The 288358-nt window shown below is 31.0% G+C and overlaps 7 protein-coding genes and 3 long non-coding RNA genes across 23 annotated transcripts in view; 6 read left to right on the top strand and 4 right to left on the bottom strand.

Annotated features, from left to right (window-relative positions):
* The window catches only part of LOC142242560 (uncharacterized), a 122494-nt gene extending 26257 nt beyond the window's left edge, over window positions 1-96237 (top strand). For 4 of the 7 annotated variants that reach the window (XM_075314148.1, XM_075314202.1, XM_075314295.1 and 1 more), the window contains 9 exons: window positions 41693-41950; window positions 55266-55372; window positions 69436-69545; window positions 76105-76183; window positions 76253-76350; window positions 76416-76619; window positions 76692-76834; window positions 76925-77070; window positions 95550-96237. In XM_075314148.1, the coding sequence (XP_075170263.1) occupies window positions 41693-41950; window positions 55266-55372; window positions 69436-69545; window positions 76105-76183; window positions 76253-76350; window positions 76416-76619; window positions 76692-76834; window positions 76925-77070; window positions 95550-95673 (1269 nt within the window). In that variant the 3' untranslated portion in view covers window positions 95674-96237. Of the gene's footprint in view, window positions 1-41692; window positions 41951-55265; window positions 55373-69435; window positions 69546-76104; window positions 76184-76252; window positions 76351-76415; window positions 76620-76691; window positions 76835-76924; window positions 77533-95549 lie in introns of all 7 variants that reach the window. The other 3 variants (XR_012724223.1, XR_012724218.1, XM_075314341.1) reach the window with 3 other exon arrangements.
* A 15122-nt stretch (window positions 96238-111359) lies between these two features.
* Best1 (bestrophin 1) lies at window positions 111360-209635 on the top strand. Of its 6 annotated transcripts, none has more exons than XM_075313983.1 (8): window positions 111360-111657; window positions 138680-139215; window positions 176869-176979; window positions 177039-177795; window positions 180848-181090; window positions 186671-187289; window positions 187499-187558; window positions 208871-209635. In XM_075313983.1, exons 2-8 carry the CDS (start codon window positions 139145-139147, stop codon window positions 209251-209253), a joined length of 2244 nt encoding a protein of 747 aa, XP_075170098.1. In that variant the 5' UTR covers window positions 111360-111657; window positions 138680-139144; the 3' UTR covers window positions 209254-209635. The 6 variants fall into 6 exon arrangements, with proteins under 6 accessions (XP_075170098.1, XP_075170086.1, XP_075170023.1 ...); XM_075313971.1 differs by lacking the exon at window positions 187499-187558 and adding an exon at window positions 196026-196070 and having other exon boundaries at window positions 180848-181171; XM_075313908.1 differs by having other exon boundaries at window positions 180848-181171.
* LOC142242488 (regulator of telomere elongation helicase 1 homolog) lies at window positions 200239-201260 on the bottom strand. Its single transcript, XM_075314096.1, has 2 exons — window positions 200970-201260; window positions 200239-200914 (listed from the first exon to the last, which is right to left on the bottom strand). Exons 1-2 carry the CDS (start codon window positions 201028-201030, stop codon window positions 200778-200780), a joined length of 198 nt encoding a protein of 65 aa, XP_075170211.1. The 5' UTR covers window positions 201031-201260; the 3' UTR covers window positions 200239-200777.
* Window positions 209636-221836: 12201 nt separating the features above from the next.
* LOC142241928 (uncharacterized) lies at window positions 221837-222213 on the bottom strand. Its single transcript, XR_012723884.1, has 2 exons — window positions 222060-222213; window positions 221837-221994 (listed from the first exon to the last, which is right to left on the bottom strand). It is a non-coding gene; the product is annotated as an uncharacterized LOC142241928 (long non-coding RNA).
* Window positions 222214-222679: 466 nt separating this feature from the next.
* On the top strand, window positions 222680-224403 carry Vps16B (Vacuolar protein sorting 16B). Its single transcript, XM_075313728.1, has one exon. The coding sequence runs from the start codon at window positions 222799-222801 to the stop codon at window positions 224146-224148; it is 1350 nt and encodes a 449-aa protein (XP_075169843.1). The 5' UTR covers window positions 222680-222798; the 3' UTR covers window positions 224149-224403.
* Window positions 224404-237673: 13270 nt separating this feature from the next.
* Window positions 237674-256286, bottom strand: ca (RCC1 and BTB domain containing protein claret). Its single transcript, XM_075313625.1, has 17 exons — window positions 256029-256286; window positions 255251-255723; window positions 254419-255182; window positions 253680-254346; window positions 250598-251220; window positions 250213-250520; window positions 245491-246051; window positions 245248-245405; window positions 245029-245174; window positions 244606-244966; window positions 244428-244543; window positions 244180-244349; window positions 244030-244111; window positions 241035-241310; window positions 239816-240472; window positions 239522-239758; window positions 237674-239462 (listed from the first exon to the last, which is right to left on the bottom strand). Exons 2-17 carry the CDS (start codon window positions 255510-255512, stop codon window positions 238251-238253), a joined length of 6600 nt encoding a protein of 2199 aa, XP_075169740.1. The 5' UTR covers window positions 255513-255723; window positions 256029-256286; the 3' UTR covers window positions 237674-238250.
* Window positions 256287-274538: 18252 nt separating this feature from the next.
* Window positions 274539-274949, top strand: LOC142235670 (uncharacterized). Its single transcript, XM_075306931.1, has 2 exons — window positions 274539-274627; window positions 274701-274949. Exons 1-2 carry the CDS (start codon window positions 274550-274552, stop codon window positions 274947-274949), a joined length of 327 nt encoding a protein of 108 aa, XP_075163046.1. The 5' UTR covers window positions 274539-274549.
* Window positions 274950-280871: 5922 nt separating this feature from the next.
* Window positions 280872-283259, top strand: LOC142219602 (uncharacterized). The gene is made up of 3 exons (XR_012717658.1): window positions 280872-281106; window positions 282728-283054; window positions 283156-283259. It is a non-coding gene; the product is annotated as an uncharacterized LOC142219602 (long non-coding RNA).
* Window positions 283260-283282: 23 nt separating this feature from the next.
* On the top strand, window positions 283283-283732 carry LOC142235659 (uncharacterized). The gene is made up of 2 exons (XM_075306920.1): window positions 283283-283410; window positions 283484-283732. The coding sequence occupies exons 1-2, from the start codon at window positions 283333-283335 to the stop codon at window positions 283730-283732; spliced, it is 327 nt and encodes a 108-aa protein (XP_075163035.1). The 5' UTR covers window positions 283283-283332.
* Window positions 283733-286035: 2303 nt separating this feature from the next.
* On the bottom strand, window positions 286036-287716 carry LOC142219601 (uncharacterized). 3 transcript variants are annotated; one of them, XR_012717656.1, is made up of 4 exons: window positions 287255-287716; window positions 286541-286617; window positions 286381-286473; window positions 286036-286310 (listed from the first exon to the last, which is right to left on the bottom strand). It is a non-coding gene; the product is annotated as an uncharacterized LOC142219601 (long non-coding RNA). The 3 variants fall into 3 exon arrangements; XR_012717655.1 differs by having other exon boundaries at window positions 286541-286614; XR_012717657.1 differs by having other exon boundaries at window positions 286541-286614; window positions 287401-287716.
* Between the last annotated feature and the right edge of the window lie 642 nt (window positions 287717-288358).

The following is a 288358-nucleotide window of genomic DNA, read 5'->3' as shown; positions in this document are numbered from 1 at the left end:
AAATTTTGTTAAAATTTTATTTCTATAGAAAATTTTTGCAAAATTTTATTTCTATAAAAATTTTTATTTCTATAAAAAACTTTTGAAAATTTTATATATCTAGAAAATGTTTACAAAATTTTATTTCTATAGAAAATTTTTGCAAAATATACAAAAATTTCATGTATATAGGAAATTTTGTCATAATTTTTTTTTACGAAATTTTGTCAAAATATTATTTTATTGGAAATGCTGTCAGAATTGTATTGCCACAGAAAACTTTTGCAAAATTGTATTTCTATAGACAATTTTTTGCAATTTTTTTTTTTCGATAGAAAATGTTTAATAGTTTTTATTTCTATAGAACAATTTTGCAAAATTGTATTTCTATAGAAAATTTTGTCAAGATTTTATTTCTATAGAAATCTTTTGAAATTTTTTGCAAAATATATCTATAGGAAATTTTGTCAAAATTTTATTTCTATAGAAAATTTTGTCAAAATTTTATTTCTATAGAAAATTTTGTCAAAATTTTATTTCTATAGAAAATTTTTTGCACAATGTTATATTTATAGAAATCGTTTATAAAATTTTATTTCCATAGAAAATGTTTAAAAAATTTTATTCTATAGAAAAATTTTGCAAAATTTTACTTCTATAGAAAATTTTTGCAAAAGATTTTTTCTATAGAAAGTTTTTGCAAAAGATTTTTTCTATAGAAAGTTTTTGCAAATTTTTTTTTCTATAGAAAATTTTTGCAAAATATGTCAAAATTTTATTTCTATGGGAAATTTTGTCAATTTTTTTTTTCTATAGGAAATTTTGTCAAAATTTTTTTTTCTATACGAAATTTTGTCAAAATTTTATTTCTATAAAATATTTTGTCAAAATTTTCTTGCTACAGAAAATATTTGCAAAATTCTATTTCTACAGAAAATATTTGCAAAATTCCATCAAAATTTTATTTCTATAGAAAATATTTGCAAAATTTTATTTCTATAGAAAATTTGTGCAAAATTTTATTTCTATAAAAAAATTATTGTCAAAATTTTATTTCTATAGAAAATTTAGGCAAACTATTTAGCAAAATCTGCCAGGACATTAATAATTCTAACAATCTACCACACATTAAAAAAGCTAAAATATGACAAAATTTTATTTCTATAGAAAATTTTTGCAAAATATGTCAAAATTTTATTTCTATGGGAAATTTTGTCAAATTTTTTTTCTATACGAAATTTTGTCTAAATTTTGTTTCTATTGGAAATTTTGTCAAAATTTTATTTCTATAGAAATTTTTCGCAAAATTTTGTTTCTTTAGAACATTTTTGCAAAATTTTATTTCTATAGAAAATTTTTGCAAAATATGCCAAAATTTTATTTCCATAGGAAATTTTGTGAAATTTTTATTTGTAAAGAAAAATTTTGCAAAATTTTATTTCTCTAGAAAATTTTGCCAAAATTTTATTTCTATAGCAAATTTTTGCAAAATTTTATTTTTATAGAAAAATATGTCAACATTTTATTTATATTGGAAATTTTGTCAAAATTTTATTTCTATTGGAAATTTTTGCAAAATTTTATTTCTATAGAAAATTTTCGCAAAATTTTCTTTCTTTAGAACATTTTTACAAAATTTTATTTCAAAGAAAATTGTTGCAAATTTTTTTTCTACAGAAAATTTTTGCAAAATGTGTCAAAATTTGATTTATATAAGAAATTTTGTCAAATTTTTTTCTATACGAAATGTTGTCAATTTTTTTCTCTACGAAATTTTGTCAAAATTTTATTTCCATTGGAAATTTTGTCAAAATTTTATTTCTATTGGAAATTTTTGCAAAATTTTATTTCTACAGAAAATTTTCGCAAGATTTTCTTTCTTTAGAAAATTTTTACAAAATTTTATTTCAAAGAAAATTTTTGCAAATTTTTTTTCTATAGAAAACATTTTGCAAAATATGTCAAAATTTTATTTATATAAGAAATTTTGTCAAATTTTTTTTCTATACGAAATTTTGTCAAAAAATTTTTTCTCTACGAAATTTTGTCAAAACGTTATTTCTATTAGAAATTTTTGCAAAATTTTGTTTCTATAAAAAATTGTTTGCAAAATTTTATTTCTATCAAAAATTGTTGCAAAATTTTGTTTCTATAGAAAATTTTTGCAAAATTTTATTTCCATAGAAAATTTTAACAATTTTTTATTTCCATAGAAAATTTTAACAATTTTTTATTTCCATAGAAAATTTTTGCTTTTTTTCTTTTTGGAAATTTTTGCAAAATGTGTCAACATTTTATTTCTATAAGAAATTTTGTCAATTTTCTATACGAAATGTTGTCAAAATTTTATTTCTATTGGCAATATTTTCAAAATTTTTTTCTTTTGGAAATTTTGTCAAAATCTTATTTCTATAGAAAATTTTTGCAAAATTGTATATCTCTAGAAAATGTTTACAAAATTTCATATCTATAGAAAATATTCATACAATTTTATTCTATAGAATTTTTTTACAAAATTGTATTTCTATATAAATTTTTTGCAAAATTTTATTTCTGTAGAAAATTTTCGCAAAATGTTATTTCTATAGAAAATTTTTGCAAAATTTTATTTTTATAGAAAATTTTTGCAAAATATATCAAAATTTTATTTCTATAGGAAATTTTGTCAATTTTTTTTTTCTGTACGAAATTTTGTCAAAATTTTATTTCTATACTAAATTTTGTCAAATTTAGTTTCTATACTAAATTTTGTCAAAATTTTATTTCCATTGGAAATTTTGTCAAAATTTTATTTCTATAGAAAATTTTTTCAAAATTGTATATCTCTAGAAAATGTTTACAAAATTTCAAATCTATAGAAATTGTTCATAAAATTTTATTTCTATAGAAATTTTTTGCAAAACTTTATTTCTATAGATTGTTTTTGCAAAATTTTATTTCTGTAGAAAATTTTCGCAAAAAGTTATTTTTATTTGTTTCAAAACGTTGTTAAAGTTAATATTGTAAAATATTTAAATTATTACAATTTATAGATAATATCTCGCTGAAGATGATCACCGATGGTGTATCGAAATATCCGAGAACAGCAATATTTCAATAAAAAGTAATGAAAAACATTAACACCAGCATTTTTCATTAGTCCATGACTTCAAGCCAAACAAATAATCCCAAAATTGTAAAATTCCAAAGGTCAACTAACAAAACTAAACAAATGTTATTTCTATAGAATTTTTTTGCAAAATTATATTTTTATAGAAAATTTTTGCAAAATTTTATTTTTTTAGAAAATTTTTGCAAAATACGTCAACATTTTATTTCTATAGGAAATTTTGTCATTTTTTTTCTATACGAAATGTTGTCAAAATTTTATTTTTATTGGAAATTTTGTCAAAATTTTATTCCTATTGGAAATTTTGTCAAAATTTTGTTTCTTCGGAAATTTTGTAAAAATTTTAGTTCTACAGAAAATATTTGCAAAATTTTATTTCTATAGAAAATTTGTGCAAAATTTTATTTCTATAAAAAATTATTGTCAAAATTTTATTTCTATAGAAAATTTAGTCAAAATATTTTGCAATATCTGCAAGAACATCAATAATTCCAACAATCTATCACACAGTAAAAAATCTACTATTTTTGTTAGAATTCTACCAACTGTGGTAATCGTGTTTCTATCACAAAGGCGTGGATTTCGATCAAATTTGTCCTTTATTTCAACAAATTATTTCTGTTTTTGTTATCGTTTTTTGCGTCCGCTTTTTGGATACGATGCAATACTGCCAGTATCACGTTAACGAGCAATGGGACGTGAAACAAAAACTTTATTCACATTTAAATGCTGGAGGACTGTAACGATAGTCACTTGTAGTTTTGCAGGCAAATAAAAGCATTCACACTATCACGCTTGAATTCCATCACGTAAAACTTTATTTCTGAATGAAATAGATCAAAATGCAATTGCTGGCTTGTAAAAACATAAAATGAACTGTCATTGAAATAAATCTACTCAAAAAAAAAAAGTTCGTTGTTAAACTTTCATTTTCCAGATCAATGACATTTTCTTTATTTCAAGGGTGTTTGAAAATATTAATAAACTAAATTTGGGTATATGTACTTTTCTACGACCGTACAAATAAGTCAATGCTAACTAATGCTTAAGAAATTTTTTCTACACTTCTCAGAAAAGTAAGTATATAAGGTGCGATTAATGTGCGCGAATGATTAGTTTCCTTACTTTTATTTAATTTTTGCTTTAATGAGAAGGTTGGATTTCTAAAATGTTAGTTAAAATTAAAAAATCTTCAAATTTCAGGAAATTCTCGTTATTTTTTAATTTTTTTATGGAAACCTCAAAAAACGGGGAAATATTTAGTTCAATTTTGGCACGAGGTAGTTCATTCTTCTTCACAGAAAACAGTTCACTTTTTTCTGTGCAAGAATAACTTTATTTCTCAATGCAATCAAAATGCTTTTATAAGTCTGTAAACAATACAATGTCCGATCACTGAAATAAATCAGACTAGGGGTTTAGAAATTATAACAACCTGAAGGTTAAGTTGTTCTTCATTATATTTGAGAATTGTTCGAAGAAATTATTCTGCTTTTATTGGCATTGAATTTAGTTGTATGGAATTCAGGAAATTTATGGTATACCCACGTTTAGCTCTTTTGAGATATACTTGGAATAAAGAATATATCAAATATTTTTTTTTTTTTTTTTTAATAAACTTAAGTCACTTTTAGCATCATTTTAACAAAGGATATATGCTGTTTAGAGAACATTTTGAGGCTTATAGCATTTTAAAAACTACAAACTATATTTTTGTTTTACGAATATAATAATTTGAAAAAAAAAAACTTAAGTCATAATATTTTCTAAATTACTTTTTTTCAAAACCCTTACCAAATCTCCAGGCTAAACAAAAAAAAAAAGCTTGCAAACATTGTCTTAAATTATAGCTTTTTAATGCACTCAAAAAAAATCGTGTTAATATGCCCATATAATATGCCCATATATACGCCAAAAACATCTCAAGAATATTAATGATGCTCAACACCTCCATGATTATCTTTTCGAATTCTTAGTGAGTTTTCATTTTGCTATTTCAGCAGTTGATGGAGTTCATACCAACTGATACCATAGATTAGCAACATTTTCCATTACCAGGTATTCGTGTCTAGATATGTTTGTACACCTATCTATTGTATATCGGTGTGTTGTATTAAATTAAAGAAACACTGAGAATGAGGTGTTGGCACCTTGTTGTTGGGTTGTTAAAAAATTTATGGGTGAATAAAGACCAAATTTGTACGATAATAAACAAAAAAAAAATTTCAATGTCACTCATGACATTATATCACTTGGTTTACCTACACCACAAATATGGTCATGTCCCATTGCTGAATGTGTGTGTGCGTGCTAATTGTGGGGGCATATATGAAATTAATGTTTTTTTTTTGTATTATTACGTCAATTTCCATTTGCGGGGTTATTATAATGCAGTTGTCCAATAAGACTGAAATGCAATCAAAGTTCGTTAATCGCAAAAAAAAAAATAAAAAACAAAATTGTCAAATTGATTAAAAATTACTTTTTTTAAGTTACAATGTTTATGGGATGCATAAATTGTCTATATGTCTACGTTTATACACAGAGAAATATAACATCTATATTTTGTAAATTTTTAAATAATTGTGAAATTATAAAATTTTGAAATTATAAATAAATTAAAAAGTTATTGATAGAATTAAAATATTAATCAACAAACAAATGTCGAGCATATAAATTAATTGAATCAATTAAATATTTAATTAGATTAATTGAATTTGAAGTGCGACATTTACTCTTCCAATCAGGTGTTATTATCGGTTTTTTCATCCACTTTTTATGGAAATTCCACACCAAATCCCCATGTCCCCAACTCTGAAATTTTGTCCTCATTCACCAAAAAAAATCCCCAATTTGGATAAAAATCCCCATAAAGGGTGATACGGTCAAAGTTTGGTCAATATAAACTTGACGTATTTCAATTTTGCATTTAAAAAACCTGAACACCCCTCATTTTGAAGGTGTGTGTGTGTGTAGAATGTTGCTCCTATTTTGATTTTGGAATTCACTCTTCAGTTGTCAAAATGCCGTCAAAGCAAGAAGAGCAGCGTATCAAAATTTTGCTCGCGCATCGCGAAAATCCGAGCTACTCGCACGCAAAGCTGGCAAAATCGCTAAAAGTTGTCAAATCAACCGTTACAAATGTAAATAAAGTGTTTGGGGAACGTTTGGCGACAGCCAGGAAGTCTGGATCGGTGGGAAATCGAAAACCGGAAGCCGCTGAGACGACAAAGAGAGTTGCCGGTAGTTTCAAACGAAACCCTATCCTCTCTCTCCGAGATGCCGCAAATAAGCTGGGTGTATCGTCTGCAACCGTGCATCGAGCCTAAAAACGAGCCGGACTATCGACTTACAAGAAGGTAGTGACTCCAAATCGCGATGATAAACAAAACGACGGCCAAAGCGCGATCCTGGAGGCTGTACACGACGGTGCTGACGAAGTTTGATTGCGTGGTAATGGACGACGAAACCTACGTCAAAGCCGACTACAAGCAGCTTCCGGGACAGGAGTTTTATACGGCACATAAAACTGTCAAAGTTCGCAAAGAAATATCTGGTTTGGCAAGCCATCTATACCTGTGGCTGTGGAAAAGCAGCATTTTCATAGCTTCCGGGACTGTCAACCAAGAAATTTACGTGAAAGAGTGTTTGAATAAACGTCTGCTGCCTTTCCTGAAGAAACACAGTTCTTCCGTACTGTTTTGGCCGGATTTGGCATCTTGCCATTTCGGTAAAAAGGCCATGGAGTGGTACGCCGCCAACAACGTGCAGGTGGTTCCCAAGGACAAGAACCCTCCCAACACGCCAGAGCTCCGTCCAATTGAGAAATACTGGGCTATTGTCAAGCGGAATCTAAGGAAGACCAAAAAAACTGCTAAGGACGAGCAGCAGTTCAAGGCAAACTGGCTTTCTGCGGCGAAGAAGGTGGACAAGGTGGCTGTACAAAATCTGATAGCAGGTGTCAAACGTGAGGCCCGGCAATTCGGATTTGGAAAAGCGAAAGCCTAACTGAATATATTTCCTGAATTTTATACTAATTGAACTTGAAAAAGAAATTTAATTTGATTTTTTAAATAAACGATTTCACCGATTTACACGCGTTTTCCCTTGACCAAATTTTGACCGTATCATCCTTTACTGGTAACACTTTTTTCGATGATTTATTTTTGTTTTTGTTCTCTAATCTCGAAATATAAAAAGCAACCCTCGTACACTATTACCGATGTATGAATAATTCATTTCTGCTTGTGCATAAATACAGCTATCACTGTAGAAATACATGAAATCAGAAAACTTAAGGAACAAACTTGAAAACAAAAAAATCAAAAATACTGTTAGAAGTACTTTCAAGCAAAAGACTTAAGCAATAAACTTCAATAACTATTACTGTAAGAAAGAAATTATGTGGAACAAAGTCGAATCAAGTCCATTTCAGTCAACATCAAAAATCGATTAAACGAATTTCAAAAACATCAACAAAAAGTATACACCGAAAAAAATAAACTGTTTTATGGGAACAATAAACAAACACGGAAAAAAATATATCACCAAAATATTTCCAATTAAAAAGTTGCTTGAAGTTGAAAATTTTTTCAATTAATAAATTAATTGATGTTTTTGAATGATGTTTTTTTTTTTAATTTCTAACTAAAATTGATTTCAAAACACTAAGTCAGCTTAGAAAGTAATTGAAAATAGTTACGTTTTTATTTAAAACAAGTATATACAGCAGTAAGTTCGGCCGGGCCGAATCTTAAACACCCACCACCATGAATCAAATATTAGGGTTTCCTTTGAAATTTCAGAGGGTTTGAGAACAGATCAGGCAGAGCAGTTCAACCAGTACACTTCACGAAGATAAATTTAAAGAGTTTACCTATGAAGACTATATCAGATTCTGGATTTATAAGAACAATTTTTGTTTGAGTTTTAGAGGAATCATTAACATATCTTGTAAGTGTGCAAGAAAATTATAAAATAACGTCTTGATTTGAAATCTTAAATCTGTAGATTTTCACCTGAGAAATAAAATCTGGAAATTTTAAAGTGAGTTTCAAGCAATTTTCATGATCAGTTCGCCTTCTATTATCTCAAGAAGTGAAATCGGTCTATATGGAGGCATTACCAAATGGACCGATAAAAACTTAATCCAATACACGTTTTTGTGAGCCTTAAATACCAGAATATTTACAAATCGGATAAAAAGTACGGTTTATAGAAACCTAAGGAGTTAAATCGGGAAATCGTTCTTGTGGGGGCTATACTAAAATACGGACCAATACTCACCGTTTTCGGCACACCTCTTTATGACCCGAAAATACCTCTAGATTTCCAATTTCAGGCAAATAGGATAAAAACTTCGAATTCTAGAAGCCCAAAAATAAAATCGGGAAATCGGGAAATCGTTCTATATGGGGGCTATACCAAAATATGTACCGATACTCACCATTTTCGACACACGTATTTGTGGTCCTAAAATACCTCTAGATTTCCAATTTCAGGTAAATTGAATAAAAACTGCGGTTTCTATAAGCCCAAGAAGTAAAATCGGGAGATCGGTCTATATGGGGGGCTATACCAAAATATGGACCGATACTCACAATTTTTGGCACACGTATTTGTGGTCCTGTAATACCTCTATATTTCCAATTTCAGGTAAATTGAAACTGCGGTTTCTATAAGCCCAAGAAGTAAAATCGGGAGATCGGTCTATATGGGGGCTATACCAAAATATGGACCGATACTCACAATTTTTGGCACACGTATTTGTGGTCCTGTAATACCTCTATATTTCCAATTTCAGGTAATTTGAAACTGCGGTTTCTATAAGCCCAAGAAGTAAAATCGGGAGATCGGTTTATATGGGGGCTATACCAAAATATGGACCGATACTCACAATTTTTGGCACACGTATTTGTGGTCCTACAATACCTCTAGATTTAAAATTGGATAAAAACTACGATTTCTATAAGCCCAAGACCCCAAATCGGGAGGCCGGTTTATATGGGGACTATATCAAAACCTTGACCGATATAGCCCATCTTCGAACTTGACCTTCAAGCAAACAAAAGACGAATCTGTGCCAAATTTCAGCACGATTGCTTCATTATTGAAGACTATAGCGTGATTATAACAGACAGAGGCAGACAGACAGACGGACAGACGGACATGGTCATATCGTCTTAGAATTTCTCCCTGATCAAGAATATATATACTTTATATAGTCGGAAATCGATATTTCGATGTGTTACAAACGGAATGACAAACTTATTATACCCCCGTCCCCATTTTATGGTGGTGGGTATAAAAATAATTGAGTTTTGCAATCAACATTAATTAAAATTTTTATTGAAAAAAAGGGTGATACGGTCAAAATTTGGTCAAGGGAAAACGCGTGTTAATCGGTGAAATCGTTTTTTAAAAAAATCAAATTAAATTTCTTTTTCAAGTTCAATTAGTATAAAATTCAGAAAAAATATTCAGTTAGGCTTTCGCTTTTCCAAATCCGAATTGCCGGGCCTCACGCTTGACACCTGCCATCAGATTTTGCACAGCCACCTTGTCTACCTTCGTCGCCGCAGAAAGCCAGTTTGCCTTGAACTGCTGCTCGTCCTTAGCAGTTTTTTTGGTCTTCTTTAGGTTCCGCTTGACAATAGCCCAGTATTTCTCAATTTGGCGGAGCTCTGGCGTGTTGGGAGGGTTCTTGTCCTTGGGAACCACCTGCACGTTGTTGGCGGCGTACCACTCCGTAATTGCAAGATGCCAAATCCAGCCAAAACAGTACGGAACAACCGTGTTTCTTCAGGAAAGGCAGCAGACGTTTATTCAAACACTCTTTCACGTAAATTTCTTGGTTGACAGTACCGGAAGCTGTGAAAATGCTGCTTTTCAAGCCACAGGTACAGATGGCTTGCCAAACCAGATATTTCTTTGCGAACTTTGACAGTTTTATGTGCTTGAAAATATCTGCTACATTTCCCCTTCCTTTTGCCGTATAAAACTCCTGTCCCGGAAGCTGCTTGTAGTCGGCTTTGACGTAGGTTTCGTCGTCCATTACCACGCAGTCAAACTTCGTCAGCATCGTCGTGTACAGCCTCCGGGATCGCGATTTGGCCGTCGTATTTTGTTTATCATCGTGATTTGGAGTCACTACCTTCTTGTAAGTCGATAGTCCGGCTCGTTTTTTGGCTCGATGCACGGTTGTACACGATTCACCCAGCTTATTTGCGGCATCTCGGAGAGAGAGGTTAGGATTTCGCTTGAAACTACCGGCAAGTCTCTTTGTCGTCTCAGCGGCTTCCGGTTTTCGATCTCCCCCCGATCCAGACTTCCTGGCTGTCGACAAACGTTCCCCAAACACTTTAATTACATTTGTAACGGTTGATTTGGCAACTTTTAGCGATTTTGCCAGCTTTACGTGCAAGTAGCTCGGATTTTCGCGATGCGCGAGCAAAATTTTGATACGCTGCTCTTCTTGCTTGGACGGCATTTTGACAACTGTAAAGTGAATTCCAAAATCAAAATAGGATCAACATTCTACACACACACACACCTTCAAAATGTGGGGTGATCAGGTTTTTTAAATGCAAAATTGAAAGAAATACGTCAAGTTTATATTGACCAAATTTTGACCGTATCACCCTTTAAATTAAAAAATTAATTGCAATTTACTAATGAAATAAATTAATTTTTTAATCAAGTATTTTCTTTTAATGTCCAATTAAAAGTTTGATTGATACTATCATTTTCGTGATTGTGCATGCTCATTAAACTTTAAACCCCCGTTTAGTTCATAAAATGTTTGAGATATAAGTCAAAAAAGTAAGATATTATTGTGATGTGGAAATTAAAATAATAATAATAATAAAATTTAACTACAAACAAATAATTTTTGGCAATAAAAATAAACTAAATTTAGAGTTCCACTTCGATTTTTTTTTTTGCAAAAAAAAATATTTTCGACAACCCAAAAATCAAACCTGCAGAAACCCGCAGAAGTAACAAATATATAGTATGGATTAGTAGAAAGACATTCATATGAATTTCGGTTAGAATCCAAATAAATATATTCATTCCCCTTCATTGGGAACATAATTTTTCAGCTGGCATTTAGAATTAACATTTTTTTAATGGTCCAGAGAAAATTATTTCATTAATACAAATAAAAAAGGACCAAATAAAAAAAGACAAGAACAAATTTGTAGACTTTTTCACAAAAAAATTCTTTCTTTCCACAAACAAATTTCAAGACTTTTTCACAAAAAAAATTCTTTCTTTCCATTAAATCAAATTAAAAACTATCTACTATTTCTTTCCCAAAGCCATTTTGTCATTTTAGGCCTAATTGCGGCTAACGATCTCAAAAAGAAAGACAATCGCCAACTGTCATTTACCACAAAATTAAGCATAAAGCTCTAAGCTTAGTGTGACGCTCTAATTAGCAGCAGAAAGTGTTAGGGTCATTAGATGCTTGTGTCTTTTTTTGTTGAAGCTCATTGTGCCTTATGATGAATTTCACCTACTATTGTTCTTGTGTGGTGCCATTGAAACCCAGAGCAACGCTCAAACAAAGACATTCTTCTTGAAACATTCTTTGCAAATTATTTTCGCGATCATAGCAATGAAATTGGTTTCAAGTTACTTTGAGTCTAATGCGCCAGTTATCTTGCTTTCAGCACTTTGGTGGCTACAAAAAAAAACGTCTAATGGAAAAACTAATCAACATCATTTCATAGCACATTTTTTATTTTTGTGCTTTATAGAAGAAAACATAAAATATTGCAACAATTTTTCCATTAAGTTATCTCTGGAGTTTAAGTTTCTAATTTTTCATACAAAAAAAAATCTTGGAACATTTCATGTCATCACCGTCTTTAATTTGTATAGAAAATATAAAAAAGCGAATACTTTAGATAGTTTTATAAGAATTTTTTAATGAATATATAACATTATTTCGTATTTTTCACAATTAAATTAAATATTACAACTAAATTTAAAACAAAAAAAAAAACAAAAAATTTACAAAAACCTGTTTTTGCATAAATTTTAATGAGTGTTGAACTGTATAATTTCTAAACCAACGATACTAACAATTTTCATATTCAAGTGTATGCATGTATAAATATAAGAGAGTTAAATTAAATGAAATGTTAATATATTTTCGTAAAAAACTTAACTGTACTTATACAGATACATTAATAATAGCAATATCACAACATGGTAGAGTTGAATGATGTTACATTTAATGTGCACAACATGTACTGGGTCGCACAATGGGCTGATAACTACTAATGTTAAGAGGACTTAATTATAAATAGCATACACTGAAAAAATTATGTACGCGATATTAAAGAATATGCAATCTAAATTTTAGGGTGCGCAATTTACATAAATTGCTGTAATATAATGTAATTTTAACTAAAACAAAGTTTATAACCTTTGTTTAAAAAAAAAATATTACATTTGGGACCAAAGTTGCCACAGTTGGTAGAATTCTACCAAAAATGGTACATTTTCTACGCTTTGGTAAATTGGTGGAATTCTTGATATTTTGGAAGATTTTGCAAAATATTCCTCTCCAACTAGGATAACATTTTTTACAAAATTTTCTAGAGAAGTAAAATTTTGACAAAATTTTCTAGAGAACTAAAATTTTGAAAAAAATTTCTAAAAAAATAAAATTTTTAGACAAATTTTTATAGAAATAAAATTTTGACAAAATTTTCTAAAGAAATAAAATTTTGACAAAATTGTCTATAGAAATAAAATTTTGACAAAATTGTCTATAGAAATAAAATTTTGACAAAATTTTCTATAGAAAACAAATTGACAAAATTGTCTATAAAAATAAAATTGTGACAAAATTTTCTATAGAAAAAAATTTAAAACATTTTCTATAGAAATGAAGATTTGACTAAATTTTCTATAGAAATAAAATTTTGACAACATTTTCCATAGAAATAAAATTTTGACAAATTATAGAAGAAAACATAAAATATTGCAACAATTTTTCCATTAAGTTATCTCTGGAGTTTAAGTTTCTAATTTTTCATACAAAAAAAAATCTTGGAACATTTCATGTCATCACCGTCTTTAATTTGTATAGAAAATATAAAAAAGCGAATACTTTAGATAGTTTTATAAGAATTTTTCAATTTTTTAATGAATATATAACATTATTTCGTATTTTTCACAATTAAATTAAATATTACAACTAAATTTAAAACAAAAAAAAAAAAAACAAAAAATTTACAAAAACCTGTTTTTGCATAAATTTTAATGAGTGTTGAACTGTATAATTTCTAAATCAACGATACTAACAATTTTCATATTCAAGTGTATGCATGTATAAATATAAGAGAGTTAAATTAAATGAAATGTTAATATATTTTCGTAAAAAACTTGACTGTACTTATACAGATACATTAATAATAGCAATATCACAACATGGTAGAGTTGAATGATGTTACATTTAATGTGCACAACATGTACTGGGTCGCACAATGGGCTGATAACTACTAATGTTAAGAGGACTTAATTATAAATAGCATACACTGAAAAAATTATGTACGCGATATTAAAGAATATGCAATCTAAATTTTAGGGTGCGCAATTTACATAAATTTCTGTAATATAATGAAATTTTAACTAAAACAAAGTTTATAACCTTTGTTTAAAAAAAAAATATTACATTTGGGACCAAAGTTGCCACAGTTGGTAGAATTCTACCAAAAATGGTACATTTTCTACGCTTTGGTAAATTGGTGGAATTCTTGATATTTTGGAAGATTTTGCAAAATATTCCTCTCCAACTAGGATAACATTTTTTACAAAATTTTCTAGAGAAGTAAAATTTTGACAAAATTTTCTAGAGAACTAAAATTTTGAAAAAAATTTCAAAAAAAATAAAATTTTTAGACAAATTTTTATAGAAATAAAATTTTGACAAAATTTTCTAAAGAAATAAAATTTTGACAAAATTGTCTATAGAAATAAAATTTTGACAAAATTGTCTATAGAAATAAAATTTTGACAAAATTTTCTATAGAAAACAAATTGACACGATTGTCTATAAAAATAAAATTGTGACAAAATTTTCTATAGAAAAAAAATTTAAAACATTTTCTATAGAAATGAAGTTTTGACTAAATTTTCTATAGAAATAAAATTTTGACAACATTTTCCATAGAAATAAAATTTTGACAAAATTTTCAATAAAAATAACATATTCACAAAATTTTGTGTGTAAATAAAATTTTGACAAAAGTTTCTATAGAAATAAGATTTTGACAAAATTTTCTATAGAAATAAAAGTTTGACAAAATTTTCTATAAAAATAAAAATTTGCCAACATTTTCTATAGAACTAAATTTTTGACAAAATTTTTTAAGTTAATAAAATTTTGACAACATTTTCTAAAGAAATTAAATTTTGACAAAATTTTCTATAGAACTAAAATTTTGACAAAATTGTCTATAGAAATTAAATTTTGACAAAATTTTCTGTAGAAATAAAATTTTGACAAAATTTTCTATAGAAATAAAATTTTGACAAAATTTTCTAAAGAAATAAAATTTTGACAAAAATTTCGCAAAATTTTCTAAAGTAAAATTTTTACAAAAAAAATATTAGATTTTCTACTGTTTGGTAGATTGGTAGAATACTTGGTGTTTTGGTAGATTTTGCAAACTATTCCTCCAACTAGGAGGTACTACACATATTTCCTTTAGGTATAAAAATTTAGTAAAAATTATCTATAGAAATAAAATTTTGAAAAAATTTCCTAAAGTAATGAAATTTTGACAAAATTTTCTAAAGAAATAAAATTTTGACAAAATTTTCTATAAAAATAAAATTTTGACAAAACTTTCTATGGAAATAAAATTTTGACAAAATTTTCTATAGAAATAAAAGTTTGACAACATTTTCTATAAAAATAAAAATTTGCCAAAATTTTCTATAAAACTAAAATTTTGCCAATATTTTCGATAGAAAAAAAATTTGACAAAATTTTCTAAAGAAATAAAATTTTTACAAAATTTTCTATAGAAATACAATTTTTACACAATTTTCTATAGAAATACAATTTGCGCACAATTTTCTATGGAAATAAAAATTTTACTAAATTTCCTAAAGAAATAAAATTTTGACAAAATTTTCTATAGAAATAACATTTTGACAATATTTTCTATAGAAATGAAATTTTGACAAAATTTTCTAAAAAAAAAATTAAAACTTTCTAAAGAAATAAAATATTGACAAAATTTTCTATAGAAATAAAATTTTCGCAAAATTTTTTATAGAAATTTTTACAAAATTTTCTTTAGCAATAACATTTTGACAAAATTTTCTATAGAAATAAAAGTTTGATAAAATTTTGCCAACATTTTCTATAGAAATAAAATTTTGACAAAATTTTCTAAAGAAATAAAATTTTTCTGATTATTAAAAACACGAAATAAAATTTTTACAAAATTTTCTATAGAAATAAAATGTTGACAAAATTTTCTACAAAAATAAAATAAAATTTTGACAAAATTTTTATAGAAATACAAATTTTGACAAAATTTTCTATAGAAATAAAATTTTGACTAAATTTTCTATAGAAATAAAGTTTTGACAAAATTTTCTATAGAAATAAAATTTTGACAAAATATTCTATTGAAATAAAGTTCTGACAACATTTTTTAAAGAAACAAAATTTTCTATACAAATAAAATTTGAAAAAAATTTTCTATAGAAATAAAATTTTGACAAAATTTTCTATAGAAATAAAAGTTTGACAAAATTTTTTATAGAAATAAAATAGAAATATAATTCTGCCAACATTTTCCATAGGAATAAAATTTTGACAAAATTTTCTATAGAAATAAAATTTTAACCAAATTTTCTAAATTAATAAAATTATGACAAAATTTTCTAACGAAATAAAATTATGACAAAATTTTCTAAAGAAATAAAATTTTTATAAAATTTTCACAAAATTTTTTATAGAAATAAAATTTTGAAAATATTTTCTAAAGAAATAAAAGTTTGACAACATTTTCTAAGGAAATAAAATGTTCATAAAATTTTGACACATTTTCTATAGAAATAAAATTTTGACAAAAATGTCTATAGAAATGAAAGTTTTATATAGAAATAATGTTCTGACATAATTTTCTATAGAAATAAAATCTTGACAAAAATTTCTATAGAAATGAAACTTTGACATAATTTTCTAAAGAAAAAAAATGTTGACAAAATTTTCTAAAGAAATAAAATTTTGACAAAATTTTGTAGAAATAAAATTTTCTATAGAAATAAAATTTTGACAAAATTTTCTATAGAAATAAAATTGTGACAAAATTTTCTATAGAAATAAAATTTTGCCAACATTTTCTAAATTAATAAAATTTTGACAAAATTTTCTTAAGAAATAAAATTTTACACAATTTTCTATAGAAATGAAATTTTGACAAAATTTTCTAAAGAAAAAAAATTTGACAAAATTTTCTAAAGAAATAAAATTGTTACAAAATTTTCTATAGAAATAAAATTTTCGCAAAAATTTTGTCAAAAAATTATTTCTATGGAAAATGTTGGCAAAATTTTATTTTTATAGAAAATTTTGTCAAACTTTTATTTCTATATAAAATGTTTTCAAAATTTTATTTCTATAGAAAATTTTGTCACAATTTTATTTCTTTAGAAAATTTTGACAAAATATTCTAAAGATTTTCTATATAAATAAAATTTTTAAAACATTTTCTATTGAAATAAAAGTTTGACAAAACTTTCTATAAAAATAAAATTTTGCTAACATTTTCTATAGAAATAAAATTTTAACAAAATTTTCTATAGAAATAAAATGTTGACAAAATTTTCTATAGAGATAACATTTTGACAAAATTTTCTATAGAAATGAAATTGTGGCAAAATTTTCTACAAAAAAAAAGTTTTGACAAGATTTTCTAAAGAAATAAAATTGTGACAAAATTTTCTATAGAAATAAAATTTTCGCAAACATTTTTATAGAAATAAAATTTTGACAAAATATTCAAAAGAAGTAAAATTTGTACAAAATTTTCTATATAAATAAAATTTTGGAAACATTTGCTATAGAAATAAAAGTTTGACAACATTTTCTATAAAAATAAAATTTTGCCAACATTTTCTATAGAAATAAAATTTTGACAAAATTTTCTAAATTAATAAAATGTTGACAAAATTTTCTAAAGGAATAAAATTTTAACAACATTTTCTATAGAAATAAAATGTTGAAAAAATTTTCTATAGAAATAAAATTTTGACAAAATTTTCTATAGAAATGACATGTTGACTAATTTTTCTAAAAAAAAAAAAATTTTGACAAAATTTTCTAAAGAAATAACATTTTTAGACAATTGTTTATAGTAATAAAAATGTTTCAATATATCCTATAGAAATTAATTTTTGACGAAATTTTCTTAAAAAAAATAAAATTTCGTTTTGTTTGTTATTGTTGGTTTCCCTTCAATCATTATTGTTGTTTTTGATTTCAGCTTAAAACCATGCATTGACTAAACTACAAGTGTAGCTTAACCAACAGAGGAAAAGTATGCTTGTCAAATTTATTTGGGCAAAGCCCCATTACCACAATCCTCATCAGCATCATCTACTTGCAGCAAAACTAACAACCAATTATCATAATAAATTCGGGTAATTCACTCATCCCAAAGTGAACTACACTTGAACCTTCCGAAAAAAGGTTTGATAGTCGGCTATTTTTCCTCTGTTGGTTAAGCTACACTTGTAGTTTAGTCAATGCATGGTTTTAAGCTGATATCAGAAACAACAAAATAAAATTTTGACACAATTTTCTATAGAAATAAAATGTTGGCAAAGTTTTCTATAGAAATACAATTTTGACCAAATTTTCTATAGAACTAAAATTGTGACAAAATTTTCTGTAGAAATAAAAATTTTGACAAAATTTTCTATAAAAATAATTTTTTGACAAAATTTTTTGAAGAACTAATAAATTTTGAGAAAATTGTCTAAAGAAATAAAATTATTAGACAATTCTTATAGAAATAAAATTTTTACAAAATTTCCTTTAGAAATAAAATTTTGGCAAAATTTTTTAAGGAAATTCATTTTTGACAAAATTTTCTAAAGAAATAAAATTTTGACATAATTTTCTATAGAAATAAAATGTTGACAAAATCTTCTATAGAAATAAAATTTTAACAAAATTTTTTATAGAAATAAAATTTTGACAAAATATTCTAAAGTAGTGAAATTTTTACGAAATTTTCTATATAAATAAAATTTTGAAAACATTTTCTATAGAAATAAAAGTTTGACAAAATTTTCTATAAAAATAAAATTTTGCCAACATTTTTTATGGAAATAAAATTTTGACAACATTTTCTAAAAAAATAACATTTTGACAAAATTTTCTATAGAAATAAAATTTTAAAAAAATTTTCTGTATAAATAAAATATTGGCAAAATTATCTACAGAAATACAATTTTGACAAAATTTTCTATAGAAATAAAATTTAAAAAAAAATTTCTATGGAAATAAAATTTTGAAAAAAATTTCTATAGAAATAAAATTTTGAAAAAATTTTCTATAATTCAATATTTGAGTTAATCTAAGGACGATTTTTTACGTATACAAAAATTATTTATTTTATGAATAGTGATCACAAAAATGTTTCCAATGATGGAATTCTTAAATTGTATGAAGAACTTTAGAAAGTTCTTTAGCGGTGACTTGTCTCCCTCCAGTCACGCTGCAATTCACTACCCCCATAGCGTACTACAACCAAATACATCCATTGTGCACCACAACCATTAAGTATTCCTGAAAAAAAAAAAAAAACATAACGAAAAGAAATTCAAATGCCAACAACTCTTCAGATAGATCGGCATGCGCTAAACCCCCTATGGGTTTCCTTCCAGGCATAATGGGCAAGAGTGAATGTCTGGCTGGATGATGATGATGATGCATCAGTAAGATGATTTACTCTCTCCCTTGGAGCATGTGAATTGCTGAAGATGAACTTAGAAGGCCAGGTTAATGACTTACATGTCAGCCATGGGTTCTAGGCATAATTTAGTGAGACTGTTGGCATTCAGTTTAGACCATGACTGAAGGCAGTTCAAATTAAGCTTAGACAACAACGAAAAAAAATTGTTTCACTCGCTTTTTTTTGTTTGTTTGTTACTAGGAAGCTACGACAATCAAAGGTGATGTGCAAAGGAAGTGCAATGCGCAAAAGACCAATTGGCAAGTCAGTCTATTCAGTCAGATATCCATCAATCTAAAAAAAAAGCAAGAGCATTGTGAGCTGTCTACACACATTTGATGACTACGTACTAGTGCCGGTGATGGTGGTAATGACGATGATTAGATTTATTTCAATTTTAAAATCTAATGCTCCTTTGTTTGGTGATTTCATTTGGCGGCGTGCTTGTTTTCCCCACCCGTGAACATTCTCGATATGCTGCGAAATATACGTGAAAATATTTTTATTGTTCTATGGAATTTAGTATTCTGTTTTCCCTTATGCTAGCGCTGATACAATTTCAATGTGGTTTTTCAGTGCAAGAGAAAGTTAACAGTTTCGGTTTTTTCCCTGTTTTTTTTTTTTTTATTTTAATTTTCCTATTGAAGTTGTTTTTTTTTGTTAATTTAAAATTTCCATTCTTTGTTCTGGGTTCCCAATATCATGTATTTGGATTGGCAGACTGTTGGCATTTCTGTTGCGTTTGTTTTTGTTTGAGGGGCCTTTGTTGAATGAATTCCAATTCAATTTTGAATTGCCAAGAATTAAAGGCATGTGCCAATCACACCAAAACTAGCCTAGAAGATTCAATGCATTCGCAATATCAAAATGGGATTTTAACTGACAGATATGCAATGGATAGTAAGAAGAAATTTCTAGACCAACGGAATGAAGGGAATTGTTCCAGATTTTGTTTTACTCAAGTTGTAAATTGCCAAGCGTGAGGATACAATTTATTACACCCAGAAAAAAATATTTTTGTTAAAATAATTTTAACTAAAATATTTTATTTATTTATTTATTTATTAAATTTAACTTAGCTTATATAAATATACGGCAAGTATAAAGAAAAAAAGAAATAGCATTAGCTACAAAGGCTATCAGCTAACAAAAAATATTTTATTAAATGCAACATAATACAAAAAAGTTTAAATTTTTTTTTCAAATTGAAGAAATTTTATTGAAAATAATAATTTTTTGCAAACACAAGCAAACACAAAAAAACCCAAATTTAAAAGAGAATTTTGTCTTAAAAGTGTCCTTATTTGTATTCTCCGCTTCTTTGGCTCGGAATCAATACCAAAATTTTTAAAGACAACATTTTTGGAACCGGGCATGTTTTTTTTCAGTGTTCTGAGATTGAGGTATGTACTCAATCTCAATTAATTTCTATACCATATTCATTGAAATTAATTATTCTATACAAAAAAATACAAAAGAATTAGAATTCATTAAGATCATCTATTGCTCTATCTCTGTTTCTTTTTCTAAGAATATTTTCCGCCGTTAAAATTTATAGATTCTGATTCATTTATTTTGAATTTTTTGTCGTGACCTAAAAATCAAAATAACTGAAAATAAATCAAAAATCTTAGCTTTCTTTCCAAAAAATTAATTTTCCCGTTTTTTACCTTATTTTTCATACCTCAATCTCAATTAAATTCTATATCATAATCATAATTTATTTACCGTTTTATAAGCTTATTTTCCATACCTCAATCTCAATTAATTTCTATATCATAATCATTGAAATTAATTATTAAAAAAAAAAATACTAAACAAGTATGTACGGCCGTAAGTTCGGCCAGGTCGAAGCTTATGTACCCTCTACCATGGATTGCGTAGAAACTTCTTCTAAACACTGCCATCCACAATCGAATTACTTAAGTTGCGGTAACGCTTGCCGATGGCAAGGTATCTGAAAACCTCCTAACACCGTCTTCTAAATTGTATGTAAGTCCATACGTGGTTATATTAAATCGAAAAAGATCGATCAAATACGTATATAATTGAGTTTGACAAAGTTTTCTATAGACATAAAAAAATTTTAACAAAATTTTCTATAGAAATAAAATTTTCACAAAATTTTCTATAGAAAGAAAATTTTGACAAAATTTTCTACAGAAATAAAATTTTAACAAACTTTTTTATAGAAATAAAATTTTAACAAAATTTTCTATAGAAATAAAATTTTGACTAAATTTTCTATAGAAATAAAATTTTGACAAAATTTTCTATAGAAATAAAATTTTGACTAAATTTTCTATAGAAATGAAATTTTGACAAGATTTTCTATAGAAATAAAATTTTAACAAAAAGTTTCTATAGAAATAAAATTTTAACAAAATTTTCTATAGAAATAAAATTTTGGTAGATTATTTTTGGCTCGAGTGGCAACCATGATTATGAACAGATATCATATGCTGACACCACGTACCAAATTTCAACCGGATCAGATGAAATTTGCTTCTCTTAGAGGCTCCGCAAGCCAAATCTGGGGATCGATTTATATGGGGGCTGTATATAATTATGGACCGATATGGACCAATTCCTGCATGGTTGTTGGATACCATATATTAACATCACGTACCAAATTTTAACCGGATCGGATGAATTTTGCTCCTCTAAGAGGCTCCGGAGGTCAAATCTGGGGATCGGTTTATATGGGGGCTATATATAATTATGGGCCGATGTGGACCAATTTTTGCATGGTTTTTAGAGACAATATACTAATACCACGTACCAAATTTCAACCAGATCGGATGAAATTTGCTTCTCTTAGAGGCTCAGCAAGCCAAATCTGGGGATCGATTTATATGGGGGCTATATATAATTATGGACCGATATGGACCAATTCCTGCATGGTTGTTGGATACCATATACTAACACCATGTACCAAATTTCAACCGGATCGGATGAATTTTGCTCCTCTAAGAGGCTCCGGAGGCCAAATCGGGGGATCGGTTTATATGGAGGCTATATATAATTATGGACCGATGTGGACCAATTTTTGCATGGTTATTAGAGACTATCTACTAACACCATGTGCCAAATTTCAGCCGGATCTGATGAAATTTGGTTTTCTTAGAGGCTCCGCAAGCCAAATCGGGGGATCGGTTTATATGGGGGCTATATGTAATTATGGACCGATATGGACCAATTTCTGCATGGTTGTTAAAGACCATATAGTAACACCATGTACCAAATTTTAACCGAATCGGATGAAATTTGGTTCTCTTAGAGCAATCGCAAACCAAATTTGGGGGTCTGTTTATATGGGGGCTATACGTAAAAGTGGACCGATATAGACCAATTTTTGCATGGTTGTTAGAGACCATATACCAACACCATGTAGCAAATTTCAGCCGGATCGGATGAAATTTGCTTCTCTTACAGCAATCGCAATCCAAATTTGAGGGTCCGTTTATATGGGGGCTATACGTAGAAGTGGACCGATATGGCCCATTTGCAATACCATCCGACCTACATCAATAACAACTACTTGTGCCAAATTTCAAGTCGATAGCTTGTTTCGTTCGGAAGTTAGCGTGATTTCAACAGACGGACGGACGGACGGGCGGACGGACATGCTCAGATCGACTCAAAATTTCACCACGACCCAGAATATATATACTTTATGGGGTCTTAGAGCAATATTTCGATGTGTACAAACGGAATGACAAAGTTAATATACCCCCATCCTATGGTGGAGGGTATAAAAATTCTGAGGAATAAAATTTTGACAAAATTTTCTATCGGAATAAACTTTTAACAAAATTTTCTATAGAAATGAAACTTTGACAAAATTTTCTATAGGAAGAAAATTTTAACAAAATTTTCTATAGGAATAAAATTAAAAAAAAAAAATCTATTTTTTATAGAAATAAAATTTGCGCAAAATTTTTCTATACAAATAAAATTTGCGAAAAATTTTCTACTGTTCTCTCTTTGCTATGTTTTTTATAATAAACTTTTTACATAAATTTAAAGTCGGGTTTTTAACTGTAGCTGATTAAAAATCAAAATCTTCAAATAATTTTTTACCGTTTATTAAGCTTATTGAGATTGAGGTATGTACTCAATCTCAATAATTTTCTATGATTATGATAATCATTGAAATTATTTATTCCATAAAAAAATTACTAAAGCAGTAGAATTGATTAAGAACATCTGCTGCGCCATTTTTCTTTCTTACTTTCTTTTAAAATTTATGTCAGTATTTTAATTGATGCTGATTATATAATTTATTTTGAATTTTTCATCGTGACCTAAAAATCAATATAACTGAAAATAAATCAAAAATTTTAGCTTTCCTTTTTTCCAAATTTTGTTTTTCCCCTTTTAAGCTCTTTTTCATACCTCAATCTCAATTAACTTTCTTACCATAATCATTGAAATTCTTTATTCCATAAAAAAATTAGTAAAGAATTAGAATCCATTAAGAACATCTTTCTCTCTTGCTATATATTTTTTTTTTTTTGAGTATACACCCCATTAAAATTTATGGATAAAATTAATGTCAGTATTTGAACTGATGCTGATACATTTATTTTGAATTTTTCATCGTGACCTAATAATCAAAATAACTGAAAATAAATTAAAAATCTTAGATTTTTTTGAAATATTTTTTTATCGTAGTTTAAAATTATTTTCCATACCTCAATCTCAATTAATTTCTATATCATAATCATAATTTATTTACCGTTTTTAAGCTTATTTTCCATACCTCAATCTCAATTCAATTCTATTATTGAAATTAATTATTCCATCAAAAAATTACTAAAGAACTAGAATTCATTAAAGGCATATACGACTCTATCTCTCTTTCTTACTATGTTTCTTGGAGTATTTAACCCCATTAAAATTTATCGTTAAAATTAATGTCAGTATTTTAACTGATGCTTCATTAATTTATTTTTTGAATTTTTCATCATGACCCAAAAAATCAAAATAACTGAAATCAAAATCAAAATTCTTTCGATGGGAATTCATGATTTCATGTTTTTCTTTCCAATTAAAATTCCTTCATAGTTTGGTAAATGAATCAGAACAAATTATGATCGGTTGAAATTCAAATTTGATTGTAACCCAAAAGCTTTTACTCATCAAATTGAGTACGCACAGAAGATTCAAACTTTATTGCTTGCGCATCAATTTAATGTATTTTTCGTGGCGATTTCGTTACCATTTGGAAGTTTGAAGTTTTGTTTTGTCAGAGGCTATTGCCATCGTTTTACCAAACAATCAATTTTTTTTCTGAATTTGCCATAACAATAAAAGAATAGCCTCAGAGAAGAAAATCAACCCGAATAAGATAAATATCAATTATTTTAGTTTTAAAGCTTCTTTTTCATTTTGTGTTGAACAAATATCCAATTCGTGGGTTTTGAAGTGATTCCGAAAGAAAAGCAAAAAATATAAAACATAAAAATAAAAAAAGAATTCTATGAAACTATAATTGCTAGAAATTGAATGAATCATTTATTGAACACCATGGGTATTTTGCCTCTTTCACGTGTATCAAATGGGGATGCTTTTGTTATAATCTAAATATAGGTAAATGTATTTCTATTAGGTATTTTTAAGAGAATCAAAAAGGCGGGCGGTCAAATTTGCACAAGTCAACTTTTCGATCAATTCAAAGCCGACTGTGAATTTTTGCAATTATTTAAAAGTTGGCTTTGATACTGCAATCACTTTTTGAAGAACGAAATTTTATATAAACGATAAAATAGTTTATTTTTTTCTGTGAAACACAATTTTATTTGCCAATCGAAAATATGTATGGATAAAATATAAAAGACTAAACTATCCCGAAATGTCTTTAAGAATTGTTCAACTAGAGTTTTTGGCATTTTATTCTAGTCTGGGATTGATCATTCGAGTCTCTGTATGCTATCTACTGAAATACAATGCTTTCATATTTGTTAGTTAATTTTTGTTTGTACATAAATACATCTATCACTGTAGATGTACTTGAAATCAGAAAACTTAAGAAACAAACTTGAAATAAATCACAATTACCGTTTAGAGGTACTTTGAAACAAAAGACTTAAGCAATAAACTTCACTAACTATTACAGTTAGTAATTATGAAGCCCAAAGCGAATTAATTTGAACTTTTTTTAAATAAATAAAACTAAATCAGGAAATAAATTTGCTTCAAGAACAATAAGTCAAATGGGGCCTACTATATCGATACCCCCAAATAAGCTCTACTAAATCGGAGGTATTTGGCAAAATCAAGTTATAACAGGTTGGCTGATAAGTCCCCGGTCTAACAAAGAAAAACACATTTTTTTTGTCAAAATTCGTTTTTATTATTCAACATATGTAGTTCCCCTCAAGAGCGATACAGTGATTATAACGACCTTCCAATTTTTAGATACCATTTTGGTAGTACTCCTTCGGTTTTGCCTCAAAATAGGCCTCAGATTCGGCGATCACCGCTTCATTGCAGCCAATTTTTTTTCCCTGCGAGCATCCTTTGAGAACAAGAAAAAGTCTCTGGGGGCCAGATCTGGAGAATACGGTGGGTGGGGAAGCAATTCGAAGTCCAATTCATGAATTTTTGCCATCGTTCTCAATGACTTGTGGCACGGTGCGTTGCCTTGGTGGAACAACACTTTTTTCTTCTTCATATGGGCCTTTTTGCCGCGATTTCGACCTTCAAACGCTCTAATTACGCCATAAATTAGTCATTGTTGATGGTTTTTCCCTTCTCAAGATAATCGATAAAAATTATTCCATGCGCATCCCAAAAAACAGAGGCCATTAATTTGCCAGCGGACCTTTGAGTCTTTCCACGCTTCGGAGACGGTTCACGGGTCGCTGTCCACTCAGCCGACTGTCGATTGGGCTCAGGTGTGTAGGTTAGGTTAGGTGGCAGCCCGATGTATCAGGCTCACTTAGACTATTCAGTACATTGTGATACCACATTGGTGAACTTCTCTCTTATCACTGAGTGCTGCCCGATTCCATGTTAAGCTCAATGACAAGGGACCTCCTTTTTATAGCCGAGTCCGAACGGCGTTCCACATTGCAGTGAAACCATTTAGAGAAGCTTTGAAACCCCTCAGAAATGTCACCAGCATTAATGAGGTGGGATAATCCACCGCTGAAAAACTTTTTGGTGTTCGGTCGAAGCAGGAATCGAACCCACGACCTTGTGTATGCAAGGCGGGCATGCTAACCATTGCACCACGGTGGCTCCCTCAGGAGTGTAGTGATGGAGCCATGTTTCATCCATTGTCACATATCGACGGAAAAACTCGGGTGTATTACGAGTTAACAGCTGCAAACACCGCTCAGAATCATCAACACGTTGTTGTTTTTGGTCAAATGTTAGCTCGCGCGGCACCCATTTTGCTTCCGTATATCCAAATATTGATGATTAATATGACCAACACGTTCCATTGATATCTTTAAGGCCTCTGCTATCTCGATCAACTTCATTTTACGGTCATTCAAAATCATTTTGTGGATTTTGTTTGATGTTTTCGTCGGTAACCACCTCTTTCGGGAGTCCACTGCGTTCACCGTCCTCCGTGCTCATTTCACCATGCTTGAATTTTGCATACCAATCAATTATTGTTGATTTCCCTGGGGCAGAGTCCGGAAACTCATTATCAAGCCAAGTTTTTGCTTCCACCGTATTTTTCCCTTCAGAAAACTGTATTTTATCAAAACACGAAATTCCTTTTTTTTCATTTTTCTCATAATAACAAAAGTTGCTTCACAAACGACGCTCTATCTCACAAACTAATTGACTTACAGACGTCAAATTTTGACACGAATCATTTGAAGGTTGGTACTATATAAAAATAATATGCATTTAATACTAGCGACGCCATCTATGTGTCAGACCGGGGACTTATCAGCCAACCTTTTATATTAAAAAGGAAACTTTGAATAAAGATTCGACGAATTCTTACCTGCCTCAGAGAAGACTTTTGAACTCAGAAGGATTATACTTCCTAAGTACATTTACCAAATTTTATGAAAATTGGGCCCAATTTCCATATTTATTGATATGATTTACTTGAAAATGGCCCATTAGGCATCAAGCCGTTTTAGATTTTATTCCTTCAACTTTTTGTTTAGCATCTGGAAAAACCAACTTTTGCAAAAGTTGGAAAAGTTGACTCTTCGAGTTTTAAACTTTTTTATTTTTTTTTATTTTTATGAAAAAATATCGATTTTTGAATGCTTAGGCCCAACGATGCCTGACCTTTTTTAGCCACTTACAAAAATAAGTTTACTCGAGACCCGTACACTGCAAGCTTGCCCGGTTCCAAGGATGTTGTCTTTATTCCAAGCCAACAAAGCAGAAAATAGAAATAAAGATACATTTAAAACATAATTCTCTTTAAAATTTGAGTTTTCGTTTTTGACAATAGACTCGACTTGAGACTCGACGTGAGACTCGACTTCATCTAGAAATTATGCTATGTTTCTACACGGACGATAAAGACTGCTTTTCATATGTTTGGGTCTAAAAATTATATGTTTGGAACACAAATTTTTTTAACACAATATTTTTAAGTGCAACCATATAATGTTCATAAACTAGCATAACATGTTTGGGACATACATATATGTTAATATGTTAGAACATATTATGTTTGGGTCATAAAGTGTGTGTAAATATAATATGCTTAGATGCAAACATATATTAATTTGGAAATAGCCTATAAACATACAAGTATATATGTGTAGAAACAGAGACCTAGGGAATATGCTGCAAGTAAAATAATGGAAGTAAACAATTGGCGTCTTAAAAATATATCCGCGCAAAGAAAATTTCATTAAAATTTTTTACTACCAGTGTATGCCCTAAGGTGAAACATAATATGTTTGGACAATACACACAATATTTTGTTTGGACCAATCCTGAAAATATATATGGTTGAAGCAAACTGTGTTTGGGGTATATGTTACAGAAGCGATTTTTTTTGGAGGGTGTAGGCCGATATCCTCTAATTGCTAATAAGTTTAATATAATTAGTAATTACAAAATAAACAAATAAATAAATATATATAATAATTACAAGTATATACGGCCGCAAGTTCGGCCAGGCCGAATCTTAACATATGTACCCACCACCATGGATTGCGTAAAAACTCCTACTAAAGACGGTCATCCACAATTAAAGTACTTGGGTTGCGGCCGATGGCAAGGCATCTTAAAGCTTCTTAACATCATCTTCTAAATTGTAAGTTAGTCCATGCGAGATATATAGTAGACAAAAAACAAGGTCAATTAAATACGTATATATTCAATTCTCGACCAGTATATATATATATATAGGAAAGAAATAATTACAAAAGTTGGAAAAGTGAACTTTTATGCGGTAATTATAGAGCCAGAATTGAAATATGGGAGTCGCTTTATATGGGGGCTATATTCGTATATATCACGCATGGACTAACTTACAATTTAGTAGATGATGTTAAGAAGTCTACCAAAAAAAAGACATTTTGATGAATCGATTGAAGACATTTTAATTAAAAAATTAATTTGGATCAATTAATTTCGTGTTTGAATCTGATTTTTTTAATTGATTCAATCAATTATTCAGTTAAACTTTTTAATTAAATCAGCTGCAACAATTAATTGAGCTTTGTAATGGACATCGATCGTTTAAATTAAATTGTTAATTGGAACAATTAATTGTTTAATAAAAACCGTGAAAATTTTCACTAATTTTCTTAAACTGTTATTAGTTTGATTAAAAAAGTGATTGTACCAATTAATTTTTTAATTTAAGACCGAAGCTTATGTATGGATTGCGTAGAAACTTCTTCTAAAGACTGTCTTCCACAATCGAATTACTTGGGTTGCGGTAACACTTGCCGATGGCAAGGTAACTTAAAACCTCCTAACATCGTCTTCTAAATTGTAAGTTAATCCATACGTCATATATATTCAACTAAAAAAAGGCCGATTAAATACGTATATAAATCAGTTTGGCAAAATTTTCAATAGAAATAAAATTTTTACAAAATTTTTTATAGAAATAAAATTTTAACAAAATTTTTTATAGAAATAAAATTTTAACAAAATTTTCTATAGAAATAAAATTTGTACACAATTTTCAATAGAAATAAAGTTTTGACAATACTTTCAATAGAAATAAAATTTTGACAAAATTTTCAATAGAAATAAAATTTTGACAAAATTTTCTATAGAAATAAAATTTTTACAAAATTTTCAATAGAAATAAATTTTTTACAAAATTTTCAATAGAAATAAAATTTTGACAACATTTTCTATAGAAATAAAATTTTGACAAAATTTTCTATAGAAATAAAATTTTGACAAAATTTTCTATAAAATCAAAATATTGACAAAATTTTCTATAGAAATAAAATTTTGACAAAATTTTCTATAGAAATAAAATGTTGATATAGAATAAAATTTGGACAAAATTTTGTATAGAAATAAAATTTGGACAAAATTTTCTATAGAAATAACATTTTGACAAAATTTTATATAGAAATTAAAATATTGATAACATTTGCTATAGAAATAAAATTTTGCCACAATTTTCTATAGAAATAAAATTTTGGTAAAAATTTTTATAGAAATAAAATTTTGACAAAATTTTCTATAGAAATAAAAATTTTGACAAAATTTTCTATAGAAAAAAAATTTTGACAAAATTTTCTATAGAAATAAAATTTTGACAACATTTTCAATATAAATAAAATTTTGACAACATTTTCAATATAAATAAAATTTTGACAAAATTTTCAATAGAAATTTTCAATAGAAATAAATTTTTGACAACATTTTCAATAGTAATAAAATTTTGACAAATTTTTCTATAGAATTAAAATTTTAACATTTTCTATAGAAATAAAATTTTTAAAAAAATTTTTATAGAAATAAAATATTTGACAAAATTTTTATAGAAATAAAATATTTGACAAAATTTTCTATAGAAATAAAATGTTGACAAAATTTTTTATAAAAATAAAATTTTGACAAAATTTTTTACAGAAATAAAATTTTGCCAAAATTTTTATAGAAATAAAATTTTGACAAAATTTTCTATAGAAATAAAATTGTGACAACATTTTCTATAGAAATACAATTTTTAAAAAAAAATTTTATAGAAATAAAATATTTGACAAAATTTTCTATAGAAATAAAATTTTGGTAGAATTTTTTTGGCTCGAGTGGCAACCATGATTATGAACCGATATGGACCAACAATATTTCGATGTGTTACAAAATTTTTTATAGAAATAAAATTTTTACAAAACTTTCTTTAAAATTAAAATATTGACAAAATTTTCAATAGAAATAAAATTTTGACAACATTTTCAATAGTAATAAAATTTTGACAAATTTTTCTATAGAATTAAAATTTTAACATTTTCTATAGAAATAAAATTTTTAAAAAAATTTTTATAGAAATAAAATATTTGACAAAATTTTCTATAGAAATAAAATATTTGACAAAATTTTCTATAGAAATAAAATGTTGACAAAATTTTCTATAGAAATAAAATTGTGACAACATTTTCTATAGAAATAAAATTTTGACAAAATTTTCTATAGAAATACAATTTAAAAAAAAAAATAAAATATTTGACAAAATTTTCTATAGAAATAAAATTTGGTAGATTATTTTTGGCTCGAGTGGCAACCATGATTATGAACCGATATGGACCAACAATATTTCGATGTGTTACAAAATTTTTTATAGAAATAAAATTTTTACAAAACTTTCTATAAAATTAAAATATTGACAAAATTTTCTATAGAAATAAAATTTTGACAAAATTTCTATAGAAATAAAATTTTGACAAAATTTTCTATAGAAATAACATTTTGACAAAATTTTCTATAAAATCAAAATATTGACAAAATTTTCTATAGAAATAAAATTTTGACAAAATTTTCAATAGAAATAAAATTTTGACAAAATTTTCTATAGAAATAAAATGTTGATATAGAAATAAAATTTCGACAAAATTTTGTATAGAAATAAAATTTGGACAAAATTTTCTATAGAAATAACATTTTGACAAAATTTTATATAGAAATTAAAATATTGATAACATTTTCTATAGAAATAAAATTTTGCCAAAATTTTCTATAGAAATAAAATTTTGGTAAAAATTTTTATAGAAATAAAATTTTGACAAAATTTTCTATAGAAATAAAATTTTGGTAAAAATTTTTATAGAAATAAAATTTTGACAAAATTTTCTATAGAAATAAAATTTTGACAACATTTTCAATATAAATAAAATTTTGACAAAATTTTCAATAGAAATAAAATTTTGACAACATTTTCAATAGTAATAAAATTTTGACAAATTTTTCTATAGAATTAAAATTATAACATTTTCTATAGAAATAAAATTTTTAAAAAAATTTTTATAGAAATAAAATATTTGAAAAAATTTTCTATAGAAATAAAATATTTGACAAAATTGTCTATAGAAATAAAACGTTGACAAAATTTTTTATAAAAATAAAATTTTGACAAAATTTTTTACAGAAATAAAATTTTGCCAAAATTTTTATAGAAATAAAATTTTGACAAAATTTTCTATAGAAATAAAATTGTGACAACATTTTCTATAGAAATAAAATTTTGACAAAATTTTCTATAGAAATACAATTAAAAAAAAATAAAATATTTGACAACATTTTCTATAGAAATAAAATTTGGTAGATTATTTTTGGCTCGAGTGGCAACCATGATTATGAACCGATATGGACCAACAATATTTCGATGTGTTACAAAACTTTTTATAGAAATAAAATTTTTACAAAACTTTCTATAAAATTAAAATATTGACAAAATTTTCTATAGAAATAAAATTTTGACAAAATTTCTATAGAAATAAAATTTTGACAAAATTTCTATAGAAATAAAATTTTGACAAAATTTCTATAGAAATAAAATTTTGACAAAATTTCTATAGAAATTAAATTTTGGTAGATTATTTTTGGCTCGAGTGGCAACCATGATTATGAACCGATATGGACCAACAATATTTCGATGTGTTACAAACGGCAAAGTTTATATACTCCCATCCTTTGATGGAGGGTATAATAATTATTGATTTTGTTTATAAAAAAATAATTGATAAATTGGTTGTATCAAAAAATTAAAAAGCTAAAAAAATCAATAATTTTTTTAAATTGACTTAGTCTTCCGAGTTTGATTAATAAATTAATCATATCAATTAATTTTTAATTGAAAAAAGTTTTCAACTTCAATATTTGGCAATATTTTTTCTGTACGAAGGGATTATGGATGAACGAGTTTCTTGTTAATTGCGTGTGTACGCAACACATTTGCGTTTTATGTTAATTTTATGAGGTTCAAGTTTTCGATTTTATTTTATGTTTATTATCAAATATCATCTACAAAAATAATATTCTGTAAATGTTAGAAATTAACGTTATTTGTTGAAATGTGTTCTTAAATTTTAATACATTTGCTTGTAATAAAAAAATTATATCTCTGATTTTTTTTAAATTGTTTTGTATCTCTAATTTCCACCTCCCCAAGCTTTAAAAAATTCGAGTTGATCTTAAACTCATATTTCGACAGTACACAGAAAAGAATTCACCAAAATTTTTCTAATTAAATTTTTTAAATATTCAATTAAAAATCTAATTGGTTGAATAGATTTTTTATATAGATAGATTTTTTATTTGAGATAAAATTCAATTACAAAAATTAATTGTGTCAATTTAATTTTTAATTGGACTAATTATTTTTTTATTTGACATTTGTGATTTATATTTGTAATTTCTGTGATTAAATAAATTTCAAATAAAATTAATTGGATCGATTAATTTCCTGACAAACCGATGACAAGATTGTAGAACAAAATAAATTTCCCTTTTTTTAAGGGGAATTTTGGACCACCCATATTTTAACAATAGAAAATATCATGACCCTTGTCTTTACTTTCATAAAGCATCACAAATTACCTGTATAGGTAAAAAATATAGTTTTCAAAATTATTTCCTATACAAAATAAAAAATGCATTCATATTTCCTTGAAATACCTGCCTTATATTTTACAAAAAATATTTCTTTTAAATCTACATTTCCGGTTGTTTTGTCTTAAATAGAAAACTAAAAAACGAAAATAAAATTCACCTTCCATAATTCCAATATTCATCCAATTCATTTTTACCACAATTTTTATCATGAGAAAAACACTAATGTCCGGTTATTTCAATACGAAACTCTACGGCTATGGCTATGGGAAAATTACCAATTTAACAAGAATCTACATTAGGCAAGAAATTGATAATTGCATTTTGCCCCAAAGCCTCAATGGGCTGGACTATTAATTAAAGAAGGCCAGTGAAAACACAATGTTTTTCGGCTTTGTTTTTTTTCTTTAATAACCCACAAATAAAACCCGAGGAATATCATCCACCATCTTAAGTAGTAATATTCGTAAAGAATGTCTATGCCATACATCAAGAAATGATATCGTGGCTCGAACGAATACCAAAACAAAAAATTCAAACATAATTGTAAAACATGACTTAATGGATTAATGGCTGATCGCCAACTGTTTTTCAACTGTTGAAACAATTTAGAACATTAAAATGAAAAAAAAAAAAAATTAATGTTCGTAAAGGTATGAGCAAACTGAAAATGTCTATAACTATTCATGAATATTTTTATCTAAGACCAAATGCTAAAGTATTTGTAAGGCAATGAAAAATGTATGCTATGCAGAGTTATAGTGAATTTTAAAGAAATTAAAAAAATCCACAAATACCTTAATAAGAAATCAAAAAAAAAAAAAAATCATCAACGTGTATAAGAAGTTAACTTTACTTTGTAATCTATATATATATAAAATTCAATCTATGTTTTTTGTTTGTTTGTTTGTATGTTCCGAGTTGGCTCCGAAACGGCTGAACCGATTTACTTGAAACTTTCAGAGATCGTAGGGGGCGTTAATGTGGTGAAAATATGGTACCTCATTTTTTGACACCTGGTCGCGCAGGGGGGCCTCCCCTTTGTCGGACTTTTTGAAAATTGGACCAAAGTTGACCGATTTGCTTGAAATTTTCATTGAAGGTTGGGTTTGGTATCTAGACAAAGATCCGCTACTTTATATTTCGATATTTGGTGGGCCTCTCCTTTGTTCGACTTTTTTTAATTTACAGAGGATTGGGGATTTTTACAGAGGATTTTTGAAATTTACAGAGGATTGGGGAGAGGTTACGATATAAATAGTTCATACCTGATTTTGTGATATTTGGACGGAAGAGAGGCCGCCCCTTTAGGCTTATAATTTGCTTGCCATTTTCTGGGACGTTTACAAAAGATACGCTACATCACATTTCGATATTTGGGGAGGAGGTCCTCATCTAAAACTGGAAGAAAACAATTCTTAAGTTTTCTTGAAATTTATAAAGGCAGTGGGGGAAGGTTATGAACGAAGAGGTAACCTTCCTTGCCCCACACTTGAAAGAAAGTTTCAAGAATTTTCAGGGAAGGTTACGGGTGCTATTCACCACGGTGTTTGTCGATATTGTATCGGGGAATGTGACGTCCCTTTAAAACAATAGAGGAAAATTTAAACATCTACGATCTACTTGAAATTTACAGGGAACGTGGGAGGAGGTGATTAAATTTATACATGATTTTTAAATTAGTACATGATTTTTCGATATCTGGTTGGGGAAGGGGAAAATTTGAATAAACTTTGTCGATTTACTACCCTTTTGTCCGTTTTTTTCCTTAAATTGAAAGTAGAGGGTTGTCCGTAAATGGGAACTCGGTACATACACACAAAAAAATATTATAATTTTTGAGCTAACAATAAATTGTTGTTACATAAAATTTTGAAGTTCAACTAAATTTTTGTTGATATAACAAAATTAGTTGCTAAAGTGACTAAAATCGTAATTGTATTTACAAAATACGTTGTTAGCTCAAATTTAAACATAATTTTAATTGTATTGACAATCAAATTAATTGATATTTTTGTGTGTGTAATTTTATGATTTTTTGCCAGACTTCTTTTTAGTAAAGAACTTAAATTTACATGAAATTGGCAGCCAACGTAGAGGGTGCATCATTTTCCAACATTTTAGCAAATGTTAATGTGGTAAAATTTTTTACTACTTTTGCTTTTTCCGATTTATTGGATGGGAAACAGTAATTCTTTGTATGTTATGTTATTATAATATAGTGCTTAATTTTCAGATATGTTGAGGAGAAGGATACATTTCCACACTTAAAATTCACAAGAAATATAGAAGATTGTCCAACTACTTGAATACAGAACATTATTTAAAAAATTTGGAGGAAAGGGTAAACCCTCTCCCCGACATTTTTTAAGACGAACCGTTTTACATATGCATATCCGCCGTATTTGTACCTATAAACGAAAAAGCAAGCAGTCCGATTTGTTTGAAAGAATTCAAATCTTTTCGAATTTGTTTTCAGCACGAAGGATATGGTTGACTAAGTTAACGCAAAATGTTCCTACAAAAACACTTCGGAAGGCGCAGCGAAGCGGGCCGGGTTACGCTAGTGTTTTATATACCCCACCTTATAGAATGGAACGCATCGAAATGTTTATTTAATATCGCATTAAATAATGGCATTGTTAACACGCCACACGAGCCATAAATAATCTACCAAAATTTGGAGAAAATATTACCAAAAAACTACCAAACAAATAAATGTTACTTTTTAAAAAATTTTATTTCTATAGAAAATTTTATCAAAATTTTATTTCTATAGAAAATATTGTCAAAATTTGATTTCTATAGAAAATTTTGTCAAAATTTTATTTCTATAGAAAATTTTATCAAAATTTTATTTCTATAGAAAATATTGTCAACATTTTATTTCTATAGAAAATTTTGTCAAAATTTTATTTCTATAGAAAATTTTATCCAAATTTTATTTCTAAAGAAAGTTTTGCCCAAATTTTATTTCTGTAGAAAATTTTGTCAAAATTTTATTTCTATAGGAAATTTTGTCAAAATTTTATTTCTATAGAAAATGTTGTCAAAATTTTATTTCTATAGAAAATTTTGTCCAAATTCTATTTCTATAGAAAATTTTGTCAAAATTTTATTTCTATAGGAAATTTTGTCAAAATTTTATGGAAAATTTTGTCAAAATTATTTCTATAGAAAATCTTGTCAAAATGTTATTTCTATACAAAAATTTGTCAAAGTTTATTTCTATAGAAAATGTTCTCAAAATTTTATTTCTATAGAAAATTTTGTCCAAATACTATTTCTATAGAAAATTTTGTCAAAATTTTATTTCTATAGAAAATTTTGTCAAAATTTTATTTCTATAGAAAATTTTGTCAAAATTTTGTCAAACTTTGAGTTCTATAGAACATTTAGTCAAAATTTGAGTTTTATAGAAAATTTTGTCAAAATTCTATTTCTATAGAAAATTTTGTCAAAGTTTTATTTCTATTAAAAATTTGGCAAAATTTTATTTCTACAAAAAATTTTGGCAAAATTTTATTTCTGTAAAAAATTTTGTCAAAATTTTATTTCTGTAAAAAATTTTGTCAAAATTTTAATTCTATAGAAAATTTTATCAAAATTTTTTTTCTTACCAAATTTTGTCAAAATTTTCTTTCTATAAAAAATTTAGTCAAAATTTTGTTTCTATAGAAAATTTTGTCAAATTTTATTTCCATAGAAAATGTTCTCAAAATTTTATTTCTATAGAAAATTTTGTCCAAATTTTATTTCCATAGAAAATTTTGTCAAAATGTTATTTCTATAGAAAATTTTGTCAAAATTTTATTTCTATAGAAAATTTTGTCAGATTTTTTTTTATAGAAAATTTTGTAATAATTTTTTTATATAGAAAATTTTATCAAAATTTTATTTCTATAGAAAATATTGTCAAAATTCTATTTCTATAGAAAATTTTGTCGAAAATTTATTTCTAGAGAAAATTTTATCAAAATTTTATTTCTATATTTGTCAAAATGTTATTTCTATAGAAAATTTTGTAATAATTTTATTTATATAGACAATTTTATCAAAATTTTATTTCTATAGAAAATATTGTTAAAAATCTATGTCTATAGAAAATTTTGTCAAAAATTTATTTCTCGAGAAAATTTGATCAACATTTTATTTCTATAGAAAATTTTGTCAAATGTTATTTCTATAGAAAATTTTGTCAAAATTTTATTTGTGTCGAAAATTTTGTCAAAAATTTATTTCTATAGAAAATTTTGTCAAAATTTTATTTCTATAGAAAATTTTGTCAAAATTTTTCTATAGAAAATTTTGTCAAATTTTTTTTTCTATAGAAAATTTTTTCAACATTTTATTTTTATAGAAAATTTTGCTAATATTTTATTCTTATAGAAAACTTTGTATTTCTATAGAAAATTTTGTCAAAATGTTATTTCTATAGGAAGTTTTGTCAAAATTTTATTTCTATACCAAATTTTTTCAAATTTTAATTTTAATTAAATTTAGTAGAAAATTTTGTCAACATTATTTCTATAGAAAACTTTGTCATAATTTTATTTTTATAGAAAATTTTGTCAAAATTCTATTTCTATAGAAAATTTTGTCAAATTTGATCAACATTTTATTTCTATAGAAAATTTTGTCAAATGTTATTTCTATAGAAAATTTTATCAAAATTTTATTTGTGTTGAAAATTTTGTCAAAAATTTATTTCTATAGAAAATTTTGTCAAAATTTTATTTCTATAGAAAATTTTATCAAAATTTTATTTATATAGAACATTTTGTTAAAATTTTTATTTCTATAGAAAATTTTCTCAAAATTTTATTTCTATAGAAAATTTTGTCAAAATTTTTCTATAGAAAATTTTGTCAAATTTTTTTTTCTATAGAAAATTTTTTCAACATTTTATTTTTATAGAAAATTTTTCTAATATTTTATCCTTATAGAAAACTTTGTATTTCTATAGAAAATTTTGTCAAAATGTTATTTCTATAGGAAGTTTTGTCAAAATTTTATTTCTATACCAAATTTTTTCAAATTTTAATTTTAATTAAATTTAGTAGAAAATTTTGTCAACATTATTTCTATAGAAAATTTTCTATAGAAAACTTTGTCATAATTTTATTTTTATAGAAAATTTTGTCAAAATTCTATTTCTATAGAAAATGTTGTCAAATTTGATCAACATTTTATTTCTATAGAAAATTTTGTCAAATTTTATTTCTATAGAAAATTTTGTCAAAATTTTATTTGTGTCGAAAATTTTGTCAAAAATTTATTTCTATAGAAAATTTTGTCAAAATTTTATTTCTATAGAAAATTTTATCAAAATTTTATTTATATAGAACATTTTGTTAAAATTTTTATTTCTATAGGCCATTTTGTCAAAATTTTATTTCTATAGAACATTTTGTCATAATTTTATTTATATAGAAAATTTTGTCAAAATTTTATTTCTATAAAACAATTTGTCAAAATTTTATTTCTATAGAACATTTTGTTAAAAATTTTTATTTCTATAGAAAGTTTTGTCAAAATGTTATTTCTATAGGAAATTTTGTCAACATTTTATTTCTATGCCAAATTTTGTCAAAATTTTAATTTTGTAGAAAATTTTGTCAAAATTCTATTTCTATAGAAAATTTTATCAAAATTTTATTTCTATTGAAAATTTGGCCAAAATTTTATTTCTATAGAAAACTTTGTCATAATTTTATTTTTATACAAAATTTTGTCAAAATTCTATTTCTATAGAAAATTTTGTCAAAATTCTATTTCTATAGAAAATTTTGTCAAAATTTTATTTCTGTAGAAAATTTGTGAAGTAGCTCTTGATTGGAGAGGAATATTTGGTTAAATATACCAACACATCTAGAATTCTTCCAATCTACCAAACAGTGAAAAAGCTACCATTTTTTGTAGAATTCTACCAATTGTGGCAAACGTGATTGTTAATGGTTGGTTGTCCATTTAGTTATATTCATCTGTCTGCCTATAGGCATAGGTCGAAATGGGATATTGTGGTGAAAATGCTGGTCATATCAATATTAAGCTCTTATAGACTTTAACTCTTACAAAAAAAAAAATATTTTCACACTTAATTAAAATTTTAATTTTTTTGTGTAAGTACAACTCCAATAAAGTCAACGATAATTTTTATATCCGATTTAATTTTAATATATGAAAATTTATTTTTTGTTTTTCTTTAAACACAGAAAAAAAAATCACAAAATTTTTTACAATTAAAGTCTTAATTGAGTTTTAGGTTAGTTGGCAGCCCGATGTATCAGGCTCACTTAGACTACTCAGCCCATTGTGATACCACAGTGGTGAACTTCTCTCTTATCACAGAGTGCTGCCCGAATCCATGTTAAGCTCAAAGACAAGGGTCCTCCTTTTTATAGCCGAGTCCGAACGGCGTTCCACATTACAGTGAAACCACTTAGAGAAGCTTTAAAACCCTCAGAAATGTAACCAGCATTACTGAGGTAGGAAAATCCACCGCTCAAAAACTTTTTGGTGTTCGCTCGAAGCAGGAATCGAACCCACGACCTTGTGTAGACAATGCGGGCATGCTATCCATTACACCACGGTGGCTAATTGAGTTTTATAAACTATTCAATTAAAAATTTAATTGAATAATTTAATTGAAAAAATAATTGAAAGTCAATGATAGAATTAATTGATCCAATTAAAAAAACAATTGATACCATTAATTTTTGTGATTGATTTTTGTTTCAATTAAAAATTTGTTGAATCAATTAAGTTTTTGATTGAATATTTTTATAAACTCAATTAAGAATTTAATTTGCAATTTTTTCGTGAAATTTTTTTCTGTGTACGATTTCCCAAAATAGTAAGAACGACCTACATTATGGTTAAAATTGTCATAAATTGGCGCTAATGATTTTATTCTTTTCCAGCAAAAAAATTTGGAAGTTCTTCCAAAGGCACAACTTTAAAAGCACTTCCATAAGATGCACTCCCAATTATGTTTTTAATTTTAACTACCCAGGAAGTTCTTTTAATTAAATTTTTTATAACTTGGTTTTTTCATACTTTTAATGGGTAATGTTAACTTTTTTTGTTTCAAATTGGTTAAAAACAGAGTAAGAATTCATAAAATGGTACATATCATTTAAATTTTGTCGAAAAAAATGCTAAATACAATCTGAAAAAATTGTGCATTTTTGAATATATTTGAGGTCAAACGTTTCCGACAAGCGTTTTTAGCATCCATTAAAAATTATAAAAAATTATAAAAAATATTTATTTGACAAAATATCACAGAATTTTTTAATTTACATCCAAATATCAAATTCGGATCACACCTAAAGAAGTGATGCAAAGTCAGTGCACCGGCTGTTGAAATGGATGACTTCCGTCCTATGACAAGCCTATGTTAAATTCATCGCTTCTGCGTCAATTTTGCACCACCTCAGAATCCAAAAAGAACATCTTCATTACTTTTTAGGCGACGCTTTTTTTTTTGCTGGGCTATGGTTAAAATTGTCATAATTTGGAGCCAATGATTTTATTCTTTAGTTTTAGTTTATTTTTCCTTTTCTGTGAGCGGTGTAATTTCATGATTTGCACTTAAAAAGTTTACCAGGGATTTAAATGTTTCTGGTTGCTTTGTGCAAATCTCAAAATGTGGGGTATAATTTATTTAAATTTTCACAAGATGTATTTCAATCTTGCTATTAAACAGTTGACTTTTCTGTGTAGTTGCATCTTAACCGATTTCTAAAATTGTCTTGCAAGACATCAACGTTTTTGCCCAGTATATTTTATGGCTTCGTAATTTTTCTATGGAATTATTACGACTTGGATACAAGAGTTTTTTGATGTATATTTCAAAAAAATTTTTACTTTTTTTATTGCTATCATCAAAATTTTCTTCAGATTAACTTGCTAAGATAAATAGGGATGATAATTTATCTTTTTTTTTTTGGTTGAAATGAATGAAATGAAAACGTTGTTGGCTATTAAAATTTAGGAGTGGCAGATCTTAAATAAACTTAAAGTGGGAAGAAACGTTTCAAAGAAAATAAAAAATATTTAATGGTTTTCCAAAAAACAGATAATGCTATGAATCACACGGTATTTCGGTAGTTGTCATTTTTAAAGCTTTTCTTGATATTTGACAAGAAGAAAGTACCACATTACTAGAAATGTAACGAAATAGGCTTTAACAAAGCATTGAAATTGTTATTAAAGTTTATTGCCAAAATAGTGGCAATCTTGCCATCACCACATAGTCAAAATGTTAACATATGAGGCCTATTTCCACACTGATTTGGGAGGCCCAAATGCTAATTTTCTTTTTAGTCGGCTTGTTGTCTGAATGCTGCTGCCTCATCTGCGCACTGATTTGGGGGCCCAAATTCAAATTTTCTTTTTACTCAGCTTGATAACAAATAAATATAGAATTGACGAAGATGGCTCACGTTCATATTGATCGACCCAATTTTAATTATTAACTATGCAAAAATCCATTACAATTATAAGATATATTCGAAAAAATTGTCCAAGTCTCAATTACCTCTAATCAATCACCTTTTCTCTTTATTTTCGAATTTTTCAGATATCTGCTCAGGACTCCACACCACCCACAGAATTTGCACCACGTGTATCAGCCACATGCAAAGCGGGAACAATGAATATAAAAGTAAAACTTGATGGTCCCTATGGTGGAGCAGTACATGCTCGAGATTTCCGAACACCAGCCTGTATGGCAATGGGAGATGGTTCAGATGCGGTGGCTTTCAGTCTGAATTTATTGGCCAAACAGGGGGCATCCGATTATTGTGGGGTGCTGGTGAGCAACGTGAGTGGAAACAATGTAAGCTAACAATAATCTAATACAATACTAAATCGAATAATATTTATTAAACATTATTATTATTATTATTCATTTTATCTAAGGTTTTAGAAAATATTTTAGCATATAAGTAAAGAAAAGTTTGTTCTTATACGCATTGGATCAAAAAGTATTTTCTATAAAATCAATAGCTCGAAAATGGTTATTTTTGTCAAAAAAAAATGATTACTTTATATATTAAATAAGAATTATATATAATTTTAATTTTTGTTTAGATTGGCTCAAGGTCATTAGGAATAAACAAAAGAGATTGATTTTTGTGAATTGTAATTTATTCAATATTTCGAGACATCGCAGATTACTTTTTATTTCTTTAAAAGAAAAGATTTGTTTGTTCATAAAACAAATTTTTTAAAGACAATTCTTCATATATTGAAAAATCCAGCTGATGCATGGATTATATTTTTCTGAGTGTTATAGAAGTGATTGTATGATATTTAGCATTTATTGATATTTAGCATTTATGATGGATTTTTTAAGTGTGTAGGCATATAGACGATTGCCTGAACCATTTAGAAACAAAAGACTTAAGTAACAAACTTCAATGACTGCTAAATGTAGAAGTGTGAAACTTCATATCAATTTAATTCAAATATTTCTACGCTAATTATGTTAATACTGAAAAATTGTTTCGTAAATTTTCATCAAAACTGAAAAAAAGACATAAAAAAATCATAAAACTACGTGACGATATTTTTTGTTCTAAAAATTATACACCAAAAAATCTTATATTTTTTTCCAAATTTTTACATATTCATAAAATAAAAAAAAAAATGTATGTGAGGAAAATAGCAGACATTTCCGTTTTTATACCCACCACCATAGGATGGGGGGTATATTAACTTTGTCATTCCGTTTGTAACACATCGAAATATTGCTCTAAGACCCCATAAAGTATATATATTCTGGGTCGTGGTGAAATTCTGAGTCGATCTGAGCATGTCCGTCCGTCCGTCCGTCCGTCTGTTGAAATCACGCTAACTTCCGAACGAAACAAGCTATCGACTTGAAACTTGGCACAAGTAGTTGTTATTGATGTAGGTCGGATGGTATTGCAAATGGGCCATATCGGTCCACTTTTACGTATAGCCCCCATATAAACGGACCCCAAAATTTGGCTTGCGAGGCCTCTAAGAGAAGCAAATTTCATCCGATCCGGCTGAAATTTGGTATATGGTGTTAGTATATGGTCTCTAACAACCATGCAAAAATTGGTCCACATCGGTCCATAATTATATATAGCCCCCATATAAACCGATCCCCCGATATGGCTTGCGAGGCCCCTAAGAGAAGCAAATTTCATCCGATCCGGCTGAAATTTGGTACATGGTGTTAGTATATGGTCTCTAACAACCATGCAAAAATTGGTCCACATCGGTCCATAATTATATATAGCCCCCATATAAACATATCCCCCGATTTGGCTTGCGAGGCCTCTAAGAGAAGCAAATTTCATCCGATCCGGCTGAAATTTGGTACATGGTGTTAGTATATGGTCTCGAACAACCATGCAAAAATTGGTCCACATCGGTCCATAATTATATATAGCCCCCATATAAACCGATCCCCCGACTTGGCTTGCGAGGCCTCTAAGAGAAGCAAATTTCATCCGATCCGGCTGAAATTTGGTACGTGATGTTAGTATATGGTCTCTAACAACCATGCAAAAATTGGTCCACATCGGTTCATAATTATATATAGCCCCCATATAAACCGATCACCAGATTTGACCTCCAGAACCTCTTGGAAGACCAAAATTCATCTGATTCAGTTGAAATTTGGTACGTGGTGTTAATATATGGCCTCAAACTCCCATGCAAAAATTGGTCGATATCGGTCCATAATTATATATAGGCCCCATATAAACCGATCCCCAGATTTGACCTCCAAAGCCCCTTGGAAGAGCAAAATTCTTCCCATTCGGTTGAAATTTGGTACGTGATGTTAGTATATGGTATCCAACAACCATGCAGGAATAAGAAGTTTTAAGATACCACAACCCAAGTAATTCGATTGTGGATGACAGTCTTTCGTAGAAGTTTCTACGCAATCCATGGTGGTGGGTACATAAGATTCGGCCTGGCCGAACTTGCGGCCGTATATACTTGTTTTATTATAATATTACACTAGACTAGAGTAAAAAACATCAAAATTACACTGAAAAAACTACAACTACATCGTTTCAAATGTTACTATAACTGTCTATGTTATTCCCATCGTAGCAGACTCGATTTTACCAAAAAGAGTTTTGTTTTTTTTTTTTAGCAAATTTTGTTATTTTACTTTAATTATTTTCTCTGAGTGTTCGAAAATACTGCACAGTGTGTAGGCATTGAATTGCAAAACCACTCCTAAACAAAAGACTTAAGCAATCAATTTGAAAAGCATTTAAATTGCTTCAAGTGCTTTAAATCAAAACAAGTTCCATTTAATCTTTTGGTGGTGAAAAAAGTAAACAATTTCAGCGAAATTAATTCCTTAATGATATTTACAAATGCATATTTCAGACACAAATCTAGTAAATGTAAGAAAAAAGGAAAGAAGGTAGAGTCTAAGTAAAAGAAGTTATATATTCAATTTTGATAATGTCTTCATAGCCTTCAACAAGTAGTGAAGTTTTCTGTTATCAACGAGTTATAAACGATTCCATATTTATCTCAATAGCATTTTATACAAATCTTTTTCTGAGGAACGAAATTTTCGACAAGTAAAATTTTCTTTTGATGCTAAATATTTTCTTTAAAAGGAATTAAAAAAGATTCGAGACAATCGTTGCTTGTCAAAAATTATTCGTAAAAAAAATTCTTGTATAAAATTTCGTTCCGGAGAAAAGTATTTTTTCTTTGCGCTAACCATTGAATTACGACGGTTCATAACTCAGTGTCCAATTGGATCACAGCTTACAACATTTTTTTGAAAAATAAAATTTTGACAAAATTATGTATAGAAAAAAAATCGTGACAAAATCTTCTATACAAATAAAATTTTGACAAAAGTTTCTAAACAAATAAAATTTTGACAAAATTTCCATAGAAATAAAATTTTGACGTTTTCTATAGAAATAAACTTTTGACAAAATTTGCTATAGAAAAAAATGATGACAAAATTTTCTATTGAAATAAAATATTGACAAAATTTTCTATAGAAATAAAAGTTACAAAAAATTTTCTATAGAAATAAAATTTTGACAAAATTTTCTATAGAGGTACTTCACAACTTTTCGATAGAAATAAAATTATTAAAAAAATTTCCATATAAATAAAATGTTGACAAAATTTTCTGCAGAAAAAAACTTTGGCAGAATTTTCTATACAAATCAAATTTTGACAAAATTTTCTATATAAATAAAATTTTGACAAAATTTTCTGTAGAAATAAAATGTTGACAAAATTTTTATAGTAATAAAATTTTGACAAAATCTATATATAAAATTCAAAGTATGTTCCGGGTAGACTCGGAAACGACTGAACCGATGTACTTGAAACTTTCAGACATCGTAGGGTACCTAATTTTTTGACACCTGGTCGCGGAGGGGGACCTCCTCTTTGTCGCACTTTTTGAAAATTTTACCAAAGTTGACAGATTTGCTTGAAATTTTTATTGAAGGTTGGGGTTGGCATCTAGACAAAGAACCGATACTTTATATTTCGATATTTGATGGTGGAGGGGGACCTCTCCTTTGTTCGGCTTTTTTTAAAGTACAGTGAAAAAACTAAAATTCTCTAAATTATCTGAGATTTACAGAGAACATGCGGTGAGGTTATGAAATTAATATGAGGTACCTGATAGGTTCATATGTGAACGGGGAGGGGGACCTCCCCCTTGCTCTACTTTTTGAAACTTGGAACAAAATTATGCGATTTGCTTTAAATTTTCATTGAAGGTTGGGGTTGGCATCTAGACAAAGATCCGCTACAGTATTTTTCGATATTTGGTTACAAGATACGATACATCACTTTTCGATATTTGGTCGGAGGGGCCTCCTCTAAAACTGAAAAAAACTAAAATTATCAAGTTTTATTGAAATTTACAAAGGCAGTGGGGAAGGTTTTGAAATCAATGTGGTGTACCTGTTGTTTGGGTATTTGGACGCGGAGGGAACCTTCCCTGCCCCACGCTTGAAGGAAGGTTTCTAGATTTTCTTGGAATTTTCAGGGAAGGTTAAGGGTGCTATAGGGGTAACATTATCCGATCAACTTGAAACTTACAGGGAACGTGCGAGGAGGTGATTAAATGAATATATGATTTTTAAACTAGTACATGATTTTTCGATATGTGGTTGAGGAAGAGGAATAGTGACATAAACGTTGTCGATTTACTTCGATAGAATTCATAGGGACCGTTGGGTAGCTTCTGAAATTAATATAAGGTACATGATATTCCGATATCAGGTAGGAATTTTTCGACTTCAGTATTATTATTTATTAAATCCTTAAAATTTTTAGTTATTAAATTTAATGAAATATGAACCCAATCAAAATATTATACATTGGTGAAAGTTCATACAAGTTTTTGGAAATTTGTCCTTTTCATCAATACAAAAGACTCAAGAAACAATCACGAATTTCAATGAATTCACTTTTTTTTACTTGTCTACATATCTTACATGTAGTTTTTATAAATTAATTGCATCCAATCCAAATGTCACTTGTTGATATAAGTTCATGTGTTTTTTGGAAATTAGTTGTAGCGCCTTCTCCAACTGGAACACAAAAGACTTAAGGCACAAACACGAAAAGTATTGAAATTCTACTGGTGTACATTTTTCGTTTTGTGAATTTGTTTTTAAATCCTAAAATTCCTTAGTTATTTGCTTCATATGAGTTTATATAAATTTTAGAAATTGGTTACAAGGTTCCCTATTTGTAATACAAACAAATCAAGTCGCTAAACAGAAATTCTATTAATTATACGAAGTCAAATTATTTTTTTCTTTAATACATAAATTTCTCCATTATTAAATTTAATGAAATTATGCACCCAATAAAAATGAGATGCAGTAGTAAAAGTTCATATGAGTTTTGAAAATTGGTTATGGTTATGTTTAAAAGACTCAAGACACGAACATGAACATCATTGAATTTCCCTTTGCCAATTATGTGTTTATCCTTAAATTATTTATAAAAATTTTTCATCAATCCAAATGACATTTAATGCCAAAAGTTAATGTCAATTGTGGAAATTGGTCCCAGGAACCCTACCTCCAACTGGAATGCAAAAGACTTAAGGCACAAACTTGAGAAAATTTGAAATTCTCCTGGTACATATTTTTTTTTGTTTTTTGAATTTGTTTTAATATCCTAAAATTTCTTAGTTATTTACTTGGTATACTATTTATCTACAATACAAAAGACTCAAGGCACAAACATAAAATCATTATCTCATCTCAACAAAAGACTCAAGACAAAAACATGAGCTTCATTGAATTTCCCTTTGCCAATATTTTTTTTTTTTAATTCTAAAACTATTTACAAATATTTCTTATAACGAATATGCATTCAATCCAAATGACATTTAATGCTAAAAGTTCATGTCAATTTTGGAAATTGGTTCCAGGACCTCCCTCCCAACTTGAATACAAAAGACTTAAGGCACAAACATGAAACATTGAAATTTTCCTGGTACAAATTTTTCGTATTTTAATTTATTTTAATATCCTAAAATTTCTTAGTTATTTACTTGGTATAGGTCCCCCCTATCTACAATACAAAAGACTCAAGGCACAAACAAAAAATTCATTTAATTTTTCCTTGACAATATTTTTCTTTGAATTTGTTTTGATTTCTTCTTTCGCATTGTGAAAGTTGCCCTTAGTGATTTCATTTGAAACACACATACAAGCAGAGGAAAATCTTGTCCTAATTTATTTTAAAATCACAGTCACGGATATAATAAATATTCAAATACATACCCAGAATATTGAGGAGAATAGGACACATGTAATAGCTAAAAGAAAAACCAAACCTTTTCTTTTTTTACAGTGGAGAAAACTAACGCCGTAATATGCTGGTAGTGGTGACCACTTGTGGCATGCGCAAGACATATTGATACGGGACTGAAACGAACTGGTAAAACAACAACGTGCGTCAACATTTCGCACGTCCAAAGAATTTAGGTGGTGTTGGGATGGATCGGGAGCTGGCGCAATAACGACATTTTTCAAGCCAAAAACGTAAAATACAAGCAGAGGAAAAGTGGGAGATCAGTGGGAAATGTTTTTAGCATAAATACATAAAGTGTAGCCAACTCCTTGGATCATTGCAAGCAGCCACACAGTTCAATGGCTAGTGGCTAAAATGCAAAATGGTCATTTTGTCTGGTATAGTTTAAGGTATGCACAACTTACCAGCGTATGTATGTATGTCTGGGAGTGTAGTATGTATTTGTGTTGCATGTTCGTTGCACCCAGAAATCCCGTAGATTTTTTACTTTTCGATTTTCAACTGAACCTCAGGGGCTTTTTAAACCAAGAAACTATAGGAAAAACGTTTTTGAACCCACAAATTGTCTCCATATACCACACTTATATATTGTCTCATGTTACTTTTGCTGCACTCCATCGCCACAAGGGAGTGTCATTTTAGTGGCACTACTGAAGTTAAGAGTTCTGTTATCCAGCCAATACCAAGAAATAAACAAACAAAAAAAAACATGTTTTCTTTTTCTGTTTCTGTTTGTGATAGAGGACGGACAACAATTTTTATTTTGCTGTTTAATATTCAGGTCGATTTGGTGAATTGTGTCTTCGATCATTCAGTGACTCCAAGTCGCAAGTGGTGAATGTGTTCCAGTTGCACTCTGGGGCAATGGCATGGCATGTTATGCTAGACATAGCCAACCAACCCATTAAACAAATATACTTCAAACATAAGACGAACGAACGAACGAACTGTATAGTAGACAGTAATCAATGGACCAAGCTACTATAACCAGCTAGCGAATTTGTTCCATTTGTGACTAGTGGTCACAAATGGCCAAACAACCAGCTCCTGCATGAGGAATGTAAATTTGTACCATTGTTTGCTATGAATTAAATAGCAACTTTATTTTTAGTACTATAGCACAGTGGGAAAACAATTGAAAGGATATAGAAAAAATATAAGAAATTTTTATATACTGATAAATCTAAGCCAATAGCTTTAGGTGCTCGTGTTTTTTATACCCTCCATCATAGGATGGGGGTATATTAACTTTGTCATTCCGTTTGTAACACATCGAAATATTGCTCTAAGACCCCATAAAGTATATATATTCTGGGTCGTGGTGAAATTCTGAGTCGATCTAAGCATGTCCGTCCGTCCGTCTGTTGAAATCACGCTAACTTCCGAACGAAACAAGCTATCGACTTGAAACTTGGCACAAGTAGTTGTTATCGATGTAGGTCGGACGGTATTGAAAATGGGCCATATCGGTCCACTTTTACGTATAGCCCCCATATAAAGGGACCCTCAGATTTGGCTTGTGGAGCCTCTAACAGAAGCATATTTCATCCGATCCGGCTGAAATTTGGTATATGATGTTGGTATATGGTCTCTAATAACCATGCAAAAATTGGTCCACATCGGTCCATAATTATATATAGCCCCCATATAAACCGATCTCCAGATTTGGCTTGCGGAGCCTAAAGGAGAAGCAAATTTCATCCGATCCGGCTGAAATTTGGTACATGATGTTGGTATATGGTCTCTAACAACCATGCAAAAATTGGTCCATATCGGTCCATAATTATATATAGCTCCTATATAAACCGATCACCAGATTTGGCTTGCGGAGCCTCAAAGAGAAGCAAATTTCATCCGATGAGGCTGAAATTTTGTACATAATGTTGGTATATAGTGTCTAATAGCCGTGCAAAAATTGGTTCACATCGGTCCTTAATTATATATAGCCACCATATAAACCGATCCCCAGATTTGGCTTGCGGATCCTCTTAGAGGAGCAAGTTTTATCCGATCCGGCTGAAATTTGGTACATAGTGTTGGAATATGGTGTCCAACAACTATGCCGGAATTGGTTTATATCGGTCCATAATTATATATAGCCCCCATATAAACCGATCGTCAGATATGGGTGGCGTATCCTATAAGAGAAGCAAATGTCACCCGATCCGGTTGAAATTTGGTACGTGGTGTTAGTATATGGTCCCTGACAACCATGCAAAAATTGGTCCATATCGGTTCATAGTTATATATATAGCCACCATATAAACCGATCTCCAGATTTGACCTCCGGAGCCTCTTGAAGGAGCAAAATTCATCCGATCCGGTTGAAATCTGGTACATTTTGCTAGTGTATAGTCGATAACCACCATCCACATCTACCACCATATCAAAATTGATTCGTATCGATCTATATTATATATATTATATAGCCCTAGGCTTGCCAGATCCAATTTGTCAAAAAGATTGACATTGACCAAAAAAAAAACTTGACAAATAACCACACTCATATTTTTTATTTTATTTTATTTTTTTTTTCATACAAATTTTTAGTATAAAAACAAGTAAGGAAAGTCTATAGTCGGGCGGGGCCGACTACATTATATCCTGCACCACTTTGTAGATCAAAATTTCCGATACCATATCACATCCGTCAAATGTGTTGGGTGCTATATATAAAGGTTTGTCCCAAATACATACATTTAAATATCACTCGATTTGGACAGAATTTGATAGACTTTTACAAAATCTATAGACTCAAAATTTAAGTTGACTAATGCACTAGGGTGGAACACAATTTTATGGGAAACATTTAAATCTGAAGCAATTTTAAGGAAACTTCGCAAAAGTTTATACATGATTTATCGCTCGATATATATGTATTAGAAGTTTAGGAAAATTAGAGTCATTTTTACAACTTTTCGACTAAGCAGTGGCGATTTAACACATGACTATGGCACACATGACTATATTATGGCACACTATACTATGGCACACATGACTATATTACTAATTGTACTCCTAGTGCAAAATTTCAACCAAATTGGGCCAAAACTCTGACTTCTGGGGCCATATAAGTCCATATCGGGCGAAAAATATATATGGAAGCTATATCTAAATCTGAACCGATTTCAATCAAATTTGGCACACATGACTATACAATGCTAAATCTACTCCTTGTGCAAAATTTCAACCAAATTCGGCCAAAAATCTAGCTTCTGGGGCCATATAAGTCCATATCGGACGAAAGATATATATGGGAGCTATATCTAAATCTGAACCGATTTCAATCAAAATTTGCACACTTGACTATACGACTAAGTGCTATGTTTGTACAAAATTTCAAGCAAATCGCGATAAAACTCTGGCTTCTGGGTCCATATAAGTGCATATCGGGCGAAAGATATATATGGGAGCTATATCTAAATCTGAATCGACCAAACCAAATTTGGTACGCATAGCTACAATGCTAAATCTACTCCCTGTGCAAAATTTCAACCAAATTGGGCCAAAACTCTGGCTTTTAGGACCATATTAGTCCATATCGGGCGAAAGATATATATGGGAGCTATATCTAAATCTGAACCGATTTCAATCAACACACTTTGCACACTTGACTATACGACTAAGTGTTATGTTTGTACAAAATTTCAAGCAAATCGGTATAAAACTCTGGCTGCTGGGTCCATATTAGTGCATATCGGGCGAAAGATATATATGGGAGCTATATCTAAATCTGAACCGATTTCTTCCAAAATCAATAGGTTTCTATTCTGACCCAAATTAGGAACATGTGCCAAATTTGAAGGCGATTGGACTTAAACTATGACCTAGACTTTGATCACAAAAATGTGTTCACAGACAGACGGACGGACGGACAGACGGGCATGGCTTTACCGACTCAAGGACCCATCCTGAGCAATACTACCAAAGACACCTTATGTCTATCTCGCCTCCTTCTGGGTGTTGCAAACATATGCACTAACTTATAATACCCTGTTCCACAGCGTGGCGCAGAGTAAAAAAATCAGTCTTTATATAGCATTTTCACTTCAAATGAGACCTTTTACATTTCAAATGAACCAGTTACAAATTAAATGAAACCTTTTTCATTTCAATTGAAACTTTTTTCAAATCAAATGTAGGTTAGGTTAGATTAGGTGGCAGCCCGATGTATCAGGCTCACTTAGACTATTCAGTCCATTGTGATACCACATTAGTGAACTTCTCTCTTATCACTAAGTGCTGCCCGATTCCATGTTAAGCTCAATGACAAGGGACCTCCATTTTATAGCCGAGTCCGAACGGCGTTCCACATTGCAGTGAAACCACTTAGAGAAGCTTTGAAACCTTCAGAAATGTCACCAGCATTACTGAGGTGGGATAATCCACCGCTGACAAACTTTTTGGTGTTCGGTCGAAGCAGGAATCGAACCCACGACCTTGTGTATGCAAGGCAGGCATGCTAACCATTGCACCAAGGTGGCTCCTGTGGCAAATGTATCTTTGTAGTTTTTTTTTTAATTTTGAACCAATTTTTAATTCAATTTTAATTAAAAAACTTCTCAGATTTTGGAATACACAAACAATTGATATTAGTCCTTATAAATACAATTATATTTTTATTGATAGTACAAATATGCTATTTCGATGTGTTTTTTTAGAAATATAAAATGTTGTCAAAATTTTATTTCTATAGAAAATTTTGTCAGAATTTTATTTCTGTAGAAAATTTTGTCAACATGTTATTTCTATAGAAAATTTATGAAGCAATTTATAGTTGGAGAGGAGTATTTTGCAAAATCTTCCAAAACATCAAGAATTCTACCAATCTACCAAACAGTAAAAAATCTGCCATTTTTGGTACACTGGTGTTCATAATTGTATATAGCTCCCATATAAAACGACCCCCATATTTCAATTCTGGCTTTATAATTATCGCACAAAAGTTCATATCGGTTCGTAATTATTTCTTCCCTATGCATTAGTATTTGACAGATCACGTGGGATTTCAGACATGGTGTCAAAGAGAAAGATGCTCAGTATGCTTTGACATTTCATCATGAATAGACTTACGATCTGCCACAACGTCGAATTTTCAGTGAATGGGCCCTAGAAAAGTTGGCAGAAAATCCGCTTTTTTATCGACAAATTTTGTTCAGCGATGAGGCTCATTTCTGGTTGAATGGCTACGTAAATAAGCAAAATTGCCGCATTTGGAGTGAAGAGCAACCAGAAGCCGTTCAAGAACTGCCCATGCATCCCGAAAAATGCACTGTTTGGTGTGGTTTGTACGCTGGTGGAATCATTGGACCGTATTTTTTCAAAGATGCTGTTGGACGCAACGTTACGGTGAATGGCGATCGCTATCGTTCGATGCTAACAAACTTTTTGTTGCCAAAAATGGGAGAACTGAACTTGGTTTACATGTGGTTTCAACAAGATGGCGCTACATGCCACACAGCTCGCGATTCTATGGCCATTTTGAGGGAAAACTTCGGAGAACAATTCATCTCAAGAAATGGACCGGTAAGTTGGCCACCAAGATCATGCGATTTGACGCCTTTAGACTATTTTTTGTGGGGCTACGTCAAGTCTAAAGTCTACAGAAATAAGCCAGCAACTATTCCAGCTTTGGAAGACAACATTTCCGAAGAAATTCGGGCTATTCCGGCCGAAATGCTCGAAAAAGTTGCCCAAAATTGGACTTTCCGAATGGACCACCTAAGACGCAGCCGCGGTCAACATTTAAATGAAATTATCTTCAAAAAGTAAATGTCATGGACCAATCTAACGTTTCAAGTAAAGAACCGATGAGATTTTGCAAATTTTATGCGTTTTTTTAAAAAAAAAAGTTATCAAGCTCTTAACAAATCACCCTTTATAACGGTCAAGAACTGAATATATACGTATTTAATCGACCTTTCTTTTGTCTACTATATATGCCGCATGGACTAACTTACAATTTAGAAGATGATGTTAAGAAGTTTTAAGATGCCTTGCCAACCCAAGTAATTTAATTGTGGATGACCGTCTTTAATAGAAGTTTCTAAGCTATCCATGTTGGAGGGTACATAAGATTGGGCCAGGCCGAACTTACGGCCGTATACATTTTCATTACGTTAGCTAACGAACTTTTAAACCGAACTATGGACATATCTGCCATTTTGCCTATGTATTCCATATGTCAGTTAGGAACTTAACTTCTAAAAAAAATTTTCCGTTAAACTTAACCAGAGGGAAAGTATTTCTATTTTACTTTCTGTTAACTGGAAGTTAAAGTCTAACTAAGCTACATGAAAATGGCCGTTAAATTAAAACAGAAATCCTAACTGTTGGTTAAGCCACACTTGTAGTTTAGTCAGTGCATGGTTTTAAGCTGAAATCAAAAACAACAACAATGATTAAAGAACAAAAACCAAAAATAACAAAACAAAACGGACTAAAAAAAACTTTAAACCAAATTTGCAAAAAATCTAAAAAAATATCTTATAATACCTGAAATGACCAAATGAATATACCCACATCTTTTAATAGATCTGGCATAAAATTCGCTACAAATTCCTTTAGAGAATTACTGTACAAAAACACAATTATAATAAAAATGAAGATAAGAAACAAAATTCTTAAAACTTTATATGAAGTTATTTTTATGGCTGTTTTCGATAAGGATCATAACATTCTCACTGTGCAATGAAATGTTCCAGTTAAGTTTGTTGCTTAAGTCTTTTGTTTTTAAAATTGGTGAACGTAAGACCATTGCCTTGAACGCGCGCACAAACACACACACACACAAACGTATCCATAGAGAGACAATTGTTTCATACCAATACATAATTATATAACTGATTAAAGTTGTTATAATCGCGCACACAAAAAAATATTACAGTTTAATAAAAAAAAACAAAATTAGTGCAATGTCTTTGACTTGCACATGGTGTTTGGCCAAAGCTGTTGTCGGCAACAATGATAGCTGCAATCTAATGTTTGGTTCGAGTATGTATGAAAATGAATGCGATAAACCTTTCGCCACAATAAAAGCATAACTTTGATTTAATTTGGGTAATTTCAGCAGTTGCAACACTTTTAATTAATCGATGACAATTATTAATCAATCACATCATTAAACAATAGAAACTAAAATCGATTAAATTTATTTTAATTAAACAAATAAAAAAACATACATCTAATTCCTTGGCAGTAGCTATAACATTAAGCTAAATAATTTTGCATTACACATTTACTATTTAATTATTAAAAAAATAATAATATTTTTATTTTAATTCCCATAGTAATAATAATCCTTGTCTTATTTTCATTTCATTGACTCTATTCAGCGTACCGAGGAAAGGTCCATTCAACTGGCCGTACGTGTCCATAAGACTTTGGAATTGGCTGATGATAAATTTTATGTGATAACTTGTGGCAAAGCTGGTTTTGGAAGGTAAGATCATTGGTTTGGAGAAAATCCCATTTTCATTAGCGTTTTTTTGGCCAGCGTTATACCCTTATTCATAGAGATGTGAAGAAACTTGCTTTACGATGTCATCGCAACCAACTAGTGGCTAGTTCAAAGTAGATGATAAGGTCACACAAAACTGAAAAGATGCAGTAGGTAGGTAGGTTGTGTGAAAGAAGTTTGATTGCTGGGAAATATTTTGCCGAAAAACAAAGTAGTAAAGGTTTTTAAAGTCATCATTTATGAGTTTCGCAAAACCAGAAGCGAAAGTGCTTAAATTAAGAGCTTATTATATATTTAAGTTTTTTTCCAATGGTGTGAAGATAAATGAGGAAAAAGATTTTAAATGAAATTTATGTGTAGACTTTCAAGTTTGAGAAGGTAAAGATTTTCTAAGTGATCTGAAAAATTTTATGAGCAGCGAGATGATACTTGTATACATCTACATCGAACAAAATTTCGTAGTTAAACTAGCGATATTTTTTATTTTATTTTTAGAGAAAATTTTGTCAAAAATTTATTTTTATGAAAATTTTATCAAAGTTATATTTCTATAGAAAATTTTGTCAAAATTATATTTCTATAGAAAATTTTGTCAAAAATTTATTTCTATAGAAAATTTTGTCAAAATTTTATTTCTTTCGTTTTGTTTGTTATTGTTGGTTTCTCTTCAATCATTATTGTTGTTTTTGATTTCAGCTTAAAACCATGCATTGACTAAACTACAAGTGTAGCTTAATCTTAAGTTGCACTTGTAGTTTAGTCAATGCATGGTTTAAAGCTGAAATCAAAAACAACAATAGAATTTTATTTCTATAGAATTTTTTTTTTTTTAAATTTTATTTCTATAGAAAATTTTGTCAAAATTTTAATTCCAAAGAAAAATTTTGTCGAAAATGTATTTCTATGGAACATTTTGTCAAATATTTTATTCCTTTAGGAAATTTTGACTAAACTACAAGTGTAGCTTAATCTTAAGTTGCACTTGTAGTTTAGTCAATGCATGGTTTAAAGCTGAAATCAAAAACAACAATAGAATTTTATTTCTATAGAAATTTTTTTTAAATTTTATTTCTATAGAAATTTTTTTTAAATTTTATTTCTATAGAAAATTTTGTCAAAATTTTAATTCCAAAGAAAATTTTGTCGAAAATGTATTTCTATGGAACATTTTGTCATATATTTTATTCCTTTAGGAAATTTTAGTCACTTTGTTTTTTCTTTGGGAAATTTTGTCAAAATTGTATTTCTATAGAAAATTTGGTAAAAATTGTATTTTTATAGAAAATTTTGTCAAAATTTTTATTCCTTTAGGAAATGTTGTCAATTTTTTTGTCTTTAGGAAATTTTGTCACAATTGTATTTCTATAGAACATTTTTATACCCTCCACCATAGGATGGGGGTATATTAACTTTGTCATTCCGTTTGTAACACATCGAAATATTGATCTAAGACCCCATAAGGTATATATATTCTGGGTCGTGGTAAAATTCTGAGTCGATCTGAGCATGTCCGTCCGACCGTACGTCTGTTGAAATCACGCTAACTTCCGAACGAAACAAGCTATCGACTTGAAACTTAGCACAAGTAGTTGTTATTGATGTATGTTGGATGGTATTGCCAATGGGCCATATCGGTCCACTTTTACGTATAGCCCCCATATAAACGGAACCCAAAATTTGGCTTGCGAGGCCTCTAAGAGAAGCAAATTTCATCCGATCCGGCTGAAATTTGGTACATGGTGTTAGTATATGATCTCTAACAATCATGCAAAAATTGGACCACATCGGTCCATAATTATATATAGCCCCCATATAAACCGATCACCAGATTTGACCGCCGCAGCCTCTTGGAAGACCAAAATTCATCTGATTCGATTGAAATTTGGTACGTGATGTTAATATATGGCCTCAAACTCCCATGCAAAAAGTGGTCCATATCAGTCCATAATCATTTATAGCCCCCATATAAACCGATCCCGAGATTTGGTTTTGGAGCCTCTTGGAGGAGCAAATTTCATCCGAGTGAGTTGAATTTTGTGGATGGCAGTCTTTCGTAGAAGTTTCTACGCAATCCATGGTGGAGGGTACATAAGATTCGGCCTGGCCGAACTTACGGCCGTATATACTTGTTTTTTGTTAATTTATTTCTATAGAATTTTTTTTTGTTAATTTTATTTCCATAGAAAATTTATTTCTATAGAACATTTTGTCAAAATTTTTTTTCTTTAGGAAATTTTGTCAATATTGTATTTCTATAGAAAATTTTGTCAAAATTTTATTCCTATAGAAAATTTCGTTAAAATTTTATTCCTATAGAAAATTTCGTCAAAATTTTATTTCTATATAAAATTTTGTCAACATTTTATTTCTATATAAAATTTTGTCAAAATTTTATTCCTATAGAAATTTTTTTCAAAATTTTATTTCTATAGAAAATGTTATCAATATTTTTTTTTTTTTAGGAAATTTTGTCAATTTTAGGAAGTTTTGTCAAAATTGTATTTCTATAGAAAATTTCGTCAAAATTTTATTTCTGTATAAAATTTTGACAAAATTTTGTTTCTATATAAAATTTTATCAACATTTTTATTTCTTTAGGACATTTTGTCAAAATTGTATTTCTACAAAAAATTTCGTCAAAATTTTATTTCTATATTTCTATTTATTTCTATTTAAAATTTTGTCAAAATTTTATTATTTTATTAATAAAAATTTTCTCATAATTTTATTTTTTTAGGAAATTTTGTCAATTTTAGGAAATTTTGTCAAAATTGTATTTCTATAGAAAATTTCGTCAAAATTGTATTTCTGTATAAAATTTTGTTTCTATATAAAATTTTATCAACATATTATTTCTTTAGGACATTTTGTCAAAATTGTATTTCTACAAAAAATTTCTTCAAAATTTTATTTCTATTGAAAATTTCTTCAAAATTTTATTCCTATAGAAAATTTCGTCAAAATTTTATTCCTATAGATTTTTTTTTTTTTCAAAATTTTATTTCTATTTAAAATTTTGTCAAAATTTTATTCCTATAGAAAATTTTGTCAAAATTTTATTTCTATAGAAAATTTTGTCAAAATTTTATTTCTGTAGAAAATTTTTTGCAAATTTTATTCTATAGAAAATTTTGTCAAAATTTTATTTCTATAGAAAATTTTGTCAAAATTTTATTTGTATAGAATTTTTTATCGAAATCTTATTTTAATAGATAATTTTGTCAAAATTTTATTTCTATAGAAAAATTTGTCAAAATTTTATTTCTGTAGAAAATTTTGTCAAAATTTTATTTATATAGAGAATTTTGTCGAAATTTTATTTCTTTAAAAACTTTTGTCAAAATTTTATTTCTGTTTTGATCTCAGATTTAAAACCATTGCGTTGACTAAACTACAAGAGTAGCTTAACCAACAGAAGAAAATAATGTTTGTCAAATTTATTTGGTAAAAGCCCTATAGACTGCAAGATGGTTGGATGGACTCACGTTTCGGAATTACAACATTCCTCATCAGCATTCTCTACTTTCATCAAAACTATCAACCAATTATCAGAATAAATTCGGGTAATTCACTCAACCCAAAGTGAACTACACTTGAACCTTCCGAAAAAAGGTTTGATAGTCGGCTACTGCCTAAACAAATTTGCAAGCATATCTCTTTTCCTTTGCCAAACTCAAATCATCGATTTGAATGTAGTTGGCTGGGTTTGTTTTTGAGCGTGCTTCCTCTATCTTCATTCGTTTTGTTTGTTATTGTTGGTTTCTCTTCAATCATTATTGTTGATATCAGCTTAAAACCATGCATTGACTAAACTACAAGTGTAGCTTAACCAACAGCGGAAAAGTTGGTTAAGTTACACTTGTAGTTTAGTCAATGCATGGTTTTAAGCTGAGATCAAAAACAACAATAAAATTTTATTTCTATAGAAAATTTTGTCAATTTTAGGAAATTTTGTCAAAATTGCATTTCTATGAAAAATTTTGTCAAAATTTTATGTCTGTTGTTTTTGATTTCAGCTTAAAACCATGCATTGACTAAACTAAAATTGTAGCTTAACCAACAGAGGAAAAGAATATTTTTCAAATTTATTTGGAGAAAGCACTATAGACTGCAAGATGGTTGGATGTACAGCTGTTTCGGAATTACCAAATTCCTCATCAGCATCCTCTACTTGCAGCAAAACTGTCAACCAATTATCAGAATAAATTCGGGTAGTTCATTAAACCCAAAGTGAACCACACTTGAACCCTCCGAAAAAAGGTTTATGATAGCCGGCTTATGCCGAAATAAATTCATACAAATATCTCTCCTTTCCTTTGCCACCATCAAATCATCGATTTGAGTGCAGTTGGCTGAGTTTAGTTTGAGCGTGCTTCCTCTTACTTCATTCGTGTTTTGAAGGAAAAGTGTTTTGAAGGAAAAGAGAGATGTTTGTATGAATTTATTTCGGCATAAGCCGGCTATCATAAACCTTTTTTCGGAGGGTTCAAGTGTGGTTCACTTTGGGTTTAATGAACTACCCGAATTTATTCTGATAATTGGTTGACAGTTTTGCTGCAAGTAGAGGATGCTGATGAGGAATGTGGTAATTCCGAAACGTGAAGTCCACCCAACCATCTTGCAGTCTATAGGGCTTTGCCCAAATAAATTTGACAAACCTTAATTTTCTCTGTTGGTTAAACTTCTCTGGTAGTTTAGTCAACACAATGATTTTAAAGCTGAGATCAAAACAACAAATATGAATGAAGTACAAACCAACAATATGAAACAAAAACGAATTTTATTTCTATAGAAAATTTTGTCAATTTTTTTTTCTATTGAAAATTGTATTTCTGTAGAAAATTTTGTGAAAATTTTGTTTCTATAGAAAATTGTATTGCTATAGAAAATTTTGTCAAAAAGTTATTTCTATAGAAAATTTTGTCAAAATTTTATTTCTATTGAAAATTTTGTCAAAATATTATATCTATAGAAAATTGTGTGCATCTATAGAAATTTTTGTCAAAACTTTATCTTTATCAAAAATATTTTTCAACATTTTATTTCTATAGAAACTTTTCTCATAATTCTATTTCTATAGAAAATTTTGTCAAAATGTTATTCCCATAGAATTTTTTGTCAAAATCTTATTTTAATAGAAAATTTTATCAAAATTTTATTTTAATAGAAAATTTTTTCAAAATTTTATTGCTATAAACAATTTTGTCAAAATTTTATTTCTATAGACATTTTTGTCAAAATTTCATTTCTATAGAACATTTTTTCAAAATTTAATTTCTAGATCATATAAAAATTTACACCTTCAATTGGGCAGCAGAAAACAAGCGCCACCGATGGTAATGATAATGGAATTCATTGACCGTGGGGTCATAATAAATGCCGAATATTTTTGGAAAAACGACCAAAAGACAGTGTGTATGCCATAGCCAGACAAACATTTTGACCGCAGGACATTCCAACAGGACTTCAAAATCTCCGGATCTCAATCCGCTGGAATTTTGGCCAGGGAAATTTTAGAGAGAAAATTTAGCATTAAACAAATTCCAAAGTATCGATCATCTCACGATGGTATGGGACAGAATCGCTGAGTCACTTTCGTGCAACTTATGACTGCTTTATCGTCCGTTTGAAGTCCATAATTCATGGCAAATATATCAAATTCGAAAAAATCTAAACTGATTCTAAAATTTCATGTTATTTGCAACATTTTTTGCTTTGAATAATAAAATTCAAAATTCAAATATAGTGCATTACCTTGTTGTATATAATGCCACTTTAGTTCTTGATCGATTTATATAAAATTATGAATCGATATGAAGCAATTTGTGCATGCTAGTTGGAGGGCATATACTAATATTGGACTCCAAATTTCAACACATCGGACTCGAAAAATCACATCTGGGGACCAGGTTAGATGGGGGCTACCAAAGTTATGGGTCAATGTGCATCCGATAAATTTTGACCTTCTAAGAGGCACCAGAATTCAAATCCTGCGACCGGTTTATATGGGATATCTGAAACTGTTCCTATATGGCCCAATACTATTCGACTGATATGCTATTTCCCTAGTAATTTTTTTTCTCAAATCTCTTTTTTTTTTGTTTAAAGCTTATATGAGTTTAACTATCTAGTTCATACTTTTTATGGGATATTTCCGACAGCTACCACAGTTTACAATGTGAAGAGCTCATTGTCCAAAAAATAGCAAAACTTGAAGCTCATGATTGATATTTAACATCCTCCACCTCTTCCGCCAATATCTATCGGTTATTAAAAAAGATCAATTGAATTTCGGCAGATGCTTGAAACACAAGAGATCTGACTTAATGTTAATATGTCAATTTATTTTGAAATATATAAATTAGTTTTTGAATAGTTTTTTTTTTTGGTAGTTTGCTCACTCTAGAGATTGCGTTATTTTTTTGCAACAAAGCAAAACCGCTGTTTTAAACTTTTATTGTTAATTTATCACGCTTATTGTTTTTGTATAGCCTCAACTATTTCAGACAAAGTTCAGTGACAACCCCACACATAAAACACAATATCGCTAAAAAGAAAACAAAAAAATATAGTCATAGCTCAACAAAATGGCTTTAAGTCAAAATCTCTATCTCACCAACTAAAAAAAAAATGTCGTGGGCTTATACTCTTGAAGCTGTCTACCACCACCTAAAGCCATTGGAATGATTGTTGAAAGAACATTTGCACTGAAGTGAAATGGAATGATGTGTAGGTGGGTGTAGTTTCATTTTTTTTTTTTCTTTAATTCTTAAGGAAATAACCAGAATCCAAACATAATTACATATAGAGAATAGGAACCCCTAAAAAGGCGGAGGCGAACAGCTGTTTTTTAAAACCAACTAAGTTGTTTTTGGTTTTTGCTATGGATAACAAAAACTGCCAACCCAGTTGGCGGGTATGGGTGAACACGAAACAAATTCAAAAGCTGTCATTATAATCTGAATTATTACGAATGCTGTACCACCACTGAAGCGCTATCATCACTAAACCAAAGCGAAATGCAAACGGGCAAATAGTAATGGGATTTTATTCTAGATTTATCAACATATATGTGTATTACGGTGGGTTAAGGGATTTTTGGAATTCTTTTGACATAATGTAGCCGTTATTGTTTATAGAATATAGACTTTATTTCTATAAAAAAACATTGTATTTATATAGAAAGTTTTGTCAAAACTTTATTTCCATAAAAAATTTTGTCAACATTTTATTTCCGTAGCAAATTTTGTTCAATTTATATTTCTTCATTCGTTTTGTTTTATTATTGTTGTGGTCAAAATTTTATCCCTATAGTAAATTTTGTCAAAATTTCATTTCCATACAAAATTTTGTCAAATTTTTATTTCCATAGAAAAAGTTGTCCAAATTTTATTTCTATGGAAAATTTTGTCAAAATTTTATTTCTATAGAAAATTTTTTCCAAGATTTGATTTCTATAGGGAATTTTATCATAATCTTATTTCTATTGAAAATTTTGTTAAAATTGTATTTCTATAGAAAATTTTGTCAAAATTTTATTTCTATAGAAAATTTGTCAAAATTTTATTTCCGTAGAAAATTTTGTTAAAATTTTATTTCCATGGAAAAATTTGGCAACATTTTATTTCTATAGAAAATTTTGTCAAAAATTTATTTCTATAGAAAATTTTATCAAAATTTTATTTCTATAGAAAATGTTGTCAAATTTTCTATAGAAATATTTTTTTGTTATTGTTATTGTTGTTTTTTTCTTTAATCATTGTTGTTGTTTTTGATTTCAACTTAAAACCATGCATTGACTAAACTACAAGTGTAGCTTAACCAACAGAAGAAAAGAAAATGTTGACAAAATGTATAGGAAATTTCGTCAAAATTTTATTTCTGTAAAAATTTTATTTCTATTGAAAATTTTGTCAAACTTTCATTTCTATAGGAAATTTTGTCAAAATTTCATTTCTATTGAGAGTTTTATAATTTTTTTTTTTACTACAGAAAATTATTTTTTCGAAAATTTGACTTATTTCTATAGAAAATGTGTCAAAATTTTATTCCTATAGAAAATTTTGTCAACATTTTATGTCCATAGAAAATTTGTCAACATTCTATTTCCATAAAATATTTTGTCAAAATTTTATTTCCATAGGAAATTTTGTCAAAATTTCATTTCTATAGAAAATTTTTCAAAACTTTATTTCTATAGAAAATTCTGTCACAATTTTATTTCTATAGAAAATTTTGTCAGACTTTCATTTCTATAGGAAATTTTGTCAAAATTTAATTTCTATTGAGAGTTTTTTCAACTTTTTTTTACTATAGAAAATTATTTCTTTAGAAAATTTGATTTATTTTAGTGGAAAATTTTTAAATTTTTATTTCCATAGAAAATTTTTCAAATTTTTATTTCCATAGAAAATGTTGTCCAAATAAATATTTCTATGGAAAATTTTGTCCAAATTTTATTTCTATGGAAAATTTTGTCAAAATTTTATTTCTTAGAAAATTTTGTCAAGACTTGGTTTCTATAGGGAATTTTATCAAAATTTTATTTCTATAAAAATTTTGTCAAGATTTGATTTCTATAGGAAATTTTTATTTCCATAGAAAATTTTGTCAAAATTGTATTTCCATGGAAAAATTTGTCAAAATTTTATTTCTATAGAAAATTTTGTCAAAATTTTATTTCCATACAAAATTTTGTCAAATTTTTATTTCCATAGAAAATGTTGTCCAAATTTTATTTCTATGGAAAATGCTGTCCAAATTTTATTTCTATGGAAAATTTTGTCAAGATTTGGTTTCTATAGGGAATTTTATCAAAATTTTATTTCTATAGAAAATTTTGTCAAGATTTGATTTCTATAGGGAATTTTATCAAAATTTTATTTCTATAGCAAATTTTGTCAATTTTTTATTTCTATAGGAAATTTTGTCCAAGTTTTTAATTCTATAGAAAATTTTGACAAAATTTTATTTCTATAGAAAATTTTGTCAAAATTTTATTTCTATAAAAAATTTTGTCAAACTTTCATTTCTATAGGAAATTTTGTCAAAATTTCATTTCCATAGAAAATTTTGTCAAAATTTTATTTCCATGGAAAAATTTGCAACATTTTATTTCTATAGAAAATTTTGTCAAAATTTTATTTCTATAAAAAATTTTGTCGAGATTTGGTTTTAATAGGGAATTTTATCAAAATTTTATTTCTTTAGAAAATCTTGTGAAAATTTTATTTCCATAAAAAATTGTGTAAAATTTTTATTTCATTAGAAAATATTGTCCAAATTTTATTTCTATGGAAAATTTTGTCCAAATTTTTAATTCTATAGAAAATTTTGTCAAAAATTTTTTCTATAGAAAATTTTGCCAAAATCTTATTTCTATGGAAAATTTTGTTAAAATTTTATTTCTATAGAAAATTTTGTCAAAATGTTATTTCTATCGAAAATTTTGTCAAACTTCCATTTCTATAGGAAATTTTGTTAAAATTTCATTTCTATTGAGAGTTTTATCAAAACTTTTTTACTACAGAAAATTATTTCTTTAGAAAATTTGATTTATTTCTATAGAAAATTTGTCAAAATTTTATTTTTTGTTGTTTTGATCTCAGCTTTAACCTTCCATAGACTGCAAGATGGTTGGATGGACGCAAGTTTCGGAATTACCACATTTCCCATCAGCAACCTCTACTTGCAGCATATTTTATTTCCATAGAAAATTTTGTCAAAATTTTATTTCTATAGATAATTTTACCAACATCTTATCTCTATGGAAAATTTTATTTCCATAGGAAATTTTTTCTAAATTTTATTTCTGTAGAAAAAAATGTATGAAAATTTCTAAAGAGAATTGTGTCAAAATTTTATTTCTGTCGAAAATTTAGAAAAAAATTTAGTTTTATAGAAAATTTTGCCAAAATTTTATTTCTATTGAAACAAAAAAACAAATTATGAACATTTTATTTTTATAGAAAATTTTATCAAAATTTTATTTTTGTCGAAAAATTTGTCAACATTTTATTTCTATAGAAAATTTTGTCAAAATTTTATTTCTATAGAAAATTTTGTCAAAATTTTATTTCTATAGAAAATTTTGTCAAAATTTTATTTCTATAGAAACTCTTGTCAACATTTTATTTCTATAGAAAATTTTGTGAAAATTTTATGTTTGTAGAAATTTTGTCAAAATTTTATTTATATAGAAAATTTTTTCAACATGTTATTTCTATAGAAATTTTTGTCAACATTTTATTTCTACAGAAACTCTTGTCAATATTTTAATTCTATAGAAAATTTTGTGAAAATTTTATGTATGTAGAAATTTTGTCAAAATTGTATTTATATAGAATATTTTGTCAACAATTTATTTCTATGAGAGAGTTGGTCAAAATTTTATTTCTACAGAAAATTTTTCAAAATTTTATTTCTGTAGAAAATTTTGTTAAAATTTTATTTCTATAGAAAATTTTGTCAAACTTTCATTTCTATAGGAAATTTTGTCAAAATTTTATTTCCATAGAAAATTTTGTCAAAATTTTATTTCCATGGAAAAATTTGGCAACATTTTATTTCTATAGAAAATTGTATCAAAATTTTATTTCTATAGAAAATTTTGTCAAAATTTTATTTACATACAAAATTTTGTCAAAATTTTATTTCTATAGAACATTTTGTCAAAATTTTATTTCTATAGAAAATTTTGTCAACATTTTATTTATATAGAAAATTTTGTCACAATTTTATTTCTATAGACAATTTTGTCAAAATTTTATTTCTGTAGAAAATTTTGTCAAAATTTTATTTATATAGAGAATTTTGTCAAAATATTATTTCTATAGAGAATTTATTTCTTTAGAAAATTTGATTTATTTCTATAGAAAATTTGTCAAAATTTTATTTTTTGTTGTTTTGATCTCAGCTTTAAAACCATAGCTACTCTTGTAGTTTAGTCGACGCTAAACTACAAGAGTAGCTAAACCAACAAAGAATGTTTGTCAAATTTATTTCGGCAAAGCCCTATAGACTGCAAGATGGTTGGATGGTTTGGATGGTTTCGGAATTACCACGTGCCTCATCAGCATCCTCTACTTGCAGCAAATTTTATTTCCATAGAAAATTTTGTCAAAATTTTATTTCCATAGAAAATTTTGTCAAAATTTTATTTCTATAGAACATTTTGTCAAAATTTTATTTCTATAGAAAATTTTGCCAACATCTTATTTCTATGGAAAATTTTATTTCCGTAAAAAACTTTGTCTAAATTTTATTTCTATAGAAAATTTTGTCAAAATTTTATTTCTATAGAAACAATTTTATGAAAATTTTATTTCTATAGAGAATTTTGTTAAAATGTTATTTCGATCGAAAATTTAAAAAAAAAATTATTTTTATAGAACATTTTGCCGACATTTTATTTGTATTGACAAAAAAAAATTATGAACTGAACAATTTCGGGAATATTTTCTAAAATAGACTGTATGTTTATTTTTGTTAACTCCCAGAAGTGTTTATACAGAAGCCAAGACCAGTGATCGAAAAATAAAGAAACAAAAAACCAAGTTTGAAGATTCAGTATATGACAGATTTATTGCTATTGCTCTGAATGACACTCTTTGCCGTCTTCGATGAAGACGTACAAGTAGGGTTCGCGCTTAGGCGTTATTGTAAATTGAGTGAAAAGCTACTTAAACATTGGAATATTTATTCAAATATGATGACAATATATATCTTTTGAGTAAGAGCAGTTATCGATATTTGGTAAGAATAAATGGTTGTCATATGGAAACAATTCAAATTCAAAGGATATTCAAGTTATTCTAAGGCATATTGATAATAGATAATAGAAAAAGGAAATTCATAATATTTTAATTCATAATTCATTAATTAATTCATTGAATATTTTAAGGTTAAATATTTGTTTGTGGAACGGAGTTCAACAAGAACATTTTATTTCTATAGAAAATTTTTCAAAATTTTATTTTTATAGAAAATTTTGTCAAAATTTTATTTCTATAGAAAATTTTGTAAACATTTTATTTCTATAGAAAATTTTGTCAAAATTTTATTTCTATAGAAAATTTTGTGAAAATTTTATTTTTGTAGAAAATTTTGTCAAAATTTTATTTCCGTAGAAAATTTTGTCAAAATTTTATTTATATAGCAAATTTTGTCAAAATTTTATTTCTATAGCAAATTTTGTAAAAATTTTATTTCTATAAAAGGTTTTGTAAAAATTTTATTTCTATAGAAAATTTTGTCAAAATTTTATTTCTATAGAAAATTTTGTAAAAATTTTATTTATATAGAAAATTTTGTCAACAATATATTTATATAAGAGAGTTGGTCAAAATTTTATTTATATAGAAAATTTTGACAACATTTTATTTCTATAGAAAAATTGTATAAATATTTTATTTCTATAGAAAATTTTGTCAAAATTTTATTTTTGTAGAAAATTTTGTGAAAATTGTATTTTTGTAGAAAATTTTGTCAAAATTTTATTTATATAGAAAATTTTGTCAAACTTTTATTTCTATAGAAAATTTTGTCAAACTTGTATATCTATATAGAAAATTTTATTTCTATAGAAAATTTTGTATAAATTTTATTTCTATAGAAAATTCTGTTAAAATTTTAATTTCAATAGAAAATTTTGTATAAATTTTATTTCTATAGAACATTTTGTCAAAATTATATTTCTATAGAATATTTTTGTCAAAATTTTATTACTATAGAAAGCTTTGTCAACATTTTATTTCCGTAGAAAATTTTATAAAAATTTTATTTCTATAGAAAATTCTGTCAAAATTTTATTTCTCTAGAAAATTTTGTAAAAATTTTATTTCTATAGAAAATTTTGTCAACATTTTTTTTGTCAAAATTTTATTTCTATAGAAAATTTTGTCAACATTTTATTTCCGTAGAAAATTTTGTCAAAATTTTATTTCTGTAGTAAATTTTATCAAAATTTTATATCTATAGAATATTTTGTCAAAATTTTATTTCCATAGAAAATTTTGTCAAAATTTTATTTCTATAGAAAATTTTGTCAAAATTTTATTTCTATAGAAAATTCTATCAAAATTTTATTTCTATAGAAAATGTTGTCAAAATTTTATTTCTGTCAACTATTTCACAATTTACCCACATTTATACACATTGTTGTATAAACGTAGATATATATCGGTTTATTATTCATTGTACCTATCTATATTTGCTTTAGATAGAGCTTAGTTTTACTATTTCCATTTTTCATAATACAAAGTTTTTAGTTTTTTTTTGTCCTCAGCATGTGGGGACAAATGGAGTATTATGATGTTAAACTAAACTATCAATGTGCGGTGTATTGTAGCATAGGAAGACAATAACAAGAGCAAAAAAAACACGTTGTTCGCGAACGTGGAAATTAAATAATAATTTACGCTCTGTTAAATTCGCGTTTGTAATTCATTCATGCAAACGCCGCCCCTCCCCTCCCCTCCCCCTTTGTAAGCACCTCCATTAAAAATTATTAGCAATTTAAAAACAAATTTGTTTCAGTAGTATTTTGTGTCTTTTTTTATTTTTGAAATGCTTGATTATTTTTCCCAATGATTTTGCGAAACCGGTATTGGTTTTGAGACGGTAAAGGCAAATGTTTGTGGGCTAGCCTTAAGATAGCCGCGTTTGTACTTCCAAGCATGTTGCATATTACAAATAACAAAAAAGCAAACATAAAGATACTTAGCTCCAACCTCCACCCTGTAATGCAGTCAATATCGTTACTTTGTATATCTTTTTTTTTTGTGATGCAACCAATCCAGCTGCAACAGAGCCATGACCAATTCATATAACAAGGAAAATGTTAGCCTAAGAGCCTTAGTGGTGCATGCGCAAATTGAATTTCTTTTTGTTTTCTATGATCGACAACTACCAATTTTTCTATTTCATTACTAAATAGTAGTTTTTTTTTTAATTACATATTATTAGTTTTGTAGTAGGGAATAGCCCACTGCATCATTTGGATTAATAGCTAACTATTTGTCTATGTCTATTGTCTTTTTTTTCAGAGATGACAACGCCCATGTGGCCCTAAAATTCTTGCAAAATGATCGTCGCATACGTGAGACAGTCTATGGTCGAGAATATAAAATTCGTGCTGAATTCACAAAACCAAATGGTGAGTAGTTTCCTTTAAATATAGAACGTTGATGGAATATAACATTCAACGAATCCTTTTGTTTGTGTTTAAATTTTAATTGGAAAGGAAAATAATTCTATTAATTAAACTGATTTTATTTCAAATGAAATGAGTGAAAAACGATTTCTATTATATTTGCATTTTTTCCAAATTTTTATTCTCATAAATTATTAATTATTTGAAAAAAAGTTGGCCTCATTACAATATTACTTTTAGTGTAGTTTGAATTCAGAAATACCCCTTTAATAATGAAATTTTTGGCAATTTTCTGTACAAGATGTTGTAAATATGAATAATGATAGGTAAATATTATTCATAAACAAAGATTAGTTCAATGATTAACGATGTGTATTAGATGACCCAATAGATGAACTAAATTCATAAAGTTAATGGGTGCACGTGTGTGGCAAGAATTTCGCAAGCCCAAGGCATTCAACAAGACGGAAAGTAAAATTAATTTCACAAAATTATGTTGCTTTCTCCTTGTGAGCCAAACAAAAAAAAACTAAAACAAAATAAAAACATTTTTTTTAGATTGTGCCATAAAATGGGGAAAATAATGAAAATGTTGGTTATCGATTAATTTTAATTTGATTTATGGAACATTTTTTTAAACTCTTATTTTATGGAAAATTTTGTTAAAATTTTATTTTATAGAAAACTATGTCAAAATTGTATTTCTATAGAAAATTTTATTTTTAAAGAAAAAAGTTTCAAAATTTTATTTCTAAAGAAAATTTTGTCAAAGTTTTATTTCTAGAGAAAATTTTGTCAAACTAGTATTTCTATAGAAAAACTTGGCAACATTTTATTTCTACAGAAAATTTTGCCAAAATTTTATTTCTATAAAAATTTTATATAAATTTATTTCTATTTAAAATTTTTTCAAAATTTTATTTCTATAGAAAAATTTATCAAAAGTTTTATTTTTAAAGAAAAAAATTTCCAAATTTTATTTCTTAAGAAAATTTTCTCAACATTTTATTTCTATAGAAAATTTTGTCAACATTTTATTTCTATAGACAATTTTGTCAAAATTTTATTTCTATAGAAAATTTTGTTAAAATTTTATTTCTATAGAAAATTTTGTCAACATTTTATTTTTATAGAAAATTTTGTCAAAATTTTATTTCTATAGAAAATTTTGTAAAACTGTCTATAGACAATTTTATAAAAATTTTATTTAAAAAAAATTTCAAAATTTTATTTCTTAAGAAAATTTTGTCAACGTTTTATTTCTATAGAAAATTTTGTCAAAATGTTATTTCTGTAGAAAATTTTATCAAAATTTAATTTCTATATAAAGTTTTATATAAATTTATTTCTATATAAAATTTGGTCAAAATTTTATTTCTATAGAAAATGTTGTCAACATTTTATTTCTATAGAAAAATTTGGCAAAATTATATTTCTATAGAAAATTTTGTCACAGTTTTATTTCTATGTAAAGTTTTATATAAATTTATTTCTATATAAAGTTTTGTCAAAATTTTATTTCTATAGAAAATTTTATCAAAATTTTATTTTTAAAGAAAAAAACTTCAAAATTTTATTTCTTAAGAAAATTTTGTCAAAATTTTATTTCTATAGGAAATTTTGTCAAAATTTTATTTCTATAGAAAATTCTGTCAAAATTTTATTTCTATAGAAAATTTTGTTAAAATTTTATTTCTATAGAAAATTTTGTCAAAAATTTTTTTATATAGAAAATTTTGTCAAAATTTTATTTTTATAAATTTTTTTTCTACAGAAAATTTTGTTAATATTTTATTTCTATGTAAAGTTTTATATACATTTATTTCTATATAAAATTTTGTCCAAATTTTATTTCTATAGAAAATTTTATCAAAATTTTATAAAAAAAATTGTGTCAAATTTATTTCAATATAAAGTTTTATCAAAACTTAAGTTCATATTTCTACACAGAAAAAAATATTTACGTAATATTAAAGATTACGATGTGCAATTTACAAAATGTTAAGGACAAATTTCTTTAAAATAATAAAATTTTAATTCAAATATTATATATAACCGTTGCTTCAAAAATTTGTTTCATTAAATTTAGGACACAGATTTAGCAAATTTGCGTCCCACCGTTGAAGACGCATGTATTTGAACTAAGGCAAATTTTCTTAAAATAAAAAAGAAGCATTTCTGCCACTCTGTAAATTATGCTCTGCTATATATTTCTGTCTTGCTTGTCGCAAATTCCCGAATAAATCCATATTTGTATATTTAAAACTTCTTTTGCGCATATATCTCCCAAACTATGCACCCACCCTAGAACTATAAGGAGGACAATTGTGATCCCACCCACAAATCGAAAAATATTCTACCAATTCCCGAAAAAATCCATATTTGTCTATTTAAAACTTCTTTTGCACATATATCTCCTAAAATATGCACCCACCCTAGAACTATAAGGAGGACAATTGTGATCCCACCCACAAATCCAAAAATATTCTACCTATTGTGGCAACAGTTCCTCACTTCATTTCCATTTTACATTGGTTTTGTCAAAATTTTATTTCTATAGAAAAATTTTTTTATTTCTGAAAAATTGTCTCGAAATTTTATTTCAATAGAAAATTCAATTTTCTTCTATAGAAATTTTTGTCAAAAATTGATTTCTATTGAATAAATTGTGCAACAATTTATTTCTATTGAAAATTTTGTCAAAATTTTATTTCTAAAGAAAATTTTGTCAAAATTTTATTTCTATAGAAAATTTTGTCAAAATTTTATTTTTAAAGAAAATTTTGTTAAAATTTTATTTCTATCGAAAATTTTGTTAAAATTTCATTTCTATATAAAATGTTGTCAAATTTGTTTTCTATAGAAAATTTTGTCAAAATTTTATTTCTATAAAAATTTTTGAAAAAAATTGAATCCTATAGAAAACATTGTGTCAAACTTTATTTCAATAAAAAGTATTATCAAAGTTTTATTGCCGTAGATTTTTTTTTTCAAAATTTTAGTTTATAAAAAATTTTGTCAACATTTTATTTCTATAAAATGTTGTAAATATTTTATTTCTATAGAAAATTTTGTCAAAATTTTATTTCTATAGAAAATTTTGTCAAAATTTTATTTCCATAGAAAATGTCAAAATTTTATTTCTATACAAAATTTAGTCAAAATTTTATTTCTATAGAAAATTTTATCAAAGTTTTATTTCTATATAAAGTTTTATATACATTTATTTCTATATAAAATTTGGTCAAAATTTTATTTCTATAGAAAATTTTGTCAAAATTTTATTTTTAAAGCAAAAAAATTCAAAATTTTATTTCATAAGAAAATTTTGTCAAAGTTTTATTTCTATAGAAAATTTTGTCAAAAATTGTATTTCTATCCCAGCAAAAACTCTCATTACCCGGTAATCTAGTAGGTAAGCCTGTTTTAAAATTAATAACCACTTATTAATTGACATCGCTCCGCATTACATTTACATGCGCATGTCCTAGGAGGCAAGTACTTCTCCCCAAACATGCACTTTTGCCGTCAAAATCTCAGGACTTCATTCCGTTGGATTTTTGCGCCTGGAACATTTTAGAGAGTGAGATTGGTACTTGAAAATAACAAAGTGTCAAAGAGAGCCAATACAAACAAATAATATAGCGGTTTGCTTTGTTGCATTCCATTTCAGCTACCATGTAAATTATGCTCTGCTATATAACATATTTCTGCCTTCCTTCTCGCGAATTCCTGAAAAATCAAAATTTGGATATTTACAACTTCTTTTACGCATATATTTCCAAAACTATGCACCCTAGAACGAAAAGAAAAAAAATGTTCAACATTTTATTTCTATAGAAATTTTTGTTATTGTATTTCTATGGAAAATTTTGTCAAAATTTTATTTCTATAGAAAATTTTGTCAAAATTTTATTTCTATAGAAAATTTTTTCAAAATTTCATTTCAAGAGAAAATATAGAAACATTTGTCAAAATTTTATTTCTATAGAAAATTTTGTCAAAATTTTATTTCTATAGAAAATTTTGTCAAAATTTTGTTTCTTTGGAAATTTTATTTCTAGGGACATTTTCTCAAAATTTTAATTCTATAGAAAATTTTGTCAAACTTTAATTTCTATTGAAAATTTTGTCAAAATTCTATTTCTAAAGAAAATTTTGTCAATATTTTATTTCTAAAGAAAATTTTGTCAAAATTTTATTTCTAAAGAAAGTTTTGTCAAAATTTTACTTCTAGAAAATTTTGCCACAATTGTATTTCTAGCAAATGTTGTCAAAATTTTATTCCTATAAACAGTTTTGTCAAAATTTTATTCCTATAGAAAAGTTGTTAAAATTTTATTTCTATAGAAAAATTTGTCAACATTTTATTTCTATAGAAAATTTTATCAAAATATTATTTTTAAAGAAAAAAATTTCAAAATTTTATTTCTTAAGAAAATGTTGTCAAAGTTTTATTTCTATGAAAAATTTTGTCAAAATTTTATTCCTATATAAAGTTGTATATAAATTTATTTCTATATAAAATTTTGTCAAAATTTCAGTTCTATAGAAAATTTTGTCAAAATTTTATTTCTATAGAAAAATTTGTCAAAATTTTATTTCTTTAGAAAATTTTGTCAAAATTTTATTTCTTTAGAAAATTTTGTCAAAATTTTATTTCTTTGTAGAAAATTTTGTCAACATTTTATTTCTATAGAAATTTTTGTAAAAATTTATTTCTATGGAAAATTTTGTCAAAATTTTATTTCTATGCAAAATTTTTTCAAAATTTTATTTCTATGGAAATTTTTTTCAAAATTTTATTTCTATGGAAAATGTTTCTCAAAATGTTATTTCTGTAGAAAATTTTATCAAAATGTTACTTCTATAGAAAATTTTGTCAAAATTTTATTTCCACACAAAATTTTGTGAATGTTATTTATATAGAAAATTTTGTCAAAATTTTATGTCTATAGAAAATTTTGTCAAAATTTTATTTCTATGGAAAATTTTGTCAAAATTTTATTTCTGTAGAAAATTTTGTCAAAATTTTATTTCTATATAAAGTTTTATATAAATTTATTTCTGTATGAAATTTTGTCAAAATTTTATTTCTTAAGCAAATTTTGTCAAAGTTTTATTTCTATAGAAAAGTTTGCCAAATTTTATTTCTATAGAAAATTTTGTCAAAGTTTTATTTCTTTGTAAAGTTTTATATAAATTTATTTCTATATAAAATTTCTCAAAATTTTATCAAATTTTTATTTTTAAAGAAATAAATTTCAAAATTTTATTTTTTAAGAAAATTTTGTCAATTTTTTTTTCTATGAAAAATTTTGTCGAAATTTTATTTCGGTGCAAAATTTTGTCAAAATTTTATTTCTATATAAAGTTTTATATAAATTTATCTCCATATACAATTTGGTCAAAATTTTATTGCTATAGAAAATTTTGTCAAAATTTTAGTTCTATAGAAAATTTTGTCAAAATTATAGTTCTATAGAAAATTTTGTCAAAAAATATTTTTTTCAGAAAATTTTGTTAACATTTTATTCCTATATAAAGTTTTATATAAATTTATTTCTATATAAAATTTTGTCAAAATTTTATTTTTATAGAAAATTTTATCAAAATATTATTTTTAGAGAAAAAAATTTCAAAATTTTATTTCTTAAGAAAATTTTGTCAAAGTTTTATTTCTATGAAAAATTTTGTCAAAAATTTATTCCTATATAAAGTTTTATATAAATTTATTTCTATATAAAATTTGGTCAAAATGTTAGTTCTATAGAAAATTTTGTCAAAATGTTTTTTTAAAGAAAAAATTTTATTTCTTAAGACAATTTTGTCAAAGTTTTATTTCTATATAAAATTTTGTCAAAATTTTATTTCTATAGAAAATTTTATCAAAATTTTATTTTTGAAGAAAAAATTTCAAAACTTTATTACTTAAGCAAATTTTGTCAAAGTTTTATTTCTATAGAAAATTTTGTCAAAATTTTATTTCTATAGAAAATTTTGTCAAAGTTTTATTTCTATGAAAACTTTTGTCAAAATTTTATTTCTGTAGAAAATGTTGTCAAAATTTTATTTCTATATAAAGTTTTATATAAATTTATTTCTATATAAAATTTGGTCAAAATTTTATTTGTATAGAAAATTTTGTCAACATTTTATTTATATATAAAGTTTTGTCAAAATTTTATTTCCATAGACAATTTTGTCAAAATTTTATTTCCATAGAAAATTTTGTCAAAATTTTATTTCTTGATTTCAGCTTAAAACCTGAAAGCTGAAATCAAAAAACAACAACAATGCTTTAAGAACAAAAACCAACAATAACAAAACGAAATTTTATTTCTATAGAAAATTTTGTCAAAATTTTATTTCTATAGAAAATTTTGTCAAAATTTTATTTATATGGAAAATTTTGGCACAATTTTATTTCAATAGAAAATTTTGTCAAAATTTTATTTCTACAGAAAATTTCGTCAAAATTTTATTTCTATAGGAAATTTTGTCAAATTTTTATTTCTAGATAATCAAAATACTAATGCTAAATTTTTCATTTCATTTTCAGGTACTCATGGTATTAAAGTGGGTAATTGTTTTGCTTTCGATAAAAAGAATTTCAATTTGACTTTGATCGATGAAAGAGGGTAAGTCCATCGACCTATACAATTCCAAGACCATTTTCTATAATTCTCCTTATACCATTTTAAAATCAGCTGTCCCATTGATAAAGAACTCATTACACGTTTTGTGCCAAATCCTGAAGGCAATTATGCCGAAGCTACCATGTTTTCTATGTTTAAATTTCCCGAAGGTATGTACAACCACACTCCCTCTTCAGAAGAGAAATTAATTTCATATCTTTTTGTGGTTTTCCAGGTTCCGAAGTCCATTTACAATGTGATGTCATCCAATGCTATGGCATGTGTATTGATGATGAAGATTGCAGTCAAGTGGCTATTGCTGGAGCAGCAGGTGGTTATACCAAAGGTTCGAATGGGCCTCGTAAAGTACATCCAAATGAGGAAGGTTCTAGTATTGCGGGTACCACAGTCTATGTTTTAGATCCAGCAGATGCACGTTGTATGTTTTCGCCAAAGAGCATTGCAAACAAAAAAGTGTGAGATAATTTTTGGTTTCTTTGTGTGATTTCAGATACCGCTGTTAGTTGTGAAGATGGTATACGACCAACATGGCTCCTATGGTTGGCCATTACATTGGGTGTTTTATTCCTCATTATGTTGTTGATGAATATTTTCCTTTGTACGGCCATGAGTTGCAGTTGTGCTAATACAGAGGTGAGCCACAACACAAAAGGGCATGCACACATTATGCTTCAATTCTAATTATTTTCTAATAACTTTTTTGTTTGTTATTTTTTTGCACAGATAATTGAAAAAGAGCCCTCCATTATTGAGGAATATGATCCATATAGAAGTTGGCATGGTAGCCAATATGGTTCAAGATATTCTTTGCATGGACGTGATGCCCATAAAGGTTATACCAGTGGAGGTTCAACCATACATTCCAATAGGTCTGATCGATATTAGAAATCTAATGGTCAATCAAACAACAACAAACAGCAACAATTACAATTACAACAACAAACCGAACTTTTACTGAATGAACAAAAACCACACAAATACTACACTCACAAAAAACAAGAACCAATCACTTATACATACAGAATTTCAATATCTTAGAAAAAATCTATACCCTACTTAAGTATATTGTGATTTAGTATACTGCTAAGTATGTATGTGTTGGGCACCCTACACTACGGCCGTTTGGGATTGATTTGTTTTTTTTCTATACCACCACCAACACCAACAAGATTATCATCGCCTCATCAACAGATATTGCTACCAAAACAAAAAAAAAAAGATATTTTTGAATACAATCCAAAGCCACCACAGCAACATCAGCATGCCTATCGTTCGTCTATAACCAAACAAAAAAAAACAAATTTTGGCATTTGATCCTTCTAATATTTTGTGTACGTATGATTGATTGTTCATGTATTTTTTTTAACCCTATCCCAGTAGTAAAATACAAAATTTTAAATCCTTCATTCCCTAACATTATTACCATTATCATGCCATTAGAGATATTGTAGAATATGTCATTTTCACATCTTTTGCTAGCTTTTATGTAGGCTTAGAATAATAGTTTGTAATACACATTCTTATGATAAATTATCGTTATTATCATTATAAAATATTTTATGTAACAAAATTTATATTAATTTAATCACTAATCACGGCCATTTTCATGTAGATCAGTTGGAGTTTGACTTTCTATAGAAAATCTACATTAAATCCATTGGAATTTAACTGCCAGTTAACAAAGAGTAAATTGGAGACATTTTTGTTGTTGGTTAATTTTATAGAAAATTTTGTTTAAATTTTATTTCTATAAAATTTTTTTCAAAATTGTATGTCTATAGAAAATTTTTCAAAATTTTATATCTATAAAAAAAATTACATTAAATCCATTGGAATTTAACTGCCAGTTAACAAAGAGTAAATTGGTAAATATTTTTGTTGTTGTTTTTTTTTATAGAAAATTTTCTGAAAACTTTATTTATATAGAATTTTTTTTTTTCAAAATTTTATGTCTAGAAAAATTTTCAAAATTTTATGTCTATAGACATTTTTTCAAAATTTTATATCTATAGAAAATCTACATTAAATCCATTGGAATTTAACTGCCAGTTAACAAAGAGTAAATTGGAGATATTTTTGTTGTTGATTAATTTTATAGAAAATTTTGTTTAAATTTTATTTCTATACCTTTTTTTTCAAAATTTTATGTCTATAGAAAAATTTTCAAAATTTCATATCTATAGAAAATTTTTTCAAAATTTTATATCTATAGAAAATCTACATTAAATCGATTGGAATTTAACTGCCAGTTAACAAAGAGTAAATTGGAGATATTTTTGTTGTTGGTTAATTTTATAGAAAATTTTGACTAAATTTTATTTCTATACATTTTTATATTTATATCTATAAAAATTTTTTTCAAAATTTTATATCTATAGAAAATCTACATTAAATCCATTGGAATTTAACTGCCAGTTAACAAAAAGTAAATTGGAGATATTTTTGTTGTTGTTTTTTTTTATAGAAAATTCTCTGAAAATTTTATTTATATAGAATTTTTTTTTCAAAATTTTATGTCTAGAAAAATTTTCAAAATTTTATATCTATAGAAAATTTTTCAAAATTTTATATCTATAGAAAATCTACATTAAATCCATTGGAATTTAACTGCCAGTTAACAAAGAGTTAATTGGAGATATTTTTGTTGTTGGTTAATTTTATAGAAAATTTTGACTAAATTTTATTTCTAAACATTTTTATATTTATATCTATAAAATTTTTTTTCAAAATTTTATATCTATAGAAAATCTACATTAAATCCATTGGAATTTAACTGCCAGTTAACAAAGAGTACATTGGAGATTTTTTTGTTGTTGATTAATTTTATAGAAAATTTTGTTTAAATTTTTTGTCTATACATTTTTTTCAAAATTTTATAAGTATAGAAAATTTTTCAAAATTTTATATCTATAGAAATTTTTTTACAAATTTTATATCTATAGAAAATTTTTTCAAATTTTTTTTCTATAGAAAATCTACATTAAATCAGTTGGAATTTAACTGCCAGTTAACAAAGAGTAAATTGGAGATATTTTTGTTGTTGGCTATTTTTATACAAAATTTTCTGAAAATTTTATTTCTATAGAATTGTTTTTCAAAAATTTTATGCCTAGAGAAATTTTTTTCAAAATTTTATATCTATAGAAAATTGTGTATCTATAAAAAATCTACATTAAATCCATTGGAATTTAACTGCCAGTTAACAAAGAGTAAATTGGAGATATTTTTGTTGTTGGTTAATTTTATAGAAAATTTTGACTAAATTTTATTTCTAAACATTTTTATATTTATATCTATAAAAATTTTTTTCAAAATTTTATGTCTATAGAAAATCTACATTAAATCAGTTGGAATTTAACTGCCAGTTAACAAAGAGTAAATTGGAGATATTTTTGTTGTTGGCTATTTTTATACAAAATTTTCTGAAAATTTTATTTCTATAGAATTGTTTTTCAAAAATTTTATGTCTAGAGAAATTTTTTTCAAAATTTTATATCTATAGAAAATTGTGTATCTATAAAAAATCTACATTAAATCCATTGGAATTTAACTGCCAGTTAAAAAGTGTAAATTGGAGATATTTTTGTTGTTGATTAATTTTATAGAAAATTTTGTTTAAATTTTATTTCTATACAATTTTTTTCAAAATTTTATGTCTATAGAAAATTTTTCAAAATTTTATATCTATAGAAATTTTTTTCAAAATTTTATATCTATAGAAAATCTACATTAAATCCGTTGAAATTTAACTGCCAGTTAACAAAGAGTAAATTGGAGATATTTTTGTTGTTGGTTATTTTTATAGAAAATTTTCTGAAAATTTTATTTCTGTAGATTTTTTTTTTTTCAAAATTGTATGTCTATAGAAATTTTTTTTCAAAATTGTATATCAAAAATAGTTTGTAATATACATTCATATGATAAATTATCATTATTATCATTATAAAAATTTTTTGTAACAAAATTTATATTAATTTATTCACTAATCACGGCCATTTTCATGTAGATCAGTTGGAATTTGACTGCCAGTTAACAAAGAGTAAATTGGAGATATTTTTGTTGTTGGTTAATTTTGTAGAAAATTTTGTCGAAATTTTATTTCTATACATTTTTTGTATTTTATGTCTATTGAAAAATTTTTTAAAATTGTATATCTATAGAATTTTTTTTTCAAAATTTTATATCTATAGAATTTTTTTTCTCAAAATTTTATATCTATAGAAAATCTACATTAAATCCGTTGGAATTTAACTGCCAGTTAACAAAGAGTAAATTTAAGATATTTTTGTTGTTGTTTATATTTATCGAAAATTTTCTGAAAATTTTATTTCTATAGATTTTTTTTTTTAAATTTTATGTCTATACAAAATTTTTCAAAATTTTATACCTATAGAAAATCTACATTAAATCCGTTGGAATTTAACTGCCAGTGAACAAAATTGGAGATATTTTTGTTGTTGATTAAGTTTATAGAAATTGTTTTTTTTTTAAATTTAATTTCTATACAATTTCTTTCAAAATTGTATATCTATAGAAAATTTTTCAAAATGTTATATCTATAGAAATATTGCTCTAACCCCATAAAGTATATATATTCTGGGTCGTGGTGAAATTGGTCCACATCGGTTCATAATTATATATAGCCCCCATATAAACCGATCCCAAAATTTGGTTTGTGGAGCCTCTAAGAGAAGCAAATTTCATCCGATCCGGTTGAAATTTGGTACGTGGTATCAGTATATAGTCTCTGACAACCATGCCAGATTTGGTCCATATCGGTCCATAATTATATATAGCCCCCATATAAACCGATCCCAGATTTCACCTCCGGAGCCTCTTGGAGGAGCAAAATTCATCCGATTCGATTGAAACTTAGTACGTGGTGTTAGTATATGATCTCTAACAACCATGCAAAAATGGGTCCATATCGGTTCATAATTATATATAGCCTCCATATAAACCGATCCCCAGGTTTGACCTCCGGAGCCTCTTGAAGGAGCAAAATTCATCCGATCCGGTTGAAATTTGGTACATTTCGCTAGTGTATGGCCGATAACAACCATGCCAAAATTGGTCCGTATCGATCTGTATTATATATAGCCCCCAAATAAACCGATTCCCAATCACAGAAAAATCACGATTGCCACTCGAGCTAAAAATAATGTACCAAAATTTTATTGCCATAGAAAATTTTGTCAAAATTTTATTTCTATAGAAAATTTTGTCAACATTTTATGTCTTTAGGAAATTTTGTCAAAATATAATTTCTATACAAAATTTTGTCAAAAATTTATTTCAATAGAAAATTTTGTCACAATTTTATTTCAATAGAAAATTTTGTCACAATTTTATTTCTGTAGAAAATTTTGTCATTTCATAGTTGGAGAGGAATATTTTGCAAAATCTACCAAACAGTAAAAAATCTGCCATTTTTGGTAGACTCGTGTTGATAATTGTATATAGCCCCCATATAAATTCTGGCTCTGTTATTACCGCACAAAATTTCATATCGGTTCGGAATTATTTCTTCCCTATATATGTCGGTCAAGAACTGAATATATACGTATTTAATCGACCTTTCTTTTGTATACTATCCGCATGGACTAACTTACAATTTAGAAGTTTTAAGATGCCTTGCCATCGGCCGCAACCCAAGTAATTTAATTGTGGATGCCCGTCCTTAGTAGAAGTTTCTACGCAATCCATGGTGCCTCCACATAAGATTCGGCCTGGCCGAACTTACAGCCGTATATACTTGTCAAAACTCAATTAGAAGTTTAATTCGTAAAATGTAGGCGATTTGGTTTATCTACTATATATAAATAAGTCGGGTTTTCCATCCTGACGCAATAACTGCAGAACGCACGAACCGATTTTCACGGGTTTGAAGGACCTCGGGCTCCGTAAGGTTTATAGCAAAGAAAACTCGAGAAAAGTTTCAACGGAAAAGCGGGAATTTTTTTTTTATTTATACAGTGCTATCTTTGATGCAAATCCAAAGGAAAGGTCTCGGGCTCCGTAAGGAAAACCTGGAAAATCTTTTTTTTTACATACAACGCATATTACAAAAATAATTGTATTTATACCCTGCGCCACACTGTGGAACAGGGTATTATAAGTTAGTGCATATGTTTGCAACACCCAGAAGGAGACGAAATAGACACATGGTGTCTTTGGCAAAAATGCTCAGGGTGGGCTCCTGAGTCGATATAGCCATGTCCGTCTGTCCGTGAACACATTTTTGTAATCAAAGTCTAGGTCGCAGTTTTAGTCCAATCGACCTCAAATTTGGCACAAGTATGTGTTTTGGCTCAGAATAGATCCCTATTGATTTTGGAAGAAATCGGTTCAGATTTAGATATACCTCCCATATATATCTTTCGCCCGATATGGACTAATACGGTCCCAGAAGCCAGAGTTTTACCCCAATTTGGATAAAATTTTACACTAGGAGTACAATTAGTACTATAGTCTAGTGTGCCAAATTTTATTGAAATCGGTTCAGATTTAGATATAGCTCCCATATATATCGTTCGCCCAATTTACACTCATATGACCCCAGTGGCCAATCTTTTACTCCGATTTAATTGAAATTTTGCACAGTGAGTAGAATTGGCATTGTAGGTATGCGTGCCAAATTTGGTTGAAATCGGTTCAGAGTTAGATATAGCTCCCATATATAGCTTTCGCCCGATTTACACTCACATGACCACAGAGGCCAATTTTTTGCTCCGATTTAGTTGAAATTTTGCACAGGGAGTAGAATTAGCATTGTAGCTATGCGTGCCAAATTTGATTGAAATCGGTTCAGATTTAGATATATCTCCCATATATAGCTTTCGCCCGATTTACACTAATATGACCACAGAGGCCAATTTTTAACTCCGATTTAGTTGAAATTTTGCACAGGGAGTAGAAGTAGCATTGTAGCTATGCGTGCCAAATTTGGTTGAAATCGGCTCAGATTTAGTTATAGCTCCCATATATATGTTTTTCTGATTTCGACAAAAATGGTCAAAATACCAACATTTTCCTTGTAAAATCGCCACTGCTTAGTCATAAAGTTATAAAAATGGCTCTAATTTCCCTAAACTTCTAATACATATATGTCGAGCGATAAATCATAAATAAACATTTGTGAAGTTTCCTTATATTTAATTGCTTCAGATTTAAATGTTTCCCATATTTTTTACTAACATTGTGTTCCACCCTAGTGCATTAGCCGACTTAAATTTTGAGTCAATAGATTTTGTAGAAGTCTATCAAATTCTGTCCAGATCGATTGATATTTAAATGTATGTATTTGGGACAAACATTTATATATAGCCCCCAACACATTTGACGGATGTGATATGGTACCAAAAATTTAGATCTACAAAGTGGTGCTGGGTATAATATAGTCGGCCCCGCCCGACTTTAGACTTTCCTTACTTGTTGTTTACTAACATTGTGTTCCACCCTAGTGTACTAGCCAACTTAAATTTTCAGTCTATAGATTTTGTAAAAGTCTATCAAATTCTGTCCAAATCGAGTGATATGTAAATGTATGTCTTTGGGACAAACCTTTATATATAGCCCCCAACAAATTTGACGGATGTGATATGGTATCGAAAATTTAGATCTACAAAGTGGTGCAGGGTATAATATAGTCGGCCCCATCCGACTTTAGACTTTTCTTACTTGTTTTCACATGAAAAATGTTCGGATAATGTAGAGGGTAATCATGTGGTGAAAAAAGGGACCTCATTTGTTGATATCTGTTGGGGGACGTGGACATCCCCTTGGGCCAAAGTTCTCCGATTTGGATGAAATTTCCAAGGAAGGTTAGGGTCTGGACAAAGACCCACTACTTCATTTTTCGATATTTGGTCTCAGAGGTGGACCACCCCTTTATACGATTTTTGTTTAAAGTGCAGTGAAACAACAAAAAATCTCTGAATTACTTGAGATTCACAGAGAACACGCCGTGAGGTTATGAATTTATTATGGTTTATCTGATTTTTTAATATTTGGACGGGAAGGGGGACATCTCCTTTGGCCGACTTTTTGAAAATTGGAACAAAATTATCCGATTTGCTTGAAATTTTCAGGGAAGGTTGAAGGGGGCATCTAGGGAAAGAACATCTACTTTATTTTTCCATATTTGGTCAATGAGGAGGGCCTTCCCTTTATCCGACTTTTTTAAAGTACAGTGAAAAAAAAAATAAAATTTGTCGACTTTCTGAAATTTTACGGAGAACTAAGTACATACTGTGAAGCAATTACACTTTTTCAATTTACTTGAAATTTACAGAGGATGTTGGGTAGGTTATATTGTTCTAATGGATATCTGATTTTGTAATATTCGGAAGGGAAGAGGGCCTCCCCTTGCCCTGCTGTTTAAAAATTTGACTTATAATTTGCTTGAGATTTTCTGGGACGTCTACACAATATACGCTATATCATTTTTCGATATTGGGACGTCCTCTCCTCCTCTAAAACTGAAAAAAATATAATTCTCAAGTTTTGTTGAAATTTACGAAGGCTGTACGGGTTGGTTATGAAATCACTATGGTGTACTTGAGTTTTGGGTATTTGGACGGGAACATTGCCCCCACACTATGAAACTTGAAGGAAAGTTTACAGATATTCTTGCAATTTGCAGAGAAAATGACGTCCCTTTAGAAAAAAATAGAGGAAAATCTAACCTCTTTTTACTTAACTGATTTACCGTAAATTGGGAGAAGATGATTAAATTTATACAGGGTATAGGATTTTTCGATGTCTGGTTGGGGAAGGGAAACAGTAAAGTTGGATAGTTTGTGAAATGAATATAGGGTACATGCATTTACGATATCTGATCGGGGAGAAGCAAAGGAGGGGAGTTGCCTTTTGCCCAATTTTTTGAAAATAGAAAGTAGAGGATTGTCGATATATGGGAACTCGGTACATAATTTTATAATTTTTCCACAGTCTTCTGCCAGACTTTTTTAAGTAAAAAACTTAAATTTACATGAAGTTGACAGGCAACGTAGATGGTGCTTCATTTTCCGGTATATGTTTGGGAAACGCATGTTCTCCGTGTCCAAAACCTTAACAAATGTTAATATGGTAAATTTTTCAAGTACTTTTACTTTTTCCGATTTATTGGACAGTATGTTTAGGAGAAGTATACCTCCCCTTGACAAACCACGCTTGAAATTCACAGAAAATGTAGAAGATAGTCCAACGATTTGAATGCATAACAATTAAAAAACAAACAAGTATATACGGCCGTAAGTTCGGCCAGGCCGAATCTTATGTACCCTCCACCATGGATTGCGTAGAAACTTCTACGAAAGATTGTCATCCACAATCGAAATACTTGGGTTGTGGTATCTTAAAACTTCTTAACATCGTTTTCTAAATTGTGAGTTAGTCCATACGTGGTATATATTAGACAAAAAAGTTATGTATAGTTAATTCTATAAATAATTACGAATCGATATGGACTCTTTGTACGGTACGTAGAGAGCCAGAATTGAAATATGGGGGTCACTTATATGGGAACTATATACAATTATGAACTTGATATGGACCAATTTTTGTGTGATTGGAAATCGATTTATCTGAGGGATATATATATATATAACAATAGACCGATATGGACCTAGTTAGGCATGGTTGTTAACGACCATATACTAGCTCAATGTACCAAATTTCAACTCACTCGGATGAAATTTGCTCCTCCAAGAGGCTCCAAAACCAAATCTTGGGATCGGTTTATATGGGGGCTATATGTGATTATGGACTGATATGGACCACTTTTGGCATGGTTGTTAAATATCATATACGATCACCACGTACCAAATTTCAAGCAGATCGGATGAAGCTTGCTTCTCTAAAAGGCACCGGTGGTCAAATCTGGGGATCGGTTTATATGGGAGATATATATATAATTATGGGCTGATAGGAACCAATTCCTGCATGGTTGTTGGCTAAAATCACGTACCAAATTTCAACCGAATGGGAAGAATTTTGCTCTTCCAAGGGGTTCTGGAGGTCAAATCTGGGGATCGGTTTATATGGGGCCTATATATAATTATGGACCGATTTCGACCAATTTTTGCATGGGAGTTTGAGGCCATATATTAACATCACGAACCAAATTTCAACTGAATCAGATGAATTTTGGTCTTCCAAGAGGCTCCGGAGGTCAAACCTGGTGATCGGTTTATATGGGGGCTATATATAATTATGAATCGATGTGGACCAATTTTTGCATGGTTGTTGGAGATGTATGGTTGTTGGTGCATGGTATTAGTATATACCATGCACCAAATTTCAGCCGGATCGGATGAAATTTGTTTCTCTTAGAGGCCTCGCAAGCCAAATCGGGGGATCGGTTTATATGGGAGCTACATATAATTACGGACCAATGTGGACCAATTTTTGCATGGTTATTAGAGACCATATACTAACACCATGTACCAAATTTCAGCCGGATCGGATGAAATTTGCTTCTCTTAGAGGCCTCGCAAGCCAAATTTGGGGGTCCGTTTATATGGGGGCTATACGTAAAAGTGGACCAATGTGGCCCATTTGCAATACCATCCGACCTACATCAATAACAACTACTCGTGCCAAGTTTCAAGTCGATAGCTTGTTTCGTTCGGAAGTTAGCGTGATTTCAACAGACGGACGGACGGACGGACGGACGGACATGCTCAGATCGACTCAGAATTTCACCACGACCCAGAATATATATACTTTATGGGGTCTTAGAGCAATATTTCGATGTGTTACAAACGGAATGACAAAGTTAATATACCCCCCATCCTATGGTGGAGGGTATAAAAATTGGTTGAAAGGGATCACCCCCTATCCGACGTTTGTTAAGCCGGTCCATTTACCGCCCTTTTTCTGTATATAAACGAAAAGGCAAGTAGTCCGATTTTTTTTAAATGTACGGGACACGTGTGTGGAAACCATGGAGTGATTAATCAGTACTTCAGTTTTTGTGCCAGACTTCCCCTGATCCTACTTTTTATAAGAGTTCAAATCATTTCGAATTTGTTTTCAGATCGAAGGATATGGTTGACTAAGTTAACGAAAATATGCTTCAGGAGGCTCAGCGAAGCGGGCCGGGTTACTCTAGTTTATTTATAATTATTTTCCCTTCACCCAAACAAAAGTGAACCCTCTATTTCACTAAAGCCAATTTAACTTTATTTTAATTCATGCAATTATTATGTTTGGGGGAAGTTTCCTTCACTCTAATAATTTTTTGCGTACATTAGTTAAATGAACTAACAACATACACAATTGAAGCATAAAGATTTACTAAATTCGTACTTCTTCCAAAATAGTTTATTATCTCTTTAAATTTGTAAATTTTACTATAAATGCGCCCATGTTGAACTTTCTATGGCACTGAAGACATTCTTGCAATTTTGAACTCCATTAGTTTCCTTCAAACTACAAAAGTTTCTCGAACAGGTGAAAAAAAAAATTAATTATGTCCAATAAACTTTCTTGCATTTATCGAAAAATATTTATTTATTTTTGTGATATTTGCGTGATGTCAGTGTGTATAACACTGTTTAGTTAAAATTTTCCTAAAATAATCAAAAATTTCTAAAATTAACCAAAATTTTTCTTCATGGTGGGTTCACTGTTTTTTTTTCAGTGTTAAAATTAAATAAAATTCTTGAAATCTCATAAGAGTTTATAGAGAGTTATCAATTTAAATTCATTTCCTACTTAAACTGAATTCAAAATCTTTGAATGGGAATACTTTTTTTTTCAATATACATATGTTCGCTTTGTAGTGAAAGAGTTTTTCAAATAAATAAAAAATCAAAATAATATATGTTCACATAGAATATTCTTATAGAATAAGTTACATTAATATAGTTGTCGAATGTAAGCGTTTACACGCTCATCTAAAATTATATATAACATAAATAACTGATTTCTATAAAACATCCCCTTCATTACTTCAAGTCATATCAGTAGCAGATATGCCATGTTAGGCCGCAATTTTGTTTTTAATTCAGCTGTCATTGCAATCTCTAAATTACAAAATCTCTATTTGACTAAATATCGCTCAAATTGTTTATCTAACAAGACCATCATATGACAATTTTTCCACTCTTTGTTTAACTAAAGTACAAAAATTTTGTTATTAATATCTCTGCAATATTGTTTACATCAGTAATCTTATCGCATATAATATAAAAAAAAAAACAAAACAAAATACAACAATGAGGGTCAATATCTCAATGACATGTTACTCTGTATATATCATTTGAATACCTACCAACACCCTAGAGTAGGAACTGATGTTCAATTAAAATGTGAAGTTTATCGAAATGAGGAACAAATATTTTTTTGTTCACAAATTTTTTGTACAATTAATTTTTAATTGAATATCGTCAATCGCCAAAGTCAAATAATAAAATAATTAATACAACAGGATATTGTAATTTTTGATTTTTTTTAATTTAAAAAAAAATTGAATCAATTACATTTTTAACGGAATATATATTTTTTAAATTGAATTAAAATTTTGATTGGCATACAGAAAAAAAATTTACGAAAATTGAGTTAAAAAAAAATTCAATTCAAAAAATTTAATTGATTTAACAAATTTCTTAATTGAAACAAAAATCAATCACAAAAACTAATAGTATCAATTAATTTTTTAATTGGATCAAATAATTTTTTAATTGACTTTCAATTACTTTTTATACCCTCCACCATAGGATGGGGGGTATATTAACTATGTCATTCCGTTTGTAACACAGCGAAATATTGCTTTCAGACCCCATAAAGTATATATATATATATATATATATATATATATATATATATATATATATATATATATATATATATATATATATATATATATATATATATATATATATATATATATATATATATATATATATATATATATATATATATATATATATATATATATATATATTCTGGGTTGTGGTGAAATTCCGAGTCGATATAAGCATGTCCGTCCATCCGTCTGTTGAAATCACGCTAACTTCCGAACGAAACAAGCTATCGACTTGAAACTTGGCACAAGTAGTTGTTATTAATGTAGGTCGTCGTATGGTATTGCAAATGGACCATATCGGTCCACTTTTACGTATAGCCCCCATAAAAACCGACCCTCAGATTTGGCTTGCGAAGCCTTTAACAGAAGCATATTTCATCCGATCCGGCTGGAATTTGGTACAGGGTGTTGGTATATGGTCTCTAACAACCATGCAAAAAATTATTCCACATCGATCCATAATTATATATAGCCCCCATATATACCGATCCCCAGATTTGGCTTGCGAAGCCTCAAAGAGGAGCAAATTTCATCCGATCCGGCTGAAATTTGGTACATGGAGTTGGTATATGGTCTGTAAAAACCATGCGAAAATTGGTTCACATCGGTACATAATTATATGTAGCCCCCATATAAACCGATCCCCAGATTTGGCTTGCGGAGACTCAAAGAAAAACAAATTTCAACTGATCTTGCTGAAATTTGGTACATGGTGTTTGTATATGATCTCTAACCACCTTGCAAAAATTGGTCCACATCGGTCCATAATTATATATAGGTCCCATCCCCGATCCCCAGATTTGGCTTGCGGAGCCTCAAAGAGAAGCAAATTTCATCCGATCTTGCTAAAATTTGGTACATGGTGTTGGTATATGGTCTCTAAAAACCATGCAAAATTGGTTCACATCGGTACATAATTATATGTAGCCCCCATATAAACCGATCCCCAGATTTGGCTTGCGGAGACTCAAAGAAAAACAAATTTCAACTGATCTTGCTGAAATTTGGTACATGGTGTTTGTATATGATCTCTAACCACCTTGCAAAAATTGGTCCACATCGGTCCATAATTATATATAGGTCCCATCCCCGATCCCCAGATTTGGCTTGCGGAGCCTCAAAGAGAAGCAAATTTCATCCGATCTTGCTAAAATTTGGTACATGGTGTTGGTATATGGTCTCTAAAAACCATGCAAAATTGGTTCACATCGGTACATAATTATATGTAGCCCCCATATAAACCGATCCCCAGATTTGGCTTGCGGAGACTCAAAGAAAAACAAATTTCAACTGATCTTGCTGAAATTTGGTACATGGTGTTTGTATATGATCTCTAACCACCTTGCAAAAATTGGTCCACATCGGTCCATAATTATATATAGGTCCCATCCCCGATCCCCAGATTTGGCTTGCGGAGCCTCAAAGAGAAGCAAATTTCATCCGATCTTGCTAAAATTTGGTACATGGTGTTGGTACATGGTCTCTAAAAATCATGCAAAAATTGCTCCACATCGGTCCATAATTATATATAGCCCCCATATACACCGATCCCCAGATTTGGCTTGCGGAGCCTCAAAGAGAAGCAAATTTCATCCGATCTTGCTAAAATTTGGTACATGGTGTTGGTACATGGTCTCTAAAAATCATGCAAAAATTGCTCCACATCGGTCCATAATTATATATAGCCCCCATATACACCGATCCCCAGATTTGGCTTGCGGAGCCTCAAAGAGAAGCATACTTCATCCGATCCGGCTAAAATTTGGTACATGGTGTTGGTATATGGTCTCTAAAAACCATGCTAAAATTGGTCCATATCGGTTCACAATTATATATAGCTCCCATATAAACCGATCACCAGATTTGGTTTGCGGAGCCTCTAAGAGAAGCATATTTCATCCGATCCGGTTGAAATTTGGAACATGGTGTTAGTATATGGTCTCTAACAACCGTGCCAGAATTGGTCCATATCGGTCCATAATTATATATAGCTCCCATATAAACCGATCACCAGATTTATTTCATCCGATCGGGTTGAAATTTGGAACATGGTGTTAGTATATGGTCTCTAACAACCGTGCCAGAATTGGTCCATATCGGTCCATAATTATATATAGCCCCCATATAAACCGTTCTCCAGATTTGACGTCCGGAGCCTCTTGGAGGAGCAAAATTCGTCCGATCCAGTTGAAATTTGGAACGTGGTGTTAGAATATGGCCGCTAACAACCATACCAAAATTGGTCCATATCGGTCTATAGTTATATATAGCCGATCTCCAATCACACAAAAATTGGTCTATATCGGTTCATAATCATGGTTGCCACTCAAACCAAAAATAATCTGCCAAATTGTGATTTCTATAGAAAATTTTGTCAAAATTTTATTTCTATAGAAAATTTTGTTAAAATTTCATTTCTATAGAAAATTTTGTTAAAATTTCATTTCTACACACAGAAAACAAATTTGTTGTACCAACCAATTTTTTTGCCAACCGAATTATTTGGTCCCATCTACTATAACAAAATTTGTTAGAGCAACCAATTCTTGTCCGGCACAACTATACAGAAAATTGTTTGGATGACTAAATTTTTGGGTACAATAACAGTCTAGTTGGAAATCACAACCAATAAGGTTTCATTCGTTTGTTAAAGCAATTATCAGTTTTTTGGAAAACCAATTATTATACAATTAAAGAAAACATCCGTTGAATGATTTCTGATTTCTGATTTCATTTTATTTAATTGTATTACAAATTAATATTTCTCATACTGATCATTTATCTAATGAAAAATTGGAATGTAGCCCAAATTCGGCGTTTGTGGTTCTTGGTGTACGGTTCTCAAAATATCTTCTTCAGTCATTATTTGATACTCACTCTCACAATCGCGATCGATTTCAGGTGGACTCAGGCATAACCAGGCGAAATGTTCTCGTTTGCTGATTGATTGTGAGTCTGATGACGAGGCAAAAAATCTATATATACAACTCTCATAACCCCGGAAGTCGTCATATTTTGATTGATATATTTTATGAAATTGTAAGAAAATTAGGGAAAAGGTTAAAATCAGAGTGATATTAATGTCGTTTTATGTTTAACTTACTTACCACTTAACAATGCAGCTACCGGTTTAAAAGATGGTTCTTGGTGAACTCACGTCATCAAATATTTAAATTTTAGAGTTTCATATATTAACTGAAATAAACAACTTATTTGTTGTCATATATATATATATATATATATATATATATATATATATATATATATATATATATATATATATATATATATATATATATATATATATATATATATATATATATATATATATATATATATATATATATATATATATATATATATGTAGTCCATAGCAACAAATTCTCTTTATAACTACAAAATTTGTTAACACAACCAACTTATATCAGTTATCACAACAGGGTGGAATAAATTGAAATGGTTAGATACTTTAATGTATAAATAACGACCAATATTTGGTCGTGTGTACCACCTTTTGGTCACACCGCCGTTATATTGATTATATAAACTACCAAACAAGAGATATAACTAATAATTATTCCACACAATTAAAAATTGTGGGTTTCCACTATCGAACTGTTGTCGTAATCGAATTCCAACCAATCATTTCTCTGGGTGTATAGAAAATTTTGTTAAAATTTCATTTCTATAGAAAATTTTCTCAAAATTTTATTTCTATAGAAAATTTTGTAAAATTTTTTTTTTTGGAAATTGAATTAACAGGTTGGCTGATAAGTCCCCGCTCTAACAAAGAAAAACACATTTTTTTTGTCAAAATTCATTTTTATTATTCAACATAGTTCCCTTCAAGAACGATACAACGATTATAACGACCTTCCAAGTTTTTGATACCATTTTGGTAGTACTCCTTCGGTTTTGCCTCAAAATAGGCCTCAGTTTCGGCGATCACCTCTTCATTGCAGCCAAATTTTTTCCCTGCGAGCATCCTTTTTAGGTCTGAGAACAAGAAAAAGTCGCTGGGGGCCAGATCTGGAGAATACGGTGGGTGGTGAAGCAATTCGAAGCCCAATTCATGAATTTTTGCCATCGTTCTCAATGACTTGTGGCACGGTGCGTTGTCTTGGTGGAACAACACTTTTTTCTTCTTCATATGGGGCCGTTTTGCCGCTATTTCGACCTTCAAATGCTCCAATAACGCCATATAATAGTCACAGTTGATGGTTTTTCCCTTCTCAAGATAAAAAATTATTCCATGCTCATCCCAAAAAACAGAGGCAATTACTTTGCCAGCGCACTTTTGAGTTTTTCTACGCTTCGGAGACGGTCGCTGTCCACTCAGCCGACTGTTGATTGGACTCAGGAGTGTAGTGATGGAGCCATGTTTCATCCATTGTCACATATCGATGGAAAAACTCGGGGTGTATTACGAGTTAACAGCTGCAAACACCGCTCAGAATCATCAACACGTTGTTGTTTTTGGTCAAACGTGAGCTCGCGCGGCACCCATTTTGCACAGAGCTTCCGCATATCCAAATATTGATGAATGATATGACCAACACGTTCCTTTGATATCTTGAAGGCCTCTGCTATCTCGATCAACTTCATTTTACGGTCATTCAAAATCATTTTGTGGATTTTTTTGATGTTTTCGTCGGTAACCATCTCTTTCGGGCGTCCACTGCGTTCACCGTCCTCCGTGCTCATTTCACCACGCTTGAATTTTGCATACCAATCAATTATTGTTGATTTCCCTGGGGCAGAGTCCGGAAACTCATTATCAAGCCAAGTTTTTGCTTCCGCCGTATTTTTTCCCTTCAGACAACAGTATTTTATCAAAACACGAAATTCATTTTTTCCATTTTTTTGACAATAGCAAAAGTTGCTTCACAAAAGACGCTCTATCTCACAAACTAATTGACTTACAGACGTCAAATTTTGACACGATTCATTTGAAGGTTGGTAATATATAAAAATAATATGCACTTAATACTAGCGACGCCATCTGTGTGTTAGACCGGGGGCCAACAATTTAGAAGACGGTGTTAGGAGGTTTTAAGATACCTTGTTATCGGCAAGCGTTACCGCAACTTAAGTAATTCGATTGTGGATGGCAGTGTTTAGAAGAAGTTTCTACGCAATCCATGGTGGAGCGTACATAAGCTTCGGCCTGGCCGAAATTACGGCCGTATATACTTGTTTTAATTGATGCTATCATTTCTGTGATTGAAGACATTTCAATTAAAAAATTATTTGGATCAATTAATTTCGTGATTGAATCAGAAAAAAAACTTTTTTGTGTGCAATGTTGTGCTATATTTTTTTTGTGCTCTTATCAGTAGTTAGTTGTCGACATTTCTCTAGCCAATGCTTTGATAATCATTATTTTTTAATCATTTATCCATAGCTAAATAAACATATTGTAATTAACAAATAGCTGCTATAAAAATTTTACTTTCTTTAAAATATAAAGGGTGATTTGTTAAGAGCTTGATAACTTTTTAAAAAAAAAAAACGCATAAAATTTGCAAAATCTCATCGGTTCTTTATTTGAAACGTTAGATTGGTCCATGACATTTACTTTTTGAAGATAATTTCATTTAAATGTTGACCGCGGCTGCGTCTTAGGTGGTCCATTCGGAAAGTCCAATTTTGGGCAACTTTTTCGAGCATTTCGGCCGGAATAGCCCGAATTTCTTCGGAAATGTTGTCTTCCAAAGCTGGAATAGTTGCTGGCTTATTTCTGTAGACTTTAGACTTGACGTAGCCCCACAAAAAATAGTCTAAAGGCGTCAAATCGCATGATCTTGGTGGCCAACTTACCGGTCCATTTCTTGAGATGAATTGTTCTCCGAAGTTTTCCCTCAAAATGGCCATAGAATCGCGAGCTGTGTGGCATGTAGCGCCATCTTGTTGAAACCACATGTCAACCAAGTTCAGTTCTTCCATTTTTGGCAACAAAAAGTTTGTTAGCATCGAACGATAGCGATCGCCATTCACCGTAACGTTGCGTCCAACAGCATCTTTGAAAAAATACGGTCCAATGATTCCACCAGCGTACAAACCACACCAAACAGTGCATTTTTCGGGATGCATGGGCAGTTCTTGAACGGCTTCTGGTTGCTCTTCACTCCAAATGCGGCAATTTTGCTTATTTACGTAGCCATTCAACCAGAAATGAGCCTCATCGCTGAACAAAATTTGTCGATAAACACATTTCGAACCGAACACTGATTTTGGTAATAAAATTCAATGATTTGCAAGCGTTGCTCGTTAGTAAGTCTATTCATGATGAAATGTCAAAGCATACTGAGCATCTTTCTCTTTGACACCATGTCTGAAATCCCACGTGATCTGTCAAATACTAATGCATGAAAATCCTAACCTCAAAAGAATCACCCTTTATTATTACTTAGACCTGATTTACACAATATTTCCCACTATCGATGATATGTTTGGATATCAAATATCAAAAACTTTTACTAAAAAAAAAAATAATATTTTCTTTTGGTTGCCTTAATATTTTATTTTTAATAGGTCAATGCCTATGGAAACCGATCATTATGCTATAGTACATCATCGTCCTGGATCTAGAAATGGAGGTCAGCCGGGTCCTATACAACCAAATCGTTCACGGGGACCATCAAACCATCACAGTTAAAGAGGAAAACAAACAAAGGATAACAGCAGACTGGCCATATCCAGTGTCATTTCCAATATTTGAAATTTTTGTATATACATTTACACAAACGGCTATCCGGAAAACAATAGATTGTAGAATTAAAATTATTATTTAATTTTAAGTATTTGAGTGTGTTCAAAACCCAGCAATAGAAAAATCGATTACGGCAAACAATATGTCTAAAAGAACCATACTGCCCTGAGGATATTTTCCAGATGTCGATAAAATTACCGACAATTATAAAAGTCGTATATTTAATTGTTTTTTTTTTTTTTAATAGCATCAGTATTTTGTTCCAATATTGTTGATTATCAACTTGATTATTGTATCAATATTGTTGCTGTAAAACTTAATCCGTCCATTAACTTTTGTAACAATCACATCACATTAGATTCTAATAAACCAAAAACTATTAAAACAAAAGTTATTTTCTGAACCACTACTGTATAATAATATTTCTTAAGTAAAACTATATGAATATAAATTAAAACTTAATCTTTCTTATAATTTTTTTTATTATTAAAGAACATATTTTTTTTTTATTATAAACAAAACTGAAATCTTAGATTTGTAAGTAAAATGTACGAGTAATAGTTTATAAAACAAAAAAAACTTGTTTAAAAAGAATATATAATTCGTATACATATAAATAATACATTTCTTAGTCGTTAAGTTGCTTGTATTGTATTAATTGTATTAAGATAAAAAAACGTCACTAAGTATACAAAAACACAAAATTTTGTAGTCGTAAAACTTTTTTACATTAACTTTTTTATTTAAAATTATTGCTATAAAATGTTGAGCAAAGATATTTAACTTTTATTTTTTTTTTTGTTTCTTCTTTAAAAATTTACTGTATAAAATAAATGAAATATAAAAAAAAACTTACAAAAACTGAAAATAACTTTCATTAATACCCAGAAAAGAGACCCAGTAATAAAGAATTGCTAGTAGTTTCCAGAGGCTAGAGTGATCAAAAACAAAAAAACAGAATTTTTTATCTTGGTTTTAAGATGCCGGACTTTTTTCCAGAACAGTCATTGCGAGTTTCTTGAATCTAATAACCGGTGTAAACGGTTCAACTGGTTTTCATAAAAACATGTAATTTGAAAAGAAAATCTAATACCCTTCCTTGGTATTAGATTTTCGATCATTTATTAAAGTTGCAAAATACCCAATGTATTCACCTTGATTGATTGATTAAAATTAAATTATTTAATTTTAATTTGATTAAATTAATTTAATTTAGTTAAATTAAATTAATTAATTAAATTAAATTAACAATTTTACAATGAAAATATAAAAACCAAAAGCGGATTTTTGAGGCCAAAAATATATAGCCGATCACCAATCACACAAAAATTGGTCCATATCGGTTCTAATCATGGTTGCCACTCGAGCCAAAAATAATCTATCAAAATTTTAATTCTATTGACAATTTTGCCAAAATTTTATTTCTATAGAAAATTTTGTCAAAATTTTATTGCTATAGAAAATTTTGACAAAATTTTATTTCTATAGAAAATTTTGACAAAATTTTATTTCTTTAGAAAATTTTGACAAAATTTTATTTTGTCAAAATTTTATTTCTATAGAAACTTTATCAAAATATTATTTCTATAGAAAATTTTGTCAAACTTAATTATATACGTATTTAATCGGCCTTTTTATACCCTCCACCATAGGATGGGGGGTATATTAACTTTGTCATTCCGTTTGCAACACATCGAAATATTGCTCTAAGACCCCATCAAGTATATATATTCTGGGTCGTGATGAAATTCTGAGTGGATCTAAGCATGTCCGTTCGTCTGTTGAAATCACGCTAACTTCCGAACGAAACAAGCTAATTATATATATAGCCCCCTAATAAACCGATCCCCAGATTTGGCTTGCGGAGCCTCTAAGAGAAGCAAATTTCATCCGATCCGGTTGAAATTAGGTACATGGTGTCAGCATATGATCTCTAACAACAATGCAAAAACTGGTCCACATCGATCCATACTTATATATAGCCCCCATATAAACCGATCCCCCGATTTGGCTTGCGGAGCCTCTAAGAGAAGCAAATTTCATTCGATCCGGCTGAAATTTGGTACATGGTGTTGGTATATGGTCTCTAACAACCATGCAAAAATTGGTCCACATCGGTCCATAATTATATATAGCCCCCATATAAACAGATCCCCAGATTTGGCTTGCGGACCCTCAAAGAGAAACAAATTTCATCCGATCCGGCTGAAATTTGGTACATGACGTTTGTATATGGTTTCTAATAACCATGCAAAAATTGGTTCACATCGGTACATAATTATATGTAGCCCCCATATAAACCGATCCCCAGATTTGGCTTGCGGAGACTCAAAGAAAGACAAATTTCAACCGATCTTCCTGAAATTGGGTACATGGTGTTTGTATATGATCTCTAACCACCATGCAAAAATTGGTCCACAACGGTCCATAATTATATATAGGTCCCATATACACCGATCCCCAGATTTGGCTTGCGGAGCCTCAAAAAGAAGCAAATTTCATCCGATCTTGCTAAATTTTGGTACATGGTGTTGGTATATGGTCTCTAAAAACCATGCAAAATTGGTCCACATCGGTTCATAATTATATATAGCCGCCATATAGACCGATACCCAGATTTCGCTTGCGGAGCCTCAAAGAGAAACAAATTTCATCCGATCTTGCTGAAATTTGGTACATGGTGTTTGTATATAGTCCGTAACAACCATGCATAAATTGTTTCACATCGGTCCATAATTATATATAGCGTCCATATAAACCGATCCCCAGATTTAACCTCCGGAGCCTCTTGGAGGAGCAAAATTCATCCGATGCGTCTGAACTTTCGTACATGTTGTTAGTATATGGTCTCTAACACCCATGCAAAAATTGGTCCATATCGGTCCATAATTATATATAGCCCCCATATAAACCGATCCCCAGATTTGGCTTGCGGAGCCTCTAAGAGAAGCAAATTTCATCCGATCCGGCTGAAATTTGGTACATGGTATATGGTATCTAACAACCGTGCAAAAATTGGTCCACATCGATCCATAATTATATATAGCCCCCATATAAACCGATCCCCAGATTTGGCTTGCGGAGCCAGCAAATTTCATCCGATCCGGCTGAAATTTGGTACATGGTGTAAGTATATGGTCCCTAACAACTATGCAGGAATTGGTCCATATCGGTCCATAATTATATGTAGCCACCATATAAACCGATCCCCAGAATTAACCTCCGGAGCCCCTTGGAAGAGCAAAATTCATCCGATCTGATTGAAATTTAGTACGTGGTGTTAGTATATGGTCTCTAATAACCATGCAGGTATTGATCCATATCAGTCCATAATTATATATATCCCCCATATAAACCGATCCAGAGATTTGGTTTTGGAGCCTCTTGGAGGAGCAAATTTCATCCGAGTCAGTTGAAATTTGGTACATTGTGCTAGTATATGGCTGTTAACAACCATGTCTAACTAGATCCATATCGGTCTATAGTTATATATAGCCCACAGATATATCGATCCCCAATCACATAAAAATTGATCCATATCAAGTTCATAATTGTAATTGTAATTGATAAGGTCTAACAAAGAAAAACACATGTTTTTGTCAAAATTAGTTTTTATTATTCAACATAAAGGGTGATTTGTTAAGAGCTTGATAACTTTTTAAAAAAAAAAAACGCATAAAATTTGCAAAATCTCATCGGTTCTTTATTTGAAACGTTAGATTGGTCCATGACATTTACTTTTTGAAGATAATTTCATTTAAATGTTGACCGCGGCTGCGTCTTAGGTGGTCCATTCGGAATGTCCAATTTTGGGCAACTTTTTTCGAGCATTTCGGCCGGAATAGCCCGAATTTCTTCGGAAATGTTGTCTTCCAAAGCTGGAATAGTTGCTGGCTTATTTCTGTAGACTTTAGACTTGACGTAGCCCCACAAAAAATAGTCTAAAAGGCGTCAAATCGCATGATCTTGGTGGCCAACTTACCGGTCCATTTCTTGAGATGAATTGTTCTCCGAAGTTTTCCCTCAAAATGGCCATAGAATCGCGAGCTGTGTGGCATGTAGCGCCATCTTGTTGAAACCACATGTCAACCAAGTTCAGTTCTTCCATTTTTGGCAACAAAAAGTTTGTTAGCATCGAACGATAGCGATCGCCATTCACCGTAACGTTGCGTCCAACAGCATCTTTGAAAAAATACGGTCCAATGATTCCACCAGCGTACAAACCACACCAAACAGTGCATTTTTCGGGATGCATGGGCAGTTCTTGAACGGCTTCTGGTTGCTCTTCACTCCAAATGCGGCAATTTTGCTTATTTACGTAGCCATTCAACCAGAAATGAGCCTCATCGCTGAACAAAATTTGTCGATAAAAAAGCGGATTTTCTGCCAACTTTTCTAGGGCCCATTCACTGAAAATTCGATGTTGTGGCAGATCGTAAGTCTATTCATGATGAAATGTCAAAGCATACTGAGCATCTTTCTCTTTGACACCATGTCTGAAATCCCACGTGATCTGTCAAATACTAATGCATGAAAATCCTAACCTCAAAAGAATCACCCTTTAGTTCCCTTCAAGAGCGATTATAACGAGTTCAGATTTAGATATATCTCCCATATATAGCTTTCGCCCGATTTACCCTCATATGACCACAGAGACCAATTATAAACTCCGATTTAGTTGAAATTTTGCACAGGGAGTAGAATTAGCATTGTTGCTATGCGTGCCGAGTTTGGTTGAAATCGGTTCAGATTTAGATATAGCTCCCATATATATATTTTTCTGATTTCGACAAAAATGGTCAAAATACCAAAATTTTCCTTGTAAAATCGCCACTGCTTAGTCGAAAAGTTGTAAAAATGACTCTAATTTTCCTACACTTCTAATACATATATAGCGAGCGATAAATCATAAATAAACTTTTGCGAAGTTTCCTTAAATTGCTTCAGATTTAAATATTTTCCCATATTATTGTACTAACATTCTGTTCCACCCTAGTGCATTAGCCGACTTAAATGTTGAGTCTGAAGATTTTGTAGAAGTCTATCAAATTCTGTCCAGATCGAGTGATATTTAAATGCATGTATTTGGAACAAACCTTTATATATAGCCCCAACACATTTGACGGATGTGATATGGTATCGAAAATTTAGATCTACAAAGTGGTGCAGGGTATAATATAGTCGGCCCTGCCCGACTTTAGACTTTCCTTACTTGTTTAGTTTAATATGTACCACATATGGACTACCTTGCAATTTAGAAGACGGTGTTAGGAAGTTTTAAGATACCTTGCCATCGGCAAGTGATACCGCAATCCAAGTAATTCGATTGTGGATGACAGTCTTCAGTAGAAGTTTCTACGAAATCCATGGTGGAGGCCGAACTTACGGCCGTATATACTTGTTTTTTTTTTTTTCATTTTTTCATGATTCCTTATCAGAGAATGAAGCCGCCGAGTCGCGCCGCCAATTTTAGCCGCCGCCGACTAGTTTTTACCAGTCGAAGCCGTCGCCGAATTAGTCGACTCAAAGTTAGCCGCCAATTAATCAATAATATTGATTTCAATCAGAAAAAATTATTAATAATGGTTGCATTTTTTGTAAAAATGTTTAACTGTCCACCCAAAATCCGTCAGTATCAAGTTGCTATAATATTTGGCTCAGAACATTTGAATTATGTGTAAATGTGATTGTAAGATAAGTTGTACAACTAATCTCATTACCATTCGGATAACATCAAATTGTTTTTATTATGGATAATTATCCGCCGTCGATAAGACAAATTTATATCGGCTTAGCCGTCAAGCCGCCGCCGCCGGAAGCAAAAAATTAGTATTCGCCGCCGCCGACAAAAATGGGTCGGCTTCATTCTCTGTTCCTTATCCAACGGCCAAGTGTGCCACCATCCCTATACCATGAAGCTTCCCCCTCTATGTTTTAGGGTGTGTGTGTGTGAAGTGGTGTTTTTGTAGATATTTTTATTACCAGCTCATTACCAGTAATGTTCGGAGGTCGTTACCAGTAATGTTTCATTGCATCAGATTGAAAACGATTTATTTGTGTGTCATCTGACCATTTAACTTATTTCCAGTCATCAACGACACAATCTTTGTGGGTCTTACTAGACACTTTCTATTTAATAAAGATTGCAAACAGTGAAAAAATGCACTCGGTTTTGCTCCCCACTGTATATTCTTGATCAGGCAGGAATTCTAAGACGATATAACGATGTCCGTCTTTTTGTCTGTCTGCCTGCCTTTTTGTGGTAATCACGCTACATCCTACAATAATGAACAAGTTGTACTGATCTTTGGTCTACAAGCAGGTCATCTTTTGTCTACATTCAGGTCAAGTTCGAAGGTGGGCTATATTGGTAAAGGTTTGATATAGCCCTATATAAACCGATACCAGATTCGGGGTCTTGAGCATCCATTTGGGCTTCTAGAAATTTAAATTTTTATCACATTAGCATGAAATTCGAAATGTAGAGATATTTTAGGCCCACAAATAGCCGAATGATGTGTATCGGTCCATGTTGTGGTATAGTCCCCATATAGACCTATCTTCCTATTTGACTCCTTGGGCTTCTAGAAATTGCAATTTCTATCCCATTTGCATGCAATTCAAAATCTAGAGGTATTTTAGATCCCCAAATAAGCCGTACCGAATATGATGTGTAGGTTAGGTTAGGTGGCAGCCCGATGTATCAGGCTCACTTAGACTATTCAGTCCATTGTGATACCACATTGGTGAACTTCTCTCTTATCACTGAGTGCTGCCCGATTCCATGTTAAGCTCAATGACAAGGGACCTCCTTTTTATAGCCGAGTCCGAACGGCGTTCCACATTCCAGTGAAACCACTTAGAGAAGCTTTGAAACCCTCAGAAATGTCACCAGCATTACTGAGGTGGGATAATCCACCGCTGAAAAACTTTTTGGTGTTCGGTCGAAGCAGGAATCGAACGCACGACCTTGTATATGCAAGGCGGGCATGCTAACCATTGCATCACGGTGGCTCCCAATATGATGTGTATCGGTCCATGTTTTGGAAATCACAATTTTGAAATTGGAAATCGAATATGTATCGCCAAATAGATGTACCGAATATAGCGTTTTTCCGTCCACGTTTTAGTATAGCTCCCATATAGACCGATCAAGGCCGTAGCCAGGATTTTAATTCGGGGGGGGGGGGGGGGTTCAACTTAATAAAAAATATTCATATAATCTCATGTGTAGAAAATTTTATTTAGGCATAGGTATGTATACAATATTTATACCCTTCACCACTACTGTGGTACAGGGTATAATAAGTTTGTGCATTTGTATGTAACGCCAAGAAATAGTGGTCATAGACCCATCTTTTAGTATACCCATCGGCTTAGAATTAAATTCTGAGTCGATTTAGCGATGTCTGTCTGTCTGTCTGTCCGTCCGTCCGTCTGTCTGTATATGTAATTTTGTGCACAAAGTACAGCTCGCAATTTAAGTCCGATCGTCCTCAAATTTGGCATAGGGCTGTTTTTTGGGACAGAGACAATCGCTATTGGTTTTGGAAAAAATCGGTTCAGATTTAGATATAGCTCACATATATATCTTTCGTCCGATTTGAACTTATATGGCCTCAAAATCCAGGGTTTTGCCGTGATTTGCTTCAAATTTCGCACAAGATGTACGTTTAGTTGTATCGGTAATTGTGCCAAATTTGGTTGAAATCGGTTCAGATTAAGACATGGCTCCCATATATATCTTCCGTCCGATTTGCACTCATATGACCAGGGGGGCCAAAGTTATACTCCCATTTACGTGAAATTTCGCATAGATAGCATAAAAGACGCATTTCTGTAATATAAAGTTTTTTTCTTTGTCCAAAAGTCGATAAACTTTTCAAAGAAGTCGTATTGTCCTTATAATTAAGTGATTTGACGTAAAAATGGGTATCATAACATGAAAGAAAAATTTTTTGGGGTAAGGTCAACTTGACTTTAAAAATTCAGAAAAAGTCTTTAAAATTAATGAAATTGTCTTTAAATTTGTTGTCTTTTTGCATCTTGACTACAAAGCAAAAATCGTTCAAAAATAGGATATGTTTTCAACACTTTATTTTATAGGTGTTTTCTACTTGAAACATAGCATAATTTCTACTGGAAGTCGATTCTGAATTTAGAAAATAAAGTTGTCGTTAATTCGTTTTTAAAGGACTTTGATATCATATGAAGAAATAAAGGTGAAAAAACGAAAAATTAAAATTTGTTTCCTAGAAGCAAGAACACAAAACCTAAATTTCAAAGAGAATTGTGTCTTAAAAGTATCCTTACTTTTATTCTCCGCTTCTTTGGCTCAGAATCAATACCAAAATTTTTAAAGTAAAGACAAAATCTTTGGTAACGGGCATGCTTTTTTTCAGTGTAGACTGTTACATATTTTAGACCCATTTTCAATAGAAGTTTCCTCCTATTAACTGGATAGCGTTAGCCGATTTAAATTTTAATTCTAGAGATTTTGTAGAAGTAAAAAAATTGTCTCCTTTTATAGCTTCCAGCAAATGTGAAGTAGTTGAAATGGTAACACAAATTTTGGCCTACATAGGGGTGAAGGGTATAATATAGTCGGCCCCGCCCGACTTTAGACTTTACTTACTTTTTTTATAATATTAAATTGACCCGACGGGCTTTTTGGGCAGCAAATAAATCAATTACTTCTTCAGTCGGCACATTTATTCGGCGATGAACCGACATTAATGCCAATCCATTGAGTCTACTCTCGCTAGTCGAATTTCTAAGATACGTCTTTAATCTCTTCATTGTTGAAAATGAAAGTTCGGATGAGTACGTAGTAACTGCAGGGATGGAAAATGCAGTACTATAGTACTTTTTTCAATACTTTTTCACCCCGGTCAGTACCGTAGTACCCCAAACAGACATGTTCATGTGGGAAGAAAATCTCGATTTTGTAAAAGACATAGTCAGAAACAGGATTTTATTGAACTTCAAGAATGTTTTAGTCGAAAAAAGAATGCGATTCTATATTATCGATTTTTTATTTCGGTAGAAAATGTTGTCAAAATTTTATTTCTATATAGAATTTTTGCAAAATTTTATTTTTATAGAAAATTTTGTCAAAATTTTATTTCAATTGAAAATTTTGTACAAATTTTATTTCTTTAGGAAATTTTTGCAAAATTTTATTTCTATAGAAAAAATGTTGCAAAATTTTTTTTCTACAGATTTTTTTTGCAAAATTTTATTTCTAGAGAAAATTTTTGCAAAATTTTATTTATATAGAAAATTTTGTCAAAATTGTATTTTCTTTAAAATTTAGTCTCTTGACAATAATTTTCCAGTGAAATTTTTGTTGAAATTTAGTAAAAAGTACCTTTCCGCTCAAAAAATACCTTTTTGTACTTTCTTAAAAATTGTATTTTCCATCCCTGAGTAACTGGCAAAGTGACCAAAATTTTTAAAAGAATATTCATAAGAATATACGTTTGGAAATATCTCTTTATTGCACTCTCCAAGTGCTTCCATCGCTGAATTAGGCAGGTTATTTTCGCAGGTTTTGCGCCATTTCATTTAAACATGTGTGTTTGGCTGTTTCGTTGTTGTTGCTATGGCCAAACAAAGCAAGTCATGTTCACAAAAAGAACAACAAACACAAATAAAAAGCAGAAAGACATTTTCCAAAAATGAAATTTGTGGTGCGAGAACAAAAACAATTTGTTTTTTGACGGGCTTTTCAACTAGTATTCTATGATTTGTGCAGGTTTTATAGGTAACCGTTTTTCAAAATAAAACCTCCAGCTTTTCTTCAACATCTTCGATACGATTTTTCTATGCAGCTAAAAATATATATTTATTTATATAAAAATATTCATTCATTTCGGGGGGGGGGGGGTTTGATCCCCCACATCCCCCCCCTGAATACGGCCTTGAGACCGATCTTCCGATTAGACTTCTTGAGTTTCTAGAAATCGCAATTTTTTAACAGAGTTGTCACGCTCATTCGAGTAATCCGGGTAAAAATCTACAAAATCTTGATTTCAAATCAAGATTCTGTAGATTAATAGTATTTTCTTGGGCGCTTAGACTAGAAATTAAAGATTCCTCTAAAACTCAAATAAAATGGTTCGTATTAGTCCCAAATCAGATGTGGTCTCCATATGTAAATACTATAAATTTAACTCCGGAAAGCATAAAAGGTGAACCGATCCGATTGTCAGAGTATCTGTCATGTGAACAATAAACTGAACTGTCACTGCAATAAATCTGTTAGCTGTTTGTTGCAATATATATCATCCACCCTGTACTTGTTTCTTTTAAGATTCTGAGTAATTTGCTAAATAATAGTTAAAAAGCTTTTAATACATTCCAATTTAGTTCTATTTTCGCATTAAACAATTTCTGTATTTTCCACTGTACAAATGGCCTATTTTTATGGCCACAGCAATATCGCGAGCTTAGAATGACAAGGTTCTAAGTGAATAGGGATTTAGTGTACACTTAGAACCTTGTCATTCTAAGGTCGCGATATGCTTTCGTTCATCAAGCACTGCAAATTTGAATTTACAACCCAAAATCCATGTAATTTTCCCATTTCACTTAAACGAAGAAAGCTTTCATTTCAAACAGCGTTGCCACAATGAATTTTTCTTTTGGACCAACATTTTTCCAAAATTGCACCAAAATTCGTACCAGCGAACGATTTTTCCAAATTAAATTAATATCATTTAAAAGTTAACATTTTTTCCAAAATTTTACTTCGATAGAAAATTTTATTAAATTTTCCCATTTCACTTAAACAAAGAAAGCTTTCATTTCAAACATCGTTGCCACAATCAATTTTTCTTCTGGAGCAAATTTTTTCCAAAATGAGAACAAAATTCGTACCAGCGGACTATTTTTCCAAATTAAATTAATATCATTTAAAAGTTAAAATTTTTCGAAAATTTTACTTCGATAGAAAATTTTGTTAAATTTTTATTTTTAGTCATAATTTTTATACCCTCCACCATAAGACGGGGGGTATATTAACTTTGTCATTCCGTTTGTAACAAATCGAAATATTGCTCTAAGACCCCATAAAGTATATATATTCTGGGTCGTGGTGAAATTCTGAGTTGATCTAAGCATGTCCGTCCGTCCGTCTGTTGAAATCACGCTAACTTCCGAACGAAACAAGCTATCGACTTGAAACTTGGCACAAGTAGTTGTTATTGATGTAGGTCGGATGGTATTGCAAATGGGCCATATCGGTCCACTTTTACGGATAGCCCCCATATAAAAGGACCCTCAGATTTGGCTTGCTGAGCCTCTAAGAAAAGCATATTTCATCCGATCCGGCTGAAATTTGGTATATGGTGTTGGTATATGGTCTCTAAAAACCATGCAAAAATTGGTCTACATCGGTCCATAATTATATATAGCCCCCATATAAACCTATCCCCAGATTTGCTTGCGGAGCCTCAAAGAGAAGCAAATTTCATCCGATCTTGCTGAAATTTGGTACATGGTGTTGGTATATGGTCTCTAAAAACCATGCAAAAATTGGTCCATATCGATCCATAATTATATATAGCCCCCATATAAACCGATCCCCAGATTTGGCTTGCGGAGCCTCAAAGAGAAGCAAATTTCATCCGATCCGCTTGAAATTTGGTACATGGTGTTGGTATATGGTCTCTAAAAACCATGCAAAAATTGGTCCACATCGGTCCATAATTATATATAGCCCCCATATAAACCGATCCCCAGATTTGGCTTGCTGAGCCTCTAAGAAAAGCATATTTCATCCGATTCGGCTGAAATTTGGTATATGGTGTTGGTATATGGTCTCTAAAAACCATGCAAAAATTGTTCCACATCGGTCCATAATTATATATAGCCCCCATATAAACCTATCCCCAGATTTGGCTTGCGGAGCCTCAAAGAGAAGCAAATTTCATCCGATCTTGCTGAAATTTGGTACATGGTGTTGGTATATGATCTCTAACAACCATGCAAAAATTGGTCCACATCGGTCCATAATTATATATAGCCCCCATATAAACCGATCCCCAGATTTGGCTTGCGGAGCCTCAAAGAAAAGCAAATTTCATCCGATCCGGCTGAAATTTGGTACATGACGTTGCTATATGGTCTCTAAAAACCATGCAAAAATTGGTCCACATCGGTCCATAATTATATATAGCCCCCATATAAACCGATCCCCAGATTTGACCTCCGGAGCCTCTTGGAGGAGCAAAATTCATCCGATCCGGCTGAAATTTGGTACCTGGTGTTGGTATATGGCCTCTAACAACCATGCAAAAATTGGTCCATATCGATCCATAATTATATAAAGCCCCCATATAAACCGTTCCCCAGATTTGGCTTGCGGAGCCTCAAAGAGAAGCAAATTTCATCCGATCCGGCTGAAATTTGGTACCTGGTGTTGGTATATGGTCTCTAACAACCATGCAAAAATTGGTCCACATCGGTCCATAATTATATATAGCCCCCATATAAACCGATCCCCAGATTTGACCTCCGGAGCCTCTTGGAGGAGCAACATTCGTCCAATCCGGTTCAAATTTGGAACGTGGTGTTAGTATATGGTCTCTAACATCCATGCAAAAATTGGTCCACATCGGTCCCTAATTATATATAGCCCCCATATAAACCGATCCCCAGATTTCGCTTGCGGAGCCTCAAAGAGAAGCAAATTTCATCCGATCCGTCTGAAATTTGGTACATGGTTTTGGTATATGGTCTCTAACAACCATGCAAAAATTGGTCCACATCGGTTTATAATTATATATAGCCGATCCCCAGATTTGACCTCCGGAACCTCTTGGAGAAGCAAAATTCATCCGATCTGGCTGAAATGTGGTACCTGGTTTTGGTATATGGCCTCTAACAACCGTGCAAAAATTGGTCCACATCGGTCCATAATTATATATAGCCCCCATATAAACAGACCCCAGATTTGACCTCCGGAGCCTCTTGGAGGAGCAAAACTCATCCGATCCGGTTCAAATGTAGAACGTGGTGTTAGTATATGGTCTCTAACATCCACGCAAAAATTGGTCCACATCGGTCAATAATAATTGTATGTAGCCCCCATATAAAGGGTGATACGGTCAAAATTTGGTCAAGGGAAAACGCGTGTAAATCGGTGAAATCGTTTATTTAAAAAATCAAATTAAATTTCTTTTTCAAGTTCAATTAGTATAAATTCAGGAAAAATATTCAGTTAGGCTTTCGCTTTTCCAAATCCGAATTTCCGGGCCTCACGCTTGACACCTGCCATCAGATTTTGTACATCCACCTTGTCCACCTTCTTCGCCGCAGAAAGCCAGTTTGCCTTGAACTGCTGCTCGTCCTTAGCAGTTTTGTTGGTCTTCTTTAGGTTCCGCTTGCAATAGCCCAGTATTTCTCAATTGGGGGGAGCTCTGGCGTGTTGGGAGGGTTCTTGTCCTTGAGAACCACCTGCACGTTGTTGGCGGCGTACCACTCCATGGCCTTTTTACCGTAATGGCAAGATGCCAAATCCGGCCAAAACAGTACGGAACAACCGCGTTTCTTCAGGAAAGGCAGCAGACGTTTATTCAAACACTCTTTCACGTAAATTTCTTGGATGACAGTCCCGGAAGCTATGAAAATGCTACTTTTCAAGCCACAGGTACAGATGGCTTGCCAAACCAGATATTTCTTTGCGAACTTTGACAGTTTTATGTGCTTGAAAATATCTGCTACCTTTCCCCTTCCTTTTGCCGTATAAAACTCCTGTCCCGGAAGCTGCTTGTAGTCGGCTTTGACGTAGGTTTCGTCGTTCATTACCACGCAGTCAAACTTCGTCAGCATCGTCGTGTACAGCCTCCGGGATCGCGCTTTGGCCGTCGTATTTTGTTTATTATCGCGATTTGGTGTCACTACCTTCTTGTAAGTCGATAGACCGGCTCGTTTTTTGGCTCGATGCACGGTTGTAGACGATACACCCAGCTTATTTGCGGCATCTCGTAGAGAGAGGTTAGGGTTTCGCTTGAAACTACCGGCAACTCTCTTTGTCGTCTCAGCGGCTTCCGGTTTTCGATTTCTCCCCGATCCAGACTTCCTGGCTGTCGACAAATGTTCGCCAAACACTTTAATTACATTTGTAACGGTTGGTTTGGCAACTTATAGCGGTTTTGCCTGCTTTGCGTGCGAGTAGCTCGGATTTTCGCGATACGCGAGCAAAATTTTGATACGCTGCTCTTCTTGCTTGGACGGCATTTTGACAACTGAAGAGTGAATTCCAAAATCAAAATAGGAGCAACATTCTACACACACACACCTTCAAAATGAGGGGTGTTCAGGTTTTTTAAATGGAAAATTGAAAGAAATACGTCAAGTTTATATTGACCAAATGTTGACCGTATCACCCTTTATACTTATTTAATCGGTATTTTTTGAATTAATATATACCACGTATGGACTTACTTACAATTTAGAAGACGGTGTTAGGAGGTTTTAAGATTCCTTGCCATCGGCAAGCGTTACCGCAACTCAAGTAATTCGATTGTGGATGGCAGTGTTTAGAAGAAGTTTCTACGCAATCCATGGAGGAGGGTACATAAGCTTCGGCCTGGCCGAACTTACGGCCGTATATACAGTATATCAGGAAAGTCTTTTGACATTGCCAAATATTTAAAATTCCAGAAATAATTGAAGTAAAAATCGAGTTGTTAATTCGTTTTGAGAAAAATAAAATATGTATACTTTGCAAAATACATAATAAAATATTTTTTAAAATTAAATTATATTTAATTTTGGAATAAAACATAATTTTTATCCTATTGTCAAAACACTTTCTTGACATACTGTACTTGTTATTTCTATTTATTTCTATAAAAAATTTTGTGAAAAATTAATTTCTATATAATTTTGTGAAAATTTTATTTCTATTGAAAATTTTGTCAAAATTTTTTTTCTACTGAAAGTTTTGTCAAAATTTTATTTTTATAGAAAATTTTGTGAAAATTTTATTTCTTTAGAAAATTTTGTCACAATTTTAATTCTATAGCAAATGTCGTCAATATTTTATTTATACAGAAATTGTCGTCAAAATTTTATTTCTATAGAAAGTTTTGACACAATTTTATTTCTGTAGAAAATTTAGCCAAACATTTAATTCTTTAGAAAATTTTGTGAAAATTTTATTTCTTTAGTAAATTTTGTGAAAATTTTACTTCTATAGAAAATTTTGTCACAATTTTACTTCTATATAAAATGTCGTCAAAATTTTATTTCTATAGGAAATTTGGCAAATTTTTATTTCTATGGAAAACTTTGTTAAAATTTTATTTCATTAGAAAATTTTGAAAAATTACCGATTTGACGAAAATGGACCAAAATCAATCAAATTCCATTTGGTCCGACCATCGGACCAAATTTAAAAATTAGTAATTGTATGGACCAATATTGGTCCGACCAAATTGGCAACCCTAATTTCTAATAAAAGATATTGCCGTACAGCAATATCTCAAATGTTACAATTACGAAGTCTCCACTGTATTTCATTCACTCTTTATGTTAGTTGATTTGCAAAAACATAATATTCACAGACGACAACGACGACGACGCTCAAAGACCAAACACAAAATTCTCAATCACTCAGTCACATCAAGTCATCGGTAGCGAAAGGTTGTATCGTGCCGTGAGTGTGCTGTGTTTCTGTTTCGTCGTTCGTTCGTATTACCGCCCCGTTGCTGCCCGCCCGTATAATCATTGTTGGTTTTATTGTTTGTGTTTAGATTCGGTTTTTTGTTATGTTCTGCAGCAAACGGCGACGCGATTTTTGATGTTTTCTCCTCCACACAAACACACACACAACCTTTAAAGACATTTGAAACAGCGAAGTTGACGTAGTTCTTTGCTTAACTAAGCCACCAGCATTAATTCAACATTTATTTTTATTGTGTACGGTTAATATCCATATTTGTTTTTTTATATTTGCATTTATTTAAAATGGAAAGGAAACCAAATAAAAAACAACAATAACAAAACAAACGACAAATTAATATAATTTCATTTGAAATACAAATTTTGAATGCATGTGACACACTGTGGGTGTGCAGTGAGTGTGCTTCTGTGTGATAAATGCTTGTAATTATGAAATTGAAAATGGATTACTTTTATGTAAATTCGACCAGCTGAAACTATTAAAGTGATTATTAACTCAAAAACAAAGCCTTTGTATCCGGATTTACATTGAAAGACAAAAAATAACAAAAACAAATCGTACATATCAGCTTTTTCATGCCCCTCTACCACGCCACCAACAATAGTCATCATCGATTGTTTGATGGCGGCGCTGCTTCTTTACGTTTCATGTGGTCTCTTTGTGTTCTGTTATTATTGTGATTGTTGTTGTTTCTATTGTTAAGGGTTTGCAAATCTAAAATTTTTGAGTGAAATTCTCTGTGCTCTTCTCTATTCTCACAGGAAGAGTTGCAGTTTTAGTTGTTGTTCTTATTGCTGTTGCTTCTTCGCGCTATTATTTGTTGACATTTTGGTGAATCACAAACAACCAAATATAAACGAAATTGGAGTTTCCTATCGCCAATTTCGTATTCGCAACATCGTAACAGCGTGAGAGGGAATTCCTCAAGTGCTGAACAACAACAACAACAGCAATTGTTATGTTACTCAGGCAACCGACAATTATAGGAAAGTGTTCTCCTCATTTACAAGTTAGAAATCACAGGAAATACATATTTGGTGCATTGCCAAATATCCGTAGTGTTCTTTTATCACAGGTGATAACTGTGATGCGTAGATTTTTTTGATGCAAAGAAAACATGCCTACAGTCAGACGCAACACTCTTTTCGTTGCCCCAATTCATTGAGAACACTGTATAACGATGTGTGCGACTGTGTGTTGCATTGTTGCTGCTTTTGGGGTGTATTTTGATTTCGCACTCGCACTGACAGTAGCTCAAAGTGAAAGTGAAGAAAACAATTAAATTTCAAATGGGTGCGAACATTTAATGTGGGTATTAAGTTCGAGTTTAGCCGCTAATTTTCACTAAAGTGAAAACTATATGAGTAAAAAACGTCATAAAATTATACATATTTGTCGCAGATTTTATTATAACTTGATGGGGAATATCCCAAAGCAAATTTTCACAAAATTTATATTCCTTAAAATGGATTATTAAAGAAAAGTAATCGTGAAAAAATGACGATTTTAGCTGCTAAACTGCTAAAACCCACCTTTAGGCTAGCCATATTATTATGTGTACGGCCATTGAACTTTTACCCGCGTTTAGTTCATAAAATGTGGAAAAATTAGAAAAAGTAATAAAATTTAACTAAGTTAAATGTGCACACAATATTTTTCTGATTCAATCACGATACTTATTGATCAATTTAATTTTTTAGTTGAAATATCTTCAATCATGAAAATGATAGTATCAATCACAGATTTAATTGGGCATAAAAAATGCTTGATTAATAAAATTAATTGATTTGATTAGCAAATTTCAATTAATATTTTTGCCCTATGCTCCCTGGAGCAATATACTGAGATATTTTTTGGAGAAATTTATTTTCATATTATGATTTTATGCAAAAGTTCATATGGTCATAAGTAGAGTACACTAATATCTCAGAAGTGGTTTCAACCCAAAGTAAAGGTGGAAGAGGAGAAGTGAAAGAAACCTCTAAGAAGACCAAGTATAATATAGGCGGCAAATAAATTTCGAGAAAACGTTATAGAAATTTAAAAAAACTATCAAGAATATTATTAAGACAATTGAATTACTTGAGTTTGGTTCATTATTTAGACGAGAAAACTCTTAGTTATGTTAATCCACTTGGGGAAAGCATTACGGATACATAAAATTGTCTTCAAATATTTCAGAAGGTGTTTTATTTTCTGAAAAAAGTGCTTTGTCTTCAATTTGTCTGTACATTTTTAAAATGTTGCCAGCAACAAAAAAAAATCCATCATGTCAGCGGGCAGAAAAGAATTCAAAGGAGGAAGCAGGACAATCGCAGCCACGGTTGCCGATCGAGCCAAAAATAATCTACTAAAATTTGGAGAAAATTTTACCAAAAAACTACCAAGCAAAGATATGTTATTTTGAAAAAAAGTGCTTTGTCTTAATTTTTTCTGTATCATTTCAGCAGGCAGAAAAGAATTCTAAGCCGGAAACAGGGCAATCGCATGGTTGCCGCTTGAGCCAAAAATAACTACCAAGCAAAGAAATGTTATTTTGAAAAATTTTGTTTCTATAGAAAATTTTGTCAAAATTTTATTTCTAACGGAAATTTTGTCAAAATTTTGTTCCTATCGAAAATTTTTTCAAAATTCTATTTCTAGAGAAAATTTTCTCAAAATTTTATTTCGATAGAAATTTTTTCCCAAAATTTTATTTCTATAGAAAATTTTATTAAGAATTTATTTCTATTGAAAATTTTCTCAAAATTTTATTTGTATCGAAAATTTTGCTAACATTTTATTTCTATCAAAATTTTATTTCTTTCGAAAATTTTATCAAAATTTTATATAATTCTATAATTTTGTAAACATCTTATTTCTATAGAAAATTTTGTCCAAACTTTATTTCTATAGAAAACATTGTCAAAATTTTATTTCTATCGAAAATATCGTCAAAATTTTATTTGTATCGAAAATTTTTTTCAAAATTATGTTTCTTTCGAAAAGTTTGTCAAAATTTATTTCTGTTGAATTTTGTTAAAATTTTATTTCTATCGGAAATTTTGTAAAATTTTTTTTTCTGCAGAATATTTTCTCAAAATTTTAGTTCTGTTGAAAGTTTTCCCAAAGTTTTATTTCTATAGAAAATTTTCAGGAAATTTTATTTCTGTAGAAAATTTTCTCGAACTTTTACTTCTATAGAAAATTTTCTCAAAATTTTATTTGCTTAGAAAATTTTGTATTTTTTGTATTTTTTTTTTTTTTTTTTTGTAGAAAATTTTGTTTCTAAAAAATTTTTGTTAAAATTTTATTTCTACCGAAAATATTGTCACAATTTTATATCTATCGAAAATGTTGTCAACATTTTATTTGTATCGAAAATTTTATCAGAATTATATTTCTCTCTAAAATTTTGTCAAAATTTTATTTCTGTCAAAATTTGTTAAAATTCTATTTCTATCGGAAATTTTGCCAAAATTTTATTTTTGCAGAAAATTTTTTCAAAATTTTATTTCTGTAGAAAAATTTCCCAAAATTTTATTTCTATAGAAATTTTTACAAAATTTTATTTCTATAGTAAATTTTGACAAAATTTTATTTCTGTAGAAAATTTTCTCAAAATTTTATTTCTATAGAAAATTTTGCAATTTTTTTCTGTAGAAAATTTTGTTTCTAAAAAAAATTTGTTAAAATTTTATTTCTATCGGAAATTTTGTCAAAATTTTATTTCTATCGAAAATTTGGTTAAAATTTTATTTCTGTAAAAAATGTTGTTAACATTTTATTTCTATAGAACATTTTGTCAAAATTTTATTTCTATCGAAAATTTTGTCAATATTTTATTTCTGAAGAAAGCTTTGTAAAAATTTTATATCTATCGAAAATGTTGTCAACATTTTATTTCTATAGAAAATTTTCCCAAAATTTTATTTCTATAGAAAATATTGTAAATTTTTTTCTGTAGAAAATTTGTCAGTATTTTATTTCTATAGAATTTTTTTTTGCAAATTTTATTTAATAGAAAATAATTATTCAAGCTTGACATCGATCTAAAGGGTGATACGGTCAAAATTTGGTCAAGGGAAAACGCGTGTAAATCGGTGAAAACGTTTATTTAAAAAATCAAAATTAAATTTTTTTTCAAGTTCAATTAGTATAAAATTCAGGAAAAATATTCAGTTAGGCTTTCGCTTTTCCAAATCCGAATTGCCGGGCCTCACGCTTGACACCTGCCATCAGATTTTGTACAGCCATTTTGTACAGTTTGCCTTGAACTGCTGCTCGTCCTTAGCAGTTTTTTTGGTCTTCTTTAGGTTCCGCTTGACAATAGCACAGTATTTCTCAATTGGGCGGAGCTCTGGCGTGTTGGGAGGGTTCTTGTCCTTGGGAACCACCTGCACGTTGTTGGCTGCGTACCACTCCATGGCCTTTTTACCGTAATGACAAGATGCCAAATCCGGCCAAAACAGTACGGAACAACCGTGTTTCTTCAGGAAAGGCAGCAGACGTTTATTCAAACACTCTTTCACGTAAATTTCTTGGTTGACAGTCCCGGAAGCTATGAAACTGCTGCTTTTCAAGCCACATGGCTTGCCAAACCACATATTTCTTTGCGAACTTTGACAGTTTTATATGCTTGAAAATATCTGCTACCTTTCCCCTTCCTTTTGCCGTATAAAACTCCTGTCCCGGAAGCTGCTTGTAGTCGGCTTTGAGGTAGGTTTCGCCGTCCATTACCACGCAGTTAAACTTCGTCAGCATCGTCCAGACTTCCTGGCTGTCGACAAACGTTCCCCCAACACTTTAATTACATTTGTAACGGTTGATTTGACAACTTTTAGCGATTTTGCCAGCTTTGCGTGCGAGTAGCTCGGATTTTCGCGATGCGCCAGCAAAATTTTGATACGCTGCTCTTCTTGCTTGGACGGCATTTTGACAACTGAAGAGTGAATTCCAAAATCAAAATAGGAGCAACATTCTACACACACACACCTTCAAAATGAGGGGTGTTCAGGTTTTTTAAATGCAAAATTTAAAGAAATACGTCAAATTTATATTGACCAAATTTTGACCGTATCACCCTTTAACCCTGGACAGTCATCCTTCGTCAAAATGACGACGCGTAATTTCATTTTCGATTTAAAATGCATTTTAGTCGATTAGGAAATGATAAATTTAAGTAATACTAATTCAACAATTTTATGAGTTTTTGTTTTATACTAATTAAAAACAAATTGAATAAGAAAATAAACTCAATTTTGGTTGTCATTTTTGCTTACGATGTAAATTATAGCGTCTTGAAATAAGCCGTAGTCAAAATGACGAAGGATGACGTTTGTGTACAAAAAATAAGGATGACTTTCCAGGGTTAATGCTTGAATAATTATTTTCTCTTTATTCTAAAGGTGGGTACTAAGTTCGAGTTTCGCCGCTAAAATCGCTAAAGTGAAAACTAAATCAGTAAGAAAAATGCATAAAATTTTACATATTTGTTGCAAATTTTTTTATAACTTGATGGGGAAAAGCCCAAATCAAATTTTCACAAAGTTTGTATTGCTTAAAATAGATTATTAAAGAAAAGTAATCGTGAAAAAATGACGATTTTAGCGGCTAATCTCGAACTTAATACCCACCTTAAGACATTTTATTCCAAGAGCTACTTTACAATTTAATCAGCTTCCTAAGAAATTGTTTACTATTGTGAAATTATTTCGTAAGAACTCTGGTCGATGTGCAGGCCCCTTATTTGCGTACAATGAAAAATAAATTGTATCGGATTATATTTTGAACACCTTCTCCTTGTTTTTGGGTTTTAAATCTTCATCTTATTGTAAAACGCAAACTGGTATAATAATAATTGCATTTTTTTTTCAAAATTTTTAAATTATGATTGATTTTCTACAGCAGTTTAATCTTTTTGGCAAAAGAGTTGCCAAAAAATATATTGGGGGGTTTTAGTGGGGATTATTATCCCATTTTGGGGACAAGAGCCCGAAAAATATTGGCAACACTGAATAGTAAAATATTGTGTTCCACTCACTTCAGGGCTAAACTCTAGTTTAGCTATACCTCTCAGATTTTTTCAAAACTTCATAGATGGTAGTACTCTATGAGTAGATTACAACGATAACTTTTTTTCCTGGCGGTCGTAACCGGATAACCGGTTATTCGGTTCTAAAAAATCATTAATAAAAACGGTTCTAGAAAACCGACTTCTTTGAAGTGTACATCACTAGAAAGGTTTTGAAGAGACCTTTAAAATGATGTATGAACCGTTATATCACCAACATCCGTGCTGTACAGGCAAAAACTTGTTTTTTTTCGGAACCGGTTTTTTGCAAATAAGCTAATATCTCAAAAAATACTCGATGTAAAGGTACTAACTAACCGATTGCATTGTGTAGCTAACACTTCTACCACTACTACTACTTCAAAGTAATCGGTTCACTAAAACCGGTTTTATTAACGATTATTTGCTTACACTTTAGGCTCGAATAAACGGTTAACCGGTTACGACCGCCAACCGGTTACTGTTTATTTCGATGAAAAATGTAATTCTCTATCGACACAATTTTTTTTTTTACGAGGTATAGCTAAACTAGAGTTGCTCCCACTTCAGCTTAATTTAGTATTTATTGTTTTTTACTCCTGCTGTAGTTAATTTATTATTCTCCGAAACAAATGCAAAACATTTTTAGTTTGAGCCACTGTAACTATGATTCAATTGCGTGACGACGACATAAGCGTGCCCTATGATTTGGTTGGTCTTCTAATAACAGTGTCGGCGTACATATGAACCCATTTTCGTTGTAATTTCATCGTTATTACGATATTTTGCGCGTCTGTCATCGCTTTCGCCTATCATCCACTAACGGAGCAACGATGTTGGTCATTTATACAGACGACTCTTCGTTTGGTTCTATTGTCGTTGATAATTTTCATGATGTATGCTTGTAGTGCCAATAGTGGATGAATGGGTTGTAGTAGTTTTTGTTTTCTAGATGATACTTGTATTTTGCCAATAAAATTACAATTGTTGCTGTTATTATTGTGAGAAGGCAGACAGGCAACGCAAGAATAATGGTGATTGTTCACTGAAGAATTTCCCCACCCCTAATAACCCGCGGAACCACTTGGACTTTCCTAGCATTGCGAGAGCTAGACTAAATCACTAGTTCCCTTCTTCCCATCTCTTTTCTTTCCTCTATATGGGAACTCAATCATCGAATCGACATTGACATGAGACAAAGTAGAAAATATGTCGCCAATAATCAGGAATGCTTGATTACGAAACCCATTCAATCGGCGACGAAGGCAACGACGACGACGACAACAGGGTACCATATCTACTCACCTATCTACCTTGGATTTCCTTGAACTAGTTCAGTGCGAGAGGTTTAATCTTTTATCAATTTTCCCTTTTTTTCTGTAAACAGACACTTGATATATAGAAATAGGGTATTGACTAATGTCTAGTGTTTTGTGTTGATTAAGTGACTTTTAAGTGTCGTGGCGGTTCTATTGGAACAATTAATGACATATCTGCCATCCCAATCATTTAATTATCTATCATTGATATGGGTGGCGGTAACATAAGAGGAATACTCAAGTTCACACGTCTTGAATCACTTGATGATAGATATTTGCTACTTACGTGATGGTTGCTCAGAGTTGGCAAACACAATATGGGTCACACAAATATAGAAGTGTCCCAGTAAATACCGATTAGCTTGGTTGGAATAATAATGGTATATTGGTGTATATTGTTGTAATACACAACTCTTTATAAAGAATTTAATCATACGATTGGCAAACTTTTAGAGTGACCCATCTCCAAGTTTGATTTATTGATTTTTCATTATTTTTTAAAATCACCAATAACAATGTCAAACATACATATATAAACACTTATGGGGGAAAAGTCAAAAACAGCTGTGTGTACACAAAGAAAAAAGAAACACTTTCCTCAGGAACGAAATTTTAGACAAACGAAATGCAAAGTTATAACTTGCTACTTACTTTTAATCATGTTTTTTATTTTTTCACACCTTTTCATAAAGTAAAATCGCAAAATATCAAATAACGGCCCATATGTATGTAAATGAATAAACATCTCAATAATTCGAAGATAAGAACAAAAGAATACGGGATTTAAAAATAACGAATTAATTAACACCAAAAAAAAATTTTTTATTTGAATTCAATCGAATTCAAATGAAAACCTCAATATGCAAGAAATATATACAATATAAAAGCTGCTTGTGTCTACGAATATTTTATAATTTATCTTTTTTTATTAATATACTCAAACAAAAGTGGACCCTCTAGGGCACTACAGCCAATTTAACTCTATTTTTGTTCATTGAATTGATATGTTTTGAAAAAGTTTCTATGTCCTTAATAATTTTTTGCGTACGTTAGTTAAAAAGGGACAAACAATTAGACACAAATGCAGCATACAAATATTTTACAATTTCTTAAAATTTGTAAATTTTATTTTGCAATTTTCCAAATCCATTTTCTAATCTTCCATTTATTTCCTTCAAATTTTTTTAACAAGAAAACAAAATTGTGTATAATAAATTTTCTGGAATTCGGCGAAAAATATGTATGTCAAGATATGTTTGTAGCAAAATGTTCCTTCCTGGTGGGTTCACTATGTTTTCAAGAGCTTAACTTAATTTCCTAATCTAATTTGCTTTTCGAAATAGCACAAATAATTAAATTCTTTGAATTACTATCATTTGTCAGCCTGTCATCGATAACATGAAGAATTAATATGTATGCCATGGCATTTCTTCTTGGCATGCAATTACAAGAGAACCCAAATACTAAGCATATATTGGGACATAACAATACAAAAGAAAGTAGGATGATTCACAAAAGATCTCATCAATTTCTAAAATGAAAAAAAATGTACGAAATGTAGAATATATGAAATCTTTTATATTGCCATATTGGCAATATTTAAATTTAATAGAAAGGCTTTCTATTAAACTTATTACCGGTAATGCTGGAGAAATCACTATTTATTACCGAGTTTTTGCTGGAGATCCTGGCTTCAGTCCATTTCTGAACTCATGGCTTCAGTCCCTTTCGGAACTCATGGTAAGTTATTAACAATTTAGCTAGTCCTGGACCTTAGTTTATTCTTCTACACCCAGAGAAGGAATATGATCACCTCTTTGACGGTGAACATAGAACATGTTTGTAGCAACCATGCAATTTTCTTTGGCTTTATGTGTCTGATTTCGGCCAAGGTGTTATGCTTGACAATAAAACATTTTTGGGACAAAAATGTTCCCCATCCAAAAATAAAACAGAGCTTCGCATTTAAAGCGGTCTGCCTTGCATCGTTATCTTGCTGGAACTAATTATTTTCGTGTTGTGCAAAAATTACTTTTGTCTGAAAATAAGATACGTTTCCAGAAATCTGGAGCCAGCGAATGGAATTCGCAAACAAGTTTGTACTTGTTGGCGAATTCCATTCGCTTCTTTCGATTTATTTCGAATATATAAAGCTTCCTTCGCGTCACACGACAGTGATAATCGGTCTTCTTTAAAATTTTTCGGACAGTCTCTTCGGGGATGTCTTTGTCATATTATTCTTTGATGTTTTCTTAAATTTTCACACCAGTAATTCTGGGGTTTTACTTAACAAAATACTTCGTTTTTCCCTCTCTGTTAACTTGGAGGGTCGTCCGCTTCGAGGTTGCGACAGTATAGATCTGGGTTACAAATTTTTGACAAAGTACTGGACAGATGAATGGCTTCCACCTATTATATTTAGAGCTGCAAAATTATCAATAGTCGCACCATTCGATATTTTCATTAGTTTCAATAAAAGCAATCGATACTATCGGATTTTGTGCTATAACTAATTATTTCTGATTTGAAATCTTCTTCATTAAACATTTTATTGAGTTTATATTATTCAAAACGAATAATGGTAACTACTGAGGTTCATTGAATCGGTCTATAGTTATATATAGCCAAATTTTATTTATCCCCAAAAATAATCAACCAAAATTTAATTTTAGAAAATTTTGTCAAAATTTTATTACTATCTAAAATTTTTTCAAGATTTTCTTTCTATAGAAAATTTTGTCAAAATGTTATTTCTATAGAAAATTTTGTCAAAATTTTATTGATATAGAAAATTTTGTTAAAATTTTATTTCTATAGAAAATTTTGTCACAATTTTAACAAAATTTTATTTCTATAGAAAATTTTGTCAAAATTTTATCAAAATTTTATTTCTATAGAAAATTTTGTCAAAATTTTATTTCTATAGAAAATTTTGTCAAAATTTTATTTCTATAGAAAATTTTGTCAAAATTTTATTTCTATAGAAAATTTTGTCAAAATTTTATTTCTATAGAAAATTTTGTCAAAATTTTATTACTGTACAAAAATTTTTCAAGATTTTATTTCTATAGAAAATTTTGTCAAAATGTTATTTCTATAAAAAATTTTGTCAAAATTTTATTGATATAGAAAATTTTGTCAACATTTTATTTCTATACAAAATTTTTTCAAAATTTTATTTCTATAGAAAATTTTGTCAAAATGTTATTTCTATAGAAAATTTTGTCGAAATTTTATTGATATAGAAAATTTTGTCAAAATGTTATTTGTTTTTTTTATTTCAGCTTAAAACCATACATTGACTAAACTACAAGAGTAGCTTAACCAACAGAGGAAAAGAATGTTTGTCAAATTTATTTGGGCAAAGCCCTATAGACTGCAAGATGGTTGGATGGACGCACGTTTCGGAATTACCACATTCCTCATCAGCATCCTCTACTTGCAGCAAAACTATCAACCAATTATCAGAATAAATTCAGGCAGTTTATTAAACCCAACAAAAACCACACTTGAACCCTCCGAAAAAAGGGTTTACATTGATAGCCGGCTTATGCCGAAATAAATTCGAAACAAACATATCTCTTTTCCTATGCCACTGTCAAATCATCGAAACGTGCGTCCATCCAACCATCTTGCAGTCTATAGGGCTTTGCCCAAATAAATTTGACAAACATTCTTTTCCTCTGTTGGTTAAGCTACTCTTGTAGTTTAGTCAATGTATGGTTTTAAGCTGAAATAAAAAAAAACAACAACAATGCTTAAAGAACAAAACCAACAATAACAAAACAAAACAAATGGAAAAAGAAGAGGAGGCACGCTCAAAATAAACCCAGCCATGTGAATTCAAATCGATGATTTGACAGTGGCATAGGAAAAGAGATATGTTTGTTTCGAATTTATTTCGGCATAAGCCGGCTATCAATGTAAACCCTTTTTTCGGAGGGTTCAAGTGTGGTTTTTGTTGGGTTTAATAAACTGCCTGAATTTATTCTGATAATTGGTTGATAGTTTTGCTGCAAGTAGAGGATGCTGATGAGGAATGTGGTAATTCCGAAACGTGCGTCCATCCAACCATCTTGCAGTCTATAGGGCTTTGCCCAAATAAATTTGACAAACATTCTTTTCCTCTGTTGGTTAAGCTACTCTTGTAGTTTAGTCAATGTATGGTTTTAAGCTGAAATAAAAAAAACAACAACAATGCTTAAAGAACAAAACCAACAATAACAAAACAAAACAAATGGAAAATGTTATTTCTATATAAAATGTTGTCAAAATGTTATTTCTATAGGAAATTTTGTCAAAATTTTATTGATATAGAAAATTTTGTTAAAATTTTATTGATATAGAAAATTTTGTCAACATTTTATTTCTATAGAAAATTTTGTCAGAATTTTATTGATATAGAAAATTTTGTTAAAATTTTATTACGATACAAAATTTTTTCAAGATTTTAATTCTATAGAAAATTTTGTCAAAATGTTATTTCTATAGAAAATGTTGTTAAAATGTTATTTCTATAGAAAATTTTGTCAAAATGTTATTTCTATAGAAAAATTTGTCAAAATTTTATTTCTATAGAAAATTTTGTCAAAATTTTATTTCTATAGAAAATTTTGTCAAAATTTTATTTCTATAGAGAATTTTGTCAAAATTTTATTTCTATAGAAAATTTTGCCGAAATTTTATTTCTATAGAAAATTTTTTCAAAATTTTATATCTATAGAAAATTTTGTCAAAATTTTATTTCTGTAGAACATTTTGTCGAAATCTTATTTCTATAGAAAATTTTGTCGAAATTGTATTTCTATAGAAATTTTGTCAAAATTTTATTTCTATAGAAAATTTTGTCAAAATTTTATTTCTATAGAAAATTTTGTCAAAATTTTATTTCTATAGAAAATTTTGTCAAAATTTTATTTCTATAGAAAATTTTGTCAAAATTTCATTTCTATAGAAAATTTGTCAAAATTTCATTTTTATAGAAAATTTTGTCAGAATTTTATTGATATAGAAAATTTTGTCAAACTGAATTATATACGTACTTAATCGGCCTTTTTTTGAGAAGACGGTGGTACGAAGTTTTTTTACCTTGCCATCGGCAAGTGTTACCGCAACCTAAGTAATTCGATTGTGGATGACAGGCTGTAGTAGAAGTTTCTACGCAATCCATGGTACGTTGTGCAAACGTCGTATATCAAAAACAACCAGCTGACACGCAACGGTACGCTTACGAGCCGTTTTTTGGATGCATAACCAGGCCTTAAGCCTGTACTAATACGTTTTTTCGCTGCAAAATGAAGGGAATTAATATGCCAGCGTTGTAAAACAAAGTATTGTAGGTACAAAGTTCTGGATCAGGCGCGCCGCCGATTTTAGTTTTTGCCAGTCGAAGCCGCCGCCGACTTTGTCGACTCATCTCGACTCAAAATTAGCCCCCAATTAATCAAAAATATTGATTTAAATCAGAAAAAATTGTAAATAATTGTTGTATTTTTTTGGCAAAATGCTTAACTTTTCACCCAAGTTGCTATAATAATGTTGCAAAAATTTAGCTCAGAAAATTTGAATGAAATGTAAATGTGATTGCAAGATTGGTTGTACAACTAATCTAATTACCATTCGGATAACATCAAATTGATTTTGTAATGGATAATTGTCCGCCGCCGAATAAAGAAATCTATATCGGCTTAGACGTCAAGCCGTCGCCGCTGGAGGCAAAAAAAAATAGTGTCAGTCGCCGCACACTGGTTCCAAATCGCTTTTTTTTTTAACTCTGCAACTTTTGAACGGATAAAGATATTAACATAATTTTTACTGTGAGTGAAAGCTGAAGCGATTTCCTCTAAGTTTGCAAATTTATGGGTCCCTAGTGGGTCCACGGGCTCAACTGTAGGCATTGAAAGTTGGTCACCTCAGGGGGTATGAAATATTGTTTTAGCTGTCAACTAAAGAAAAAAACGATTTGGAACCACTGTGCGCCGCCGACAAAAATGGTTCGGCTTAATTCTCTGTTCTGGACAAGCGTTAAAATGTATGTAAATTGTACAACAAATCAATGATATTCAATTGGTAAATATAAATTCTGTCTAAGGTATTGGTATAGGATTCGAAAAAATAAATGTTCATGTGTACGAATATTTTTTCTGGCAAGTGTACATGTCAATTCTATTATATTTACCGGTACTGTTGTATCAACTGATTTCTAACAAAGTTGACATTGCTGCAATTTACGAAATAAGCTTTACATATTTTGCATTGATGTTTTGTGTTAAAACAAAATCCACAACATTTATTTCTGCAAGTGAGGTGTACATGAGTAAATCGCTCAAAGTCCACAAAATGTTTGTGAGGCAAAATAAACTTAGCAAATATTTGCATACATATTCTTTTGTTTCGTAAAAATCTTTGCAATTTAGGTCACACTCACCACATATTTGAGACCGTATGTTAATGAGAAATAAATAAAGAAATACAAATCTTGATAAATAAAAGAATTTTAAACTTCTTTCAGAAGTCTTTATTTAAAATATTAGTCATCATATGAAAAGATTCGTATTGTATAGAATTGGTTTTTTTTTGAATTTTGAGATTTATTTCCTACAATCAAAAAATTCCACATTCACGAATGATAAAAACCATGTGGTCATACCAAAACTGAATTTTCTTAGATTTCAAAATACTAACTTACCTCTGTAGGCTCAAAGTGATTCCTTTTGTCAATATACGAGTAATGAAACTCTTACTACTCTCAGCATTACCAAAGTCTTAAAAATAATGGATTACCATTCCCAACAAGTGTCGGTTACCAGTTGGTAACCGGTTGGCTGATAAGTCCCCGGTCTAACAAGGAAAAAGCACATTTTTTTGTCAAAATTCGTTTTTATTATTCAACACAGTTCCCTTCAAGAGCGATACAACGATTATAACGACCTTCCAATTTTTTGATACCATTTTGGTAGTACTCCTTCGGTTTTGCCTCAAAATAGGCCTCAATTTCGGCAATCACCTCTTCATTGCAGCCAATTTTTTTCCCTGCGAGCATCCTTTTGAGGCCTGAAAACAAGAAAAAGTCGCTGGGGGCCAGATCTGGAGAATACGGTGGGTGGGGAAGCAATTCGAAACCCAATTCATGAATTTTTGCCATCGTTCTCAATGACTTGTGGCACGGTGCGTTGTCTTGGTGGAACAACACTTTTTTCTTCTTCATATGGGGCCGTTTTGCCGCGATTTCGATCTTCAAACGCTCCAATAACGCCATATAATAGTCACTGTTGATGTTTTTTCCCTTCTCAAGATAATCGATAAAAATTATTCCATGCGCATCCCAACAAACAGAGGCCATTACTTTGCCAGCGGACTTTTGAGTCTTTCCACGCTTCGGTGACGGTTCACCGGTCGCTGTCCACTCAGCCGACTGTCGATTGGACTCAGGAGTGTAGTGATGGAGCCATGTTTCATCCATTGTCACATATCGACGGAAAAACTCGGGTGTAAAGGGTGATACGGTCAAAATTTGGTCAAGGGAAAACGCGTGTAAATCGGTGAAATCGTTTATTTAAAAAATCAAATTAAATTTCTTTTTCAAGTTCAATTAGTATAAAATTCAGGAAAAATATTCAGTTAGGCTTTCGCTTTTCCAAATCCGAATTGCCGGGCCTCACGCTTGACACCTGCCATCAGATTTTGTACAGCCACCTTGTCCACCTTCTTCGCCGCAGAAAGCCAGCTTGCCTTGAACTTCTGCTCGTCCTTAGCAGTTTTTTGGTCTTCTTTAGGTTCCGCTTGACAATAACCCATATTTCTCAATTGGGCGGAGCTCTGGCGTGTTGGGAGGGTTCTTGTCCTTGGGAACCACCTGCACGTTGTTGGCGGCGTACCACTCCATGGCCTTTTTACCGTAATGGCAAGATGCCAAATCCGGCCAAAACAGTACGGAACAACCCTGTTTCTTCAGGAAAGGCAGCATACGTTTATTCAAACACTCTTTCACGTAAATTTCTTGGTTGACAGTCCCGGAAGCTATGAAAATGCTGCTTTTCAAGCCACAGGTACAGATGGCTTGCCAAACCAGATATTTCTTTGCGAACTTTGACAGTTTTATGTGCTTGAAAATATCTGCTACTTTTCCCCTTCCTTTTGCCGTATAAAACTCCTGTCCCGGAAGCCGCTTGTAGTCGGCTTTGACGTAGGTTTCGTCGTCCATTACCACGCAGTCAAACTTCGTCAGCATCGTCGTGTACAGCCTCCGGGATCGCGCTTTGGCCGTCGTATTTTGTTTATCATCGCGATTTGGAGTCACTACCTTCTTGTAAGTCGATAGTCCGGCTAGTTTTTTTGCTCGATGCACGGTTGTAGCTTATTTGCGGCATGTCGGAGGGAGAGGTTAGGGTTTCGCTTGAAACTACCGGCAACTCTCTTTGTCGTCTCAGCGGCTTCCGGTTTTCGATTTCCCCCCGATCCAGACTTCCTGGCTGTCGACAAACGTTCCCCAAACACTTTAATTACATTTGTAACGGTTGATTTGGCAACTTTTAGCGATTTTGCCAGCTTTGCGTGCGAGTAGCTCGGATGCGCGAGCAAAATTTTGATACGCTGTTCTTCTTGCTTGGACGGAATTTTGACAACTGAAGAGTGAATTTCAAAATCAAAATAGGAGCAACATTCTACACACACACCTTCAAAATGAGGGGTGTTCAGGTTTTTTAAATGCAAAATTGAAAGAAATACGTCAAGTTTATATCGACCAAATTTTGACCGTATCACCCTTTATTACGAGTTAACAGCTGTAAACACCGCTCAGAATCATCAACACGTTGTTGTTTTTGGTCAAATGTGAGCTCGCGCGGCATCCATTTTGCACAGAGCTTCCGCATATCCAAATATTGATGAATGATATGACCAACACGTTCCTTTGATATTTTTAAGGAATCTGCTATCTCGATCAACTTTATTTTACGGTCATTCAAAATCATTTTGTGGATTTTTTTGATGTTTTCGTCGGTAACCACATCTTTCGGGCGTCCACTGCATTCACCGTCCTATGTGCTCGTTTCACCACGCTTGAATTTTGCATACCAATCAATTATTGTTGATTTCCCTGACGCAGAGTCCGGAAACTCATTATCAAACCATGTTTTTGCTTCCACCGTATTTTTCCCTTCAGAAAACAGTATTTTGTCAAAACACGAAATTCCTTTTTTTCCATTTTTTTTTCACAATAACAAAAGTTGCTTCACAAAAGACGCTCTATCTCACAAACTAATTGGCTTACAGACGTCAAATTTTGACACGAATCATTTGAAGGTTGGTACTACACTGTTAGAAAAATATGATCCGATATAAACAAAATGTGTTTCGGGCACAATTTTTAAACACAATATATTTAAGTGCAAACATGTAATGCTCCTAAACTAACACTAAATGTTTGGGACACATATGTTAATATGTTAGAATATATTATGTTTGGGGCATGAATGTTTCATAAAAATAATAAAGGGTGATTTGTTAAGAGCTTGATAACTTTAAAAAAAAAAAACGCATAAAATTTGCAAAATCTCATCGGTTCTTTATTTGAAACGTTAGATTGGTCCATGACATTTACTTTTTGAAGATAATTTCATTTAAATGTTGACCGCGGCTGCGTCTTAGGTGGTCCATTCGGAAAGTCCAATTTTGGGCAACTTTTTCGAGCATTTCGGCCGGAATAGCCCGAATTTCTTCGGAAATGTTGTCTTCCAAAGCTGGAATAGTTGCTGTTTTATTTCTGTAGACTTTAGACTTGACGTAGCCCCACAAAAAATAGTCTAAAGGCGTCAAATCGCATGATCTTGGTGGCCAACTTACCGGTCCATTTCTTGAGATGAATTGTTCTCCGAAGTTTTCCCTCAAAATGGCCATAGAATCGCGAGCTGTGTGGCATGTAGCGCCATCTTGTTGAAACCACATGTCAACCAAGTTCAGTTCTTCCATTTTTGGCAACAAAAAGTTTGTTAGCATCGAACGATAGCGATCGCCATTCACCGTAACGTTGCGTCCAACAGCATCTTTGAAAAAATACGGTCCAATGATTCCACCAGCGTACAAACCACACCAAACAGTGCATTTTTCGGGATGCATGGGCAGTTCTTGAACGGCTTCTGGTTGCTCTTCACTCCAAATGCGGCAATTTTGCTTATTTACGTATCCATTCAACCAGAAATGAGCCTCATCGCTGAACAAAATTTGTCGATAAAAAAGCGGATTTTCTGCCAACTTTTCTAGGGCCCATTCACTGAAAATTCGACGTTGTGGCAGATCGTTCGGCTTCAGTTCTTGCACGAGCTGTATTTTATACGGTTTTACACCAAGATCTTTGCGTAAAATCTTCCATGTGGTCGAATAACACAAACCCAATTGCTGCGAACGGCGACGAATCGACATTTCACGGTCTTCAGCAACACTCTCAGAAACAGACGCAATATTCTCTTCTGTACGCACTGTACGCATTCGTGTGGTTGGTTTAATGTCCAATAAAGTAAACTGAGTGCGAAACTTGGTCACAATCGCATTAATTGTTTGCTCACTTGGTCGATTATGTAGACCATAAATCGGACGTAAAGCGCGAAACACATTTCGAACCGAACACTGATTTTGGTAATAAAATTCAATGATTTGCAAGCGTTGCTCGTTAGTAAGTCTATTCATGATGAAATGTCAAAGCATACTGAGCATCTTTCTCTTTGACACCATGTCTGAAATCCCACGTGATCTGTCAAATACTAATGCATGAAAATCCTAACCTCAAAAGAATCACCCTTTATGTGTGAATGTAAACATATATAAATTAACAAATTTCGAGTAAACATATATATGTTGTGATATTTTATTCAGAGAGCGACAGAAAGAGAGTATAGAGAAAGAAATAGAGATGGAAACCGGGAGGGTTGACGAAAGCGAGAGAATGAAAAGAGAACAATTTCTGTGAAACCGCTTGTATGTTGTTTTGGAAAACTGTTTTATGATAAGGCCAAAAATTTGATATGTTTAAGTCTAAATATTATTTAATTTGAATATTAGAATGAGTATTGGGAGTAAAGAAAATAAACATTCGCAACCAAGAGAATAGACATTTGAAAAAAAAGGATGTGTTTTCCCCGTGAGATCAGCATTTAAAATTAAACAATATTTGATTAAAAAATTAATTGATTTAATTTGAAAATTTCAATTAATTTTTTCATTGATTAAATTAAAAATTTAATTGATGTTGATTGCAAAACTCAATTAATTTTTTGAATTAAAATGGTAACTATTTTCAATTACTTTCTAATCTGACTTTGTGTTTTACTTTGATAAAAAATATATATTTTGAAATAATTTTCTATTTAAAAACATTCATCACTTTTTTTACTGACTTAGTCTTCCGAGTTTGATTAAAATGTTAATTGAATCAATTTCAATCATTTACTTAATTAACTTAAGGTTTCTATCTTGATTAAAAAGTTATTTGTATCAATTAAATTATTAATTGCAAACAATTTCAACTTCAATCAACTTTTTAATTGGAAATATTTTGGTGATTTTTTTTTGTGTATGGGTATTCTTGGTTCGTTAGAAGAAATCGGAACGTACGAGGAGTAAGTCAAAATATTCAGGCAAAGGAAATAAAAAAACGGTAGAAAATATACAAAAATTACAAAGGGATCTTCATAATAATAACGAAAGGGCCCTATACTCTTTTTAGAGTTGGGACAGTAAAATGAAAAAAGAAGGAAATAGTGAAAAATTAAACAGTAAAATGTATAAAAACAAAGCTTAGTTCCTCTTTATTAATAAGTAGTCTAAGAGGAGTTGACGGACACCTTCAAATATAAAAGCCGACATTAAGTTCGAGTTTTGCAGATAAAACAATTGAAAAAGAATTATTAAAGAAAAGTTAAAGTCAAAATGGGGTAATTTTAGAGCGATAATGCCAACTTAATACCGTCCTTAATGGTCAAAATGAAATTAAGTACAAAACCCGATATGTTTTAAATGCATTTAAAATGGTGTTAAATGCTGGTAAAAAACTGTTCACGCCTAAATAAATGTATGTGTATATTATAAAATTATTTATGTATGTTTATACTCGACTCCACATTCTTCTTTTGTTAGTACTTTTAAATTCCTTCCAAAATTTCATACTTTTATGCCAAAAACAGTTTTTTTTTGTTACAAAATTATTATTTTTGCAATAAAAAATTATATTTTATCCAAAAGCTCAGTCCATTTCGTTTATATCATGCCCTGTTTCTGACTGTAAATCTTTAGTAACCCACATTTCGAAGTTTCATTACAAAAATTTTGTATAAATGTGTAAATAAAAAAATAAAAAATTGGTGTTCGGTCGGAGCAGGGATTGAACCCACGACCCTTTGCATGCAAGGCAGACATGCTAACCACTGCTCCACGTGGCCAAAAAATTTATGTTTCTGTTAAATAATGTTATGTTTGCATGGGCTCGTGGGCGCTGCAAACTATGGTATATAAATGTAACTTATAACGATAATTGTCTACTGGTGACTATAACAGCTACGTAGCCCAGTGGATAGTGTGTTGGCTTACAAACTGTATGGTCCTCGGTTCGATTCTCCGTCCAGGCGAAAGGTAAAATTTATAAAATTGAATAATTTCTTCAACAATATTTGTATTACAGAAAAAGGTGCCAAGAACTAAAAAATTTCGTGGACGTGAAAATTATGTGAGGGAATGAACACAATCTTCTTTGGGGTGAAAATTCTTCTAAGCATATGGTATTTTTGGGCACCAAATGCTTCCAAACATATAGTATGTTCACATAAAACAAACATAATAATGTTTCGGCAATATCCAATAATATATGTGCTTCCTGCAAAATATGTTTGGAACATATGTTAGAGAAGCGATTTTTTTTGAGGGTGTATATAAAAATAATATGCATTTAATACTAGCGACGCCATCAGATCTGGGACTTATCAGATCGGGGACTTATCAGCCAATCTGTTATCTTCGGGTACGGGTTCGAATCTTGCCGAGACCATCAAGTACACAAAACCTAAATTTATCAAAGTCCTTCTTAAATGATATATACGGCTCGCAATTAATAGCAAAATAATTAAACACATAATCTTAGGAACTGGGTAGGCATTTTTCAGTGTAAATATTTATATTATCTCAATTATTTCCTATTTATGAATGAATACCAGTAGAAAAATGCTCTTTGCAATAAACACTCAGTACATATAAATATTACAATTAGATGTAGGTCATTGGCATCCAAAAAAAAAAAACAAAAACAATTTACGAGCAAACATTAAAACATTAAAATATTTCTAATATCAACACTTATATTCGGTCATACACCGGCAACAATATTCGGTTTGATTGTTTAATGGTATTTCCAATCAACAGTTCGTCACAACAAATTCCCCACTACTAAAAATGTCAATTGTTTATATCTCGGAAAACCGCCAAATCGAACACTGCCATTTATTTCCTAAATAAACCAAAAGTGACGTAATTGTATGACCAATCGGTCAATTTTTTTTTGTTTCAGCGTCAAGCCAATGACCTTTTACGCACTCGAATCAGTCACCGCTCATGCTGCCATGTGAGCGTGGTAAATTCTTAATTATACCTGACACATACGCTGAATACATGTTTGTGCTGTTTTTGTTTTTGTTTGTACACAACATTCGAATATGTTTACGTTCATAACTTTACGACGTTAGCTATGGTATTTATATTGTCATTATCGATACAAATAGATGGGATCTCTAACAAAAAGTATCATTGTATTTAGGTATGTGTGTGGGTGTGTGCGTGTGCTTGCTATTGTAACTTACATGTCAATGTAACTTTTTGGGCTATCATGTTTGAAGGGATTGAATATAAAGAACTTAGCAAACATTAACAGAGGAGCCTCTATAGTAATGACATCAAAGCTTTAGAAAATGAAGTGTAAAATTGAATGCAGAAACCTTCAAATCTTAAGTAAATTTTTATTTATTATATACCCAGAAGAAATGGCTTCGAAATAAGCCCCCAAGAATTAAGACACCAAAATGGAAATGAAATAAAGCCCAAAACCCATTATATTAAAACAAGTATATACGGCCGTGAGTTCGGCCAGGCCGAAGCTTATGTACCCTCCACCATGGATTGCGTAGAAACTTCTACTGAAGACTGTCATCCACAATCGAATTACTTGGGTTGCGGTAACACTTGCCGATGGCATGGTATCTTAAAACTTCCTAACACCGTAATATATACCACATAGTCCATACGTGGTATCTATTAAACTAAAAAAGGCTGATTAAATACCTATATAATTAAGTTTAAAGTTTCTATAGAAATAAAATTTTGACAACATTTTCTATAGAAGTAAAATTTGGAAAAAAATTTTCTATAGAAATAAAATTTGGAAAAAATTTTCTATAGAAATAAAATTTTCACAAAATTTTTTATAGAAATAAAATTTTGACAAAATTTTCTATAGAAATAAAATTTTGACAAAATTTTCTATAGAATTAACATTTTGACAAAATTTTCTATGGAAATAAAATTTTAACAAAATTTTCTATAGAAATAAAATTTTGACAAAAAAAATTTTATAGAAATAAAATTTTGACAAAAAAAATTTTATAGAAATAAAATTTTGACAAAATTTTCTATAGAATTAACATTTTGACAATGTTTTCTATAAAAATAAAATTTTGGTAGATTATTTTTGGCTCGAGTGGCAACCATGAAAATGAACCGATACGGACTAATTTTTGTGTGTTTGGGGATCGGCTATATATAACTATAGACCGATATGGACCAATTTTGCCATGGATATTAGCGGCCTTATAAAGGGTGATTTGTTAAGAGCTTGATAATTTTTTTTTTTTAAAAACGCATAAAATTTGCAAAATCTCATCGGTTCTTTATTTGAAACGTTAGATTGGTCCATGACATTTACTTTTTGAAGATAATTTCATTTAAATGTTGACCGCGGCTGCGTCTTAGGTGGTCCATTCGGAAAGTCCAATTTTGGGCAACTTTTTCGAGCATTTCGGCCGGAATAGCCCGAATTTCTTCGGAAATGTTGTCTTCCAAAGCTGGAATAGTTGCTGGCTTATTTCTGTAGACTTTAGACTTGACGTAGCCCCACAAAAAATAGTCTAAAGGCGTCAAATCGCATGATCTTGGTGGCCAACTTACCGGTCCATTTCTTGAGATGAATTGTTCTCCGAAGTTTTCCCTCAAAATGGCCATAGAATCGCGAGCTGTGTGGCATGTAGCGCCATCTTGTTGAAACCACATGTCAACCAAGTTCAGTTCTTCCATTTTTGGCAACAAAAAGTTTGTTAGCATCGAACGATAGCGATCGCCATTCACCGTAACGTTGCGTCCAACAGCATCTTTGAAAAAATACGGTCCAATGATTCCACCAGCGTACAAACCACACCAAACAGTGCATTTTTCGGGATGCATGGGCAGTTCTTGAACGGCTTCTGGTTGCTCTTCACTCCAAATGCGGCAATTTTGCTTATTTACGTAGCCATTCAACCAGAAATGAGCCTCATCGCTGAACAAAATTTGTCGATAAAAAAGCGGATTTTCTGCCAACTTTTCTAGGGCCCATTCACTGAAAATTCGACGTTGTGGCAGATCGTAAGTCTATTCATGATGAAATGTCAAAGCATACTGAGCATCTTTCTCTTTGACACCATGTCTGAAATCCCACGTGATCTGTCAAATACTAATGCATGAAAATCCTAACCTCAAAAGAATCACCCTTTACTAACACCACGTTGCAAATTTCAACCGGATCGGATGAATTTTGCTCCTCTAAGAGGCTCCGGAAATCAAATCTGGGGAACGGTTTATATGGGGCTATTTATAATTATGGACCGATATGGACCAATTCTTGCGTGTTTGTTAGAGACCACATTCTAACACCATGTTCCAAATTTCAACCGGATCGGATGAATTTTGCTCCTCCAAGAGGCTCCGGAGGACAAATCTGGGAATCGATTTATATGGGGGCTATATATAATTATGGACCGATGTGGACCAATTTTTGCATGGTTATTAGAGAACATATACCAATACCATGTACCAAATTTCAGCCGGATCGGATGAAATTTGCTTCTCTTAGAGGCTCCGCAAGCCAAATCGGTGGATCGGTTTATATGGGGGCTATATATAATTATGGACCGATGTGGACCAATTTTTGCATGGTTGTTAGAGACCATATACTAACACCATGTACCAAATTTCAGCCGGATCGAATGAAATTTGCTTCCCTTAGAGTATCCGGAAGCCAAATCGAGGGATCGGTTTATATGGGGGCTATATGTAATTATGGACCGATGTGGACCAATTTTTGCATGGTTGTTAGAGACCATATACTAACCCCAAGTACAAAATTTCAGCCGGATCGGATGAAATTTGCTTCTCTTAGAGCAATCGCAAGCCAAATTTGGGGGTCCGTTTATATGGGGGCTATATATAATAATTCATCCGATCCGGTTGAAACTTGGTACATGGTGTTAGTATATGGTCTCTAACTTCCATGCGAAAATTGGTCCATATCGGTCCATAATTAGGGTAGGTTAGGTTAGGTGGCAGCCCGATGTATCAGGTTCACTTAGACTATTCAGTCCATTGTGATACCACATTGGTGAACTTCTCTCTCATCACTGAGTACTGCGCGATTCCCTGTTAAGCTCAATGACAAGGGACCTCCTTTTTATAGCCGAGTCCGAAGGGCGTTCCACATTGCAGTGAAACCACTTTGAAACCCCCGGAAATGTCACCAGCATTACTGAGGTGGGATAACCCACCGCTGAAACACTTTTTGGTGTTCGGTCGAAGCAGGAATCGAACCCACGGCCTTGTGTATGCAAGGCGGGCATGCTAACCATTGCCAAAATATAAAACCCCAAAAAAATCTTGTGTTTATTTTCAGCAAAAAATAAGGTTTTCTTTCATAATGGAATAACTCCCTAAACTTTATTGTGTAACAACGGCGGTATTAAAATGGGCCCCAGGAAAACAAGTCCCAGGCCCAAAATAAAATAGGGCCATAAATGTAGGGCGATGCTTCACAATGAATATAAGCCCCAACAAAATGAAGCTGAAGCATGAAAATCGACCCCAAAATAAAATTAGTGCTAGTTTTCACTTTTGATCGTGACCGTGTGAAAATTAACCCTAAGTGTTGGGAAAAATAAAAGTTTTAAGAAAAAAGTAAAGTAAGCGTTACTGAGTACAAATCTCTTGGGAATCACGTGAACCCTCTTTGGACTTTGTCCATAGAAGAAAGACTTAGGCCCCGGTGGAAGAACGGATTCGAAATAATGTTATATCCTCGACAGCGAAAATACACCCCATTTCAAAACAAATCTCAATTTTAAAAGGGAAATTGGGTTTCAATGTCATTTGAAATATTGGGGGTTTATTTTCATAATGCAAAAAGGGCCCAAAAATAAAATGAAACTGGTACCCAACATAACATAAAAAATTGGTGTTATGTTTTTCCACATAATTTTTTGGGGTCCTACTCCACTCCAGATTTTGGGGCCTAGTAAAATAGTTAGGTAGTTTTAACAAAATCATATAAAGCTCCAAAATTTTTTAGGTTTACTCTCATAACGAAATAACACCCTAAACTTTATTGTGAAATAACACCCAGAAAACTGAAGCAATACTCCAAATATCTCTGTTTTTATACTCTCCACCATAGGATGGGGGTATATTAACTTTGTCATTCCGTTTGTAACACATCGAAATATTGCTCTAAGACCCCATAAAGTATATATGTTCTGGGTCGTGGTGAAATTCTGAGTCGATCTGAGCATGTCCGTCCGTCCGTCTGTTGAAATCACGCTAACTTCCGAACGAAACAAGCTATCGACTTGAAACTTGGCACAAGTACGTGTTATAGATGTAGGTTGGATGGTATTGGAAATGGGCCATATCGGTCCACTTTTACGTATAGCACCCATATAAACGGACCCCCAAATTTAGCTTGCGATTGCTCTAAGAGAAGCAAATTTTATCCGATCTGGCTGAAATTTGGAACATGGTGTTAGTATATGGTCTCTAACAACCATGGACAAATTGGTCCATATCGGTCCATAATTACATATAGCCCCCATATAAACCGATCCCCCGATTTGGCTTGCGGAGCCTCTAAGAGAACCAAATTTCATCCGATCCGGCTGAAATTTGGTACATGGTGTTAGTATATGGTCTCTAACAACCATGCAAAAATTGGTCCACATCGGTCCATAATTATATATAGCCCCCATATAAACCGATCCACCGATTTGGCTTGCGGAGCCTCTAAGAGAAGCAAATTTCATCCGATCCGGCTGAAATTTGGTACATGGTATTGGTATATGTTCTCTAATAACCATGCAAAAATTGGTCCACATCGGTCCATAATTATATATAGCCCCCATATAAATCGATTCCCAGATTTGTCCTCCGGAGCCTCTTGGAGGAGCAAAATTCATCCGATCCGGTTGAAATTTGGAACATGGTGTTAGAATGTGGTCTCTAACAAACACGCAAGAATTGGTCCATATCGGTCCATAATTATATATAGCCCCATATAAACCGTTCCCCAGATTTGATTTCCGGAGCCTCTTAGAGGAGCAAAATTCATCCGATCCGGTTGAAATTTGCAACGTGGTGTTAGTAAAGGGTGATTCTTTTGAGGTTAGGATTTTCATGCATTAGTATTTGACAGATCACGTGGGATTTCAGACATGGTGTCAAAGAGAAAGATGCTCAGTATGCTTTGACATTTCATCATGAATAGACTTACGATCTGCCACAACGTCGAATTTTCAGTGAATGGGCCCTAGAAAAGTTGGCAGAAAATCCGCTTTTTTATCGACAAATTTTGTTCAGCGATGAGGCTCATTTCTGGTTGAATGGCTACGTAAATAAGCAAAATTGCCGCATTTGGAGTGAAGAGCAACCAGAAGCCGTTCAAGAACTGCCCATGCATCCCGAAAAATGCACTGTTTGGTGTGGTTTGTACGCTGGTGGAATCATTGGACCGTATTTTTTCAAAGATGCTGTTGGACGCAACGTTACGGTGAATGGCGATCGCTATCGTTCGATGCTAACAAACTTTTTGTTGCCAAAAATGGAAGAACTGAACTTGGTTGACATGTGGTTTCAACAAGATGGCGCTACATGCCACACAGCTCGCGATTCTATGGCCATTTTGAGGGAAAACTTCGGAGAACAATTCATCTCAAGAAATGGACCGGTAAGTTGGCCACCAAGATCATGCGATTTGACGCCTTTAGACTATTTTTTGTGGGGCTACGTCAAGTCTAAAGTCTACAGAAATAAGCCAGCAACTATTCCAGCTTTGGAAGACAACATTTCCGAAGAAATTCGGGCTATTCCGGCCGAAATGCTCGAAAAAGTTGCCCAAAATTGGACTTTCCGAATGGACCACCTAAGACGCAGCCGCGGTCAACATTTAAATGAAATTATCTTCAAAAAGTAAATGTCATGGACCAATCTAACGTTTCAAATAAAGAACCGATGAGATTTTGCAAATTTTATGCGTTTTTTTAAAAAAAAAAGTTATCAAGCTCTTAACAAATCACCCTTTACATATGATCTTAAACTAACTTTAAAGATTTTACTATAGTGGCCTATGATAAATTTTTTAACTACACAAAAACAACAGCAAGCTCAAACTATGGACCATAGACCAACACACATTCTAAAACGCCTATTGTCAAGGTCACATGCATTCATTATTCATGGTATTTTGATTAAAAGATGATGGTTTCCAATAATTTATGATATATTTTCTAAGAAATAAATCTTCGTTTATTGATTGAAAACACGTAAATGAAACTCAATTTTTATCTTTATTTTTTTTTTTTACAGCCTTTCCCACAAAAATGCCCAACAATGATGTGGTGTAAAAGATGAAGAATATTGCTGTACTAAAAAATACAAACAACATCAATATGATGAGAACAACAATCGTGAAATCTAGATATTCTTTTATTGTATATAGTAGATGAATGTTATATACGCTGCCGATCGACGACTATTGTTTTTTATATATATAGGATACACAAACACACATATAGATAGACAAAGCCAACATAAGGAAAATAAAATCAAAAGAACTCACGAAACTCACATAGCAGCAAATTTACAAGCTTTGCAATTAGTACCTAACACTGATTAAAACAAAACAAAAAAAAACAAAAAAATCCAGCCAACTGAGTTCAGATATTTGTTGTGATAAAAGCCATTAAAGTGCTATCTACCTACATACATAAGTATATTTATATACCTAGTTCATATTTTATACAAATTATAAGAAGCTCTCCACGATAAACAATGACGGTAACCTACACTGCTGAAGTTGCTACATGCCGTGGATTTGGTTGTTTTCTCAAATTACTGCTCAGGTGAGTAACACCATACGTATGTGTGTTAATTTTAATTAGAAAATAGTCTCTCACTCTCTCGCTCTCCCTTGATATAAGATACTCAATGTTTTGATTAACTGATATCTGTCAGTTATCTCTCCAGAGTGATCATAAAGGGGGGTTTACATTAGTGTAGGTGTAAAAAGCGTTATGTGTTATGATTAAGGGAGAAGTTTCATGCAACTATTGCATGTGATTTTTTCTTTTTTTTCTCAAAATGATAACCCCCCTGACAACGTTTATTTTCATCCTACATTCTGTGGTGACATGGCAAGTTGTTCATGCCATTTTTTGTTTCGCTAATAACCTATGTTTAATAAATGTTTCGACAAGTGGGGGTTTATGGAATTGTAAATGTTACAACGAAGTTTACACTATTGACAAGGAAATCATTTTTAATTGCAGTATTTTTACAAATGTCTATTAATATTGGCATCTGTTAGAAATCGGAAACTCATTTATAATGAACTTTATTGAACCAAATATTTCCCGCTTAAATTTTTTCCGCCGCCTTCATATCAAGGATGACAAATGATGTTGACGAAAAAGTACTACAAATATATTAAAAATGTACTTTTCGAAGCCAAAAAGGTGCTCAAATTAAATAATATCAAATTTAAAGACTATTGTAAAAGTATATGTATATTTAAATCTAGGCCGATTTGAACAATTTTTTTTAGATTTTCTAAAAAAAAATCTTATTTTGCAAAATTTTTTTTCTAAAGAAAATTTTGTCAAAATTTTATTTCTATAGAAAATTTTGTCAAAATTTTATTTCTATAGAAAATTTTGTCAAAAGATTATTTCGATAGTAAATTTCGTCAAAATTTTGTCAAAATTTTATTTCTATTGGAAATGTTGTCAAAATATTATTTCTATAAAAAATTTTTGTATATTTTATTCCTTTAGAAAATGTTGTCAAAATTTAATTTCTATAGAAAATTTTGACAAAATTTTATTTCTATATAAAATGTTGTCAAAATTGTATTTCTATATGCATACTATTTCAAATATATATACACTATCCTTTAATACCTATAATACTATAATTTTTTTTGTAAATGTTATTCCTATAGAAAATTTTATCAAAATATTATTTGTATAGAAAATTTTTTGTAAATTTTATTTCCATAGAAAATGCTGTCGAAATTTTATTTCCATAAAAAATTATGCCCAATTTTTATTCTATAGGAGATTTTGTCAAAATTTTATTTCTATAGAAAAATTTTTAATCTTATGGAAAATTTTGTCCACATTTTATTTCTTTAGAATATTGTGGCAAAATTTTATTCTTATAGAAAATTTTGACAAAATTTTATTTCTATAGAAAATTATGACAAAATTTTATTTCTAAAGAAAATTTTGACAAAATTGTATTTCTATCGAAAATTTTGTCAAAATTTTATTTCTATAGAAAATTTTGTCAAAATTTTACTTCCATAAACATTTTTGTCAAATTTTTATTCTAAAGGAAATTTTGTCAAAATTTTATTTCTATAGGAAAAATTTTATTCTTATAAAAATTTTATTGCCATAGAAGATTTTGTCAAAATTTTATTTCTATAGAAAATTTTGTCAAAATTTTATTTCTATAGAAAATTTTGTCAAAATTTTATTTCTATAGAAAATTTTGTCAAAATTTTATTTCTATAGAAAATTTTGTCAAAATTTTATTTCTATAGAAAATTTTGTCAAAATTTTATTTCTATAGAAAATTTTGTCAACATTTTATTTCTATAGAAAATTTTGTCAAAATTTTATTTCTATAGAAAATTTTGTAAAAATTTTATTTCTATAGGAAAAATTTTATTCTTATAAAAATTTTATTGCCATAGAAGATTTTGTCAAAATTTTATTTCTATAGAAAATTTTGTCAAAATTTTATTTCTATAGAAAATTTGTCAAAATTTTATTTCTATAGAAAATTTTGTCAAAATTTTATTTCTATAGAAAATTTTGTCAAAATTTTATTTCTATAGAAAATTTTGTCAAAATTTTATTTCTATAGAAAATTTTTTCAAAATTTTATTTCTATAGAAAATTTTGTCAACATTTTATTTCTATAGAAAATTTTGTCAAAATTTTATTTCTATGGAAAATTTTGTAAAAATTTTATTTCTATAGAAATTTTGTCAAAATTTTATTTCTATTGAAAATTTTATTTCCATAAAAAATTTTGTTGTTTTTGATTTCAGCTTAAAACCATGCATTGACCAACAGAGGAAACGAATGTTTTTCAAATTTATTTGGGCAAAGCCCTATAGACTGCAATATGGTTGGATGGACGCACATTTCGGAATTACCACATTCCTCATCAGCATTCTCTACTTGCAGAAAAACTATCAACCAATTATCAGAATAAATTCAGGCAGTTCACAAGACCCAAAGTGAACCACACTTGAACCTTCCGAAAAAAGGTTTATGATAGCCGGCCTTTGCCGAAATAAATTTGTACAAACATATCTCTTTTCCTTTGCAGTTGGCTGGGTTTATTTTGAGCGTGCTTCCTCTTACTTCATTCGTTTTGTTTTGTTATTGTTGGTTTATTCTTCAATCATTTTGTTTTTTTGATTTCAGCTTCATCATGCATTGACTAAACTACAAATTTCATTCTATAGGAAATATTGTTAACATTTTATTTTTATAGGAATTTTTGTCAATTTTTTTTCCTATAGAAAATTTTGCCAAAATTTTATTTCCATAAACATTTTTGTCAAATTTTTATTCTAAAGGAAATTTTGTCAAAATTTTATTTCTATAGGAAAAATTTTATTCTTATAGAAAATTTTGTAAAAATTTTATTGCCATGGAAGATTTTGTCAAAATTTTATATCTATAGAAAATGTTGAAAAGATTTTATTTCTTTAGAAAATTTTGTCTAAATTTTATTCCTATAGAAAATTTTGTCAACATTTTATTTGTATAGAAATTTTGTCAAAATTTTATTTCTATAGAAAATTTAGTCAAAATTTTATTTCTATGGAAAATTTTGTCAAAATTTTATTTCTATAGAAAATTTTGTCAAAATTTTATTTCTATAGAATATTTTGTCCACATTTTATTTCTATAGAATATTTTGTCAAAATTTTATTTCTATAGAAAATTTTGTCGAAATTTTATTTCTAAAGAAAATTTTGTCGAAATTTTATTTCTATAGAAAATTTTGAAAAAATGTTATATCTATAGAAAATTTCGTCAACATTTTATTTCTATAGAAAATTTTGTCAAAATGTTACTTCTATAGAAAATTTTGTTAAAATTTTATTTCTATAGAAAATTTTGTAAATTTTTTTTCCTATAGAAAATTTTGCCAAAATTTTATTTCCATAACCATTTTTTTCAAATTTTTATTCTAAAGGAAATTTTGTCAAAATTTTATTTCTATAGGAAAAATTTTATTCTTATAGATAATTTTGTTAAAATTTTATTGCCATAGAAGATTTTGTCAAAATTTTATATCTATAGAAAATTTTGAAAAGACTTTATTTTCTATAGAAAATTTTTAAAAATTTTATTTCTATTGAGAATTTTGTCAAAATTTTATTTCTATAGAAAATGTTGTCAAAATTTCATTTCTATAGAAAATTTTGTCAACATTTTATTTCTATAGAAAATGTTATCAAAATTTTATTTTTATAGAAAATTTTGTAAAAATTTTATTTCTATAGAAAATTTTATCAAAAATTTATTTCTATAGAAAATTTTGTCAAAATTTTATTTCTATAGAAAATTTTGTCAAAATTTTATTTCTATGGAAATTTTTGTCAAAATTTTATTTCTATAGAAAATTTTGTCAGAATTTTATTTCTATAGAAAATGTTGTCAAATTTGTTTCCTATAGAAAATTTTACCAAAATTTTATTTCTATAGAACATTTTGTCAATTTTTTTCCTATAGAAAATTTTGTCAAAATTTTATTTCTATAGAAAATTTTGTCAACATTTTATTTCTATTGAAAATTTAGTCAAAATTTAATTTCTATACAAAGTTTTATCAAAATTTTACTTCTTTAGAAAATTTTGTCAAAATTTTATTTCTATAGAAAATTTTGCCAAAATTTTATTTCTATAGAAAAATTTTGCCAAAATTTTATTTCCATAAACATTTTTTTCAAATTTTTATTCTAAAGGAAATTTTGTCAAAATTTTATTTCTATAGGAAAAATTTTATTCTTATAGATAATTTTGTCAAAATTTTATTGCCATAGAAGATTTTGTCAAAATTTTATATCTATAGAAAATTTTGTCAAAATTTTATTTCTATAGAGAATTTTGTCAAAATTTTATTTCTATAGAAAATGTTGTCAAATTTTTAACTCTATATAAAATTTTATTTCTATAGAAAATGTTATCAATATTTTATTTTTTTGTAAAAATTTTATTTCTATAGAAAATTTTGTCAACATTTTATTTCTATAGGAATTTTTAAGCATTATTGCTAAATACACCATGTGTGTATTTCGTGTCCTTCTGGGCATTTCAAATATATACACTATCTTATAATGATCTGGTCCTCAGTGTGGCGGAAAAATCACATTCCACATTTCACATTTGGATACGAATGGGGAATAGGCAATATTCCTCTCAAAAATGTTGAGATCCTGTAATAAAAACTAAAATATCGTCATTTTGGTATATGCTTATTTGTTTAATATCCGCTATTTACAATTTTTAGAGTTGAGTTGTTATATGTGAAAATTTCACATTTAGGGCAGAATAACTCTATGTAGAGTAATTGTGCCGAAAAGGTACTAAAGGGCTCGATGTCGTGCCACGGTCGACGCTGCTTCATATAACCAGAGTAGAGGTGCCACCTTCATTTAAAAACATTAAACGCTATAATTTGCAGAGTAAAAAACAATCGTGATATTTATGATATTTTCACGTGTCTTGTTACTGTTCTCTTTGCTTGATTAGGAAATTTATACAATACTAATATATTTAATACATATATTAGTCACATTTCCTGGTATACGACAAATTGCATAACGTCAATCAATTATTGTTTAATTTTCTTAAATGATTTAAGGTTATTTTTTATGATTACTATAAACGTTTATAAGCACAACAATGTGTTAGATTATTTTTTTTTTTTTTTTTTTGCATAGAAATAAACTATAAAAAAAACTTAGTGTAAACTTATCTAAATGAAATTCTAAATAAACAGTGATTTAAGGCTATAAAAATACATATCAGGCATAATGTCAACAAAAATAACATTGATAAAAATGCTCTTACTATTAAATCAGACGTCAGAGTTAGACCCATACACCTATGTTTTAAAAGATTGTATTAAATGGTTATAATCTTTCGCCGATTTTATGGATGGGGAGGGAGGTGGTGGAAGGAGTATAAATCGAACGAGTAATCGAATGTGACGTCTTAAAATTTTAATTACTCTTTTATTAAAATATAAATGGTGTTCACGAGAAAAATGAGTGAATAAAAGATAAATATGAAAAATCGGGGTTAAATGGAAAAATGCAAAAATTCTAAAATTTTAATTTTTCTAAAATTGCAAGAACAGCCGCGGATATTTGACTTTAATTTTTGGCACAATTTTATATATGGGCACATCCTTTGGATATATAAACGAAATTTCACAATCCCTGATCCTCTATGGCACACTTCTCCTGACCTGACCCACAGGTGAAATACTTCAATTAAAATAACAACTTAAGGATCATTGACTTTTTTGAAAATACCTTTCGCATTTCTTCAATTAATGCTTTTAGAACAACAAAAACAAATAATTTATAAGATAAATCACATGTTTACATCCACCATGAAAATTTACACAATATTTGCATTTGAAAAAAAAAAATCAATTTAAATGTATTGTACATATTCAATTTATTTAGTTTGTATACAAAAATACACTGTGCGGTCAAGCGAATAATTCACAATTATAAAGGCAATGGTCGCACACGAGAGATTATTCATTCATTTCGTAAATCTTCTGATTCCGTCAAAGTGAATAAAATGAATTGCAATTTGGCAAGTATAATAAGTAATTACTTGTTCTTCGTCCGATAATATTGAAAGCGTTTATGCATTTTTTTTATTAATAAAAATTTATTTTCTGAAAGCAAAATCTTCGTCATGGTGACGAAATTTTACTTCGCTGGGATAAAATTTTCATTATCGGTGAAGAAACACCGAACGGCGTTCCCCATTGCAGTGAAACCACTTAGAGAAGCGTTGACATCCTCAGAAATGTCACCAGCATTACTGAGGTGGAATAATCCACCGCTGAAAAACTTTTTGGTGTTAGGTCGAAGCAGGATAGGAAATTTTGTCAAAATTGTATTTCTATAGAAAATTTTGCTAAAATTTTATTTCTATAGAAAATTTTGTCAATATTTTATTTCTATAGAAAATTTTGCTAAAATTTTATTTTTATAGAAAATTTTGTCCAAATTTTATTTCTATAGAAAATTCTGTCATAATTTTATTTCTATAGAAAATTTTGTCAAAATTATATTTCTACAGAAAATTTTGTCAAAATTATATTTCTATATAAAATTTTATCAAAATTATATTTCTATATAAAATTTTATCACAATTTTATTTGCATGGAAAATTTTGTCATAATTTTATTTCTATAGAAAATTTTGTTAAAATTTCATCTCTATAGGAAATTTTGTCAAAATTTGTACGGTGACTTGCAGAACGAACAGCATCACACGAACTCACATAAAAAATCCCAGAAGATGGTTAGTGGCACTAACCGAAATATTGGAAATAAATATTAAAACAAATCAATAATCGATTGTTTCTATGACCTCAAGCCGAACAAAATTAATAATCAGAATAAAAATTTTATTTCTACAGAAAATTTTGTCAAAATTTAATTTCTATAGAAAATTTTGTCAATATTTTATTTCTATAGAAAATTGTGCTAAAATTTTATTTCTATAGAAAATTTTGCTAAAATTGTATTTCTATAGAAAATTTTGTCAAAATTGTATTTCTATAGAAAATGTTGTCAAAATTTTATTTCTATAGAAAATTTTGTCAATATTTTATATATAGAAATAAAATTTTGACAAAATTTAATTTCTATAGAAAATTTTGTCAATATTTTATTTCTATAGAAAATTTTGCTAAAATTTTATTTTTATAGAAAATTTTATTTCTACAGAAAATTTTGTCAAAATGTTATTTGTATAGAACATTTGGTCAACATTTTACTTCTATAGAAAATTTTGTCATAATTTTATTTCTATAGAAAATTTTGTCAAAATTTTATTTCTATAGAAAATTTTGTCAAAATTTTATTTCTATAGAAAATTTTGTCAAAACTTTATTTCTATGGAAAATTTTGTCAAAATTTTATTTCTATAGAAAATTTTGTTAAAATTTCATTTCTATAGAAAATTTTGTCAAAATTTTATTTCTATAGAAAATTTTGTCAAAATTTTATTTCTATAGAAAATTTTGTCAAAATTTTATTTCTATAGAAAATTTTGTCAAAATTTCATTTCTATAGAAAATTTTGTCAAAATTTTATTTCTATAGAAAATTTTGTCAAAATTTTATTTATTTCTATAGAAAATTTTGTCAAAATTTTATTTCTATAGAAAATTTTGTCAAAATTTTATTTCTATAGAAAATTTTGTCAAAATTTTATTTCTATAGAAAATTTTGTCAAAATTTTATTTCTATAGAAAATTTTGTCAAAATTTTATTTCTATAGAAAATTTTGTCAAAATTTTATTTCTATAGAAAATTTTGTCAAAATTTTATTTCTATAGAATTTTTTTGTCCAAATTTTATTTCTATGCAAAATTTTGTCAAGATTTTACTTCTATAGACAATTTTGTCAAAATTTTATTTCTATAAAAAATTTTGTCATAATTTTATTTCTATAGAAAATTTTGTCAAAATTTATAAAAATTTTGTCAAAATTATATTTCTTTATAAAATTTTATCAAAATTTTATTTCTATAGAAAATTTTGTCATAATTTTATTACTAATGAAAATTTTGTCATAATTTTATTTCTATAGAAAATTTTGTCAAAATTTTATTTCAATAGACAATTTTGTCAAAATTTTATTTCTATAGCAAATTTTATTTCTATAGAAAATTTTGTCAAAATGTTATTTCTATAGAAAATTTTGTCAATATTTTATTTCTACAGAAAATTTTGTTAAAGTTGTATTTCTATAGAAAATTTTATTTCTACAGAAAATTTTGTCAAAATGTTATTTGTATAGAAAATTTTGTCAAAATGTTATTTGTATAGAAATTTTTTTCAAATTTTTATTTCTATAGAAAATTTTGTCAAAAATTTATGTCTATAGAAAATTTTGTCCAAATTTTATTTCCAGGGAAAATTTTGTCATAATTTTATTTCTATGGAAAATTTTGTCATAATTTTATTTCTATGGAAAATTTTGTCAAAATTTGATTTCTATAGAAAATTTTGTCAAAATTTTATTTCTATAGAAAATTTTGTCAAAATTTTATTTCTATCGAAAATTTTGTCAAAATTTTATTTCTATAGAAAATTTTGTCCAAATTTTATTTCCAGGGAAAATTTTGTCATAATTTTATTTCTATGCAAAATTTTGTCAAGATTTTATTTCTATAGACAATTTTGTCAAAATTTTATTTCTATAAAAAATTTTGTCATAATTTTATTTCTATAGAAAATTTGTCAAAATTTATAAAAATTTTGTCAAAATTATATTTCTTTATAAAATTTTATCAAAATTTTATTTCCATGGAAAATTTTGTCAAAATTTTATTTCTATAGAAAATTTTGTCAACATTTTAATTCTATAGAAAATGTTGTCCAAATTTTATTACTAATGAAAATTTTGTCATAATTTTATTTCTATAGACAATTTTGTCAAAATTTTATTTCAATAGACAATTTTGTCAAAATTTTATTTCTATAGAAAATTTTGTCAAAATGTTATTTCTATAGAAAATTTTGTCAATATTTTATTTCTACAGAAAATTTTGTCAAAATTTTATTTCTATGGAAAATTTTGTCAACATTTTATTTCTATAGAAAATTTTGTCAATATTTTATTTCTATAGAAAATTTTGCTAAAATTTTATTTCTATAGAAAATTTTGCTAACATTTTATTTCTATAGAAAATTTTGTCAAAATTTTATTTCTATAGAAAATGTTGTCAAAATTTGATTTCTATGGAAAATTTTGTCAAAATTTTATTTCTATAGAAAAGTTTTTCAAACTTTTACTTCTATAGAAAATCTTGTCATTATTTTAGTTTTATAGAAAATTTTGTCCAAATTTTATTTCTATAGAAAATGTTGTCATAATTTTATTTCTATAGAAAATTTTGTCAAAATTATATTTCTACAGAAAATTTTGTCAAAATTATATTTCTATATAAAATTTTATCAAAATTATATTTCTATATAAAATTTTATCACAATTTTATTTGCATGGAAAATTTTGTCATAATTTTATTTCTATAGAAAATTTTGTTAAAATTTCATCTCTATAGGAAATTTTGTCAAAATTTGTACGGTGACTTGCAGAACGAACAGCATCACACGAACTCACATAAAAAATCCCAGAAGATGGTTAGTGGCACTAACCGAAATATTGGAAATAAATATTAAAACAAATCAATAATCGATTGTTTCTATGACCTCAAGCCGAACAAAATTAATAATCAGAATAAAAATTTTATTTCTACAGAAAATTTTGTCAAAATTTAATTTCTATAGAAAATTTTGTCAATATTTTATTTCTATAGAAAATTGTGCTAAAATTTTATTTCTATAGAAAATTTTGCTAAAATTGTATTTCTATAGAAAATTTTGTCAAAATTGTATTTCTATAGAAAATGTTGTCAAAATTTTATTTCTATAGAAAATTTTGTCAATATTTTATATATAGAAATAAAATTTTGACAAAATTTAATTTCTATAGAAAATTTTGTCAATATTTTATTTCTATAGAAAATTTTGCTAAAATTTTATTTTTATAGAAAATTTTATTTCTACAGAAAATTTTGTCAAAATGTTATTTGTATAGAACATTTGGTCAACATTTTACTTCTATAGAAAATTTTGTCATAATTTTATTTCTATAGAAAATTTTGTCAAAATTTTATTTCTATAGAAAATTTTGTCAAAATTTTATTTCTATAGAAAATTTTGTCAAAACTTTATTTCTATGGAAAATTTTGTCAAAATTTTATTTCTATAGAAAATTTTGTTAAAATTTCATTTCTATAGAAAATTTTGTCAAAATTTTATTTCTATAGAAAATTTTGTCAAAATTTTATTTCTATAGAAAATTTTGTCAAAATTTTATTTCTATAGAAAATTTTGTCAAAATTTCATTTCTATAGAAAATTTTGTCAAAATTTTATTTCTATAGAAAATTTTGTCAAAATTTTATTTATTTCTATAGAAAATTTTGTCAAAATTTTATTTCTATAGAAAATTTTGTCAAAATTTTATTTCTATAGAAAATTTTGTCAAAATTTTATTTCTATAGAAAATTTTGTCAAAATTTTATTTCTATAGAAAATTTTGTCAAAATTTTATTTCTATAGAAAATTTTGTCAAAATTTTATTTCTATAGAAAATTTTGTCAAAATTTTATTTCTATAGAATTTTTTTGTCCAAATTTTATTTCTATGCAAAATTTTGTCAAGATTTTACTTCTATAGACAATTTTGTCAAAATTTTATTTCTATAAAAAATTTTGTCATAATTTTATTTCATAAAAGTCAATAGTTTTTCAAGCTTAAGATCTTCGTTTCCTTTATTTTTTATTTTTAATCCATTATTCCTGATATTTCGCAATTTTCACTGAATTGCTTCTTCAGAGGGTTATTTGATCTATAATATTATTATTATTAATTAGTTTAGTTAACACTTAGCATTTTATAAATACATACAATATAATAAACTTCTTAATTTTAAACTACAATCTACCAGGCGAACATAACATTAGCAAGCAACAACTATCTTTAACTTACATATGAGACAATGATCACAAAACAATTATTATTCTAATGGAGCATCACTGCTCTCGTCTACTTTATCTATTGCACTGGTTGTCTAATGTTGTTGTTCGGATTATTCCTCGTCAGTTGGTCATCGGTTTTGCATATCATGTGCCTGTATATGTGTGCTATGCTGTCAGTGTCCGTTTTGTAATTTATTCGTCGATTTGTTGGTACATTATTGATGTGCAGCATTTCTAATGTGTACCTTTTGTTGTTATTGCTTTCTTGTTGCAATATGCGTACATTATTGAAGTTTGGTTGATGCCTTGTTTTTGCACAGTGGGTTGCTAATGCTGTTTTTTGTAATTTTTGATTATTACGATTTTTTATATCTGATTTGTGGCCTGATATTCTCGTTTTTAATTTATTTTTTGTGGTTCCGATGTAGACCATTTCACATTTTTCCGAAGAATTTCCTTCACATGGAATTTCATAAATAACGTTCGGTGTTTCTTCCTTTTGGATTTTGTCTTTGGTGTTGGTAAACAGTTTTTTCAAGGTGTTATTTGACTTATGCGCTAAGTTGTATTTGTTCCTGTCAAAAATGTTGGATTTTGATATCCTTTCCGATATTCCCGGTATATACAGTAATGATCTGTAAGATTTTTGCTGCTTGTCATTGTCCAGTTTCTCTGTACGTGGCTTAAAGTCAGCTATTAAATCCCTACTAAGTTTCTTCGGGAAATTGTTCTCTTCCAGTATACTTTGTAGTTTCTTCTTGTTCTTCTGATGGAATCTTTGGTCACTTATGGAAAGTACTCTATGAATCAGATTTTGGGCAGTGTTCAAGATTATTCTTTTTGGATGCTTGGAAAAGAAATTCATAATTCTTCCCGACGCCGTGTTTTTTTGATACCAATCCATAAATATATTTTCTCCATTTTTTATTATCAATATATCCAGATACGGTAATTTTTGGGTTTCTTCTAGTTCCATGGTGAATTTGATACTGTCATGGAAATTGTTGAGTTCTGCCAACGTTCGTTCGATTTCTGTTTCCTTAATGATTGCAAATAAGTCGTCGACGTATTTTGTTATTACCTTAGGTTTATGTACAAGTTTTTTCAAGCTATCGTCCAGTAGTTTTTCCATCAGAATGTCTGCTACAATGGGGGAGGCTGGTGATCCCATCGGCAATCCTTTTTTCTGTTTATATATTTTGTTGTCATATTGGAAATATCTGTTATCTATTATACAAAATTTTAATACTTTAATAAATAAATTCTTTGTCATGTCTGTGTGCATCTTAATTTCGTCCCATCTTTCTTCTATTATTTTGATAGCGAGGTCTACTGGTACGCTGGGGAAGAGAGATACCACGTCGAAGGAGATTAGTTTTTCGTCATTTTTGATTGTCAAGTTTTTTATCTTATCTCTAAATTGTCTCGAGTCTCTCACGTTATATTTGGAGTTTTTGGTCAAGTTTTTTAAAATATTCACCAGATATTTATTCAATCCCGCTGCAGGTGCGTTTATCGAAGAGCATATGGGCCTTAATGGATAGTCTTCTTTATGGATTTTAGGTAAACCATACAACCTAGGCGCTGATGCAATTTCAGTCTTTAATCTTCTTCCTTCCAATTCTGTAATTAACTTGTCCCTGAATAATTCTTCTACCAGTTCGTTATTCCTTTTTTGTAGGCCTTGTGTTGGATCCTTATTTACTCGTTGGTAAGTCATCATGTCGCCTACGATTTGTTGCATTCGTTTTCGGTAATCTTCTTTTTCAATAGCCACTGTCGTATTGCCTTTGTCCGCGTTCATAATTAAAATGTTTTTATTCTTTTTCAAAAATTTTTTAGTTCGTTCCACTGTGTTTGTAATAAATCTATCCCTTCCGCTTTGGCTCATTTTGTTTCTATAGTTGTCTACTGAAGTTGCGAATTTTGTTCTGGCCTTTTCCTGCTCTTCCTTATTGCTGTTGGTTTGTATTAGGGTTTCCCCATCTGCAATATACTTGAAAATCGGAAAATCGGCTTTACGCGTTGGTAAACCAAATTTTTCTCCGAGTGATAGGAGCCACTTTATGTCATCCGGAAATTCAGTTTTCGTTTTATTCACGAACCATTTTTCATTTGTTCTTATGTCTAGATCAGTAAGCTGTTGTTTTTTGAGTTTATCGAATTTTTTCTTGTGTATTTCGTTGGTTTTTTCTTTTATCTTCTGTAACTTTTCTGCTTCTACTGCCCAAAGCTCAGTACTCAGTAGTACTCAGTAGAAGCAGAAAAGTTACAGAAGATAAAAGAAAAAACCAACGAAATACACAAGAAAAAATTCGATAAACTCAAAAAACAACAGCTTACTGATCTAGACATAAGAACAAATGAAAAATGGTTCGTGAATAAAACGAAAACTGAATTTCCGGATGACATAAAGTGGCTCCTATCACTCGGAGAAAAATTTGGTTTACCAACGCGTAAAGCCGATTTTCCGATTTTCAAGTATATTGCAGATGGGGAAACCCTAATACAAACCAACAGCAATAAGGAAGAGCAGGAAAAGGCCAGAACAAAATTCGCAACTTCAGTAGACAACTATAGAAACAAAATGAGCCAAAGCGGAAGGGATAGATTTATTACAAACACAGTGGAACGAACTAAAAAATTTTTGAAAAAGAATAAAAACATTTTAATTATGAACGCGGACAAAGGCAATACGACAGTGGCTATTGAAAAAGAAGATTACCGAAAACGAATGCAACAAATCGTAGGCGACATGATGACTTACCAACGAGTAAATAAGGATCCAACACAAGGCCTACAAAAAAGGAATAACGAACTGGTAGAAGAATTATTCAGGGACAAGTTAATTACAGAATTGGAAAGAAGAAGATTAAAGACTGAAATTGCATCAGCGCCTAGGTTGTATGGTTTACCTAAAATCCATAAAGAAGACTATCCATTAAGGCCCATATGCTCTTCGATAAACGCACCTGCAGCGGGATTGAATAAATATCTGGTGAATATTTTAAAAAACTTGACCAAAAACTCCAAATATAACGTGAGAGACTCGAGACAATTTAGAGATAAGATAAAAAACTTGACAATCAAAAATGACGAAAAACTAATCTCCTTCGACGTGGTATCTCTCTTCCCCAGCGTACCAGTAGACCTCGCTATCAAAATAATAGAAGAAAGATGGGACGAAATTAAGATGCACACAGACATGACAAAGAATTTATTTATTAAAGTATTAAAATTTTGTATAATATGAGTATAATATGTATAAGATGGGACGAAATTAAGATGCACACAGACATGACAAAGAATTTATTTATTAAAGTATTAAAATTTTGTATAATAGATAACAGATATTTCCAATATGACAACAAAATATATAAACAGAAAAAAGGATTGCCGATGGGATCACCAGCCTCCCCCATTGTAGCAGACATTCTGATGGAAAAACTACTGGACGATAGCTTGAAAAAACTTGTACATAAACCTAAGGTAATAACAAAATACGTCGACGACTTATTTGCAATCATTAAGGAAACAGAAATCGAACGAACGTTGGCAGAACTCAACAATTTCCATGACAGTATCAAATTCACCATGGAACTAGAAGAAACCCAAAAATTACCGTATCTGGATATATTGATAATAAAAAATGGAGAAAATATATTTATGGATTGGTATCAAAAAAACACGGCGTCGGGAAGAATTATGAATTTCTTTTCCAAGCATCCAAAAAGAATAATCTTGAACACTGCCCAAAATCTGATTCATAGAGTACTTTCCATAAGTGACCAAAGATTCCATCAGAAGAACAAGAAGAAACTACAAAGTATACTGGAAGAGAACAATTTCCCGAAGAAACTTAGTAGGGATTTAATAGCTGACTTTAAGCCACGTACAGAGAAACTGGACAATGACAAGCAGCAAAAATCTTACAGATCATTACTGTATATACCGGGAATATCGGAAAGGATATCAAAATCCAACATTTTTGACAGGAACAAATACAACTTAGCGCATAAGTCAAATAACACCTTGAAAAAACTGTTTACCAACACCAAAGACAAAATCCAAAAGGAAGAAACACCGAACGTTATTTATGAAATTCCATGTGAAGGAAATTCTTCGGAAAAATGTGAAATGGTCTACATCGGAACCACAAAAAATAAATTAAAAACGAGAATATCAGGCCACAAATCAGATATAAAAAATCGTAATAATCAAAAATTACAAAAAACAGCATTAGCAACCCACTGTGCAAAAACAAGGCATCAACCAAACTTCAATAATGTACGCATATTGCAACAAGAAAGCAATAACAACAAAAGGTACACATTAGAAATGCTGCACATCAATAATGTACCAACAAATCGACGAATAAATTACAAAACGGACACTGACAGCATAGCACACATATACAGGCACATGATATGCAAAACCGATGACCAACTGACGAGGAATAATCCGAACAACAACATTAGACAACCAGTGCAATAGATAAAGTAGACGAGAGCAGTGATGCTCCATTAGAATAATAATTGTTTTGTGATCATTGTCTCATATGTAAGTTAAAGATAGTTGTTGCTTGCTAATGTTATGTTCGCCTGGTAGATTGTAGTTTAAAATTAAGAAGTTTATTATATTGTATGTATTTATAAAATGCTAAGTGTTAACTAAACTAATTAATAATAATAATATTATAGATCAAATAACCCTCTGAAGAAGCAATTCAGTGAAAATTGCGAAATATCAGGAATAATGGATTAAAAATAAAAAATAAAGGAAACGAAGATCTTAAGCTTGAAAAACTATTGACTTTTATTAAAAAGAAAAAGATCGAATAAAACACCAAGAAACATAATTTTATTTCTATAGAAAATTTTGTCAAAATTTATAAAAATTTTGTCAAAATTATATTTCTTTATAAAATTTTATCAAAATTTTATTTCTATAGAAAATTTTGTCATAATTTTATTACTAATGAAAATTTTGTCATAATTTTATTTCTATAGAAAATTTTGTCAAAATTTTATTTCAATAGACAATTTTGTCAAAATTTTATTTCTATAGCAAATTTTATTTCTATAGAAAATTTTGTCAAAATGTTATTTCTATAGAAAATTTTGTCAATATTTTATTTCTACAGAAAATTTTGTTAAAGTTGTATTTCTATAGAAAATTTTATTTCTACAGAAAATTTTGTCAAAATGTTATTTGTATAGAAAATTTTGTCAAAATGTTATTTGTATAGAAATTTTTTTCAAATTTTTATTTCTATAGAAAATTTTGTCAAAAATTTATGTCTATAGAAAATTTTGTCCAAATTTTATTTCCAGGGAAAATTTTGTCATAATTTTATTTCTATGGAAAATTTTGTCATAATTTTATTTCTATGGAAAATTTTGTCAAAATTTGATTTCTATAGAAAATTTTGTCAAAATTTTATTTCTATAGAAAATTTTGTCAAAATTTTATTTCTATCGAAAATTTTGTCAAAATTTTATTTCTATAGAAAATTTTGTCCAAATTTTATTTCCAGGGAAAATTTTGTCATAATTTTATTTCTATGCAAAATTTTGTCAAGATTTTATTTCTATAGACAATTTTGTCAAAATTTTATTACTATAAAAAATTTTGTCATAATTTTATTTCTATAGAAAATTTGTCAAAATTTATAAAAATTTTGTCAAAATTATATTTCTTTATAAAATTTTATCAAAATTTTATTTCCATGGAAAATTTTGTCAAAATTTTATTTCTATAGAAAATTTTGTCAACATTTTAATTCTATAGAAAATGTTGTCCAAATTTTATTACTAATGAAAATTTTGTCATAATTTTATTTCTATAGACAATTTTGTCAAAATTTTATTTCAATAGACAATTTTGTCAAAATTTTATTTCTATAGAAAATTTTGTCAAAATGTTATTTCTATAGAAAATTTTGTCAATATTTTATTTCTACAGAAAATTTTGTCAAAATTTTATTTCTATGGAAAATTTTGTCAACATTTTATTTCTATAGAAAATTTTGTCAATATTTTATTTCTATAGAAAATTTTGCTAAAATTTTATTTCTATAGAAAATTTTGCTAACATTTTATTTCTATAGAAAATTTTGTCAAAATTTTATTTCTATAGAAAATGTTGTCAAAATTTGATTTCTATGGAAAATTTTGTCAAAATTTTATTTCTATAGAAAAGTTTTTCAAACTTTTACTTCTATAGAAAATCTTGTCATTATTTTAGTTTTATAGAAAATTTTGTCCAAATTTTATTTCTATAGAAAATGTTGTCATAATTTTATTTCTATAGAAAATTTTGTCAAAATTATATTTCTACAGAAAATTTTGTCAAAATTATATTTCTATATAAAATTTTATCAAAATTATATTTCTATATAAAATTTTATCACAATTTTATTTGCATGGAAAATTTTGTCATAATTTTATTTCTATAGAAAATTTTGTTAAAATTTCATCTCTATAGGAAATTTTGTCAAAATTTGTACGGTGACTTGCAGAACGAACAGCATCACACGAACTCACATAAAAAATCCCAGAAGATGGTTAGTGGCACTAACCGAAATATTGGAAATAAATATTAAAACAAATCAATAATCGATTGTTTCTATGACCTCAAGCCGAACAAAATTAATAATCAGAATAAAAATTTTATTTCTACAGAAAATTTTGTCAAAATTTAATTTCTATAGAAAATTTTGTCAATATTTTATTTCTATAGAAAATTGTGCTAAAATTTTATTTCTATAGAAAATTTTGCTAAAATTGTATTTCTATAGAAAATTTTGTCAAAATTGTATTTCTATAGAAAATGTTGTCAAAATTTTATTTCTATAGAAAATTTTGTCAATATTTTATATATAGAAATAAAATTTTGACAAAATTTAATTTCTATAGAAAATTTTGTCAATATTTTATTTCTATAGAAAATTTTGCTAAAATTATTATTATTTATTATATTTATTTCTACAGAAAATTTTGTCAAAATGTTATTTGTATAGAACATTTGGTCAACATTTTACTTCTATAGAAAATTTTGTCATAATTTTATTTCTATAGAAAATTTTGTCAAAATTTTATTTCTATAGAAAATTTTGTCAAAATTTTATTTCTATAGAAAATTTTGTCAAAACTTTATTTCTATGGAAAATTTTGTCAAAATTTTATTTCTATAGAAAATTTTGTTAAAATTTCATTTCTATAGAAAATTTTGTCAAAATTTTATTTCTATAGAAAATTTTGTCAAAATTTTATTTCTATAGAAAATTTTGTCAAAATTTTATTTCTATAGAAAATTTTGTCAAAATTTCATTTCTATAGAAAATTTTGTCAAAATTTTATTTCTATAGAAAATTTTGTCAAAATTTTATTTATTTCTATAGAAAATTTTGTCAAAATTTTATTTCTATAGAAAATTTTGTCAAAATTTTATTTCTATAGAAAATTTTGTCAAAATTTTATTTCTATAGAAAATTTTGTCAAAATTTTATTTCTATAGAAAATTTTGTCAAAATTTTATTTCTATAGAAAATTTTGTCAAAATTTTATTTCTATAGAAAATTTTGTCAAAATTTTATTTCTATAGAATTTTTTTGTCCAAATTTTATTTCTATGCAAAATTTTGTCAAGATTTTACTTCTATAGACAATTTTGTCAAAATTTTATTTCTATAAAAAATTTTGTCATAATTTTATTTCTATAGAAAATTTTGTCAAAATTTATAAAAATTTTGTCAAAATTATATTTCTTTATAAAATTTTATCAAAATTTTATTTCTATAGAAAATTTTGTCATAATTTTATTACTAATGAAAATTTTGTCATAATTTTATTTCTATAGAAAATTTTGTCAAAATTTTATTTCAATAGACAATTTTGTCAAAATTTTATTTCTATAGCAAATTTTATTTCTATAGAAAATTTTGTCAAAATGTTATTTCTATAGAAAATTTTGTCAATATTTTATTTCTACAGAAAATTTTGTTAAAGTTGTATTTCTATAGAAAATTTTATTTCTACAGAAAATTTTGTCAAAATGTTATTTGTATAGAAAATTTTGTCAAAATGTTATTTGTATAGAAATTTTTTTCAAATTTTTATTTCTATAGAAAATTTTGTCAAAAATTTATGTCTATAGAAAATTTTGTCCAAATTTTATTTCCAGGGAAAATTTTGTCATAATTTTATTTCTATGGAAAATTTTGTCATAATTTTATTTCTATGGAAAATTTTGTCAAAATTTGATTTCTATAGAAAATTTTGTCAAAATTTTATTTCTATAGAAAATTTTGTCAAAATTTTATTTCTATCGAAAATTTTGTCAAAATTTTATTTCTATAGAAAATTTTGTCCAAATTTTATTTCCAGGGAAAATTTTGTCATAATTTTATTTCTATGCAAAATTTTGTCAAGATTTTATTTCTATAGACAATTTTGTCAAAATTTTATTACTATAAAAAATTTTGTCATAATTTTATTTCTATAGAAAATTTGTCAAAATTTATAAAAATTTTGTCAAAATTATATTTCTTTATAAAATTTTATCAAAATTTTATTTCCATGGAAAATTTTGTCAAAATTTTATTTCTATAGAAAATTTTGTCAACATTTTAATTCTATAGAAAATGTTGTCCAAATTTTATTACTAATGAAAATTTTGTCATAATTTTATTTCTATAGACAATTTTGTCAAAATTTTATTTCAATAGACAATTTTGTCAAAATTTTATTTCTATAGAAAATTTTGTCAAAATGTTATTTCTATAGAAAATTTTGTCAATATTTTATTTCTACAGAAAATTTTGTCAAAATTTTATTTCTATGGAAAATTTTGTCAACATTTTATTTCTATAGAAAATTTTGTCAATATTTTATTTCTATAGAAAATTTTGCTAAAATTTTATTTCTATAGAAAATTTTGCTAACATTTTATTTCTATAGAAAATTTTGTCAAAATTTTATTTCTATAGAAAATGTTGTCAAAATTTGATTTCTATGGAAAATTTTGTCAAAATTTTATTTCTATAGAAAAGTTTTTCAAACTTTTACTTCTATAGAAAATCTTGTCATTATTTTAGTTTTATAGAAAATTTTGTCAAAATTTTATTTCTATAGAAAATGTTGTCATAATTTTATTTCTATAGAAAATTTTGTCAAAATTTAATTTCTATAGAAAATTTTGTCAAAATTTAATTTCTATGGAAAACTTTGTCGAAATTTTATTTCTATAGAAAATTTTGTCATAATTTTATATCTATAGAAAATTTTGTCAAAATTTTATTTTCGTGGAAAATTTTGTCATAATTTTATTTCTATAGAAAATGTTGTCATAATTTTATTTCTATAGAAAATTTTGTCCAAATTTTATTTCTATAAAAAACTTTGTCAAAATTGTATTTCTATAGAAATTTTTGTCAAAATTTTATTTCTATAGAAAATTTTGTCAAAATTTTATTTCTATAGAAAATTTTGCTAAAATTTTACATCTATAGAAAATTTTGCTAAAATTTTATTTCTATAGAAAATTTTGCTAAAATTTTATTTCTATATAAAATTTTATCAAAATTTTATTTCTATTGAAAATTTTGTCAACATTTTATTTCTATAGAAAATTTTGTCAATATTTTATTTCTATAGAAAATTTTGCTAAAATTTTATTTCTATAGAAAATTTTGCTAACATTTTATTTCTATAGAAAATTTTGTCAAAATTTTATGTCTATAGAAAATGTTGTCAAAATTTGATTTCTATGGAAAATTTTGTCAAAATTTTATTTCTATAGAAAATTTTTTCAAAATTTTACTTCTATAGAAAATCTTGTCATTATTTTAGTTTTATAGAAAATTTTGTCAAAATTTTATTTCTATAGAAAATGTTGTCATAATTTTATTTCTATAGAAAATTTTGTCCAAATTTTATTCCTATAGAAAATATTGTCAAAATTTTATTTCTATAAAAAACTTTGTCAAAATTTTATTTCTATAGAAATTTTTGTTAACATTTTATTTCTATAGAAATTTTTTTCAAAATTTTATTTCTATGTTAATGGGGAATATTTTGAAAAAAGAAAATAACAATAAAACGATTTTCCATTAATTTTACACATCACTTTTTTTTTATTTTACAAGTTTTTATTTTTTTCTATATGCACTTTTTCTTTTAGTGTATTGTTATTTTCATCATGTTATTATGCATCATATCATAAAAATACTTTAAGCTTAAATGCGTTGATATTCGCATATCCCATGATGGAACTATTCTGTGGGAAAATACGAATATCAAAGCCTCGCGTAACATGCAATGCTATTTCATTGAATTGAGCTGTATGCTAATGGTGAGTAATGGTTATAGAGACCTAATAATAGAACCACAACAAATTATTTTTAATTTCCCTGCAACAGTGTCAAACGAAAGTGATATTGTGTCAATCTTTGGGGATAGTGTCCATTTATATAAAATAACATGTTAGCCTGCCAATTTCATTCATATCTACCGCAGATATATACCAAGTAAAAAAAGTACTCAATTTTATAGTTTTTGTCAAGATTAGACAACAAATATGCTACTAACACATACTTTGTCACATGCAGACAAATGATGATTATCTTTGTCAAAAAAAAAAAAAAAAAAAAAAAACTCTTCAAACTACCTCAATTTACTTTAAATTAGGAAATAAACAACAAAAAGCATTTTTTTTTAAATTTCACGAAAATTTGTCACTTGACAATAGCAATAATACCTACTCACATTGATTATTTAAAAAAAAAAATAAAAAAAGAAATCATCCAATTAAAAATAAATTACCACTTGAAAATGTCATCAAAGAATTCCATATACGTACGTATGTGCCTTAAAGAGTAAGTGTGTGTCACATTATTATTTATTAATGTCTAAATTTATTTATTACATAATAAAAATATTATCGGCCAATGTGGCAAATGTCACTGTATGCCATAGTAGATTACGAAAAAAAAACAAACGACTTAGATAAAATGCAAAATTAATAAAGTTTATGTAGATAAAACTGCAATGCCATAAATCCTGTTATTATAATTTTATTTGTAATTATTATAAATTGATATTTGATTTATGATTGCAAGGTCAGACATTGGCTGCCTTGGGATATACTTCATTGTAATATGATTCTATTTCATATTTTAAATACACTTAAAAAATGCTCAATCATGCTAAAGACAATTTTTGGGTAATACAAATTTATAAGGAAGTGAGAAGTGGAGACGTAGCTAAATCGACATTAACTATTTAGTGATACAAAAATCGAAAGTCGACTTTTCGTATAAACGGCTCAACTCGATTATTCGTTATTTTTAAATTTAATTTTAGCAAGTATATACGGCCGTAAGTTCGGCCAGGCCGAATCTTATGTACCCTCCACCATGGATTGCGTTGACACTTCTACGAAAGACTGTCATCCACAATCGAATTACTTGGGTTGTGGTACCGGTGACCTTGCCATCTTAAAACTTCTTAACATCGTCTTCTAAATTGTAAGTTAGCCCATACGTGGTATATATTAGACAAAAAAGGTATGTATAGGTAAGTCTCCAAATAATTACGAAATGGACTTTTGCACGGTACTTAGATAGCCAGAATTGCAATATGGGGGTCGTTTATATGGGGGCTATATACAATTATGAACTTGACCATATACTTACACCATGTACCAAATTTCAGCCGGAACGGAAATTTGGTGGAGGGTATAAAAAGTTACATGAACGAAATCTAATTCCTTAATTTAAAGACGATTAGTCGACACATATTGCATTTTTTACTTCCCTGGAAATAAAATTTTGATAAAATTTTATATAGAAATATAATTTTGACAAAATTTTCCATAGAAATAAAATTATAACAAAATTTTCCATGCAAATAAAATTTTGATAAAATTTTATATAGAAATATAATTTTAACAAAATTTTCTGTACAAATAAAATTTTGAAAAAATTGTCGATAGAAATAAAATTTTGACAAAATTTTCTATAGAAATAAAATTATGACAATATTTTCTATAGAAATAAAATTTTGACAAAATTTTCTATAGAAATAAAATTTTGACAAAATTTTCTATAGAAATAAAATTTTGATAAAATTTTTTATAGAAATAAAATTTTAGCAAAATTTTCTATAGAAATAAAATTTTGAAAAAATTGTCGATAGAAATAAAATTTGGACAAAATTTTCTATAGAAATAAAATTTGGACAAAATTTTCTATAGAAATAAAATTTTGACAAAATTTTCTATAGAAATAAAATTTTGAAAAAATTTTCTATAGAAATAAAATGTTGACAAAATTTTCTTTAGAAATAAAATTTTAGCAAAATTTTCTATAGAAATAAAATTTTAGCAAAATTTTCTATAGAAATAAAAGTTTAGCAAAATTTTTTATAGAAATAAAATATTGACAAAATTTTCTATAGAAATTAAATTTTGACAAAATTTTCTATAGATATAAAATATTGACAAAATTTTTTATAGAAATAAAATTTTGAAAACATTTTATATAGAAATAAAATTTTGACAAAATTTTCTATAGAAATACAATTTTTACAAAATTTTCTATAGAAATAAAATTTTTACAAAATTTTCTATAGAAATAAAATTTTGACAAAGTTTTCTATAGAAATTTTGACAAAATTTTCTATAGAAATAAAATTTTGACAAAATTTTCTATAGAAATAAAATATTGACAAAATTGTCTATAAAAATACAATTTTTACAAAATTTTCTGTAGAAATAAAATGTTGACAAAATTTTTATAGAAATAAAATTTTGACAAAATTTTCTATAGAAATTAAATTTTGACAAAATTTTCTATAGAAATAAAATTTTGACAAAATTTTCTATAGAAATAAAATTTTGACAAAATTTTCTATAGAAGTAAAATTTTGTCAACATTTTCTATAGAAACCAAAATTTGACAAGATTTTCTATAAAATAACATTTTGACAAAATTGTCTATAGAAATAAATTTTTGTATTCTTACTACACCAAAAAAACATAGCTAGTTAAATTAACGCTAAATGTAACTAATTTTTATTGCAAACAAATTATTTGTCTATAGCTAAATTTAATTTTTTTTTTTCGAAATTTTCCACTGCCCAATAAGATTTACCTTTTCTAAATATATATTTTATATTAAATAAACCAAAATTAAAAATACAGACCTTGAGCTCGTTTTTATCAACAATAATAAATTGGAAAAGTCGAAATACAGGTCGAATATAATAAAAAACATTCATAATATAAATAATACAATTTTGACAAAATTTACCGTAGAAATAAAATTTTTCCATAATTTTCAATAGAAATAAAATGTTGACAAAATTCTCTATAGATTTTTTTTTAATTATCTAAAAATTGACAAAATTTACCGTAGAAATAAAATTTTTCCATAATTTTCAATAGAAATAAAATGTTGACAAAATTCTCTATAGATTTTTTTTAATTATCTAAAAGATAAAATTTTGACAAAATTTTCTATAGAAATGAAGTTTTGACAAAATTTTCTATAAAATTAAAATTTTGACAAACATTTTCTACAACAATAAAATTTTGACAAAATTTTCTACAGAAATAAAATTTTGACTAAATTTTGCTATATAAATAAAATTTTGACTAAATTTTCTATAGAAATAAAATTTTGACAAAATTTTATATAGAAATAACATTTTTACAAAATTTTCTATAGAAATAAAATTTTTTATAGAAATAAAATTTCGACAAAATTTTCTTTAGAAATAAAATTGTGACAAAATTTTCTATAAAAATAAAATTTTGAAAAAATTTTCTACAACGATAAAATTGTGAAAAAAATTTCAACAGAATTAAAATTTTGACTAAATTTTCTGTAGAAATAAAATTTTGACAAAATTTTATATAGAAATAAAATTTTTACAAAATTTTCTATAGAAATAAAATTTTTTATAGAAATACAAATTTGACAAAATTTTCTATAAAAATAAAATGTTGACAAAATTTTCTATAGAAATAAAATTTTGATAAAATTCTTTATAGAAAAAAAATTTTTGACAAAATATTCTATAGAAATAAAATTTTGACAAAATTTTCTATAGAAAACAAATCTTGACAAAATTTTCTATAGAAAAGAACATTCGCAAATTTTTCTAAAGAAAAGAAAATTTGCAAAATTTTCTGTAGTAATAAAATTTGACAAATATATAAAATAAAATTTGATAAAATGTTGACAAAATTTTTCAATAGAAATAAAATGTTGACAAAATTTTCTATAAAAACAAAATTTTGACAACATTTTCAATGACAATAAAATTCTTACTTTTCCTCTGTCAGTTAAGCTACACTTGTAGGTTAGTCAATGCATTGTTTTAAGCTGAAATCAAAAACAACAATAATAATTGTCTATAGAAATAAAAGTTTCTGTAGAAAAAATGACAATATTTTCTATAGAAAAGAAAATTTGCAATAAAATTTTGACAAAATTTTCTATAGAAATAAAATTATGACAAAAGTTTCCATGCAAATAAAATTTTGATAAAATTTTATATAGAATTATAATTTTGACAAAATTTTCTATAGAAATAAAATTTTGACAACATTTTCTATAGAAATAAAATTTTGACAACATTTTCTATAGAAATCAAATTTTGACAAAATTTTGTATAGAAATAAAATTTTAACAAAATTTTATATAGAAATAAAATTTTGACAAAATTTTCTATAGAAATAAAATTTGACAAAAATTTCTGTAGAAAACAAAATTTGACAAAAATTTCTGTAGAAGACAAAATTTGACAAAAATTTCTATAGAAAACAAAATTTTCTATAGAAACAAATTCGCAAAATTTTCTATAGAATTAAAATTTTGACAGAAATTTCTATAGAAAACAAATTTTATAGAAATAAAATTTTGACAAAATCTTCTATAGAAATAAAATTTTGACAAATTTTTCTACAGAAATAAAATGTTGACAAAATTTTCTATAGAAATAAAATTTTGACAAAATCTTCTATAGAAATAAAATTTTGACAAATTTTTCTACAGAAATAAAATTTTGACAAAATTTTCTATAGAAATAAAATGTTGACAAAATTTTCTATAGAAATAAAATTTTGACAGAATTTTGTATAGAAAACAAATCTTGACAAAATTTTCTATAGAAAAGAAAATTCGAAAAATTTTCTATAGAAAAGAAAATTCCCAAAATTTTCTATAGAAAAGAAAATTCGCAAAATTTTCTGTAGAAAAGAAAATTCGCAAAATTTTCTGTAGAAATAAAATTTGACAAATATATAAAATAAAAGTTGATAAAATGTTGACAAAATTTTTCAATAGAAATAAAATGTTGACAAAATTTTGACAACATTTTCTATGGCAATAAAATTCTTACTTTTCCCCTGTTGGTTAAGCTACACTTGTAGTTTAGTCAATGCATGATTTTAAGCTGAAATCAAAAACAACATTAATAATTGTCTATAGAAATAAAAGTTTAACAAAATTTTCTGTAGAAAAAAATTACAATATTTTCTATAGAAAAGAAAATTCGCAAAACTTTCTATAGAAAGGAAAATTTGCAAAACTTTCTATAGAAATAAAATATTGAAAAAAATTTTTCTATAGAAATAAAATTATAACAAAATTTTCCATGCAAATAAAATTTTGATAAAATTTTATATAGAAATATAATTTTGACAACATTTTCTACAGAAATAAAACTTTGACAAAATTTTCTATAGAAATAAAAATGTTGACAAAATTTTCTACAGAAATAAAATTTTGACAAAATTTTCTATAGAAACCAAATTTTGACATAATTTTTTATAAAAGTAAAATTTCAACAAAATTTTCTATAGATATAAAATTTTAACAAAATTTTCTATAGAAATAAAATTTTAACAAAATTTTCTGTAGAAATAAAATTTGACAAAAATTTCTGTAGAAAACAAAATTTGACAAAAATTTCTGTAGAAAACAAAATTTTCTATAGAAAAACAAATTCGCAAGATTTTCTATAGAATTAAAATTTTGACAAACATTTCTATAGAAAACAAATTTTATAGAAATAAAATTTTGACAAAATCTTCTACAGAAATAAAATTTTGACAAAATCTTCTATAGAAATAAAATTTTGACAAAATCTTCTATAAAAATAAAATGTTGACAAAATTTTCTATAGAAATAAAATTTTGACAAAATTTTCTTTAGAAATAAAATTTTGAGAAATAAAAATTTTTAGAAAATTGTGGAAATCTCAAAATGTGGAGTTTAGTTTAGTTCAATTTTCCCACGAAGCAGTTCATTCTTTCTATAAAACAGTTCACTTTTTTTCTGAATGTACAATGTGAGATAATTGATGAACATAAATATTGTATCTCATTTCAATATCATCTCTTCACATTTCGATTCTAATTGATTTTACCTCGTTGTAATTTAGGTCAATCACCTACACTGTAAAACGAAATTATAGAACTTTTATCGAGATATTTACATTCATTATTTATTTATTTTGTTTTTTTTTTTTCAATATTTCTTGTCTCCTGGTTGTATGGTGTTAAATGTTAAGTATAGAAACATTGATGAATAACACGTCTCAAATTATCGAAACAACAAATAGAAAAAAAACGATAACACAAAACAAAATGAGAATTGTTTGATTTCTCCAAATGTGTTTTATTTGATTTTTCTATTTGCTTCAATTAGACCCTTTGATAAAGTGATCTGATCTGATTGCAATTCAAACAAAGACATGAGAGTATATTCTAAGTGGTCATGACATCATACATCAGACAAAGGGTAGTAATTATATTCAGACGTATATCTCTTTGGTAAATGCTCATGGAAAATAATCAAGTTTTTTGTATACACGTAGAGAAAAATCACGACTCAGTGATGTAGACAAAAGTTTATAATATTACGATTAAAAATAATGCAATGGCGTGTACTCATAGGGACCCCTTAGAGGGGTGAGATAGCACAAATAGCAAAATGTCCGTCATTTGGGAATTGCTCTTTGAAATTTGGTATGGTTAGAGCCGAGATATTGATCAAATAGTTAGCGAGACCCTATGTGAACCGGTACCGTACTGACAGGCCTCTACACCTGGTCCCCTCGGATATGCGAAAAGTTTATTAACTTTTCATATTTTTTTTTACAATTTTGACTCGTTTTGTTAAATAAATTTAATTATATTTGTTGATAGGTTTAAAAATAAAATAATGCAAATTTTGAAAAAGCAGCATAATTTTTTTAAAAAGAAATGAAACTCAGTGATATATTTTTTTGTTACATGTCCTCAAAGTACTACCAAGATGGTCACATACAAACTTTTGCAAAAATTACGCAAATTTTTCAAAATTAGCAAAATTTAATTTTTTGAATGGACAACTCACAACAATTATAAAACAAAAACAACAAAAGAAATGAAATTGAAACGTAATAAAATTAGCATAAAACGCAATATATGATAAAAACTCGTTCATCCAAAAAACCTTAGTTAGTATAAATTGTTTGGTTGTTGGTTTTTTAACGAATATATACTCCAAAAGTAAAAATATTTCTAATAAAAAATAGCAGAATTCATTCATTTCATCTCATTTCACTTTATTTATAATTATAATCAGAAGCTCAAATAAGGCCAAAGTTGATTACAAAAGTTTTACATTGGTTTGACACTTAATTATAAAATATAATTTAAGCTCATTAATATTAATATTTTATTATTTTATTCAATAATATACTCTATAATCAAACCAAAAAGTAGTGTGAGAACAAAATTGAAAGTTATAACTTTTTGGCGTCCTTTGTAAATTATCCTTTTTGAGTAGAAAAATCCCAAATATAGAAAAAAAAATTCAAAATTTTAATTTACTAAATTTTTTGTTGTTTTACTTCAAAAACCATCACAAATACCCCAATTTTCGACCAAAAAAAAAACTTAAAATTCAAATATTTTTTAAAATAGTTCTAGTCAATTATAGCAAAATTTTATATTTGCGTTTGAAACTCGATATCATAGACTATTAAAAACATAAATTAGAATAAAAATTGGAGCTTATATTTTTTGCCGCTTTCGAAGCACTGTGCGGTGTATCTACTATAGAAAATTTTCCATGCATACTTTTAGGCGGTAAAAGTAAACACTGGATATTATGGTTAGGTGAGGTGATAGTTAGTTATAGTGGCAGCCCGATATTTCAGGCTCACTTAGACTATTCCAGAGAGACAAAAAAGACAAGAGGACGGAACAGTGAAGCGAAACTGGGGCAGTAGGTGGCAGTCATAAGGAATATTTCTCTAATATGATGCAGTTTTTGTCGGCACTTCTCTCAAATATCGTACAGTTTGCGTCGGCGTCACCCAGTTCAGTTCTCTGTCGGCTTTACGTTAGGAAAATACGATTTAGAACCAACACGCAGAGAAGGAATATGATCACCTCAAACATGTTTCAAGAGCAAAATGTTATTTTTGTATGGAGCGGAGCGGGAGCGATATTTTTAAAACCTGGAGCGGAGCGTTTTCCAAAAGAAAAACCGCTCCGCTCTGTAATACAAATATTAGTTTTAATCGAATGCTATGATATTTTCTTTTTATTTCGCTTGCTCTGGTATACATTTTGCATAAAGAGTACGGTTGAAATCCGTTCAGATTTAGATACAGCTCCCATATAACATATATCTTTCGCCCGATTTACACCCATATTACCACAAAGAACAAAGTTGTACTCCGATTTACATGAAGTGTAAAATTTGGTTGCATGTCAAATTTGGTTGACATCGGTTCAGATTTATATATAGCTCGATTTAAATTCATATGGCCACGGAGACCATGGGAGCCACCGTGGTGCAATGGTTAGCATGCCCGCCTTACATACGCAAGGTCGTGGGTTAGATTCCTGCTTCGACCGAACACCAAAAAGTTTTTCAGCGGTGGATTATCCCACCTTAGCAATGCTGGTGACATTTCTGAGGGTTTCAACGCCGTTCGGACTCGGCTATAAAAAGGAGGTCCCTAGTAGTCATTGAGCTTAACACAGAATCGGGCAGCACTCAGTGATAAGAGAGAGTTCACCAATGTGGTATCACAATGGACTGAATAGTCTAAGTGAGCCTGATACATTGGGCTGCCACCTAACCTAACGGAGACCAAATATTCACTCCAAATATTTTGAAATTGTGCATTGAGAGTACAATTAATATTATAGCAAAGTTGGTCAAAATCGGTTTAGATTGAGACAATTCCCCCATATAAAGGGTGATACGGTCAAAATTTGGTCAAGGAAAAACGCGTGTAAATCGGTGAAATCGTTTATTTAAAAAATCAAATTAAATTTCTGTTTCAAGTTCAATTAGTATAAAATTTAGGAAAAATATTCAGTTAGGCTTTCGCTTTTCCAAATCCGAATTGCCGGGCCTCACGCTTGACACCTGCCATCAAATTTTGTACAGCCACCTTGTCCACCTTCTTCGCCGCAGAAAGCCAGTTTGCCTTGAACTGCTGCTCGTCCTTAGCAGTTTTTTTGGTCTTTAGGTTCCGCTTGACAATAGCCCAGTATTTCTCAATTGGGCGGAGCTCTGTCGTGTTGGGAGGGTTCTTGTCCTTGGGAACCACCTGCACGTTGTTGGCGGCGTACCACTCCATGGCCTTTTTACCGTAATGGCAAGATGCCAAATCCGGCCAAAACAGTACGGAACAACCGTGTTTCTTCAGGAAAGGCAGCAGACGTTTATTCAAACACTCTTTCACGTAAATTTCTTGGTTGACAGTCCCGGAAGCTATGAAAATACTGCTTTTCAAGCCACAGGTACAGATGGCTTGCCAAACCAGATATTTCTTTGCGAACTTTGACAGTTTTATGTGCTTGAAAATATCTGCTACCTTTCCCCTTCCTTTTGCCGTATAAAACTCCTGTCCCGGAAGCTGCTTGTAGTCGGCTTTGACGTAGGTTTCGTCGTCCATTACCACGCAGTCAAACTTCGTCAGCATCGTCGTGTACAGCCTTCGGTATCGCGCTTTGGCCGTCGTATTTTGTTTATCATCGCGAGTTGGAGTCACTACCGTCTTGTAAGTCGATAATCCGGCTCGTTTTTTGGCTCGATGCACGGCTGTAGATGATACACCCAGCTTATTTGCGGCATCTCGGAGAGAGAGGTTAGGGTTTCGCTTGAAACTACCGGCAACTCTCTTTGTCGTCTCAGCGGCTTCCGGTTTTCTATTTCTCCCCGATCCAGACTTCCTGGCTGTTGACAAACGTTCCCCAAACACTTTAATTACATTTGTAATGGTTGATTTGGCAACTTTTAGCGATTTTGCCAGCTTTGCGTGCGAGTAGCAAAATTTTGATACGCTGCTCTTCTTGCTTGGACGGCATTTTGACAACTGAAGAGTGAATTCCAAAATCAAAATAGGAGCAACATTATACACACACACACCTTCAAAATGCAAAATTGAAAGAAATACGTCAAGTTATTTTGACCGTATCACCCTTTACTTAAACATTTTTGCTGATTATTTCAAATATATTTTTCTCTGTGCGTTTTTGGTGAAGAAACTTCTGCCCAACATCTTCAAAATTCTATCAATGAAATCCTAATAAAAATCCATGACGCATAATCTTAACAATCTTAATGTCGAAAATGTAATAAAAAAAACACAACTCTAAAATAAAACCAACGAACCATAGCAAAAAATTCTGTTAGATTATTTACCCAAGACCACTTGAGTGAAATTTTCCATTTGACACTCATGCAGTGAAAGTATAATGTTTACATTTGAGTTTGTCCAGAGATGACGAATGACGTCTGCCATCCTCCATCCATCTATATCATCATCCACATAATCTACAGGCCCATTTATCCTTGCGTATGTATGACACACATATGCCATTTGTGTTAATACCTCTGAGGTATGAATTTATTTTTTTTAATCCCACTTAACAAACAATTATCTAATTAAGTTACTATGAAAAACAAGATGGCAAATATTATGAATCATCGGTAATTTTTAAAAATTCTTGAGGTTTTTGTTAATTCTGGTTTTGTATAAAGTAGAAATTTTATGCGTTTCGTCATCACCATCTAATTTAAGAGAAATATTTTTATATTTAAAAAAGGTTGGGAAATTCCGTCGCGCTTCAATAGACCTCCGTAAATGGAACAAAATGAAATAAGATAAAGCTGGAATAAGAACAAATAACTGTAAAGACTAACTTAATCAAAATGTTTTAAAGTGAATAAAATAAAAACAGACAAATTAAAGAAATAATTAAATTTCCCTAACACTCTCACTTCCTTCACAGAAAAAAATTTCACGAAAATTTTTTCCAATTAAAGTCTTAATTGAGTTTTAAAAAATATTCAGTTAAAAATTTTATTGATTCAACAATTTTTTTAATTGAAACAAAAATCAATCAGAAAAATTAATAGTATAAATTATTTTTTTAATTGGATCAATTAATTTTTTAATTGTATCAATTAATTTTTTAATTGATACTATCATTTCTGTGATTAAAGACATTTCAATTAAAAATTTTATTGGATCAATTAATTTGGTGACTGCATCAGAAATTTTTTTTTGTGTGTTCCTACCAGGGAAGGAAAATACAATTTTTAAGAAAGTACAAAAAAGGTATTTTTTTGGGCGAAAAGGTACTTTTTACTAAATTTCAACACTGGAAGATGATTATTGTCAAGAGCTCCTTTAGACTAAATTTTAAAGAAAAATTTTCTATAGAAATAAAATTTTCACAAAATTTTCTGTAGAAATAAAATTTTCACAAAATTTTCTATAGAAATAAAATTTTGAAAAAAAATTCTGTAAAACTAAAATTTTGAGAAAATTTTCTATATAAATAAGATTTTGACAAAATATTCTATATAAATAAAATTTTGAAAAAAAAATGTATAGAAATAAAATTTTGCATTTTTTTTCTTGCAAAAATTTCCTATAGAAATAAAATATTTACAAAATTTTCAATTGAAATAAAATTTTGCAAAAATTTCCTTTAGAAATAAAATTTTGCAAAAATTTTATATAGAAATAAAATATTGACAAAATTTTCTACCGAAATAAAAAATCGATAATATAGATTCGCATGCTTTTTTCGACTAAAACATTCGTGAAATTCAATGAAATCGTGTTTTTGACTATGGCTTTTAAAAAATCGAGATTTTCTTCTCGGATGAACTTTGCCATATTTGTAAAAGATTATTAGCAAATTAGGTTGATAAAGACATTCTCACAATATTAAAATATTTTGTCAAAGCTATTGTACCATAAATCTGATATCGACTCAAAAATGTCTACACAAAAGGTACTAAATCATTCGCGGGGGTACTACGGTACTGACCGGTTTGAAAAAGTATTGAAAAAAGTATTGAAAAGTGCCATCAAGAGTACAGAAGACTACTAAGTACCATCCAACAATTCACGCACAATCACCGCCTAAAGTGGAACAGAAAATAAGGATTGCCGATACAAATAGCTTCAATGTCGGCTATATCGCCATTGAAGTTGTTTCCCTCATTCGAAATTTACAACCGCCATTCCCGCAGTCGAAATCACAACCGACCAAATCACAACACCAAAAGCAATAACAGCCAGTGTTGCCAGTATTCGGGATTTTTACTCAAATCGGCGATATTTTTTTTGTGGATGGGGACAACATTTATGAGTTGGGGACTTGGGGATTTGGTGGGCAATTTCCACATATTCGGGGATTTTTGTTTTGTGGAATTTTGGAAATCTGGTCACTATAATAAATCATGTTTTGAGTTATGGTTTATTTGAAATTATTTACTTCTACATGCTTAAAGGGGGCTTAAAGAGAATCTTCAAAATAAAAAAATATCTATTCCAAGATCGACTTTACAATTTACTTTGTTTTCTAAGCAATTTTGTACTATTGTGAAATTATTTCGTAAGGACTTAGGTCGAAGTGTGGGCCCGTCATCTGGGTACATCACTGATTTGTAAAATATATACCATAAAGGGTGATACGGTCAAAATTTGGTCAAGGGAAAACGCGTGTAAATCGGTGAAATCGTTTATTTAAAAATTCAAATTAAATTTCTTTTTCAAGTTCAATTAGTACAAAATTCAGGAAAAATATTCAGTTAGGCTTTCGCTTTTCCAAATACGAATTGCCGGGCCTCACGCTTGACACCAGCCATCAGATTTTGTACAGCCACCTTGTCCACCTTCTTCGCCGCAGAAAGCCAGTTTGCCTTGAACTGCTGCTCGTAAGTATGCATATACGAAAATAGAATTTAGAAAGCACATTTAAATATGTTTTTGTTTTCTCTTGGGTTAAAAAACTCTATAGCCAATATTTTTCAAATTTGCATATTGCGATCATTGCCAATTTGATTCTAACCTCCTCTTCTTGATCGGGAAATTTATAGCTAACTGCCTGCACAGTTGGGGAACCAGGATTCGAATTTGCTTGTGTACCAACCATATCATCAATGCGCACACTCGACATTACAGTCGGCATGGCGGCAGTCTTTGAAACTTCAATTTTGGCTGTTGAAGGTTCGGGATGTTCTTCACGGAATCGCTCAGAGGCTATAGTATAGGGTAACTCATTGGGGAACACTTCATCCCAGTATTGATCTTTAAGCAAAGCCGGATGTTCGTGATGCATTTCATCCACAATTAAATAGGAAACTTGAAGATTACGATCTACCATCCAATTGACCTGAAAATCAAAAGAAGGGATTATGAAGAGAACACATTCAGAGTAAGAATATGATCAACTCAAATAGGTTTCAAGGATTTAATGGAATTTTTAGACGAGGAACATGTTACATATTTGTCGGAGGCAATGTTATTTTTTGTGATTTCGGCAGATAAAATAACATGAACGACGTGCACCTTTCTAAACGATCCGTTCATGAAAATAAAACATATGGTGTGAAACGAAGATCAGACGGTGTCAATCAGACAACGATAAAGCGTCTATGATCTGAAAACATTATGGTTACGAATTTATATAAAAAATCCGCTACCGACGGATTTGCCATAAGAGCCTCTAACGAATATTTTTAGACGTAGAATGGATACGAAAGGGTGATACGGTCAAAATTTGGTCAAGGGAAAACGCGTGTAAATCGGTGAACTCGTTTATTTAAAAAATCAAATTAAATTTCTTTTTCAAGTTCAATTAGTATAAAATTTAGGAAAAATATTCAGTTAGGCTTTCGCTTTTCCAATTCCGAATTGCCGGGCCTCACGCTTGACACCTGCCATCAGATTTTGTACAGCCACCTTGTCCACCTTCTTCGCCGCAGAAAGCCAGTTTGCCTTGAACTGCTGCTCGTCCTTAGCAGTTTTTTTGGTCTTCTTTAGGTTCCGCTTGACAATAACCAAGTATTTCTCAATCTGGCGTGTTGGGAGGGTTCTTGTCCTTGGGAACCACCTGCACGTTGTTGGCGGCGTACCACTCCATGGCCTTTTTACCGTAATGGCAAGATGCCAAATCCGGCCAAAACAGTACGGAACAACCGTGTCTCTTCAGGAAAGGCAGCAGACGTTTATTCAAACACTCTTTCACGTAAATTTCTTGGTTGACAGTCCCGGAAGCTATGAAAATGCTGCCACATGTACAGATGGCTTGCCAAACCAGATATTTCTTTGCGAACTTTGACAGTTTTATGTGCTTGAAAATATCTGCTACCTTTCCCCTTCCTTTTGCCGTATAAAACTCCTGTCCCGGAAGCTGCTTGTAGTCGGCTTTGACGTAGGTTTCGTCATCCATTACCACGCAGTCAAACTTCGTCAGCATCGTTGTGTACAGCCTCCGGGATAGCGCTTTGGCCGTCGTATTTTGTTTATCATCGCGATTTGGAGTCACTGCCTTCTTGTAAGTCGATAGTCCGGCTCGTTTTTTGGCTCGATGCACGGTTGTAGACGATACACCCAGCTTATTTGCGGCATCTCGGAGAGAGAGGTTAGGGTTTCGCTTGAAACTACCGACAACTCTCTTTGTCGTCTCAGCGGCTTCCGGTTTTCGATTTCCCCCCGATCCAGACTTCCTGGCTGTCGACAAACGCTCCCCAAACACTTTAATTACATTTGTAACGGTTGATTTGGCAACTTTTAGCGATTTGGCCAGGTTTGCGTGCGAGTAGCTCGGATTTTCGCGATGCGCGAGCAAAATTTTGATACACTGCTCTTCTTGCTTGGACGGCATTTTGACAACTGAAGAGTGAATTCCAAAATCAAAATAGGAACAACATTCTACACACACACACCTTCAAAATGAGGGATGTTCAGGTTTTTTAAATGCAAAATTGAAAGAAATACGTCAAGTTTATATTGACCAAATTTTGACCGTATCACCCAAGGAAAAATAAAATGTTAATTTTGTAATAGCAAAGCAGCAAGCACCAACATAATTAAATATCGCTCCCTGTTAAATAGCGCTCTCTGTTACCTAAATAAACACCGCTTTCTGTGTGCGAAATAATGGTTTCTATAAAAATTTTTCGCAAGAATGAACATAGTACCTGCCTTTACTCACAGGTCCCCAAAGTCTGCTACCCTTATACCCATATTCGATTGATAACGTTAGAGGGAATCATATCACCCAATTGCATATCTATTGAATTTGTTAGTATACAAATCAGTTACGCTAGCGTCTTATATGGATTGCACAACCGAACAGCCCATTAATCCTATGTACCCAAAGTTTGCTTACGCCTTATTGGCCGAACAGCCCATTACTCATGTGTCCCCAAAGTCTACTTACACTTTATGAGCCGTTCAGACTATAAGTGAATTCGGTCAATAATGCCCGTGTCCAACATTTCGAGACGTATCCATGATGTTGACCACACTATAAGTTATGCTCGACAGCATAATCGGTACTGCTGCTTGTTAATGTGATCGATTATTTAGTCATCGCCGACAATTCGTAGCGATTGGTCTCACTGTGTGATTCTTTACAAACACAGACATTCCGTCAGGATAAACTTATAGTCTGAACGGCGCATTATGAGCTATTCAGAGGTACAAAGCTTAAAGCGCCGTTTAAAATTTCAATTTATCTGTGTTTATCTTATTGCGAGATAACCCAGATGTTGACCGCGCCATAATTTATATTCGACGACATAATTCACACTGCAGCTTATTAACGCAATCGATTACATATTTTTACTTATCGCCAACCATTCTTAGCGTTTGACCAGACTGTAAGATTTTTTCCCAGACACAGACATTTCGTACGGATAGTATGCATGACGCATATGAGGGAATCCTGTAAATCAACGGCATCCCTTTTGGGATGATTAGTAGCCAAAACAGCGAAGTCATCTTTTGACAGGGAATACCAAGAAGTTGTGTGATGTTCGAACATCCCACTAACATATGTGTGTCCGAACAGCAGGGAACTAATCCCCGGGAGAAGGATTAAATCTTAATACTATAAACTGTTCGGTTAGAGTTGTCACAGAAAAGAAGATTTTAATTTCTTGTTTAACTATAATTTTTTTAATATGTGGAAACCCTATTTTGTATTTTAGATAAGATGGTATTTTCCAGTAATAAGCTGTTGTCAGATGATTGTAATACACTACCTTTAATAATTTCATTAGGTTAACAATATGTTTGAGGACATGTCCTAATAACATATCACCGCTTTTCTATTTCAGGTGGCGTGGTAGTATATACAAGCTAGTATGGTTGGACCTGTTAGCTTTTCTTTTTCTTTATTACTTGCTAAGTATAGTATATCGATATGCACTGAATGACCAGCAAAGAGTGTAAGTACTACGGCTAACATCCCTAAAGAATTCAAATAATTTGGTTCGTTTATTTTCAGGACATTCGAAATTGTAGTACAGTATTGTTACAATTACAGTGATCTCATACCCTTGTCATTTGTCTTGGGTTTCTATGTATCCATAGTGATGACAAGATGGTGGAATCAATACACTAGTATACCATGGCCAGATCCCATAGCGGTGTTCGTTAGTGCCAATATACATGGCCAAGATGAACGTGGACGTATGGTACGTCGTACCATAATGCGTTATGTATGCCTTTGTTTGACCATGGTCATGACAAATATATCGCCTCGCGTCAAAAAACGTTTCCCAAACCTATCGAATTTTGTGGAAGCTGGTCTCTTGAATGAGAACGAAAAAGATATTATAGAGAGTATGAATAAGGGATTTCCACGTCATTCAAAACATTGGCTACCCATTGTATGGGCAGCGAGTATTGTGACCAGGGCTCGCAAAGAGGGTCGCATAAGAGATGATTTTGCCGTGAAAACCATTATTGATGAATTGAATAAATTTCGAGGACAATGTGGTTTACTAATTTCATACGATACTATCAGTGTTCCTTTGGTTTATACACAAGTGGTAACCCTGGCTGTATATTCATATTTTCTGTGTTCAGTAATGGGTCAACAATGGACCGATAATAAAGTTGTACCCAATACCAATGCTCCAAATAAGGTGGATTTATATTTTCCCGTATTCACTACATTGCAATTCTTTTTCTATATGGGTTGGTTGAAAGTGGCCGAGTCACTGATAAATCCTTTTGGTGAAGATGATGATGATTTTGAGGTAAGTAAATGAGGAAATTTCCATGCAGAAAACGAATATGATCACCTTAGAGATGTTTCAGGAGCATAATGATAAAGGGGAGCATGGAACATGTTTGTCGCCAAAATATTATTTTCTTTCCACTAATAGAAACAATTATGTTCCAAAATCGTGAACGGATGGTAACAAATTAAACAGAAACGTTCATGAAGAATTATGTTCATGGAATGTTTACGGTCTCGTCGACGGACGTTAACGATTTCAAGGACGGTTTCCGTTTTTCTTTGGTCCTGAAAAGTCAGAAAATATACGTTAGACGCTCTTATGGCGAATACGTCGGAGTTGTAGTGTGCTAAGGCGACTGTTAACGCGTATGGAGCAGACAAACTAGGTTCGAGTCACGGTAGCGGATTTTTTTTTTTAAATTCGTATCCATTCTACGTCTAAAAATATTCGTTAGAAGCTTTTATGGCAAATCCGTATGGGGCATACAATCTAGGTTCGATGTGCTAAGGCGACTGTTAACGCGTATGGAGCAGACAAACTAGGTTCGAGTCACGGTAGCGGATTTTTTTTTTTTTAAATTCGTATCCATTCTACGTCTAAAAATATTCGTTAGACGCAAATCCGTCGGTGGTGCAATGTGCTAAGGCGACTGTTAACGCGTGTGGAGCAGACAATGTGATAAGGCGACTGTTAACGCGTGGGGAGCAGACAACCCAGGTTCGAGTCACGACAGCGTTTTTTTTTTTTTTTTTTTAATTCGTTTAAATTCGTCTAAAAATATTCGTTAGACGCTCTTATGGTAAATCCGTCTGTGGTGCAATGTTCTAAGGCGACTGTTGACGCGTATGGAGCAGACAATCTAGGTTCGGTGTGCTAAGGCGACTGTTAACGCTTATGGAGCAGACAATCTAGGTTCGAGTCACGGTAGCGGATTTTTTTATAAATTCATATCCATTCTACGTCTAAAAATATTCGTTAGACGCTCTTAAATCCGTCGGTGGTGCAAGGTTCGAGTCACGGTAGGGGATTTTTTTTTTATAAATTCGTATCCATTCTACGTCTAAAAATATTCGTTAGACGCAAATCCGTCGGTGGTGCAATGTGTGACTGTTAACGCGTGTGGAGCAGACAATCTGCTAAGGCGACTGTTAACACGTGGGGAGCAGAGAATCCAGGTTCGAGTCACGGCACCGGATTTTTTTTATAAATTCGTATCCATTCTACGTCTAAAAATATTCGTTAGACGCTCTTATGGTAACTCCGTCGGTGGTGCAATGTTCTAAGGTGACTGTCGACGCGTATGGAGCACACAATCTAGGTTCGGTGTGCTAAGGCGACTGTTAACATGTATGGAGCAGACATTCTAGGTTCGAGCCACGGTAGGGAATTTTTTTTATAAAGGGTGATACGGTCAAAATTTGGTCAATATAAACTTGACATATTTCTTTCAATTTTGCATTTAAAAAAACCTGAACACCCCTCATTTTGAAGGTGTGTATGTGTAGAATGTTGCTCCTATTTTGATTTTGGAATTCACTCTTCAGTTGTCAAAATGCCGTCCAAGCAAGAACAGCAGCGTATCAAAATTTTGCTCGCGCATCGCGAAAATCCGAGCTACTCGCACGCAAAGCTAGCAAAATCGCTAAAAGTTGCCAAATCAACCGTTACAAATGTAATTAAAGTGTTTGGGGAACGTTTGTCGACAGCCAGGAAGTCTGGATCGGGGGGAAATCGAAAACCGGAAGCCGCTGAGACGACAAAGAGAGTTGCCGGTAGTTTCAAGCGAAACTCTAACCTCTCCGAGATGCCGCAAATAAGCTGGGTGTATCGTCTACAACCGTGCATCGAGCCAAAAAACGAGCCGAACTATCGACTTACAAGAAGGTAGTGACTCCAAATCGCGATGATAAACAAAATACGACGACCAAAGCGCGATCCCGGAGGCTGTACACGACGATGCTGACGAAGTTTGACTGCATGGTAATGGACGACGAAATCTACGTCAAAGCCGACTACAAGCAGCTTCCGGGACAGGAGTTTTATACAGCAAAAGGAAGGGGAAAGGTAGCAGATATTTTCAAGCACATAAAACTGTCAAAGTTCGCAAAGAAATATCTGGTTTGGCAAGCCATCTGTACCTGTGGCTTGAAAAGCAGCATTTTCATAGCTTCCGGGACTGTCAACCAAGAAATTTACGTGAAAGAGTGTTTGAATAAACGTCTGCTGCCTTTCCTGAAGAAACACGGTTGTTCAGTACTGTTTTGGCCGGATTTGGCATCTTGCCATTACGGTAAAAAGGCCATGGAGTGGTACGCCGCCAACAACGAGCAGGTGGTTCCCAAGGACAAGAACACTCCCAACACGCCAGAGCTCCGCCCAATTGAGAAATACTGGCCTATTATCAAGCGGAACCTAAAGAAGACCAAAAAAACTGCTGAGGACGAGCAGCAGTTCAAGGCAAACTGGCTTTCTGCGGCGAAGAAGGTGAACAAGGTGGCTGTACAAAATCTGATGGCAGGTGTCAAGCGTGAGGCCCGGCAATTCGGATTTGGAAAAGCGAAAGCCTAACTGAATATTTTTCCTGAATTTTATACTAATTGAACTTGAAAAAGAAATTTAATTTGATTTTTTAAATAAACGAGTTCACCGATTTACACGCGTTTTCCCTTGACCAAATTTTGACCATATCACCCTTTAAATTCGTATCCATTCTACGTCTAAAAATATTCGTTAGACGCTCTTATGGCAAATCCGTCGGTAGCGGATTTTTTATATAAGTTCGTAACCATAATGTTTTCAGATCATGGACGCTTTATCGTTGTCTGATTGACACCGTCTGATCTTCGTTTCATACCATATGTTTCACTTTCATGAACGGATCGTTTAGAAAGGTGCACGTCGTTCATGTTATTTTATCTGCCGAAATCACAAAAAATAACATTGCCTCCGACAAATATGTAACATGTTCCTCGTCTAAAAATTCCATTAAATCCTTGAAACCTATTTGAGTTGATCATATTCTTACTCTGAATGTGTTCTCTTCATAATCCCTTCTTTTGATTTTCAGGTCAATTGGATGGTAGATCGTAATCTTCAAGTTTCCTATTTAATTGTGGATGAAATGCATCACGAACATCCGGCTTTGCTTAAAGATCAATACTGGGATGAAGTGTTCCCCAATGAGTTACCCTATACTATAGCCTCTGAGCGATTCCGTGAAGAACATCCCGAACCTTCAACAGCCAAAATTGAAGTTTCAAAGACTGCCGCCATGCCGACTGTAATGTCGAGTGTGCGCATTGATGATATGGTTGGTACACAAGCAAATTCGAATCCTGGTTCCCCAACTGTGCAGGCAGTTAGCTATAAATTTCCCGATCAAGAAGAGGAGGTTAGAATCAAATTGGCAATGATCGCAATATGCAAATTTGAAAAATATTGGCTATAGAGTTTTTTAACCCAAGAGAAAACAAAAACATATTTAAATGTGCTTTCCAAATTCTATTTACGTATATGCATACTTAATCTTCCTGATTTACATATAGTATAGTCGTACCTACCTACCCTCAGTCTACTTGTCTACTGTACACCTTAGCTATTCTAAATTCATATATGTTTGCTACAATGGATGAATGAATGAAATGAAATGAATGGCTGGTGGGTGGGTACCTCACAAAAACTAACCATTTGGGTAAAATGTATGGAGCTGGGAAATGAAATTTATATACTCTATGTTCTATATGTAGGAGATCTCTTCTGCATTTTCAATATTGAAACAATAACTAACATTTGATTCTAATTATTTCTTCTTTAAGAAAACAAAAAAGGCTTTAATTTCTATGAATTGCACGCTGCTGTTTCCATCCTATTATCTTTTCATCCAGGCACGGTGTTTCTAACCACCACAACCACCATCTATACTGCACAGTACAATTGTAACCACCCTGTATATTATTTATTGATGTTTATTTTCACGTGTCACTATATTACAAACCAATCCAATCCCGGTCTCGTCGTTTTGGGCGACAGAAGAAAAAACATGCAATTTTAAATTTTCCTAATAGTCACGCAAACGAATCATTCATTCACTTTTTAAAAGCATATCAATTCCATATTAAAATCGTACATATTTGTTCATCGTTATCATATAAAACAAAACTATTCATTAATAATAATACTAACAATACTCATGAAATTAAATATGACGGATGATTTATTATCCACACATAAGATTAATTAATAAAGGGTCATAGTTGAATTAGCTTTGGATTCCAAATATTGAAAATTAAAGCACCATAAGCCATTTTTTTTAGTTGATTTCCGACCAAATAAAAATAAAAACCTTTCAGCAAATGGAATTGTCATAATGCATTTACCACCGAAAAGTTTTCAATTAAAGATAACCGGAGGAAAAATATCCGCAATTTATTTCTTGTTAAATGACCGGCAAAGCCTAACGGCTATTATGAATGAACGTCAGCCTTACAATTCCACGAAGGCTGAACCGGATTATGCCGATGGGTCCAGCTCATTGGCTAAAGGCTGCCACATCAGTGTACGCGTTGTTTCGTCCGTCTTTTTGTGTTGGATGAAGTGCATCCCTGGGAGGAGCATCCGTGGTCTCCGAGCAAGAGACATACCCAAATTTGCCCAATCCAATCTCATCAACAGCGCAAAACCTCCAAGGCGCCCGACCAAATTTCTATGCTAATGCTGAAGCATCTGGGAATACTGGGAGTTATTGATCAGACTCGTAAATTTGTTCATGGAATCTGGAAAATGGACTGGGTGATTTCAATACTGAAGCAAGGTAAACTCACGATCAAGGCTGATTCGTACAGACCTATCTCCCTTCTCTCGCCAGTAATCAAGACACTTGTGCCTCTACTCTATACCAGCCTTATGCAGAATTTTCCAGCTGCCAACCATCTACATGGAGTCCGTAAAATACATAGCACAACAACAGCTTTGAATGCGGCGGCGGGTTCTTTGCACCGGCCAGAACCAGATGGGCCCATGTCATTGACCGCCACATCCGTGTACGTGTTGTTTCCTCCGTCTTTTTGTATTGGAGGAGGTGCATTCCGTGGAGCCATCGTCGTTTGCTTTTGGTTCGAGCCGGGATAGCGAGATATCCCTGACAATGGTGCTGTTCAGTCTGCCGAAACCAGATTCACCAACGTTCGGTTTCGGTGAAGTGTAGCCAATGTCTCGAGTGGCTGAATTTCTGGAACTGTCCCGACCTAACATCGCTACGGGAGTGTAGTCACTATCACTATGTGGGAGAATACAGTACCAAAGACAGCAGCAGTACATCATCATACTACAACACCCCACCGACTTCTCCCACTCAACAATATTCCCGCCACAGCATCTGACACCGATTATCTTGTCACAAGTTCCGGAAAGTGCATAATTTTTTCGTTATTTATTTGCCACGAACTCCCAGGTAAGATCAGTGAAATTGTAGATTTTAAGAATCGGAGGAGAGTCACAGGTTGTACAGGTTGTAGAGGGTGACATCAATGTTTTATATTGTTGCCCACTTAGACCAGTATAGGTCCATTGTGAGGAGGAGAGTCACAGTGGTGACGATCCAAATTCCATCTGCAGCTTACCCATTGTGATGGATACAATGGACTACGAAAGAATCTGACAAGGAATGGAGGTGAAGGCCTGGATTTCATATTGTTTCACTGTTCCGTGCAGTATAGACCTATCTTTCGCTGTAGCAGACACTAGTACTACAGGAATGTGTGGAGGTAGCAATCAAGTCTGGGGCTACTCTGAACGCCGACTGGAGCGGCTTCAGAGAAAACATAGATGGCCGCTTCTGTGAGCTCCCGTCCTCCTCCCATGTTCATATTGTCCAAATGGTGTTCCGGGATATCATCAACGCAGCAGCCGCTCATTCATACACGCTGGTGGAGTTGCCCACGTGAGGCCCAACTCCCCATGAGAATCGACAGGACTCGCAGACAAGCGTGTCTGCGATCCTCCGATTTCATAACCTCTGAACGCCGACTGGGGCGGCTTCAGAGAAAACATAGATGACCGCTTCTGTGAGCTCCTGTCCTCCTCCCATGTTCATATTGTCCAGAGGGTGTTCCGGGATATCATCAACGCAGCAACCGCTCATTCATACACGCTGGTCGAGTTGCCCACGTGAGGCCCAACTCCCCAGGAGAAGCGGCAGGACTCGCAGACAAGCGTGTCTGGGAGAGGGATAGAGCAAAAAGGGGAAGCACAATTTACCCCAGCTGAACTTACCAATGCCATCAACGGCGCAAAACCATCCAACGCTCTCAGCTCCAACGGAATTTCTATGCTAATCATCAATACTGAGAGTGGACTATTTGATCAGACTCAATTTTTCCTTGGACTCACTTATTATACCCAATGTATAATAAGAGATTGATGCAATGGTTAGCATGGCCGCCTTGCATACATAAGGTCGGGGGTTCAATTCCTACTTCGACCGAACACCAAAATGTTTTTCAGCGGTGGATTATCCCACCTCAGTTATGCTGGTGACATTTCTGCGAGTTTCAAAGCTTCTCTAAGTGGTTTCACTGTAATGTGGAACGCCGTTCGGACTCGGCTATAAAAAGGAGGTCCCTTGTCATTGAGATTAACATCGGGAATCGGGCAGCACTCAGTGATAAGAGAGAAGTTCACCAATGTGGTATCACAATGGACTGAATAGTCTAAGTGAGCCTGATACATCGGGCTGCCATCTATCCTAACCTAACCTAACCATACCCAATTTCTGGAAAATGGGATTCCACTACTAAAGCCAGGCAAAGACTAGAGCAAGGGTGAATCGCTTCTCTCGCCACAGCCTTGTGAAGATTTTTCCAGTAGTCAACCCTCTACATGGATTCCGTAAAGTACATAGCACAACATTGCATGCCATTTCAAACTCAACCAATGGAATTCAGGAGATTCCCAAGGCCCTCAAGTCGCTTGGCAGCAGCACTTAATGTGCGCACAAAAAACATTTTTAACTACATGCACAATTGGCCGTTTAGTGTTAAACTGTGCAGCACCAGTGTGGACACCTCAGACAATTCATTCGCATTGGAATAACATATATGACGCTTTCCGTGGGACTGTACACACCTGGATCATCTTTATGTGAAGACCTAGAACTTCTCTGTGCATAGACTCAATTACATCTTGTCAAAACAGTATCACCTGGATTGTGGATAGGCACCTCCATCCAGGAATGCAAGGACTAGTATTACTCTTCTAGAGCGCGAAATCCAGCGTTACAAAAAGAGCGCCACTAGATCAGACAGCATACAAGGCAGATGTGAACAGGATTCATGGGAGTACTGTAGCTGAAGTGGTGAGAGTTATAATGTTAATCATGCTTTCGGAGTTCGGCCACCACTCATTGCACCGGAGGAAAGACACCTTTCACGGCAGATCCGGGTAATTTTGGCCCAAGAGCAGGCAAGTGCAATCGTCTCAATTCCTTTCTATAGCAGCGTAGCTGACGTGTGTCCCATCTGCAACCTAGGGCTACATGATACGCACCTCATTTTCGTTTTCCCAACCAAATCTACGCGAATTACAACCAGATCACTCTGGACGCCTCCCATCGTAGTCGCACAACTCCTTGATACGAATACAAGCTGATTTACCAAAGCACTGAAATGGATGGTAACACAACACATTGTTACAACAACAGCATGCGAGAATAAAAGAGCATTTAAAACGCCTTCCCCTCACCTTGAACTACATACATATCCTCTGAGCATAGACTCAATTACATCTTGTCAAAACAGTATCACCTGGATTGTGGATAAGCACCTCCATCCAGGAATGCAAGGACTAGTATTGCTCTTCTAGAGCGCGAGATTCAGCGTTACAAAAGAGTGCCTCTAGATCACACAACATACAAGGCAGATGTGAACGGGATTCATGGGGATACTGTAGCTGAAGTGGTGAGAGTTATAATGTTAATCATGCTTTCGGAGTTCGGCCACCACTCATTGCACCGGAGGAAAGAGACCTTTCACGGCAGATCCGTGTAATTTTGGCCCAAGATCAGGCAAGTGAAATTGTCTCAATTCCTATCTATAGCAGCGTAGCTGGCGTGTGTCCCATCTGCAACCAAGGGCTACATGATACGCGCCATATTTTCGTTTTCCCAGCCAAATCTACGCTAATCACAACCAGATCACTCTGGACGCCTCCCATCGTAGTCGCAGAATTCCTTGATACGAATACAAGCTGATTTACCAAAGCACTGAAATGGATGGTAACACAACACATTGTTACAACAACAGCATGCGAGAATAAAAGAGCATTTTAAACGCCTTACTCTCACCTTGATCTGCATACATATCCTTTGAGTTTCAAAGCTCCCGATTTTTTTTTAGATACCTAAGAATCATACTCATCATCCCTCATGTCTAAATTTTGTCTAATATCAATTTTCCATACTAGGACAATGTGGGCGAATCAGCTGGCTCTCTGGAACTGATACGAGCAACCGGAACCTTGACCAGGGAAATTCAGGTTATAAACTAAATATTTAGGTTGATGACAATGAATCGTAAACGTCTTTTTTGTATAAACTTATAAGGAATACACATATCCATATCATTGCATTTCATGCATCATTAGATTAAGCTTAGCATCCTAACAATATATATCACTATATATTTTTTTAATTAATAAGATTTCGCTGAAGGGAGTCATGCTTTTTTTTTAACACAGTACCATAAAAACTGTACTTCTTTGGTTGAAATATGCATCCGGAAATTAACCATTCTGCACATTCTTCTGAACCCATAGGGCATCTCTGGAACGGTTGTAATATAGTGTACCAAAAAAAACTCTAAACTAATAAATCCCTTTGTTTTGTAATATCACATAGGCCGATGATGCTAGTGGTATACACTTCACCGCTGGTAATGGTAAGACACGACCCGGATCTTCACCCAGCTTAGTAAGTCTTAGTGGCACATTGTCACGCGTTAATACCGTCGCATCGGCTCTTAAACGTTTTCTCAGTCGAGATGATGGCCGTCCGGGCTCGGTCACACCCAATGATGAAACACAAAAATATAAATTTCCTGGTAGTGTTAGTTCGGCCAGTCTGGCGCCCAACGCTAATAAAGCAGGTGGTGGCAGTATGCGTATTACCGATCAAGTAATTGAAGAAGTCGACGAACAGACAACCATAACTTCACATCGTGGAACCGATCATAATCGACCAAATGTGCGTGATATATTCTATCAGGGATCAGATTCTGTCGCCCACTCAGACCCCATGGACATTCCATTGAAGAATAATAAGATTTTCATGCGCACACAATCTTCGGCAGAACCCCATCTATTTCCACCAGGTGGTGTAGAAGCCCTTCTAAGTACATCAGCGCCCACAGCAGATAGTCCCAGTATGGCTCACACTGTGCCAAGTTCACCGGTTGGTGAAAGCTCAAAATCCTTACATGATCAACTCCATCCAAGGGAAAGAGGCAGTCGTGAAACAGGTAAATACTCTAGGCGGGGGTATCTAATCATAGCATCCAAGAATGGCAACTTTTTAACGACAATGACTACAAAATTAAAACGCGGAGATGATGTTTAGATGCCCCCAACCTCCTGTACCATATATATATAACGATCATCACACTTCGTACTGTATGATGCATATGATATGACATGACATTCGATGAACACTTTTCAATATTTTCTAAAGCACAAATGATAGGACGTAATGATGGTGCTGCACCCCAGTTCAGATGGTTTTTGACAACCGGTAATATTTGATTTTGGTTACTTATACAAAGAACAAAACCAACAAATTTTTGTTCAATGTACTTTGTTGCATACGTTTGTTTTGTATTGTTGTTGTATTGTTTGAAATATTGTTGTTGGCATGATGTTAAATTGTTTAATACTAGTGAACTCTTATTACAGCGTACATACATACAGATGTTCCAATAACCAACCAAACAAACATAGATACTTACATTGCATAGATGTGAAAATTTTAGTGTCGTTTCTCTCTAGATTTCTTAACTCTGTAGATGTTCTATGGTGTCTACTATAACCATAAACAAAATCAATTTGTTTCAAATTTTTGTCTAGAGCACATATTTTTTTAGTTATGTCTAGATTTTAATTTTGAAAATCTTCTTTCTAGTTGATGTCCTGTAATATTTCCGTGACGTAATCATAGATAATTATAGTGATAGATCGAGCATATGATTTGACAAACTTGGCAACTCTAAATCTTTGCATAACTTCGATTATGTCAAGTTGAAGTTTAAATAATAACGGTCAATTGGATTAGTTATTATTGTTTTTATTTTTTTTTAAAGCGAGTTATTGTTCACAGCCACATTAAGAATTAGAAAATTAATCACCTTTTAAATCAAACCTTATTTTAAATACGTTTGATGACTACTATCCTAGGACATGACATGTATAGACGTCTCAAGTCCATTCACAGCGCTGTAGTATATCTGCACACCGTAGATGGCACTTTTTCTTCAGCAACGGAAGTTGTACCCCAAACATCTCTTTTTAAGCCCCATCAATTTTTCTCCACTTCCTCTTGGACACATCCAGAGAAGGAATACGATCACCTCAAACCTGTTTCAAAAGCAAAATATTATTTTTGGATGGGAACCATGTAACATGTTCACTGCAACCATATAATTTTCTCGGAAATTAACAGGTTGGCTGATAAGTCCCCGGTCTAACAAAGAAAAACACATTTTTTTTGTCAAAATTCGGTTTTATTATTCAACATAGTTCTCTTCAAGAGCGATACAACGATTATAACGACCTTCCAATTTTTTGATACCATTTTTGTAGTGCTCCTTCGGTTTTGCCTCAAAATAGGCCTCAGTTTCGGCGATCACCTCTTCATTGTAGCCAAATTTTTTCCCTGCGAGCATCCTTTTGAGGTATTCTCCAGATCTGGGGGCCAGATCTGGAGAATACGGTGGGTGGGGAACAATTCGAAGCCCAATTCATGAACTTTTGCCATCGTTCTCAATGACTTGTGGCACGGTGCGTTGTCTTGGTGGAACAACACTTTTTTCTTCTTCATATGGGGCCGTTTTGCCGTGATTTCGACCTTCAAACGCTCCAATAACGCCATATAATAGTCACTGTTGATGGTTTTTCCCTTCTCAAGATAATCGATAAAAATTATTCCATGCGCATCCCAAAAAACAGAGGCCATTACTTTGCCAGCGGACTTTTGAGTCTATACACGCTTCGGAGACGGTTCACCGGTCGCTGTCCACTCAGCCGACTGTCGATTGGACTCAGGAGTGTAGTGATGGAGCCATGTTTCATCCATTGTCACATATCGACGGAAAAACTCGGGTGTATTACGAGTTAACAGCTGCAAACACTGCGTTCACCGTCTTCCGTGCTCATTTCACCACGCTTGAATTTTGCATACCAATCAATTATTGTTGATTTCCCTGGGGCAGAGTCCGGAAACACATTATCAAGCCAAGTTTTTGCTTCCACCGTATTTTTTCCCCTTCAGAAAACAGTATTTTATCAAAACACGAAATTCCTTTTTTTTTTTAATTTTTTTCACAATAACAAAAGTTGTTTCACAAAAGACGCTCTATCTCACAAACTAATTGACTTACAGACGTCAAATTTTGACACGAACCATTTGAAGGTTGGTACTATATAAAAATAATATGCATTTAATACTAGCGACGTCATCTATGTGTCAGACCGGGGACTTATCAGCCAACCTGGGAGCCACCGTGGTGCAATGGTTAGCATGCCCGCCTTGCATATACAAGGTTGTGGGTTCGATTCCTGCTACGACCAAACACCAAAAAGTTTTTCAGCGGTGGATTATCCCACCTCAGTAATGCTGGTGACGTTTCTGAGGGTTTCAAAGCTTCTCTAAGTGGTTTCACTGCAATGTGGAACGCCGTTCGGACTCGGCTATAAAAAGGAGGTCCCTTGTCATTGAGCTTAACATGGAATCGGGCAGCACTCAGTGATAAGTGAGAAGTTCACCAATGTGGTATCACAATGGACTGAATAGTCTAAGCGAGCCTGATACATCGGGCTGCCACCTAACCTAACCTAACCTATCAGCCAACCTGTTATGTATCTGTTTTCGGAAAGCATGTTATGTTTGGGTAGAAAATAAAATTTTTGCGACAAACATGTTACATGGTAACCATCCAAAAATAACATTTTGCTCTTGAAACATGTTTGAGGTGATTATATTCCTTCTCTGTCAAATCAATAAAAAACGGCTCTGGAAAATCAATAAAAAAAATGTTAAAACATAAAAGTAACAAAAATAAAAAAATTAATTTTATCCCCGCTAGGAATTGAACCTGTGCCCTTTGATTTTTGCAATTCCATGGAAGTTTTTTTGAGAAGGTTTCGCAAATTACAATAACTTTTATTTTTATTTTTTTTTTTTTGATTTTTAATGAAAAAAAAAAAAATTATACAAAAAATATATGCCGAAAATAACCAAATAACAAGTATATACAGCAGTAAGTTCGGTCGGGCCGAATCTTAAATACCCACCACCATGAATCAAATATAATATTTTGAAAACTCTTCGTCGTAGCGGCTTACTTGATAATATATAGAAGTACAGGGTGTTTGATGACAGATATTCTCCCAAACAGATCAGTTCAACACAAACTATTTAGGAAATTATTGTAATTTTATTTTATTATGATTACTCCATTATGTATGGAAAAAAATATCGGCTAAATGGGCGCCGCGACCTCGTTGACACACCTTCATCCGATGGTCCAAATTTTCGATGACGCTGAGGCATAATCGAGGTTCTATGCCGTTAATGTGCCGAATTATCTCATCCTTTAGCTCTTGAATTGTTGCTGGCTTATCGATGTACACCTTTTCTTTCAAATAACCCCAAAGAAAAAAGTCCAACGGTGTCAAATCACATGATCTTGGCGGCCAATTGACATCGCCATTACGTGAGATAACACGGTCATTGAATTTGTTGCTCAATAGAGCCATTGTTTCGTTAGCTGTGTGGCAAGTGGCACCGTCCTGCTGAAACCACATATCGTCCACATCCATATCTTCCAATTCGGGCCATAAAAAGTTCGTTATCATCTCACGATAGCCAACACCATTCACAGTAACTGCCTGACCGGCCTCATTTTGGAAAAAATACGGCCCGATGATTCCGCCAGCCAATAAACCGCACCAAACAGTCAATCTTTGTGGGTGCATTTGTTTTTCGACAATCACTCTTGAATTCTCATTCGCCCAAATGCGGCAATTCTGTTTATTGACGAATCCACTGAGGTGAAAATGTGCCTCATCACTGAAGATGATTTTCTTCGAAAATTGATCATCCACTGTTGCCATTTCTTGGAACCATTCTGCCCATTCACGACGTCCATGGTTCAAATTGAGTAAGTCTGAAATAGAGAAATGTCAAATAAAATTCGGAAAAAAAACTTGGCGTTTATGTGTGGTTCACATTCAACATCGGCCCTTGAAATTTAACCACCCTTTACATTTAAAGATTCTGCCTATGACCCTAGGTCAGATTCTGGATTTATAAGAACCAATTTTGTTTGAGTTTTAGAGAATTCATAAACATATCGTGTAATTGATGAAATAAAGCCTTGATTTGAAATCTTAAATCTGTAGATTTTGACCTCCATTATTTAAAAGATTAAGACCGGTACTATGTTCATTCTTGCGAAAAAAATTTTTATAGAAACCATTATTTCGCACATAGAAAGCGGTGTTTATTTAGGTAACAGGGAGCGCTATTTTACAGGGAGCGATATTGAATTAAGTTGATGCTTGCTGCTCGCTATTACAAAAATAACATTTAATTTTTCCTTTGGCAATTAATCTGCTACTCCTTTGATCCTTTGTGTATTTTCGGAACAAAAACATGATCCATGTTTGCGTTATCAACCCACAAAAATAGTTTTAATAAATAAATTATTTCTTAATTCACATTGCAAATGGCGCCATGCTGTAAACGTCAGTTTTCAACTCGAAAAAAACCAAGTACCACAAATGGAAAAAATTTCGCTAGTTTTTTGCAGTTTTTGGTTTTGTATGGAGTTTCAACGCGAAAGCCGAACAGAGTACCGGCCTTTAGGATTAAAATCTGGAAATTTTACTCTCAGTTTCAAGCAATTTTTATGATCAGTGCGCCTGCTATACCCTCAAGAAGTGAAATCGGGCTATATCGATGCCTTACCAAAGGGACCGGTAAACATAAATGCGATACGGATTTTTGAGGGTTGAAATTGCCCGAAAAGGTATATTTACATTTTCGAGCAATTTCGGATAAAAACTTCGGTTTCTAGAAGCCCAAGAAATAAAATCGGGAGATCGGTCTATATGGGGGGGCTATAACAAATCATGGACCAATACGGCCCATTTTCGACACGCCTCTTCATGGTCCTAAAATACCTCTAGATTTTCAATTTCAGGCAAATCGGATAGTAAATACAGTTTCTAGAAGCCCAAGAAGTAAAATCGGGAGATCGGTCTACCAAAACATGGACCGATACACCCCATTTGCGACACACCTCTTTATGGTCCCAAAATACCTCTTGATTTCCAATTTCAGGCAAATCGGATAGTAAATAAAGTTTCTAGAAGCCCAAGAAGTAAAATCGGGAGATCGGTCTATATGGAGGCTATACCAAAACATGGACCGATAGACCCCATTTGCGACACACCTCTTTATGGTCCAAAAATAGCTTCAGATTTTCAATTTCAGGCAAATCGGATAAAAAATACAGTTTCTAGACGCCCAAGAAGCAAAATCGGGAGATCGGTCTATATGGGGGCTATACCAATACATTGACCGATGGGCACAATTTTCGACACACCTTTTTATGGTCCTCAAGTACCTCTATATTTCCAATTTTAGGAAAATTGGATAAAAACTACGGATTCTAAAAGCCCAAGAAATTAAGTCGGGAGATCGGTCTATATGGGGGCTATACCAAAACATGGACCGGTAGGCACAATTTTCGACACACCCATTTGTGATCTTAAAATACCTTTAGATTTTCAATTTCAGGCAAATCGGATATAAAATACAGTTTCTAGACGCCCAAAAAGCAAAATCGGGAGATCGGTCTATATGGAGGCTATACCAAGACATAGACCGATGGGCACAATTTTCGGCACACCTTTTTATGGTCCTCAAGGCAAATTCCAATTTAAGGCAAATTTGATAAAAAAAAACTACGGTTTTTATAAGCCCAAGATCCCAAATCATCGGTTTATATGGGGGCTATATCAAAACTTTGTCCGATATAGCCCATCTTCGAACTTGACCTGCCTGCAAACCAAAAAACGAATTTATGCAAAATTTCAGTACAATAACGCCATTATTGAAGGCTGTAGCGTGCTTACAACAGACAGACAGACGGACATGCTTATATCGTCTTAGAATTTCTCCCTGATCAAGAATATATCACCATTCTATGGTGGTGAGAATACAAATTATCGTAATTTGCAGAACTTTCTCGAAAGAACATCCATGGAAGTTAGAAAATTCAAACGGTTCAAATCGCAGCGGCGATGAAATTTACTTTTTTTATTATGTTTAATTTTTAATAGATTTTTATACCCTCCACCATAGGATGGGGGTATATTAACTTTGTCATTCCGTTTGTAACACATCGAAATATTGCTCTAAGACCCCATAAAGTATATATATTCTGGGTCGTGGTGAAATTCTGAGTCGATCTGAGCATGTCCGTCCGTCTGTTGAAATCACGCTAACTTCCGAACGAAACAAGCTATCGACTTGAAACTTGGCACAAGTAGTTGTTATTGATGTAGGTCGGATGGTATTGCCAATGGGCCATATCGGTCCACTTTTATGTATAGCCCCCATATAAACGGACCCCCAAATTTGGCTTGCGATTGCTCTAAGAGAAGCAAATTTCATCCGATCCGGCTGAAATTCGGTACATGGTGTTAGTATATGGTCTCTAACAACCACGCAAAAATTAGTCCATATCGGTCCACTTTTACGTATAGCCACCATATAAACGGACCCCCAAATTTGGCTTGCGATTGCTCTAAGGGAAGAAAATTTCATCCGATCCGGCTGAAATTTGGTACATGGTGTTAGTATATGGTCTCTAATGACCATGCAAAAATTGGTCCATATCGGTCCATAATTATATATAGCCCCCATATCAACCGATCCCCCGATTTGGCTTGAGAAACAAATTTCATCCGATCCGGCTGAAATTTGATACATGATGTCTCTAATGACCATGCAAAAATTGGTCCATATCGGTCCATAATTATATATAGCCCCCATATAAACCAATCACCAGATTTGACCTCCGGAGCCTCTTGGAAGACCAAAATTTATCTGATTCAGTTGAAATTTGGTACGTGATGTTAATATATGGCCTCAAACACCCATGAAAAAATTGGTCGATATCGGTGCATAATTATATATAGGCCCCATATAAACCGATACCCAGATTTGACCTCCGGAGCATCTTGGAAGAGCAAAATTCTTCCCATTCGGTTGAAATTTGGTACGTGATGTTAGTATATGGTATTCAACAACCATGCAGGAATTGGTTCCTATCAGTCCATAATTATATATAGCTCCCATATAAACCGTTCGCCAGATTTGACCTCCGGTGCCTTTTGGAGAAGCAGAATTCATCCGATCTGGTTGAAATTTGGTACGTGGTGGTAGTATATGATATTTAACAACCATGCCAAAAGTGGTCCATATCAGTCCATAATCATTTATAGCCCCCATATAAACCGATCCCGAGATTTGGTTTTGGAGCCTCTTGGAGGAGCAAATTTCATCCGAGTGAGTTGAAATTTGTGGATGACAGTCTTTCGTAGAAGTTTCTACGCAATCCATAGTGGAGGGTACATAAGATTCGGCCTGGCCGAACTTACGGCCGTATATACTGATTGACTCCAAAGAATTTTGTGGGCCCACGTTGTGCGCCATTTTAATTTCGTAACGACCTGCCAATGGCCATACCAAAGAAAAAATTGTTTGAGCCTCTTCGCAAATTTTTATATATATAACATAGACTCCATATGGCGTAATATATACAAATTAAAAGAAAATGTTTAAGGTTTAAGATACCTTTTCATCGACAACTGTTACCACAACCAAAGAAAAATTCATATAAAATATATGGCAATTTTCGTCACGGAAAATTTTTCGCCTATAGTCCTGCGACATGGTTGTGTTCTCATTAACTTCCAATGTTGAACTCTCAGAGCTACCAAGTTTTAATACAAAATCCCTACATTTTGTACTAAGTTCGTGTTTAAAATTCGGTACTATGTTCGCTTGAAATTTTCGTGGTTACTTTATTAAAATAGTTTCATTTGAAGCAGAGAATTTTATTTATTTGGAGCGCACGTTATTTGTTATCTAGATTTCGTCAAGTTTTAGCAGAAATATGTGTGTTTTCATTTACAATTTTGAATATTATAGAGAAAGTAGTCGCAAAAATAAAGTGATGTTCAACTCGAAAACCGAACATAGTACCCACCACAACAGGTTTAAGGAAGGAAATCTTATTCAATTGATAATTTCGATTATTCCCTCCAAGTTATGTTCGATTTTGCAAATAAACCCCGTATGTTTATTGTTTTTTTTTTAAGCCCGAAAACCCGTATAGTATGAAAGACACCTAAGGCACACTGATAAAAGATGATTAATATCGCCTGACATCTAGAGTTGAAAACAGAGCATTTATTACAAAGTGCTGGCTGAAAATTGGGAAAGCCGGCGTTAATGCAGCGTTAGATTTCATAATCGGCCTCATAACCCATTTTCCCTGCGACATAATTCGATGAATGAGACATCTGATCCATGAGCATGTTTTTTTTTGTTTTTCTTTGGCTGCAGAGTGGTATACCCAAGCCTTGGCGTCATCTGCAAATGACAGCAATACTTAAAATTTTCTTTCTGATATCCTTTGTATTTCACAGTAATATCTTTCCCAGTTTTTGAAAAGAAGAACACGCTTCAACCAAAAAGAAGAAAAACGTTATGAAAACAGCACATTCCCATTAAAATTATCACACTTTAATGGACTTCGGGATGCTTAACAAGTTTTATTGTAATTCAACGGCTGTCTTCACTGAAATTAGTTCAACTATATATTTTTCGCAATGTACTCATCAAATATTGGCAATATTTTTAAAGCACTAATTCATATCATTTTCTATCTCTTCAACTTTACACTCAGGTACAAAATCTCTTGTTTTTACACACAGGAGAAGAAATTTAACAGGTAGTTTGATTTTATGCTTTATGCCCATACAATATACGTTTTATCGCTAAAATCGTATGTTTTCCTTGCTAGAATTTGCAGTATTTCAAATATGTTCTTTTCAAATTATATTGATTTCCCAATTGAAAATTCCATTGATGTAGTTGCATTAAGAAAATTCGCATGCATTATATTTTTACAATTAGAAAAATGGGTTATAAACGGGCATGATTTGTTTTACAGCTTTTATTGAATACATGTCAACATTACCAGAGAATGAAGCCGCCAGTTTTTGGCAGTCGATGCTGCCGCCGAATATGTCGACTCATCTCGATTCAAATTTAACCGCCAATTATTCAAAATTGTTGATTTAAATCAGAAAAATTTATTAATAATTGTTATATTCTTTGCCAAAATTATGAACTTTCCACCTACAATCAATTAGTTTCAAGTTGCTATACTAGTCTTACAAAAATTTACCTCAGAAAATTTTAGTGAAAAGTAAATTTGATTGCAAGTGTGGTTGAACAACTAATCTCATTATAATTCGGAAAACTTCAAATTAATTTTATAATGGATAATTGTGCGCCTCCGAATAGACAATTTTATATCGGCAGCCGTAAAGCCGCTGCCGTCGGATCCAAAAATTTAGTGTCAGCCGCCGCCGAAAAAAATGGGTCGACTTCATTCTCTGATCATTACTAGTTCTACAACTAATTTGCTCTTCACATTGTTCTTTTATTTTACAGCCTGTTTCTGTATGTCGATCGAGATCTATTGATCGACTGGAATGCATAGAAACAGCTGATTTCTAAAGGGTGATACGGTCAAAATTTGGTCAATATAAACTTGACGTATTTCAATTTTGCATTTAAAAAACCTGAACATCCCTCATTTTGAAGGTGTGTGTGTAGAATGTTGCTCCTATTTTGATGTTGGAATTCACTCTTCAGTTGTCAAAATGCCGTCCAAGCAAGAAGAGCAGCGTATCAAAATTTTGCTCGCGCATCGCGAAAATTCGAGCTACTCGCACGCAAAGCTGGCAAAATCGCTAAAAGTTGCCAAATCAACCGTTACAAATGTAATTAAAGTGTTTGGGGAACGATTGTCGACAGCCAGGAAGTCTGGATCGGGGGAAATCGAAAACCGGAAGCCGCTGAGACGACAAAGAGAGTTGCCGGTAGTTTCAAGCGAAACCCTAATCTCTCTCTCCGAGATGACGCAAATAAGCAGGGTTTTTCGTCTACAACCGTGCATCGTGCCAAAAAATGAGCCGGACTATCGACTTACAAGAAGGTAGTGACTCCAAATCGCGATGATAAACAAAATACGACGGCCAAAGCCCGATCCCGGAGGCTGTACAGTACGATGCTGACGAAGTTTGACTGCATGGTAATGGACGACGAAGCCCACGTCAAAGCCGACTACAAGCAGCTTCCGGGACAGGAGTTTTATACGGCAAAAGGAAGGGGGAAGGTAGCAGATATTTTCAAGCACATAAAACTGTCAAAGTTGGCAAAGAAATATCTGGTTTGGCAAGCCATCTGTACCTGTGGCTTGAAAAGCAGCATTTTCATAGCTTCCGGGACTGTCAACCAAGAAATTTACGTGAAAGAGTGTTTGAATAAACGTCTGCTGCCTTTCCTGAAGAAACACGGTTGTTCCGTACTGTTTTGGCCGGATTTGGCATCTTGCCATTGCGGTAAAAAGGCCATGGAGTGGTACGCCGCCAACAACGTGCAGGTGGTTCCCAAGGACAAGAACCCTCCCAACATGCCAGAGCTCCGCCCAATTGAGAAATAGTGGGCTATTGTCAAGCGGAACCTAAAGAAGACCAAAAAAACTGCTAAGGACGAGCAGCAGTTCAAGGCAAACTGGCTTTCTGCGGCGAAGAAGGTGGACAAGGTGGCTGTACAAAATCTGATGGCAGGTGTCAAGCGTGAGGCCCGGCAATTCGGATTTGGAAAAGCGAAAGCCTAACTGAATATTTTTCCTGAATTTTATACTAATTGAACTTGAAAAAGAAATTTAATTTGATTTTTTAAATAAACGATTTCACCGATTTACACGCGTTTTCCCTTGACCAAATTTTGACCGTATCACCCTTTAAGGTAGGTACTATGTTCGGTTTCCGAAGCGAAATCCCATACAAAACCAAAAATGCGAAAAACTACCGAAATATTTTTTCATTTGTGGTACTTTGTTTTTTTTTCGAGTTGAAAAACTGACATAAAGTGCATAGTCCCTAATTAGGTCGGCTTTAAATCCTTCCATATGTTGAGATTAGTTAGTTTCAAAACATGGCGCCATTTGTAATGTGAATTAAGAAATAATTGATTTATTCAAATGATTTGTGTTAAATTAGAATACAAAAGTGGTTCGCGTTGTTATTTAGAAATGCAATTAGATTGACGAAATAAAAATAACGGAGTGCTATATGTATATAACATATATAACAGCATCTGGTTCTGTAGCCGTTTCTGCCACAGTAGCATCTGCCCTCACATCCCTGACACCCACAATTGCAGCCACTACATCAGCTACAGTGAACAACTCCAACATAGCACCCTCAACACCTGCCACGACCACAGTGGCTGTGACCGCAAATATTGTATTGCAACAACCAAATACAACGGCCGCCCAAGTAGTGAGTGGTCCCATTGGGGTGGCAGCAAATACTACTCCAATATTAGCCACTATTACTAATTCTTCAAATGCAGTATCGACTGTTGCTGCCGTTAGTAATACAAATGCAATACTAATGCAATGGTGGTTTCACAATCATCCACAATAGTATCACCAGCAGCTGGATCGAATGTTGTTGTTCCCACCACTACAATGGCTTTAGCAGGAGCTACCGTGGGACTTAAGTCTGGTCCAGATATTACAATGACATTGAACCGTATAAATACGGCAGAGAATGAAGTTGATGTGGAGGAATGTTTACCAGGTGATGTTGTTAAATTGGATTTTGCTGGCGAAGAAGTGGCCGGGTGAAATTTTACCCCTAAGGAATGTCTTCTAGGAGTTTCCAATCGGCGACCGGTGCCCTTTGGAAACTCCGCCTATTACAACAGTACCATCATCGCTTCAGCCATCAGCAACAATAGCATTCCATCAGCGTCATATTCAAGGCATATTAATTAAAGGTAAAGTCACGAGCAAACGTGTGTACCCCCCATGATAATTATAATGTCATACTAAAATGGCAGATGACTTAAGTTAACATTTTGTGTATGTGTAGTGTTGTTTTCAGCCAACAATTGTTTATTACAAAGAACAAAAAGTCATTTGAAGTTAAATATATGCCTATGGCAGACATCAATACAAAACAACAACAAAAAATGGGGCGAAATTTTTCCGCTACATAAGCGAACGGTATCCTTGTCTCAGTGAATTGGCCTGGGAACAATGCGTAAGTGTGGAGTGACATGTAACAAGTTGGAGGAAATAATTATGAGCTTCTTGTGTATTCTATTTAGGTTCCCGATTTTGATAATCTTTATTTGGATATGAATGGCATTATTCACAATTGCTCCCATTCCGATGATACAAACATCCATCTCAACATAACAGGAGGATATGTTGAAGGACATATTCAACTATATTGACAAGATGTTTTTTTCTAATTAAACCACAAAAATTATTCTTTATGGCCATTGACGGCGTGGCCCCTCGTGCAAAAATGAATCAACAGCGTAGTAGGCGTTTTCGTTCAGCCAAGGAAGCTGAACTTTGGAACGATTAGCGCAGAGCCTAGGTGAAGTGAAAGAACACAAACGATTCGGTAGCAATTGTATTACACCAGGAACAGAATTTAGGGATCGTTTGCATGAGGGATTGCGCTATTTCATAAAAAATTATTGCTGATCCTATGTGGCAGAAGTGCAGAGTTACCCATCAAAAAATTTGGAAGTTCTTCCAAAGGCACAACTTTAAAAGATCTTCCAGAAGATGTACTCCCAATGATGTTCTTCATTTTAACTACACAGGAAGTTCTTTTCATTCAATTTTTTATAACATGTTTTATTCATATTTTTAATTGGTAATGTTAAATTTTTTGTTTCAAATTGGTTAAAAACTGTTTAAGAATTCATAAAATGGTACAAATTATTTAAATTTTGTCGAAAAAATGCTAAATTCAATCTGAAAAAGTTATGAATTTTTGAAAATATTTGAGGTCAAACGTTTCAGGCAAGCGTTAGAATCCATTAAAAATTATACAAAATTATAAAAATTATTTATTATTTATCTTTCCGATATTATGAGGTATTGCTCAATTCAATTCTATTTGCTTTCCGTGCAGATGTGTCCAATAAATAGTTATAGGACATAAATACATTGTCTGCATCTTCAATCAATTCCTTGGCTCCATAATATGGACACATTTTGAGTTTTTACCTACTTTAACCAAGTCTTCAATGTCCATTAAATCCAGATCATCTTTGCGCGATTCCACACGATGATGAAAGGCACAAGTTCTTTTTTGGACTCGCAATCGACAAATCGATCTGTGTTTTATTTGAATTGCCCTGTTCTCGCAACACCTCGGGATATCTACACAATTGATCTCTGGATCCCAAAACCACCGCTCTCGTAAATGAGCAAGATGTCCGCTTTAATTCTTACATAGCTTGCGTTAGTTGTAAATGGGTACCTCAAGTACCCATTATATATATATTATTTTAGGAAGACCCCAGCTACCACCCTTTGGCTTTGCACGAGCAATCATTTACAGGTGCTCCGCCTAAATAGGATTGTTTTTAAAATAATTTGTGGCGGTGCTATTTGTTGTATTTGCATCTTCATTTCCTCTTTTCGGAATTGCAGCCATTCCAAAGATGAACATAAGGTTTTACCGGTTCCTATGAGAAAGTTTTTGTTTTATTGGTGGTTACATTGTTGTACATTATTTTATACCCGTTGGGGATTCCAGAAAACCATTTGATCCATCTCGTAGACATATGATGACCTTTTCCATATAAGCTCTTTGAACTTCATAGGAATCCCATGATTTATTGCTATTGCATCTCTTAGACTCCTTAATGCCTCAATTCGTACACTCGAACCATAGTGTTTCAGTTTAATGTAAATAAAAGCAATATATGTAAACAAAGAATGTAAACAAATCTACTAAACGTAAACAAAGCCTTTGACAAGATGAATGTCGATATTAGTCACCTGATTGCATGACTTTACCTGGATTAATATGCCTTGCGTCATATTGTAGAGATACAACCAGGCCACCATTTATCATCATCCCCTGCTAATTTAGAATTGACTAATGTTATGCTACATAATGTTTCAACACCCATTTTTTACAAAGAAATGAATTGTATTTTTTTTTATTATTTTACCGCTCCTCGTAATTGCTCCCTTTTCTATTTGTTAAGCGAGCTCGTTTTTTGTGTGTAAGAGGCGTAAATGAATGAGAACTGAACAAAAGAAATGTTAATGCAATTTTAATTTTTAATGGAAACTACATGAAAGCTAAATATGAGAAATGATAATTAAAAATTTTTAAATATAACAATATTAATGAAAGAAAGCTGATAATCCAGAAAAGAAAACATTGTGTTCTAGGGTCTTTAATTAGTGTATAAATGTACAAATTAATAAAAAATCATAATAAAATTATAATCGAACTTGTTTTATTTTTATATACCGGGGTATAAGTAATTGGGTTGTCTTATACGTTTTATACTTTTTAATATAAAATTAGTAAATTTTTCTGAACAAAGTTATATCCAAAATAAATGTTTATAGCAAATAATTAAATAATTTTTATTTAAATAGCAAAATAATTTTCTTGTATTCATCATTTGTCCAAAATGATTGCGATAGGCTGGAATGAAACGATTTAATTTCGTTGTGGCTTTTAAATTTCAGTTAGCGGCATTCTTGCATTTTATCAATTCAAAACACTGGTTGAATTTCATAACGTGACTGAAATAGTTATTGGAACTTATACATTGGGAGAGTATAACATCCTTCAGTAAACCAGCCAATTGCTTCTCAATGTATTAATTTCAGTCAACGAAGAGTCTGGTATAGAACACTAACATCCCTTTGTGACGAAATATAAGTCGGGAACAGTGACTTTGGCTTAGGGACTACCCTTGAACTTGAGTTATGGGCTTAAGTTGGTTGTTCCCCCCGATGTAACAACATTGGCAAATGAAATGGCGTTATTATCCTTTGTGGGAACCGTGGTGGTGACCACTGGATTTGAAATTGCTAGTGAGGCGGCAACAGCATGGTATTGCAATGCGATTGTGTAGATATTGTGGAGACCAACGAATTAAGTTTGTTGATGAATGAGTCCATTGCTGCGCATGATGTAAAAGTTAGCATAACACCGGAATTATATGTTTTTTTTGATGTGCGTTACAAATTGACGGTATCCATTTGGAAAAGCTGAAGAAGACAATGTACCACATGTTGTAAAAGCTGTTGCAGAATGTGGTAAGACACCAGGAGTAGAGCGGCTGGAGCTTTATTCTTAACAATTATTAGTGTCCAGTGCTGTATGAGATTTTTTTGCAAAACAATCCAAAAACTGGTAGAAAAACACTTTTCAAAACAATTATCATGAATGCGTGTATGTAAACAATCAGCTGCTGCGTATGTATAAGTAAAAATAGTATGACATTTGGCGATGTTGTCAATTAAATTGCGGAGAAATAAACGCGGAATAGCTCCAAAATAGCTGTTTTCTTCGTTCGAAATGTATTGTCAATACTCTCATTTTTCAATGCGAAAGAATGGTTAAGTGAAGTTTTTTTCGTGCCAACAAACATAGTACCCACCTTTAGTTATAAATTCAGCTGTTTGTTTCGATTTCAGTCGATCGATTGAGATCGTTCGACATACAGAAACAGGCTGTTAATGATATTTTGCGATTCTGGTTTAAATAGAAGTAATTAGCAATCTGATCAGCGTTTTAGTGTGTTTTATATAAAATCCTCAAAAAATCATCAGTGTTTTAGTGTGTGTTATAAAAAATCCACAAAAAAATCATAAAGACACCTTGAAAATGGCACATAAAAAATACGATGGCAGATTAGCTCCCGACTATAAGTTGATCCGAATGACAGTACTCGTGTCGAACATATCGCAGATATTGGCCACACTATAATATAATCGATACTGCAGCTTGTTAATGGGATCGATAATTCATTTATTGATATTTCGCTTACCTCCGACAAGTCTTAGCGTTCGACCACACTTTAAGATTCTTTACAAACACAGACATATCGTTCGGATAAACTTATAATCTGGACGGCGCATAATGTGTCGCTCATATTTTAAGTTTATCCGGACGATAGTGCCCGTATCTGACTTTTCTAGACATATACCAGATATTGGCTACACTTTTGCTCCGTCCAGACTACAAGTTTTTCGATACGACAATGGTCGTGTCCAACTATTCGAGATATATCGTGGGCATTGACCACTATAAGTTATTTTCAAATCGATACTGCAGCTTGCCAATGTGATCGATAACAGATTTATCGATATTTTTGCCATCGCCGACAATTCGTAGTGATTGGGCAAATGTAAGATTCTTTACAAACATGCATTATGCGCTTTACAGACTATCAGTTATTCCGGACGACAGTGCTCGCGTCGAACATATCCCATATATTGTGCACATTATAAGTTAAGTCCGAAGGCATAATCGATACTGCTGCATGTTTATGGGATCGATAACACATTTAACGATTATTTAGTCATCGCAGACAAGTCGTATCGATCCCACACAATATAAGATTCTTCACAAACACCGACATTCCGTCCGGAATAACTGATAGTCTGTAAAGAGCATTATGCGCCATCAAGACTATAATGGTGAAAAAAGTGCTTTGCTTTCATTTTATCTGTGCAGAAAGCGCATTTTTAAAATGTTGCCAGCAACCTAAAAACATGCTATCATTTCAACGGCAGAAAAGAATTCAAAGGACCAAACAGGGCAATCGCAGCGCTCTCGCATGGCTGAACAAGAAGGTTAAATCATGGGCCCATATGATTACAATTTTTTTATTTCGACAAAATTTTAAGATGTCAAAATCATATGTTTATGGTGATTGCAGCTCTCCAAATGACACTGCATAGCAAATGCATCTCAAACAAACTCGCGCATTCATAGCTGGAGAATTGTTCAAAGATGACTTGAGTATCTTGATAAAATATTCCAGACCCAAAATACCACTCACATCAGTTTTTAAACTGCATCATAAACTGTTATTGTTAATAAATGGCGAAGATCCATTTGACTGACTTCCATTTTTAACTTTGGTGGGTATTATAGTCTTATTTATCTCATATCGGCGTTCCTCGGATGAATTATCCACTTCACAATCACTCATAGGTGACACAATTAAATTTGAACCTTTATTTTTCTCTGGATTTTAATTATTTTTTCAGGACAATTGAAAGAATAAGTAATTGCCACTTTTACCAATGCCATACGATTCTTTTATCAGCTGATTTTGACTTCTTAAAATTGTAAACAACATATTGAAATTTGTTGTTTTTGTTATCGTGATTCAACCTCCTTATTCAGCCTTGCACTCTCGTTTGATGGCAGTGCTGAAAATGACCGCAATCTGCCTCTATGAGTGGCACTATTTTCACTACAGAATTCGAATACTTTTGCCTGTTTTTTGTAGAAAAGAACCTATAAAGTTAATTTTCCGGGCAAAATGCAAAAAAAAAGTGGGCATTTTTTACTAGAAAAGAAAACACCATAAGTTTATCCGGACGACAGTGTTCGTGTCAATCATATCCCAGATATTGGCCACACCATATGTAATGCTCGAAGACATAATCGATATTTCAGTTTTTTTTATGGGATCGATAACATATTTTTCGATCTTTACTTACCTACTTACCTTCTTAACGTTCGGCCACATTGTAAGATTCGTTACAAACACGGACATTTCGTCCGCATAAACTTATAATCTGAATGACACATTAAAAACATATTCCAGAGTTTAGACTCAGCATAATCTACATTCGACGACATAATCGACAGAGCACTTTATAAATGTAATCGATTACATATATATCAAATTTTTACTTATCGTCGACAATTCCTAGCGTATGATCACACTGTAAATTGGACATTTCGTACGAATGAACTGATATTATGAACGGAGCATTTTACGCCGCTCAATTCAAACGTTTGCGGATGTTTATACTGATACTTACTTATTTACACTCAGAGAAGAAAGTTGATCACCTCAAACATGTTTCCTGTTTGTCACAACTATGGTATTTTCTTGAAATTCTCATATCGGGTATGATGTCCAAAAAGAGCTGAATTAACAACGAAAAGTCAGCTGTGTTTGGCGTTTCAGTGGCTCTATGTATCTTATATAGGCAAGCATGTTTATGTTTGACGAGAAAACTAAATTTTTGCGATAAAATTGTTCCATGTTCGTCGCACAAAAATAACATTCTCCTCTTGAAACATCTTGAAGTGATCATATTCCTTCTCTGCGTGGGGAGCCACCGTGGTGCAATGGTTAGCATGCCCGCCTTGCATACACAAGGTCGTGGGTTCGATTCCTGCTTCGACCGAACACCAAAAAGTTTTTCAGCGGTGGATTATCCCACCTCAGTAATGCTGGTGACATGTCTGAGGGTTTCAAATCTTCTCTAAGTGGTTTCACTGCAATGTGGAACGCCGTTCGGACTCGGCTATAAAAAGGAGGTCCCTTGTCTTTGAGCTTAACATGGAATCGGGCAGCACTCAGTGATAAGAGAGAAGTTCACCAATGTGGTATCACAATGGACTGAATAGTCTAAGTGAGTCTGATACATCGGGCTGCCACCTAACCTAACCTTCTCTGCGTGTACAGATTTGGTTTATACCCATAAATTGAATTAGTAGTCATAAACGACTACTGTCGAATGTTAGCACGTCGGACTCATATTTATGTTTTTAGCAATTGCAGTGGCAATATTAGAGACTTCACATTAAAAAAATTTTAATATTTTTTTTTTTTTTTTTACATAAAGTTCCCAAGTTCAACAAAATTGCTTTGCTAGCTTTTGCATGGCAAATTGCTTAGGCTTTATATAAATCTGCAAAGCTGTCCTCATCATCGCGATATTACATTGCTCGAAATGGTCAAATTGTACTTAAGAGATAACCTGCCCTTAAGACAATTTTTTTTTTTCTAATTAAGTTTTGCTTACCCAATAAATGGCTATTGCGAATAGAAGAAACGTAAATTTATCAAAATTCGACATGGCAATAATGGCGAGACTTGCACTGATGGAATGTTCTGGTTAAAATGCTAGTGCAGAGATGTTCTGGATAGCTCATACAAATGTTGCACCCAGTACTAAAAGAAAACAGGCCTCATATCGAATTAGATCTCTCTATTTTTACTCGGGAAGAGATTTTTTTGTTGTACTCTTTCTACCCTGTTCACTAGACGCACTTAATGTTTAAATATAACCATAGCCATAGATATTTATAACCAGCGCCACACTGTGGGACAGGGTATTATAAGTTAGTGCATATGTTTGCGACACCCAGAAGGAGAAGAGATACACATATGATGTCAGGCAATATTGCTCAGGGCGGGTACCTGAGTCGATATAACCATGTCCGTTCGTCCGTCTGTCTGTGAACACATTTTCGTGATCAAAGTCTAGGTCGCAATTTAAGTCTAATCGACTTCAAATTTGGCACAAGTATGTGTTTTGGGCCAGAATAGAACCCTATTGATTTTGGAAGAAATCGGTGGAGATTTAGATAATGCTCCCATATATTTCTTTCACCCGATATGCACTTATACGACCCCAAAAGCCAGAGTTTAACCCTGATTACCTTGAAATTTTGCACAAGGAGTACAATTAGTCGTGTAGTCACGTGCATAGACTATAGACTTTAGATAGATGAGCCACGAGTGCCAAACTATTTTTGACAGTTCCGAAGATTAAGAATAAACGAGAAAAATAAGAGCACGCTTACAATCTCTTTCGTTTTCCTTTTTATAGTTTGCCAATTTTACACAAAATTAGAACGTTTATGATGCAACAGAGGATTTATAAATAAATTAATATATTAAAAGTTCATATTTGAACAAAAAATTGTGACCAAAATCGCGAAAATACGAAATTTAATTTTGAGCAGCATTGCTCTTTACGAACAACACAAAAGCAAATGCACGAAAATTAATGTTTGGGACTGACTCTTTACGAAAAAATCAAAACGAAATGTCAGAAAATTAATTTTTGGAACTGAAACATTTTTTTTAAGAGAATAGTGGATCATCTATGTATTAAAAGGTCTATGGTCACGTGTGCTAAATTTAATTGAAATTGTTTCAGTTTTAGATATAGCTCCCATATATACCTTTCGCCCAATTTAGACTAATATGACCACAGAGGCCAAAGTTGTACTCTGATTTACGTGAAATTTTTCACAGGGAGTAGAATTAAGGTTCTCGTTATGCATGATAATTTTGGTTGAAATCGGCTCTGATTTTGATATAGCTCCCATATATATCTTTCTCCCGATTTATACTCATATGGTCACACAGATAAAAATTGTACTCCTATTTACTTGAAACTTTGTACAGGGAGTAGAATTAAGGTTCTAGATATGCCTGCCTGGATCTACAAAGTGGTGCAGGGTATAATATACTCGGCCCCGCTCGATTTTAAACTTTTCTTACTTATTCAATATTTAATATTGGAAATGATTGAAACTATGAAATATCTTGTTTTGTGTTGAGTTATTTGAAGATAAATAACGAATCTCAGTGTGACCAGGCAACAAAAATGCCTAGCGGTGAATTAAAAAATTTGATATGCGATGGCAACACTATACCATTTTCCGCCAAGGAATTAGAATAGATTTTAATTTGGCGAAACGCCGATAGCCATCACGGTATTCTGTCGTGGGTTTTTGTCTTCCCATAATGGGCCGTCCAGACTATAAGTTTATCCGGACGACAGTGTTCGTGTCGCACATATCCCAAATGTAGGCTACACTATAAGTTATGTTCGAAGACATAGTCAATATTGTTGCTTGTTTATGGGATCGATAACACATTTGACGATTATTTAGTCATCGCCGACAATTCGTATCGATTGGCCACAATTTAAGATTCTTCTCAAAGACAGACATTCTGCCCGGAATAACTTATAGTCTGGACGGCGCATAAGAAATACACATATGGTTATATTTACGCATTAATGGATAGGCCGGCCAATCAGTGTTGCCAACGTTTCAATCGCAAAATGTAATAAGCTCTGCACATTATACTCAAGTAGATTTTGGAAGTGCAATGTGAATGACGTATAAGACTGAATGATTTTTTCGTGATTGCTGCATCACCCGTGTTTTTGTGTTTTTAACTTGATTTTTTGTATGGGGAAAACGAATCGTTTTGAAATGCTTATAAAGGGAAAACATTTCAAACCCCAAAACACGCTTGGTGAAAACGCCGTATAATACAGATGTTCGGTTATTCTTTACAGTAAATCAGTTTTCTAATTTCAGGCATATTTAAACAATTTAAATTTTGTATTTGCGCTTGGCAAGTTCTAAATTATATGCACAATAATGTATTGTTATTCCACTATTTTTTTCTATATTACATTTACAATTTATTCCACATATTTTACATAACATAAATACATAGATATATACTTAACATTTTTGTTCCCTTTTGTATACTAGAACATAATTGTAAATTTTACATTTAGCTATTACAATAGAACTTTTTGATCCTTTTATTCTAAATCATATTTATAAAATTTTTGTTCTTTTAATCGCTTGTTTTTTGTCGATATAGTGGAAGATATGGAGATGAAATCAACAGCTGATTTAATAGCTGCCGCCGATGCAGATGTGGAAACGGACGATTTTGAAAAATTAAAAGCAGAACGAGAAAAAGAACGACATGAAAGACAAAAACAAAAATTAGCTCGAACCATAAGTACGGCTCCTGGAGGTACGGAAATTGTGCCAGTTGTAGCTGCAGCATTAATACCACCACAAGCTGCAGCTGTAGCTGTCACAACTTCCACCACTCAGGCCACAAATACTAATGTGCCCAACACACCGGTGACCACAATGCCCCCCAATAGTTCGGTCATCGATTTGATGTCCATTGCGGAACCAGTACAACACTCCACGACCAATACCAATGATGATGAGGAGGAGAACAATGAATAACAGTTCATATGAGAATGGTTGAATGCCGGCTATTTCTATTAAAAAATTACCTAACTATTTATGTATCGATACATATAAAATATCTGGTTACGTATTTTGTTTATACGTACTTAAAAATTTGTATGGGTTTGTGTGAGAAATGTATATAAAGAATATACAAAAAAATATGAATATTTAGAAAATGGATATTTTACCTTTGGTTTCTCTATATGCAAATGAAAGCCTTAGATCAACTTGAGTGCTAAAAACAGCTGATTATCAGCTGGGTCTTGCATTATACAGGAACCAGAGATGAAATGTCATTTGGAAATTATATACTGTGAGCCTAAAAGATGCATGCATCAGACATTAAAAATTTAAAAGACAACTAATATTACAATAATGCAATTTTTTCTAATTTAAATTTATTAACTAAGCTTATAGCCTCTTCGAAAGACAAAATCAAACATATATATATATATATATATATATATATATATATATATATATATATATATATATTTTTTTTTTTTTTTCAAATATGCTCACTTAAATAATGCCTAATGATAGGAGTTCTAAAAAAATACTATACAGATTTTTATATTCAAACCCATTATAAATAACACAAGTATCAACATGATCCTTAAATGATGTGCTAGATTAAGTATTAAAATTCTCTAAATGATGTGATACACGAGAATATGTATTCTTGAACATATGATCGAGCGATCATGTTGTATAAGTGATATCTCGCTAAATACAGTAGATGATATATTTTCTCACAAATATTATGTTATGATATTTTTTACACTAACTAATTTTAAGTATACTAAGTAAAAATTCAAGTTAAAAAATAAAAAAAAAAACAACAACTAAATTAATTATTTGCTTTAATTTTTAATCTGAGCAGAGATTGAAGCAAATCCATTTTTGTCTGCAGCGAATGACCTTCAATTTCGCAGACGACCATGCGATGAGCACCGTTATGTTAACGGTACAATTGTATTAAATTTGGTACATTTCACATGCGGAAAGTACAATAGTACTATAACGAAATATTTGGTACAGTTTTAAACATTCATTTCCTTTATAACTCACAGCGTCCGGAAATACGAACCAATGTAAGGTAGAGAAGTTGTTTGTTTTAAATTTTTAGCGAGTATTACTAAAGTTGGTACAATTTGAAACCAAAAAGTACACTTTTTTGTATTCTTTAATATAATGTGGATCCTAGTTTCAAGGAATTAACACAAAAACCAAAAACAGCTGATTTGATATAAATTCCGTTATTTTGGACATCCTAGTCGAACGAAAGCATTCGTTTTAGGTATGTTAGGTTAGGTGGTTACTTAGACTATTCAGTCCATTGTGATACGACATTGGTGAACTTCTCTGTTATCACTGAGTGCTGCTCCGATTCCATGTTACAGGTAACAGAAGTTGGCTGTGAATTTAGAGATTAGTAAGACAATCGACCTGCTCAAGCGGAACCCATGATTAGATCACCGGAAGTAATGTAACCTAGGCACAGGTAAGTTGTGATGAGATCCACTCGAACATCGCAACAAGAGATGATGTGATCCCTCCTTTAGAGAAGTGACAGATACGAGGAGAAGCGCGAGGGTTTTCAACCTAAAGTTTGTTGAGTGTCACGGGAGTGCTAGAGCAAAAAGGCGAGTCATTCGTCGCATTCGTGGTCTCCGAGCGAGTGACACACCACAATTTATCACAGTTGAAGTTACTAGCATAAACAGCACAAAACCCTTAAAGACGCTGGACCCCGACGGAATTTCTATACTTATGCTAAAGCATCTGGGAATACTGGGATTTGAGTACTCGAACAGACTCCTCAGTTTGGCCTTACGGCGATTCTACTCCTGAAGCCTGGAAAATCGAGGTGAGTAGGTTAGGTTAGGTGGCAACCCGATGTATCAGGCTCACTTAGACTATTCAGTCCATTGTGATACCACATTGGTGAATTTCTTTCTTATCACTGAGTGTTGTCCGATTCCATGTTAAACGCAATGACAAGGACCTCCTTTTTATAGCCGAGTCCGAACGGCGTTCCACATTGCAATGAAACCACTTAGAGAAGCTTTGAAACACTCGGAAATTTCACCAGCATTATTGAGTTGAGATAATCGCTGATAAACTTTTTGGTGTTCGGTCGAAGCAGGAATCGAACTCACGACCTTGTGTATGCAAGGCAGGCATGCTAACAATTGGACCACGGTAGCTTCCATCGAGGTGAGAAGGATTGTTCCAAGCCTTCGGAAAAATTTTGAACTGCCACCCATCAATTTGTATTCCGTAAAGTACATAGCACAACAACAGCTTTGCCTGTCATTACAGCATACGTAAATAGTGAACACAGGAGCTCTCTCGAACTCCGCTGCAAGAGATGATGAGATCTCAATCACCTTTCGCGTGATGAATGCTAATACTGAAGCATCTGGGAACACTTGGAGTTGATTATATATGCCACAATTTGTAGTTGCAATCACTCATTAAATTCGATATCTGAAAAAAATGGATAGGGTGATTTCCTTCCCAGTTTTTTTGCCTGAAGGCAACCCTTTGCCGAGCATGGGTGTTAAGTACTAACCGATCACCCATCTCTCGCCTAAAGTCAAGACAGTCAAAGGCATTCGATACGGTCAACATGTTTAAAGACATAGATGGCAGGAACCAAACGTTGGGCACCAGTAGTACGTAGAATTTAGAGATTGAAAGTCAAGGCCATGTAGATGGAAACAGGGTGTTCCCCGAGGTGTTGTGATATCTTCGGCACTGTTCAACCTCTACCTATACTCTATTACACCACTTCCAGACCGCCTTAAGATTGTACACTTATATGTCATCTGCGATCGATTGACATCTAGATTGCTGATCTTACCAGTTATTTCACAGCTAGAATTTGCTAGAGTCGACGGAGAGATAATTCCGACTACCCTAGGGATGCCAGACGTGTTCTTTTAAAGAGCACATGTGCTCTTTTTTACAAAATGTGCTCTTAAAACAAGATGGGCAAAAAGAGCACGCAAAAGTGCTCTATTTTTAGTTAAGTACTATTTTTGTGCTCTTTGTATGCATCACAACAAATATTACTCCAACTCGATTTAATAAATGGTAAAAGTAAACTGAACATACGTGAATGTCACACTACGAGATTTTCCTACGCCATTATTTTCTAATTAAATAGTGTTTTACTTTATATATCGAAGAAGAGCACGCCGATGTTGCTTCTTCACTTTGTACTCTGTTCTAAATGTAAACAAACTTGTTTCAATAACATTTTTCACAAAAACACCAAACAAAAATTAGCTTGAGTTGAAAGTGGTTTATTTTACGTATTTGTTAATAACCTTTTTATGTTTAAATGAATTATTATGGAATTAAATGTTTTTATTTTATTTGAAAAAGTGTGCTCTTTTTTTTCGTATGTGCTCATTTTATAAACTGAATGTGCTCTTTTTGTCTCTTCAAAATCTGGCATCCCTAGACTACCCCAAGACTCTCGGGGTTATATTTGATAGCAATTTTAAGTGGTATGTCCATGCCACTGCAATACGCGATAGAAACAAGGTCTTCAAGTCGCTTGCCGATAGCACTTGGGAAAACCTATAAGATAATTGTAGCACCAATATTAACACCTCCGACAATTGACACGCAGTGAAATAACATAGAGACCAGTCATAACACTGACCTTAGAACTGCGGTAGGATGTTTCCCCAATACATCCGTGGATCATCTTTATATAGTGATCGATATCATCCCTGTGCGTAGACACAATTACATGTTGTCAAAGCAATATATCGATTTTGAGGACAGGCAATCACCACCAAGGAATGTAAGAGTTGATCTTTATTTTCTTGAGCGCGAAATCCAGCATAACAAAAGAGAGCTTCTATATCAGGCAGGTTTTATGAGAATACTGCAGCAGAAGCGGTGAGAAACTATAAGGTTAATCTTGTTCTTGGAGTTCGACCACCCTCCATAGCACCGCAGGAAAGTGACCTCCCACGGCAGACCGGCGTAGCTGATGTGTGTTCCATCCGCAACTAAAGCGCTTTACAGACTATCAGTTATTCCGGACGACAGTATCGAACATATCCCATATATTGTGCACATTATCAGTTAAGTCTGAAGGCCCCTGGCAAAAAGAGACAAAGTTCAAAAGCTCATAAAGAAAATGGCGTAGAGTGGTGTGACCGAGCCATCAACAAGTCCTTGGTGTTCCCCAGTTGTGCTGGTCAAAAAAAAGATGAAAGTACCCGATTATGTGTGGACCACAGAAAACTGAATGATGTCACCAAAAAGGACAGTTATCCGCTTCCACGCATTGATGACACGTTGGACACACTAGCCGGAACAACATGGTTTTCTACGCTTGATTTGTAGAGTGGATATTGGCAAGTAGAGATCGCCGAGAAAGACAAGGAAAAGACGGCTTTTGGCGTTAATGGCGGTCTCTGGCAATTCAATGTAATGCCGTTCGGGATCTGCAACGCTCCGGCTACCTTCGAAAGATTGATGGAGCGTGTACTGAAGGGGTTGCACTGGAAATCGTGCTTGATATACTTGGATGACATCATAGTGATGGACAAAACATTTGACGAGCACCTTGAGAACTTGAAATACTTTATCCAGCAATTGTCAGCCGCTGGTCTACGCCTTAACGCAAAGAAATACTCCATTTTCCAGCGGGAAGTTAAATACCTGGGTCATCATGTGACTGCAGAGGGCATATCCTCCGATGAAGACAAAATCCAAGCTGTCAGAGATTGATCACAACCCCGAAATCTCCACGAATTAAGAAATTTCCTTGGGATATGTACACGCAAAAAAAATAATTCTTTCCTCCCCAACGAAATTTTAGACAAACAAAGTTCGTTTCTCATTTGCTTTTCGCTGTAAGGAAGTGTATTTGGGAGAAAAGTATATACTTTTTGTGATAAACGTTTATTCTTTTCCAGGATGTAAAAACAATTTCATAAGGACAAACTCAAAAAAAAATTGCATTTCCCTCTAATTGCATTTTCCCTCAAATCTTTCTCACATCCACGATGTTTTGTAGTTCTTAACACCTTTTCCTGTAATACCAACAATGTAGAATAAATTATACGATTTTATAAATTTTTAAATTTTTTTTTACCTTTCGCCTGGACGGAGAATCGAACCGCGGACCATGCACTTTGTAAGCCAACACACTAACCACTGAGCCATGTACCTGTTATGGTCATCAATAGATAAATCAATCAATAGATAAATATCCATATAAGTTATATTTATATAGCATAGCTTGCGGCGCCCACGAACCGAATAAACAAAGTTTATTTAACAGAAACAAACATTTAGTTTGGCACCATGGTGCAGTGGTTGCTACGTCCGACTTGCATGCCAAGGGTCGTGGGTTCGATCCCTGCTTCGACCAAATTTTTTTTTGTTTTTTTTTTTTTTTTTTTACATATATTCCAGATATGTTCGGAAGATTCCGAAAAAAAATGTTCAACATTACATTGTAGTATATTAAATTTTGAACTGTAAAATGTGTCTTATTAAAGACCTAAAGTCAGAAAAGAACAGTGTTTGATATAAACGAAATGGACTGTGTTGTTGTTTCAAAAATAACTTTTTTTATTGAAAAAATAAAAATTTTGTAACAAACGAATTTTTTTGGTGATAAAAGTTTAAAATTTTCGAAGCAATTCAAAAAACTCTAGCAAAAGAAAAACGTTTTCGGTACACGTTTTCCAAACGTTTTTTTTCTTTGCGTGTACATATTAACGACGATTCGTCCCAAACTTCGCCAGCATCGCCGCTAGTCTCCATAATTTGACGCAAAAAGGTCAGGTCCGGGTGAAAAATTTGTTTTGGGTACAGATGCTAGCGCGCATGATATTGGAGGTGTGCTATCTCAACAGATAGACGGCAAGGAGAAGGTCATCGGAGCCCGAAAATAACTACTGTGTAACGCGACGAGAGCTGCTAGCCATCATAGAGAGTGTAAAACATCATAAATATTTGTATGGACACCACTTCTTGCTCAGGACTGGTCACTCAGATCTACGAGAATCCGGAAGCTCAACTGGCACGTTGGATCGAGCGGCTCCAAAGCTATGATTTCAGTATCGAGCATAGAAAAGGTGGAAAACACGGTAACGCTGACGCTTTATCACGTCGACCTTGCAGTATTGAATGCAAGCACTGCTCAAAAGCTGAACATATTCAAAGAGATGTGTGAATCCCTTGGTATCAAGAAAACGAGGACTACGCCATTACATCCACAATCCGATGGCATGGTAGAAAGGTTTAATCGCACTCTGGAGGAACGTCTTCGAAAAGTGGTGGACAGAGGGACTGGGACGAGCATATACCAAAGTTTTTTCTGTTCTATAGATCTGCCATTCATGATTCCACCTTTCGAACAACGGCCAATGTTCTATTCGGAACTGAGTTGAAGTTGCCTGGAGATCTGATATTCGGCGCTAAACCTAATGAGCTCGCCATGGAAGAAAACAGAAACGACATTCCAAACACGTGAAGTTCACGAATCAGTGCGCAACAAAATAAAAATGGTCAGCAACAGAATGAAGGCGAGATACGATCGTGCTGTAAATACTGAGGGCTTCAAAGAAGAAGAATTGGTTCTGCTATTTAACCCGCAACGAAGTGGGAATGCCCATACAAAGTCATCAAGAAGATCAAAGATGTTGTATACCAGATTCAGAAGGACGACAGCCCTAGATCAAAGATGCAAGATGTACATCTGGATATATTGGCTCCTTACGGAACAGGTTCTGTGCCTGGTCGGGACGAACAGGCTTAAGCGGGAGGCAGTGTTACGAATTTGATAATTATAGATTTAAGTTTATTTAAATTAGTTTCCGTTAATTTAAAATTTCAAATTGTAGCGATAAAATTTCGTTATCACTTGTTGGAATCATCTATTAATTTTCTGGTACTTTCCTAAATTTCTTTTATTATTTTATTGAAACGAACAGTATTTTAATTGACGGGTAATTAAAAACGCCTAAATATAAAAACGTAACAATAACTTATAAGCAAGATTTTTGCGAAATTATTATAGAAACTTGATATTGAATGATTGTGGATCGAAAGTTTACAATTCTGACAGAAAATACAACAATTCCCTGCCAACATTTTTTGAATTTGACGGCGCTTCTGAGAATCCCCATCACGTCGAAAACAATCGTATGCGACATCAAAAACTCGTCGCAAAAGGGCCGTCACTATTGAGAAGTTATACTACGCCAAGTTACTACAAAAAAGGATCGCATGAGTGCAATTATTAGGTGCCTTTTTTAATAAATTTAGAACGACGCCAATAAGAGCCCCTTCAAACAATCAGAAAAAGTGAATTTTAAGGTAGTTGTAAAATAATCATTGTGGTCAAGTAAAACACGATTGTTTAAATGTTTATTAATTAAACATTTATAAATTCTTATAAATATAACATTTATACCACTATCGCAACACATATAAAATATTTTTTTCATTAGTGATAGAATGATGTTGATTTACATGTGGCAAGTTACATGTTGCAGCGTCAATCAGTGTTTTTATTCTCGATGGAGGCAGCGTGTATGTAACATATCTGAAAAACAATCACTTTACTCCATTTGGAAAATCAAAAATTGTTCACCAATATACCTTTCACAATTTTAAGCGAAATAACTATGTTTTCAGCACTTCATCATCGTTTTTTGTTTTAAGTAAATTATAAGAAGCTAGTTGCGCTTGGTGTTTCACAAAATATAAAATGGCTCTTGTAATAAAAGTGATGGCAAAATACCCTGCCAGCATTTCAACGCTCCATTTCATCCTCATCGCTATCACAGACTCGTAAGTGACACTGCAACTATCGCCAACTGTGATGGGGTAAATATATCAAAAAGTACAAAATGTACATGGAAGTATTTTGCCATCACTATTGTTACAAGAGCCATTTTATATTTTGTGAAACACCAAGCACAACTAGCTTCTTATATTTTATTTAAATAAAAATGATAATGAAGTGCTAAAAACATAGTTATTTCGCTTAAAATTGTGAAAGGTATATTGGTGAACAATTTTTGACTTTCCAAATGGAATAAAGTGACAGTTTTTCAAATATTTTTCCAGACACGCTGCCTCCATTGGGAATAAAAGCACTGGCTGATAGACGCTACAACATGTAACTTGCAACTTGTAACTCAACATCAATCTTTTATTAATGCATAAAAATATGTTAAATGTGATGTGATAGTCGTATAAATGTTATATTTATGAGAATTTATAAATGTTTCATAAAATTAATAAACATCTAAACAATCGTGTTTTACTTGACCCCAATGATTCTTTTACAACTATCTTAAAATGCACTTTGTCTGATTGTTTGAAGGGGCTCTTATTGGCGTCCTTCTAAATGTATCCAGAAGGGCTCCTAATAATTGCACTCATGCGATACTTTTTTGTAGTAACTTGGCGTGGTACAACTTCTCAATAGTGACGGCGCTTTTCCGAGGAGTTTTGGATATTGCATACGACTGTTTTCGACGTAGTGGGGATTCTCAGAAGCGCCCCCAAATTCAAAAAATGTTGGCAGGGTACTTTCATGTACATTTCATACTTTTTCATACGCTTCCCCAATAAAGGTAGGTACTATGTTCGGTTTCCGCAGCGAAATCCCATACAAAACCAAAAATGCGAAAAACTACCGAAAATTTTTTTTTATTGGTGGTACTTTGTTTTTTTCAAGTTGAAAAACTGACGTAAAGCGCACAGTCCCTAATTAGCTCGTGTTAAATCCTTCCATATGTTGAGATTAGTTAGTTTCAAAACATGGCGCCATTTGCAATGTGAATTAAGAAATAATTTATTTATTCAAATGATTTGTGTGAAATTACAATACAAATGTGGTTCGCATTGTTATTTAAAAATGCAATAAGATCGATTGACAAAATAAAAATAACTTGGAGTGGTGTTTTCGTAATAAAGCCACCATCTAGCGGCTCCCTAATACATGATAGAATAGAAATAATGTACATAACATGAAATTTATGGAAAAGTGTTAGCAAAGTAAAGTTCTATTTAGTGAATTTCATTTTACAATCGTTTCTTTTTACTGGGTATAGGGATAATAAACACAAATGCTGGCCGTGCATCGTAATTATAAAGAAGGCAGTGCGATTGATGTTGCAGTACTATGGTAGCTACGAATGGAATCACAGGAATAAATTGTTATGTTCCAAAAATAAAATGCAAAAATTAATTATGCATGTATCTTGCATTTTATCGATTCAAAACCCTGGTTGAATTTTATAACTTGACTGAAATAGTTATAAAATTATACATTGGGAGAGTATAACAAGAAACATTCTTCAGTAAACCAGCCACTTTGCATCTCAATGTATTAATTTCAGTCAACGAAGTGTTCCTGGTATAGAACACTAACATCCCTTTGTGACGAATTATCTTGCGAAATATAAGTCGGGAACAGTGACTTTTGCTTAGGAACTACCCTTGAACGTGAGTTATAGGCTTATGTTGATTGAACAAAAAGTTTCACTTTGACTATAGCTATTGTATGGTGTACGTGTTTTAACTGGTCACCCTATGATGTTGTTCCCCCCGAGGTAACAACATTGGCAAATGAAATGGCGTTATTATCCTTTGTGGTGACCACTGGATTTGAAATTGCTAGTGAGGCGGCAACAGCATGGGCATGGGTATTGCAATGCGATTGTGTAGATATTGTGGACACCAACGAATTAAGTTTGTTGATGAATGAGTCCATTGCTGCGCATGATGTAAGAGTTAGCATAACACCGGAATTATATGTTTGTTAGATGGGCGTTACAAATTGACGGTATCCATTTGGAAAATCTGAAGAAGACGGCAATGTACCACATGTCGTTAAAGCTGTTGCCGAATGTGGTAAGACACCAGGAGTAGAGCGGCTGGCGTTTTATTCTTAACAATTATTAGTGTCCAGTGCTGTGTGAGGTTTGGTTGCAAAACAATTTAAAAGCTGGTAGAAAAAACTTTTCAAAACAATTATCATGAATGCGTGTGTGTAAACAATCTAATCAGCTGCTGCGTATACATATGTAATAATTTTATGACTTTTGGCGATATTGTCAATTAAATTTCGGAGAAATAAACGCGAAATATTTCCAAAATGGCTGTTTTCTTCCTTCTAAATCTATTGTCAACACTCTCATTTTTCAACGCGAAAGAATGATTTAGGGACTTTTTTTCGTGCCAATAAACATAGTACCTACCTTAACAGTTGGCGATTGTTGCAGTGTCACTTACAAGTCTGTGGAAGCGATGAGGATGAAATGGAACTTTGCAATGCTGGCAGGGTTATAAGTAAACTTGTCTGTTTTGAATAAATATTTTTGATAAATTGGCGGCTAAATTGGAGTCGGGAAAAGTCGACACATTCGGCGGCGGCGTCGACTGGCGAAAAAGTGTCGGTGGTGGCTAAAATCATTGGCGCGACTTGGCGGCTTCATTCTCTGACATGGATTATATAGTTATCGCCGACAATTCCTTACGTTACGTTATGAGATTCTCTACAAACATAGACATTCCGTACGAATAAAGAGTAAAGGCCGGTACTATGTTCATTCTTGTGAAAAAATTTTATAGAAACCATTATTTCGCACATAGAAAGCGGTGTTTATTTAGGTAACTTGGAGCGCTATTTTACAGGTAGCGATATTGAATTAAGTTGGTGGTGGCTGCTTGTTATTACAAAATTAACATTTTATTTTCCTTGGACAATTGATCTGCTGCTCCTTTGATCCTTTGTATAGTTTCGGAACAAAAATATAATCCGTGTTTGTGTTATAAACCCACACAAATAGTTTTAATAAATAAATTATTTCTTAATTCACATTGCAAATGGCGCCATGATATAAACGTCAGTTTTTCAACTCGAAAAAAATAAAGTACCACAAATGGAAAATTTTCGCTAGTTTTTCGCATTTTTTAATTTTGTACGGAGTTTCAACGCGAAAACCGAACAGAGTACCGGCCTTAATGTGGTGGCCCTGTTGGCTCCTTTGAATTCTTTTCTGTCCGCTGAAATGATAGCATTGCCTTAATGCGCTTTACAGACTATCAGTTATTCCGGACGGAATGTCGGTGTTCGTAAAGAATCTTACAGTGTGTCGGATCGATACGACTTGTCGGCGATGACTAAATAATCGGTAAATGCGTTATCGATGCCATAAACATGCAGCAGTATCGATTATGCCTTCGGACTTAATTGATAATGTGTACAATATATGGGATATGTTCGAAACGAGCACTGTCGTCCGGAATAACTGATAGTCTGTAAAGCGCATAAGTTGCTGGCAACATTTTAAAATTGCGCATTATGTGCACGCAAAATGAAGGCATAACACTTCCCAATAAACACAAACGTTTGAAAAATACTAAAATGCAATAATTTTTCAAACATTTTTTCAAAGGATTAGGGTAATATTCAAGTTGAGAAATTGTTGAGAAAATCGCGTTCTCAACAAAAAACAGACATTACCCTCAACAGTAAAATTCAACACAATAGCAATAATCTCTCAATTGTAATCCTCAAATTGAAATACATTGCTACTCAATAATTTCTCAAACAGTTTTCAATGTGGGACAAATTAAAAACTAATATTGCTGCGAATATTTTCTAACCACAATTTGCATGAAAGTCAATCCCAGTTCTTACTGAAAGTCAACACTAAATTTCTAGTGATTTTGTACATTTTATTAATTTTTTTCGTTAAAAATATAAGAATATTAAAAATAACATTAACAATATAAAAAATAATAATATGTTATAATACCAATCAAAACATAATTATCTTATTAAAGGTATTAATAACTAAAACTATCAATACAACTTTAAATAACTTAAACATTTTTCATGTATAATTTCCCCCATAATGTTGGTGTCACATAACTATTAATTAATTAATTATTAATGAATATGCTGACAATTTCAAATAATTACTATCGAGGAACTTGCTGGCCTGCGTGTTAGAATAGATTCCATCAAGAGGAATTCACAAAATATCAAACTGATGACGGAATGTAAATTTATGTTATGCACATTTTCATCCAGAAGTTCTTGATTTAGGAACTGTTGCACTTTGTTTTAATTGGTTGCACTTTGCAAGTTTTCTGGAATCTTTTCTTTGTTGTTTCCTTCATCATTTTTTCACCGGTCAACATCTTCCAAGAATATAATATCCAATGATTTTAGTTTTCTGCAAAACAATCGAGTTTTGTGATTTCCATTACGTTTTCATTTCATTTTTTATTTTGACTTACCAATTATAACTACCGTTTTGGATTAATTTCAGTTTTATGTCAATAAAAATAACTGACCACGTACTTCGTGGCACAAAATGTATTGAAACCCACAAATTCCTCAAGAACGTTGGTGTCACAAAATTCTTTTAAAACTCATTAAAATTCGGGAAATTAGCAAGGAACTTGATGACTAGAGAGTTAGAATAAATTTCCAGCAATTTCAATTCACAAAATATCAAATTAAACCGATGATGCGATGTAAATTAAACTATAGGCGTGATGCGAATTATCACCCAGTAGTTGATATGGAAAAGCATAAATACCAAGTTTAATTCATTGTACTTTGATTTATGGAAACTTTCTCTTTTCGATAAGCCACCATCATTTTTCATTGGTCAACCTCTTAATGTTTCCAAGAATGCAGCATCCAAATATTTTAGTTTTCTGCAATGAGATTTAAATTTAGTGACTTCTCTAAAGTGTTGATTTAATTTTTCATATTGACTTACCAATTATTATAAACTATTTGAAGCAGTTCCAGTTACTTGTCCAACATTTTTTCATCGGTCAGCTTTTTAATGTTTTAAAGAACGTAGAATCCATAATTTTAGTTTTCGGCAAAGAGATATAATTTAGTGTCTTCCTTAAAGTTTCATATCATGTTTTTATTTTCACTTACGTATTATTAGAAACTATTTGGAGTAAATTCAGTTTTTTGTCTAAAATGTTTTTTATTTCTTTCAATTGACCACGAACTTCGTTGCACAAACAAGTATTGAAAACCACATGGTTTTTTCGTTGCATTTTAGGGTAGTGTTTTGTCAAAGTTTTCTCATATTATCTTCAACCCCTTTTCAAAGATTTCGTCAACATTTTGGCAAATTGGAAGTAATTCGCAAACAATTTGAAGATGTATTGAATATGAGCTGTTTCAAGTCAAGTTGAATTTATGTTGATAATTATAGTTACCCTCAAACTGAAAAGTTGTTGCATTTGAAAAACGCTCATCCTGTGTTTATTGGGTTTTTTCAGAAACACCATAAATATGGTAGTTGTCGACTTGTTGCTATTACCTTAACATTTTTACAGTCCATGTCAAGCCTCTCTGAGTGTGAAGGGTCCTCATATACGAACAGCTGATTAGCAATGAGTAAATTGGCAATGGTTTTCTAATAAGAATCATAACAATTTGTCTAAAATAATAATTTCGGGGCGCACAAATAGCAACCGCAGCTCAAATAATCCAAAATGGGTGACGATGAAGGGTATTGGAACCGCTCTGGCCGTGCATTCAATTTTGACGATGACCACGAAGAAGATATAGACCTTAATACTTTGGATATTAATGCTGATGGAGGAATTTTAAATGACGACACCATATCTGAGGCTAGTTTTGATAACAGTTGCACGGCATCCAACTACAATCTCTCAATAAAGTCTCTCATATCCGAGGAAGAATTGAAATTGTTGTTGGACGAACAGAGTATGGATGACAATATGATACCGAAAGGTATGAAACAGGAAGATGAACTAAAGCTGTTGCGACGTCAACTACAAAATACCTTATACAGTCCGTCACCGGTGACAGTGGCTCGCAAGTTATTGTGTGGCAAAATGGTAGGATTTGAGGTATTCAAGTCGTTGAATGACAAAGAACAGCTTTTGGATGCAGTGCTGGACATGGGGGCAGGAGGAGATGCTGTGCTAAGTGTGGTATTGTTTTTGGAAAAGACTATAAATCGCAAAGATTTTCATGATCTACTAAAACAACGGCCCACAGCCTTACAACATTACTTGGCCTATTTGACGAAATATCGTGAGGATGAGGCTATTTGTCTACTAAAGGATCTGGGAAAATATAACGAAGCTATGCTTCTGGAATTTCAGAGAGTATTACGTTTGGATTCTTTGATGGAGCGTAAAACAAAGCTGACGGCCATGATGACTCATTGCGCCAACAATCGAGTGTGCACCATGTACCAACAAATATTACATGCCGCCCTAAAGCTTTGCACTTTAGTGGAAACTGAAAGAAAAAATTTTAATAATCGCGTTGATGGTAATTCTAGTCCCATCGAAGTACTTTATGCTTGTTGTGCCAAAAACACCAATTGGAAAGAGCCTGATTTTACACAAACACTCTCACCTCATCGCTTATGTACAGAACAACAAATTTCAGAAGGTCAATTCGAATGGACAGCCCTCAATGAACGTTGTCAATCTCAGGCCTACGCCGATCTCACACATATATTTGAGCATGTACCCACTTGGCATCCCATTAAACAAAAGCAATTTCATATAAATATATCATTAGAATTGGCTATTGTTCGTTTACACCAATTGGGAGCTCCTGCATCCGTTGTCTATATGTTTCTTTCAAATATGGGAAATGCTAGCGATAAACTGGAATTAGCCAAACGTGTTAAATGTACCAAAGCCATCATCGATGCTTTGGCATCATTAAAGGATGTGCCGCAATTATTATTGATACGAGATTCTTTGCAAAATCGATCAGAGGAACAATTTTATTGTGACAATGCAATCAAGAATTGTCAAAGTAAACGTTGGACTACGGATAGCATTAAGTTGAAACTATAAATCGCAATGATATGGATTAATCACCAAAATGTGGAAAATTAAACGCACAATTGTAGATGGTAGAAATTCCGTATATAGTTTCCGGTAGCTAGTAAAGTTCACATGTTTGCGACATGGAAACATTTCGAGGATCCTTCAAAGGCATTATTGGACCAATATTCTATGAATAAAATGCACAAACGAATGAATGAATGAAAATCTTCATTGAGTTGCAGAAATCTTGATGTGTAGACAAATAAAATCTTTTAAATACAATTTCTGATTTTTTAAGTAAATCTGATGGACCAAGTGTGTAAGTTATGAATATAAGAAATTAAAATGGACCTATTTTTGTGATAATAATCCAAGAAACTTTTGCCGGAAACAACACATATGCTCTCCAAATAAGAGGTACTTCACACATTTCCTATAGAAATAAATTTTTTGTATAAATTTTTCTATTAAAATGAAAAAATTCTATGAAATATTGACAAAATTTTCCATAGAAATAAAATTTCGACAACATTTTCTATAGAGATAAAATATTGACAGAATTTTTTTATTGCTATAAAAATTTTCTATAAAAATATAATTTTGACAAAATTTTCTATAGAAGTAAAATTTTGACCACATTTTCTAAAGAAACAAAATTTTGACAAAATAGTAATAAAATTTTGACAAAATTATCTTTGGAAATAAAATTTGGACAAAATTTTCTATAGAAATAAGATATGGACAAATTTTACTATAAAAATAAAATTTTGACAAAATTTTCTATAAAAATAAAATTTTGACAACATTTTCTAAAGAAATAAAATTTTGACAACATTTTCTAAAGAAATAAAATGTTGACAAAATTTTCTATAGTAATAAAATTTGAACAAAATTTTCTAAATAAATAAAATTAGGGCGAAATTTACTATAGAAATAAAATTTGACAAAATTTTCTATAGAAATAAAATTTGACAAAATTTTCTTTAGAAATAAAATTTTGACAAAATTTTTTATAGAAATAAAATTGTGACAATATTTTCTATAGTAATAAAATATGAACAAAATTTCCTATATAAATAAAATTAGGGCGAAATTTACTATAGAAATAAAATGTTGACAAAATTTTTTATAGAAATAAAATTTTGACAAAATTTTCTATAGTAATAGAATTTGGACAAAATTTTCTATATTAATAAAATTTTGACAAAATTTTCTATAGAAATAAAATTTTGACAAAATTTACTATAAAACTAAAATTTTGTCAAAATTTGTTATAGAAATAAAATTTTGACAAAATTTTCTATAGAAATAAACTTTTGAAAAATTTTCTATAGAAATAAAATGTTGACAAAATTTTTTATAGAAATGAAATTTTCTTTGGAAATAAAATTTGGACAAAATTTTCTATAGAAATAAAATTTTGACAAAATTTTCTATAGATATAAAATTTTGACCACATTTTCTAAAGAAATAAAATTTTGACAAAATTTTCTATAGTAATAAAATTTTGACAAAATTTTCTTTGGAAATAAAATTTGGACAAAATTTTCTTTAGAAATAAAATTTGGACAAAATTTACTATAAAAATAAAATTTTGACAAAATTTTCTATAGAAATAAAAGTTTGACAATATTTTCTATAGAAATAAAATGTTGACAAAATTATCTTTAGAAATACAATTTTGACAAAATTTTGTATAGAAACAAAATTTGGAAAAAATTTCCTATAGAAATAAAATTTTGACAAATTTTTCTATAGAAATTAAATTTTGTCAAAATTCTCTCTAGAAATAAAATTTTGTCAAAGTTTTTTATAGAAATAAAATTTTGTCAACATTTTCTATAGAAATAAAATTTTGACAAAATTTTCTTTAGAAATAAAATTTTGACAATATTTCTTATAGAAATAAAATTTTGACAATATTTTCTATAGTAATAAAATACGAACAAAATTTTCTATATAAATAAAATTAGGGCGAAATTTACTATAGAAATAAAATATTGACAAAATGTTCTATAGAAATAAAATTTTGACAAAATTTTCTTTAGAAATAAAATTTTGACAAAATTTTTTATAGAAATAAAATTTTGATAAAATTTTCTATAGTAATAACATTTGAATAAAATTTTCTAAATAAATCAAAATAGGGCGAAATTAACTATAGAAATAAAATGTTGGCAACATTTTCTATAGAAATACAATTTGACAAAATTTTCTATAGAAATAAAATTTGACAAAATTTTCTTTAGAAATAAAATTTTGACAAAATTTTTTATAGAAAAAATTGTGACAATATTTTCTATAGTAATAAAATATGAACAAAATTTTCTATATAAATAAAATTAGGGCGAAATTTACTATAGAAATAAAATATTGACAAAATTTTCTATAGAAATAAAATGTTGACAAAATTATCTTTAGAAATACAATTTTGACAAAATTTTACAAAATTTTGTATAGAAACAAAATTTGGAAAAAATTTCCTATAGAAATAAAATTTTGACAAATTTTTCTATAGAAATAAAATTTTGTCAAAATTCTCTCTAGAAATAAAATTTTGTCAAAGTTTTTTATAGAAATAAAATTTTGTCAACATTTTCTGTAGAAATAAAATTTTGACAAAATTTTCTTTGGAAATAAAATTTTGACAATATTTCTTATAGAAATAAAATTTTGACAATATTTTCTATAGTAATAAAATACGAACAAAATTTTCTATATAAATAAAATTAGGGCGAAATTTACTATAGAAATAAAATATTGACAAAATTTTCTATAGAAATAAAATTTTGACAAAATTTTCTTTAGAAATAAAATGTTGACAAAATTTTTTATAGAAATAAAATTTTGATAAAATTTTCTATAGTAATAACATTTGAATAAAATTTTCTAAATAAATCAAAATAGGGCGAAATTAACTATAGAAATAAAATGTTGGCAACATTTTCTATAGAAATACAATTTGACAAAATTTTCTATAGAAATAAAATTTGACAAAATTTTCTTTAGAAATAAAATTTTGACAAAATTTTTTATAGAAAAAATTGTGACAATATTTTCTATAGTAATAAAATATGAAAAAAATTTTCTATATAAATAAAATTAGGGCGAAATTTACTATAGAAATAAAATGTTGACAAAATTTTTTATAGAAATAAAATTTTGACAAAATTTTCTATAGTAATAGAATTTGAACAAAATTTTCTATATTAATAAAAATTTTACCAAATTTTCTATAGAAATAAAATTTTGACAAAATTTACTATAAAACTAAAATTTTGTCAAAACTTGTTATAGAAATAAAATTTTGACAAAAATTTTCTATAGAAATAAACTTTTGAAAAATTTTCTATAGAAATAAAATGTTGACAAAATTTTTTATAGAAATAAAATTTTGACAAAATTTTCTTTGCAAATAAAATTTGGACAAATTTTTCTTTGCAAATAAAATTTGGACAAATTTTTCTATAGAAATAAAATTTTGACAAAATTTTCTATGGATATAAAATTTTGACCACATTTACTAAAGAAATAAAATTTTGACAAAATTTTCTATAGTAATAAAATTTTGACAAAATTTTCTTTGCAAATAAAATTTGGACAAAATTTCCTATAGAAATAAAATTTGGACAAAATTTACTATAAAAATAAAATTTTGACAACATTTTCTATAGAAATAAAATTTTGACAATATTTTCTATAGAAATAAAATGTTGACAAAATTATCTTTAGAAATAAAATTTGGACAAAATTTTCTATAGAAATAAAATTTGGACAAAATTTTCTATAGAAATAAAATTTTGACAAAATTTACTATAGATATATAATTTTGACCACATTTACTAAAGAAATAAAATTTTGACAAAATTTTCTATAGTAATAAAATTTTGACAAAATTTTCTATAGTAATAAAATTTTGACAAAATTTGGACAAAATTTACTATAAAAATAAAATTTTGACAAAATTTTCCATAGAAATAAAATGTTGACAAAATTTTTTATAGAAATAAAATTTTGTCAACATTTTCTATAGAAATAAAATTTTTTCAAAATTTTCTGTATAAATAAAATTTTGACAAAATTTTTTATAGGAATAAAATGTTGACAAAATTTTATATAGAAACAAAATTTGGACAAAATTTCCTATTGAAATAAAATTTTGGCAAAATTTTCTATAGAAATAAAAAATGTTTTTTAGAGAAAAAAAATTTTTTTTTTGTTTTGTTATTGTTGGTTTTGTTCTTTAAGCATTGTTGTTGTTTTTTATTTCAGCTTAAAACCATACATTGACTAAACTACAAGAGTAGCTTAACCAACAGAGGAAAAGAATGTTTGTCAAATTTATTTGGGCAAAGCCCTATAGACTGCAAGATGGTTGGATGGACGCACATTTCGGAATTACCACATTCCTCATCAGCATCCTCTACTTGCAGCAAAACTATCAACCAATTATCAGAATAAATTCAGGCAGTTTATTAAACCCAACAAAAACCACACTTGAACCCTCCGAAAAAAGGTTTTACATTGATAGCCGGCTTTTGCCGAAATAAATTCGAAACAAACATATCTCTTTTCCTATGCCACTGTCAAATCATCGATTTGAATTCACATGGCTGGGTTTATTTTGAGCGTGCCTCCTCTTCTTTTTCCATTTGTTTTGTTTTGTTATTGTTGGTTTTGTTCTTTAAGCATTGTTGTTGTTTTTTATTTCAGCTTAAAACCATACATTGACTAAACTACAAGAGTAGCTTAACCAACAGAGGAAAAGAATGTTTGTCAAATTTATTTGGGCAAAGCCCTATAGACTGCAAGATGGTTGGCTTTGCCCAAATAAATTTGACAAACATTCTTTTCCTCTGTTGGTTAAGCTACTCTTGTAGTTTAGTCAATGTATGGTTTTAAGCTGAAATAAAAAAACAACAACAATGCTTAAAGAACAAAACCAACAATAACAAAACAAAACAAATGGAAAAAGAAGAGGAGGCACGCTCAAAATAAACCCAGCCATGTGAATTCAAATCGATGATTTGACAGTGGCATAGGAAAAGAGATATGTTTGTTTCGAATTTATTTCGGCAAAAGCCGGCTATCAATGTAAAACCTTTTTTCGGAGGGTTCAAGTGTGGTTTTTGTTGGGTTTAATAAACTGCCTGAATTTATTCTGATAATTGGTTGATAGTTTTGCTGCAAGTAGAGGATGCTGATGAGGAATGTGGTAATTCCGAAACGTGCGTCCATCCAACCATCTTGCAGTCTATAGGGCTTTGCCCAAATAAATTTGACAAACATTCTTTTCCTCTGTTGGTTAAGCTACTCTTGTAGTTTAGTCAATGTATGGTTTTAAGCTGAAATAAAAAACAACAACAATGAAAAAAAATTTTGTCAAAATTTTCTACAGAAATAAAATTTTGTCAAAATTTTCTATAGAAATAAAATTATGTCAAAATTTTCTATAGAAATAAAATTTTGACAAAAATTTCAATAGAAATAAAATTATGACAAAAATTTCTATAGAAATAAAACTTTGACAAAATTTTCTATAGAAATAAAATTTTGGCAAAATTTTCTATAAAAATAAAAATTTGAAAACCAAAAACAGTTTTTGTATAAATATCTCAGCCCTCTAATATTCTTAAAAGCTCAGATTCGCTTTTCTAGCTAACATAGCAAAGCAGTCTTGCTTTCCCTTTTTCAGACAACTGCTGCAATAACTTACTTATATTTTAATATAAAGGAACATAAAAGTGAACATATATTTTTTTGTTTTAGTTTAGAATATATAAAATTGAATTCCACTTTTTATTATCATTTGTTATTATGCGAAGACAAATAACATAATATCGTAAGATATACGTACAATTAATATAAATAATAGTTTAATAGTTTTTTTTTGTTTTGTAATATTATTGTGGATTTAATTTAATATTGTTTTTTTTGTTTATTAATATTAATTCATTTTGATATTTATAAACGGATTAGTGTAAAACATTTAAAGCATTCTTATTCATTAAGCCATCATTCTTTTGTTAGTCAAATTACAAATTAATCAAGCGCATTATAGAAAATTAATGTATAAGAAAACGTAAAAGATCTTAGACCTTCGACAATTGTAATTTAATTTCAAAAAAATTTTCACTATTTTTTTTGGTAATAATTTTTATCTGGCCCTATTTGTAATAGATATATCGTTTTCTTAAGTGTGCAATATCTGAAGAATTTATTTTACTATATATAGATAGCAGTGTGTTAATTTAAATAATTAGAAAAAAATTGCCAAAGTATTTTGCTAATAGCTGTTAACTTTTAAACCTTGCTCTTAACATAGTAAAGTTGCCTAGTTAAGGTGGTTTATAGTACAAATAGGGTTCATAGTATTTGTCTTTATTTATGAAATATTTTTATATGAAATATGGTGAAAGAAATGTTAATATGGAATATTAAAATAAAAGAAAACAAATAAATATAATTTTTTCATTTGAAAGAAATAAGAATAACACTAAGTTTGCATCAGAGAAACATTTAAATATTTTTTACTAATAACACACAACAAGAAGTCTGCTGATAAAAGGAAAGCTGTGTGCTAAACGGCCAAATTAAAAATATCATCAATGAGCTATACACTCATAGAAAAAAAGACTGCTGTTAATGGCAAACACTGACTGCTATTTTTCCACAGACAAAAAAAACACCGTTTTAATGGCGATTTTGCTAAAACAAAATATTATCATCGACTTTTCACCATAATTAATTTAAAGAGTGATATGCACTGCAAACAACTTCATATGGCTATCATTTCTAAACCGCTTGTCTGGCAGCTGACAGATTTATTCCAATGACAATTCATTTTATTGTTTACAAGCTTTTTTTTATTTATTTTTATCTATTGCATTCAGAAACAAAGTTATTCGTAATGGAATTCCGGCGTGATAGTCTGACTGCTTGGCCGTCAGCTGGACATATCGCGAGAACGCATCAAGGTTGCCACTCGATAATGTACCAAAATTTCAAGAAAATTTTACCACAATCAAATTAAATGTTATTTAGAAGTTTTTGATCAAATCTTTGTGGTTATTATGAAAATAATGTTTTTTCTTCGAATTAATGAATTATCTCTCCTACAATTTTTTGGGTGTATATTATCCTTGAATGCCAAATGTGTCGAATTTTATATGTTTTAACGTATGGAATAATAATAATTAAAATATTGAATTTAAAAAAAAATCTCAAAATTTTATTCCTTAACACATTTTTTGAATCCCTTAACACATTTTCTGAATACAAATAGTATCGAAGATTTTGTCAAAATTTTATTTATATAGAAAATTTTGTCAAAATTTTATTTGTATAGAAATTTTTCTCTAAATTTTATTTCTATAGAAAATTTTGTCAAAATTTTATTTCAATAAAAAATTTTGTCAAAACTTTATTTCTAGAGAAAATTTTGTCAAAACTTTATTTCTAGAGAAAATTTTGTCAAAATTTTATTTCTATAGAAAATTTTGTCAAAATTTTATTTCTATAGAAAATTTTGTCAAAATTTTATTTCAATAAAAAATTTTGTCAAAACTTTATTTCTAGAGAAAATTTTGTCAAAATTTTATTTCTATAGAAAATTTTGTCAAAATTTTATTTCTATAGAAAATTTTGTCAAAAATTTTATTTCTATAGAAAATTTTGTCAAAAATTTTATTTCTATAGAAAATTTTTGTCAAAATTTTATTTCTATAAAAATTTTTGGCAAAACTTTATTTCTATAGAAAATTTTGTCAAAATTTTATTTCTATAAAAAATTTTGTCAAAATTTTATTTCTTTAGAAAATTTTGTCAAAATTTTATTTCTACAGAAAATTTTCTCTAAATGTTATTTTTATAGAAATTTTTCTCAAAATTTTATTTTTATGGAAAATTTTATTTTTATAGAAAATTTTCTCAAAATTTTATTTCTATATGAATTTTTGTCAAAATTCTTTTTCTATAGAAAATATTTGTCAAAATTTCATTTCTATAGAAAATTTTGTCGAAATTTTATTTCTATAGAAAATTTTGTCAACATTTTATTTCTATGGGAAATTTTCTCAAAATTTCATTTCTATACGAAATTTTTCAAAATTTTATTTCTATGGGAAATTTTGCCAAAATTCTTTTTCTATAGAAAATTCTTTTTTGATAGAAAATTGTTGTCGAAATTTTATTTCTATCGAAAATTTTGTCAAAATATTATTATTGGGAAATTTTCTCAAAATTTCATTTCTATATGAAATTTTGTCAAAATTCTTTTTCTATAGAATTTCTTTGTCAAAATTCTTTTTCTATAGATTTTTTTTTTAAATTTTATTTCTATAGGAAATTTTGCCAAAATTTTATTTCTATAGAAAATTTTGTCAATTTTTTTTATAGAATTTTTTCTCTAAATTTTATTTTTATGGAAAATTTTCTCAAAATTTTATTTCTATGGGAAATTTTGTCAACATTTTATTTCTATGGGAAATTTTGTCAAAATTTTATTTCTATGGGAAATTTTCACAAAATTTCATTTCTATATGAAATTTTGTCAAAATTCTTTTTCTATAGAAATTTTTTGTCAAAATTTTATTTCTATAAAAAATTTTTGTCAAAATTTTATTTCTATAGAAAATTTTGTCAATTTTTGTTTTTTCTATAGAAAATTGTCAACATTTTTTTTCTATAGAAAATGTTGTCAAAATTTTATTTCTATAGAAAATTTTGTCAACATTTTATTTCTATGAGAAAGTTTCTCAAAATTTTATTTCTATGGGAAATTTTCTCAAAATTGTATTTCTATTAAAATTTTGGTCTAACTTCCATTTATATAGAAAATTGAAGTACCTCTTAGATGGAGAAAAATTGTTTGCAAAATCTTCCAAGAATTCTACCAATGGATTATGACGGGATCAGAAAATTTTCATTATATAGAAATTATATCAGTATACAAGAAAATGGGGGAAAAAGCAGTGTTTTTGAAATTTGTTCATTTCAAAGAAAGCTTCATTGTATAGAAGTTCACTGTAGAGAAGTTTGATTGCATTGCTTGTGTTATTTAGTCCGTGGGAGCCACTATGGTGCAATGGATTTACTATCCGCCTTGCATACAAATGATCATGGATTCAATCTCGGTTACGATCAAACACCAAAAAAGTGGTTAATAAGCACCTCTTAGTAATGCTGGTGCCTTTTCTGAATATTTAAAAGCTTCTCAAAGTGGTTATATATATATATATATATATATATATATATATATATATATATATATATATATATATATATATATATATATATATATATATATATATATATATATATACATATATATATATATATATATATATATATATATATATATATATATATATATATATATATATATATATATATATATATATATATATATATATATATATATATATATATATATATATATATATATATATATATATATATATATATATATATATATATATATATATATATATATATATATTATATATATATATATATATATATATATATATATATATATATATATATATATATATATATATATATATATATATATATATATATATATATATATATATATATATATATATATATATAATATATATATATATATATATATATATATATATATATATATATATATATATATATATATATATATATATATATATATATATATATATATATATATATATATATATATATATATACATATATATATATATATATATATATATATATATATATATATATATATATATATATATATATATATATATATATATATATATATATATATATATATATATATATATATATATATATATATATATATATATATATATATATATATATATATATATATATATATCTATACATATATATATATATATATATATATATATATATATATATATATATATATATATATATATATATATATATATATATATATATATATATATATATATATATATATATATATATATATATATATATATATATATATATATATATATATATATATATATATATATATATATATATATATATATATATATATATATATATATATATATATATATATATATATATATATATATATATATATATATATATATATATATATATATATATATATATATATATATATATATATATATATATATATATATATATATATATATATATATATATATATATATATATATATATATATATATATATATATATATATATATATATATATATATATATATATATATATATATATATATATATATATATATAATGATTTTTATTTTCCATTGTGCAACTTTAAATCCGTGTAAAAAAAAAAAGAGTTGAGTTACAAAAACGTATGAGTTATGATTCCTACTGTGTCCTTCTTCTATCAAATTTTCGTTTATTCCGTTAGGGGGTTTACGAAGTTTTAAGAACATTAGAAGGCAGAAATATAAAAACATTTTTTTGGTTCTTAAAAATCCTCAGGATAACATATGTAAAAAGAGTTGGGTGTATAAAATGTTATGGGTTATGATTCCTACTGTCCCATACTACTATCAAACTTTTGTTTGTTTATTTCGTTAGGATAATATAAAAAGTTATTTTTATGGATTCTCAAAATTAACATTTTATAATCTAAAAATTTGTTAGACCACGAATTGCAATAATATAACAACAAGTACCGTCTACTACATTCACCAAACTTTTTTCAATGAGTGTACGAATAATTCTGGAAACTGTTTATAAATATTTAAAAAAAAAACATCAAAACCTTAACTGTCGATTTGCCAAAAAAGTGTTTATTAAAAATGTTAAATTTTGAACGAATTTAAAATGATTTTCAACTGAAACGATTCCAACAAATCCTTTTATAAGAACTTGCTTTGATGAAATACCTGTGGAAATTTCTCCAAAGAAAAATTTGCCATATTTTCTTCATTACTAAAAAAGGATATTTTTCAACCGTGCTATTTTAAATCTGTTGGGAACATAAAATGTTATGAGTTATGGTTCCTACTGTCCCCTTCTACTATCAAACATTCGTTTGTTTATTGCGTTAGGGGGTTTACGAGGTTTTAAGAACATTAGAGGGCAGAAATATATAGAAACATTTTTTGGTTCTTAAAAATACTTAGGTTAAAATTTGTAAAAAATAAGTTGGGTGTATACAATTTTATGGGTTATGATTCCTACTGTCCCCAACTACTATCAAACTTTTGTTTGTTATGGGGATTTAGGGGGATTTATGAGATTTTAAGAATAAGGAGAATATAGAAAATAATTTTTTTGATTTTTAAAAATTAATATTTTATAATTCAAAAAATTTCTAAACCATCAATTGCAATAATATAATAACAAATACCGGCTACTGCTTTTAGCAGACTCTTTTCTATAAGTGTAGAGAATATGTCTGGAAACTGTTTATGAATACAAAAAATCAAAACCTTAATTTTCGATTTGCCAAAAACAAAAATATGGTTATTAAAAATATCAAACTTTAAACAAATTTAAAATAATTTTTAACGATTCCAACAAATCCTTTCATAAGAACTTGCTTTGATGAAATACATATGGAAAATTGTGCAAAGGAAAATTGTCCACCTTTCCTTCATGAACATATAAAGAATTAAAAACGAGTTTTTTTTTCAACCGTACAACTTTAAATACGTGTAGAAAAAAGAGTTGGCTATATAAAATAATATGAGTTATGATTCTTACTGTCCCCTTCTACTATCAAACTTTTGTTTGTTTATTTTGCCTTAGGAGGGTTTTGGAGGTTTTCAGAACATTAGAGGGCGGGAATATACAAAGATTTTCATTTTGGTTCTTAAAACTCTTCAGCTTAATATTTGAAAAAAAGAGTTGGGTGTATAAAATTGTATGAGTTATGATTCCTACTGTCCCCTATTACTATCAAACTTTTCTTTGTTTTGCCGTTAGGGGGATTTAGGAGATTTTAAGAATAAGGAGTACATAAAAATCATTTTTTTCAGCTGGATGTTTTCTGTGAGTGTTGAATATTTCTGGAAATTATTTATAAATATTAAAAAAAAATATCTATCAAAACCTTAACTGTCGATTTGCCAAAAAATATGGTTATTAAAAATATAAAACTTTAAACAAATTTAAAATGATTTTTAAATGAAACAATTCCAACAAATCCTTTCATAAGAACTTGTTTTGATGAAATACCTATGGAAATTTCCCCAAAGGAAATCATGTCCATCTTTATTTCATGATTATACAAAGAATTAAAAACGAGTTTTTAACCGTGTAACTGTAAATCGCTGTAGAAAAAACAGAATTGGGTATATACAAGTTTATGCCCCATGTTCCGATATTCGGAATCGCAAATCGAATTTATTTTCACTATAACGAAAAAATCGAGATAATCTCGGACTCCAATCAAATTGTAATTTGAACTGCTTATTAAAGAGAACTACGAGGGCGGTTCGGAAACTTCTTAGCCTATCAAAGATGCTATTTGAAATAAGAAATGTTCATTCTTATGCATTTTTGATCGACTGTTAACAAATGCGGCACCCATCTTGCAGAAAGCTTTTCCATCTGTAGTTCTTCATGCAAAATTAAATGGACTCGATCATTTGAGATGCCCATGATATTAGCAATTTCACGCACTTTTATTCGTCGATCATTTAATACCATATCATACACTTTGGCTACAATTTCTGTTGTTGTTGCTTGTACGACCACGTTTAAATTCAGCAACCCAATTTTTTACTGTTGCATATGAAGGAGCACTTTCACCTAACACATTCACCATATCATTATGAATTTCTTGTCCCGATAAACTTTTTTATGTAAATATTTAATGACAGCACGCATTTCTAATTTTTCCATTGTAAAAAAAATTGCGGATGCGTCTTTTTTGAACACCTGTTTCTATATGAAGGAGTTGCCAGATCGAAACCAAATTTAACATGTGTTCATAACAGAGATGGAAGTTTCCAAAACACTTAACTTTTTTTCTGTTTATACCGCGCTTTTTGTGCTGGGCTAAGAAGTTTCCGAACTGCCCTCGTATATTACAAAGATTTAAGTTTATACGTTTCAGGGCTAAGAAATTATAGTCAAACGAAACTTTTGCGATATGCGATTCCTAATATCTGGGGGTATTAGTTATGATTCCTACTGTCCCCTTCTACTATCAATCTTTTGTTTGTTTATTCCGTTAGGCGGGTATAAGAACATTAGAGGGCAGGAATATACAGAGTTTTATTTTGGTTCTTAAAACTCTTAAGCTTAATATTAAAAAAAAATAGTTGGGTGTATAAAATTGTATGAGTTATGATTCCTACTGTCCCCTACTACATTCAAATTTTTGTTTGTTTTGATGTTAGGGGGATTTAGGAGATTTTAAGAAGAAGAAGAATATAAAAAATATTTTTGATTTTTAAAATTAACATTTGCCGGCTACTGTTTTTAGCAGACTTCTTTCTATGAGTGTACAAAATATTTCTATGAGTGTAGAGAATATTAAACCAAAAAAAAAAATCAAAACCTTAACTGTCGATTTGCCAAAAAAATATGTTTATTAAAAATATTAAACTTTAAACAAATTTAAAATAATTTTTAATTGAAATTGATTCCAACAAATCCTTTCATAAGAACTTGCTTTGATGAAATGCCTATGGAAATTTCTCCAAAGGAAATCTTGTTCATCCATTTCTTCATGAATATTATATAAAGAATTAAAAACGAATACAACAAAATAACATTTTCTTTTTAAATAAATATATACATATGTATGTAAGTGTATATGCTTTTGTTTTTTTTTTTTTTTAAATAATGATTATGAGATTGAGCAAAAACACACAAAAAAAATGACAATCATAAAATTAATAAAAAAAAACACACACATTGTAAATTAAAATAATCAAAAATGAATACCAATAAAAGAAAAAAAAAACATCTATAATGAAATTTATATATAGCAACAAACAAAAAAAAAATAATAAAAACGAATGATAACATCATTTATGGAAAATTCTTGATCTCTTCTAGAGACGAATTGAATGGTGATGATTATTTTTTTTATGATGAAGGCAACGACGACGTGGTTCTCGTCGTTGTTTGGTAAACGATTATGTATTACAAAACTTTAACAGACGCTGACAAATGATGGTTTTAAATTTCACACTCAATAACTCAAATATCACATCGGTGTCCTGTAGTTTATGGGTGGCAAGATGATGCATTTCTTGATTTAGATGCTGCTGCTGTTGTTGCTGATTCAAATCATCGACGACATGCAATTGATATGGATCATCATTGCGGGCAATTAGATTTTTGAATTTCTCATTGAGATTTTGTTCCAATTCGGTATTGTTGTTATTGAAATACAAAACATAGGCCAACTCCAGTAAATAGTAATCCAAATCGGCCAAAAAGAAATTCTCACATTGTGTTAGATCATAATTGCGTTCCATAAAATGTTGCAGCAGATAATAGATAAGAAATCTTAGATCAGCTCTGCGCATGGGCACATAGCCGGTATCTTTGGAGAAATATTCAAATATTTTGAGGGCACAGCTGGCATTATTCACACTGCGCAAACACAGTTCAAAGGCATCGACAAATTTGAAATTCAACATTAGAGTTCGTATGCGATATTCCAAACGATCTTTGGAAAATTCACGTACTTTTTCGGGGCTATAGAGACCATGGAATACGTACAAGCAGTAGTGAATGTAATGGCCTAGCTGTTGTAATTCCTCACTTCCATCTTCCGAGTCATTTTTCAGTGAGCCTTCTTGAACTTTAAGATTTAGAATAGCCGAGCTCATACCATCACCCTCACCATTGCCATTATCTGTTATGCTAGATGCATTATAGACATTGGGTAAACGGGCATAGCTTTGTTCATCGGGTGAACATTCATATGAACTATTGGCGGTTAACTGATTTGGATCTAGAAGATTTTCTGTTGCCAGTAGCGGCATATTTGGTGACATTTGCAATGATGATCCCTCATTTTGGCTTATATTCTCCAATGAAGATATCATATCATCCGATTCTTGGCCGGATATTTGATTGGCCGAACTGGAAGCCATATCAGCTGGGCATTGTTCAAAATCTATTTCGGCTTCCTGAAGGAAATAACATTTGTATTTTGGTATGGTCTTCAGATAACGGACCGGTTCATAGTCCAAACGTATACGGGGTCTAGGTAAATTAATTTCCACAGGAACTTCCACACATTGGCTTTCGAAACGCATTAAACGTTTGGTAGTGGGCAAGCAAACCACACGCTGTTTCATTTTATTGTCAATACAGGCCCCCAAATCTCGACCACACTGAAATATTAGAGGATAGATCAATTACTGGTCAATTTTGTTAGTTGTTGCCTCCATACCTGACCATTTGAATTACCCCCAAAAGCTTTTACAACGAAATCCGTTGTCATGACTAGAGTGAAATCGGCTCCACAATCCACATACATGGGCCGATCAATACTATCGATAGGTGATGGTTTACCAACAGCCCTTCGTTCTTTATCCTCTGTACCCAATTGATGTTCCAGATTTTTTCCCCAAGTATAGAGGGTACACGAAGATGAAATCAAAGCAAAATGAAAAAGGCCACTAGAAACCTGGGGAAAAAAGGAATTTTTAAATGCTCTTAAAATAAAAAAAACAACAAAACTCACCTGTAATATTTGCCCTGCAACTTCTGATGTATCCACTAAATGTGGTGTCATATGTTCACAGGGATCCACATCTATTATTGTAGCTGCTGCTGCCACCTGAGGCATGGCTGATGATGTTGATGTACTTGCTGCTCCAGCATCATTTTCTGTTTCGATTTTCTCCTGAGTTGTTTGGGGTAAGGAGGCGGCTGCCGCCTTAACCACCGTTATATCCGAAACAATTTCATCTTCTATAATAATATCGGGTACTGGTGCGGGTGCCGCCATTACCACCACATTATCACTAATACTTGAAATTTCATCTTTGACAATACTCGTGGGGGCATCGTTTGTATTTGCCAAAGATGTTTCTGCCAAAGGTGTTGTAATGGTTAGTACAGGGACTGATGATGATGATGATGATGATGTTACTTCGGATAGATTAGCTGCTGTTGATGGCTCACACGCCGTCGACGAGGACGAGCTTAAATCAACTTCCACAGTGGTGACATCAATGTTATCATTTAAAGTCTCCTCAAAACGTTTACTCATTTCACGTCGCTGTTGTTCTTCGTTTTTTTGTTTGGCATTTGCCCTACGTTTGATTTGATTGGCCAAGCGAAGAGCTTGGGGTGACGATCCCCATGTATACATGCGTTCATTTTCGTCAACAGCCAACTGAAATTAAAAAAAATAAACAAAAATTTTAAATCAAATGGGGGTTTTCTTTACAGGTGTTTGATAAGAATGTTATGGGGAGACAAAAGTGGAAAATCAAGTTTTGGATGTTTTTGAAAAAAATAAATAAATAAATATCCATGTCGAGTAATCGACTATTGAATTTTTGGGATTTTTCACATGTCCATTTTTTATATTAAACTAATCAGCATTTGATTGCGGACTAGTCGTCTCTTAAAGACATAATCTAAAAACTATTTTTTTTAATTTAGAAAAGTTGAAACATTTCTATTCCAAATTAATAAAATTCATCTAAAAGACTGTTGAATTTTTAGAAATTAGAATAATCGATCATTTATATTGTTAAAATTTGATTAAACAACATTTGATTAATCGATTTTTAAACAAATAATCTAAAAGTTGATTTTTTCCAAAATTTGAATGAGTTGAAATATTGTCTTTTCATATTGGGAAAAGTAGAATTTTTCAACAACTCAAAAAATTAAAAATCGAAATGTTTACTTTCTCATTAGAATAAAAACTCTTAAAAATTTGTACTTACATTAGTGAAAAATTTCGTATGTATCAGTCTTATTCTGGAGGCACCAGCAATCTCCAACTTTTGAGGCAGCAAATATTTTACTTGATTACTATAAGTGGCACTGTCATTGCCCGCCATTGAAGAGCTCGTTTCTTCGCCTTCGGATTTGGATGCTGCCAAGCCAAGCTGTCCGAAATTATTAGATCCGAAGACATATAGTTCTGTATTATTATGACCAGAAGGTCCTTCACACAATACCAATGTATGAGCATGACCCAAAGAGACTTGCAAAATTTTCTGCAAATAAAAATTAAAGTTATATGTGTTAATTAAATTTTATTTTTTCAATAAAATGAACCACAAAGGTTTCAACATATCAGCTCAAAATTTGATGTTGCGAACGACATATTTTTAAATAGTATAATACACTCAAGTAAAAAAAGTTAGTAATAACCGCACACTCAAATTAAAAAGTTAGTAATAACAGCAACAAATCGTTTTCCGCAATTGCTGTTTGCTGAAAAAGAATTTTAACAAAATTTTCTATAGAAATAAAATTTTGACAAAATTGCCTATAGAAATAATATATTGACAAAATTGTCTATAGAAATAAAATATTGACAAAATTTTCTATAGAAATAAAATTTTAACAAAATTCTCCATAGAAATAAAATTTTGACAAAATTTTCTATAGAAATAACATTTTGACAACATTTTCTATAGGAATAAAATTTTGACAAAATTTTCTATAGAAAAAATATTTTGACAAAAATTTCTAAAGAAATAAAATTTTCAGAAAATTTTCTATAGAAATAATATTTTGACAAAATTTTCTATAGAAATAAAATTTTGACAAAATTTTCTTTAGAAATAACATTTTGACAACATTTTCTAAAGAAATAAAATTTTGACAAAATTTTCTTTAGGAATAAAATTTTGACAAAATTTTCTATAGAAATAAAATTTTGACAAAATTTTCTATAGAAATTAAATTTTGACAAAATTTTCTATAGAAATTAAATTTTGACAACATTTTCTATAGAAATAAAATTATGGCAAAATTTTCAATAGAAATAAAATTTTGACAAAATTGCCTATAGAAATAAAATTCTGACAAAATTTTCTATAGAAATAAAATTTTGACAAAATTCTCTATAGAAATAATATTTTGACAAATTTTTCTAAAGAAATAAAATTTTGACACAATTTTCTTTAGGAATAAAATTTTGACAAAATTTTCTAAAGAAATAAAATTTTGTCAAAATTTTCTATAGAAATAAAATTTTGTCAAAATTTTCTATAGAAATAAAATTTTGACAAAATTGTCTATAGAAATAAAATATTGAGAAAATTGCCTATAGAAATAAAATATTGAGAAAATTGCCTATAGAAATAAAATATAGACACAATTTTCAATAGAAATAAAATTTTGACAAAAATTTCTAAAGAAATAAAATTTTGACAAAATTTTCTATAGAAATAAAATTTTCACAAATTTTTCTAAAGAAATAAAATTTTGACAACATTTTCTAAAGAAATAAAATTTTGTCAAAATTTTCTATAGAAATTAAATTTTGACAAAATTTTCTATAGAAATTAAATTTTGACAAAATTGTCTATAGAAATAAAATATTGACAAAATTGCCTATAGAAATAAAATATTGACAAAATTGCCTATAGAAATAAAACATAGACAAAATTTTCTATAGAAATAAAATTTTGACAAAAATTTCTAAAGAAATAAAATTTTGACAAAATTTTTTATAGAAATAAAATTTTCACAAATTTTTCTAAAGAAATAAAATTTTGACAAAATTTTCTAAAGAAATAAAATTTTGTCGAAAATTTTGACAAAATTTTCTATAGAAATTAAATTTTGACAAAATTGTCTATAGAAATAAAATATTGACAAAATTGCCTATAGAAATAAAATATTGACAAAATTTTCTTTAGAAATAAAATTTTGACAAAAATTTCTAAAGAAATAAAATTTTGACAAAATTTTCTATAGAAAAAAAATTTTCACAAAATTTTCTATAGAAATAAAATATTGACAAAATTTTCTATAGAAATAAAATTTTGACAACATTTTCTACAGAAATAAAATTTTGACAACATTTTTATAGAAATAATATTTTGACAAAATATTCTATAGAAATAAAATTTTTTATAGAAATAAAATTTTGTCTCAATTTTCTATAGAAATAATATTTTGACAAAATTTTCTATAGAAATAAAATTTTGACAAAATTTTTTATAGAAATAAAATTTTGACACAATTTTCTATAGAAATAAAATTTTGACAAAATTTTCTATAGAAATAAAATTTTGAGAAAATTTTCTACAGAAATAAAATTTTGACAAAATTTTCTGCATAGAATAAAATTTTGACAAAATTTTCTGCATAGAAATAAAATTTTGACAACATTTTCTACAGAAATAAAATTTTGACCAAATTTTCTGCATAGCATAAAATTTTGACATTTTCTATGGAAGTAAAATTTTGACAAAATTCTCTATAGAAATAAATTTTTGACAAAATTTTCTATAGAAGTAAAAATTTTGACAAAATTTTCTATACAAGTAAAAGTATTTACAAAATTTTCTATAGAAGTAAAAATTTTGACAAAATTTTCTATAGAAGTAAAAATTTTGACAAAATTTTCTATAGAAATAAAATTTTGATAAAATTTTCTATAGAAATAAAATTTTGACAAAATTTTCTATAGAAATAAAATTTTGACAAAAATTTCTAAACAAAAATAATTTTTTGGCAAAATTTTCTATAGAAATAAAATTGTGACAAAATTTTCTATAGAAATAACATTTTGACAATATTTTCTATAGAAATACAATTTTGACAAAATTTTCTATAGAAATAAAATTTTGACAAAATATAGGAAATACATATAAATTATTAGTGATGAACGTATTTACTTTTGTCATGTTCTATATTTTTAATCAAATTCGGAATTTCTCGTTAAAGTTTCTTTTAAATCATAAAATCGTAATTTACCTTATATTTCAGATAAGAAACCATTTTGGGCTCTGCAGCATTTTCAGTATCACCATGACCCAATTGACCATAAACACCCCAACTGAAAATATATTAAAGGAAATTAGAATAACAAAAGCATATGCGAGTATTAAAGCCTCATTAAATTACCCCCATGTATAAAGTATGCCATCCGCAACTACAGCATTATGATATTGTCCAGCTTCTAAGATGGTTATATTTTTACCATCAAAAGTTTTTACCAACATAGGTTGCAATGTCATTTGCATATCTTTACCAATGCCCAATTGACATAAATTATTATTGCCCAAAGTGTATAGCTGTGAAGAGGCGGGGTGGGGAAAAAAGTGTAGAAATTATTTTAAAATTCAAAATGAAATCAGAAAAGAAAAACTTACACCATTGTTAGTGAGTATAAGAGTGTGTTGTCGGCCACATTTCACCGCATGGACATGTAAATTTAAATGAGCAAGCAAATCAAGACTTTTTACAGCATATGGAGGTTCAGGAGAATCTAAACGATAAAAACGAAGACGAATTACGAAGACTTTTATTTTAAGCTTGTTTCGCTTTTACCTGATAATTTGCTGGCACTATAATTGCAAGGCACACCATTTGAGCCCCAAAAATAGGCAACTCCATCCACAACACAAGCACAATGGGCACATCCTGCCGAAATGGGTTTGAAACGTGTAGCCTCAATGGCAAATTGATTGTCTTCGTATGTTAAACGGAAGGTATTTAAAGCATTCAAAACTCTATCATTTCTAGAACGTTGAGATTCCAAGTGAATGAGAACAGCCAAATAGGTTTCGATGAGATTTTTACAAAATTCCAGTAAATATGTATTATTGTCGTTCGAATGAGATATGGATGAAGTGTGTGAAACGATGGGTCGTAGAGTGGGTGAAAATGGATTGAGTTGTTGTTCCAAGCGCTAAGGGAAAGTTAAACAAATTTTTACATAGATCAAATTTATTCAAATTTCGCTTTACTTACTTTCAAAACACTTGGCCTAATGTGTTGGAGTTTTTCCTGTATGAAAGCAAAATAGCCCATGGTTACACTGGGCAAATAGGTAAGGGTTTCCGTAAACATGGTATCACTCAAATTATATAGACACACATTAACCTCTGAATACCAGCCTGCAATATACAGAGAACAGAGAGATGGATAAAGATATTTTCCAATGAATGGAATCCAGCTACTTTCACTTACCAAATTCTTGACCCACTACACTATTCAAGGCCAAAAATGTATCAATAAAAACTCCCCGAACTTTGGCCAAAAGTATAGCTGCCGAAAAAAGACCACTCTGGCAAAGAACAATACTGGTCATATTTGTATGATATTTTCCATTGGTTACCAAAAAATTCCTAAAAAAAAACACACACACACAAAATCATCATCGTCATCAACATACATAGCGATGACTAAATGCCTCAAAAAATTTCCACTTACCACAATGGTATGTAATTCTTATCATTTACTGCCTTTTCGGCCAATGTAATCAGCAACAAATTGGCCAAATGAAATTGCGATGAAGCTGACATTTGTAACTGACTCATAGGCTCATCTACACCATACGTATAGTCACTACATGGCAAACCCTCATTTACCTCCACCTTTCCATCGGCGGAATATGATGCTGGTGTGGGTGGCAAAATAGGCTGAACATCTTCGGAGTGACGATATGTTATGTCATGCAAAAGTGTTTTAACAATGGGATGACAAAAATATTTCGATTTTAGCACATGCGTCAGTTTAAGGGCCATAGCACAAAGATGCATTAGAGCATTTGTCTGTCCAAACATGGCTAACTTTAGGGCTGTACGTATTGGTTTTATGCGTGCCGTATTATAAGTAAGCAAAGCTTGTGTAACTTTTTTACGCCTTAGTAGATAATCGCCTGCAAATTCAATGCAAGCTTCATAGGTTAGATCGAAGGTATTGCAAAAATCTCGACATTGTGTCCATTCGCCGGCCAAAGCGGATTCCAGAAATATTGCAAATGGTTCTTTTCTGTAAAGGAGAAATTTAATTAATTCAGAGAAATTAAAAAAAAAAAAAAACAATTAGAGGAACTTCAAAATATATGTGACATTCAATATACCCAACAGAAAGGATATTTATTGGGGAATCACTGTCCAGATAAATCTACGAGGGTTGTCTTTTATATTTCGAGATTATGGAACAAAGATAAATATCATCAATCGAAAATAGCAAAATATTCCCCATTGAAATCTATTCATTTTTTTGAACTGGGATTGAGGAATCTCCAAAAATGCATTGTGTACGCAGAATTTCTTGCGATCAATCGACACGAGCCTTTTTTAAGCGATTAACAAATTGTGTGGGATCCAACGCGGACAATTGTTTTCGAAGATGAAATGTTCATGCAATAATGAATGTATTCTGGTATCACTAATGCATAAGGTTGTCTGAATCTCACGATAGGTCGTCACGATCAATATCAGTTGCAATATCAGTTGGCGCATACCATCATTCATTTTCGGAACAATAGTTGATTTTGGAAAACCTCCACGAAATTCGTCTTACGAGTAAAATACGACTTCGGTAATTATGGACTGATATGAACCAATTCCTACATGGTTGTTGGATACCATATACTAACATCACGTACCACATTTCAACCGAATCGGATGAATTTTGCTCTTCCAAGGGGCTCCGGAGATCAAATCTGGGGATCGGTTTATATGGGGGCTATATATAATTATGGAGTTTTGCATGGTCATTAAGAGACCAAATAACATACTAACACCATGTACCAAATTTCAGCCAGATCGGATGAAATTTGCTTCTCTTAGAGGCTCCGCAAGCCAAATCGGGGGATCGGTTAATATGGGGGCTATATATATAATTATGGACCGATGTGGACCAATTTCGACCTATTTTTGCATGTGTATTTGAGGTCATATATTAACACCACGTACCAAATTTCAACTGAATCAGATGAATTTTGGCCTTCCAAGAGCCTCCGGAGGTCAAATCTGGTGATCGGTTTATATGGGGGCTATATATAATTATGGACCGATGTGGACCAATTTTTGCATGGTTCTTTGAGATCATATGCTGACACCATGTACCAAATTTCAGCCAGATCGGATGAAATTTGCTTCTCTTAGAGGCTCCGCAAGCCAAATCGGGGGATCGGTTTATATGGGGCCTATATATAATTATGGACCGATGTAGACCAATTTTTGCATGGTTGTTAGAGATCATATGCTGACACCATGTACCAAATTTCAGCCGGATCGGATGAAATTTGCTTCTCTTAGAGGCTCCGCAAGCCAAATCGGGGGATCGGTTTATATGGGGGCTATATATAATTATGGACCGATGTGGACCAATTTTTGCATGGTTGTTAGATATCATATGCTGACACAATGTACCGAATTTCAGCCGGATCGGATGAAATTATCTTCTCTTAGAGGCTCCGCAAACCAAATCGGGGGATCGGTGTATATGGGGGCTATATATAATTATGGACCAATGTGGACCAATTTTTACATGGTTGTTAGAGACCATATACTAACACTACGTTCCAAATTTCTGCCGGATCGGATGAAATTTGCTTCTCTTAGAGGATTCGCAAGCCAAATTTTGGGGTCCGTTTATATGGTGGCTATACGTAAAAGTGGACCGATATGGACTAATTTTTGCGTGGTTGTTAGGGACCATATACTAACACCATGTACCGAATTTCAGCCGGATCGGATGAAATTTGCTTCTCTTAGAGCAATCGCAAGCCAAATTTGGGGGTCCGGTTATATGGGGGCTATACATAAAAGTGGACCGATATGGCCCATTGGCAATACCATCCGACCTACATCAATAACAACTACTTGTGCCAAGTTTCAAGTCGATAGCTTGTTCGTTCGGAAGTTAGAGTGATTTCAACAGACGGACGGACGGACGGACATTATCAGATCGACTCAGAATTTCACCACGACCCAGAATATATATACTTTATGGGGTCTTAGAGCAATATTTCGATGTGTTACAAACGGAATGACAAAGTTAATATACCCCCATTCTATGGTGGAGGGTATAAAAATATTAAATTCCCTTATCCCGATTTGAATTTGAATGACTAATGTTCGTTTGGATGGATTTTCCTACAATTTACTTTAACAGGACATACGGTTTGATTTTCTATCTAAATGTTTGATTTTCAATCTAAATGAAAACAAACAAGTATATACAGCACTAAGTTCGGCCGGGCCGAATCTTAAATACCCACCACCATGAACCAAATATTAGGGTTTCCTTTGAAATTTCAGGAGGACTTGAGGACACTTCCCGAAGATAAATTTAAAGATTTCACCTATGAGGACTATATCAGATTCTGGATTTATAAGAACTATTTTTGTTTGAGTTTTAGAGGAATCATTAACATCTCTTGTAAGTGTGCAAGAAAATTATAAAATAACGTCTTGATTTGAAATCTTAAATCTGTAGAAGTAAAATCTGGAAATTTTACATTGAGTTTCAAGCAATTTTCATGATCAGTGCGCCTTCTACACCCTCAAGAAGTGAATTCGGTCTATATGGAGGCATTACCAAATGGACCGATAAAAACTTAATCCGATACACGTTTTTGTGAGCCTAAATATTTACAGAATATTTACAATTTCAGGTAAATCAGATAAAAAATACGGTTTCTAGAAACCCAAGGAGTTAAATCGTAAGATCGTTCTTATGGGGGCTATACTAAAATATGGACCGATACTCACCGTTTTCGGCACAAAATACCTCTAGATTTCCAACTTCAGGCAAATAGGATAAAAACTTCGGATTCTAGAAGCCCAAGAAGTAAAATCGGGAAATCGGTCTGTATGGGGGCTATACCACAATATAGACCGATACTCACAATTTTTGGCACACGTATTTGTGGTCCTACAATACTTCTAGATTTCCATTTTCAGGCAAATAGGATAAAAACTTCGGATTCTAGAAGCCCAAGAAGTAAAATCGGGAAATCGGTCTATATGGGGGCTATACCAAAATATGGACCGATACTCATCGTTTTCGGCACACCTCTTTATGACCCGAAAATACCTCTAGATTTCCAATTTCAGGCAAATAGGATAAAAGCTTCGGATTCTAGAAGCCCAAGAAGTAAAATCGGGAAATGGATCTATATGGTGCTATACCAAAATATGGACCGATGCTCACCATTTTCGGCACACCTCTTTATGGTCCTAAAATACCTCTAGATTTCCAATTTCATACAAATTGGATAAAAACTACGGTTTCTATAAGCCCAAGACCTGAAATCGGGAGGTCGTTTTATATGGGGACCATACCAAAACATGGACCGATACTCACAATTTTTGGCACACGTATTTTTAGTCCTACAATACCTCTAGATTTCCAATTTCACGTAAATTGAATAAGAACTGCGGTTTCTATAAGCCCAAGAAGTAAAATCGGGAGATCGGTCTATATGGGGGCTATACCAAAACACGGACCGATACTCACAATTTTTGGCACACGTATTTTCAGTCCTACAATACCTCTAGATTTCCAATTTCAAGTAAAATAGGGAGATCGGTCTATATGGGGGCTATACCAAAATATGGACCGATACTCACAATTTTTGGCACACGTATTTGTGATCCTACAATACCTCTAGATTTCCAATTTCAGGTAAATTGAATAAAAACTGCGGTTTCTATAAGCCCAAGAAGTAAAATCGGGAGATCGGTCTATATGGGGGCTATACCAAAACATGGACCGATACTCACCATTTTTGGCACACCTCTTTATGGTCATAAAATACCTCTAGATTTCAAATTTCAGGCAAATTGATTTTCTACAAGCCCAAGACCCCAAATCTGGAGGTCTGTTTATATGGGAACTAAATCAAAACCTGGACCGATATAGTCCATCTTCGAACTTGACCTGCCTGCAGACAAAAGACGAGTTTGTGCAAAATTTCAGCACGATTGCTTCATTATTGAAGACTGTAGCGTGATTACAACAGACAGACAGACAGACGGACATCGTTATATAGTCTTAGAATTTCTCCCTGATCAAGAATATATATACTATATAGTCGGAAATCGATATTTCGATGTGTTACAAACGGAATGACAAACTTATTATACCCCCGTCACCATTCTATGGTGGTGGGTATAAAAAAAAAATGTTACTTACTTCAATTGTATGTAATAGACATTCTTGTTGGTTACCACATAGCATGGATCGAAATTAATTTTGGGAAATTCATTTTGCATAATTTCCATTTGTCGCAACGAATACTCCTCCTTAACATCAGCCGTCTCATAGAACTTTACATAGTCCATGGGTGAACGGATTTCATTGGTTTCAAATACTTTGGTTTTATCATCTTTCGATATAGTTTCATTAGTCGTTGGTGGACGGAAAGTGGCCATTTGATATAGACTAAGAACAGTTTCATGCTCAAAACGGAACAATCCCAATTGGGAAAATCCATTGAATTTCTGGAAAAAATAACAAAAAAAAAAATATAAAACGATGGTATGTAAAAATATATTTATGGCACATTCAAATTACTTACATCTTCATCGCCTTTTCTCAACGAGGCCATAGCACTACTAATTACACCTACAGCATTTATAGAATTACTCGGTGTTAAACTATCCTGGCTATAATGCTCCGAAGTGCTTGATGCTGCACTTGTATCAGCTACACTATCTTCTTGGCTGGCCTCACGTTTCATGGTACTCGGTCTATGTGGACCCGAAGCTTCATCAATGGCTTTCATAACTTCGGCCATCACATCTGCATATTTTTCATGTTTTTCAACATCCATATCACGATTTTCTTTTTCGGTATTTTGATTAATTTGCTCTGGTTTCTGATTACTAGCTGTGGCTATTGTCGATGTTGCCGAAGTCCCCGAATAATAATCCACATATTGTATTGAATACAAAATATTGGAACTTATCAAGATATCCACACATTCTCTGGGTATTTTATAGAGAAACAAAGGCTTCAAATGGATATCAATGCTGTGCACCGTAAAACTATTGGACTGGCTATGTAAAGCACTTAGTAAATAAGTACTACGAAGATTTTGGATGGTATAAAATGAGCCAGCAGAGTTGGCTAGCAATTCCGGTGTTAGCGAGGGTGAGTCCACAATGGCAAATGAGGAACCCAAAGAGTTATCAGGCATATCTGAAATAGAAGAAGAGAAGATTTTAGCAATGCCATTACTCCTAATATTGGCTGAGAATTTTAAGCTTCTATGACATCTAAAGATATATGCTTGATGAACGTTTCCAGAACTAATGTAACAATCTATTGCTTAGAGAACAATTGTAGCGATTTTGTGATGTGTGGCGTTTTGTTGTTGTTTTTTTTTTTTATTTTCTGTGTGGGCGTCTCAATGCTCATTTGAGGGAGTATGATTGCAATGAAAACTCACCACGCTTTGTACTGAATCTATACATTAAAATCGTAATACATCGTAAGTCTAATAGCTCATAAAAAATAAATAAATGAAAAAGAAACAGAAATAAATGTAATTGTTACATCAGCATGGTTTGATTTTTAATGATGACGACGAAATCGACGATCCACAAAAAAAAATAGCAAACGGCTTTGTTGTAGAAAATCAGTAATACTTTTAAAGGAAACAATTTGTCAAATCCATCAAACTGCAATAGATAAAATATTGACAAAATTTTCTATAGAAATAAAATTTTGACAAAATTTTCTATAGAAATAAAATTTTGACAAAATTTTCCATAGAAATAAAATTTTGATAAAATTTTCTATAGAAATAAAATTTTTACAAAATTTTCTATAAAAATAAAATTTAGACAAAATTTTCTATAGAAATAAAATTTTGATAAAATTTTCTATAGAAATAAAATTTTAACAAAATTTTCTATAGAAAAAAAATTTTGACAACATTTTCTATAGAAATAAAATTTTAACAAAATTTTCTATAGAAATAAAATTTTGACAAAAATTTCTATAGAATAAAATTTTAACAAAATTTTCTATAGAAATAAAATTTTGCAAAATTTTCTATAGAAATAAAATGTTGACAAAATTTTCTATAGAAATACAAATTTTGACAAAATTTTCTATAGAAATAAAATTTTGACAAAATTTTCTATAGAAATAAAATTTTGACAAAATTTTCTATAGAATAAAATTTTAAAAAAAATTTTCTATAGAAACAAAATTTTGCAAAATTTTCTATAGAAATAAAATATTGACAAAATTTTCTATAGAAATAAAATTTTGACATTTTCCATAGAAATAAAATTTTGACAAAAATTTCTATAGAAATAAAATTTTGACAAAAATTTCTAAAGAAATAAAATTTTGGCAAAATTTTCTATAGAAATAAAATTTTGACAAAATTTTCTATAGAAATAAAATTTTCACAAAATTTTCTATAGAAATAAAATGTTCACAAAATTTTCTACAGAAATAAAATTTTCAGAAAATTTTTTATAAAAATAAATTTTTGACAAAATTGTCTATAGAAATAAACTTTTGACAAAATTTTCTATGGAAATAAAATTTTGATAAAATTTTCTATGGAAATAAAATTTTGACAAAATTTTCTATGGAAATAAAATTTTGACAAAATTTTCTATGGAAATAAAATTTTGACAAAATTTTCTATGGAAATAAAATTTTGACAAAATTTTCTATGGAAATAAAATTTTGACAAAATTTTCTAGGGAAATATAATTTTGACAAAATTTTCTAAAGAAATAAAAATTTTGACAAAATTTTCTATAGAAATAAAATTTTGACAAAATTTTCTATAGAATAACATTTTAACAAAATTTTCTATAGAAATACAATTTTGACAAAATTTTCTATAGAAATAAAAATTTTGACCAAATTGTCTATAGAAATAAAAATTTTGACAAAATTTTCTATAGAAATGAAATTTTGACAAAATTCTCTATAGAATAAAATTTTGACAAAATTTTCTATAGAAATACAATTTTGACAAAATTTTCTAAAGAAATAAAAATTTTGACAAAATTTTCTAAAGAAATAATATTTTAAAAAAATTTTCTGTAGAAATAAAATTGTGACAAAATTTTCTATAGAAATAAAAGTTTGACAAAATTTTCTATATAAAATAAAATTTGGCAAAATTTTCTATATAAATAAAATTTGGACAAAATTTTCTATAGAAATAAAATTTTGACTAAATTTTCTATAGAAATAAAATTTTGACAAAATTTTTTATAGAAATAAAATTTTGATGATAGTTTTCCATTCACGAAAAACTATCACCAATTTGGGGAAAAATCCTCAATACTGGCAACACTGGCGATAGGACAACATACTGTTACAACATCAAAAAGAGTATCGGATTAAATTTGATCCTCCAGGAGACACCAGGAGAAAAATCTGGGTATCTGTGTATATGGGGGCTATACCTAACAGTGGTCCGATAGGTCGCAATATCATCCGACCTACATCAATAGCATCTGCTTATCCCGAGTTTCAAACCGAAATTGTTTTATGATTTCAAAAGACAGACGAACGGACATCTCTAGATGTTGACTCAGAATTTCGCCAGAACTATATTCCATCCATTGCGTTTTATATTAAATACTAATTAAAAGATAGATTGAAAGAATCTTCATACTTACATTCTTCAATTTTTTGACGTTTATCGGAGAGACGCATTTTAATGGCATTTAATTTTTTGGAACCCAATGATTTTAGAGAAGCCAAACGTGCCCTTGCTGCCGGTATGTAGCCACCACGTATATTTTTATCAAATTCTGATTCATTGTCGATCTGCTGCTGCTGTTGTTGTTGTTGTTGATACATACGATCCGTTTGGTTGAGAGGACCCGTTGCCGGTGCTGCTGCTGCTGATGCAGCGTTAGTGGAAGTAGAATCCTTGTTTTCCAAATGACGTGAGATGGCCACTGAATAAGGTGGCGGTGGAGGTTGACTATTCTCTGTGGATCCAATCGATGATATAACTTCAGTTGATGTCTTCGAGGTTACTGTAGTTGCTGCTGCTATATTTTGTGCTGAATTTTGTGGCGGGTTTGTGTCTTTCGGCGGCGGTGTTTCTTCATTCATAAACACATCGTCATCATCAGTGGCGCCAGAGGTTGGTTTATTGGAAAATTCAGTACTGCTGTCTGTACTGCCGCCGATATTGATATTTTTCAAAGGCAAAACAATTTGCCAATCATTGTCTTTGGTTTGGGTTGTGGTGGGAGATATCTCACCCGGATAAATGTAATCAATTGCTTTTTGTTCCAATAGTAACTTGAATTGTTGTTTCAATGACGAGGTAATCTACATAAGACACATAGTGGAGGAAATCTAATTTTTATACTATTTAGGCTAGAGAAATTCACACAAACTTACCAATAGCATGACACTCTCAAAGGTATTGTCACGACATATGAGCAGTTTAACCACAGAACCACTTTCCACAGCTGTACTGGCCACAAAGGGACAATTAGGACTTAGACCCACAAAACATATGGATCCATCTGAATAGCCTATAACCGCCCGATTAACACCATCTAGGGTACGCCACCACACCACTGACAGTGGATAGGGACACGTATTGGAGGCCATAAAAGACATATTCATGGCTGGCAATTGGCTATTACCTGTCTTGTCATTTATGGCTAGATTCTGGGGTGCTGAGGATGCTAGCATTTCTGCAGGTACGTCGTGACTAAAAATATCCATATTACCCTCTACTGGATTAATTGGAGCGACCACTACCATTGAGTCTTCATCTTCGTTATTATCTTCCACCTGAAGGGCTTCCAATTGATCAGCTACATTATTTAGATGTCTACTTAGTTCAGCCTCTTCATTGCATGCGTCTGCTGCTCCTTCATGTGAGGGATTTTGTGGATCTTTAACACGCTCCCCACTCTTTGATGGTTGACCACCACTATTGCTTGCCAATCCCGAGTTACGTTTTGATGTTAATTTGTTGGGACATTTCTTTGAGTTTGGACACTCATGGGGGCCAACAAAGGGTATGATGTAAGATGTCACCTGCGTAGTACTGTATAGCGTATGGGGATAAATGGATTTTTTATTATTTGCCTCAAGTCCTGATTTGTCTACCACAGCCAGGGCGGGTACTATGTGCAAAGTATTGTCGAAACCTTTTGGCAAAAAAATGAAGAAGAAATTTTGATTAGGGGAAATTTTGAGCAATTTGTCCATTACTTACATAAGACCAATAACCATGTCCCCGAGGGATCAAAACATATGTCATGTATTACCCGGTTGGTGCGTCGAAACCATGATATCATCTTGATAACTTCTTGACCACCCTCACTATTGTAGCGCAACACAATATCATTGTCTTCGGAGACAAGACATAGCATCTGTTTGTGGCAATCATATTCGGTGATGGTTGATAATTTGCAATTGAAATTGGTGATCAATGGTCGCAGCTCAAATATGTCCAACTGATGTAAAGGCGAAGTCATAACGACCCTTCAAAGACTTCCTACCAAAACGGCGGCCGGAAGCAGATAAAGGGTGCGGTTTTTTAGGGGCCCTTTTGGCTGCTTGCTTTCATTCGCACATGCACCACACAATTGCCAATACCGGTCTCTTGATTAGACGAATCTCCAATTTGTTGTTCTTTTTTTCTCCTTTCTTCTACATGTAATTGAATGTGGCCAATGAACTGTCAACCTGTAATGTGGAAGAAAAAAAACAGAAGAGGAAATTAGTACATATTCCCATTGACAACGATACACACTTGAATTTGTCTCTAAATACCAATGGGCGATATATGCTTTTAGACCCCAATGTCCGTCTGCCCTGGCCCCTACAATTGTGTCATACCTTTCCCAATCAGGAAGTCATGATATTTTTCTCCAAAACAATAACTTCCTATTCTTGGGTCTTAATTTTGTATGTGCAAAATGATTTTTTTCGCTTTTATCTTGTGTCCGTATGTAAAGTAATTGCATATCACACAGAGTATATATACAGACCTTCTTCCCCATTGAATTCTTATTTGCTGCGCAGCACTCACGTAATTTTTTTGTGCTTTGTTGATTGCTAATTTACTCCTTCGAAAAACGGCTACCACTTTTTCTGGAGCTGAATATGCAGCGAGGAAAGAATTAAAAAAAACTCTGCTAATCCTTTGGTAGTTTTACAATATTCTTTTTTCGCAATTCCTCCCAGAAACTGCAAAGAATAGCCTAAATATTAGTTTTTACACACTCTTGGCTTTTGACTGTTTACCAATGACTGAAAATGTCAAGATGAAAAAACTGAAATTAAGGTATAGGTGATATACGTCACGTGGGGTCAAGAGAAAGTTCTCCGCTCAGTGTGCACTTATAGCGGAATTTTGTTAGAATGCCAACAATGCAGTTAATTATGATGAATATCAGCATAAGAATTGTCGACGATAACAAAATAATCGATTATACAGTGAAAATTCCTGTTGCATGTCAATAATACAGTTTTTCCATACATTTCTTAGGGGAGAAAAATGTAAACATTCGATAACAACGCCTCACGAAATTTTCGGTAGCAAAAATACTAATGCATTTCTTATGGGTAGCGGAAATTTCGTTGGAGATGTATACACGGTTGCCACTCGAGCCAAATAAAGGGTGGTTAAAATTTCAAGGGCCGATGTTGATTTTGAATAAAACACAAACTATCTAGGAAATTCTTGTAATTTTATTTTATTATGATATATTGGTATTACTCAATTATGCATGGAATAAAATATCGGCCAAATGGGCGCCGCGACCTCGGAGGCACATCTTCATCCGATGGTCCAAATTTTCGATGACGCTGAGGCATAATGGAGGTTCTATGCCGTTAATGTGCCGAATTATCTCATCCTTTAGCTCTTGAATTGTTGCTGGCTTATCGACGTACACCTTTTCTTTCAAATAACCCCAAAGAAAAAAGTCCAACGGTGTCAAATCACATGATCTTGGCGGTCAATTGACATCGCCATTACGTAAGATAACACGGCCATTGAATTTGTTGCGCAAAAGAGCCATTGTTTCGTTAGCTGTGTGGCAAGTGGCACCGTCCTGCTGAAACCACATATCGTCCACATCCATATCTTCCAATTCGGGCCATAAAAAGTTCGTTATCATCTCACGATAGCGAACACCATTCACAGTAACTGCCTGACCGGCCTCATTTTGGAAAAAATACGGCCCGATGATGCCGCCAGCCCATAAACCGTACCAAACAGTCACTCATTGTGTGTGCATTGGTTTTTCGACAATCACTCTTAGGTTAGGTTAGGTTATGTGGCAGCCCGATGTATCAGGCTCACTTATGGTGTTTTCTTTTCTGAAAAAAGTGCCTTGCCGTCATTTTGTCTGTACAGAATGCGCATTTTTAAATGTTACCAACAACCTAAAAAAATGCTATCATTTCAGCGGGCAGAAAAGAATTCAAAGAAGGAAACAGGGCAATCGCAGCACTCTCGTTTGTTGGCAGTGCTGAAAATGCCCGTAGTTTGCCTCTATGCGTGGCACTATTTTCACAACAGAATTCGAAGCCTTTTCACACTTTTGCTTGTTTTTTTTAGAAAAGAACCTAAAAAGTACATTTTCCGGGCAAAATGCAAAAAAAGTGCGCATTTTTTACAAGAAAAGAAAACGCCATTAGACTATTCAGTCCATTGTGATACCACAGTGGTGAACTTCTCTCTTATCACTGAGTGCTGCCCGATTCCATGTTAAGCTGAATGACAAGGGACCTCCTTTTTATAGCCGAGTCCGAACGGCGTTTCACATTGCAGTGAAACCACTTAGAGAAGCTTTGAAACCCTCAGAAATGTCACCAGCATTACTGAGGTGGGATAATCCACCGCTGAACAACTTTTTGGTGTTCGGTCGTAGCAGGAATCGAACCCACGACCTTGTGTATGCAAGTCGGGCATGCTAACCATTGCACCACGGTGGCTCCTGACAATCACTCTTGGATTCTCATTCGCCCAAATGCGGCAATTCTGTTTATTGACGAATCCACTGGGTGAAAATGTGCCCCATCACTGAAGATGATTTTCTTCGAAAATTGATCATCCACTGTTACCATTTCTTGGAACCATTTAACCGTTGTTGGATTGTGTATCTCTCCATGGTTCAAATTGATTAAGTCTGAAATAGAGAAATGTCAAATAAAATTCGGAAAAAAACTTGACGTTTAGGTGTGGTTCACACTCAATATCGGCCCTTACAATTTAACCAACCTTTATAATCTACCAAAATTTGGAAAATATTTACCAAAAAACTACCAAATAAAATATTTTGTCAAAATTTTATTTCTATAGATAATTTTGCCAATAATTTTATATCTATAAAAAATTTTGCAAAAATGTTATCTCTATAGAAAATTTTTCCAACCATTTTATCTTTATAGAAAATTTTGCAAAAATGTTATCTCTATAGAACATTTTGCAAAAATTTTGCCAAAATTGTATCTCTAGTGAAAATTTTCCCAAAATTTTATCTCTATAAAAAAATTTTTGGCACAATTTTACTTCTATAGAAAGTTTTCTCAAAATTTTGACAAAATCGTATTTCTATAGAAAATTTTGTCAAATTTTATTTCTATGGAAAATTTTGTCAAAAGTTTATTTCTATAGAAATATTTGTAAAATTTTGTTTCTATGGAAAATTTTGTTTTTTTTAGAACATTTTGTCAAAATTTTAGAACATATAGAACATTTTGTCAAAATTTTATTTCTATAGAAAATTTTGTCAAAATTGTATTCCTACAAAAAATGTTGTCAAAATTTAATTTCTACAAAAAATTTTGTCACAATTTTACTTCTATAGAAAGTTTACTCAAAATTTAAAAAAATTTAATTTTATTGAAAATTTTGTCAAAATTTTATTTCTATAGAAAATTTTGTCAAAAATTTATTTCTATAGAAATTTTTGTGGAAATTTTATTTCTATAGAAAATTTTGTGGAAATTTTATTTCTATAGAAAATTTTGTCAAAATTTTATTTCTATAGAAAATTTTGTCAAAATTTTATTTCTGTAGAAATTTTTGTCAAAATTTTATTTATATAGAAAATTTTGTCAAAATTTTTATTTCTATAGAAAATTTTGTCAAACTTTTATTTATGTAGATTATTTTGTTAAAAGTTTATTTCTATAGAAAAAAATTTGTCGAATTTCTATAGAAAATGTTTATTTCTATATATTTTGCAAAATCTACCAAAAAGTCCAAAATTCTACCAATCTACCAAACAATAAAAAATATACCATTTTTGGTAGAATTCTATCAATTGTGGCAACCGTGGGTGTATACCAACCTTTAATGCATCTTCCAGATAGAGGTGTGCACGTGAGTAATATTTTGCTCACGCACACTCACGGTGGAGAAATATTATTCATGTTTTTTGGTAGCACTCACGCTCACGCATGTTCACGAAAAGAAAATTTGTTCTCACGCACGAAAATCTTTTAAATGTCGTGACTCACGAAAAATGCCGTGACTCACGAATAGTTTTATGAGTAATTTACCTATATGAAGTGACTAGAAACATGAGTATGATTAAAATCGAGAGCGTTATAAAACTCTTAACATCTAGGAAGTCACTAAAATTATAAATAAATCCAACTCGTAGGCATTTTATGTTCGTAAGCGGGATTATTTTCGTGAGCGTGTTTTATCGAAATTCGTTACTCACGCGCACTAACAACGATATTATTTTCGTGACTCTCGCTTACGCACGAAATTTGATTGGTTAATCACGCACACTCACGTCGTTGCCGTCAGCGTGACACACGCGTGAGTCACGAACATTTCGTGTCACGTGCACACCTCTACTTCCAGACTATAAGTTTTTCCGGACGGAATATTTGTGTTTCTAAAAAAGTGTGGCAGGGATTCCAACATTTTTTGAATTTGTCAAAAGAAAAGGTGTACGGCGATAAGCCAGCAACAATTCAAGAGCTAAAGGATGAGATAATTCGGTACATTAACGGCATAGAACCTCCATTATGCCTCAGCGTCATCGAAAATTTGGACCATCGGATGAAGGTGTGGCACCGAGGTCGCGGCGCCCATTTGGCCGATATTTTCTTCCATACATAATTGTGTAATACTACGTTCGCACTAGACACGAAATCCTCGTAAACAAGGATTTTGGCCAAAATCCTCCTAGATCTCAGTAGATTTGCAATAGGCAAATATCAGCTGGCTCCTAGAGGATTTCAACAAAATCTCTCTCAAAATCCTCTATACTGTCATGTACAACTGTGGTTTTAGTACTAAAAATGCGCTTTTTGCAACCCTGCCCCAATTTTCCTTGTAGATGAATGTGTGTGTCGTGTGCACATACGGGTTTGTATTTGTATTGATATATTTACAAACAGCTGCTAAATCCTCAAATCAACAAAATCTCGTTATTTTGCCAGTCCGAACACTTGAGATTTGTAAAGAGATTTGAGTACTAAATAGCGAGATTTCGTGCCTAGTGCGAACGTAGTATAATACCAATATATCATAATAAAATAAAATTACAATAATTTCCTAAATAGTTTGTGTTTTATTCAAAATCACCATCGGCCCTTGAAATTTTCACCACCCTCTATAAAATGGCTCTTGTAACAATAGTGATGGCAAAATACTTTCATGTACATTTCATACTTTTTCATACGCTTCCCCCATCACAGTTGGCGATTGTTGCAGTGTCACTTACGAGTCTGTGGTAGCGATGAGGATGTAATGGAACTTTGAAATCTTGGCAGGGAAATGGAAAAACACTCATTTCATACAGGTAAACCTGATGAAGGTGGGTACTATGTTCGGTTTTCAAACCGAAAACGATTCCACGATTACTTTTTTGAACCAAATTATTTTAAAAGCTGAAATTGTACACTGTGAATGCTTTAACCCTCTAATGCCCCAATACATTTTCAATGTTAACGACACAAAAGCAAGAGAACTAAGCAAGAAAAATGTTTACGGTAAAATTCAGCATATGCTGCAAAGCCTCTTAAATAGTTTCAAATAAGTTTTCTTCTTATTTTGCCCATTTTTGTTGTCTTAAGGTGTGTTTTACTAAAAGCTTTCTTATTAAAAGAAGCCCGCCTAAAGGCGGGCTTGGGCATTAGAGGGTTAAAACTTTAACTTTGGTGAAAAAACCGAACATTGTACTCACCTCTAATGAGTCCGTTAATTGAAGATTTGAAGAATTTTTTCTTTGAAAGTAACAATTCGGCGATATTGAGTGTGAACCACACCTAAACGCCAAGTTTTTTTTCCGAATTTTATTTGACATTTCTCTATTTCAGACTTAATCAATTTGAACCATGGAGAGATACACAATCCAACAACGGTTAAATGGTTCCAAGAAATGGTAACAGTGGATGATCAATTTTCGAAGAAAATCATCTTCAGTGATGAAGCACATTTTCACCCAGTGGATTCGTCAATAAACAGAATTGCCGCATTTGGGCGAATGAGAATCTAAGAGTGATTGTCAGGAGCCACCGTGGTGCAATGGTTAGCATGCCCGCCTTGCATACACAAGGTCGTGGGTTCGATTCCTGCTTCGACCGAACACCAAAAAGTTTTTCAGCGGTGCATTATTCCACCTCAGTAATGCTGGTGACATTTCTGAGGGTTTTAAAGCTTCTCTAAGTGGTTTCACTGCAATGTGGAACGCCGTTCGGACTCGGCTATAAAAAGGAGGTCCCTTGTCATTGAGCTTAACATGGAATCGGGCAGCACTCAGTGATAAGAGAGAAGTTCACCAATGTGGTATCACAATGGACTGAATAGTCTAAGTGAGCCTGATACATCGGGCTGCCACCTAACCTAACAATTCGGCTTGAGTTTTTCAAATAGAAAAAATCTACCCTTCCATCAACGCACGGATTAATGCATGGTATGTAACTCAACCTTATATTTGTTTGCTACTCATAAGCAGTGCTGCCGCTACTACATCAATCGAAGTATTTTGCTTCATTTTCACAAAATTTACTTCGTCACTCCTTCTTCCAAAAATCTGCTTCACTTTTTGTTCTGCTTCAAATTTTTAAATTTTTCCCCATATTACCTAATTGTTTTTCCTATTCCTTTAATTACGATGAACATAGCGGTTTTACGGTCATTTTCATGTAGCTCCGTTAGGCTTTAACTGCCAGTTAACAGAAAGTAAATTGCAAATATCTTCTCTCCGGTTGACTTTAAATGAAAAAATTTCGTTAGTTAAGCTCCCAACTGGCCTATGGAATATAAAGGCAAGCTGACAGCTTCGTCCATAATACTGTTTAAAAGTTGGTTAGTTAACGGAACACTAACTGAGCTTTATGAAAATGGGGGTTAATCATTGAATTATTAACCGATGTGGACCAATTTTTGCATAGTTGTTAGAGACCATATACTTACACCATGTACCAAATATCAGCTGGATCGGATGAAATTTGGTTCTCTTAGAGGCTCCGCAAGCCAAATCGGGGGATCAGTTTATATGGGGGCTATATATAATTATGGACCGATGTGGACCAATTTTTGCATGGTTGTTGGAGATCATATGCTGAAACCATGTACCAAATTTCAGCTGGCAAGCCAAATTTGGGGGTCCGTTTATATGGGGGCTATACGTAAAAGTGGACCGATATGGCCCATTGCAATACCATCCGACATACATCAATAACAACTACTTGTGCCAAGTTTCAAGTCGATAGCTTCTTTCGTTCGGAAGTTAGCGTGATTTCAACAGACGGATATGCTCAGATCGAATCAGAATTTCACCACGACCCAGAATATATATACTTTATGGGGTCTTAGAGCAATATTTCGATGTGTTACAAACGGAATGACAAAGTTAATATACCCCCATCCTAAGGTGGAGGGTATAATAAAATGAATTCTATTGTTTTGTTTTCAAAAATGTATGCTACTTCAATTTTATTCAATCTACTCCACTTTTTTCCAAAATCTACTTCACTCAATTTTTCACCAGCGGCAGCACTGCTCATAAGAAATACATTGTTTTGCTATCGGCACGAAAACGTTATCGGCACGAAAACGGAAGTATTGGTTTCGGCTATGAGAAATCGGTTGTTATTTTGTACTTTCCACTAGTGGAACACGAACATAATACTGGCCTTTAAACAACAAATGTGTTTTTTTCAAATTTGATTTTGTTAGTAACACAAAATCATTGTACAAAACTCATTACTTTTGCAACATTTATTGTGTGAATTTAATATCAACAAATAAAAATATTCTAAATTAGCAACACTGTCAGCTGATCACAGTGCTACCAAATTTATCATTACACACAGTGATGCCACACTTAGTTCTAAAATTTCCTTGTACATGGTGCTGTGTTAGTATTTATTGACCGTTATTTTTTGAAGATATAAATATTGTATTACAATAGCATGAAGAGAGGGCGCCTTATTGTTTTATTTTAAAGGTAGGTCCTATGTTCAGTTTCCAAGCTGAAAACTAGCTTGTTTTCACGGCTACTTTTTTGAATCAATTAATTTAGAATCTTTTCCATTCATAATTTGACAAGACTTGAATATAATCGTCTTCAAATATTTTTTTTTTAATTCTTAATTTAGTGTTTTGGTGGAAATATTGAACATAGCGCCCAGCTTAAATATACGAATTCGAAATTGAAATTTTTTATTAGGGCTGATAAAAATATAAAAAAATTCTAATAATGTCAAAATTTTCAAAATGTCGAAAAACAGAATTTTTAATAAATTAAAATCATGAATTTACCAACGGTTCAAATTTTCACAATAGTTATTCTGGACTTGATTATATTATATACTACAGCCCTATTGATACGAGTAATTATACATAAAGTCATATGTAATCAACCTAAAGTATCTTTGTCGGCTCTGAAGGTCATTACAAATTGGCTCTGAGGGTCCTGACATTCCAAATAGTGGACTTTGCGGTCATGGGCACAGTCTAAACTTTAAAAATAATGTTATAAATTTGATGTTTGCGTCTACGTTCTTTGTATTACAGAGGCGAAAATGGTGAGAGTTAAATAAATCGTTGGCCAGAAACTTCCCATTCCCGAAGCGATGCCTCAAATAGAGTCGCCTCCATCAGATTTTGTTTCAGAAGAGAATTTAATGCAATAAAGCACTTTAACGGCCGTAAATGAGTTGGGGTCACAAAACGGGTACTCAAGGCATCACATGAGCAGACAGTATCGTTTTACCAGTTTCTCCTTTCTATTGGCAGAAGAATCATTTCGACCCGGGGATCTCTTATATAGTTCATGAACTAGCACCAACGAAATGTAAACCATAAATACATTTCCTTGATACAAATTGAAGAGCTAATAATTCTGCCAATAAATCGTTATTCTCTCACAGCCTATGTTCCAGCATCTTTTCTGATGCTGATGGATTGTAGGAATACTCTCATATCACTACACAATCTTGTAAAATGGATTACCGCCAAAACAAAAAAAAAAACCTTCCCACTTACCTATGGCCACAATGTATTTGTATTCCAAGTATTGATTTTCTCTTGAACACTAATGGCTGTTGACCACTACCATCACATTCCTTGCATCCATTGCATTCAAGTGTAAAAGAGATAATCACACACATCTTCTCCTGGCATATGCGTTCAGCAGCATTCTCTAACCGATGGAATCAGATCATTGAGGTATAGCTTAAGATTCATGCATTCATGTGCAGCAAGAGGAGTTGTATTAACATGTTCGCGGGCATTTCCCGTCAAACGAGCTGCAAAGTTGTGACCTGCTATTTGTGAATTAAGATTGAAATCACAAGCAAAAGTTTCTCCGCCTCTTTGGCAAATGTGGTGTGTTTCCCTCAAGACACAAATGTTCGATTATTATTTAATGCCTTTGGAGTTGTGTAAGAATCTCCCGCGTAAAAAAGAAAATGTACAGTGGTCTGAAAGGATATGCAGTGGAATTGATGACTGATTTTATATACATATTTTTATACCCTCCACCATAGGATGGGGGTATATTAACTTTGTCATTCCGTTTGTAACACATCGAAATATTGCTCTAAGACCCCATAAAGTATATATATTTTGGGTCGTGGTGAAATTCTGAGTCGATCTGAGCATGTCTGTCCGTCCGTCTGTTGAAATCACGCTAACTTCCGAACGAAACAAGCTATCGACTTGAAACTTGGCACAAGTAGTTGTTATTGATGTAGGTCGGATGGTGTTGCAAATGGGTCATATCGGTCCACTTTTACGTATAGTCCCCATATAAACGGACCTCTACATTTGGCTTGCGAATCCTCTAAGAGAAGCAAATTTCATCCGATCCGGCTGAAATTTGGTACATGGTGTTAGTATATGGTCTCTAACAACCATGCAAAAATTGGTCCACATCGATCCATAATTATATATAGCCCCCATATAAACCGATCCCCCGATTTGGCTTGCGGAGCCTCTAAGAGAAGTGCCCTTAGGAGAAGCAAAATTAATCCGATCTGGTTGAAATTTGGTACGTGGTGGTAGTATATGATATTTAACAACCACACCCTCAAAAAAAATCGCTTCTTTAACATATGTTCCAAACATATTTTGCAGGAAGCACATATATTATTGGATACTGCCGAAATATTAATATGTTTGTTTTATGTGAACATATTATATGTTTGGAAGCATTTTGAGCCCAAAAATATTATATGCTTGGAAGAATTTTCCCCAAAGAAGATTGTGCTCATTCCCTCACATAATTTTCACTTCCACGAAATTTTTAGTTCTTGGCACCTTTTTCTGTAATACAAATAATGTTGAAGAAATTATTCAATTTTATATTTTTTTTAATTTTACCTTTCGCCTGGGCGGAGAATCGAACCGAGGCCCATACAGTTTGTAAGCCAACACACTATCCACTGGGCTACGTAGTAGTTATAGTCACCAGTAGACAATTATCGTTACAAGTTACATTTATATAGCATACTTTGCAGCGCCCACGAGCCCATGCAAACATAACATTATTTAAAAGAAACATACATTTGTTGGCCACGTGGAGCAGTGCTTAGCATGTCTGCCTTGCATGCAAAGGGTCGTGGGTTCAATTCCTGCTCCGGCCGAACCATTTTTTTTTTGCAATTTAGACATTTATACTATATTAAATTTTTATAATGAAACTTCGAAATGTGGGTTATTAAAAATTTACAGTCAGAAACAGTGCTTGATATAAACGAAATGGACTGAGCTTTTCGATAAAATATTATTATTTTTTTTGCAAAAATAACAATTTTATAACAAAAAACTGTTTTTGGTATAAAAGTTTGAAATTTTGGAAGAAAATCAAAAACTCTAACAAAAGAAGAGTATAAACATACATAAATAATTTTATAATGTACACATAAATTTATTTAGGCGTGAACCGTTTTTTACTAGCATTTAACACCATTTTAAATGCCTTTAAAACTTATCGTGTTTTGTACTTAATTTCATTTTTACCTTTAAGGCCGTTAAAAAATGAGTGTCCATAATGCCAAAATGACAAACAAAACACTTGTCCCCACATACATAAAATTCTCCTCTCAAGGCGAAAACACATGCTGTTTTTTTCAAATCTCTATGCTCTTGGTTCCGAATGTCTATTCTCTTTACTCCGAATACTCATTTTAATATTCAAATTAAATAATATTTAGACTTAAACATATAAAATTTTTGGCCTTATCATAAAGTAGTTTTCCGAAAGAACATACAACCGTTTCACAGAAATTGTAAACATATATATGTTTGCTCAAAATTGTAAATTTATATATGTTTACATTCACACATATTATTTTTATGAAACATTCATACCCCAAACATAATATATTTTAACATATTAACATATGTGTCCCAAACATTTAGTGTTAGTTTAGGAACATTACATGTTGGCACTTAAATATATTGTGTTTAAAAATTGTGCCCGAAACACATTTTGTTTATATCGGAACATATGAAAAACATATTTTTCTAACAGTGCATGCCAAAAGTGGTCCATATCAGTCCATAATCATATATAGCCCCCATATAAACCGATCCCGAGATTTGGTTTTGGAACCTCTTGGAGGAGCAAATTTCATCCGAGTCAGTTGAAATTTGCACCCTCAAAAAAAATCGCTTTTCTAACATATGTTCCAAACATATTTTGCAGGAAGCACAAATATTATTGGATATTGCCGAAACATTATTATGTTTGTTTTATGTGAACATATTATATGTTTGGAAGCATTTTGAGCCCAAAAATATTATATGCTTGGAAGAATTTTCGCCCCAAGAAGATTGTGCTCATTCCCTCACATAATTTTCACTTCCACGAAATTTTTAATTCTTGGCACCTTTTTCTGTAATATAAATAATGTTGAAGAAATTATTCAATTTTATAATTTTTTTTTAAATTTTACCTTTCGCCTGGACGGAGAATCGAACCGGGAACCATGCAATTTGTAAGCCAACACACTACCACTGGGCTACGTGTTATAGTCACCAATAGACAATTATCGTTATAAGTTACATTTATATAACATCCCAGCAAAAAAAGCGTCGCCAGAAAAGTAGTGAAAATTTTCTTTTTGGATTCGGAAGTGGTGCAAAATTGGCGCAGAAGCGATGATTTTAACATGGGCTTGTCATAGGATGGAAGTCCTCCATTTCAACTGCCGTTGCACTGAATTTGCATCACTTCCTAAGGTGTGATGCGCATCCAGTGATTTGGTTGTAAATAAAGAAATTTTGTGATATTTTGACAAATAAATAATTTTTACAATTTTTGTATGATTTTTAACGCATTATAACGCTTGTCTAGAACGTTTGACATCAAATATTTTTAAAAATTCGCAATTTTTCTAGAAAGGATTTAGCATTTTTTTCGACAAAATTTAAATAATATGCACTATTTTATTAATTTTTAATCTGTTTCTAACCCATTTGAAACAATAAAATTTTAAATTTCCCATTAAAAATATGAAAAAATCGAGTTATAAAAAAGTGACTCAAATGACCTTCCTGTGCAGTTAAAATAAAGAACATCTTTGGGAGGACATTTTTGGAAGTGCTTTTAAAGTTGTGCCTTAAGAAGAACTTCCAAATTTTTTTGCTGGGATAGTTTGCAGCGCCCACCAGCCCATGCAAACATAACATTATTTAACATTATATTATTAGCATACGTTCCGATTTCTTTTAACGAACCAAGAGAAAAAAATTGTGCCCATAATGCCAAAATGATAAACAAAACACATGTCCACACATACATAAAATGCTGCTCTCAAGACGAAAACACACGCTGTTTCTTTTTCAAATGTCCATTCTCTTGGTTCCGAATGTCTATTCTCTTTACTCCGAATACTCATCCTAATATTCAAATTAAATAATATTTAGACTTAAGCATATCAAATTTTTGGCCTTATAAAACAGTTTTCCGAAACAACATACAAGCGGTTTCACAGAAATTGCTCTCTTTTCATTCTCTCGCTGTGTTATGTTGATATCTTTCGTCAACCCTCCCGGTTTCCATCTCTATTTCTTTCTCTATACTCTCTCTCTCTGTCGCTCTCTGAATAAAATAACAACATATATATGTTTACTCGAAATTTGTAAATTTATATATGTTTACATTCAAACATATTATTTTTATAAAACATTCATGCCCCAAACATAATATATTCTAACATATTAACATATGTGTCCCAAACATTTAGTGTTAGTTTAGGAACATTACATGTTTGCACTTAAATATATTGTGTTTAAAAATTGTGCCCGAAACACATTTTGTTTATATCGGAACATATGAAAAACATATTTTTCTAACAGTGTGGTATTTACATTGTGCTAGTATATGGCCGTTAGCAACCATGCCTAACTAGGTCCATATCGGTCTATAGTTATATATAGCCCTCAGATAAATCGATCCCCAATCACACAAAAATGGGTCCATATCAAGTTCAAAATTGTATATAGCCCCCATATAAGCGAACCCAAATTTCTATTCTGGTTCTCTACGTGCCGTGCCAAAGGCCATATCCATTAGTAATTATTTGTAGACTTACCTATTCATACCTTTTTTGTCTAATATATACCACGTATGGACTAACTTTAGAAAACGATGTTAAGAAGTTTTAAGATACCACAACCAAAGTAATTCGATTGTGGATGACAGTCTTTCGTAGAAGTTTCTACGCAATCCATGGTGGAGGGTACATAAGATTCGGCCTGGCCGAACTTACGGCCGTATATACTTGTTTTAATTTTTATATATTTTTTAAAATTTTATCTTTCATCTGCAGAATAGAACCGCGGACCATACAGTTTGTACGCTAACACACTATCAACTGGGCTACGTAGCTGTTTTGCGTTATAGTCATCAATCAGTGTTGTCAGTAGTGGGGATTTCCCCCCAAATTGGGGATATTTTTTCGTGAATGGGAACAAATTTTCAGAGTTGAGGATTTGGTGGGGAATTTCATAAATTCGGGGATTTTTTCGAGAAATCGGTTTAATCTTTTTTAAAAATGTTTATTTCTTTAGGAAATTTTATCAATATTTTATATCTATAGAAAATTTTGTCAAGATTTTATTCCTATAGAAAATTTTATGAAAATTTTATTTCTATAGAAAATTTTGTCAAAAATTTATTTCCATAGAAAATGTTGTCAAAATTTTAGTTCTATAGAGAATTTTGTCAAAATTTTATTTCTATAGAAAATGCTGTCAAAATTGTATTTCTATAGAAAATTTTGTTTTTATAGAAAATTTTATCAACATTTTATTTCTATAGAAAATTTTATAAAAATTTTATTTCTGTAGTCAATTTTGTCAAAATTTTGTTTTCATAGAAAATGTTATTAAAATTTTATTTCTATAGAAAATTTTATCAAAATTTTATTTCTAAAAAAAATTTTTAAATTGTATTTCTATAGAACATTTTGTCAAAATTTTATTTCCATACAAATTTTTTTCAAAATTTTAATTCTACGTAGAAAATTTTGTCAAAATTGTATTGCTATAGGAAATTTTGTCGACATTTTATTTCTATAGAAATTTTTTCAAAATTTTATTTCTATAGAAAATTTTGTCAACATTTTATTTCTATAGAAAATTTTGTCAACATTTTATTTCTACGTAGAAAATTTTGTCAATATTTTATTTCTATAGAAAATATTGTCATAATTTTATTTCTATAGAAAATTTTGTTAAAATTTTATTTCTACAGAAAATTTTGTTAAAATTTTATTTCTATAGAAAATTTTGTCAAAAATTTATTTCTATAGAAAATTTTGTCAAAATGTTATTCCCTTAGAAAATTTTATAAAAATTTTATTTCTATAGAAAATTTTGTCAAAATTTTATTTATAAAGAAAATTTTGCCAAATTTTATTTCTATAGAAAATTTTGTCAATATTTTATTTCTATAGAAAATGTTGTTAAAATTTTATTTCTATAGATTTTTTTTTTCAAAACTTTATTACTACGTAGAAAATTTTGTCAAAATTTTATTGCTATAGAAAATTTTGTCAACATTTTATTTCTTTAGAAATTTTTTTCAAAATTTTATGTTTATAGAAAATTTTGTCAAAATTGTATTTCTATAGGAAATTTTGTCAATATTTTATATGTATAGAAAATTTTGTCAAAATTTTATTTCTATAGAAAATTTTGTCAGAATTTTATTTCTATAGAAAATTTTGTCAAAATTTTATTTCTGTAGAAAATGTTGTCAAAATGATATTTCTATAGAAAATTTTGACAAAATTTTAGTTCTATAGAGAATTTTGTCAAAATTTTATTTCTTTAGAAAATTTTTTCAAAATTTTATTTCTATGGAAAATGTTGTCAAAATTTTATTTCTATAGAAAATTTTGTCAAAATTTTGTTTTTATAGAAAATTTTATTAAAATTTTATTTCTATAGAAAATTTTATCAAAATTTTATTTCTAAAAAAAAAATCAATTGTATGTCTATCGAAAATTTTGTCAACATTTTATTTCTATAGACATTTTTTTCAAAATTTTATTTCTACGTAGAAAATTTTGTAAAAATTGTAGTGTTATAGAAAATTTTGTCAGCATTTTATTTCTATAGAAATTTTTTTTCAAAATTTTATTTCTATAGAAAATTTTGTCAAAATTTTATTTCTGTAGAAAATGTTGTCAATATTTTATTTCTATACAATATTTTGTCAAAATTTTATTTCCATAGAAAATTTTGTCATAATTTTATTTCTATTTTTTTATTTTATTTTGTTAAAATTTTATTTCTATAGAAAATTTTGTCAAAATTTTATATTTTTAGAAAATTTTGTCATCATTTTATTTCTATATGAAATTTTGTCATAATTTTATTTCTATAGAAAATTTTGTCAAAATTGTATTTCTTTAGAAAATTTTGTCATCATTTTATTTCTATATGAAATTTTGTCAAAATTTTATTTCTATAGAAAATTTTGTCAGAATTTTATTTCTATAGAAAATTTTGTCAAAATTTTATATCTTTAGAAAATTTTGTCAAAATTTTATATCTTTAGAAAATTTTGTCATCATTTTATTTCTATATAAAATTTTGTTAAAATTTTATTTCTATAGAAAATTATGTCAAAATTTTATTTCTATAGAAAATTTTGTCAAAATGGTTTTCGTTGTTTTTTTTTGTTTTTTGATCTCAGCTTAAAGCCATGCATTGACTAAACTACAAGTGTAGCTTAACCAACAGAGGAAAAGTATGCTTGTCAAATTTATTTGGGCAAAGCCCTATAGACTGCAAGATGGTTGGATGTACAGCTGTTTCGGAATTACCACATTCCTCATCAGCATCCTCTACTTCCAGCAAAACTATCAACCAATTATCAGAATAAATTCGGGTAATTCACTCAACCCAACGTGAACTACACTTGAACCTCCCGAAAAAGGGTTTGATAGTCGGCTACTCCCTAAACAAATTTGCCAGCATATCTCTTTTCCTTTGCCAAACTCAAATCAACAACAATAACAATAACGATTGAAGAGAAGCCAACAATAACAAACAAAACGAATGAAGATAGAGGAAGCACGCTCAAAAACAAACCCAGCCAAATACATACAAATCGATGATTTGAGTTTGGCAAAGGAAAAGAGATATGCTGGCAAATTTGTTTAGGGAGTAGCCGACTATCAAACCCTTTTTCGGGAGGTTCAAGTGTAGTTCACGTTGGGTTGAGTGAATTACCCGAATTTATTCTGATAATTGGTTGATAGTTTTGCTGCAAGTAGAGGATGCTGATGAGGAATGTGGTAATTCCGAAACAGCTGTACATCCAACCATCTTGCAGTCTATAGGGCTTTGCCCAAATAAATTTGACAAGCATACTTTTCCTCTGTTGGTTAAGCTACACTTGTAGTTTAGTCAATGCATGGCTTTAAGCTGAGATCAAAAAACAAAAAAAAAACAACAATAACGAGTGAAGAGAAGCCAACAACAACAAACAAAACGAAAATGGTTTTCCTTTAGAACATTTTATAAAAATTTTATTTATAAAGAAAATTTTTCCAAATTTTATTTCTATCAAAATTTTATTTCAAAAAATTTTTTTTCTAAATTGTATTTCTATAGAAATTTTTTTCAAAATTTTATTTCTATAGAAAATTTTGTCAAAATTTTATTTCTATAGGAAATTTTTCAATATTTTATTTCTTTAGAAAATTTTGTCAAAATTTTATTTCTATAGAAAATTTTTTCAAAATTTTATTTCTATATAAAATTTTGTCAAAATTTTATTTCTGTAGAAAATGTTGTCAAAATTTTATTTCTATACAAAATTTTGTCAAAATTTTATTTCTATAGAAAATTTTGTCAATATTTTATTTCGATAGAAAATTTTATCAAAATTTTATTTCTTTAGAAAATTTTGTCATCATTTTATTTCTATAGGAAATTTAGTCAAAATTTTATTTCTATAGAAAATTTTGTCAGAATTTTATTTCTATAGAAAATTTAGTCAAAATTTTATTTCTTTAGAAAATTTTGTCATCATTTTATTTCTATACAAAATTTTGTCAAAATGTTATTTCTATAGAAGATTCTGTCAAGTTTTTATTTCTAAAGTACAGAAATCGTCATAAAATTAACTGATATACTGAATCTTAAGACTTAAGATTAAAACGCTTCAAATATAGGCTATTTTGAGGATTTTGGATTTTTGGTTTAAAATTTTTTTGGAATTAAAATTTGGAATTTTTTACATTGAAGCATCCGCTTCAATTTTAATTTTCAAACTGGAATTTGATTGTACGTACGCATTACTATACCGTAAGAGAGAATGCAAATTTAATTTTCTTGATCATAGAACTAAAGCGAGATAAACTAATAAAAAAATTACGTTCCACAATCGCGAATGAACGGCAACAAAATGAAACGGAAACGATCACGAAAAATCAAAACGGAATGTTCAAGGTTTACGGGCGTTCACGATTTCATGCACCGAAAAAAAAGTTTACTATTGTTTACGAAAAATGAACTAACCCATAGTAAGAATGACCATGATTTGGCGCCAAAGATTTTTTTCATCTAGATAAGTTCATGATTTTCTTATAAATAAGTTTATGTATTGCATCGTATTTTAGTTCATTCTTACTACGCTGAGGGAAGAATGTACTTACACTCATTCAAAATATTCCTGCTATCCGGAAAAATGAACAAGTTTTTGGGAATCCTATATTTAGAAATTGGTTTCAAATAAACTATTTATCAGTATAATTTTCAAAGAAGTAAATAAATTGAGGAATTAAAGGTTCAACAAGCCTGTATACAACTAAGAAATTTTTCGTACAATATAAGACAATTTTTCATAACTACCAGTATTTTATTTCAAAAAATTATTATTATATTACATAAAACTATGGCTTATGATATACAATAAATGAAATGTTTTTATTTGTACGCTGTATGTTGTTACTCTTCGGTAGTTAGTAATTGCTTCTTCAAAAGAGTAATATTCTATGTTAGTAGAATGAAACTAATTAATATCAATTTCCATTTTCTATCCATATGAAATATATATGCCATAAGTTGCTATTTTCATTTCATTTTTGTCCAATTTCACCGATTTCGCTAGTTTTTGTTGTGTGGATTTGCGTCATAAGCATCTGAAGTTAAAAAGGTATATGAAATATACACCGAAAAAAAAGTTTACTATTGTTTACGAAAAATGAACTAACCCATAGTAAGAATGACCATGATTTGGCGCCAAAGATTTTTTTCATCTAGATAAGTTCATGATTTTCTTATAAATAAGTTTATGTATTGCATCGTATTTTAGTTCATTCTTACTACGCTGTGGGAAGAATGTACTTACACTCATTCAAAATATTCCTGCTATCCGGAAAAATGAACAAGTTTTTGGGAATCCTATATTTAGAAATTGGTTTCAAATAAACTGTTTATCAGTATAATTTTCAAAGAAGTAAATAAATTGAGGAATTAAAGGTACAACAAGCCTGTATACAACTAAGAAATTTTTCGTACAATATAAGACAATTTTTCATAACTACTGTTACGGTTACCCTAATGCAACAAAGGAGCAACTCACACACCAGCCAGCACAATCGCTTCCCAGAGGAGGTCCATCCCGTTGCCCTTGTCCAGGTCCGTATCAATAAATATACATGTATAAAAACAACAAATTTACTCACTCTAATACACACATTCTTCCAAACAGGGGACAAGATGTTATATCCCAGCCGCCCGCCCTACCATGACCACTCGAACTCCACAAAATCTTACCGAATGGTCCCACAAGTCCGCTCACATCACAACTTACATCCCGCGCTCACCTACCCCTTTTAGAATAATTTACCACATCATAATCTTCGTTACAATTTCAAATCATATTATAAAAACTTTATTTAGAACAATATATGTAACCCTAATCTCTAATTTAATAAATTTGAACACATATAAGTTATAGTATTTAAAATAAATTATTTTTACCGAAAATAAATTAATAAAAAAAAGTAAAGAAAAAAATCAAGATTATTGAAATGGAGTATTCTAAATATGTAAAAAAAAACACTAGGTGAGAATCATTAATATGTGAAATGCACAATATCAAACATTTAAACTCAAAAAAAAACGCCTAGAACCTACAAAAGTTTTCAATGCCCAATTTCTGGCTGACCATAGTCTACAAATACTAATCTAAATAAGGGAGCTCTCTTATATCAGATTTTTGGATCTTTTCCACTTTAAATCCACATTTACAAACCACAGCAAACAAAAAGAAAACTATTGTAGTCCCTACGACGAATAAAAAAAACATAAAAAGGATACAAAAACTAGCCTATTGGCCAAACACACAAAAAAAAATATTGAAATCAATTTCACTAAAAGAGTATATAAAAATAACTATAATACGTTGATAAAAAAATACATATACAATAACTTAAGAACTAGTTTTTGATTGTATGTTGGTTTTTCATTTAGATCTTTTACTTTGGGCATGAATAATTAGCCCATATGATAAAACCGATTTAACCGGGTTATTGTCTGCACAAAGACTTGGTTTCCCACACACTCTCACTCAGAGTGGTGAATATATATATATGTATATTTATGTTTCTTGAAGTGTTCCCAGAACGGTGGTCAACAATTTTTAACGGCCACTAGGGGAGCACTTACTTGACGGCCACCCCTGTATCTATCGCCACGTAACGCAGACTTTCGATATATCGTTATATTACTCGAGCTGATCCAATGACCACCGACCCGCACTACTTTATCGATATTTTATAGCTGAGTCAAATATAATGGTTTGTCCTACCTTAATCTCCGTACAAACTTATCTGGCTCTTGCTGTGTCCTAAGGACATTCAATGGGATTCCCTTTTTGCCACTTTCCTTATAACGACTGGTTGAAATGTTTGCCTGCCAGAAAAAAAGCGAGCCTCCTGATACCCAGGAGGCAGTTTGTACCTATATGGATAGAAATCATGTTCAAAATCCAATTTCCAACATATCCAAGTTATTCGATTAAACTTACGTTGATTTTATTAGATTGGGACTTATAAGTAAGTATCCTGTCTGCTAGACACCTCCTAACATTCACTTGGTTCGCCCTCTGACAAAAAAAATTATTCAAAAAAACAATTTTTCAATATTCACTTTTTAAAATTTACACCAATTAACAGCACAAAAACGAACCTTTATGCACAAAAAAACACTTCACTTTATATGTATACTGCACTACTTTTGAATACAGATATATGCCTATGCTCAGCACAACAAAAAATGGCAAACTATCAGCTCGCCAAAACGCTTTCCACCCTTTTATAGCGACGCCGCGATACCTCAATACTTCCAGCGATCGCCATCATTATGGCCATTTAATTTATCGCTTCAATTCCTTCTTAATATATTTCACTAGTGGCACTTCTCTTTCAAAACTCTTAAATTTCTCGTTTTCCTCTTAACGATAATTTCATGAATGAAACCTGCATTACCCGGCATGCACTAATCACTACTACACTTTACTACGGGGTTGCCTTGCGAGGTTGGCAACACCACGTTATGAACACATCCACCCCCTGTCAATGGGAAAACGTCAAAAAGCATTCTCCTCGTTGTAGCGTCGACATGCTACTTTTTATTTCTTCCTACATTTCTAAAATTTATTAACCTATTTTTTTTTTTTTTTATTTTCAGGTTCCTTGGACTGCTCTGGTGGAATGGCTATGACTGATGGAGAACCCCGTGATAGAGGCATTCGACGGACATAGAGTGTTTGTCTGCCACAGGAGTCTCCAGCAGCCACAGTCATTTTCCCAGACTACTCAACATGGGTTCGGGGCAAGTCGCGGTAAAACCCAACCGCAAAGGAGGCTTCCCTGCCAAGGATGAATGCCACCAAACGAAAAGGCCATCCCAACGATACAACATAAAGAAATCAAAAAAAACTAATATCTAACCAACTAATCCCCCCCAAAACCAAAACACAAAACTACCATACTAACCTCCCCTTACTAAAAAAAACACAAAAAAAAACAAAAGTATAATTGGACACGTTGGCTCATTGTGGGCACTTGACCAACCCTCCGCGGTGTCCAAAGCTCTCTCCAGTCCCCCCATCACCAGCATAAATTGGGGACTGGCGAAATCTTGTGGCATCGAGGCTGCCACGTAGCGACAAGGCCTTACCTAAAGTACCCCCCACGCAAAATTTTTTTTCGTCCTGGACTTAGCCTCACACGCAACAAAACACCAGGGCTGTCCAGTATACGCCGACAGGACGGGTGTGCGGTGAAATCGGGCCTCGTAAATCATTGTGTGAGCACAGGGACATCACGTGGGGAACTCCCACGCCCTGAGATTACTAGCCGGGCCCTGATACTACTCCATGAGCATACTGACTATTAGGGAAGTACGAAGTTGTTCACAAGTATGAGATTTGTTACTTTGTAAAAATATTGAATTCATTTCAGGTCAATTGCACTATGTAACGTTCGGTTTTTTTTTTCTCCCTGCCAGAACTTCAGGTATGAAATCTCTAGTATTCGATTTAAATATCTAGGTCCATAGCTCTAAGGGTTCTACGATTATTTAAACCAAATGTATAGTGGACTGAGATCTATTATTAGAAATTGGTTAAGCTAAAAAAAAGGTATATGAATATATATATAGTTAAAACAGTTGTATACTCAAAGAAAACTAAACAAAAGATATTTAAGTAATTGGAAGCTTTTATAAAAACGAACAGACCTACAGGGTAATATCACAGATAAAGAAGCATATTGCACCATAAATTTAGACTTAATATTAGGACGAACACAAACATAAATCCAATATAATTGCATTCTAATCCTAATATTGCACCGTAATATCACAGCTTCTAAATTTATTATTGCATTAAACTTTTATATCTTTAGCATGAAAATTACCAAGCGGTTTACCCTGAAGTGTTTCCAGTTGGAACATATTGTTCCCAACAGGCTTCACTATTCTACATTTTAAAAACTTCTTGCAAAATTTAGCATTACGATCCCTCGCGAAATCTGACAAAACAGTATTGCGACGATACACTTCTTGGCCAGGTACAAATTTCACCATCCTGGCCCGTTTGTTGTATCTTTGTGCACTACGTTCGTAGGCATCATGTATACTCTTCTTCACTTTTTCCCTAATAATCTCTAGCTTTTCTGTCCTCTGCAAATTTAGTATCTCATTATCTGAAAGAGATCCAAGTTTCCGGGCCAGCCTATAGTCCGCCCCATTAGTGAACAAATGGTAGCCGAACAGTGAAAAAAATGGGGTTACTCCTGTAGCCGAATGGACCGATGTCCGCAATGCGCATTCGATCTCTGACAAATAGAGATCCCAATCCCTGTGATCTTCGTCCAGATAACTCCTAATTGCCGCTATTACCGATTGGTTAACCCTTTCTGAGGCATTCGATTGTGGCGAATAAACAGCAGTCTTCATATGGGTTATTCCGTAAGTCGATATCATGTCTTGGAATGCCTTCGATACGAACTGCGCCCCGTTATCGCTGTGGACCACTTCTGGGACACCAAATTTATGAAAGATTTCAGTTACTAAAAATTTCACTACATTATTAGCCGTTGCCTCGCGCATAGCTTTCAAAAAGGTGAATTTGGTGAAGTGATCCACAACAATAAAAATGTACGCATTACCACTTTTCGATCGCGGATACTTCCCCAGGAAATCAATATATAGTTTTTGAAATGGTCTGTCCGTCACAACTTCTTGCCCTATAGTCGGCATCATTCGTTGGTTACATGTCTTTGTTTCCTGACAAACCTGACACTGTTTTACAAATTGTTTCACCTGAGTCGCCATTTTGGGCCAGTAGAAAAACCGTCTCACCCTTTCCAATGTCTTAGTCACTCCGCCATGAGCTACTGTAGGTGCAGAATGAGCTTTTTCTATAATAAGATGAGTGAGAGAAACAGGAACCCAAAGTTTCCAAACATATTCATCTGATAATTCCTGATCGAAAGCTGTCTTCTTAAATATAAGACCGTCTTTTACCATAACGTCTGGCAACTTCCCCTCATTTTCCTTAATATTTCTCATCAGTTCCATATACTCTTCTCCTTCGAATTCTGTGGTCTCAAAATCCAGCAAATCCTCTCTTGCGAGTTCACTGATATCTATCCCAATCGGAGATCTCGACAGCATGTCTGCCACAACATTTTCAGAACCCTTACGGTGTTCTATTTCAAAATCAAAATTTTGTAGTTGAAGAGACCACCGTGCCAATCTACCGCTCAAATCCTTTAAGCTCATCAGCCATTTTAAACTAGCGTGATCTGTTATCACCGTGAATGGCATCATTTCTACATAGGGTCTAAACTTTTTAACTGCCATAACGGCAGCCAAACACTCTTTTTCTGTAACACTATAATTTCGCTGACAAGAATTAAGTTTTTGAGAGTAAAAGGCAATCGGATGCTCTTCGTTATTATTACTGATCTGAAACAAAACAGCACCTATTCCATAATCTGAAGCATCGCATTGTATATAAAACCTTTTCGTAAAATCGGGATGCTTTAGCACAGGTGCTGTCGTGAGAGCCCTTTTCAATTCCTCAAAAGCATTTATAGCATTTTCATTCATAGTGAACTTTTGTGACTTCTTAAGTGTATCGGTAAGCGGTGCTGATATTGAAGCAAAATCTTTTATAAACCTACGGTACCAGCCTGCTGTACCCAAAAAGCTCCTAACTTCGCGAGGATTCCTAGGTATCTTTATCATTCTAATTGCCTGAACTTTATCTGGATCAGTTTTCAACATACCATTTCCAATAATAAAACCGAGATATTTTAACTCCCTGAAACAAAAATGTGACTTTTTCAAACCGATAGTTAAGTTGGCTTTTCTTAAACAATCAGCCACTTCCCCCAATAGTCGAATATGCTCATCAAACTCACTTGAAATTACTAATAAATCATCGAGATAAATGAAAACATGTTCCTTAAGTCTTTGCGGAATCACTCGATCCATAAGTCGACATAATCTTTGAGCAGCGTTACATAACCCGAACGGCATCACACGAAACTGATATAAAGGCCGTCCGGGTACTGTAAAAGCTGTATAGGGCTTACTTTCATCATCCAACTCGATTTGCCAAAAGGCGTACTTAAGATCAACACTGCTTATATAATGGGTCTCGTCAATTCTGCTTAGGATGCCATCAATATTTTGAAGTGGATATGCATCTTTTATTGTTAATTTATTCAGTTTTCTGGCATCTAAGCAGAATCTATTTTTCCCTGGCTTCCTCACAACTGTGGTTCTATTACTCCACGGACTTTCACTCTCTTCTATTACTTTCAACCTCAACATATTATCTATTTCCTCGTAAACTATCGACTGAACCGCTGGAGATAATGGGTAATGTCGGTCCTTAACTGGTACCGCGCCTTCAACTAGTTTTATAGAATGTTTCTCCAAACTTGTACGACCCAGTCCTTTTTCCTCAAAAGTGTCGAATTTCCTAACAACTTCCTGTAACTTCATTTGTTGCTCAGCTGTCAAATCGTGTGGATTTAATTTTTGTTCAACCTTTTCATTAGCAAATTCCTTTTGGAGCTGTTCCATATTAATCTCTTCAACATCTAAAAAATCAGGGGCTATATTAAATAATTTCCAAAAATCTATTCCTAAATAAAGTGCCTGCTCTAAATCAGGACATAAATATAAATCTATTTCCTTAACTAAATCTTTATATTTTATATTAGTACTAATTTTCCCTATAATTCTATGTTTATTTCCACTAGCCGTTTTAATATTTGAACAAATAGGCTTGATGACACAATTTAGGTTCTCTATAAATTCTCTACATCCATTTCCTAAAACGCTCACCGAAGCTCCACTATCCAATAACCCTTTAATTTCCATATTTTCTATTTCAACAATGGCAAATATTCTTGGATCTTCCCTAATACTGATTTTTTTAATTGTTTCAATAACCATTTTAATTTTATTCCTCTTTTCAGCAAACTTTTGCCGAACCTTTGGTACTTTTGGGGTCTTATTCCCTCCTTGTGAGCCATCTCGGAATATCCGGTCACGAACTAGATCATAATTCGATTTTCTAACATCTAATGGTACGTAATGTCGCATCCCCGGTTCATAAAATTGAAGATTAGTACTAACTAAATTTTTCGCTATCTCCTTCTTCGTTATGGGCCGAGACTTATTTCGTAGTATTACTGTCGTTTCTCGGGGTTCTCGCTCGGACGTGGCCCCCCTCCAAATTCCACGCCCTTGCTGCGGTTTCCCTGTTGACACACAGGACATTTCGGTGTCGTGAAACCAGGTTTCCCACATTTATAACAAAACAAACTTCTAACTGTCGATTCGCAATCCCTAAATCCGTGCCCAGACTTCCGACAATTCCAACATAAAAGTGCTCCATTATTTTGACGATTTAATTGTAACGCCTCTAGTTCTTCACAATCATTTCCATAGCCATCCGATTCCGAATCAATTTCCGATACTTCCTGGTACAATTCGTTCACCTGTCTAATAGGACGCGCCGACTGAACCATATTTCTCATGTCCCTTTTCGGGAAATTTCGTTCTGCCTCGTTACATTCTATCCTCAGCTGTTCTACCGACGAGACTTGAATCGGATATACGATACGACCAACACTTTCCTTCACATTTTTCTTCATTATCTTGATCATATCATATTCTGAAACAGGTTGCATTAATTTTGCCCTTAACTGGCCCATAATGTGAAAGAAGGTATCAATCGACTCGTTCACCTGTTGTTTTCTTTGAGCTAGTTCTGTTAAAATTTCGAAATTGGACCGCGAAGACTGATATTGACTTAGGAGACATTGTTTCAATTTTTCCCAATCGTGAAATTGATGAGTTTTCTGGAATAGCCAGTACCATGACTCAGCCGGACCCGTTACTATCAATGGAAAATCCCTAATGACTTCTTTCCATGGAATATTATATTGCATCTGATAGTGCTCCAACCGGTATATAAAATCTTCAACCCCTAAACCGCGAGAAGTGCCATCAAAAACTAGGCCTAATTTATCCAGCCTTATTCTCTCCCTCCAAGGATGTGGTGTCGCTGCTGGTATCCTCGGTACTGTTTGCCTATCTGAAGCATTAGAAGCCGAATCCTGCTGAACCCCATTTGCCGATTCCTGACGAATCCCATTACCAGACTCCCTATTCTGCCCGTCAGTATTAACATTTGGAGGATTCGACCCCACATCAGATCTGATACTGGCTGTTGCGATCGTAAGTTCCCTGATAGCCCGTGATAAATCATTTATAGTCCTTTTTATATCCCCCATCTCATTTTGGACCAATTCGACTCTATTTTCCAGCGATCGATGCAAAGCCAAAGACTCACCCCTCATAGGAGCCTGATTCGGTCCATTTATAGAACTCGACATATCAACTACACCATTAGGAACTTGTTCCTCCTGTCCCTCCATAATAGTCTGTTCCCTGGGCCTTTTCTCTATGAACTGAATAGAACTATTTGCGTCAAAACTTTCTGGTCTAGCTCTTTTCTTTTTAGCTTGTAACCGAGTCTCAATATTCATTACTTCGCAAACAAAAAAAATTTATTTAAACTGTTTTCCTAACAATTTCACCTACTTTAACACAATCAGTGAAACAAACAACATACATATATCTTCCAACAAAAATATTCTTAGCGATTTATAAATTTACTTTACTTTTCTTATTTCTTTTCAGAATTTCATTTGGGGTGGTAGGCGTGAGATGTGATGTGTGCGGTTTCATATTATCTGTTGGCTCTCCTTGGAGCAATTTTTCCGAATGTGCGTTAGTCACCATAACATAAAATTAAAATCAATTGAATCTGTGCCTTCTTAGGGCCTTACATCTGACCCTAGCAAATGTGTCCATTTAAATACTGGATATCACAGTCCTTTAGCCTCGCCAGAACGGCTATCAAGTCATTAATTACACATTTGGTCACTCATATAAGTAAACGGAATCTACTCTATTATACCTTCTACCTGAATCCTGTGTGCTAGTCCCGTTTTACCAATATAATACGTACGTCACAACAAAAATTCAGTTTGTATATAATCTATCCACTCCTATTCTAAAACTTTTAAGTAAGATCTCTTAACACAACATATCTTTAATCATTCCAGACTGGCTGTTAAGAACCCCTACTTATCCATATTCTAAACAGAGCTTCTAGTTGGGCTATTGCAAATATACTATTGGTCTATTTCTCGTGTTTAGATGTCATACATGTCCTGGTCGCCACGACAAGAAATCTTGCCGAGCTACTTCCGTTTGGGCGCCATATTGTTACGGTTACCCTAATGCAACAAAGGAGCAACTCACACACCAGCCAGCACAATCGCTTCCCAGAGGAGGTCCATCCCGTTGCCCTTGTCCAGGTCCGTATCAATAAATATACATGTATAAAAACAACAAATTTACTCACTCTAATACACACATTCTTCCAAACAGGGGACAAGATGTTATATCCCAGCCGCCCGCCCTACCATGACCACTCGAACTCCACAAAATCTTACCGAATGGTCCCACAAGTCCGCTCACATCACAACTTACATCCCGCGCTCACCTACCCCTTTTAGAATAATTTACCACATCATAATCTTCGTTACAATTTCAAATCATATTATAAAAACTTTATTTAGAACAATATATGTAACCCTAATCTCTAATTTAATAAATTTGAACACATATAAGTTATAGTATTTAAAATAAATTATTTTTACCGAAAATAAATTAATAAAAAAAAGTAAAGAAAAAAATCAAGATTATTGAAATGGAGTATTCTAAATATGTAAAAAAAAACACTAGGTGAGAATCATTAATATGTGAAATGCACAATATCAAACATTTAAACTCAAAAAAAAACGCCTAGAACCTACAAAAGTTTTCAATGCCCAATTTCTGGCTGACCATAGTCTACAAATACTAATCTAAATAAGGGAGCTCTCTTATATCAGATTTTTGGATCTTTTCCACTTTAAATCCACATTTACAAACCACAGCAAACAAAAAGAAAACTATTGTAGTCCCTACGACGAATAAAAAAAACATAAAAAGGATACAAAAACTAGCCTATTGGCCAAACACACAAAAAAAAATATTGAAATCAATTTCACTAAAAGAGTATATAAAAATAACTATAATACGTTGATAAAAAAATACATATACAATAACTTAAGAACTAGTTTTTGATTGTATGTTGGTTTTTCATTTAGATCTTTTACTTTGGGCATGAATAATTAGCCCATATGATAAAACCGATTTAACCGGGTTATTGTCTGCACAAAGACTTGGTTTCCCACACACTCTCACTCAGAGTGGTGAATATATATATATGTATATTTATGTTTCTTGAAGTGTTCCCAGAACGGTGGTCAACAATTTTTAACGGCCACTAGGGGAGCACTTACTTGACGGCCACCCCTGTATCTATCGCCACGTAACGCAGACTTTCGATATATCGTTATATTACTCGAGCTGATCCAATGACCACCGACCCGCACTACTTTATCGATATTTTATAGCTGAGTCAAATATAATGGTTTGTCCTACCTTAATCTCCGTACAAACTTATCTGGCTCTTGCTGGGTCCTAAGGACATTCAATGGGATTCCCTTTTTGCCACTTTCCTTATAACGACTGGTTGAAATGTTTGCCTGCCAGAAAAAAAGCGAGCCTCCTGATACCCAGGAGGCAGTTTGTACCTATATGGATAGAAATCATGTTCAAAATCCAATTTCCAACATATCCAAGTTATTCGATTAAACTTACGTTGATTTTATTAGATTGGGACTTATAAGTAAGTATCCTGTCTGCTAGACACCTCCTAACATTCACTTGGTTCGCCCTCTGACAAAAAAAATTATTCAAAAAAACAATTTTTCAATATTCACTTTTTAAAATTTACACCAATTAACAGCACAAAAACGAACCTTTATGCACAAAAAAACACTTCACTTTATATGTATACTGCACTACTTTTGAATACAGATATATGCCTATGCTCAGCACAACAAAAAATGGCAAACTATCAGCTCGCCAAAACGCTTTCCACCCTTTTATAGCGACGCCGCGATACCTCAATACTTCCAGCGATCGCCATCATTATGGCCATTTAATTTATCGCTTCAATTCCTTCTTAATATATTTCACTAGTGGCACTTCTCTTTCAAAACTCTTAAATTTCTCGTTTTCCTCTTAACGATAATTTCATGAATGAAACCTGCATTACCCGGCATGCACTAATCACTACTACACTTTACTACGGGGTTGCCTTGCGAGGTTGGCAACACCACGTTATGAACACATCCACCCCCTGTCAATGGGAAAACGTCAAAAAGCATTCTCCTCGTTGTAGCGTCGACATGCTACTTTTTATTTCTTCCTACATTTCTAAAATTTATTAACCTATTTTTTTTTTTTTTTTATTTTCAGGTTCCTTGGACTGCTCTGGTGGAATGGCTATGACTGATGGAGAACCCCGTGATAGAGGCATTCGACGGACATAGAGTGTTTGTCTGCCACAGGAGTCTCCAGCAGCCACAGTCATTTTCCCAGACTACTCAACATGGGTTCGGGGCAAGTCGCGGTAAAACCCAACCGCAAAGGAGGCTTCCCTGCCAAGGATGAATGCCACCAAACGAAAAGGCCATCCCAACGATACAACATAAAGAAATCAAAAAAAACTAATATCTAACCAACTAATCCCCCCCAAAACCAAAACACAAAACTACCATACTAACCTCCCCTTACTAAAAAAAACACAAAAAAAAACAAAAGTATAATTGGACACGTTGGCTCATTGTGGGCACTTGACCAACCCTCCGCGGTGTCCAAAGCTCTCTCCAGTCCCCCCATCACCAGCATAAATTGGGGACTGGCGAAATCTTGTGGCATCGAGGCTGCCACGTAGCGACAAGGCCTTACCTAAAGTACCCCCCACGCAAAATTTTTTTTCGTCCTGGACTTAGCCTCACACGCAACACTACCAGTATTTTATTTCAAAAAATTATTATTATATTACATAAAACTATGGCTTATGATATACAATAAAAGAAATGTTTTTATTCGTACGCTGTATGCTGTTACTTTTCGGTAGTTAGTAATTGCTTCTTCAAAAGAGTAATATTCTATGTTAGTAGAATGAAACTAATTAATATCAATTTCCATTTTTTATCCATATGAAAGATATATGCCATAAGTTCCTATTTTCATTTCATTTTTGTCCAATTTCACCGATATCGCTAGTTTTTGTTGTGTGGATTTGCGTCATAAGCCTCTGAAGTTAAAAAGGTATATAAAATATAAAAATATTATCAAATTCTATGGTATTTTGATCTTTAACTTACAAGAGAATTTTCTTAGAGCAAATAGGGATATCAGCTTAGTTAGCATTAAACAGTAAGAAGATTCCAAAAAATACCATTAGATTTGCTGTCATCCTGCAAATGAAAATTATTTTTAATAAATAGAAATGTTGGCTTTATTACAAATGGACGAAAAACTTACCACATTGAAAAAAATCATCCAATTACTACATTAGTGGAATCATATCCATGCACAAATGGGACATTTTTGAAATCCTTCTCAGAATATAAATGAAATAAAAATATTATAAAATTAGATATAATTTCCACTTGTCAATATAGCATTTAGTATTTATGGTGGATATTAAGTTCGAGTTTAGTGGCTAAAATCCCAATTTTTCATGATTAGTTTTCTTTAGAAATACATGGGAACAAAATTGAACCGTTTTTGTGTTCATTTAAAATTTATATCAAATTTTTAGTAATTTGAGGTCGCTGAATCCAAATTTACACTTGTTTTTTTAAGAGCTCGACTTTTTGAGATATACGGTTATGTTCAAAATTAAGGCACTTCCGCTATATATATTGGAATAACTTGAAAACGATTCATCATATTAAATTAAAAAAACAGCGTTCTACATAAGCTTAAAAACGATTTTCTGTTCTTAATCGTGTAATCCATTTAAAGAATATAAACTTAATAAAAAAACTTGTTTCGAGCTATTCTCCATCAAGTTATATTTAAATTTGCATCGAAGGCGTATAATTTTATACTTTTCTTACTGATTTATTTCTGATTTTAGCACCTAAACTCGAACTTAGTACACACCTTAAGGACTCGCTATAACATACAAATATAGACTCAAAAAATTGTACTGTGATCCAGATGTAGAGTAAATATAGATCATTTTATTACCACTCATTATGAATATTTTTATGTAAACCAATTTAAAACCGCACTAATTTTAAATTATTAATAGAAATATACAGTTTCTTAATATGTGATTTATTTTAGAGTTATTTATTTTTTTATCAATATAAAGTGTTTTTGTTTTCTCTTACATCACACCATTCACTTATCAGTTTCTAAAATGTTACGAAATAAATGTATTTTTATTAATAAACACAAATACCGCACGCAAGCGCACCACGTGTGCGCTTCATAAATGCATCAACAGAACTGAATGCACCAATAAAACTCAAAGACACAAATAGTCATAAAGGACACATATGTAAAGAAAAACAACTCCACACACACACATGATCCCTTTCTGATCTCGCTATTGCAACAAAACAACTATCACCACAAAAGATACCAACAACACACATTCCATAACATCATCGCAATAACAAACACAAACAAAAAAAAAAAGATGATGCAATAATTTCATAATTTCTTCTCACTTCAATTTCCAGTATCACGTTTATTGATTAGTTGGTATTCTATCAATAGGATAAGGTAAAATACATTCAAAATTTACGAGAAATCCATAAAAAATTATATACACCCGTCAAGGATTAAATTAACTACTTTTTATTCTACTTTATCTAAAATTTTCAATGTGAGGAAATATACTCCAACTTATAGTAAAAACCGAAATAAGCTGTAGGAAGCCGCCATACGAATCGGTACTGTGGTTAAGTTAATTTTTACTACAAAAATTTTTTTCCATACAAAAATTTTTCTTAGTAAATTGTCCACATTTCGTAGTAAGATTTTTATATTGCATATGTCTTTTTATAATACAATCAACGATGCATTAACTATTGTATTGGAAATTTATTTAAGGAAAAATCCGTCCCATTTCGTAGTTAGTGAACTAAAAAACATTTACTGAATTTTTATAAGTTTTCCTTTAGCTAAGTTAATTTTCGCAGTGGTTACGAAAAATGAACTATATTACAGTAAATTTTTTGAACTATGTGGAAGTTAAACTGGTCCTAAAATTAACAAGACACCTTTTTTTCTGTGTGAACGCCTTTCGTTTTTCTTTGACCATGAAAATACTTAAAATATTCG

The sequence above is a fragment of the Haematobia irritans genome, chromosome 1 (genome assembly GCF_050003625.1).
Source record: "Haematobia irritans isolate KBUSLIRL chromosome 1, ASM5000362v1, whole genome shotgun sequence".
NCBI classification, from domain to species: Eukaryota; Metazoa; Arthropoda; class Insecta; order Diptera; family Muscidae; genus Haematobia; species Haematobia irritans.
The sequence above is the reverse complement of the archived record's forward strand: the minus strand, read 5'-3'. Positions and strand labels throughout refer to the sequence as shown.

Bases quoted from the DNA above. Each gene is read 5' to 3' on its own strand.
- Best1 (XM_075313908.1), top strand. From the start codon at position 139,145: ATGACGGTAACCTACACTGCTGAAGTTGCTACATGCCGTGGATTTGGT. The intron at 176,980-177,038 runs GTAAGTACTACG...GTTTATTTTCAG, and splicing joins CTGAATGACCAGCAAAGAGT to GACATTCGAAATTGTAGTAC. The intron at 177,796-180,847 runs GTAAGTAAATGA...TTTGATTTTCAG, and splicing joins AAGATGATGATGATTTTGAG to GTCAATTGGATGGTAGATCG.
- LOC142242488 (XM_075314096.1), bottom strand. From the start codon at position 201,030: ATGGAAAAGGTCATCATATGTCTACGAGATGGATCAAATGGTTTTCTG. The intron at 200,915-200,969 runs GTATAAAATAAT...ACTTTCTCATAG, and splicing joins TTTTCTGGAATCCCCAACGG to GAACCGGTAAAACCTTATGT.
- Vps16B (XM_075313728.1), top strand. From the start codon at position 222,799: ATGGGTGACGATGAAGGGTATTGGAACCGCTCTGGCCGTGCATTCAAT.
- ca (XM_075313625.1), bottom strand. From the start codon at position 255,512: ATGACTTCGCCTTTACATCAGTTGGACATATTTGAGCTGCGACCATTG. The intron at 246,052-250,212 runs GTAAGTAACATT...TCTCCTTTACAG, and splicing joins GTCTATTACATACAATTGAA to AAAAGAACCATTTGCAATAT. The intron at 240,473-241,034 runs GTAAGTACAAAT...TTTTAATTTCAG, and splicing joins ATACGAAATTTTTCACTAAT to TTGGCTGTTGACGAAAATGA.
- LOC142235670 (XM_075306931.1), top strand. From the start codon at position 274,550: ATGCAACAAAGGAGCAACTCACACACCAGCCAGCACAATCGCTTCCCA. The intron at 274,628-274,700 runs GTCCGTATCAAT...TCTTCCAAACAG, and splicing joins ATCCCGTTGCCCTTGTCCAG to GGGACAAGATGTTATATCCC.
- LOC142235659 (XM_075306920.1), top strand. From the start codon at position 283,333: ATGCAACAAAGGAGCAACTCACACACCAGCCAGCACAATCGCTTCCCA. The intron at 283,411-283,483 runs GTCCGTATCAAT...TCTTCCAAACAG, and splicing joins ATCCCGTTGCCCTTGTCCAG to GGGACAAGATGTTATATCCC.